Here is a 288358-nt window from a genome sequence, read left to right on the forward strand (position 1 = left end):
ATCTCTCTGTTCCTTCTCCTTCAAACATCTATGGAAATGTCTGTTCTTCTCCTGAGATCTGCAAATGGAGGAATCATTCTGAGCCGGGGCTCAAGGCCTTAGCTGTTCCTCACTGGTTTCCTCATGACTCTGTGACTCAGTTTCCTCATCTGTAAACCAAGGCTAGTTAGTAATAGCTCTCTCCTAGGGTTATTGTGAGATTGTGAATAAATACATGCAAATCACTTATAGAAATGCCAGTAACAAAGAAATCCTCAATAAACATTGTCTGCGATTATCATTATCATCATCATTTTTACTATTATGGAAATTAAACTCTCCCATTTCAAGCAGGAATTTACCTGGGATCCCAACAGCTCCATTACATGTATTTCTCTCTCTTTCTGTCCATAACTAAGCATATGTTAGTGCCTTATCTGATGTAATCCTCTTCACTGTCGGTTGTCCTGTCTAGTGGCCAGTGTCTGATGTAGGGGGAAGCTCCCAGTGGGGCCGGGATCAAACCTGGTTAACCCTCCTCTTCTGTCAAATGGATCTAATCCCATGTGCCTTGTACTGATAGTAACCAAAATAGCATTACAGAGTAAACGGTAGATAATACCATCATCCTTATTCCTGATCATCTACCTGTGTAACCTGACTTGCATTATGTTTATGATAAGAAATCATCCATTTTTATAAATCAGATACAGTCTAATATCAGCAGCTTCCTGTGGTTCAACCTTATAATAGTAACAATAATTGTAATAAAAGCCAATAGCAACCAATGTTTATTTGATGCAACTCTCTGCCGAGTACTGTCCTCTTCCTTTCACATGGATTATGCCATTTAGTGTCCACGGCTCTGTGCGGTGTGTGCCATTATCATCCCCATATGTCAGAAGAGGAGACTGAGGCTCCGAGACTAGTAAATGTCCACAGGTAACATAGCTAGTAACGGGATGCCAACCAAGGGTTCACACACCTGAAAATACTCTACTGCTAAGCTTTCTAAGTCCAGGACTCTGCCTTGTTCTTATGAATTCATCCTTCGAGCCTCAAAGATTGGAACTCTATCTTGACACCCAGCTGGTATTTAGGCACCTGCCACCTAATCAGAAAATCCTCTGCTTCTGCCTTTCATCTGCTTGAGTCCCCGAATATGGCTTTCTCCTAGTCTCCCTATCCCCATGTCCTGTCTGTCCATCCAAGAAACACTCACCCATTATTCATGTTGGACCTTCCTGGTGAAAAGTGCTTTACTGAGTGGCTCCCATAGTGTACGCTGTCAGGTGCCATGTTCCACATCTCAGTCTGTATTCGCTCCACCTCCAGCTGAGTCTTCCACCTCGGTCCCTTCCCCCTTCCTAGGGGGCTTCTACTGTCACTTCCGTGCCCACCCCCTCTGCCATTCCTGTGGTCTCCGGCATTCATACCCAGCCGGACTCAGGCATATGACACTCTGGGGGGGAGAATCCCGGGGGTGCAGAGTGCATGAGACTTGTCCCTGCGTGCAAAAGGCTTGCAATCTCATTGGCAGACAGAATATAGAAAAAGAAACGCAATGTAGTGCATACCGAGTGATGATTAAGTGGCACGAACATTTATTATGCACTAAAGGCCTAGCATTAAGAAGAGAGTGAAGAATCGTGATCAGGATACAGTCCAAACGGTGCCTGCCTAACATCTGCACCAAGCCCAGTTTTCCAGCATTAAAGGGGACCCCAGAGGGTCAGGGAGGGAGCTCACCTAAAAGGCCAGGGTGGCAAAGCAGCTCTGTGGAGTGTCCCTTCACCTCCAACCCTCTCTGTGTAATGGCAGCACATGAATCTCATTTCTGTGTCTCCCTAGACTTATCCTGAGCCTTTCATCCACAAATCAGAAGTCCAGTAACCATAATTTAAATTCTCCCCAGTGACTTGGCTGGCAGGGCCCCAGTAAATTGCAGCCTAAAAGCTACATTTGTTTTTTGTTGTTGTTGGGACCCATACAAGCCATGCATTTTCTGGCTTTTTTTTTTTTTTTTTCAGCCTCCCTCCTGCTAGCTGAACAAGCCTCTTTTATCTGCTGCCATTAAGTCTGTCCACAGGCAGGTATCAGGCATGACCAAGAAATCAATATGAGCCAGTGAAACAAGATATTTCCTCCCTGTTTTGCTCATCTAAATGAGGAAAGCTTCCAGTGGTGATCAGGGAACAGCAGTTGCTCAGTCCCTCTTTCCCTGTGTGGCAGACACAGGAATCATTTTCTCCTATGAATATGGGCCAATGCAAAATTCAAGGAGTTTAATAGTAGGATGAAGCCAGTCTAAAATATTCTTCACATCTTGGAAGCTATCACAGAATCTGTTCTGGCAAGGGGTAGGAAAGAGGGATCAGAGAGTGAGCTGGTGGAGATGTATGAGGGATCAGGTTCTCTATTTCCAGACAGCACCACTCACATTCACCTCTAAAATTCTCAGAAACCTTTATTTCCAAACCCCATCCTCAAGGCTTGTATCTGTATACATTAGGACTTGTTTACTACATTGAGCTTTTATTCATCTAAGATAATTTATTATTGATGACAGCCTTTTTCCTTAAGCCTCTGTTGTTCAATAAGACTTTGTAACTCAGCAGCTTTGTGACTGAAGAGTAGGCCCCATTCACCATCAACTGGTAGAGGTAGACACTGGGTAAGTTTGAGGAGGAAAGCCACAGGTAAGGTACTCATCTTGGTCTGCCCCAGTAGCCAGAGCAAAATACCATACACTGGGTGGCTTAAACCACCGACATTTATTTTCTCACAGTGCTGGAGCCTAAAAGGCCAAGATTGAGATGCCAACATGGTTGATTTCTGATGAGAGCTCTTAACTTGGGTTACAGTGGCCACCTTCTCGCTGTGTGCTCACTTGGCCTCTTCATTACAATGGAGAGAGAGCATATAATCAAGGAAGCTCTGGCGTCTCTTTCAGGACAATAATCTCATCATGAGAGCCCCACCTTTATGACTTCATCTAAGCCTGTCCCCCCTCCCAAGTTTGCATCTTTAAAACCCCCACCACGTTAGGGATTAGGGCTTCAACACATTAGGGCTTCAAAGCAGAATGGGGGGAAAGAGGGAGGGATACAATTCAGTCCGCAGCAGCATTGAAGCATAAATGTTCTCTGAAACCATGTAAAGTACCTTGATCAGGGAATGAGGGGTTCGTGAAACCCACGACTACATATTTCTGTGATGTCTTCTCCTATGTTTTCTTAGGCAGCTGTGGTTGGTGTGATGTGATGTAGTTTCTGTGTTGTGGTAGGAGCTGTACTGGACTTGCAGTTAAAAGACAAAGTTTCAAACACCTCACTCCCATTGGGATGGTTACTATAAAAAAATATAGAATATAGGGGCACCAGGGTGCCTCAGTTGGTTAGGCATCAAACTCTTGTTTTTGACGTAGGTCATGATCTCAGCGTTGTAAGATTGAATCCCAAGCTGGGTTCCCCGCTCAGTGTGGAGTCGGCTTGAAATTCTCTCTTCCACCCCCTCTGCCACTCTCTCTGTCTCTCTCAAATAAATAAATAAATAAATAAATAAATAAATAAATAAATAAATAAATAAATCTTTAAAAGATACAGGAAAGGGGATCCCTGGGTGGCTCAGCGGTTTAGCACCTGCTTTTGGTCCAGGGCACGATCCTGGAGTCCCGGGATCGAGTCCTGCGTCAGGCTCCCGGCATGGAGCCTGCTTCTCCCTCCTCCTGTGTCTCTGCCTCTCTCTTTCTCTCTCTATGTTTGTCATAAATAAATGAATAAATAAATAATTCTTAAAAAAATAAATAAAAGATACAGAAAATATTAAGTGTTGGTGAGGATGCACAGAAATGGAAACATTCATGCAGCGGTACCTGGGTGACTCAGTTGTTGAGCATCTGCCTTCGACTCAGGGCATGATCCTGGGGTCCTAGGATCAAGTCCCACATCAGGCTCCTCACAGGGAGCCTGCTTCTCCTTTCTCTGTCTATGTCTCTGCCTCTGTGTGTGTGTCTCTCATGAATAAATAAATAAAATCTTTTAAAAAATGAAACACTTATGCACTATCAGTGGGATTGTTGAATGGTGCAACTACTATAAAAAAAAAGTATGGCAGTTACTTAAAAAATTAAAAATAGAACTACCAGCAACTCCACTTCTATGTACAATACATACAAAAGGATTGAAAGGAGGATCTTGAAGAGACATTTCAACACCTATTATTCACAATAGCCAAGAGGTAGAAGCAATCCAAATGTCCACCAATGGATGAATGCTGGATAAACAAAATGTTTGTTTGTTTCTACGCGTACAATGGGATATTATTCATCCTTAGAAGGAAATCTTGTCACATGCTATAATATGGATGAACCTGGAGGACATTCAGCTAAGTGAAATGAGCCAGTCACAAAAAGCAAATACTGTATGATTCCACTAATATGAGATATCTGAAGGAGTCAAAGTCATAGAAACAGAAAGTAGAGTGGTGGTTGTCAGGGGATGCGGGGAGGAGAAAATGAGGTTTTGTTTAGTGGGTACAGAGTTTCTGTTTTGCAAGATAAAAAGTTTTGGAGGTGGTTGTACAAGAATGTGAATATACTTAACACTATTGAACCGAACACTTATAAATTGTTAAGATGGTGAATTTTATGTTATGTGCTTTTTACCACAATTACACACACACACACACACACACACACACACACACACACATTTTTAGTCCAAACAAACAGGTACTAGCTATGAGAGAGTCATTTGAACTTTCTAAGCTTTGGTTCCTTCATCTGTGAAATGAGGGTAAAGTGTCCATCTCTGAGCTACAATGAAATCAGAGATTAGGGCAAACACATTAGGATAAAGGTATATGGGAAGTTGTGGACAATCAAGTGCAAAACTGAAGTAGTGAGCTAGTATTGATGTTGCTGGAGATTGCTCTGCCACAATTTTAACTGTATTAAATGCATTAGTTACCTAGAGGTGTTTTAATTCTGGCCTCTATAAGGAACTTTATGCAATGTAGGCATGGGAACTGCCCTCCATATCAATTCTCAGTTTTGGAGAATCATGCGGGTTTTAGTAGAAAACAGAATAAATTACTTATGTCTAAAAGCATTCAACTAGGATTTGTAAATGGTAACTTGGACTCATTAATGATTTCTATTTGTTGGAGAATGGTCAAGAGGACTGGTTTTGTGTGATTCGTGTTACTGCTGCTACTTCAGGAAGGGGTAAACCAGTAAAATCCATTTGTGGGTTGTGAAACACTTACTGCTCATTTGTACTGATGTCTTATATCAAGCAAAAAAGTTCATTTATAAAGAGGACAGCAGGAATTTGGAAGCAATGCATCGTCATGCTAACCTGCCTGTCCATCTTCAAGAAGCTCTGCTCCCAGGTTCCTGGGTTTTGGGTAAAAGATGGAGACCAAACATAAGTTCCCTGCTCCCCACTCTGACTAGACCGCCAATGTCCTTTTTCCATGGTTTGCCAACTAGCAAAACTCAGTTCTCCTTTGGACATTTTCAAGAGAGGCTAGAAAAATACTTTAAGAGAGACTTTTAGTAGTCCTTCATTCACAGACTATTCCCAGAGAATCGTCACAAAACCAGCAGATGGCTGTTCAGACTGTCCTGCTGTTCACAGTAGGTCTTTGAGGAGGATCCACATTGGGGTGGGTTCTAGAGGATTAGCGATAGGGGATGACACATCTACCGTGCAGTTAACTCTCATGATCTTGACAACATAAGGGAGCAATGAGCAGTGACAGGGCTAACCCCAACTAGTACGTAATATATTTTTTAAGTTGACTATGACTTTTGAGTTGCTATTTCTTTTACAAAGTTGATTGGGTGGATGCAATTTAAGAGAGCTTTTCTCTCTCTTTGTTTAGGACCATTGTCTCGGTGTCTGAGAGGCCCGATCAAAAGCATTTTTGCTGTTCCCCCAAGAAAGCCTTGAATTTTCATACCAGTTCATATCCTAGTAGTTTGCCCATTATGTCAAGAATCCTGAAACTGACAGACAAATGAGGAATTCTGCCAAAATATTGTTACAAACAGGGCAGCCTGGGAGGCTCAGCGGTTTAGTGCCGCCTTTAGCCCAGGGCCAGGCCTGGGATCAAGTCCCATGTCAGGCTCCCTGCATGGAGCCTGCTTCTCCCTCTGCCTGTGTCTCTGCCTCTCTCTCTATCTCTCTGTGTCTCTCATAAATAAATAAAATCTTTAAAAAAATATATTGTTACAAACACATACAAACCACACACTCAGACCTCACGAGAATGTAAGCTCAGTGAGGAAAGACATTTTTGTGTGTTTGCTTTGTGGCTTTATTCCCATCACTTGGAAGCATTCTGAGCACAGAGTGGTGCTCGATAACTCTTTATCAAATGAACAGATGAGTCCTTGCTGCATATGCACTCACACACAAACTCACAGAATGGGTGAGAGCAAAGCAACCAGCATCTCATGCAAGGCAAACACAGGCACAACATCTATGACTGAAGATGGCCAATTTTCCCACATGATGGTGAGGTCTAACACATCTACAATTGGAAAGAAAATATGTAATGACATTGAGCTTAAATCCAAACACCGTATCCAGAACACTAAGAATGTATTTAGTTCAGGGAAAAACAATTGATGTGATCTTTTGAGCAGCCAAAGGATGTAAAAAAATTAAAAAATAGTCGTATCACAATTATGGACATCAGGTCTCAAGGTCTAGTTACTGCTTTACTATTTTCTCTCTCTTCTTAAAGATTTTATTTATTTATTCATGAGAGACACAGAGAGAGAGAGGCAAAGACACAGGCAGAGGGAGAAGCAAGCTTCCATGGAGGGAGCCTGACGTGGGACTCGATCTGACGTGGGACTTGATCCCGGGTCTCCAGGATCACGCCCTAGGCCGAAGGCAGCACTAAACCACTGAGCCACCTGGGCTGCCCTATTATTTTCTTTCTTAGACTTAATTTACAAAGATTTTATTTGACTTGACATTAATCTGGACCTTAACATGAGTCTTTGTAAAATGAGGGATTTTCAAAAAAGTTTCTAGCTCATTACACTTTTTGAAGAATCTTTACACTCATTATCTAATTTCAAATATCTATACAAAGACCGAGGAAGACCAGATTTCTGCCATCCAGAAAGCCTGAGAGATCATCCAGTTTATATTTTTCCTTTTCCTCTGCAGTTTGCCTTTAGATACTAATCTTGACTCTCTGTGGCTTTCTCTTTAGTAGAGACTAAAGTAAATGGAGGAGAGATGGAACTGAAATTCCTTAAGTAATTGAAATTAGAATTCTGGATATGTGTGCCCCCTAGTGCCTGTGAAGTCTGTCATGGTTCAGAATAAACAGGGAAGTGAAAACCAAGGTAGGTAGCAACAGCTCCAAATACTTCATCCTTCAAAGCTAGGCATAGACAACTGTGCATAGAAGGCCAATGAGACAGTGTGTGTGCGAGTGTGTGTGCGTGCACGCACATGGCATGTGCATATGTGTATTTTCCAGAAGGCATCAGACTTTGGAGTCAAATTTTCAGAGTTCAGATGCTACCATCCCAGCACCAACATCTCCCCCCATAGGCTGCCACATTGCTGATTCTCAACCCTTGGCTACACATCAGAAAAATTTTTACTGCATGTGCCCACTTCAAAGATTCTCATTAATTTAATCTGGGCAAGGTCTAGGCATCAGCACTTTTCAGAGCTACCCAGTTGTTTATACAGCTGCAGTTGAGAACTACTGGGTCATGCATTGCAGCAGGTTAGATTGAAGTTGGCATTTACCATTAATGAAGTTGTTTGATCTTGAAACTATGAAGTTTATAAATATCATCTTGTGGGCTTTAGAGAAGAAAAGAAAAAGGCTTTGAGTTGTATATAGTGAATTAAACATGAGTTTATCTACATTCCCTCCTGAGTTTCCACTGAAATGAAAGTACATATTATAACTCCACAGAACAGATAGAACAGAGGAGAACACCACAGACAAGAGATATCAGCAAAGTTTGGGGAAATTGAATGCAAATAGGAGAACAGAAGCTGACTTCACAGATCTAGAAAAAGCTAAAGCCTAAGTGTTTGTGTGTGTGGTGGAGAGGTTGACAAGAGTTAAGCTGATGGGCACTTGGGTGGCTTGGTCGCTGAAGCATCTGTCTTCAGCTGTGGTCATGATCTCAGGGTCCTGGGATGGAGTCACACATCGGGCTTCCCGGTCAGTGGGGGGTCTGCTTCTCCTTCTCCCTCTGCCCCTCTTTCTGTTCATGCTCACTTGCTATTTCTCTCTCTCAAATAAATAAATAAAATCTTTTTTTTTTTTTAAAGAATCCTTGAAAGGCTAAGAAATTGGAGGCCCCATCTACAAAGATGGTAAGAGAAGGTAGCACTGAAAATAGGAGGGTCAGGGTCCTTGAAAGTCTGTTTAATGGACAGTAAGATCCCCAAGTCTTCTCCCCAACATGAGATGCCAGGTGATTCCTGTAGAAGAAGCTAGGTTATCCCCTGGAAAAACCAAATCAAGAGTCTTCAGACAGGAGAGGGAGGAAGCACTGTACTGGAAAGAGATTCAGGGAAGCTCCATAATCACCTTTGGGCATCTAGCTCCTCCCTGCCACTTGGCCTCAACAATGCTGACTGCCAAACAAATTCTCCCTAGGCGAAGAACTGATAAATCCTTATTTAGAGGGATGCCTGGGTGGGTGGCTCAGTGGTTGAGTGTCTGCCTTCGGCTCAGGGCATGGTCTTGGAGTCCCTGGATGAGTCCCACATCGGGCTCCCTGCATGGAGCCTGCTTCTCCCTCTGCCTGTGTCTCTGCCTCTCTCTCTCTCTATGTCTCTCATGAATAAATAAACAAAATCTTTTTTTTAAAAAAATCCTTCTTTGGAGAAAGTGAAAATCCCTGAGGGGAAAAAACAAATAAACAAAACCTCTGAAAAAATGACATTTAGAATATCCACAGTAAGAGTGATTGCTTCCCTGCCACATCTCTACAGAGTGAAGGCAATGATTTGACAAGCGACACCAATCATTCCTGCAATTCCAATCAGCTTTTTAGAGCCTCGCTCTGAATGGATAATGAAGGATTTCTAGGTCCTTGAAGAAAGCTTCCATCCAGGGGACAAAAAATAAAAATAAAAAAGAGAAGAAATAGAAGTCAATGCAAAAAGAGACAAAAAAGATATTAAATTTATAACTGATATTCTCAGAGAGAAGAGAGGGTACTGCAGCCAGGAAGCAAGAACAGAAGGCTGTAAAAAGAAAAATAAACCCTCCAAGAAGAAAGGGTTCTCAGGAAACAAAAATCTGGTAGCTTTGGTAGCTAGTCTTCGAAGATGGACCCCAAGGAACCATCCTTCCCAGTATCCACAGCCTTGCATAATCCCCTCCCACGTGGAACCCATTTGGCTTTGTGACTCACTCTAACTAATAAAATGGGACAAGAGTGATGCTATGCCTACTTTTGGCCTAATCTTAGGAATCTAGGAGCTTCTGCTTTGGTGCTTTTGGAAGCCCTGTGCTGTCATGTAAAAAGTTTGCGAACCCACTGGAAAGACCAAAGGGACAGCTCATGAGGAGAGAGAAAGGTCCTGAGACTACATAAAGAGTGAGACTCTCTGCTTTCCCAGGGTCCTAGCTGAGCGTCTTCCTGCCATCTGGCCTAAGCAGGTGCATGAATGAAGCTGTGTTAGATATTCCAGCCCCATCTGCCACATGAGAGGGAGAGCACATGAGAGAGCCCAAGTAAAACAGATGAGCCCCAGTCAACCCACAGACTCATGAAAAATAATAAAATGGGTGTTGTTTTAAGTTACAGATGGTGTGTTATGCAACCAATGATATCTAAAATAATTGCCAAAATAAAACGATGAATCTGAATGACATCAGACTTCTTAACAACAACCCTGAAAGCTAGAAGACAGTGGAGCCATAGCTTGAAAATCCAGGGTGGCGTGGGGTGGGGGGTATGCATTATTTCTACACTCAGTTCTACACTCAGTAAAATTAGCAATCAAACATAAGTTTGGATTAAAGAAGATTTCTTGAAAGGCCTCAAAAAATTTACCACTTATGCAACCCTTCTCAGGAAGCTGTTGTCAGATGTGAGTCAGTAGAATGAAGGATTAAGCCAGAAGTCCCAACTGGGGGCAATTTGGCCCCCCAGGGACATTTAGCAATGGCGGGAGACATTTGGGTTGTGGACGGAGGTGGTGTTACTGGCATCTAGTGGGCGAGGCTAGGGATGTTGCTAAATAGTCCATAATAGCAGGACAGCCCTCCACAACAAGGAATTACCTGGTCCCAAATGTCAATAGTTTACAGGCTGAGAAACCCTAGACTAAACCAAGAGAGGAGACATGATATCAGGGAATAAGATCTCCAACACAATAGATCTGCAAAGGGAAGTCTCAAGACTGTGGCTGTCTTACAGCTTAGAGAAGAGCCAGTCCAAATTGGAAAGGGATCATAAAGAATTCCAGCAGGAATATAGAGATGTACCCAGGAGAAAAAAAGAGAAGGGTGGAACTGGAATAATCCCTGATTATTTAACTATATGGGAAGAGTATTGGGTGCAGAATTTATAGTTCTTTGGAGGAGTGGGAAGATTTAGTGATGCGGTATGCAGTCATGAAAAAATAAAAAAAAATTAAAAATGCGGCAACTACTAACCTCAAAAGAAATGAAAAATTTTAAAAGAAAGGAAATATAATTATATTCTCTTGGCTCAGCAAGTTGGTCTTATAAGGTAGTAATAAGGTAATCATAAATTAATGATAATAGCAGACATGCAGATAGCTTATTATAGTACTGTTCTAACTGCTTGACCTATACTTACTCATTGAACCCTCACAAAAATTTTGCAAGGCAGCTACTATTATTATCCCCAGCAAAGGCACAGAATAATTAAGCAATTTGCCTAAGATTGTACAGCTGTAAGTGGTAGAAGCAGGATTTGAACCTAGGAAGAAGTCTGGGTCCAGAATTTTAACATTTTTCTACTACCTGAGACTGTTTAATCATTTAAACAGATTAAAAATGTGATATTCACCTTATATGCATGGGTGTGACAGATTAAAAATGTGATATTCACCTTATATGCACGGGTGTGACTGGGTGACTAGCAACTGTTCTGTTCTCTAGCAGTTACTGGATGTCTGGAATATCACTCAGGACAGGGAGAGGGAATCAGAGTGTGAATGTGCTAAACCCTCATCCACTGTAATAGGATTATTGAGATATATACACGTCTAAAATTCAGAAGTAAAGATACAGCAGCATGAGCATGCTGTTTTGATATATGGAAGAAAATACCAGAAGAACAGCTAAGAGATTAAAGTGGTTGCCCAAGGGGATGGGACTTAACAAGTGGAGATGGAAAAGGACGGGAGAGCTTTTATTATTACAAGCCTTGTAGTATTATTTGGCTTTAAAATTATGTATATTTATTACTTTGATAAAAAACAAAATGCATTTAAGAATTAAACTGTCATTGGCTGAAGATTTGTTGAGACTTGTCGTGCCTGGAAACAGAGACATAATCCAGTGATTCTTAAAATGGCTTTCTAGGCTAAGCACCATGGAAATAGGAATATTTCGTCTTGGGGAATGGCCTAAATTGCTTTTTCATATGTAGGACGGGAAGATCATTCAGAGTAGAGGCACTTGTCTTGAGCCACTTAAGACTCTCAATGTTCCATGGGTGGCACTTCTGTGACAGAGCCTGTGTGATATCCAGAAAAGCCCCTTTCTGGAGAGAAACATGGGGTATCTCAGGTTGGAAGGCATCCATGCCGAGGGAATAGGAAGATTGATAACCTCCTGGAATGGAATACAAAGGATGAAGGTAAATTGCACCAAAAGAAGATTGTGTGAAAAAGTCCACTTAACATTTCAGATGAAGACTAAGAGCAAACCTTAGGAGACTTTGAGATTTCTTGAAACTTACCCAGCTATGACTTATTTTTAAACCCCTTTCTCTAACTTTGCAATGGCCCCAGACTCCTATTCTGTGCTACTTAATATCATCTCAGCCTCACCATCTTGGAGGCCTTGGACTACTTGTTCCAGTCCTACTCATTGTAACAACCAGTTGGACTAAACTGAACAACTTTGTTCAGTTCAGGAACATTTTGACAACATTTTGCCTCATGCCTGAGCCAGTACCACTTTGCTCTTGTCCATGAGATTCCTGTAGATAGTGAGGTAAGAAACAGCCAGCCCATTTGGGTACTTGCACATAAGCTGCTCACAAGCACAGGAGAAATTTATCCTGTGTAGCAAACTGATCCATGGAAGACGGGCACTGGTGGATAACTCTCTTTTCCTCCCCCATAGAAACGGTCCTGAAAAATAATCATGTGGAACTCAGAAGATCCTGTGAAATCAAGCATCTCTTCCCGCTTCATGTCGAGTGGTGAGGAACTTTTGTGCTGTTTCACCCCTCGCCTCTCTTTCCCTCACTCCCACTTCCTGGGATTGCACACACCCTTAACAAGTAACAGCCCATACGCCTGTCTCGAGTTCTGCTTTCTGAGAAGCCCAGATGTCAGACTTCAAAAAAATTTAAAGGCCTCACCTAATATAAAATAGATCATCTGAACAGTCCTATAACTATTGAAGAGATTGAATCTGTAATTGGAAAACTTCCAAAATAGAATTCTTCAGGCCCAGATGGCTTGCTGAAGAATTCTACCAAACATTTATTTTTTTTTAATTTTTATGTATTTATTCATGAGAGACACACACAGAGAAAGAGAGAGAGAGAGGCAGAGACAAAGGCAGAGGGAGAAGCTGGCTCCATGCAAGGAGCCTGATGTGGGACTTGATCCCGGGTCTCCAGGTTCAGGCCCTGGGCTGAAGGCGGCACTAAACCGCTGAACCACCCGGGCTGCCCAAATTCTACCAAACATTTAAAAAAAGAATTAGCATAAATTCTATGCAATCTCTTTCAGAAACTAGAAGAGAGAAAAGTACTTCCACCTCACTTTATGAGGCTATTACTTTAATATCAAAACCAGACAAATAAAGTAAAAAACAAAAACATACAACTTCATGCTTATATTTTTCATTAACTTAGATGCAAAAACACTTTTAAAAAATGTTAGCATATTCAACCCAGCAAGATATAAAAAGGGTTATATACCACAACCAGGAGGGGTAAGGGCTGGCATTATGAGCTAGGCTGATTCAATATTTGAAAATCAATCAACGGATGCAAAAAAGGAATTTGACAAAACTCAACATGCATTTGTGATGAAAAATCTCAGAATTAGGAATAGAACGTAACTTACTTGACTTAATAAAAAGCACCTATAAAAATTAGCAGTTAACTTCATCCTTAATAATGATAACCTGAATACTCTCCTTCTGAGATTAGGGATAAAGCAATGATGTCCACTCGCACTATGCCCATTACACATGGTGGTAGAAGTTCCAGTAAGAGCAATAAGCCAAAAAAAGGAAATAAAAGGCATACCAATTAGAAAGGAAGAAATAAAACTGTCCAAATTTGCAGGTGATATGATGAGAAACTCCCAAGGAATCAACAAGAAAGTTCTCAAAACTAATGAGTGAGTTCAGCAAGTTTGATACATGATCAATGGCAAAAACCGTTGCATTCCTATGTTTTAGCAACAAACGTGGAAAACAAGAACAAAAAACCCAACGCCATTTATAATTATCCTTCAATTATCCCTCAAAATGAAATTCCTAGGTGTAAATCTAATAAAACACGTATAGATCTTTATGCTAAAAAACACGAAATGCTGGGGCACCTTGTTGGTTCAGTTGGAAGAACATGCCACTCATGGTATCAGGGTTATACTCATAACTCAAGCCCCACATTGAGGGTAAAGACTAGCAAAAACAATTTTTTAAAAACACAAAATACTAATGAAAAAAATCAAAGGAGATCTAAGTAAATGGAGAGACATACCATGTCCAAGGATTGGAGGACTCAATATAGTGAAGATGTCAATTATTCCCAAATTGTCCTATAGATTTAATATAATTCCTATCAAGATCCAAGGAGGAATTTTTATAGATAAAGATAGATCCATTATAAAATTTGTGTCAAAGGCAAAGGAATAAAATAGTTCAAATAACTTTGGAAAAAGAGAAAAAAATAGGGGAAATCACTGTACCTGATGCTAAGACATTCTGTAGTGACAGTAATCAAGATAGTGTGGTACTGGTGGGGGAATAGACATGTAGATCAATAAAACAGGATAAAGAACCCAGAAATCGACTAACACAAATATACCCAACTGATTGCTACGAGATGCAAAAGCAATTCAATGGAGGAAGGATAGTCTTTTCAACAAATGGTGATGGAACAATGACAGACACCTGTGGGCAAAAATAATGAATCTTGACAGAATCTTCACACCATATACAAGAATTAATTTAAATGCATCACAGATTGGAATGTAGTGTGAATCTATAAAACTTTTAGGAGAAAACACTGGAGAAAATCTTTGAGATAGGCAGAGACTTACTAGGCATGAGACCAAAAGCACAATACATAAAAAGAAAATGTGATAACTTGGAACTTATCAGAATTTAAAACTTTGCTCCATGGAAAAACTTCATTAAAAGGACTAAAATAGGGCACCTGTGTGGCCCAGTTGTTTAAGCGTCTGCTTTCAGCTCAGGTCATGATCCCAGGAGCCCCACATCAGCTTCCCTGCTCAGCAGGGAGTCTGCTTCTCCCTCTCCTTCTGCTGCTCCTCATGCTTATGGTCCCTCTTTCTCTCTCTCTCTCTCTCTCTCTCTAATAAATAAAATCTTATTTAAAAAAAAAAACTAAAATAAAATTTACCACCAGGAGAAAAACTTGTAAACCATATATCTGACAAAGGCTCATATCTAGACAATAGAAAGAGCTCTTAAAAATCAACATTAAAAAAATAACAAAACAATTATAAAACACGCAGAAGACATAAGAAGGCATTTCACCTAAAAGGGGATAAAGATGGCAAATAAGCTGCGAAAAGCTGTTCAGCATTCTAGCCATTAGTGAACAAAATCACAATGAGTTATCAGTACGCATCTCCTAGAACAGCTAAAATTAAAAATAGCGGCAACACTAAAGCTGGCAAGGATGTAGAGAAACTGGATCACTCATAGCTTGCTGGTGGGAGTGAAAATGTTACAACCACTCCAGAAAACAGTTTGGCAGTTTCTTATAAAACCGAACATGCAATTACCATATGACCCAGCAATTTCAGTCTTGGGCATTTATCCCAGAAAAATGAAAACGTAGCTTCACACAAAAACCTATACATGAATGTTCATAGCAGCTTTTTTTTTTCATAATAGAAGAATACTGGTAACAACCTAAAAGTCTTCTTTGAGCGAATAGTTGAAGAAACTGTGGTATATCCATACGATTGTATTCCACTTGTCAATATACAGAAATGAACTATTAATACATGCAACAATCTGGACAGACTTTGAGGGGATGATGCTTACCGAAAAAAGTCAATCTCAAAAATCGTATGTATGAATGATGCCATTAGTAGAATAGAAAATTCTAGAAATGGCAAAAGAAAATAGAGCTCGCAAACAGATTAGTAGTTTCTAGGGGTCAGAAATAATGAGAGTAGAGTGGGGTGGGGGTAGGTGTTTGTACAAAGATGTAGCCCAAAAATGGTCTTTTGTGGTGACAAAATAGTTCTGGATCTTAACTGTAGGGTGGTTATATGAATCTATACATGGAATTAACTTGCTTGGAACAACACACACACATACACGCACGCACACACAAATGAATGCAAGTTTTTTAAGTGGGGAAAACCTAATAAGATTTATGGTCTAACAAACACTAATGCACCAATGTCAACTTCCGGCTTTGATATTGTACTATAGTTGCATAAGATGTCATCCTTGGAAGCTGCCCAAAGAGTGCATAGCACTATTTGTCCTGTGTTTGCAACTCTTGGAGGGGTCTATACTTATTTCAAAGCAAAGTGTTAAAAAAAGAGAAACTTAAAAAAATGAAAAGTAAAAATATGGTTTAAAGAGTGACCTACCTCCTTAACATTTTAAAGGTCTTCTTGGTCTACTAAATCAGACTAAAATATCTGTAAGAGAGCCTTTTCCTTCTGCCAAAGACAGATGTGGTCATGGAAAGAAAGTCCAACAAGGAAGCAATAAATAAAGCGAACAGAGGTAAATAGGCCAAATCCCTGGAACCTACAGGAGAAAAATAATACGCCTCGAGCAAAGAAGTGAGCTACAGAGTTTAAATTAGAAGGATGCTGTGTGTTCACTGACACCCAAGCACGAAGGAAATAACAGTGACAGACGGGCTGGAGCAAATCTGGGTTTGAGGCGTTGGAGGAGGAGGAGAGCATCTCTGGGAGGTGGGATGGATGATAACACGGAGTCTATGCTTTGGGTGCAGCAGGGATGAATGTCCAGCCTTGTGAGCACTGATTGTCTGGAACTGAATCGATCCCTTGTTGATGGAGCCCTGCGTCCTCTGCTCCCTCCACCGCGGCAGCTCTGCTTGCCTCCTCCATTCCTCCCTCCACCTAAACCCAAGGCAGATTAAGAACAGTCATCATCACAACCTACATTTGCATAGAACCTTTTCATTTTTGCAAAAACGTTCCAGATCTTTGACCTTATTTTGAGCCTCACTGTTCATTTGTTAAGGTGAAGTAGTTAAGAAATACAGAGGTTTCACTGACTTGTGTCCACATGGTGCTACATTTTGGGTTTCCGGGCTGTGACAGTCAACTCTGAATTGTGACCGCTATTTTCCTACTGGACCATGTCAAATCCCAGGACACAGACTCTTTCCTGGTATGCTGTGCAGGGAGTGAGAAATTCAGAGAGAAAAGCTATCAGCAGAATTCAGCCTCATAGAGAGACCTCTGCTTTTCCAAGAGCCAGAATAAAAGAAAAAAAAAAAACAGTTCATTAGTTCCCAGGGTTTATTTTTCTTAGGAAAGGAAAATATGCAAATTTCACCCTGACTGGTTTTATGTTTTCAGGTAATTCCTGAGTCTTACTCATACATGGGTCTTGGATTAATCAGAATTTATTTTTATCTTCCAACCTTCCGGCTGAAGCTTAGAGTGCTGTTCTTTGCTTGCTGGGTGAGGTTGCCATAGAAACTCTTTCAGGGGAGCCAGAGTCTCTCTTCACAATGTTGTGACTGCAAGCAGGGACTAAAGCCGACCAGCCCCTCTCAGACGAATGAGAGTACTCTGGGGCTCTGAAAGTGCTCCATCCCTTCTACTCCAAGATCCCTGTGCCCTGAGATGTGAAGAGTTTCCCAATCAGGGTTCAAGTACACACACACACACACACACACACACACACACACACACACATCTTCTGCCCCTGAAGCCTCATCTTCATATGCCCCCTCCTTGGAGAATGAATGGGTGCAGAGCCCTCATGTGAATTAGGATTCCCAGGGGAAGCATGGCCATGCTGGAGCTGGCGTGCACCGGTTCACAAACTGATCTGTGCATTTCTCCCCAGTTTCATGTCCCGGGATGTCCCATCGGTAGCCTGAAAATTCACCATGGTAGGAATATTTATGCCATGGAAATTGGTCAAGCCTAAAGATTAGGGCTTTTTACTTTTTCACCAGCTCACTACTGAGAACTTATCTTTCTCAGAAACTCTAAGAAGCTTTCATATCTGGTACTGAATACTTTGTCTTCCAAATGTTCTTGGTTGTAGGTATCTCTGAGTCCAAAGGAGAGAAAAGTAACTCAGATTTCCCGAGGACACTAGAAGTCAGAGCTCTTCAGCATGTCCCGCCCTTGCATGTGCCTCTCTGTTATCACACTGTGCAGTTTTATTTCAAACGCCATCAGCTTCATTCGTCATTCATCACTATCTATATATAGATAGTGAAGCTGATGGCATTTGAAATATATATCTATCTCCTGGAGAGCAAAGATTCTTTCTTATACGTCTTTCTGTCTCGAGGGCTCAATATAGTGCTTGATGAACAGCAAGTGTTCAACAGATATTTGATGCATGAGTTACCGAATGAGTAAATGTGTGTTAGAGCTGGAAGGGACAAGAACTAATCTAACATGGTCACTATACTGATAGTGCCCCAGGAAAGTAGTAGTGGATTGCCCAAAGACATAATCATGTTAATGGTAGAGGTGAGAGAGGAACTTGGCTGATACCTTCGAAAACTGTGTCACGTCGGCCCCTGGGTTCCAAAAGTCCAGTACTTGTGACAAATACCACATTTGATTTGTAACCTCAACCTTTTCCTCTGAACATTACTTCTTATAATCTTGTTACACGAGGAGCACCCCCTGCGCTGGAATTTCTCTGTCCTTGTCTGGATGTTTCCACCATCCCTAAGTAAAGTATGACTGTTTGGCTCCAGTAAGGGGTGACAATAAGGGAAGGAGCTCTAGGATATTTCCATCAGACCATAGCGCCCTACTCTCTTCCTCCCTTCCCTACCCTTTCCTCTCCCTCTCTCTCCTTTCCTCCCCACCCCTATCCTGGATAGGCTTCTTTACTTGAAGATTCATACGATTCATAAATCATATCTTGAGTTCTTTCCTTCAAATCCTTAATGTAAAATTCCAAATATCATCAATGTTCTGCATAGATAGGAAGACATCACATATGAGGAATGGCGAGAAAGAAAATCCTTTGTTTGATTTGTTTTATTTTGTTTTAATGTCCTCTTTGCAAATGTCAATATTCCTAATATGGTGTCTCAAGAAGTGTTTCTTTTCTCCCTTGCTTCCCTTCCTATGACCTTGACCTAAAGCTCTTCTTTCTCTCTACTTCCTCTTTCTTGTTCTCCTCTTCTACCTCCTTCATCTTCTTCAGAAAACAAAATGTAAGTGTTAAATTATGAAATAATGCGCTGAGTGCCCAATGGAATATTAGTTTATCAAAATGCTAATATGTATGGGGTAGTTTTTAATGAAAGAAAAGGGGGGGGGTAGCTTTTGCTAGATCCATAGCTGGATCCAGGTTCTTGATGATATGTTGATTTGCTCAAGCAAAACAGCAGCTGCTGCTGGGGTCACCACCTGATGGAATGTCCAGTAATCCACCATCATTCTTCAAGATTCAGCTGTCTTGTGTGTCAGTGAAAAAGTCAGCCATCAAAGCAAACTGTTAGAGCTACTCCCAGTCATTCAAGCTACAACATTGAATACAGAATCTCTGGTCAGTGCACCCGTATCAATCAATTCACCCTGATCCAACCATTCTCAGACATATCCCTCAGATTGTTTTTCAATGGAAATTGTTAAAATCTTGCAATTTGAATATGTATAGTATTCTCTCATCAGTCATGCTTGTATCTGATCCTCAGGGTCTGCAAGGACTTGTGTTTAGATCTCTTAATAGAGATGTAGAAGCAATGACAGGTGGGAAAGAGGAGTCTTGAGGAGGATCAGTGCTCCCCTACAAGACAGTGACCTGGAGTGGTCATTAAGGCTTCCTCAGGCGAGGTAAGCTAACTTCCTCATACAGGGGAGGGGGGCTATTTCCACAAGGAAAACAGAGTCAGCAGATTTTTTGGTTTTTAAGGATCTCAGTTTTATCAGAATCTGCCCATTTGTTCCCAGGCCAATTTGGGGGGTCTGTGGTCTTCTAGAAGAAACTCTGTGAGGCTGTGATTGTAATTTGTGTTGTAACTCAGCCTTTGAAGAACTCAACTTTGTATTTGGCTTTCAGAAATCTCAATCTCCAGGCTCAGGAGATAAAGGTTTATTTCAGGCAAGTTACAGAAACTCTCTGGTTCTTTATCTGGACCTTGAGCTGGGATTTTAAACCCTGATATCACTATTTTCCTTCTGCAAGTCCACCAGCGGACTTGAAAGAAACCATGAAACACCACAGTGCTTTACTTACACTTGTTTGTTCTATGGCAACATCTTCTTGATCATTCAGAGCCTTTCCTTCTATTAAACGCTTCACTGCAGGTAACAACAGGTGACAACCAACTAATTACTTTATCATCATATGTCCTTGACTACTAGTTACCAGTGATAACACAGTCATTGATGGCTTTAAATTTAGCTGGATCAGAGAAGCAATTCAAATTCTCATCCTTCAAGTTCTTCTCTAGAACTACCTTTGGTTCCAATAAAGTATCCATCAGAGAAAGAGAACTACAGCAAGGATTATGGACCCAAGAGATTTATTGTAAGAATAAGATTTCTTTTAGACCATAAACTTTATTATAGAAATTAGACACAAAAGTGAAGGTGCCAAAAAAGTGAAGTTCTGGACAGGGGAGCTGGAGAACAAAAAAAGAGTCACTCAGCCGTCTTCCTGAAATGCTGACACAAGTGTACAAGTTGGGGCTTGCAGGGAAGTCTGAGAAGCAGTCATATGGAGCTGCTAAATTGGGGCACAAAGGGAAGATTTCTGGAGAGGCCTATGGGAAGCTGTTGCCCTTAGCCCCTGTGTCAGTGGGTACACAGCCAAGTCAAGGGCTGCTGTCTGGAAGACAAGCTAGATACAGAGCAGAGGAGAGAAAGAAGGCACCTCTGTGTCCATCTATGACATACTTCCGAGAGTAATGGCTGTTGCTTCACTTTGGCCTTCCAAATCTCATGCAAGTTCTGTTTTTGGCCAACTCTAAACTAGAACCATACATGGTAGAGAATTCTGAGAAATATAGTTCCCTGTGTGCCCACATTGTTATAGCACAACTTAACACAATCTTCTAGGAGTGTGCAGGTGGAAGCAAGTGACATTAAGTGCAAACCCAGAGCAGAATGTACGAATACACAAAGAACCATATAACCTGCTGAGAGATGAACAATCATGTAATGGCAATTGCACTGTGGTCAACTTGTATCCGTCAGGCTGATGCTGAGAGGTGTTAAAAGCTGGGAATTGAAAAGAAGAGAATTATCACTTTGCTCTCTTTTTTTACTCTGACAGACAATTAAGTTAAATGTTTCCTTCCTCTATATTTTAAATATTTATTAATCAAAAAGCTGGGACAATGGAAAGTTACAACTCAGCCAGTCCTCCAAAGAATCTACTCTTGGGGGGATATATTCACTAAACTTATCATTCTAATCTTGTTGTCTATTAAAATCCATGGCTCTTTTTACTGGAAAAAAAAACCATTTAGTATTAAGAAATTTTCGTCATTTAATTTATTAAAGCATTGCCCAGGAGCTTTCTTTTTGGGTCAATTTCAGTAAATCTTCACATAATCATGGAGATAGGTGAATAAGCTAAATTATTTATCATTATCCCTTCTACTCCTTATTGTATAATTTTATTAATGACATGAAACTCTTTCATTGCTATTTCTTAATAGGAGGATGCAGGGTGATTTTAAGCAATATCTGGAAAAAAAGCAGAGCACAGCCCTAACAATTTGTGTCAGTGAGGAATTTTGAAATTTGCAAGGCACTTTAAAATGTTTTCACATTTGAGCCTCAAAACAATTCAAAGAAGTGACCTAGGCAGATGTCATATCGCCATGTTTATAGACATGGAAACTTGGTCTCTGTGCTTCTAAACAACTTGCTATTGCCAGAGCTCTTTCAGTTTATCATGCATGAGCTAACAGAACTTACACAATTGATTACGGTTACTGGGTCAGAGGCTTTTCTTTTTCCCCAGGAGTGATGATGGATTGCTCAGCTTCATCCATACTTTATCACCTGGTAGCTTGTATGATCAATGCATACATTTTGAGGTAGCACCGAAAGGAGAATGTGCTTTGGTAAGAGGAAAACTTGAATTTGAAAAATGGTTCCATCCCTTTCTAGTTTTGTGGCTGTGAACAAGCTACTTAATCTCTCTGAGCGTCAATTTTTCCATTTTAAAAATGGAAATAATTTTTACAGGGTTATGAAGATGACATTATATAATGCATATTGTTAGGATGCCTGATATCATGCCAAGCACATAGCAGGGGCTCGGCAAATGCCATTTTTCATCTATAAATCTTATTCCTCAAGGCTGAGGGCAGTTCCTTACAAAGCCCTCCCTATTTAACCTCTCTCTCATTTTCCCAATTTCATTGTACCCAAACCATTCAGAGCCCTACTTAATGGTTCCCAAATTGCTTCATAGCAATCTGCTCTTTTTCATTCATTCAACAGATATGTAGCAAGTGCCAACTATTTTCAGACACTGTACTAAACTCTGGATATAAAATAGTGAAGAAAACAGACATGTTCCTGCACTGCAAGGTGCTCACAATCAAGCAGGAAGCCGGGCTCATACCGGTCGACGTGTAGTAACAAAGGGTAAATGTAAATGTGAAGACGAAGCTGCAGTGTGCAAGACTGAGTCCAGCTTGGATGGTGAAAGATGTTCTCCTTGCAGTGACATTTAAGCAGAGACATGAGGGATTAGGGAAAAACCAATCATGTAAAGATGAAAGATCAGCATCTCCGAGACAGAGAACAGATATAGACACCTTGAATGGAGGAGGAAAGCACTAGAAAATCAGCGTGGTTGGAGCACAGCAGAGGGAAGGGGTGTGGCTCAAAAGCCGGTCAGGAGGCAGGCAGGGGTCAGACTGCCTTTGACCTCAGCCTCTCCCAGAAGATTTTGGGCACCCACAGTTTATTTAGGAGGTTGGGAGGTGGGGAAATTAGATAGGGAAACAATGGAAGCAGTAAAGGTGAATGATTGAACAGATCACCACTGGGGGAGCCTGGATCTCCACCCCCTGAGAAACTCCAAGATATATAGATATATGGATCACCTACCCAGGACACCAGGAAGTTGGGCTCTTTATGAACCAGAATCCTATGCTCCTTGTGGCATTAATTCTCTGGCACTCCCAGCTTGCCCTGTGCAGGCGTACCACACTCATGGCCAGGAAAAGTAGCCCAGGAGCAGAAAGTTAATAGATGCATACTGAAAACAGCCTTCAGTGTGTACCGATGAATGCTGAGTAGTTGGGGTGGGAGATGAAGGAAGCCATACTGGACACATCATTTTCATCATAATGGGGAACTATGGAAGGATTTTCATAGTTTACTATGATAGAGTTTAGGTCATCAGTTTTGTTTGTCTGGGTACATTATAGGATCCTTGAGAACAAAGAACATTCTTCACATTCCTTTAGCACTAGACACAGAGATGATCCAATGCTGTTTACATAGCAGGTACTAAATAAATATGTTTGATTGACTGTCCAGGGATAAAAGTATTGATGGATCCAAGGTAATTGGATCACAAAAGATCAAATGGAAAAATTTTTTCATCAGTATGTCTGGCCTTCATTTTTTATAAAGTCTTTTATTTTTTATTTATTTTTATATTTTTTTAAATTTTTTTTATATAAAGTCTTTTAAAGTGGCCAAATGGCACATGGACCACCGTGGTATCCAGGGAGTCAACTATAATTTGGGCTTTCATAGGAAATATTTCAGAGAGAATTCAACCCCGCTTTTAACCCTGGGAAAGGTAGAGAAGCATAGTGGGTGAAAGGACTGATTTTAGGAGTTCCACCCAAATCACGCAGGTCCTGGGCCATAACCTTTAGCAGCTATGGGCCGTTGAACAAGTTAACCTCTTTAGTCCTCAGCCTCTTCATCTGTAAAATGGGCATAATGTGAATTGCATTACCTCACAAGGTTAGTACAAAGGCAAGATAAAATAATATTCGATGCCTAGTATGTAATTAACATTCAATAAATGTTATCATTCCTAATACTTTGACTTTCCTTAGGGTTATACTGATAGGTTTTCTGGAACACAGATAAAAATAAACTCTGAAGTTTACGTAAGACACAGAGTCAGGAGGGGCCTCTGGTCTACCTGCACTTCAAGCCTATACCTTCAGGGGAAAAAATCCCCAAAGTCTTATTTCCAGTGGATACTTCTTCCCAGAGATAGCCTTTCCCTCCAGGAATGGAAGGACATATTTGTAGAATGAACAGAAGCACAGGAAGGCAGAGTGTGGACTCACCCTCTCCTCGGCCCTCTCCTCATCTGCCTGTGTCCTCTGTGCTGGTCTCTTCTTCCCCTTTCTGGAGAACTCAGAGGGAGAAGCTCGGGACTCTGAAGTATCTTTATGTGAAAGGCCCCAGTGGCTGGGACTGCACTGGTCCGCACCTTTGTATTCGTTTCCCATTTGCATTTTTTTTTTTCTGATTTCAAAGAGATAGATTCTCCTCATAGAAATTCTGGAAAATGTATAAAACCATAAAGCAGTAGAGAAAAAAATAAAGCTCTTTAAACCTTCTGTAGGATGTGATTGTATTCATCCAAGACGTGTTTGCTGAATTTTTTCTTCATAAGCTTAGAGTCACGGGTTTATTTTATTTTAAAGATTTTATTTATTTATTCATGAGAGACACAGAGAGAGAGAGAGAGAGAGGCAGAGACACAGGCAGAGGGAGAAGCAGGCTCCACGCAGGGAACCCAACACCGGACTTGATCCCGGGTCCCCAGGATCACGCTCTGGGCTGAAGGCGGTGCTAAACCGCTGAGCCACCTGGGCTGCCCAAGTCACGGGGTTTAATTGTGTCTGACCTGAAAGTCTTTTATAGCTATCTTCCCTTTCTTCTTGCTCTGGTTTCTGTGAAAGCAAACATTTCTGAGTCACTGTTCTCTGCCTCCAAGTGTAGGTGTTTGTCTACTTTTGTGTCTCCACCTCCTGGAAGAGCATGGGCCGTCAAGAGTAGCCATACCCAGATCCAGGTCAAAATGACATTATTGCCAGGGGCAGGATGGAGGGGACAAACCCAGAGCAGGTCAACGACCACTAGCCTGGGGTGCTGAGCTCAGGTGGGACGTCCTCACCCCGCACGATCTGCTACTGTGGTCTTCCCACTGCAATTACCAACCAGCCCAGGAAGGCGGCTCCAGCTCTGGTCTCATCTAGCTGGAACAGATACTCATCCAAACGCAGAGCAGGAGGTGACTTTTTAAGGGAATCTAAAATAAGGCTCTCAAACTCGGCAACTGTTCTGAACACTCGTCTTACCACACTAGATAAGAATGACTTTTCTGCTGCCAGCCCTGGAACTTCTAGGAAAGCTGCAAATCTGGTGCTGCTCTTTCCACTGGGGGTGTCGAGCCAGCAGGGGCCGACGGGTGAGGAGTGAATGTTGAAGCTTCCCAAGTCCGTGCCATGAAACCAAATAGGTTACATCAGCTCGAAGCTCTTACTCTGTCTCTGCCCTGTCAGTCAAGAAAAAGAAAGAAAAAAAAAAAAAAAAAAGAAAAGAAAAAGAAATAGAGAAAGAAGATAAAAGAATGGGGAGGGGGGTAAGAAAGAAAATACCTAAATGACCCCAGGAATACGTCTCTCTCCTTGATTCCACTCTGAAGCCCTCAGGAAGTTCTTCCTTGGCTCAAACCCAGGTTTCTCTTATTGCCAGTTAACCCCATGTTGTGTTTACTTCCTCTGAAAGATGAAGCTCCTGGATACAAGGAAAGGTGGTCAGATGATCGTGAATCTGAGCTCCACGATCTCCACCTGTTAGTTGTGTGACTTTGCAGACTTTCCCTTGCCATCCTGCACTTCAGTCTCCTTATACGTAAAATGGGCAGAATAATAACACATGCCTATTCAGGTTGTTGTCAGGATTAAATGAGATAATATATGCAATGCTCCACAATTACAAACTCAAAAACATTAGTTATAAGTAGGATATAAACAGCAGCCCTTCCATGGTATTGGCAATGTCTTTGGTACCATGATCCAACTTTTAAGCTGAGTATGAATTAGATCCTGTAGTTCTCCTTTTTCCTTCCTTTAAAAAAACAAACAAACAAACAAAAACAAAAAAACCCACATCTTTTGTATATCGCTTAGATTGTTTTTAACCACTTTCTGAAAATTCAAAGTAGAATTTAAAGGATCTAAAGTCTTTTGTTGATTTGCTTTAAAACTGAAAGCACCATCCTCTGCTTGGTAAGTCTCAGGAAAGTGCTGGAATCCTCTTCTCTCTATGCACTGTGGTCCTGAAGGTGAAGACCGAAGAAGTAGACCATTAGTGAGGAGACTTAAAAGAGAAGCAGGTTCTTTTCTCTTAGTTTCTGCCTCAGTTACTCATGGGAAGGGGCCAAGGGCATGTATCTTTCCTTCTGCCTAAAAACAAGAAGCATCTTCTCCTCCCTCTGAGATTTGACTCCACCCTCAGGGCCTTCTAGGGCCCCAGGGACTGCCAGCAATGCACAGTTGCTTATTTATTGGGGTTATATTTACACATTACACATGCCAGTTGCAGAGGAACTATGGTGTTATTAAGAACTCAACCTCGTCCTTTTATGAACAAATATTTCCCCAAATTTGACTTTTATGTCCTTCACGTCTATTAACTGAATCTTTTCTTACTCCCTCCCCCAGCCCTCAAAAGTCCTATATCTCTTATAATCCTTTCAAAGGAGGCCGTATGCCCCATGTACCTCTACTCCCCTGGAAGACGCTTGTTCCTTATCCCTGCTCCCCATTGCCGTATTCAGACAGTAGCGCTGCCCAGGTGATCCAACTCTTCCTTTTCAGAGTTCATAGAAGTCACTCTGTCCCTCTTGTACCTTTCTTGAAGGTCTCCACCAATTTCTGATACTTTGCCCATCTTACTCAGGGGCTTCTTGATCTAAGCAATGGTTGTTCTCTCTTTTCCTCCTTGCCATCACCTTCAGGAATGCCAACAGTCTATGCAGATAATGCTCCGCATATTCTGGCCTCACGTGCTCTTTTCCTTTCTTTTTAATTCCAGAGATGGGCAAACATCCACCAACTTTTAATACAGTCCAGCTGAACAGTTAATGAGTTCAGTAAAGAATTATTGACTTAATCGGCCTGGATCTAAGCCTGAAATTTCTCTCCCTGGTTTATTCCTTTGGATGCTAGAAGTTTGTTTTAATTTTACTGTTTAAAAAAAAACATTCTGGGAGCAGTATGTGCTTGCTGGAAAAATAATTCCAGTTTTTGCAGAAGTATATAAATTGAAAAATTACATATTCCTGATCTCCTCAACTCCAATGTCTTCCTTCTGCAACGTACTCAGTCACTAGTGGGACCTCCACAATACAGACTTGCTTTTCCCTCGATGTGGCTCCACGTTGAGATGTCAATCCTCCAGATGTCCCCTCTAATCTCCTGCTCTTCCTTCTTTCTCAACTACTTGCAGTTCCTAAAATTGCTTTTTAGTCTTCCTCTCACCATGAGTTACTCCCTGATTTTTATTTATTTATATATTTTGAGAGAGAGAAATAGAGAGAGAGAGAGAGAGGACACAAACATGCACGTGCAGGATGGAGGGGCAGAAGGAGAGGGAGAGAGAGAATCTTAAGCATGGAGCCTGATGCTGGGCTCCATCTCATGACCCTAAGATCATGACCTGAGCTGAAATCAAGAGTCAGGTGCTTAAACAACTGAGCCACCCAGGTGCCCCACCCCCTGATTGTTTATTCTTCTTTTCTATCACATCTATTGGCATTTAATTAACCATTTCACAGACACTCCAGGATGTCTCAGCAACTTGGACTTCTCCTGTTCCACTTTGCCACTCTCCAGCCTTCAGGAATGGTTGGCAATGTTTACTGGAGAAAGCCTTGAAGCCATTTGGAAAGGATCCACCACAATCCATTCTTTGTTGGGTCTACTGATACTCACATCTGCTTTTGTTCATTTTACATTAATTAATCATCCCACTTCCTAGAGACTCTTCGATCTCTCATTCTCCTCAAGGTCCCAGTTGTGTCCAGCTTCCCACTTACAGAAAATAACTTTATTGCCTGTTTTACTGACATACAATCTCTCTCATGTGAGTAACTTCAAAGTCTTTTCTTGCTACCTCCACATCCCTGTGTCTTCTTCCACTTTCTCCTCTTCCCCTGCCCCTAAAGCTGAGGTTAACTCCAGCCAGTGCTCTTGATCCAAACCCTTCCTCCTTGTTACCAAGCTCACGATTGCCCTTTTCCTCCAAATTTGGTCTTAACTTCTGAGCTTTTGCCTCTATGACCTTCCCAGAAAAATCCTTACTTATCCTGTAGTTTCCTATCAACATTTTCCTATCCCTATCAACACTTTCACTCCCACTATCAAATGTTTCGAAAATATAATCAAACCAATTGCATCCATTAGTTTTGCACCAACACTTCTTGTTCAGCTTCTTCCATAGTATGGCCTCCTCTTGACTCTCAGCTGAAACTCCTCATAAGGTCATCAGTGGTTTCCTGATTACTAAGTCTCCAAGCCAATTTTTATCTTACTGAAGTCTCTGCTACAGCACTCATTGTCAGTATGGAACATTCCCCCATTTTCGTCCCTGACACAGCACTATTTTGATCTCCTATAACTTTGATCAGTTTCCATCTCTGTTACTGGCTTGACTGCTTCCTCTACTCTCCTAAATTTAGGTATCCTTAGATCTCCTATCACTGTATAGACTCTCTTTCAAATATCAGCCACTTCCATTACTTCAATTATCACTCTATAAGAATGACTCTCCTATCTTGATCACTAAATCCATGATCTCTTCTGAGGACCAGATTTAAATTTACAGGCAATCAATAAGGATCTGCAACAGAAAATATACCAAACAGCGGAACTACTATCTTTCAGTAATTCACCAAAATGACAAGCACAAAGGGAAAGAGGAGAGGTACCCGCTATATGTTCTCTAGGCCTTTTAGAAAATATGGAGTTGTTCCTTTGGCCACATACATGCGAATCTATAAGAAAGGTGATATTATGGATATCAAGGGAATGGGCACTGTTCAAAAAGGAATGTCCCACAAATATTACCATGGCAAAACTGGAAGAGTCTACAATGTTACTCAGCATGCTGTTGGCATTGTTGTAAACAAACAAGTTAAGGGCAAGATTTTTGCCAAGAGAATTAATGTCTGCATCGAGCATATTAAACACTCAAAGAGCCAAGATAGCTTCCTGAAGCGTGTGAAGGAAAATGATCAGGAAAAGAAGGAAGCCAAAGAGAAAGGTACTTGGGTCCAACTGAAGAGCCAGCCTGCCCCACCCAGAGAAGCGCACTTTGTGAGAACCAATGGAAAGGAGCCTGAACTGCTAGAACCCATTCCCTATGAATTCATGGCCTGATAAATGTGAAGAAAATAAAAGACCTCAGGATCGCTTAAAAAAAGAGAGAGAAAGAAAGAAAAGAAAGAAAGAAAGAAAGAAAGAAAGAAAGAAAGAAAGAAAGAAAGAAAGAAATATATACCAAACAAAACCCAAGGTCCATCAGTTTTCTCCCCCAAATCACCACTGCTGCTATATTTTCTATAATTTTGAATGGCCTCAAAATTATCCCCTCTTCCATGACTAGCGTGAGCTTTTCTCCTTTGCCGCACCCTTGGTTATTCGCCAAATCCAGTGTTTTAAACCTTCATATTTTCTTCTGAATCAGATATATCCCACTCACACTGCCCTACACCAGCTCTTTTTCCTTCTTACTACAGTTACAACCATTTCTCCTATTTTCCCCATTCCATGTCTCCTTCTGTCAGATTAATTTTCCTAAAACCCATTTGATATCACCTCAACCTCCAGTGACTCCCAATTATCCCTCAGACTAAGTCTAGACTCCTTAATAGACATTCACAACTATTTATTTAACATTTCCAGAATTATTTCTCTAGGTGTGCCCAGGGTTGAGATAAACTAAGTCATTCATTTTCTTGATGTCAGGTCTGAAACTTTTCTGCTTCTATGCTTTTGTTCATGTTGGTTCACCTGTCAAGGATGTCATGCTTTTCAATCACTTCCTGTAGAAAGCTTATCTTTGCTTCAGGAAGGTTATTAATGCACCTTTTTTGTCTAACTTTTACCATTTGAGATGTAGCCAACCTTTTATCTCACCCTCTATATCTCACTCTTATTCTGTTTTATAACATAACCACCTGTAAATGTGCCACCTTGTCACCTCTGATGTCTGATCCTCAGTATAAATTGTGTCTTTAATACTATTTTCCAAGAACTTTCTTAATTTCTGCAGATTCAAAGGTGAATTAAAATTTTCACAACTTCCCTGGGAAATTCAAATTTTACTTATCCCAAGGAAGCCTGTATTTATGTTTTTCATCCCCACCTCCCAACATAGGTTTTTCATTCATCTGAAAGGTGAGTGAGTTCCTATGGCCACTCCTTTAAGGCTGAAGAACATAGAGAGGTGGGGCCATCTTTACCACCATGGCAAGGGAGAGTGTGTCCTTCAATCCCCAAATTAAAACTCAGAATGCAAATCTTTGTCCTAGAGGGGAGAACACAGCCTAGTGATGGAAATGGACTCCAGCACACCCAGTTACAAGTTATTTGATAAAGGCTGTGGTACAAGTGCATGCTGTGGGAGCCATCTCCATCATGGGGTGGAAGAATGGAAGAAGAAATCCAAGGGCAGGATGAAAGACCTTGGCAGCTACTCAGCTCAGCTCAGTCAGTTTTCTCAGTGTGACTTCATTAATCATTCTGAAACACGAAGTCCAGCACTGTGCCTTTCCCAAACACTTGGCATAGACACACTCTCTTATAAGTACTTACAGAAATGCAAACTTTTAAAAAAGTTATGTTATTGTTTCATATGGTCTGGATATGGAGGCTTTCTCTTTCCTCCTCCAAGTCCTAGAGTTGTTGTGTTGACCTCTTCCTGGCAACACACAGCTGCTAGTGGAAATCTGAGCCCCACCACTAGTGGGAGTGGTGTATGAGGGACATCAAAGAATAGAAAACAGAGAATTCATGGTTCAGCCACATACAAGTTGAGTGGCTAAGTCACTGAACTTCTCTTGAATATAGTTTCCTTTAAAAAAATGTAGAAAGCAATAATGCCTACTCCTTATTTATGAAGAAGGGGGGAAATAGTATTTATTAAGTTTACGCTATGAGGCACCTGGCTGGCTTAGTTGGTAGTGCATGTGACTCTTGATCTCAGGATGGTGAATTCATGCCCCACATTGGGCATATTAAACAAACAAACAAACAAACTTATGCTAAGGGCCAGGTGTTGTTCTAGGTGATTTATATGTTTAGTTCATTTAATATTCATAAGTAGCTACCAGGTAGGTAGTAATATTATTGTTCTCATTTTATGACAGAAGAAACTAAGGTTCAGAAGAATTAAATAACTTGCTCAAGGTTACAGAAGGAACAAGCAGAGCATCCAGAGTGAACCTGTCTGATTCCAAAGACATCATTCTTTCCCATTGCTCCATTCAGCCACTCCAAATCATGGCCTTACTTGAAAATGGCAGTGTTATTCAGTGACACATGCCCCAGATTAAGAATCAGGAGAGTGCAACCTGCATCTACAAGATGAGGCTCTCAGAACACCCTTTAACCCCCAATGCACAATTTCCTTTTTTTTTTTTTAAGATTTTATTTATTTATTTATTCATAGAGACACACACACACAGAGAGAGAGAGAGAGAGTCAGAGACACAAGCAGAGGGAGAAGCAGGCTTCATGCAGGGAGCCCAACACGATACTCGATCCCGGGTCTCCAGGATCAGGCCCTGGACCAAAGGTGGCGCTAAACCGCTGAGCCACCCGGGCTGCCCCACCATTTCCTTTCTTTGGGAAATTTTACTCATCTACTCAAATATTGCCTCACTTTCCCAGCTATCTCCCTGCCCCCCAGGTTCAAAGTATAATCCATGGCTCCGTCTTCCAGGCTACCTGTATCATAACCACACAATTTGTTATTGTTTTAATGCCAGAGACTAATGCAATACCTGGCATTGAACAAGCACTTGGTAAACAAGTAAAGTTTAACAGTACACAAGTAATTTAATCTCTCTAATTCTCTTTAATTCTCATATCATGAGAATTCAACAAAATACCTTGTGTTCCTAAAAATAAAACTGTAAGATGAGGCCAAGCAGTTGTTCCTTTTTCAAAAAGAACCCCCCCCACACACACAAAACAGACAAACAAGGAGTTTTTCATTCATTTTAATCCATGTGAGTTCTCTAAATAATGTGATTATAAACCCTCCCTGCTCTAGAAAAAAGAAAGGAAAAAAAGGGTGAAAGAAAGGAAGGGAGGAAAAGAAAGAAGGTGAAAGAAAGAAAGAAGGAAACAAACAAACAAACAAAGGAGCCTGGCCAGCTTAGTCAGTGGAGCATGCAACTCTTGATCTTGGGGTTGTGGGTTTGAGCCCCACATGGGTGTAGAGATTACTTAAAAAAATAAAATTGGAAGGAAGGAAGACATGCTGGGTTCATTTGTGTTTTTCTTGTGTACTTACTTAGATTCCAGAATTTTCCATAATACTTAAAGTTTTGTGAGTAGAGAGGTTATACCTACTTTCTCTCACATATAAATACACACACACACACACAGAGTACTCATCTTAGAACTTCACACTACATAAGGAGTCATCAACTTTCTGATTGATTTGCACATGGAAGTATCTTTTGATGGTAAGATCTTTTTTTAAATTATTATTTTTTTATTGGAGTTCAATTTGCCAACATAGAGCATATCACCCAGTGCTCATCCCGTCAAGTGCCCGTCACCCAGTCACCCCAACCCCCACCTCCCTTTCCACTACCCCTTGTTCGTTTCCCAGAGTTAGGAGTCTCTCATGTGCTGTCACCCTCACTGATATTTCCCACTCATTTTCTCTCCTTTCCCCTTTATTCTCTTTCACTATTTTTTATATTCCCCAGATGAATGAGACCATATAATGTTTGTCCTTCTCTGATTGACTTACTTCACTCAGCATAATACCCTTCAGTTTCATCCACGTTGAAGCAAATGGTGGGTATTTGTCATTTCTAATGGCTGAGAAAAACCTTATAGGAAGTTAAGTCCTTAAGACTTTGAAGATGAAGAGCCTTGGGTGTGTGTCATAATTCTGCTGTATACAAGTTGAATGAGCGAATCTTTTAACTTTTGTATTTATTTCCTAGGGGGGGGGGAAGAGAATAGTATCTACTCCTTAAAATCATTGTGAGGATTCAATGAGTTAATCCATACAAAGTGCATATCATTGTGGGACCAAAGCATGCTCTCAAATACTAAGATGATGATGAACATAATGATGTTGGTGATGGAAATTATAAGAAAGGTGTTGACAAATCACAAAAAGTTGGTTATTTTTTATCCTGTTGAAGTTAATAGCTGGGCACATCTCTGTAAGTATTAAAGAAATAATCTAAACAGGAGCCTAATACTTCTTGGTTTTATAAGATTTTACAAAATCCAAAACACATCCATGCATTAGTTCATTTGTGTTTACAGTAACTCTGGAGGACAGACAATTAGAGAGAGAAAATTGGTTCAGAGTGGTCAAGTGAAAGTACCAGTCCTATCTCAGAGTCGAAAGAGGCCTGAGACAGGCCTCCCATCCCCCACCTGGGGGTCATTTTGTGGTTTCTTTTTCTTCTTCTTCGATATTGTTTCTGATGAGCATTAAGTCAGCCAGGGCTCAGGTGTTGCTCCTGCATCAAACATCAGAATATCCGGAGTATTTAGGTCAGCAGCAAAGGCAATAATGACACTTATTTCTCCAAAAGTTTTTTTTTTTTTCCCCTTCTCTCTAGGCCTAAGATGCCCCACCAGAAACGCATTGAGAAATTACACTGGCTAACAGCAATTCTTGAAATATAACTTTTCTTTTGAGAAGTTTGAAGTAACTTATCACCAATTTTATTTTCTTTTTTCCCATTCAAATGTTCAGATTATTATAACTTCCTATTAATAGCTTTCTCATGGATACATACCATGGGCCTCCCAAAGATTGGTTATGATCGGTGTGACACTGGCTTCTCTCGCATATAGGGTGTGTAATGAGTGTTTGTGGGGCACTCCCGGATGTCAAGAATGTTCTGGCTTTCCTGATCATTCAGATGAAATTCAATTCAATTCGACAAACATTTTTGGCCTCATTTTACCTATCAGGTTCTCTGCCATGTGCAGATGCAGGAAGGGATTGTATCGTCTGGTCCTCATGTCAGCATTTCCTGTCCTAATCCCATGCTTCCCTTGGCTGGTGACAGTAACCACACAGCTGGCAGTCAGGATGATGGAACGATTTGGGGGAGCCTGATATCTCCCAGTCCCACACGTGCTCTTTGGCCACAGTTTAAAATAAACATGTTTTTTTACTCTCCTTGTCCCACGGGTTGTGCACTATTTTTCAAAATCCATTAAGAATAGCAAAAGCAGGTCACTCGACTTGCTTACACTGGGCTCTGATTTCTGCATCTTGACTCTTGGTTCAGGTATGTGTTGATCTTGAAAAGCATCAATGGGCCCAAAGCGACTGTCCCATCTGTAGCTCCCCTGGTCCTCCCCACCCCCTACTTTTCAGTAGATAATTTTGCCTCCTTTACAAAGATCCGTATGTCTATCTTAAGGTCTCTACTCTATCTTTCCTCAGTGTCACTGCCCCCACTGCTGTCTCTAATGTCCCCCATGATCTTAGTGAAATAGGTTTCTTTCCTCAGGAAAAGTAATGTCTCCGTGCATATCTCAGATGCCTTTCCTCTTTCCATGTCTGTCATTCTTCCCCCTTCCACCTCAAAATCTCTACATATGTCAGGCCCCACTCCTTTCCTCTTTCTCAATCTCTGAGTACAATTGGCTGGAGTCCTCTTTCAGAAGGAGTATCTCTCAAGTCTCAATAATTTCTTTCCTTGTCTACTGTGGCATTGTGTCATCCTGGTCTTCTCCCATTTCTCTGATTTTTTTTTTTTTCTGTTCCCTATATTGATTATGGCCTGGGCTCTTCACCCTTTCCACACTATTCTCATTCATCTGTTCATTTACTCATTCATTCAGGATTCGTAAAGGATCTAATAATCTGCCTTGTACCAACCTGGGCATAGGAGTACAGCAGCAAGCAGAACAAAAAAGGCTGCTTTCATGAAGCTTGCATCCTGATAGGAAGAAACAGAAAATAAACAAGTGCATTACATTTCAAACAAAGTGGGGCACCTGGGTGGCTCAGTCGGTTAAGTGTCTGCCTTCAGCTCAGGTCATGATCCCAGGGTCCTGGGATTGAGCCCCACATGGGGCCCCCTGCTCAGCAGAGTGTATGCTTCTCTCTCTCCCTCAGCCTCTCTCCCCTGCTCATACCCCCCCCCCCTCTCTCTAATAAATAAATAAAATCTTAAAAAAATAAATTTCAGATAAAGTAATTTTGGATAATAAGAGAAGATATAAAGAACAAGAAGCAGGATAATGACATAGAGAGTAGCTTCAGGTGGGGAAGTGAGCAGGAAACTAGTTTAGAAAGTGTGACCAGGAGTGCCACTCACTCTAAGGAGAAGTCATTTGAGGCAAGACCTTAATGATAAGAAACTAGCCACAGGATAAAGAGCATTCTGGGAAGAGGGGACATCTGGCACAAAGGCTCTATGATGGGAAAAGCTTAATAAGTTTGAGGTACATTTTTTAAAATGTGAACATTGTGAACAAGATAAGTGAACAGCCAGTGCCCAGAGCAGGCCTTATTAGGCCATGGTGAGGAGTCTAGATTTTATTAAGGTGCAACGAAATACACTGAAGGGCTTAAAGCAAGGAAGGTACATGATCTTATAAAATACAAAAGATGCTCTAGCTACTGTTTGTAGACTAGAATGGATGGTTTCGTCCAACCACTGTAAGGGAAAGATAACCATCAAATTGGAAAGGGTTAAAAACAAAGCAGTAAAAAAGTAGCAAAGCCGAAATGGCAGAAAGGAGGAAGGCGTAACTGGAACAATTAAAATGAGTTAAAAACTCTTGAAACAAGGCAGAAGGTACTTGAGGGAACTCAAGGTACTTGCGAAAGTGACGGAGAGCCACTGCCAAAAATCAAAGAAAATGTCAGAAAACTGGAAAGACCAAATGCTCCTATTTTCAATAGAGGAGAGACAGGGGAAGGGTATATGCAGACCAGAAGCAAATACATGGTTCCTAAAATCTCAAGTAAAATCCTCAAAGTGACTAAAATGGGAATGGTAAACGCTTAGAAAAGAACATTGTGATTATTTCCTAATAGCACAAATGGATGTAAGAAAAATTATGTAAAATGAAGCCAATTCCGACTGTGGTAGTAGTGGTGGTTGTGGGGGTGGTGGTTGACAGATTTATCAGACGGAGAATACCTCAGTCGCTCTATGTATTTGGACCCATCCAAATTCATTTACTTTCAATAAAATCATAGAACCCCAAAGGTTGTTGGAACCTTATCTGTAATCTATTCCAAATTTCTAACCTATATGAGATTTTTTTCCCCTGCAACATCCCAGTAATTCTTTGGATAACGACTGCTTGAATGTAACAAAAGGTAATTTATTCCACTTTGGAAGCATTTGAAATATATTGCTGAACATCTATTTCCAAGTAAATGTAAACCATTAATCTTACCTCTTTTCTCTGGACCACTATCAATGTAATTTTTTTTCACATAGACCCTATGATTTAAATATTCAGGATGTGTCATGTTATAAATATGGAACATAGATACATTTCAGTATTTATTTATGATTGAGCAACCATACCAAAAAGTCTAATTAGTAGCGCATTATCAAGCTAGAGCGAGGCCTCTAAAATTGTATCAATGGACTCTTTGGGTTTTTTTCCCCCTATCTATTAAAAAACAAACAGACCTATGTTTAGATCAGGTGATTGTCAAGACTAGAAGTAAAACAAAGCTAAGGAATAGAGATATGTTGGATGATTCAACCCGGATTCAATAAGAGTATTAACAAGATGTGACAATTAGTTGAAACTGGTAAACGTTAACAGCAATAAATGTAGTTCCGTAATCATTTTCCCAAAATTCCGTGTATAACTAAAAGTGACTCTGCAACAGTTCAAGTGAAAAATACTTAGGAATTTTAATTGACCACAAGCTCATTAGGAGTGAGGCGGGGCAGTAAATGTATTTGAATAGACATACCCTCTCCCTCTAAAGCAAGTGTGGCTGTCATTCCCCTGGATTTACGCTGCTCGGACCACACAGGGAACATTATCCCCTGTTCTGGATGTCACTTTGAGAATCATGTTGACAAACTAAAAATCTTCCTGAGAGAGAGATGATAACAGTTGAAGGACCATTTAACGGAGTGTGGGGAGGGAAGAGGAGTACAGAGAATTCGATTGAATGTAAAAAAGAACTTTGAACAACAGAAGGAACTAACTTGGGAAGTAGTAAGCTCTTACCACTGAAAAAGGTGGAGCCTATTCATCAGGAAGGCTCTTGGGGGATTCATGAACTGGAAAGGCTGAATTATAAGAGCCAACTTTAACTTCTCTTCCAGGCTTAATTCACTGTGCTTCAAGGGCTTGGCCTTCAAAACAACGTAGAGTTTATGGCCTGGTGGCTCCCTGCCCAGGAAGATCCTATCTTGGAGAACCTTCTGCTGTCCTGTCATATGTTAGGAAAGAGAATTTCCTGCCTATGGTTCGTTTACAGCCAGCTGTTACTCTCCCGTTCTGTTTTGGGATATCAGGGTCAAGCTTCCCCTTTTGGAAAAGGAGCAGGAGGGACTAAGAAGGGCCTGGAGGGGGAAACTTTTGTATTAGTCTTTCATTTCAGCTCCAGGCATTCCTAATGTATTATGTCAATTTGAGTTTATAACAAATCTGAGTTCGAATTTAAAGTTTCAGGTTTCCCTTCCAGAGATGCGGCGGCGGGGGGGGGGACTGAAACAGCTGCTAGGACTAGGGAGTGGCCAACCGTTGGAAGAAGCCAAACCACAATCTATCTGCTTTTTAAACTAAAAAAAAAAAGGGGGGGGGGGACAAGAAAAAAGAAAAAGCGATTAGAACAAGAGGGAGCTGCCCCCACGCCCAGCACCACTCGCGCGCTAAGGCTTGAGCACCTCGCTGGCGGAGGAGGTGAACACGGAACAGGTGCGCCTCACCCCTACCCCCCTTCTCCGCAACAGGGATTATCTTGCTGCGTTCGGTGTGCCCGGACCCCATTACTCAAGGCTGGACAAAGGCTAGAAGAGGAGCACAGAGGGGGACGGGCTGGGGGCGGAGTGGGGGGGGGGGGGAGCCCGGAGCTTCTCGTGTACAGTGTACATTACGGATGACATCATTGCCCGAAAGGGACCTGGCCCTCCCGTTCCTGGAGCTGGAGGCCGGCGAGCCTGTGCCCGCGCCGCGGCGGGGTCGCCGGGGGGTGTGCAGCGACGCGAGGAGGCGTGCCCGGGGCTGGGGAGAGCCGCGGGGACCCGGAGGCAGCCGGCCGGCCCAGACACCGCGAGGTCTGGAGGGGTTTGCGCCGCCCCAGGCTCCACCCCGCGCTCGGCCCTGGGAGGGGCACGCCTGTTTGGGGGTGGGGAGCGTGTGCACGAGGGGTGGGTCCGCGGGGGCGGGCGGGGGTGCGGGGGCAGGACAGCCGCCTGCGCATGTCCAGGCTGACAGCAGACGCGGTCAAGGGGGACCCGGAGAAGGGCAGTTGGCCACCCGCCACCCAGGGTCGGGGCCCCGCACTACCTGGGGGCGAGCCCGGGGGAAGGGGCCCGCCCTCCCCGCCTCCTCCCTGCCTCGTCCCACCGCCACCCTCTCCCGAGATCGGCGGCCCGACCCAGGGAGCCTCCGCCTCCTTCCCCGCCCCTCCGGACCTTCCCGGGGAGCGGCGGGCGGGCGTGGACGGGGCCGAGGGGGAACGAACCTAGGAGCTCGGCCGGGGTGGCCGGGCGGCCTCGGGGGAGCGGGGCGCGCCCAGCTCGGGGAAGCCGGGGCACGCGGATGAAGCCGAAGCTGCGGGGCCTCGGCGGATCCTGGTCGGCGCGGCGCTGTTCCCAGGGGAGGTGAGAGGCGGCTCCGCATGGGCCCCGTGGACAGCCCGGCCGCCTAGAGCCAGCGCCGTTCTCCTCCAGCCGAGCGGGCGCGGGGCGCGGGGCGCGGGGCCGGGGGCGCGGGGCGCGGGGGGCGGGGGCGCGGGGAGGGCGCTGTCCGCGGTGCTGAACCGGATCCCGGCAACGGGCCCCGGGGACCGCGCGCTCCCCGGCTCGGGGCGGCGCGCCCGCTCAGCTCGGAGCCGAACCCCCCGCCCGGCTCGGTCGCGGGCCCTTATTTCGGTCCGAAAGTCGCCCCCTTGGGGCAGTTCGCCCCAAAGGGTTTCCTCGAAAGTATCAGAGAGGGCGAATTGTTGACCGCGGGAATCTCCCTGTGTAGCCCCGGAAGCCACCCGCCAGAAAAAAGATGCCTGCCTTCAACAGATTGTTTCCCCTGGCTTCCCTCGTGCTCATCTTCTGGGGTAAGTACCAGCCAGCCCCCTGCCGTGCGAGATGCAGAGAACAGTAATAATGCCACCGATAATAACACTTGATTCGTGTCGTTTGTGACAAAAAGGAGCCCCGGTTGGCTTCCCTCTAGGCTTGCCTGCCAGGCACGGAAATCCATAGGGGTTCCATGAGAGCTGGGATTTTTGAGATTGGAAAAACACCTGCTTACTCTCCTGCTGCTTTATTCCTGAGCCACCCTTGCTGGTTTTCCCACCACTCCTCCTGTTTCCTGTTGATTCCAAAGTATTTTTCCCCCCTTTTCCTTTGCTGAAAGGGAATGCAGTCATGTTCATTATGAAAAATCTCGGTTGCATTTACATTTCATTTTTTTCAGTGAGAAATCGGTGGGTCTTCAGATTAATTCCCGTGCCTTTTTTAAAAAAGCCGGGTGCACGCATTTTGAGAGTGAAAACACTTTCTCTGTTGATCCATTTGTTTGATTCTAATAAGGGAAATAGGCTTCAGCCATTTGCAGCTATGGCTTTGATTAATAGGCACCTGGGCATTGCATCTTTATTCTTTTTCATGAATGTGCGAAGCTAAGGTGCTTTGGTATTTGGGAAGCTATGCGGTTTTTTTGCTTTCAGAAATGAATAGGTTCTTGTTTGCTGTGAGGAAATAAGGTGACCTTCTCCCTCCAAATAAGGAAGACCTTCACTTCCAACAGTAAGGCTGAGCAGAGTAGTGTCGGAGTGAGGTGCCTGCAAGTGTGTAGAGCGAGTTAACGAGTCTACGTGATAACATCTGAGTATGTGATTGAGAGTATGCTTTACTGTGTGGATGTGTATTCCTCGGTGTTTGAATGTGTGTGTTAGTGTATGTCTGAGCATGTTAGAATGGGCATCTGAATGGACTGGTGAGGATGTATGTATGTGTGTGTATGTGATGGTTGTGTAGTTGTGGGCATCTCTGTTTTGGTGCCTCTGATTAGACCCTCGGGTCAAATATAAGTGCTCTTCAGTTGATATATTGCTTCACATGATCTTCTACATTCCTACTTTTTCCATGCTTTTACCTTCCTCTATGCTAAAAATCAATAACCAGGATAATTAGAAGTGATCGTGCCCACCTGCTTTATTGAAACCGGGCATGTGGGATTATTCTCCCATGGTTGGCATGAAACTCATCCTGCCTGTGCAGTGGCAAATATGCTGATGGGAATTGCCTCTTTGCCTTAGTATCACTTTATTAAGCCTCCAGGAGTTACTGGCTGCCAGCATTATCTGGATTGTGCATGTGACCAAAAGCAAAGCCAAGCTTCCTGTTGAACAAAATGCCTGATGAGACAGTCCTGGAAGGACAAAGAGGGAGAGTAATGCCAATCCCAAGAGTAGACTCACCGCCATCCATTCCCAGTAGAGTAGACTACACCTGAAGATGGAGCAGACATAATAGGTTGCCAATGATCTCACCTGCCTTGAAGATTTAAGGCTGGGATTTCCTCGGCGGGGGGGGGGGGGGGGGGGGGGGGGGGGTGGGAGGCTAAGACTAGGGACATGAGGCTTAGGAGAGGTTTGTCTGGCTGGATAAGAAAGTGTGGGTAAAGCAACGGGAAATGAAGTTGCAGACAAGGGCCCGGGTAAGATTCTACAGAGCCTTTCTTCCCAAACCTTAATTTAAATGTTTAGCATCCCTGCCTGAATTCCAGGGGTGGGGGTGGGCATGCCATTTTATTCCAGGCCTCTCTTAAGACTTACAGAGCTTGGCTTGGAGTCTTAGCTCTGGAGTCTTAGCTCTGCCGTTAGCTTGCTATGTAACGACCTTAGAGTATCTGGTTCCTCATAGGTAAAGTTTGGAAGTTGGAGCAGATAATGTCTAAGACTGAAGAGTAAGGAAATAGTTACAGAATATTGCTAAACTTGGCAGTGTCCACCCCTCTCTTCACTCCCACTCCCCACCGCACCCCAAAATAAAACCTTTGGAAGAGATGGGCACATCACACGCATGCTTGCTGATTCTCAGCTTCTTTATAACCAGAACACTGGTTCACAAAACTTAAAAGCTGCAGAAGCAAAGAGGGATGGTTTGGGAAACTTGATCATCAGATGTAAGAGAAAGAGCCTCAATTCACAAATGCAATTTCATTTTATTTTATTGAATGTAATTCTAGTATTTGAAGACCACTTCGACTAGATAAGTTCTCCCTTCCCAAGTTGATTTTTCACATGATGCAATATGAATGGAAAGACTCTTTTCCATGATATTACTTTCTGCACGTATTGAAGAGTTCCCTTATTTCCTTTAACAAAGTATATAATACGTAATTAAAAAAAAAAAACTCAACACTTGCCTGGTGCGTTATAGTTTGCAAAGCATTTTTCAATTCATTACTTCTTTTTGGTTACCCTATCAATCCCTGGGGGTGTTCAGGGGGAAAGTAGTATTATATCTAATTTAGAGGTGAGGAAATGAGCTCAGGGAGAGGGAAGAACTTGCTAGAGAACTCTTGTTTCCTGATTTCAACCTTCTAGTACTTATTCTAGTACCTCTTATGGACACATGTGCTGCTATGCTGGATTGCCAGATGGTTATCTGTCCTTTCATCCTTTTTCTGAGCCCCCACTCTTCCTCCCCTCCGTCACGCCATTGCCTTACCTAAAGGCCTGCTTAGCCTGTAGGTCCAGGTCTACTCTTCCAGGTGTCTGCTGTATTGGGGCATGTTTTCCTCTCTTCCTCCTAGCAGCCCACCTTGCTGCACCCCATTCTTTCAAGGATCTGCTAAGTGACTGGCTAATCTGATAGACAAATCACTTCAGGGTGTTAATATCTACAGATAACTTCATTTATTATCCTCTTTTTTAAAGTATTTACATTCTAATCAGAGTCTTTATTTATTATCTTACCACAAAGAAAAACATTCTAGAGCAAAATGGGCTTGGGGTGGGGCGAGGTGCAATGTAGTAATGCCCAAAGAAGAAAAAGAAGAAAAAGATTTGGGGGCATGAGAGGAGTGAGTTCAGTACATTACTCTCCACCTCATAATAGATCGATACCATTCCTTAGTTAAATATAATCATTAGTAATAACATCACATTCTACCTTCTCAGAAGTTTCTTCACTATTACCATGGAAATTGAAGAAGAGACCAAAGGTCCAATGATTTGGCCAAGATTATTCCAGGAGTTTATTACTTACAGTCAGCCATGTGGCTTGATTACCTGCCATATGTACAATGTTTCTTGGATATCTAGAGAGTTTCGTAGACAGAGCGGCAGTCTCCATGGGGTGGAAAAACAGATTTCACCTCTTTTTTTTTTTTAAGATTTTATTTATTCATGAGAGACAGAGAGAGAGAGAGAGAGAGAGAGAGACAGACAGACAGACAGAGGGAGAAGCAGGCTCCATGCAGGGAGCCCCACACGGGACTCGACCCCGGGTCTCCAGGATCACACCTTGGGCTGAAGGCGGCGCTAAACCACTGGGCCACCTGGGCTGCCCTAGATTTCACCTCTTGATGGAAGGAGCCACAAGTTATGTTAGCAAAGGTCAAGCAAAGAGGGATGAGAGAATTTTGTGGCCATTTTGTGTACTATCTAGACCCCCATGAGCAGAATTCTTATGCCTTGAAATTGAGCTTTGGCCATGAGAAGGGAATCAGTCAGTAGCACTTGCTCTCTGATGATACCTTAGATTATTGTCATCTCAGGCAGCCCGGGTGGCTCAGTGGTTTAGCACTGCCTTCAGCCCAGGACCTGATCCTGGAGACCCTGGATCGAGTCCTGCATCGGGTTCCCTACATGGAGCCTGCTTCTCCCTCTGCCTGTGTCTCTGCCTCTCTCTCTCTCTCTCTTTGTGTCTCTCATTAATAAAAAATAAATAAAATCTTAAAAAAAATTATTGTCATCTCGGGAGCAACTCAGGAAAAAGGGAGACTGCCATGCTATCCATAGTCATATCCTGACTGCATAGATTCTGTTTGTCCTTCTTTAACCGTAAACGATCTGACTGTGCTTCTATTTAAGACCAATTCATCTACTTGTTCACTAAAGTACATCGCCTGTCACCTATTCAAGGGTGTTGGTCCAGTAAATTATTCCTTTTCAAACCCCAGCAGCTCTACTACCACCTTCATCCAAGCAAAACCATTGAGTTGTCTCTCGGTCTGATCAGCATACCAGCCTCTTAACTATTCTCTTTGCTTCCATACTTGTCCTTCCTCACCTCTTCCACTTATTCTCAACATAGCAGTCAGATCATGTAATTTTGTATAAATCATATCATTCTTCCACTCAGAAGACTCCAGGGTTCCCCATGTCACTCCGAGCAAAAGTCAAAATTCTAATTGTGTAGACCAGCTGTGATCTAGCCCCGGCTTATGTGTCCTTCTTTCTCACTTTGTTCCCTGTGCTTTATCATGCTCTTTGCTTTCAATAGACACTCCAACCCTAGGATCCTTGGAATGTTCTTTCCTCTACTTGGCACACTTGCTCACAGATATTCATATATTTCTTCTTTCCCTCATTTTTTTCCTTCAGTGCCTGCTCATTGTCACCATCTCCATGAGGCTGTCCCCAATGTGCCTATGTCCCTCTTTTTACTCATAGTACTTATTGTAATGTATCTTATTTTTCTCACCCTCCCCTGGGATGTGTAGACTCCATGAGAACAGGGATGGTTTCTGTTTTGTTCCCAGCTGTATTGTCACTGCCTAGAAAAGTGCCTGGCACGTGATAAGCACACAATATATTTGTTGAATAGCTAACAAGCAGATGAAGGGTAAAATACCTTAACAAGTCATATGCGTACAAAGCACATTCCTATAAATCACTCCATAAAATACTGTATTAGATAGATGTTATTTTCAGCATGCTGTTGATGAATATACTGAGTCTCAGAGGTTAAAGAGTAGATAAACTGAGGCCTTCAGCTGCTAAGTACATCTTCATCCTGCCTCTGTATTTGTTCCTGTGCGTTCCTTGGTACATTTTCCTATCCTGCTTTGAAGCCATCATCGCTGAACTAACTTAATCTATACCAGGTCTCATTAAATATGAATATGCCCTAAGGCTGCCTGCGACACAGAGTTCTCAATACACATCCTCTATTCATTCCCAAACTTTTGCACAGACCACACCTTCTTTTCTCTTTTTTTTCAACCAGGTCAACAATCAAGACTTCAAACACATCACACTCTGAAAGTGTTTCTGATCAGTTCTTTCTAGATACAGAGCCTCTCTCCTTGGAAGTGATGGTCCATATGCAGAAGCAGGAGATCTTCTTGCAGACTACCATATAAGACCAGCCTCAGCTTGCTTGAGAGTTTTAAAACCAATTAATTTGATTTTACTTTGATGTTCTAAGTTCCATCATAGTGCCACTTGTTTGTTTTTATAGAAAGGTGACTGCCATCTGCAGTGCCTCATTCGGATACGTCCGGAGTGTTGAAAGCGTGACTACCCCATGTTCTCTGACAAATGGATCTTGAGAGCTTGTTTGTAGGTTCTAGCAGGGGAGCACAGCTTCTCATATGCCCTTGACAAAGAATGGTCCTCCTTTATAAGATTGTCCTCTTCAAGTGCACAGCTTTGGGAGGGATGCACATGGGGCAGTGAGGTAGGAAGGGGACACCTGCCTAGCCAGCCAGTTCAGCCAAATCCACCCTGGCAATCAGTGAGGTGAGAAATTCCAGTGCCACTTGTTTTTTAAACTCTGTGTTTAATAATGACAATTTTTGCCTTCAAAGTCAGTCAAATGTAATTTATTTTTTGACTCAATTAGTTAGTCAATCTCATTTTAAGCTCTAAACCTCTGTTTTTAGAATGAATTGTTTGCCAATACAGAAACAGACTAACCATTTACAGTGTAGTAGCTTTTTTTAAACTTTATTTCTTTTTTTGTATATTTTTATAGTGGAGTTCAGTTTGCCAACATATAGCATTACACCCAGTGCTCATCCGTCAAGTGCCCCCCTCAGTGCCCGTCACCCAGTCACCCCATCCTCCCACCCACCTCCCCTTCCACTACCCCTTGTTCGTTTCCAAGAGTTAGGAGTCTCTCATGTTCTGTCTCCCTCTCTGATTTCTCTCTCATTTTCTCTCCTTTCCCTTTAATCCCTTTCACTATTTTTTATATTCCCCATATGAGTGAAACCATATAATGTCTGTCCTTCTCCGATTGACTTACTTCACTCAGCATATTACCCGCCAGTTCCATTCACATTGAAGCAAATGGTGGGTATGTACTAGCTTTTAAATATCAATGTGTATGGCTTCATTTTTTTTTTAGGGCTTCTGTTTTTATTATTCATGAGAAGGTAGCATCAGAAGGGGCCCTAGAAGTCCTGATATAGGAATCTTTCATGGTCATCCCACTTTTTAATCTTCCATACAATGAAGTGTAAACTCTTTACCAAATATTTTTTTGCATTAAGTGAACAGCTTTAGCACCAGAAAACTCTTTCTCTCTCTCTTTTTTTTTAATGAGCTCAACTTACTTTCTTATAATTTCTGGAATTGGACAGAATTTATTTTCTTTTCCACAGGCCTCCCTTCAAATATTTGAAGACAGATAAGTTCTGTGTCCAAGTCAGGCACCCCCTCGTCCTCCCATCTGTTTTTCCCCAGATTTTTTCCCCAGACCCTTCTCCATCTTGCTCCCCTCTGGGCATGCACTCATTGAACAACTTTCTTTTGCAAAACGTGACACCCTGAACTGATTATAATGATCCAGATTTGTTCTGAACAGTGCAGAGGCACTGTTTCTCATTCTGTACATTGTACATCTGTTAATGCAGCCCACATTTGCACTTGCCTTGTTGGCAGCCACATCCCACTTTTGACTCATTCTGAAAGTACAGTCTGATGTACTTGCCTTTTTTTTATGGGTTACAAGTTTCTAGAGGGCGGGGACTGTAAGTCCAGACCTCCATATGGCATGTAAGGTGTTCCCCCCAATCTGACCTCTCTCCAGATTTTAACTTTGGTTCTCTCTACTCCTCTGCAAAGACGACTCTCCACTCCAGACGAGTGGTCAGTTCACTGTCTTCCTCAAGGCTGCTCCATCTCCCACCAGGCATCAGAATTACCTACATTTTTTCCATAGACTTCAGATTTAGTTACATCTCTCTGAGGCTTGCAAACATCTGACCCCTCATAGAAAGGTCTTCACAGTGTGGTTCTAGCTCCCTTTCTAGACCCCAGCCTCATCTTCCTTCTCTTTCTCTCTCCCCAGTCCCACCAGGAATAATTGTCCCTCCTCTGGGAACAGAACACATCACCAGCATGGCATTCATCATAGCCCCATTTAATGATACGTAGGAGTATGTGTTCCCTGCTAGACTATAAATGCCTTTCGGGTGTGGTTAGTGTTTCGTTCATCTTTGTGACTTAGCCTAGCATTAGGCCTGGCATAGAGTAGAGTTCAGTGAATGGTGGCTGAATGAAGGGTTGCATGGATGGTCAGTGAATGGGTGTGTGTGCGCCCCCTGTTTCCCACCAAGACTCTAAGCCTTTGAGGGTAGGGCTCTAGGCTGTACCACATCCCAGCTGCATCCTAGGAGGCTTTCGGTAAATTCTGAGTCATGCATGGCTCCTCTAGCTCACTCCCTGCCTGCTCTGAGTGAGCATCCTTGGGGAGCACAGGTGAAGATGTACATACATGTCCATGCGACTTTCAAGTTTGTCTCATGATTCTTGCTTCTTTGTCTCTTCTCCCTCCCTCTTATTCTCCAATGTTGCTCTCCTGGTACTTGCCTCCCCAATACCTCCTGTTCCTTCCCTGTCACCCGGCCTCTCTCCAGTCAATGTCTGCTTCCCTGTGTGTGTGGAAGTGCCCTCGGAGACGGAGGCCGTTCAGGGCAACCCCATGAAGCTGCGCTGCATCTCCTGCATGAAGAGGGAGGAGGTGGAGGCCACCACCGTGGTGGAATGGTTCTACAGGCCCGAGGGCGGTAAAGATTTCCTTGTATGTCTGGCTGCTGACTCTGGCCTTTCTTCTTTCTTTTCGTTTCTTTCTTTCTTTTTTTTTTTTCTGGCCTTTCTTTTACTTGCCTCTGCTGTTATGTGCCTGGCTCCTGAGAGTCTGGGGAATGAAGATCTGACAAATACTGGCTCTTTCTTTTCAAAGCACTGACAGCTCCCCAGCAGATAACTGACAGCCCAGCCTCTGTGAAAGGAAGGGCACTTGGCCAGCTGTGAGCAGTCCTGGTCATGAGCAGGGGAAGGGGGAGGAGAGAGAAACAGCGCTTAGAGCCTACTGTGTGCTCGGCACCCAATAAGGCACTTCGCAGGTGTTTAATTTTCTGCACCATTGGAGTGGATGGATTAAATTGGTAGAAAAATTGAAATGACACTCAGCGTCATTAAATGGAATAGCGTAGGTTAGCTTGCTGAAATCTCACAATCTCAGGGCAGTAAGAGTGACAGGAATGACCAAACTGCTCTTCAACTGGCGTGCCCAGCACAGCATCCATGATGAGTGAAATATTTAAATAGTTCTATACTGGATATTTGCTGTGCCAAGCCTCCCTAGTGGTCTCACCGCCATCGGTCCCACCAGGAACCTGCGGATCTCCTTATGTTCTAGAAACTAAGGAATCACCCTAACAGAGCAGGGAGCCTCCAAGACTCTGCCCTGTGCCGTGGCTAATGTCAATTCTGATTGGTTGGTGCCACGGCCAATGTGGTTGGTACACGCTTTGAATACCATCTTGGGGATGGCTGGACTCTGGAACCTCAATGCCTGGGTTTGAGTCTTGATTCCACCACCTATGAGCTCTGTGCCCTGGGACAGTCTGCTTCAGCCCTGTGCCTCAGTGTCCTCATCTCTAACATGGAGATGCAAACCATAGCAGCCTCAGAGAACTGTTACCTTCAAAGTTGTTAGCTTTAATTTTTAATGCATTTAGAAGAGCCCTGGAATATAGGAGGCATGATATAAGTGTTTTCTGGAGAAAAGGTATAAGTACATAAGTGAAGCTACTGAGGTCCAAAGAAGTCAAGTTGATTAGAGAGCTTAGATTCGAACTAGGGACACAAAGCTCTTTTTACTGCACTATGCCACCGTCCCAGAGGCAAGTTTCTTTCCTACAAAGACTTCTTGGAGACAACAGCAGGGTGAAGTTGAGTGTATGCTCCAATCGGGTGCCAGAACTGGAACCAGTAGACTCCCCTGAAATCTTGGGATTCGCTCAGAGTTGACTGTGACCAAGGCTAGTCCCCAGGTCACAGGCACCTGGATGTCTGGGCCAGAGGCAAAGGCCCCCAGTGGCCTCAGCCTGGTTGTGTGCTAGCCACCGACTTTGTTTCCAGGTCTGCCCAAAGTGAGTAGAAGTTGACTCAGACAGAAGAAAGGAAACTTCAGAAGGTAGTAGTGGCCGTACAAAGCAATGCTGTCTCCTAGGAATTTTTGTGAAAGTGGAAATGTTCCATATTCATGGTGTCCAGTACAGTAGCCACGAGCCACATGTGGCCACTGAGCCCTTGAAATGTGTCTTGTGAGTTTTACATTTTATTTAATTTCTAGTCATTTAATTTTTCATGTAAATAGCCACACGTGCCAAGTGGAGACCAGAATGGACAGCACAGCCGTAGAGAATAAGACGGTGGAGGTGTCTGAGAAAAGAAGTTTTGAGACCGCATTTCAGTTATTATTCAGCCCAAAGTGAAAGACATGAGGTGTGCATATCACTTTGCAGCTCTCTGCTCGTCTGTGACACTTTGGCATCCTGGGTCCCAGTCTGTCGCCCACCCAGACTGGCCACATCCCCTCAGTGAGAACCAGATCAGAGAGTCAAGTTCTGAGGCCGAGGCTTTCAAATGTCTTTGTGACTCAGGAAGCTGGCCTTCCTGGTCTCTATGCCCTGTTCTCTCACTGGTGCCCCGGTGACCCATCTTACTCTCTTTTGCTCTCTCTCTCTCTCTCCTTCCAATTTTTTCTTTCTCTCAGTTTCCCCCTCCTGGTCTCCTGTATGCTTCATTTACCTTTTTTAAAAATAATTTTTAAAAGATTGTATTTATTTATTTGAGAGAGAGAGAGAGCACGAGCAAGAGGAAAGGCAGAGGGAGAGGGAGAAGCAGATGACTCACTGCTGAGCAGGGATCCTGATTCGAGGCTTGATCCCAGGACTCTGAGATCGTGACCCGAGCTGAAGGCAGATGCTTAACCGACTGAGCCACCCAGGCGCCCCTTCACTCACCTTCTTTTGTTTTCTTTCTTTGCACCTCTTTTTTCCTGCCAGCCTCCTTCCTGCCTCCCCCTTTCTGCATCTTCCTTTGCTGTGTCTGAATATCCCGATACATGTTTACCTTTGCTCACGTTTCCCTGCCTTTCTCTCTTGCCTGCCCTCCTCCAAGCCTCCTTCATCCTACACCCACGCTTGGGATCTCCTTGTAACACTGTCCCCTTTCTCCTCTGTCCATGCACAATTCTGCTCTTTTGCTCTGACCTGTCCCCATCCTGGCTCTCCCGCCCTATTTTCTCTCCTGGCCCTACTCTCTTTTGCTTCTCTACCTGCAGATCTATGAGTATCGAAACGGCCAGCAGGAGGTAGAGAGCCCCTTCCAGGGACGCCTGCAGTGGAACGGGAGCAAGGACTTGCAGGATGTCTCCATCACTGTGCTCAACGTCACCCTGAATGACTCTGGCCTCTACACCTGCAACGTGTCCCGGGAGTTTGCTTTTGAAGCACATCGCCCCTTTGTGAAGACCACACGGCTGATCCCCCTCCGAGTCACTGAGGAGGGTGAGGCTGGGGCCACAAGTTCTCTGGGGTGCCTTGCTCTTGGGGAGGGAGGACGGTGGGTTTCCACACAAATGACACCCTTGCAGAGTGCAAAACCCACTTATCCGGAGCAGTGATATCTGAACATGTCACCGTTGTCTTCCTTTAGTGGCCAGCTGAACTGCAAACTGCCTGACAGCTTGCCTCTCTGCACCTTTCCTCAAAGCAGAAAGGCTCAGAGATGACAGTAGAATGACCTTTTCCTTGATCCTCTGATTCTCATCCTTGGAGAAAGAGGATGGCCTCCATGAGGCCTAAAGCTGCCAAACCAGCTACACCTGCTTCTCTGGCTTGTGTTGAATCCCTGACTCGATGGGCACAGGGAATCTCATGAGGATATCTGGAGGCCGTCTAACCCTCTTGTGTGTAAGCCACACGTAGCCCTGAACCATCCATGTTCAGACTCCAGCAAGCCTCCAAGTCCCCCGCGGGACTTTTTAAAATGCAGACTTTCTGATTCGGTAGATAGATAGAGCCTGGGAATTTGCACACCTAACGAATTGCCAGGAGATGCCCATGCTGCTGGGGACCACACTTTGAGAACCACTGCTCTAAACCAGAGTTTGACCATCTTTTGTCTTCTGTCTCCCTCCACAGTAATCACACAAGCAACCCTCCTTCCCCATCCCCGGCATCTCTCATCACATAACCTCATTCTTGACTGGGAGAAAAAAAAATACCACCTTTCTGGTCTTTAGTTTAAAATCTTCAGATTTCCCACAGCTAGTTTCTTGTTAGCAAAGTGGGCAGAGGGGACTTTTCCTTCTACTTCTTTTCCTTCTACTGCCAACGCAACTCAAATGTCTCTGTTTTAATCTGGTCCGGAATCTTGAGAGTTGAAGTTTGAGTGTTCTCAAACACCATTCTCATTCTGCCTTCAAGGGACTCCGGGAGTTGCGGCTCCTAGCCCCTTGCTAACACTCCCTCATGTGTCAGAAGAGTGATATATGCACCTCCTTTTGTGTTTTCTCATCCAGGTTAAATGATGGTTCCCTTTTTTCTAGCCTGTTCTCAGGCGATCTATTTCTGGCATTATCACTGCCCCAAGATACAGGATGGTGAGCGGGCAAGAGGTGTGGGGCATGAAAGAAGAGGTCAAGATCAAGATAGGGCTCTTCCTAGGATTCCCAAGAACCCTGACTTCCAAGTCACGAGTCTGATTTTTTTTCTCATGTTATTGTGATAGAATTCATGAAGCACACTTGAGAGCAGATGGCAGGGCAAGAGATGTCATGATTTGGTCCTGATGAGGACAACAGGACTAAAACGAGTAGGTCAATTCTGAACGAGCAGAAGCACCCTTGGACCACTGGCATTTAGGCCTGATGAGCTGTCTTCCCCCTCTGAGCACATCTCCTCTTGTGTACCTGGAATGGGTTGGACTGGAAGCTCTCTAAGGTATTTTTCTGTTCAGAAGTTCCATTATCCTCTCTGTTTACACACCTCTTCTCCCCGGGGAAGAGAAGCCGGCGCCCTCTACTGCTCACCACCGGGAACTTGGCTGTGCCCGCCGGACCCTGGGAAGGTGCCTGTCTCACCCGCTGCTCTCTCAGGCTTTTGCCTCCAGTGGAAAGGGTGGCGAAGCTGAACCAGGCCGCCTGCTGGGCACCAGAGCAAGGCTTGGGCCAGAATAGGAGGAAAACAAGTCTGTCATCAGAACCACAGAGCCTCTCGGGATGGTAGGGCTGGAGGGAAGCTTGGCTCTCATTTCATCCAGGTGTTCTGAACAAAGAGCAGGAGTCAGAATCGCCCAGGGGGCTTTCCTTCAGTGTAGACATCTCTGCACTCCTGTGGGTATGTGTGATTTTGGCAGTTGGAGTGAGGTCTGGCTTATGTCATAGAAATGACTCCCCAGGTGATTGCTTGGAGGGTGCGGCTCTGGTGCCTCTCATTTTGTGGTGGGGAGATCAGTGAGGGGCTTGCCTAGGGACATGAAGCAAATTAGCACCAGGTGCAGGACTACAAGCCAGATTTTTCGCCCACCAGGCTACCTCTCTGTCCATTGACTCTTTTTCCTTCTACTACCATCCCACTCCTTGCTACTCTTTTTTTCTTCTCCTTCGTTTCATGACTTTTTTCCTTCCTTCCTTCCTTCCTTCCTTCCTTCCTTCCTTCCTTCCTTCCTTCCTTTTCCTTTTCCTTTTCCTTTTCCTTTTCCTTTTCCTTTGTGACCCCATGGCAGCCTGAGAACACCGCCACCCACATTCACTGCTCTCATGAGGCTCAGAGCCACACGCTCCACCTTGACACACCCCACTACATTTCCTCCATTCCTATGTTCTCCCAGAATCTCTCTGGTTCTCTTTGTTCAAGATGAACTTATCCTGCCCTAAGCTCTGACCTCCTGGCTCTAAGACAAAAATCTGAGATCTCTTCACCTAGAAGTGACTAAAAATACTGAGCATGGATGGCTTCTTCCTGTGTTACTACTTCCAGGCTATTGCATTTAAAAAGCATGTTCCTTGAGATGAATGCATCACAAATCAGGTAATGTCGAGCCCACAAAAAGGCATTTGATGTGCATGGTGTTCTTCTGTGCCTCAAGCTCCATCTATGACCTCTAGCCTCAGGAGGTCCAGCATCCAGGAAACGTGGGTGATCCTGGAGTCTTTGGACTGCTTCTCAGAGCTGAGGGTCATGGTAGGAGCTATTCTGTGCTTTTAATGAGCGAGGCCTTATGGATGACCGGGGCCTATGAATAACCGAGGAGCATGAATCTAATTCACTGGTAGGAGTTAGCAACAGAATATGTGGCTGCAATCTTCTTTCCCATGAGAAAGGAAGATGTATCAGGACAATTTGCCATATATCATATTTTAATTGTCATTTGGGTTGGCCGTGAAACAAAGATCGATATTTATTTATATTCATTCATTCAACAAATACTTATTGAGTACTTCAGACACGCCGGGATGAAACGACAGGTGGATAATTCAGAAATATGTAAAATGTGTTCTTAATAAGCAAACACTCACTAGAGAAGAGAGAGAAACACATCACAATAACAACGGACGGATGAGAAAAAGTGCTCAGAGGAGAGGCTGAGGCAGGTTTCACAGAGCGGGGGACTTTGGTGGCACTGGGAAGAATGGTCAGGGGATGGAAAAGCAGGAGAGGATATGGGGACAGAGGTAGCAGAGGGAGTCCAGTCACAGAAGGGGAAATGAGGAAGGGGAAAGAGGGTGAAGAAAAGTCCACAGATCCCCAAAGACCACAGTGTATATGAGAAGTGACGTTTTGCTGGTGCATCAAGCAGAAATGAGGAGAAAAGAGCCGGACTGTGAATGGTCCCACATGCCCTGTTAACAGAGTTTGGTCTTTCTCCTGAGGGCAGCATGGAACATGGAGGGTTTTAAGCATGAAAATGGCAGGATCAGGTTTGTATTTCAGAAAGTCTGCTTAATACATGGAATGCTCCAGTTCTCATTTCTGTTTGGTTTTGGGATGACCTAGCAGAAAAGTGGGCTGGGAAGGACCCTGTTTCCCATCCAGACGTGGAGAGAGCACGCCCAGACCACGGGCAGGCTGACCGTACTGGCCCCACACATGTGTCCCACCCTCTCTCCCTCTGCCACCCTAAGCTCAGAGGACACAGGTGGTTGGACGGGATACGCTCCCCACATCTGTGTGGACCTTCACATCTCACAAGATATTCTTGAACACGCCAGGTAATGCAATGGTGTGAACGGTTTTACCCTTGCCTTACATTTTAGGCAAATGGTCTCAAATAAGGGCAATGATGATTCACACAAAATAGGGACGCAGCTCTTATATCTCAGGCCGTTCCAAGATTGCTTCCACTGCTCTATTATTTCTTCCACTCCTCATTCCTCCTCAACCCCCACCCCAGAAGAAAGTTGGTGAGAAAGCTGACAGACAGGAGCATCAGAGGATATTAAATCACTCTGAAGCCTTCTTGAGTTCCTTAGAACCAGTACTTACTTAAGCCATTAAGCCATTCTTAAAAATAGGTCTCATATATCTCTGACCCAGTGACAGCTCTGGGTTTGTTGGACATGCACATTCTAAGCCTCATTGTCCCCCTTGCAGCTGGAGAGGACTTCACCTCTGTGGTCTCAGAGATCATGATGTACATCCTGCTGGTCTTCCTCACCTTGTGGCTGCTCATTGAGATGATATATTGCTACAGGAAGGTCTCAAAGGCTGAAGAGGCGGCCCAAGAAAATGCGTAAGTTCTAAGATGCCAACATAATGCTAGCTGGCCCCTTCGAGTGCTTGCTGTCACGGGTGAGGTGCTAAGCAATTGACACAGTCCTCCACTCTCCTCACCATGATCTTCAAGGGAGGCTGAATTAATATACCCACAGATGAGAAAACTGAGCTCGGGAGAGTTTGCCCAAGGCCATTGTAAGAGGCAAAGCAAGGTTTTGATTTGTGTCTGCTAACTCCTAACCGGTACTGTTAACCTCTGATGTAAAAGCCCATAAGCTAAAAACAAAACAAAACAAAACAAAAAGCCATAAGCTGCCATCACAATCCTATGAAGTTAGCATTATTATGACCATCTTATAGATGCTAACACAGGCCTATGGAGGTTAAGTGGCTTGCTGAGGCCACAGATACTGAGAGGAGAGGCTGGGATTTAGGCCCATCTATTCCAAACATTCATGTTTTTGTGTCACTCTCAGCCATTTGTTGTACACTGTGGAACTCACCAGGCCACCTGGGTACTGCCTTTTATTAGCTACGGAGCTCCGAGCCCACATGTTCTTCATCCTGGACCTTGGCAGCAATCGAATACCCATGTAGGGGCTCTCATTCCCCAATGTCCAGAGTGTGCCTTTGCCATTTTCGCCAAAGCCGTGGTCACTCAGGAGTGAGCACATCTAAGCAATGGTGGGGTGTGAGGGTCGAAGAGGCCGCTCTGGCCTGTTGTTCAGGGAGAAGAAAAACAGAACTCCTAGATTAAAAGGCTAGCAACATCGCTGAAGCGGTATCCTAAAAACCGTAGGCTTTTATCACTTAAAAATGTTTGATAAAGAAAGTGTTTTGCATGATATCTATGATCTCAGAAAAGTACAAATTACAACTGATATGAGGATAGAAAATAATGTGCTGGAGAGGCTGTCATTCCTGATGAAACCTGGGTGCTTGGATTTTAGTGCTTGGACAGAAAGTGCCTACAACTCGGCCAGCACAAAAGACAGAGCTGGAACCGAGGCCCCCAGCAGAGCCAGGATCCCCCAAGGGCTACAACATATGCAAAGGACAGACCAGAAAATCCGTCCACCAACCTGGGGGAAAACCCAAGGAGACTTACCTATCTTGGCCTGACTCCCAGATAGAAACATAAAAGATTCTTGAGAATGAGTAACCACAAGCCTGCACTCACAATGTTCGGGATTTAAATTTATACTACCTACAGGATCCAGAAGTCTCTAAGCTGAAAAATTCAATTAAAAAATTAGTCCCCAGACAGTGATAACCATGTAGAAGCAAATGAAAACCCATTCTGAAGGGACCGTCTCTGAGCTGAGGCTTACCAGGATTCCCCACACTCAGCGCTGCTGAGTCTGATTTCAGTCTGATCCAAAGCTACAAGCTGCAGCAGGACATGAGCCAGCACAAGCAAGAGAAGAAACAAATGGCAGGATTCAATCCCAGGAACTTCAGACACTTGGTAGAATTTAGAAAACGAGTCGGTCTAAAAGAGTTAAAGCAATACAAGGATGAACCAGGAGCATAAGAATATAATAAGTTGCTAAGGAAAACCAACAGGCAGATTTTTAAATAGGAATTTAAGAAATCTGGACGTGAAACAGGTAGTCAATAAATTTTAAAACCCTGTGGAAGGGTTCAGCAGATCAGATGCAGACGAGCAGGACGTCAACGTAAGGAAGTCAAACAGAATGAAGCGCAGAGATCTAAACAGATGGACTAGTGCAATGAAACACGAAGAAGGAAATGGAGAGTGTCCATCAGAATAGGACAGACGAAATGGAGGAGAAACAATATCCAGAGATACAGTGGCTGAGAAAAAGCACTTCTCCTCCGATCCAGGAAGCACGACGTGTCCTGAGCAGGATACATACTAAATCAAAACACCAGTCATCTCTGAACTGCTGAAGGGCAGCTACTCAGGTAACCTCCAGCAAACACCGGCTGGGTTGGAACGGCCAATAATTTAGAAACATGTCTCGCTTCTATTCAATATTAAATTGCAGAACCTAGGTAATGTACTCAGTAAATACAAAGTTAAAAAAAAAAAAAGAGTAAAAACTATAAGGGAAGACACCCAAGTATCCTGATTCACACCCAGTATATTTATCTGTCGTTGGTTATCTATCTCCTCTGAAGTTTCCCAGGTGTGATGGGAGGACAAAGATAGACCAAAGGAAGAGGCCGGCCACTCCGGATTGGTAGGTGGAGGGTTGAATAAGTCAGGGAAGTTACTTACAAAACTCTTTTTTTTTTTTTTTTTTTTAAGATTTTGTTTATTGATTCATGAGATACACAGAGAGAGGCAGAGACCCAGGCAGAGAGAGAAGCAGGCTCCCTACAGGGAGCCCGATATGGGACTTGATCCCAGGATTCTGGGATCATGTACTGGGCCAAAGGCAAACACTCAACCACTGAGCCACCCAGGCGACCCTTACCAGGCTTTTCTTGAGCAGCCACAAGACAAGCCTGCTAGAATCTTAAAGGTTTGTATAGAGGCCTTAACTAGGTTCAGACAGGATATTGTCCAGATAAGTCTCAACCTCACATCACTGTCTTAAGGCTGGGTCTCTGGGGCAGCTTTTGGGAGGGAAGGCAAGCAGAGGCACACTCCAAGGAAAGCAGGGTGGGGAGCCCCTGGCTGCGGGGGTCCAGCTCACAGGTCACCCAGCAACCACGTCCTCTCCATGACCTCCTCCACTGACATGGGAAATCCAAGGCCATCTATGGACAAACCCTTAGAGCTAATGAGAACATTCCACAAGATTGTAGATGCAAATCAAAACGTAAACCTATAAAAACCACCTCTAGCCCAGCCACAATCATTTAGAGAAACAACGAGATACCTAAAACATTTGAAAAAATTTCCATTACAGTAGCAACAAATACTCTCCAGTACCTGGGAATAATACATTTGATAAAAATGTGCAAGACCTTTAAGGAGACAATTACGACACTTTACTGAAAGACTTAAGACCTAAATAAATGGGAGAATAAAACCTACTGATGCAAAACAGGACAGTTCTCTCTGAAATTAATCTGTAAATTCAATGACATTTCAATCAAAATACCTATTGGATTGTTCAAGGAGCTCAATTAGTGGATCTTAAAAGTCAAGTGGAAGACCAAAGGGCCAAAACCAATCCAAACCAAGTGATGGCCAGACAGTGAATATTTTCTACACAGGGTCTCTTTGGTTTTGCTTCTTGGTTTGCAGTCCTTCCAACCTTTCTTAGCTCATGAGCCATAGTTTGCCCATACCAAAGAAAGAACAATATTAGGGAAGATGGCTGGTAGAGCTTTTCCTATCAGATATGAAGATTTCTTACAGAGCTATTAAAGAACTTGTTGATATTGACATAAGCATACAGCATGGACAACGAGAACAAAACCGAGAGCCTCCCAAATAATTCAATACATATATTCAATTTTCTATAACTAGTATATGACAGAAGTGGCCCCACAATTACAGAAGGAAAAATGAACTTTCTAATAAGTGGTATAAAGACAATGCCTTATCCATACGGTAAAGAAAATAAGAGTCCCTATCTCTCACACTAAACAAAGATAAGTTCTAAGTGGATTTAAAGACGAGGTAAAATGTGCAACTTGAAAATTCGATGAAGGGAAAATATAAGACACTATCGTCATTACCTGAGGATAGAGCGGATTTCTTCAAATACCAGAGGCACAGAGTGGGAAGAAGGATAATTTTCACAACACTATGTGTGAAGACCAATTGTTCATGACATGAATCCATAAGCAGAGTTTAGAGACAAACAAGAGACTGGGAGGAGATATTTTCAAGACGTGAAACCATCCAAGAAAAATCCTGGGTGGCTCAGTCAGATCAGCAGCCAGCTCTTGATTTTGGCTTAGGTCATGATCTCAGGGTCCTGGGATCGAGCCCTGTGTTGATCGAGCTCCATGCTCAGCAGGGAGATTGCTTCAGGATTCTCTCTCTTCCTCCGCCTCTCCCTCTCTAAAATAAATGAATAAATCTTTAAAAAAGAAAAAAAAAAGAAGGAAAGAAAGTAGAAAGAAAGATCCCTGAGAAAAAGACATATGTCAACAAGCAAAGAACAAATTACAGAAGCAGAAACCCACGCCACCTAAAAACTTATGAAAACACGTACACCATCAGCAATAATCAGGAAAATGGATATGAAAGCAACTCTAAAATATCATTTCACACCCATTGGTGTGGCTCGACATTTTCACTGAACAACAGGGGGTCCTTAGATCCGTGTAGATAAATAGGAAGATTCATGCATTGCTAGTGGAAGGAAAAAAGAGAAACAACGCCTAGTCTTCTAGTCCCCGCTGCAAGGGCCACTCTGGTTTTCTCTTGGGAGCCAGAGGCAGAAGGAAACGCAGAGCTCTTCTGCAGACATCCTGGTTTCTGCGCTCCTTCCCTTTCCTTGGGTTCCCACCCCTGGGGACAAAAGTACTGATGTCCTTCCCTGTCTGTCCTCCTCCAGGTCTGACTATCTTGCCATCCCGTCAGAGAACAAAGAGAGCTCCGCGGTCCCCGTGGAGGAGTAAGAAGGGCGGGCCTGAGGTGATGTACCGGGAAGGGCAGGGAAGTGGCATCAGGATGGCTGCTTGTCCAAGTGGCTCTGTCCACCCACATCCAAGTGACTTTCAATCTGACCCCTTAGACTTCTACCCTACCCAGAGTCCCCACCCTCAGGGTATTTCTTTACTTCAGTGATGCCCAGGTCAAGCCCTTCAGCTCTACGTCAAGCCCTTCAGAAGGTGAATTGCTTTGGCCTGAGGGTTGGAGCAACTTGGACTTCTTACCACGGCGACAAAAAGTCATCCCCCCACTCCCTCCTTGTAAGGACTGTGGATTTGGTGAGAGTCTTTGGCTGGGCTGGACGGGGCCAGGCCGGAAATTCTGAGTGAGTTGTTTTATCATTGGTAGGTGGTCTGAACACTGAAGGACTGAATATCCCAGGTTCAGTGCTGTCAACAGCACCAGGAGGGTGCCCCACGGGCCACATCGCTTCCCTTCTTGCCTCCCTCCTTCTATTCACTCATCATGCATCCGCTCACCTCTGAGCTTTCACCTCTGACTTCCTGACTCCATCAGACCTCTACACACCAGAAGACTTTGCCAGAACTGAGGAGCTAACATTTCTACACCGACTCAAGCTCGCCCTGTCCCAGCTTTCAAGCGAGGAGCTCCCATGCCAACTGGCCTTCTTCCCTGCGATCTGAATGACTTTGTGTAAATGCTGGAGATGGCACATCCCTTTGTCCCTGACTGGCTGGAACTGGCTCATTCTTCACTGCTGCAAGTGAATGGATGTCTTAATGGAAGGAAGCAGGAATGAATAATTCGGGTTAAATAAGAGTGTTGTGGTGTGGGATTCCTTGAAGTCAGTTTTTTCACGTTCCTGGCCCACTTACTAGAGCATCAGAGCAAAGCATGCCTTTCTAGATTCGGTGATAGAAAGTTTACTAAGCATGGACCACAATGTTCTCGGAACTTGGTACTCTAGGACTAGATCCCAATAGGTCTCTCGAAGGCCTACATTGGGCTCAGTCCTTCAAGAAGCCAAAGACAGAAGTGGCTCTTAAAAGTCATACAATGTGTTCCTAACCCTCTTAGGGTAATGTGCATTGGAACAGAAATTCCTACATTCTTCCTCTCAGAATTCCGTAGATCAGTATTATTCCTCATTAGGAGACAACTGGGCCTCAGACTGAGCTCAACTAAAGAGACTTCAGAGGATAAACTGAAGCATAGTAAGCCTGAGGTTGCTGCCCAGTTGAGACTTTCGGAGATGGGATCCTTTCGTTTTTAAAAAAGATCCTGAAACTGGGCCTGGCCACGGCCATGCCTCTCTCACAAGCACAGGGGTGGAGTGCCCGGCTGAGGTTAACTGATGGATCCAGGTAACCGGAAGCTGGCCAAAAGGCACGGAGCAGGACATGGGGTACACTGGAAGAATTTCCTTAGGGAAAAGATTTGTGAACATGAAAAATCCTCCAGCAGGAGGTTGCATCTGGGAATATTTAAACTAAGAAATGTGCTTTTTAGTCTCAGATGGATGATGTGTGAATGAGTGAAGTGACAGGAAGGACAGATTCGGTGGCTTCCAAACATTTCACCCGTGAATCCATGATGTCTAGTTGTTGGGGTATTTTTTGTGTGTGTGTGGATTTGGGGAGAGCAGAGGCACTCTGAAAAAATTTTACCATCTCGTGTCATTTTAATTGAGTGGCTGGTCCAAGGGTGATGTCCTTGAGCACCTAGGGAGGAGGAAGGGGGAGCCTGCTTTAGGGGATATGAGAGCTTGTAAGTGGTGGGGCTCAGCAAGTGAGAGGCCCCTCAGATCTGGGGGGACTTATGGGGAAAGATCACAGTCCGCTGGTGCTGGGCCTCACCCGACACTTTTTTTTTTTTTTTCCCAACTCTTCCATCCTTAGGGGGAGTAATTGAAACAAGTCCTTGTTCACATCTACAAAGTCCAATTTTATTGAAGAAAATACTTGCAGTAAACTCAAGGCCTTTCTCAGCGGTGATTTTCCACACACTTCCTCTGACATAGGGGACAGAATATGGATCATTTTTCATGCTTTGCAGTTAGGAAGATGGGCGCAGATTGGTGTGAGGTCTCCCAGCCCCATGGCTGCGGGTGGCCGAGCTTACGGCACAGCTACTTACTACCAGCCTACCGTCCTCTTGCTTCTAGTAGATGATGCATCTCACTCCGAATCAAGCCGTATGCATGATGGCAGCCTTTTTTTCTTTTTAAAAAAGCCCAACCCAGGTATTTCCTAAGTGGTTTTTAATGAGCTCAATGGCACCTCTCATTCCCCCCACCCCCCGCCATTTATCTTTTACAAGGTATCTTCCCTCTTCTTTTCTTTTTCTTAACTTCTCCACCCTTCCCATCCTCAACTCTGTCATTAGAGCGATTTGGCTTACACAGTGCTTTCGTCTTTGCTACCTTAGTTCTCCTCAGCGGGCCCTGTGACGTGGGTATTAACTGATACCCAAGTAACAGATGAGCACACTGAGGCTGCCTGAGGCCGAGCAGCTTTACATCGTACGTTCGTACAGCTGGTTAAGTGGAGAGCTGTCTCACCTTCGCCTGTCTTGCATGTCCCGAGGTGTTGGACGTCTCTCACCCCAACCCCACTCAGCGGCTCCTCTGCCACTTTGCTTCTAGCAGCTGCTTGCAAGTGTGCTTTGAGGGTCTGTCTAGTTTTGGTTTTCTCCTTCTGGTTGGTTTGCACATCGCTCTTTCTCCTGAATTGCAACTCAACAACTTCCTGGGAGACTTGATCAGGACTACAAAACTAAGGGTACTGTGATCCCCAACCTGCTTCAGATCCTCCCCACTCTCCATTTCTCCCCATATTCCTCAAGGACCCAGACCAAATGTGCATTGCTCTGGAAAATTCATCTGGCATGTTGTTCTTATTAAAGGGCTTAGAAATGTTCTCAAGGGCTACTATTAATTTAGGAACCCCATCTGTTGTCTTGGTGCTGGATATTTCCCATGACTGATCCCTAAATAACACTAAAGGCCAAGCAAGGCTGGGTCTGAATTTTCTTTTCCTACTGCTTAACAGCCAAGAACTTGATTGCTCAACTCAATTGGCGCTGTAGACACCCTGCCCTCCTGACCTTTACTGCCAGCTGAAGTCTTAGAGCACAAGCCCGACTCCTGCATGTTAATACCATTGACAGAGCCTGTCCCTACCCCAACCTTTATTTTCTATCTGTTTAAAGGCATTATCCTTTATCTTCTCTGTCCCCCAACACCCCCACACCCAGATTTCTGATTCTCTGAGTTTCTGCTTTCTCTGTCTATGCCCAACTAGACAGGTTAGTAGGAAAGGACTTTTTCAAAGCAGGAATATGCTGAAGATACATGTACAGCAGTGAATGGTTAAGATAGTAGCTCCCTCCTCTCCCCACAAAACTACTAGATCAAAAAAGGAAAGCACACCCAACTCAGAATCTGTGAACCTACCTGACATCAGAGGGGAGAGGCTGTATAATTGGCATCTTTGCAGGAAGACGCAAGAGCCAGACACATTTCGGAACAGATCTTGGTTCCCTTTCCCCCAGTTAACACAGGAAGTGGAAAAATACACCAAAAAAAAAAAAGCTTTCCTCTTCCCTCCTTTTGTAAATGAAATTCCCCAACCCAGTGAATTCACCTAGTCTCCGTGAGTGTATCTGAGTAGTACTGGTGTGTTCATCCTCCGATGTTCATCCATTCTGCATTTCAACATGCACTCTGTCTCGAGTACCAATCTGGAGCCTCAGTGTACCCCATGGCCTTAGGTCTGCGAAATACCACCATCCAAGCTCTTCCTAATCTCTGAAACTCCACTGTGGTAGGTAACTGGTGTTGAGCTATCTTGAGTTTGTAGTAGGACCCAGTAGATAAGCACATGAAGCAAGTCTGAGTTGTGGTAGGTCAGACTTAAGCCCTACCATAGACCAGCTAAGCCTCAAAGCTGGTAATAACCCCCTTTTCCCCTGAATCACCATCCGGCAAGAGCTGCATCTGATGGCAGTGTGTGTGATGGGGGGTGGCGGTGGGGCTGCGGAAGCACGAGTGCTTGCAGATTTGAGAAACACCATCAAACACAATTAGCAAACTCTTGCACCTGATGGATCTCTTTGCCCCATTGTCACCTTCTTACTGCTTGTTCTCGGTTTCCCCCAGCCAACCTTTTCCTGAACTCTAGAAATGTTCCCGATCACCCAAGCTCTCCACAACCTAATGCCAGTATGTAGTGTTTTCCAGGAAATACCCTGTTTGTGTCAATAAAGTGTCTCTAAATGCAGCTTGCTCTGGTTTGGCTCTGCTGTGTGTACCTGCTATGCATACTATGGCTCCTACCTCCCTCCCCAGTCTGCATCAATTCCTGAACTCACCATCGATGGATATTTTCCCAGAGAACGAAAAATGCAGTTAATAGTCTAGAATTAAAAAATATGATGTGTGATGTAGGCTTCCTTCTCTTCCTTCCCTCCCCAAATACAAAGGAACACAAGAGTCACCTTTCTTTCCTCCTGCCTGACACTAAGTAAGTTTCCCACCAGGTGGTGAGGAGATAACTCCAAGGAAGACCTAATGAGGGGAGAGGCCAGACCCCCCGACCAGTCTAGGCTAACAAGGAAGGCAACGCTGTTTCTCAATGTCCACATTCCTGGAAGCGCCAAGGCACAAAAGGGAAAAGTTAAGAAACTATCCTTGGGATTCACAGCATATGATAATATACTCCTATAATAATAGTACAGGTTGGGGTGCCTGGGTGGTGCAGTCGGTTAAGCATCCGACTCTTGGTTTTGGCTCAGGTTGTGATCTCAGGGTCAGGAGATCGAGCCCGAAGTCGGGCTCCACGCTCAGCATGGAATCTGCTTGAGATTCTCCCTCTGCCCCTCCTGCTCTACATACATAAATATTTTTTTAATAATAAATTTTTTATTGGTGTTCAATTTGCCAACATATAGAATAACACCCAGTGCTCATCCCGTCAAGTGCCCCCCTCAGTGCCCGCCACCCATTCACCCCCACCCCCCGCCCTCCTCCCCTTCCACCACCCCTAGTTCGTTTCCCAGAGTTAGGAGTCTCTCATGTTCTGTCTCCCTTTCTGATATTTCCTACCCATTTCTTCTCCCTTCCCTTCTATTCCCTTTCACTATTATTTATATTCCCCAAATGAATGAGACCATATAATGTTTGTCCTTCTCCGATTGACTTATTTCACTCAGCATAATACCCTCCAGTTCATAAATCTTTAAAAACACACACATCTGATTTTATCAGGCTGCCTTCCTTCCCAGGAAAAGGCGCCCTATATGTTGGGCAGATGGCTGTGCATATGTGTATGAACATGCCCACACACACACACCTCTTGGGCCTTGCCCTCACCATATCCGGGAGGACCAAAAACATTTGGGACGATGAGCACTAATGAATCGAGCAATAAACACACACACACCATTTATTATTTGTAGTTCAATACTTTTTTCTTTTAATTCATACTGTACTTCCATGGCTCTAGCTACTTTACATTAAGATTTGGCTGGGAAGCCGTTTATGGTTCTAGGTAATAGCAGTTAAGTTTTCAGACCTTGCGCACAGCGCCAGGCAAAGTACAGTTATAGATCCAAATACACGTGGCCAGACAACTCCACTGCAATCAACCTGTGTTCTTTCCCATATATGGCCCAGTGCAGGTGTTGGGGGCTGCTCCCTCTGCCTCGCCCCACTCCACCCCTTGTTAGGATTACCCAGGGGCCACTAGGGCCTCTGACCCATCTCTCCCCACCTTGGAGTCTAGGTTGAGTGGGGGGGAAAAAAAGCACCATGGGTTTGGGAAGATGATCTGGTCCATGCAGAGAGTGGTCTGGCCCTAGAGTGCAGGATAGGGAAATGTGGGGAGCCACACTACTGTTGGCAAAAAATGGTTGCTTTTATTACGCCATCTCAGCACATGGCACCCAAGCCCAGGGCCAACTCCCCAGACAGAGCCAGCTGTCTTGCCTGGAGCAGAGGCCACCATTTTGCTTCTGCAGCGTCTCACTGTGTTGAGAGAAGCAAGGGGACCAAGGGGCAGAGATGACAGTATGCTTTCCGCTTTCACATGTCGGGTAGATCGTCTGGCATCAGCTCCTCTTGGCAGGCAAGATGCTTCTTGCCAGCAGCCAAGGCTCCAATCCGGGCTCCCAGGCCTGCTGAGGACCTCAGGTCACAACAGAAAACAATGCCCAAGACCCCTGAGCTGTCGCACAGACCACCAAGACAGGGAGCTGGCTGGGCCCGTCACAGCCATGGCTGGAGCAGGAGTGAGGTAACAAGGCTGGGCAGAGAGGTGGGAAGGGGCGCTCTCTACACCTTGTGCAAATTCCTGTTCCACATTAGGGAAGCAGGGGCGTTAAGAGATGGCCTTCCAGAAAAACGCTCCACTCGGACCCAAAACGCATCTTCTGGAAGAAAACATAGAGGTGGAGGGAGTGGGGCCAGCCTGCTGGAGGTTGGGGGGTGAGGATAAGGATGTCAAGTGGTGGATGGGATGATTGTCCCACAGCCTAGAGACAAGGGATGGGGGAGGAGAGTCAGGAAGACAGGTTCTCAAGTTTGCTACTGGAGTGGGCAGGTGGGGTCCGGGGGTGTGGGGAGGGAGATCACAGCCCTGCCACCCGGGGGCCCTAGGGAGGAAGGACTGGCTTTGGCTGCCCTGCAGAGCTAAAGCAGCAGCATAGTATGGCTACAGAAAGCATCCTTCTGAGACCACAAACAGTCCAGAAAGATTCTTCCCTTAGTCCTTTCTCCAAAATTACACCCTAGAAATGCTGCCCGAAAACGATTTAGACATGGTCCAAGCTTGGACAGGAACACGGAGAGAAGCCACTTCTAGCCAAGCAAGCATCCCTCCTGAGGTTTCTTGAACCCTCTCTCCCCACTCCCATTATCTCAGGTTCTTAGGGTCAGTGCTCTAAGGCAACCCAAGGATTTTAGCCAAAGCTTCACAATTAATCCAAACCCCAATAGGGTTTGGACTGAGCCAGAAAAGAAATGCTATGGCCAGGAATGACTTCTCTCCAGTGTTTCTTCTAGTGAGGAGCAAGGATGGACAGATGAAAGGCTTCACTGCCTAGAGACAAAAGATGAACTTCATCCAAGATGGTGCCCTTCTTGCCATCATCTTCCTCCTAGTTTAGAGAATGTCCCTTCCCAAACTAAGACTAGGCCAACAAAGGAAGAAACACCTTCCTACTTTAATACTGGGGAATACAACAAAGCTGATCTCCCTCTCTCTACCTCACTAGGCCTCCCTAGTCCTGCTGGCCCATAAAGAAGAAAATTTAACTACCCTGGATTTCCTGGGAACCCTGCTGCTGCCCTGCTACTCATCTAAATGCTTAGAGTACCCTCCAAGTTTGAGAACGCTCTATCCTGCCAGTCTCTGACCCAGCCTCCGAGACAACGCCCGCGCTAGAACGTATCTTAGAGACAGTCTAGCCTGACCCCCTTCCTGTTACAAATGAGGATACTGCAGTTCAGGGAGGGCAAATGGCCTGTCCATGAGCAGAGCCAGGACTCATGCCCAGGTCTCCTAACCCAGCCCTGTGCTCTAATGGAGAGCTTTAAGTCGCTGATCTTGCTGCTCTTGTCCCAGGGAGGTGAGTGGGGGAGAGAGGAGTTGGAGACATGAGTGGGTGCTCCAAGGCCAATCCTGTTAATTCCTTCAAGTACGGTGGAGTGAAGTAGAGACCCCACAGCTCTTCTCCGCCTGGTTAGAGACTCTGCAAAATCTCTTGAGTGCAAGCTCTCAAATGGGACCACAGGAATCCTCAAAGAATGATTCCCATGTGACCAGTTCTCACATGAACAAAAATAAAGCACTGACTGGAAGAAAGAGCATAAAGGGTGGTAGTTTTAATGCTCCCAGGCACAAGTCAAGTTGCGGGGCTTGAGCTGCAATATTATTTATCAGTTTCACTCCCAGACTTCTCTGCAAGGGTGAGTTTCCTTGCAAAAGTCATTGAGTCAGGGGGGAAAGCTTTGTTTGGGAGTGAGCAGAGGTGTTGGGTTTTTTCCTGGTTTGAAACTTTATAGCATTATTAGAACAGAGAGAACCCACAAGAGATCCACGATTCTTAGGAATGAGGCCAACCAAGGGGCCTTCCCCATGTATACACACTGCCTCCCAGGTTCAAACCCCCCAGAAATCATGAGTTTCTTGGACACACTAAGTACCTTCCCTCCCTGTCACCTACTCCTCCCTGGAATGGCCAAAGAGGTAAAGCAAGAGCACAACAATTCTGTGCAGCCAGGTCCAGGTCCAGCACTTTACTCCCAGCAGAGAACCCTTTGTAAGTCACCCAGAAGGTCCCACCATGGGACCGTCAGCAACTGAACGATTTCAATAAATATTTAATTGCATATGGGATAAATTAGAGAACTTATCACTTCGGCTTTCAAAAGTTTGAGTGTAATTTTGGCTTCTGGCTACTGCAACACGAAAATCTCTAGCAGCCTTCACTGTTCGTCCCTCTTTGGCCCCAGGGCCCACAAGCCCTGACTCTCACCAGGGTGTCTCTTAGTCAAAGTCCTGGACAGAATGAGTAGTGACCCACTGACCTGTGGGCCCATGCACCCTTCACGAGGATTACATTCAACTCCATCCCTCACGTCTCCTTTCCCAGAGGAGGGATATCCATCCTAGCTGATTCCATGGAGCCTTCTCAGCCTATTTCCCTAGGGCGTGTATCTCTGTCTCTCATCCTGCCCTTGGGGTAATAACAGTTCTCAGGTAGACTGAAAAGTCAACAACTTGTCTCTAATGTCATAGTGGGATGTTCAGGCTATACCAAGAGAAGAACAGGACTTGCTCTTCTTTTGGGCTAAAGCGGCGATAAAGTCTTCCTTTCCTTCAGCCCCTCACTGCAAGAGGTCCCCTAGTAGAACGAGCAATCTGGAAGAGTTTTCCTGGCCAAACTGGTACGATCCTTACCCCACTAAGGATCTGTGAGCTCTGTCTGGGGCTGGCAGGACTCCTCTGGTCATTATGTGGAGGGGTAGCAATTAGTGAGGGAAAAATGGTAACCGTGCCCAGAAGGGCCCCAGGAGGTCAGACAAACGCAGCGGCTCTAGCGAGCCAACTCCAAAATGGCCCTAGGATGACTCAGTTTCCTAACCTAAGGTCTTCTTTCTCCTCTTTCGGGATCTCATACGTCTCTGAGGCCTGAGACCAGAGAAGGCTTTGCACCCCCTTTGCCAGAACTCCCGCTCTCAAGTCTGAGTAACAGGATTTGGAATGGCCTCCGTGGGGCAGAGACTCTCTCGGCCTTTTCGCACCTTTGCCAAATGCATTCCTTCCAAAAGCTAGGCCTAGGTCTTCTAACATGTGCGGACTGTGTCTTGGTTGTCTCGCTTCACCAAAGCTGGATCCTCCCTGAGCGTACATGATGCTGGCAGCCAAGTGAGCGCCTGGATATTGGTGCTCACCACTTACACTGCGCTCCGCTCCGTGTGAACCCAGGATCCCGCACGATGTTAGGGCGGCACTCACTCTCTCAAACCCCGGACGTCCCTAGGATACCCTGATTCATCCTGGAAATCAAACTGACAGCTCAAAATTTAGGAATTAGAGCCACAGGCCCGACCTACTCACAACCACTTAAAAAGGGGGGTTTAACAGGATCAAAAATGGTCCATCCTGGCTAATAAACAATGTGCTCTTAGGCACAGAGAAAAAATAGGGCTTTAGGCACTAAAAAGTGACACTTCACCCAGATCCAGCCTGGGAGAAGACCAGAGAGAAGGGGAGGGGTGGGAAAGGAAGAAATTCCCAGCCCTTATGGGGTCCATACCCTTACAGGGGGTGAGGGGAAGGTGCAGGGGTGATTGTGGGGGGGGGAGGGGGAAGAGGAAGGACACCATTCCACACACTCGTCCTCGGGAGCCTGCAGCTACAAGGCCCAATCTCGCAGGGGCAGCCTTCCCAGCCTTCCAGCCCTCTGCCTGACTGGGGGCGCATGGTCCAGAGAAAGGGGGGTCGGAGGGGCTGGGGGGCTCAGGAGGCAGAGTTTAGATTGGGCGCCTGCCTTTGATGCTTCCTGTTCACAAGAGAATACCTGGGGAAGCGTGGGGAAGGGAAGAAAAGATTCTCTTTTATTTTGGAAACAAATCAAGAGGGGTTTTGGGAACGAAGCACCTTAAGCCCCTGGAGACTTGGGAGACCCCGGGGTCTTCACAGGTGTAACTTTGGCTCGACAACGTTTCCCTTCTCAGAGCCAGGAACGGCCAGCGAGGGGAAGGGTGGGGGGGCAAGGGGGAGGGTTGGGGATGGGGGAGGAGGATCAGGGGAGGTCGGTGCTGAGAGGTGGTCCCTGCCCTCCTCGGCCCCTCCGCCGGCCAGCACAGGAGGCGGTCCCGCTCCTTCTCCCTGGTACATAGGCATTATCTCTTTTTAAAATCTGTATATAATATATATATATTTATATTCTGTATATATATATATTTATATATATATTTATATGATCTATGTACACGTATTGCACGGGCCTCTTGCAGCTGCCCCTCTTCCTGCCTGGTCAGTGATAACGGTTCCTCTTCTCTTCACTTTCGGATGTGTAGTCGCGGGACCTGATGCCGTTCTGAAGGTTGATGAGAGAGTCCTTCATCTGTAAGACAGGGAAGCCCGCCAGCCCCGGGTACGGGCCCTCAGTGGGCTCCTCCGACCAGCACGTGCCCTGGCTTGCCAGCGGGTTCGAGGGAGCCTGAGACGGGGGATCCCATAGGACACGGTCTCCGGGAGAAAGGGGAGAAAGGGGGCAGCCAACCTAGCTGGCACTGGGAACCCCCAGGGTGGGGTTCGCTGTGTCCTAATGATGGGTGGCCTCCGTGCTGCTAAATGAAGAATTGTCTCTCTCTCTCTCTCTCTCTCTCTCTCTCTCTCTCAAAATCAAAAACTTCTCTCAGGGCATTCGATTGCTCTAAGGGCCCAGAGGAGCTGCCTCTCATTCAGTGTGGCTTCCCCGTCGCACCCGAGGAGACCGCACTCCCATCTTTGTGCATTTTGCCACCTTGTTCGCCCCCCAGCCTGGGGCTCTGGTCTCTCCTGCCGATTCCAATCTCCCCCATCGTGGGCCCAGAACACGTCCCAACTTTGGCTCATCATCCTCTTTCTTTTTCCTGGCTGCTTGGAAACCACTCACTGGGACCCTGCACCAGGGTCAGCTCTAATCGGTTCATGTGTTTAGATGGCAACATACACCCTGGGTGGCAAGCAGAGAAGTGACAACTGAGCGGGCTTCTAGCTATCTACCCAGATCCTGGAATTAACCTTGACTGAATTTCTTAGCCCCCTTTAAGAAACAGCCACACTGACATTGTCAGGTCACGGCAAGGAGTCTAAATGGGCCCTTCATACCCCAACACATTTAAATACCGTCTCTAAGTGAGCTGCTCTGAGACATCACAACACCATTAAGGTCTCATGGGCACATGGTCATGGATTTTGAGATCCTCTGGTCTCTCTGTTTAGTCTACAGGTTTCTTTGTTCTCTCTGGTTCTTCTACAAACCCTCTGCTCCAAAGGGATCTGCTGTTTCTCTTTTAGAAGTTGCTTTGAGGGGCACCTGAGTGGCTCCGTGGTTGAGTGTCTGCCTTTGGCTCAGGTCGTGATCCCAGGGTCCTGGGATCGAGTTCCATATCGGGCTCCCCGCAGGGAGCCTCCTTCTCCCTCTGCCTGTGTCTCTGCCTCTCTGTGTGTTTCTCATGAATAAATAAAATCTTAAAAAAAAAAAAGTTGCTTTGAAAGAGAATGAATCAAAACACCTGCCCTGACGCTTACAGAGTTGAGTCCACCGTGCTGTAAATCTGACCACCCCATGCTCACCATTATAAGGGGTCCCATCCTGACACTGAATTCTGGAGCTGTAAGAGAACTGGGTCATCCAGTCCAACTGCCTCCTACTTTAAGATTTTTATCTGAGGTCATCTTGTCACCCCTCTTGTACTTGGGGTGATAGAGTCTCAGTCCTTTAAAGTAGCTCATCCCATTACTGGCTGCTTGACTCTAGGTGGTCTGTTTTTACCTGATGACTCAAAGCGCCCCTTCCCTGTAACTTCTAGCCACTGGAATCTCACAAGCAATCAATCTATCTTTCTACCTGCTTGACCTCCATGTCTGAAGACTATCCTGTTTCTCCTCGTCCCCATCCTTCCTTCTCCTAGGCATATCTTTAATTCCATCAAGTCTTCTTGATACAACAGGGCTTTCTAAACCCCCTGCTATGCCGTTTACCCCTTTCGTTAAAAAAAAAAAAAATCCACAACTCCAAAACCAAATAGAATATTCTAAAACAGTAAATTGGATCCTGGTAGCCACATTAAAACCTCTCTCCTTAATTGAAAGCTAAGACCACGCTACAAAGGGGAAGTAAGATTTAATATTAATGAGTGCCTCCCCTGTGCCCTCAAATCCTGACAGCAATTTCGTGAAGTTACAATTTTAATCCCCATTTTATAAATGAAGAAACTAGGTCACTAATATTAAATCTCTCGCTCAAGTTCACGAAACTAGCCGGTGGCAAGGTTGGGATTCCATCTCAAGTTGGGTTGACCAGCAAACATAAGGAACTCCTTTGGAACGGAAATTTTAATGGAACAAGGACAAATCCTTCATCTCCTATCTTCCTAGTTTTCTTATAGAGCAAAGGTAGCTTCTTGCTGTCTTGGCAACTCCATGGGAGTTTTGTATAAGATGCTAACTTCCTCTGAGGGAAGGAAGAGAAGCTCCCTCCTTTGGTGAAACTAAAGTTATTATTGATTTTGCTCCCGAATAATTTTCTTAAATAGATGAATCTGGTTATCGGAAGGAATACAGGGACCTGCACCAGAAGATGTTACGAAAAGCTGACACAGTACAACCACCATCTTCCCAGACTATCCGTGCAGCCTCTGAGGAAGAAATGATGTGTTGAGGGTTGTGTGTTGGGGTGTGTGTGTTGAGGGCAGGGGCAGGGGGTGGCATATTATCAAAAAGAACTCGCAAAATACACCCTCTGGAAAGACAAATCTCTGTGAAAGGAGGTTCTCTCTTTAAATGCCTATCAGGAAAAAAAAAGCAGTCCTTCCATCTAACCTACAGCTTTCCTGCCGCAAATTTCATTGTTGTTGTTTGGGGGGAGTACACCTGTGTTTCCCACAACCCATTCCGGGGTGGCTTTAAAATTAGAACAATGGGTGGCTCGGGGGAAGAATGAATGAGAGGTGAAGTCTGGTGGGTGGTGATGGGGACGCTGATAGGAGATCCTTCCCAGAGCACAGGGACGGCGCTCCATCTCCAGAAGATGAGGGCCAGGAAAGAAGGTGGGGACGTCTCACCTGGTCAAGAAGCATCACCGAGGATTTGATTATCTCCCTCCATTTCTGGAGCTCTGTATCGTGGTACTTTTGTTGGGATTCCAAGAGCTGGGCCCATTCTGTCTGAGACTGGGGTAACCTGTGGGGCAGAAGGAGGGGTACCCCAGCAGCTGGAGTTATGCTCAGTGGACTGTCCTGTGCTCCCAGACCCCTGAAGGACAGAGAGCACATCAGACTACTTTGTCCTCTGCTCAATGCCCCTGGTTCCCCTGCACCCCAGGTCAGAAGCAGACTAAAGCTACAGGCGTCGTTGTCATAGCTTGGCTATGGACTCATCCCCAAGGGTTACCCACTGGCCAAGGGCAGCAGGGCCGTCCCTCGGGAAATGGGTGGAAGGAACTGGGTCCTGCTACTGGGTGCAGTGGAGGTCGTGGCAAAGGGAAAAGGTGAGGGTTACCTTTCTTGGAGCCTCAGACCCTGCCAGGCAGTGAGGGTCTGGGTGGTGTATTCCAACATCCAGAGTTTGTAGAAGAGCATCATGTTAAGGATGACCAGCAGCACCAGACTGCGAAGGAGACAAAGGGAGACAAAAGCAATGGGCATGAGATGTCATCTGAGAATACACACTCCCTCTAGAAGCCACGGATACCCCCCACCCCGGAGGCAGCTGCTGTCCTTGACCACTGGTCACCTGAAGCATGGCAGTGAGTGAGTGAGTGAGTGAGTGAGTGGGAAGGATGCTGCTAGGGGGAGAGGGAGAGAGAGCAGCGCTCTCCTCTGCAGGGGCCAGGACACAGCAGGAGAGCCACGAAGGGGCGTGTGGGTGAAGGCATCGGGAAGGAGAGCCGCACAAGAGCCACCCAGACCCTGGGTGCAGGGGCAAGAGGGGAGATGGAGAGGAAAAGAGATGTAGGACAAACGGAGCAATCAGAGAGCCAGTACCTGAAACAGATCCTAATGGGAGAGCAAGGAGGAAAAATGGGGAGGAGGCAGAGGTTAGAACGGGCCGGTGTGGGGACGGGGAGGGCGGCACTGCAACCAAGCCAGAGAGCAAGCGAGTCGGGGGGAAGAAATACCGCAAGCGAGGATGGACGGACGGACGGGGAGGCCCAGCAAGCAAGGAGCAAGAGACAGCAGCTGCGAACAGATCGTAGTATTTCAAGGGTGACACACGGAGGAAAGTCCTCCTGCCCGGCCACCCGGAGGCACAAGGGTGGAGCCATCGGCCACCTGCTTGATCCACCTGACAGGTGTCAGCGGGATGTCCTAACGCACCGTCTCCCCTTTGCACCTGCCCAGACCCGCAGGGCTCGTGAGGTTCCCCGGGCTGGACCAGAACGGGTCAGAGAGAGGGAGCCGAGAGACTGGGGACCTTCTCTTCTTCTCTGGGCCTCCAGGACTGCCATGAGGCGAAGACTCGGGGAGCAAGGGGATCTAGCAGCGACGCACGGACCTGGGTACAATCCTGGCTCACCGCTTCAAGGTTCCTAACTTCTGATGAAGCTCCCCTGGCTCCTCTGAAGCCCCTTCCTCAACGGGCACGGTCCCTGCCCTGCTGGGGCTGCGACGCGCGTGGGCTGGGGGAGCAGATGGAAGCGCCCTGCACACACACAGGAGGCCCTCCAGGGGGCTTTACCATTGGAGGCGGCGGCACGGGCACACGTAGGGACACACGCACCCACCAGAGGGCAGAACAAACGATGGAAAAAGACAAGAAGATCAACAAGAAGATCTCATACTACGCCTTTGACCTTTCAAAGCGTGTGTATGTGTGTATGTGTGTGTGTGTGTGTGTGTGTACGCACACACGTATGTAACTGGGGTCTTCTTCTGCTCCCAGCCCTTGGGAGGGTAGTGCTCCTGGAGTTGGCAGCTGCCAATCCCCGACCCCAGCAGTGTTCTCAGGGCTCTGAGACTTTTCCAGAACAATCTCTAAATTTCCTGGTGACTCGCCACGATGCCGACTTCAGTTGTGCCAGCACGTGCCCGAGGACCCGGACGTCCACCTCCGGAGCATGGGAGGCGCTCAGTCTCAGCCCCCGCATCCGGGTCTGTGTGCACAATCCCGTCTGCGCTCCGTGCAGGTCCAGGGACGCCCCTGCATGCTGCCTGAGGCAAGGCCCCGCGGTGGGTCTACGCAGAGAACCAGACAACCGAGGACGGAGGGCAGAGTGGCCTCAAGGCAGGGGACTGGTGGCTCGGGTCTCCCTTCCACATGCACACTGTCTGCAGACCCACTGCCGGGCGCTCTAAGTGTTGAGTGAGGAGGCCCGATTGTTAACCTAACACAGCGCCCACGCTCGCTGATGCCACGCTCTACCGTTTGTGAGTACACCGACGTGCAAGAGAACTCACCTGAAGTTCAAGTCTTCTATCTACCAAACCCAATAGGAGAGACTTAACAGAACCACACGAGTCCCCCAGATGGAGGGTGCTAAACACGAATCTTCCTGGCTGCACAGCTGCCTTGGCGTTCGACTTTGCAAAAATGCCCCGGCTCCTTAGGCCACACGCCGAAGAATCTACACCTGCTTTTTTGTTATGTAGGGTGAGAAGAGAGCCCGCCTCACGATCCTCATGGGCCCCCCATACTTTCTGTGGTGCCCACCCCTTGTCTGCGGCCCCCTTTGCTTGTGACGCTCGGCGCTGCCCTCGGATGGTCTCATTCTCACCCGTGGCTGCCAGGCTGCTGCTAAGTCAGCATCGGGAAGCTCTGCTTCTCCGCCTCCCTGCAGGTGCACGTCAGCAAGTACCTGGCCCCTCCACCTGGATCACCTACGGCAACTCAAGATACACCCAGAGCCCAGACAATCTTCTCTGACAGCTCTGCACCCCGTTCCAGGTATCAATTAATGACACCACGGTCTCCGGGCGCTCTTCTCCAGCTACCCAACCAGACGGGCCATGGGTCTTCGCCTTGCCGGACCTCTGGGCCCCAGCCCCGTCCCCGGCTGGGCAGTCACGCTCACCTACAACTCTGCCACTTACTCCAACAGCCTGCTTGCCTCCAACCCTGCCTTCTCTAGGCTTCCCCCCGTGGCTGTCAGTGACTTTAAAAAAAAAAAAAAAAAAAAAAAGCAAAGCCAATCACGTCACTCCAGGGCTTCCTGGTAGGTCTGCGGGGAGGGGGGTTGCCTCTGCTTCTGCCTCTCTGAAAACGAGTTAAGTAGGGGCCTGGAGGAGTGGGAGGGGGTGCCACAGAAGCAGCAGACACAGGCTAGTGCCTGGTGCACAGCTGGCAGGGCCCGCGTCTGGGCAGCTCCCAAACCCCTCACCTGCCTGCACCCCCACATGCTCACAGCACACCCCCAACTCCAGGAAAAGTGGGGGTTTCCGGCAGCAGGCTGAACCGGGCAGCTGAGCTGTCTGCACTCGGCCGTCCAGGGACCCCCTGCTCCCAGCGGTTCAGGGGCGTCCAGGGCAGGCTATGGGCGTACGCTGCACACAGCTGTGCTCTCCATGGGCCACGTGCATTTCTTCCCACATCCTCTCTCCCTGCCCGGCATCCTTCTGTGAACGGTACTGAGTCTCCTGTTTTATAGCATGACGGTGATACTATAAATTATTTACATTAATATAAGCATATACTACCCTGGACCGTAGTCATTGATTTTGTCTGACTCTCCCGCCAAAGTACGAGCCCATGAGTGCCCGGTCCCCGCACCCGGCACACAGCAGATACTCAGGACATCCCTCGCGTGAATGAATGGGCTTCTACGATGCTATGTAGAGTCTCTGTTAGCATCTCTCCCACGGGATAGTAATTCTAAATTTCCTGTCTGTCTTAATCAGTTGAAAGTAGGTTCCTAAGGGCATGGGTTCCGCATACAACATTCTGTTCTCCATCCGGAAGGCCCAGCTTACAGCAAATGCTTAATAAAATGGAGAAAAAGCAGCAAAGAAGCAAGGAATGATGGACAGAGCAAGTGGTCTGAGGAGAGAAGGCTGGAGGACAAAGAAAGGCCGAGGTCACAGTGAGGGGCGCTCATTCGCCTGAGGAGCCAGCAGGCGGGGAGGGCAGGTGGCGGGGCCAGGGAGGAGAGCTGGGATCCCTTACACACAGCTGATAATCAGCAGCAGCTTGGACACGCTCTGCAGGTGGAAACCGTTAGGGGTGTCCTCGGGGATATGCCGTGTCTGCGTGGAACCTGCGGGGAGAACAAAGAGGCCTTGACCATGCTGGCTCAGGAGCCCACGGGCTGCTGGGACAGCCGTCACGCACAGAACCACAGGGAATGACTGAACTGTCCATGATGCTGTCACGACCACGAGATGATAGATCCACTCAGCTCTCCGAAAGTACATGGTAAGCTCCCCAAGGTCAAGGTCGTGGGCTGGGTCAGGCAACGTGGACATTCAAGTCCAAACTAACTGGAAACTCCATGGCCTTATGAGGCCAGGACATGCCAGGGCAGGACAAAGGGCTCTGCAGTGGAACCGTGGCACATGCAACCACACAGGGGCTGGGACCAGTGTCAGCCTTCAACTCAGCGTCACCCATAACCAGTGATGTGGTGCTGATGAGTCTCAACTCCTCTCGGAGAGTCGGTTTATTCACATACCATGCTAGTCAGAAATCCTATACATAAGGGAGTGCTCTGGTTGAGGCTGACAGGGTTGGACCCAGAAGGCTGCCACCCTCCTCTCCTGTGCCCCTCCCAAGGAACACCAGGGTGTGCAAATCATGGCCTGAAAAATACTGAATCAGTGGTTTTTTGAGGCCTCTTATGGCTACAGGCCACCATGTCTGAATGAAGACACGAGGTTGTGCATGGTTGGATGGGAAGAGGAAGACCTGTCAAGGGAGTCCTTTGCCTGCGATGGCAGGTCCTGGGTGGGCCTCTGGGGGCCAGGTGAGAGGGGCTGCCTCGGACTCCCTGACGTTTGTGTCGGGAGGTCATCTCTGGCCTGAGCTGTGGCTGCTCCCTGGTGCATTTGCCAAAAACTTGGAAGCTGTTCATTTGAGTCCATCAAGACGGACCTGGGAACTTCTGTTCAGCAGACACTGAGGAACTTGAGTCCCTTTAGTAAAGGGCAAAGCGAACTAGGCGGAGCTTCGGGAGGCTGAATAAGGAGTTAGGTGCAAACTATATCCAATCTATACCCAAGGATGCGAGATGAGAGCGTACGTGTGTCTCGGCACGGGCACACAGCTCTAGCCCGGGGCCCTAAGCCAAGCCGCCCATTCCCAGCTGGCACGCACCTGCCACGTGTTTGATCCTGTGGCCCACATCTTCATCAGTGGGTGTGGTGACGGGGCTCATCACCTCTTCCAGGTGCGGCACCCGCAGGTGGGCATGCGGACGCTTCCTCCTCCGTACCGTCGGGGCCTTGCTGGTCTTCTCTTTGGGGGACTGTCTGTGCATCTCAGCCAGGTAGGTGCTCTCCGTTTTGGTCAGCTCGCTCTCTGCATGAGACAAAAGGCCATCCGTCTCTACCTCCAGCTCGGCGCACCGGCCTCCGGAAACAACTGTTTACTCCTAGAGCTCAGCCCTCTCTAATAAGAGAACCGTCTTCCCACACTGCGCTGGGATGCTGCCTGCGAGGACACGGGTCCCTTAGGGATGGCCACAAGCCTCAGGAAGTACCACTGGGATGCAGCCCCACCCAAACCCCTCTCCTGGGCTGCTCAACATTGTGCAGAGACACAGGTTCCCAACATCTGCACCTCACGTAGACAGTTTGGGGTGCATCGCATTCCCAAATGGATGCATTCATAGGCTCTTCCTTTCCATAAGTGTATTACCGCCGGTGTGACGAGATGTAACATCATGTGCGGGGGCGGGGGGGAGATCACAGGTCCCATAGTAGTTACAGGCAAAGCCTCTTGGAAAACGCACAGGTCCACAGACATGCCAAATTCTGTATCCATTCCTGGGGCCGCCGTAGGGAGCCCATGACACCCCCCACCATCTGGATCTGGCCCCCACTTCTGTGCTTCCCACTCCCCCGGAACGGCGGCCGCTGAGCAGCTGAACCGGAGTCTGCAGTTCAACCAATGGCTCAGCCCTTGCTCACCGAGGTGGCGGAAGTAGTCCTCCAGCCCACTCCAGAAGTTCTTCTCGATGAACGTTTTCACTAAGCCCCAGGGCTGTTTTCGATAGCGCAGCTCCGTGGAGACCCTGCAGGACAAGCCAGGCATGGGTCAGCCTTTCCTGGGCAGACCCTCCGCTGCTGGGAAAGGGGTTTAAGTGCAAAGCAGCATCACATCGGTGCTGCACTTGGCGAGGTGAGAAGCCCCTTCACGCCACACCCGCTAGGCCAGCCAATCTCCCCGGCCACCTTCAGAGGCCAGCGGAATCAGCGGGTTGATCCTTATTTTACTATTTTTTAAAAAGATTTTATTTACTTATTCATGAGAGACACAGAGAAAGAGAGGCAGAGACACAGGCAGAGGGAGAAGCAGGCTCCTTGCAGGGAACCCCAATGGTGGACTCGATCCCGGGACCCCAGGATCATGCTGAAGGCAGGCACTAAACCACTGAGCCCCTGAGGCGCCTCTGAGCCTCACTTTATAAGTGAGAAAATGGGAGTTCTAGAACAGTCCAGGAGACCAGAGAGGGGCTAACAAACAGGGTTCCTGACTCCAGACCCATAGTTCTTTCATGAGGCCACGCCGCCTTCTCCGGATGGTGCCAGGCGGCCGGCCAGCCACGGGGGTCCTTCGTCTCTTCTGCAGAGACTTACAAGTCCCAACCAGGCTCTAGGGCTCTGTCACTCCGACCTTTAGGAGAGTGACTGGCCGCCGGCCCTGGCTCCTGCCTCTCCACACCACCACCTTACCAGCTCTTGCTTTTTTCCAGGCATTCCCTCTCCCAGTCACAGGTCCCTCTGCTGCCCACGCTGCTCGCACCCCAGCCCCTTCCCCTCTTCCTGTGTCACGGCTGCTCCCAGGGTATGCTCCCCTTTTGAAGGCTGCCTGGCCCTCTCCCCGCTGTCCTCGGGGACAGCAGGGCCTGACCTGGGCATGCCAATGCTTCTGAGTCACCTCACCCCCACTCTACCCAGCAAGCGTTCATGGGATTGCGGGCGGGCGCCTTTCTGTAGAGGCTTATCTGAGGTCAGCAAGCTGCCTCTGCGTGAACTGGACAGAAAGGGGGTCTAATCAGGAGACTCTCCAAAGAGGCTGGAAGTGAGAAGCCCAGACCCTGTGCGGGGAAGGATGGTGGAGGCAAGAGGGAGAAGAGGGGAGGGAGGGAAGTGAAGGGAGGAAGGAGGGAGTGAGGGAGGCGTAGATAGAGACCAGCACAGGCACCAAAACTAAATAAATTAAAAAAAGAAATATATATATATATATATATATATATATATATATAAAAGAATACGATGAGAATAATGCAGGCCTTTCTGAGACGTGGGTGGTTCAGAGCTTCTCGATTCCCGACAGGTCTCTCTGTAGCCTTTCACCAAACCCCTGTTCTATTGCAACCCCACGAGCAAGGACACCCACGCCCACCAGGAACACCCTGGGAACCCACGCAGCCCCTCCAGATGCCACACCTGAGTCGACTCTTGTTCCGAGCCACGCGGGTGAGAGTGTAGCGGTTGATGGTGTAGAAGTAGTCGTGGTAGGGCACGTCGTGCGTGAGGACCTCGGCGTCTATCACGTAACATTCACTCTCTTGGCTCGCCTTGTACATGGTCTGTGGGGAGAAGGGTCCGTGGCACAAAACACAAGAGAAGCAGGACGGGAACGGCACCGCCCTTGCTCCGCTCCCCACGCTCCCCCGCCGTGCACGTGCAGGGCCCCGACACTCGTGCCACTCGCCCAGGCCCCTGCCCTTGACTCACCTGCGTCTCCCTGACGGTGGCAGTTTTAGGGGCCAGAGGGTTGGTAAGGGTGATGGTGTAGAGGATCACTCGGCTCTGGTTTCCATTCTCTTCCTTCTTCCATGGATGGAAGATGATATCTGAGGGTGGGGAAGAGCCCCGGAATGAGGGAGGGAAAGAGGCATGCCCTGGCCACGTCTGAATCTCCCCTCCCAAGTGAACTCTTGACTATACTGATTGCTGCCTGGCCCCCAAAAGGAAGCAAATGGGAGCCCGAGGGCCCAGGGAGGAGGGTGGGAGGCGCAGGGAGTGAAAGCAGAAAGAGGCTCATTGTGGCATTGCCGAAATTCTACACAGGCCTCCAGAATGCTGATTGTTCCCGGGGCTGGGACAGGCGGTCTCGGGGCCACCTGCGGGGGTGCTGGCAACACTGGAGTCACTGTGACAAGGGCCCGGGATCCTTGGGAACAAGCCCTCTCCCCTGAGGCGTGCCCTCCCGGTGCCCTCAGCCTGCCCTCTCCTCCTGGCAGAGGGCGACGCTGATGTCAAATGCCCTCGCACAGAGTCGGATGCCCAGCGGCTCTGCTAGGCCAGAGCCTCAGTCCGTGCGTGGGGCAGAGCCAGGGCAAGGGGAGGAGACAGGAGCACGCAGGTATGAGGAGGGCCGTGCAGAGTCCTGGATGGGAGTCCTGGCTCGGGCCCTACAGAGGTGCACGGCCCTGGGCAAGTAAGAAAGGTCGGAGTTCTGGCTTCATGGGTACCCCGGGGCCCGCAAGGCTCGCACATCCGGCAGATCCGGGTTACACGAGATGATGTAATGCGCTCGGCAGGCCATGGAGGCTGAGCAGTAAGGGGTCGAGGCTACTCTTTGCTACACGGTGAGCCCTGGGAGGGCGACTCGTTGGTGAGCCTTTGGGGCCTGGCGCACAGTGGGCGAGCGTAAGGCTAAGCCGTGGGGGAAGGAGTAGTGAGCAGGGCCCTGGCACGGGGCTGGAAAGAGGGTGTCCCAGGGCCATGGGGGGTGGGGGTGCGGGGAGACTTGGAGAAGAGGAAAAAGGGTGGCCCTAAAGGGAAGGGACGGGAGGCGCTGGCCCTGGAAAAACTGACCGGAGAAGCGCCGCTGCTCCATGAAGTCCCGCTGGAAGGGCGAGTCGGTGAACAGCAGGTCATAGAGCTTGTCCACGCTGAAGTTGAAGACCTCATTCACGTACTGCCGGCCACTCAGGTCCTCATAGAAGGCCTGGACCTCCCCTGCACAGAAGAGGATGAGGAAGTAGAGACTGGGGGCGGAGGGGTGGGTGGCCCCAAGGACACCCCCAGAGCACTTATGCAGCATTGGCCACCAAGGGTCAAGGGCGGCCGGAGTGGGTAGTGGCTCGTGACTGTGCATGTGTCCAACTCCTCTGTCGCTGATGTGCACACAACTCACTGGGCGTTCTCTTCATCCCGCCTTTGCAGAGACTATGGGAACATACTATTTGCTTTTACATTTTCAAGCCTTCCTAATTAAGCTGATCTTAGACTAAAATTTCAATAAAGGATTATTTCCTGAGCTTCCCTGCACCCAGACACTTCTGTTATCCAGAGCCTGTAAGTTAAGCACAACTGACAACACACGGCATTGCAACCACGGCACAGGTGCATCAAAGGGACACGGATTCATCTGTAACTACCTCTTCATATAAAAAAAGCTTTTGGGGCGCCTGGGTGGTTCAGTGCGTCAAGCCTCTGCCTTCGGCTCAGGTCATGCTCTCAGGGTCCTGGGATCCAGCCCTGTGTCGGTCTCCCTGCTCAGAAGGAGACCAGCTTCTCCCTCTCCTTCTTTTTTTTTTTTTTTTTTTTTTTTATTTATTCATGATAGGCACACAGTGAGAGAGAGAGAGGCAGAGACACAGGCAGAGGGAGAAGCAGGGTCCATGCACCGGGAGCCTGATGTGGGATTCGATCCCGGATCTCCAGGATCGCGCCCTGGGCCAAAGGCAGGCGCCAAACCGCTGCGCCACCCAGGGATCCCTCTCCCTCTCCTTCTGCCTGCCACTCCCCATGCTTGTATGTGTTCCCTCTGTCAAATGTATAAATAAAATCTTTAAAAATTTTTTAAAAATAAAATAAAAGCTTCTAAGGCTGGGCTGGACTGTAGGGCCGTGATCTAACCACACAAGGTCTGCTCCTCTTCTCTAAGGCAGCCTGTTTCCCCCAAGATTTCAATGCTTGTCACTTTTCTCAGGTTTCTACCTGCTCCCGGAGAACGTGCCTGTGTGCTGCTAAAGTCCCGGCACTCCTCCTAAGCCCTCGGCACCCCATAGTCCCTAATTACTCCACCTACGGAGGCTGGCATGTGGTCTCAGGCAAGATGCTGACATTCCTGGAGCCCCTGTGGCTCAGAAACATTGTAGGGGGCTGGTAACTGTACAGGATAAACACTATGTGAGCACAGTGGGGGGACAGTCACGTCTAAGTGAATGGCACCCCTGTTGTTGTGCAGTACCCAACCTGTGCAATCCTTTGCACTGGCCCTGCGTCCTAGATGGGAGTGGGGAAGCCTTTCCAGGGGACCACAGGAGAAACTGTCCACAGATGTTTCAATGAGCACCATCTGCATACAGGCGCTAGTCCTAGCCTTCCATCAAGTCACTGGATCAACCCATTTCATGAATACCGACAACAAGGCCTCTCGGCCCCAGAATGCCAGAGGCAGCACATTCCCAAGGTCCTAGAAGCTAACCCGATGCAGGAGTGAAGATACGCTACCTAGAAATACGAGAGAGAAGGGCAGATTGCAGAGTCCAAGTGAGTCCAAGTGACCCAGCAAGACCTTTTCTTGCAGCCTGGTGGTCTGAAAACCCAACACTGGAGTCACTGAAGCGAGCTTCTATTAAAATCGCATTATTCCTGGGAAACAGCTGACTGGCACTTTCCTGTGGCATATGAACACTGCCTTGCCTTGCATCTCTACGAGGAACAGAGCCGGGGCCAACAGGCAGGTACGTTTAGTGACAAGACTGGGTGGCAGGATAAAGCGATCCATCGAGTAAAGACAGACAAATATGGAATGATAAGGATCCTGTGGGGACTATCTGGAAAAATGTGTGTCTGCCAATGACAAATAAACCCACCCTCCCACCAGAAACCCAGAGACTGGCTCCAGCCTCCCTACAGGGACATCCTGTTGGCCTTCAAAATGGAGAGAGGCGAGGCTGCCCCGCACACCCAGTTTCAAACGCCCACCTTCATCGTGGGTGTCAGAAGAGTCACTAAGCTCAGTGGGAATGTCCTCATTGTCATTGAAGTCCAACGAAGGGGAGGTCACAGGCGCAACGATCTCAATCTTCTCTCCAATGATGTTGTCAATGGCAAGCTCCTTCTCCAGCGACCCATCGCCCTCCAGCACCTCCTCCTCCAGGGGCAGGCCGTCGAACTGGGGTGGAGACAGAGCAGTCACCCAACAGGTGCCACCTGCTTTGGGTCTCCTCTCTGAAGGGAGATTAGGGACCTGGCCTTGGGTACCCTCCCGTTCACACAGCTGCTCAGGAGCTGGGCCGGAGCCGTGGGCTCCTGTCGTTTTCCCCAGCTCTGCCATGGAAGACAGAACACAGCAGAAGGTTCCTTGTCCTGCTCACCATCACAGAGCACACAGAAGCCTGGGCAGGGAGCAGGGTTAGCCCTCTCGGTCTCTGCTCCCTTCCTGGAGCCACTCACCCACCATGCTACATGTCAGCCTGCCTCTCACTAGCACTCGCCTGCCAAGACGCTCCACAGCTTCATAAACATTTTTTAATTCATTCTCCTCTTAGCCCCAGAAGGAAATAGATACGAGCCTTTATATTTGTAAGATAGCCTCAGAGATGGAAAATGGAGAGATCAGGACCAGGTAAATGATGTTTTCATTCTAAGGCCAGGTGGTCTGACCCCCACCCACCCAAGCCACTGGAATATGAGGCTCCCCTTTCCGGGGAGCCCTCTCATTCTTCTACCTGCCAGCGCACACCTGACACTTCCTTCACCAAGCTTCCTTCCATCCCCTCTGTAACCAAGTGTCAGAGAACAAAGACCTTTCTTGACACATTTTTACCTCTTTTGTGAAGTCTAGCGCAGCAGTATAATAAATCGGGAGTGTATGATACTGGAAACTCAAAAACTAATTGTTGAATGAGGGAACAGATAACAGGTCCATAGTCCTAGAGTCACGTATGATTTTGACTTCAGATCAAGGCAGTTTAAAAAAACAAACAAACCCAAACACCTGGGATAGTTCCCCACTGAGGGGCTGATGAGGAGCCTTCCACCAAGAGCAAAGCTCACACAATGGAGCGTGTGATGGTTTTCATCGGCTCGGAAGCCAAACAAAATCTTGCATCCAAGGCACTGAGAACCCGACTCTGGGTCCTGGGACCTCGCCATCAGAACAGAGAGCCCATCGTCTCCAGGATGCCTCCTTGGCTAAGCCGACCACAGTGTAACCACCCTCCCTTCTATCCGGTCCCCAGGCCAGGGTCCTGCGGAGTTAGCTCAGCTAGGAAACGCTGGCCACAGTCTAATTGCCCATACCGAGACGGGGGCTTCGCTGCTTCCTGTGGAGGTCAGTGTGCTGTTGGTGATGGATTTCTTGGGTAGCTGCGGACTGGCATCTGGCTTGGTCTCGATGCTGCTTTTGGATGAGCTGTCATTCACTTCATTTTCTTCCACGGGGATCTCCTCACAGTAGCTGAGAGAAGACACCACGCATCCCCGTTAACCTCAGTGGCCAGGACCACCGACTATTCTAAGGACCTCAGGTCTCTCTATCCATCCCAAACTATGGGCTTTCTTGCTTCTTTGCTTTGCAGATGACCTTCCTCTGGACACCATCCCCCTGGCTACACCGCTCTCCTGAAACCTCCTCCCGACCTCGCACTCCCCTCCCGTGTACGATTTCTGCCTCCAAAGTCACCTTTTCTATGCACTCTCCTTAGATTTAACCCTATCCAAACTATGACCATTATGTGTCTTAAACTATCTTTCTTCCACTGGCATTCCATCCCATCCCAAGCGGACCACTGACAGAAACACCTGGGCTCTGAGCATACATTTTATTTCCCACACAGTGATGAGGACCAGACCCTGCACCAGCATGGTTTGGTGATAATGCACAATTTCTGGATCCTAACTAGTGAGCTTCTTTGTCTGGGACACCTGAAAGGGAACCCTCCCAGAGATAAAGGTGAACGCCCTTCTAGGGACACTTCAGGGATGTCACTGTGGCCTCTCCCAAGGGAGAAACCATCCTGGTCATCAACATCTGACTTACACTTTACCTTTGACCCCACCTGGATACATGACAGCTCTGAGTAACCCATTACAGGCCTCCTAAAGATAATCATACAGATATTCACAGAGATTAAGAGATTCCTTCCACACACCACCACCGAGCCTCCACCCACCTCCCCACCTCGAACATGCTAGAATGGCTCCAAGATCCCATCTTTCTCAACCCATCAACAGCACAAGATACAGTGATGCTTCCTTCTCCTAAAGCTTCCTTCCCTTGGCTTCGAGATGAGAGCTCTCCCTGTGTTCCTCCGACCTGGCTGCTTGTTCTTTCAGAATTTCTTTTGCTGCTTCTTCCTTTTGTTGAGTGCTCCTAGGCCGACCTTGAACTTCTTCCCATGTTCATCCAGCCACTTGACGGTTTCAGCTAATCTCATGGCTGCCCCCCCTCATAATTCCCAAATTGATATCCCTAACCCAGCATTCCTTGGTGAATGTCACACTCACATACACAAATGTCTGTGTGACATCTCCACTTGGCCAGCAGTCATCTCAAACCCAACTTGATTGATCTTCCCCCAAAGTCTGGTCTATAATACTGTCCATCTCGGTTTGGAACAGCTCCAGCCTTCCGGTTGGTAAATCCAAGAAAACGTTAAAGCCATCTTTGGTTCTTTTCCAATCTGTCAGCAAATCCTTCAAAATATACCTGCTTCCACTTTCAAAATGTATTCACCAACTAACTGCTTATTGCCATTTCTACTGCTACCCTCCTGGCCCAAACCACCTTCACCTCTCATCTAAACGATCTAAATTATTCAATAGCCTCTTAGCCCGTCTGCCCCTGTTCCTCCCTGGTATATCTATTTTCAATCCAGGAGCCAGAGTGAGCCCGTTAAAATGTTAAGTCAGATCTTATCAATTACCAACTCAAAAGCCTTCCCAGGGCTTCCCAGCCCACTCTGAATAAAATCCAATCATTGCACTGGCCGAAGGGTCCTCAGAATGTAGCCCTTGGCCTCCTCACCTCTTTCTGCCTGCCCTTTGTTCATTCTGCCCAGTCACCCACTTGCTATTCCTTCTGCCTAGGAGGGTCTCCCCACAGGTACCCTCACTTCCTTTGTGGACTCACTTAGACATGGTTCCCCAGTGAGGCTGTCACCCCTCCACCCATCCCAGCCCCTCTTGGGAGAAGCTCCCTGGGCAGCTACCCTTAGTCTTGCTCACCCCATCGTGTTGAAGTCGTCATCAGGGGGCACGTAGTCCTCATCGTCACTGGTCAGGCCCAATTCATTCCCATAACACTGGTGGACAAAGTGCCAGAGCTCCTTGGGGCACAGGGGCTGCAGGGGACAACAGAGCGACTCTGACCCTTCCTTCCTCGGGAACCCACTCTACCCAGGGGCACTGAGTTGAGCTGGACTCCCCTGGGGGCAGGAGAAGCTGGCTTCCACTCTCCCTTGCCTGTACTAAGAAGAGAGCAGCGCCTCCTCCACTCCCTCCTTCCTCCTCTCAGGATCACAGCGAAGACGCCCATCCTTCACCTAAAAATATGGCTTTCAGCAAAGCCAGGAACCTGGCCCTGTTCCCACAGCTCAGGTTTGCATAATGGGATCAGCTGACCCCTTAAGGATGGTTAACTATCCATCTTTGCTCCTACGGATGAGGTCAAGCATTGAGTGTGATAAATCCATGTTACTCTTGGAGCCAAGGTGATCCCAGGGCTTCTGATTTGGACTTGATGCCTTGAGCCAGTCTCCCGGACCCACATTAATCTCCCAATACTAACAGTGGCCACTCCATAGTTGGGACAGTTCCCGTGGCTGGAAAGAAGCCTACGTTCTCAGAATTTCAGGGGCCTTAAAGATCATCACAACCAACCCTCTCTTGGCTACCTGAGTACTTCCTTCTTTATTCTCCAACAGAATCAGTTTGCCTACAGTGGTATGGACTAGTTCCAGTTTCTTATTTCCAAGGGTATCTACACGCCCTCCCCAAAAGCACTGTCCTGAGAAAAGTGAGCTCTCGTGGTTTGGATTTTTGGGAAAGGGGCAACAGAACGTGGAAGAGGGATGCCTGGTGGGAACACGCATGAGCTGTAAATTGGGAGGAGGAACAGAAGGTGACGGTGCGGCCAGTATGTGAAAAAGAGGGCAAAAGCTAGAGAAAACCAGAAGGCATCAAAACACAAAGAAGCATTTTAAATCAAACGTCAAGAATGTTTCCCATCAACAGATCTGATAAGGGATCTGAGAATTTCCGAGCCCATCCTCCCAAGGCGTGGTTTAGGAAGCAGGCAGTGCCAGGATGCCATGAGCCAGCGCTCTGGTTTTGTGACTGAGAAGTGCCCAGAACGGCAGAGTCAAAGATGCCCTCTGAGCCGGCAGGTGCTGGCCCTCACCAAGCCAGTGGGAGGCATCGTCTTCTCTTCCCTCGGGCCCTGCTGCCTCCTAGCCCTGGCCCTTATGTAGACCATTCACCCCACCTGGGACACACATCTGCTTCACTGCCCCACCACGTCCTCCCCTTTGTCACAATTTCCCTGCTGTCTGTGCCCTTCTCTGACCAATCTACCTGGCTTGGCTTGTCTGCCTACAACCAGGACAAGGACAATCAGCAGACATCTACCTTGTGGGAGCGTCTGCGAACTATGTGGGCGATGCTCTGTCTTATTCAGAAATGACCGTGGTTGTGAACTCAAGATCCAAACTTCCCAGTGGAGGTTCAAGCATATGATCATTTTACTATTATCAATGGCTCATCAGGGCTACAGATCTCAGCTCACATTAGTTACCTGGATTTGTGCCAGGGCTCTAGGCCTTCAGGTTAGAAGAAATTCTAAATAATAAATTCTGCTCCATTTACTTTAGGTTGTTTTGGAGTCAAGGTATGTACATGTGTGTCATATATATGTAATATAATTATAACCGTATAACTTTTCTATTACACCTCTTTTCCTGGTTTGGAGGCTGTTTCTCAACATCCCCCAGTATCAGAGCGGGAGTTCTCTAAGGAATGCGGCTGTGATATCGCCAATATCTGTGCCCCCTCACAGTCCTTCAGATACTGGAGAAGTCAGACTGGTGTCTGTATAAACTCTATTATCCTATTTGCTGTATTTCTGATGCACTGGCATCTGAGGCCTTGTGGACTGGGGAGCGAATACCCACCCCGGGATTAGCTAATTCCAGGAGACAGAAAACAACTCACCCAGAAGCGCACCTTTTATATATAACCGGCCGATCCAAAGCCTAGACCCTCAACCACCCTCTTTCCCAGATCCTTACAGTCCGGGCCAACGTCACCCGGTCTCAGGTACCCCAGGGACAGGCAACCAGAGAGGGTCTCTATATCCTGAAGCCTGATGGGATTATTCGAGCTGGCCAATCCTAAACCTGGCTGGCCTGCTTGCCCTGCCTCGCCCATTCCTTCCTGCAAAAAAACACAATCAAAGCTCTTGCCCGTGGTTTCCCCTCGCTCTCTCTGCCTCCTGACTGACCCTGGCTGCTTTCACTTCCCATGTGTTTCTGAGGTTGTGACCTGCCTCTCTGCCGCTACGAAACTGCGAGTATAAACACCGATTCCTTCCTGATGGTCCTTTCCACCTCCGTGGGTCTCACCGACCTGGTGAAAGCAAACCCTGGTATGTTTTAGAACGGTGGAGCTGAAACTGCCCAAAGTCGACCAGGGCAGCAATGAGGCTGTTCACACACCGCCACCAGGAGGAGAATACGTGACTCAAAGCACATCTGGGGACTTCCAGAACCTTGAGGACACGTGGGCTGCTCTGGAGCTAGCCCACGTCACAGTGAAAGCATGCTCTCCACAGGGCCCTCACTCCAGGGGAAAGAATGTTCTAGATCGATGTGTGTCCTGAGGCCCAAGGAAGGGATGGGCAGCACTTACCTTTTCAAGGAGTGCATTTTGCCAGAGTCGGAACATCATCATATACGTCCTATCCCGGGCCCCAAATGAAGTGAAAAAGTGCTAGATCGGAAGAGAACACAGCAAGAGGTGCCTGGTAAGACTCACACACTAAGGGAGGGAGATAGGGCGCTTTGTCCTTCTAAGAAAAGCTACTGACTTCATCCCCAAATATTATGGACTCGGTTGTCCGTGACCGTGATGCCAAGGTACTCTAGTGACGGGGACTGGTCCACGGGGCCCAGGTACCTGGCACTTTCAGGTCCCCACTGCCACTAAGTCCTGCAGGATTCACCCCTGCTTTCCACGGTGCTTCTCCCTCTGTGGAGGTTTCATCTCCATAAAGCAGTTTCCTTCACCACTGACTACAACCGGGTTAAGCGGTGAGCTGTGAGCTAGCCCTTTGGGATGGAGAAGACAAACCCACTACCCCACTCACCCTCTCATCTGCTAATTCGACAAATATTTGACTGTCTGGGATACGATTTTACAGCAGTCACCACAGAGACTCCTCTTTACTGTGCCTTACACATTAGTGGGGACCCTTTATAACACGCAGGAAGGAAATGTGGGAAACCAGATTTTACTGAACACGATCCAAGGGCTTCACGAGTGCTGCTGCTTCATTTAAACCACATGAAAACCTTGGAAAATAAACATAACTGCTAACACCTAATGAGAAATAGGCTGGTGGGATTAGGTGACTTCTGTAATCACAAAGCTGATCCGTGCCGGCAACAGAATTCAAACCGAAGACTATCTGACCCCAAATCTTATGGTTGTTATCACCACTGAACTGCCCGAGTCCAAAGGCTCTGTAGACCTGTGTTCAGCAGAGACCTAGTCCACCCCTAAGCCCCAAAGCTGTCGGTCTCTGGGCTCTGGTGAAAGGGAGATGATCCTCGGGCCACATTTCCCCCATGGCGGCATGGACAATCCACTTCCTACCAGACTCTTCATCCCTTCCAATGAGCTATGCCGATACCTAACAACTTATATGTTTGCACAGCACTTCATAATTTACTGTTTTCAAATCTGTGATGTCACTTCAAGCGTCTGTTATAGGAAGAACTAGCTCCATGTTATACATGAGCAAACTCATGTTGAGAGACGTTACATACCACACCCTTGAGACTCAAGTTCAAGTGCTCTGGCTCCAAGTCGAATCTATAGACCTTCCGTACTTGCCCGTGCTCAGACTTGAAACACCCTGATCCAATGGAGTTGGTCCCTGCAGTCTGTATCACTTTACCTTCCCCCTCCCCATCCTCCTGGATCCCACATTCAGGCCACTGAAGGACAGAAATACAGAAGTAGGGGGTCTGGGGCAGTGGGGGGTTGAAGGGCCAAGATTAGACTCCACTCACTTACCTTTTCTGAGTCAGTGCAAACTTGAATGGCATTGGGAATGAGGCGAGCTGTTTTTTCTTTAGTCATGGAGCAGATGTCTTTCAAACGTACAGTCAGCTGGCACCCCCAGAGGGACAGAGAATGGATAATAAGCAAGAAGAGACATTAATTGAGTCGGCAACGGATGTTCACATGGCATCAGTTCCGAGAGAGGAAACCAGACCTCACCTACATATCTCTATACCTGGGAGGGACCCCCCCCACCCCCCGCCAGAGACCATCTGGTTTAGGCCCCTACATCACAGAGGCCACAGAGCGAGATGATGGCTGAGCCTCGCCTACAGCCCAACAGTGGCTCAGCTGATGTCCACGGGGCCTTCCTTTTCACATCCACACAGTCTGATTACTGTGCAGAGACCCCATCACTGCTCGCCACTTACAGAAACCCACAACGATGGCACTGGATAGAACCATAAAAGTCACCCATTCTATTTTATAAGATAAGGAGGCAGAGAAAGAACAAAGGACTGGCCTAATGACACACTGCTAACTAGCTGGAGAACCCAGATAATGAACCACCCTGGGCGCCAAGGCCAATGCCCCTTTTACTCAACCATTCTACCTTCTGCAGCGACCCCTGCCGAATACTCACCTGCATTTGCCAAAAGCAAATGCTCTCTTGGGGTGGGGGTGGGGGGGTGTGCAGGGGAAGACATGGCAGAGGAGATCTATCCCTCCAGACTTGGGCAATGTGCTTTTAGGAATTATGTAAAGGTGTGGGTAGAGCAGGAAGTCAACAAAAAAGGGAAGAGTGGGAGCAGCTTGTCCAGTCCTAGCCTGGCGAGCAAGCCCCAGGTCTTTACCAGAGTTTCCCAGCGGAAGATGTTGCTGTAGAAGCAGATCCAATTTTCAGAGAGGTAGAGTCGGCCCTGAAGAAGAATGTCTCTTTGGAGTGCACATGAGTAATCTGTGGTAGGATGGGGGACAGAGGAGCTCAGAGACAGGAAAGCATCTTTAGCAAACCTACAAATCAGGCATGCCATCTCTCCCACTGGCCCTGGGGGGAGCCCCACTGCCTACAATGTCCTAGGTGGGTGAGCCACTTGAACTAGTGCCCAAGGAATTCCCTAGCATCTCATGTGATATGAAATACACTGCTACTGTCTAGAGGCAGAGGGATAGATGAGATGGCAGAGAGGCCAAGAAAGTCAGAGGGAGAAAAGGCCAATAAAAGGCAACTAACACCCCTCCCCCATCCAAGTGACTCCAACTCTTCACTCCTGGGTCATCTGCAGAGGTAAGAGTGGCAGTGACTCACTCCAGGTTGGGCTCTCTGCCAAGGTCACCACACACAGCCCAGCCCTAAGCCCTCAACCACTGGGGTCAGTGCTCTGGACATCTCTCCCTGCTCCCAGACAGATGTGCTTCCTTGGCTTGGCTCTTAGGTGTGGAACCTCAAGACAGAAGCAGCCTGAGTGCTGTCCTTGGGACACCCACACTTCCTTCCTGCTCCCTTCCCCGCTCCCAGGTCTCCCGGCTCACCCACAATGAGGCGCTCCGTGTCTGGAAGTTGCTTAAACAGCTTTCTGAAGTCTTCATTTCTCTGCTTGTAAGTTGGGCTTAACACCTGCATGACAATGACCAAGGTTAGCAGGATGTTCCCAGGTTCTGTGGGGTTGGGGAGGAAGATATAGGAAGAGCACCTGCTTCATGTCCAAAAGGCAAAGATAAGGCTCTGTTCTCACACAGTAGCCTGGTTAGGCAAAGGGGGGTTGGGTACGCATGGAAAAACACCATGGAGACAATCTGACACTCTGAAAGGGTTTGTACCCGGTGTCCATCAATGAGAAAACATCAAACATACTAAGCAGGGCCCAGATTATGTCCCAAGAGGAGAAAGGAACGAGGGACACCTCCAGGGAGCTTCCTGGGACCCACCATGAGATCTGTTGCTGTCCTGCTTCTGCTGGCAGTAAGTACCACCCTGACACCCCACAGGGCGCCCCTAGCCCCACAACCAGACCCAGAATATGATGGTACTCAGTGCACCCTTTGGAAGCAGTGGTTATCAAGACTGGCAGTAATGTAAGAATCGGCTATGTAAGAAATAAGAAATTCATGAGTGGAAAAAAAATCGTAAAATTTAAGATTACTATGTTGTTTTATGTCCATTCTATCTCAGTAAAATGGGGTAGGGGGGCGTAAGAACTATACTTTGCCAAGAATGAATTTTTAAAAATCATAAAACTAGTCCTAGAATAAGCACACAAGTAGAGAATTTAAAAGCATATGTGGTAACTAGAGGCACCCAACCTTCACTCCCTCTCCACCCTTTACAAGATTATCTAATCCAATCCTTACATTATTAATGAAGAAACGAAGGCCAGAGAGGAGACCCCTGCCCAAGACTCCCCAAGCTGGTCAGTGGCAAATTTCTGGATCCCTGGTCCTGTGCTCACCTCTCACCACTCCCTGTGCCACCAGATGACCCTGTGCCCACTTAGCTTTTTGGGTGCCTCCATGGAGACCCATACCTGTAAACTACCCTAGCAAATCCTTCTTGGAAATGCCATCAGCCAGCGGAATAGACAAGAATCCTGATCTTTCCAAGCTTACAGTCTTAAAATGAAAAAAAAAAAAAAAAAAAAAGAAGTATAGCCTGTGGATGAAAGGCACCCACGGATGATTCACGAAGACCAGTGCACAACCCAGGAAGGGGCACGCATCACAACAGAGAAACATCTGTACTCCACCCAGGCGAGTCACTGACCGACCTACTCATGCCGGGAGCACACACTTGCAGACTGTTCTGGTGATGGTGACAGATAGGTCTTGGCCATCTCCACTCACTTTCCTGGGAACCCACTGGTGGATTCGATCCAATGCGGCGACAATGAGATGCACTTTAGACTGTTCATTTTTGGCTTTCTGCAAAGCCAGCTGGCCCCGGGGCAAGCTCGGGCTGTGGCGTGACCACGTTCAGAGTACACGCTTGACTACCTGAGCTCAGTGGCCCGATGGCTTTTGTGCTAGAGGAGTATTTCAGGAAGTTGGAGGAGGAGAGAGAATGGTATGTCTTCAGTTTGGGGAAGTATTTCCAGAGACAGAGCGAGGACAGTGCTTTCAGCTACTCTGTCTACAGTTTATTTGAATTTTAAACTTCTGTTTTGGCTTGTTTATAAAATGAGCTATACTTGCAATAGTCGATGCCCTGCTACCTTTCCCAAGCCACGCTACGCTGTAGAATCCCAAACTTCAAAGATCACCTGCCATATGTTTAAACCAAGTATTAGGGCCCCCAGGAATGAATATCCAGAAGCCAACCTATCCTCTGGCTTCTATGGCTAGAAAAGACCTCCAGATACTACCTACACTCCTGTGGCCCATGTTAGTTCCAAACCAACACGGACATATCCAATCTGACTGGCGCCCCGGCCTTGCAGGACAGAGCCCACACATTGAAAACCTTTGCATGACCACCTGATCATCAGTAGGTTCCTAACTATGTCTAACTGACCTTCTAGAGCTAGAGCTGAGCTAACGTGAAATGAGTTATCGCCACACGCCATGCATTGCCGTTAGCCCTTCATGTACATCATTTCATTGAGCCACAGACTGTTTTTATTATCCTGTTTTACACCCGACGGAGTCGAGGCAGAGAGGTTAAGCAACTTGTGCAAAGTATGTGGACACTAAGTGGGAGAGGAGAGCATGAACCAAGGCCGTCTGGCCCGGAGCCCCTGGTCCCAAGAGGGAAATAACAGGGGGGTCCCAGCAGAGCACATGCTCTTGGGGATGAGATGTTCACCTACTCTGGGGCCCCCACTAGTCTTTCATGCCCACAAGTGGGTCTTTTTTCCCCAGGGTGGGTGGTAATAAAGCCTGTTTTTCAAGACGACAGAGTCTTAGAAATTGGTTGTAGAACAGTGCAAATGCACTTAAGGCCTCTGAGCTGAGAAATACTTAAAAATACTTAAGATGGTAAGTTTTATGTTCTTTACCACAATGACATTTCTTTAAAAAATGTATCACTCAGGTAGGCCTTCACAGTTACATCGAGCCACTGTCAGCCTGAGGACAGCCCACCAGATGGCCCCAAGCCCCCTGCAGGGGTAACCGGGCATCAGGCATCCAATTCTCTGAAGCCTCCAATTTCTGTCTTTACTTTTTTTTTTTTTAAGATTTTTTTTTTTTTTTTTTTTAAGATTCATGAGAGACACAGAGAGAGGCAGAGACATAAGCAGAAGGCGAAGGAGGCTCCCTGCAAGGAGCCTGATGAGGGACTTGATCCCAGGACCCTTGGATCATAACCTGAGCCTAACCACTGAGCCACCCAGGTGCCCCTCCCTCCAATTTCTTTTTTTTTTTTTTCCTCCTCCAATTTCTAATGTGCTTTTTGCACATGGCCACTCTCACATCCTCTCTCATCTCCACCATTTGCAGAGGTGGAGGTGCGTGGCATCTGGCCATTGTCTCTAAACCAAAACTCTAGCTAAAGGAAGGAGCCTCTCCTCTCCTCTCCTCTCCTCTCCTCTCCTCTCCTCTCCTCTCCTCTCCTCTCCTCTCCTCAGAACAGAGCTGCACCTGTGGGGAGGGGGAGGGAGGGCCACTCCAGCCCTGACCTCTGAACTCGGCCACTTCTACAAAAACTGGCTTGGGTGCAGGTAAACAACCCAGCCTTGTAAATAAATAAATAAATGCCCCGATTCTACGAGGCTGCCAATGTGGATGGCAGGCCAGCCTCTGCCTCCTAGACTCTAAAGTAGAGATGCATCAGGCCGACCTGCCACCATATACCTTCGACACAAGAGACCATGACCCTCTGCCTCCCACCCCTGCAATCTTAAAGCCATCTCCTCTAAAACGGAGGCATGGCTCACCTATTTTAATTTTAAAAGGTCAGAGAATTTTGGTTTAAGGATGGTCAGGTGTAAGGCCCTCGGGGAGCAGGGCCAAGTGGGGAATTACAAGGGTGCAGCACAACTGTCACAAAGGCCCAGAGAAGTTGGGATGCACACTCACGGCTGGGACCTCCTCAGATCCATGCCAGTAGCAGAGTTCTGCATCAGCAGGTAAATCTGTAAACTTCTTCAGGTACCACTGCAAAGACTGGGTGTCCTGCTCCAGCAGGAGGCTCCAGAGGACCCCAGACTCTGTCAGAGATTCCATCGCCCTCCACGGCTCCACCTCCCAATGGAGTCCAGCTCCTTGAGCTCCGGTTCCCAACTGTCCCCTCAGAATGAAACAGTCTCGTCTGGGCTGAACGCAGATGGGCAACCCTGTGGCTTCTCGAGGGTCTGTGTGATCTTGACTGGCTTCCTCTTGTCTCCCAGAGCTCCGTTCCCAGCGTGAAGCCTCACAAGTGGGAGGGTGTGGTCAGCATGGTTCGTGGGACAGGCTGGCCAGCCAGTCTCCCATGGCCAGGTTTTGCTTCACCCCACTCAGGCTCCCACGATGTGGCTGGGCTTTGGCTGATGGTGACCCAGAGGGGACGTGGCAAAGCCCCTCCTCCCGGTTAGTGTGGACAGTCACTCCAAGACGGCCAGTTGAGGCCAGAAGATGCAGACGACGCAGCAGGTGCACAGGGCCAGCTGGAGGGCTCCAAACAGCAGGCCGCTGGTGGACAAACCCTGTAGGAAGGGGATGACCCCACAGCCAGGTCCAGAAGTGCAGCCTGCTGATTACTCACACATAGCTCTTAGCTGGTCAGAAACTCCAGGGACAGAATGCGCTCCCAGCTCCCCAGCTGCGTCTGGCCTGTCCCATAAGGCCGTTCACGGTGCAATCTGTCCTCTGGGCGGGCACTGGTCCCTGTGACTCACAGCCCTCTCCCAGGCACAGCGGCCACCACTGGCTGCAGCAACAAGGCCAGCTCTCACCCCCACCCCTCCACACACCCCTTTCCTCCCAACCCGTGCTCTCCTTAGCTGACCAGCACACAACTTCTTTGTTAAGAGTTGCCCGTGGCAGGAGGGAGGCAGAGTGGGTGGGCGGGCAGGGCCAGAGCCCTACACATGCCTCAAGTTACAGGATCTGGGTGATGGTACTGGCCAACGTCCTCTAGTAACCCCCCGGCCTAGCCTGGCCTCCCCAGCAGATGTTTCCTGCAATGGAAAGTAGCTGGCCAGGGTTCCTGGGGGGGAGGGGCGGGGAGGTGCCAGGGGCGCCACTGCTATGATGAAATCTGAAATCGGAGACTAACAGCCAGGGGACTTCTGGAGCACACTCTTCCCTGTGTGCAGCACCAGCAGGAGATTTTGGAAGTCTGACTCCCCTTGTTGCAGATGTGCTGGTGGGGAGAGGCTGGGCAGATCGCCTGGGGAAGGTGAGGTCACCGGCTCTGGGGACCCAGCCCGGCCTCCAGCACTAGCAGCAGGGGGATCCAGGCCAAGAGGATTCCCAGGCAGCTCCTCGGACCTTGAGGGCCAAGCAGCAATGCTAAGAGCAGAGAGTTTGGCCCTGGGGTCCAAAGGAATGTAGGAAAGCTGAGGGACAGGAGCCAGGCCAGTGGAGCCAGGAAGGGCTCCAGACAGAGAAGCTGAGGCAGCGAGGAGACAGCATTGGGACTGGGAAGACATGGGTTCCCAGGAGAAGTCAGACCTTTGAAACAAATGGAGCACCTGCCTCGCCCTCCACAGCTATGCCCACCGTGCTGCGAGGGTCCCAAATCTGTGTGTCATGATGAATGGTGCCTGAGGTTGGAGCCAGCAGCACTCAAATATGAGCATACTTTAAAAGGATCTAATGAATGCATTAAAAATGGAGATTCTTGGAGCACCTGGGTGGCTCAGTCATGAAGCAATTCAACTCTTGGTTTTGGCTCAGGTCATCATCTCAGAGTCGTGAGATGGAGCCCCATATAGTAGGGCTCTGCACTCAGTGGGGAGTCTGCTTGAGGTTTTCTCCTTTTCCCTCTCCCTCTGTTCCCCCCTCCCTTTCTAAAAGATAAATATTTAAAAATGGGGATTCTTGATTCCTAAACCAAAGATTCTGACTGCAAGAAACACAGAGTCCTGGTTAAATGGTGTTAGAGGAAGTAGAGAAAGTCTGAATCCTTCCCCAAACTCCCATCACTCTCAATGTCTGGCACAATGGATGCAGCCGACGGCCTCCATCATCACACATGCAGGGTGGTACCTCCATCAGACTATCATCTTCCCCAGGAGAGACCTGTGCCTCGAACAGCTCTAACTTCTACAGCAGAGCATGATCTGCTGCTCAAAAACTGTGCACCAAATGAACACATTCCTTGTATACCTCTAAAACTATTCCTATTTACACCACATCTATGTGTGCACAGCCACCCAGATCCCCAACTCTACATGCACAGCTTCCTGGTGCCCAATCCCTGCCAACACTCTGCAAACCACACATCCAAGCTTCTCTTTGCCCTGCGTGTGGCAGCCTTATTCTTTGCACTGTGGTAGGGAAACCCAGCAGTCCCATTTTCCAGGGTGGCCAGAATGCCTCTCCTGGGCCACATCGGACCCTAAGGTCTAGACAGCATATAGACCCACAAAAGCTGAATCATCACAGTAATTCCCCAGAAACATTTACATATTGCTATGCGCCAAACAAGGGGATGACGGCTGCAGTCGGGTGAGGCAGGGGCAGGATACACCCAAAGAGATAACCCCTGGGAGACAGTCTCGGTACTCAGCCTTTGTCTCCTACAGCCCCCACTATGGAATGGGCTGGGCTGGGCTGGGCAGGGCAGGCAGCTTCCAGCCCGAGGAGAGGGAATTGACCCGAGCTAAACATTAACTCCACGGCAAACAGTGGGAGCTGGGACCAAGTGGTACCCCCTCCCTGGGCACAGCACTGGGAGGGGCGGGTGGAGGAGCCCAGGAGAAAAACAGATGGATTTTTGGTGCAGTAATGGATCAATGGAAGAAATCAATTGGAAGAAATCAATTAAGACCCTCAAAGGAAATCCTGCCCCTCCAACCAACTCCAGGTAGGGAGGAGCCAGATGTAGGAGACCAGGGGTGGTAGGGATGGGGGCAGGGAGAGGCAATGAGCAAAGAAAGGAGAGGGATGCACATGGGAAAGTGGCGCCAGGCAGAAAGGCAGAGGGGAGGGAGTAGGATTGAGAGGGGGTCTCATCAGGAGAGATGGAACCATTCTGGAGAAGGTGCAGGAAGGGGGTCGGGGAACACAAGTCAGGAAGACTCTTCCAAGACAAAGGATAAGAAAACAGTGGGAAGACGGGCAGAGCCTTCCTGGAAAGAACAGGCTGCCGAGGCTGTAGGTGGCATCTCCTCGCTCAGAACTTCCACTTTCTGGGGACGCCTGGGTGGCCCAGTGGCTGAGCATCTGCCTTCGGCTCAGATCCCAGGGTTCTGGGATCGAGTCCCACATTGGGCTCCCCACACGGACCCTGCTTCTCCCTCTGCCTATGTCTCTGCTTCTGTGTCTCTCATGAATAAATATATTTAAAAAACAAAAACAAAAACAAAAAACCCTTCCACTTTCTGTACTGCCCCGTAATTCCCAATTTCATGCCCACAAAGCTTTGTTCTCTTGCTCTCCATCTTATGCCTGCCAGACCCACTCAGTCATGCCACAGGATTGGCACCTATCCTTTCCTTCTACCAAAAAGCCAGCATCCCCATCCCAGGGCATCAAGCAGCTTGGGTGCTAAGTCTCTCCCAGCTGCCAGGGCCTTGGCTCTGGACCTCTGATCTCCGACAAGCTGCTTCCCTGGGTTGCCGTGATGAAAGAGCCCCCCTCCCCCCAGGCAAGAGGTAAAGCAAATGAGGACAGTTACCTGTGTCCAGATGAGGCACCGAGGTGGAGATTTGTTCCTGCTCCATCCAAGATGCAAGCCTACTACACCCCAAAGGGGCCATCTCTGGGGGACAGGCTATACCCTTCCCATCCCTATCTTTGCCCTTGGCTCCCCGCTGAATTTAAAACCCTGTTCCTGCTTATCCCATTTCATGGCTACTGAGGCCGTGTCTCCCAAGCTGGGGGCCCTGATGAATGAAGCTGGGATAGCCAAGTGGGGTGGGGGTGGGGAGGTCAAGGATATGGGGGTATAGATATAATCAGGCCTGGGAAGGCTTTAAGGCAATTGTAGATTGTACTGCCTTCACACCTCATGCTTGGTCTGCATGTCATATCCCTGCTAGAGACCAGTAGCTCTCATGCCTCAGCCCTTCCACATGTCCCTGGCGTCTAGCCACTTCCCTCCATGGGCTCCCCATTCTTTAGGCCAAAGTGGTTTGCCATCACGGTGATGAGTTCCTCCTGACACCTGGCTAGACAGGTAAAAGTAAAATGTGCAATAATGACATACCACACCACACTGGTCAGAATGGCTAAAATTAACAAGTCAGGAAACATGTTGGCAAAGATGCAAAGAAAGGGGAACCCTCTTGCACCACTGGTGGGAATGCAAAGTGGCGCGGCCTCTCTGGAAAACAGTGTGGAGGGTCCTCAAAGGGTTACAAATAGAGCTACCCTATGGCCCAGCATTTGCACTACTGGGTATTTATCTACAGGACATAACCATAGTCGTCCGAAGGGGCACCTGCCCCCCAATGTTTATAGCAGCAAGGTTTACTATAACTAACTGTGGAAAGAACCCAAATGCCTACCGATTGATGGAAAGGTAAAGAAGATGTGATACACACACACACAGACACACACAGGCATATTACTCAGCCACCACAAAGAATAAAATCTTGCCATTGACAACGATTTGGATGGAACTAGAGGGTATTATGCTAAGCAAAATAAGTCAGAAAGACAAATATCATGATTTCACTCATGTATGAAATTTAAGAAACAAAACTGATGAACAGAGGAGAAGGGAAGGAAAAATACAGCAAGAGGAAAACAGAGAGGGAGGCAAACCATAAGAGACTCTTAACTCTAGGAAACAGAGGGTTGCTGGCGGGGGCGGGATGGGGTCACTGGAAGACAGGCGTTTAGGAGGGCATGTGATGGCATGAGCTCTGGGTGTTATATGAGACTGATGAATCAGTGTATTCTATCTCTAAAACTAGTAACACAGTCTATATTAATTAAATTGAAGTAAAAAAGTTTTAAATAAGTACATGAATATATATCACAAATGCTATATTTAAAAGCAGAACAGTGGTATCTTGCCCCAGGAAATCACAGAAGTCTATTCACTATCACTATGTTTTGTGTTATTCCGGCAAGAAAAATAAATGCAAGTACGAGAGGAAAAAAAAAAAGTAAAATGTAGAAGACAGACAGGTAAAGGAGGGAGCTGGGGAGTAAGCAGGAGGTACCAGGGGGGCTTTCCCTCCTTCAGATCCAAGCTACCCCAACAACCTGAGATGTTCTCTCCACGGTCAGCAGCGCCGCGATGACCCCCCAGGCTCCAACCTGACCAGGGCATGTGTGACTGTCCCCCTAGAATTGGGATGACGAAGCCCTGGCCTATCCACACGACGATGGCACCTCAGGCAGCAGCACAGCTGGAGCACCACCAGAGGGTCAGGAGACCGATTACAAAGAGGGTTGTCAGCAGAGCTGAGAAGGGGAGACGGGGCAATGCATGGGCAAGGTGAGTGCCTTCTGGAAAACCATGAATGTACTACTGGAGGGCAGTGCTGGGGAGCAGGGGGGCAGGGAGCTGACCTGAAGGCTCCTGGTGGGGCCTCTGCCCGCAAGAGCACAGTCACAGATATGCCACGCAGCAGGATGTGCATCGATTCTGGTGGCTCCGGGGAAACCCCCGGGTGGCAGCTTCCTGATTGAGCCAAGGCAACGGTGCCTAGGGGAACGGCCACGCTCAGGCTCGCTCCACAGATAAGCCAGCTGGCACCATGAGTGGGCCGAGATGCGGGTGGCGCACGCTGCGTGGGACAGACGGCATCCTGCTTCCTCCAGACACCCAGAAGCGGGCAAGCTCGGAGCCAGGGCGTCGGGCTCGGCGTCAGGAGGAGAGCAGGGTTGACGCGGGAGGAGCGGCCCGGGCTTACCCAAGCCAGCCTTTCTCGGGCTCCACCTGTGACACCAGCGGCTTATTTCCCTCCCGAGGTGAAAACACATGAAGACAAAGTGGAAAGAGGAACTAAGACACAGCTCCTGGCATCAGCAGCTCAGGCCGGCTGGAGGTCCCGTCACCTCTCGGCACCACTTCCCTGTCCCTCCTGCACATCTTCCATGCTGCGAGCTGTCCCTGCCCCGAGCAGGCCCCGGGCCCACGGAAGGCAGACAAGGCGCCACACCTGCCCGGCAACGTGGAAACAGCCACCAAAAGGGAGCCACGGGGGAAGACATTTCTGGATGGGCCCCCTGGGGCCTGCAAGACGCCCCAGAGTGAGAGCACGCATCCCAGTCCCAGTCACAGGGTGGCCAGAGGGAGCGCGAAACGCTGCTCAACAGAGTCCCTTGTGCACTTGGCCTCTGTGCGTGATGATCTGTGCCGAGGGGGCAGGCCGTCACGTTTCTGTAATTCATTTGGGGTGAGGGGTAAGAAAGAGGCTGGAGGAGACACTGGGCATCCCTGAGTGTCTCCCAGGAAGGCCCAGGAGAGGATGGTACAGGGCCGCAGAGAGGGAGGGATGGCCAGCCAGAGAAGGGAAATCAGAGAAGGGCGAGGAGGAGGAGCCAGAGAGAAAGGGTAGGGAGAGTCAAGGAAAGGAAGAGTGAGATGGAACAGAAGAGCCTGACTGAAAGGGATCAAGAGGAAGAGGAGGGACGAGGAGGCTGGGGACCAGCCACAGGCTTGGGGACTCGCATGTCCAAATTTGGACGTTTCATTAGCCTAACATGTCCCCAGCCACTTGTCTCCTGTTCCCTGGGGGGCACTAATTTTGCAATCTCGCTCAGGGGGGGTAGGTTTGGTGGGGTAAGGGATGCCGGAGGTCCCACGCAGCTCCCAGGAAAGCGGGGCCCCCACTCCTCCCTCGCAGAAGCGGCTTCGATTGTCTCCAGGATGTGAGCTCCAAGCAGCATGTGGGTTGAAGACCACAGTGGGCCCCAGGGGGAGGCCTGGGGAATGAGGGGGTGTCTCGTGGCTTCTCCTCGACTCAGGCCACCTCGGCCCTGCAACCTCTGCCTCGTGTGCACCAGGCCAGGTGGGCAGAGCTGCCCAGGGCCAGGCAGGCCCAACGCGCAGCAAGAGGTCGGAGCCATGGGGCTGGCTGACGTGTGCTTGCTCTGGGGCATCACGGAGGCCCTACCTCACCCCGCACACAGACACCAGGAACTCTGACTCCAGTCCCTACACTGACCCCAGCGCCCCCTCCCCCAGGTGTCCACAGCTCCATCACCCAGAGCCTTTTCCCACACGCTCCACATGCCCATGGGACCTGCCGAAGGACAGCCTGGCCCTAGGGGAGGTGCAGAGGTGGTACCTGCATGGTCACGCAGACGCCAGTGTGGGCAACAGCAGGCTTGGAGCAGCAAAGAGGAGGCCCCGAGGCCAGGCCCTCCGCTGTGCAGTCCCAGAGGGCAGAGTACAAGTGGCGGGGGCTGGCCGACACTTCAGTCAGCTGCTCTCCAGGGGAAAAGTTCAAAATACTGCAGCCCAGTCTGCGAGACGGGGGTTGAGGTCCCAGACGGGGCTGCATACGCCATAGTACAGCTCCTGGGTGCAGAGCAGCTGGCTGAGCCACCACCACGGATGATCCCGGGCTACCCCTTCACTATGGACCCATGAACAGCAGATGCCTTCTAGAAGGAACGCGCCCCTGGGGCGGTGGAGCAGAAGACAAATTCCTGCCTTGGAGCAGAAGACAAATTCCACTATGTGGAACAACCCCTATACTAACGGGGAAAAGTCTTCTGGCTGCATTTCCCCTAAAATGTCTCTGTTAAGGGAAGAAAAGTTTGGTCCTAAGTTCAGGCCCAGGGCCGTCCCGGTCCCAGAACTCTCCCTGCTTTTTGGACGCCTCCCCCAGCGGGTCCCCTCCATTGAGGCTGGAGGAACCCTGTCCAGGAGTCTAGGGGAGGAGAATGGGGGCCGTCCCTCCTTGGTCCCCCTGAATCCTGCTGCACAGGATAACCAGTGGGTCAGGTTTTGGAGGAAGGAGGCCACTCAGGGGCCCGGCAACTTGCTCAGGCCCACGGGGCAGCCACACCGCACCCCAGACCTCTCTCCACCCCCTACCCCACCCACTTCCATCCCCCACCCGCTGCCCATGCACCCGACAAGAAGAGAAATGGGGATACTTACGTTATACCAACTCTGGCTTTTCTGAAAGGACAAAATGAGAGAAAGGTACAATTAGTCAGGGAAGAGATGGCGGGACTGGCCAGGGTGTGCCTGGCTCGAGGGAAGGATACACAGACAGCAGAGGGAGGGCAGGGAGGAGGAATCCAAATGCAGCTGAATGCTTCCCATGTGGCTGCTTGAGAGGGGTCCTCCTTTCTCAAGACAGCTCCAGAAAGGAGGCCCGGGGAGCAGTCCATGCTGGAAGCCTCACCAAGGTCGGGGCGGCAGGCAGCGGCAGCACCAGCCAGAGCTCAGCTGGAGGGGAGTCGGAGCCCCATCATGAGGTTCTCTGATGGGGGTAAGGGATGCGCTGCAGGCATCCAAGACCCGGTCCCCCAAGGGGCCCTGACCAGAAGCAAAGTGCAGATCGAGACCAACCCAGCCTTCCGCTCCAAGTCAACCCCTCTGTAGAAGGCAAGAGGGGACCCTTCGGGTGCAGGAGGAATAGGGGCCGCCCGGAAACCTCCTCCAACTACATTCTCAGGGAGCAGAGGACAGAGGTTCTCCTTTGTTCAACAACTGGCTGACCGTCGAGGTGACAAGGCAGGAGAGTCCTGGGGGTTGTGCCTCAGGAGGAAGGCCGAAGCACAGAATTAATTGCCAACGGTGCCTCCTCGCTTCGCGGTGCTGTAACTCAGCAACAAAGTCCAGACTCGTGCCAGCTCCAAATTCAGGTGTTCTCCATCCCGGGCCCTGGGCAAAGGGGACTCGTTTTCATGGCAACTGAGAAGGACGGCTGGAACTGTGCTTTGTCTACCTCCAATCTATGGCCGGGTGTCCTTTATGCACACCCCACTTGAAAGAGAGAGAGACAGGCAGATAGGAGCACGCACGCACACGCACACGCTTGCCTGGGTCTCATCTCTTAAGGTGCTGATCCAACAATTTTAGATTGGGGATGGGAGGCATTTCCGGTTATAAAAAGCTTGCCAAGGGTATCACCGCAGCAAAGAATCACTACGGAGGGGAAACTGTGCCTATACACAGAGAGGTGGATTCTGGGTGCCACTGGCGACCTTCACACCCCAGACACAGGGTCTAACAGACCCTGACCCATAAGGGAAGGAAAGGGCAGGCCTGGTGGGGGGAGGGAGGACGGGCGGGGACAGGAGCCAGCTCTCCCATTCCACCAGAACTCTCTAGATGCTCTCCATAGTCATTTCCCAAGAAAGGCTGTCGCGATGGCCCATCTAGAAGCCCCCTATACAAACCACAGCCTGACTTTCTCCTCTAATCCAGAAGTCTTGGCAGGTAAGAGAAGCCAACTATGAATACTTAAAACCAACGATGTCACTGTTGGGGGAGCTACCGTCACATGGGAATCCTGGACCTGGATCTGGAAATCAGCCTGCCAACATGTGGCTGAGGCTCCCCGGATCTGGAGGAGAGTGGCTGGGGCAGCGGCTGCGTCTGACCTGATCTGTGCCTCGGCAGGTCTTCACCCCTGGGCCTGTCCCTCAGATCCCAGGGCATGGGTCTGCGTAGACATTCACTGCATCACGTCTCCCGACACCGGAGAGGCACCCTCTAGGTGCTGCCAGCCTCAACGGCCCCACAGTTCCCGGCATCTCATCAAATCCAAGCCAGGCCTTTCAGACACCTGCTTCCCAGCTGAGAAAACTGTCACCTGCCCTCTAGTTCCTTACCCCATTGTCCTGGCCCTCACGCATGACCCTAGGAGGACAGGGGGCGACAGGAAATAACCTGGGCTGGGTGTGGGGGACCCAAGATCCTTTATGATTACTCCTACACGCCCCTGCCTAAGGTAAACAGGAAAGGTAGATTTTCTTTCTCCCTGTACTGCCACAAGGAGGTGTCCCTTCTCCATCTGTTCAGAACAAAGGGCTTCAGAGTGACAAAGAGCCTCCACCAGGGGAACCTGCGTGCATCTCTGCGTGATGCCTCTGTGTGCAATATTTGCTTTTTCATAAAGGTGGGGGTAGAGGGGGGATTTGTGTTCCCAAGTACTGAACCATCAAGAGCAAAGACTTCCCGACTTCTCCCTCAGCGGGAGCCTCTACCCTCACCAGCCGTCTCCAGGCAGCTTCTTATCTGCCACCACCGAGGGTACCCCTGGGGGAAAGGCACCCCCCTCCTCAATCCACAGTAGCTCCTGGGAATACCCATGGTGGGCATGAGAGCTTGAACTCTGACCAGCCTCCTGGAGGCAAATTTCATCCCAGTGGCTTTGCTCTTCCAGGGCTGAGCCCCGAGCTCAGGGGGCGGGCAGGGAAGCCAGAGGGGCCTACAGACCCCGGGCAGCGAGAACAAAGGTGTCCAGTGGCATGACTTGGGCTGTCTGCCCCTGCGGGTTCACGAGAACGCCCCTCCTTGGCCAAGAGGGCCAGAAGCATGGGAAAAACAGAGTAAGGAGGTGGGGGGGTGGGGGTGGTAAAGGCTCTCGGACAGGTTATGAATGGATTTGGCTAAATGGCTGGGGCAGGGGGAGTCAGGAAAGAATACTCCAAGACAGCTGCTAAGGACGGGGAGCTGAGCGGAGCACATTTCTATTGCCTTCTATTCTAGAAGGGATCTCAAGTACAAGCACTAAAGGAATGTAAGGCCCCTGGAGACAGACCCCACGTTCCCTAAAAACATCTCCCCAGTGCAGAGGCTCCTGGAGTCGGGAAGACGGTGGGGGGGCCTAGGGGACCCGAGGAGGAGAAGAGAGGAGCTCTACTTGGAGGAAATAAGAGAGACTTCTTACTTTGATCAGGTTAAGTCTGTCATACTGGAAAGAAAATCATAGAAATTAGGATTGAAAGACATGGTAAGCGTCAAGGGGAAAGGAGCAGCAAAGCCATAGGGCGGGGGTGACACAGCACACCCAGGGGGGGCCCGGCCTGGCTGGCCTGGAGCAGGGCTCCCCAGCAGTAAAGGCCGCTGGCTCCCCCTCGCGGCCTCCCGCCGGCACTACAGGGTGGAAGCTGGGCGGTGGCACAGACTGCAGGGGTCCAGGGAGGAGGAGAGAGGCCCTGGCATCTTCTAGCTCACTGCTCCGGGCAGGGCTGCACCCAGGAAAGGTCTGCCTCAGTGGTCGAGTTACGGATTCTCTGGAGAGGGGCCCTACTGACCGCCTCGCCCCACCCCTGCAGATTAGCAGGAGGAAAGGGAGGCCCTGGGAAGGGAAGGCTGACCCACTGCAAGCCACCCCCCTCCAGGGAGAAGTGGAAGCCCTCTCCAGCTTGCTTGGAAATCACAGGAGCTCCCCTCCTCGGTGCGGTGTGGACAGGAGGGAGGTGGCCTGGCGAGGAGGCCACTGCAGCTCTGGCCACCAGATCCCTTGCCACGGATGGGTACGTTTGGTCCAGCGGAGGGACAGGGCATCTCCCCCTCACTTTCTGCTCCAGGCCCTGACCTGCGTACGACTTAATTCCCATACTGGTCCTCACATTTCTTTTCTGAAGCCTGTGTGTCTCCCTGCACGCATTTCCCAGACGGACCTCAGCTGCGTCATCGCCTCCCCCTGGGCTGGTAGGGCGTCCCTCTGCCCACAAGTCAGTCCAGTCCTTTTTTCAGTGGCATTTAGAGGATGGTGGTGTCAGGGGCAAGAGTCCTGATGGGCGAGGGAATGGGGTGTGTGTGTGGGGGGCAGCTATCCAAACTAGGAAACTCCAAGGCTATGTGTCTGCCTCCCCTGAGCTCTTTAAAGGGGAAAAAAGGGATGCTTAGGTGGCTCAGCGGTTGAGCACCTGCCTTCCGCCCAGGGCATGATCCTGGAGTCCTGGGATCGAGTCCCACATCGGGCTCCCTGCATGGAGCCTGCCTCTCTGTGTCTCTCATGAATGAATAAATAAAAATCTTTAAAAAATTTTTTTCAAAAGGGGGGAAACCCCCCAAACAACCCAGAGCTCCTGTCCCCAGGCACCTCCCCTTTAGCTCCTTATGAAAGGGGCGGGGGGCAAAGACTAGTTTGGAATTCACGCTCAGTTCTTGGTCCCTACAGTACACCTCATTCTGCCTCTCAGGGCTCCAGCCTGGCTCAGTGGCTCGGACACGTGCCCCTGCCACCCCGACCCAGAAAGGAGTCCTCCGGCCTCTGACGTGTAATATCCGCAGTTACACGTGCGCTGCTACAGGTCAGTGTGGCTTCTGGACAATCTCACACGGGTCTTCTCTCCCTTCCTAGACTGGAGGCTGCCTGGGGATGAGGGGGTGGCGGGAACCTGGTCTGTATGCTTGTTTCCCAAAGAAGACCTACCGTTTTAGCAGATTTTTAAAAATTCTCAGGACTGAGTGCTCACCTCCACCCAGCACCTGATTAAAAAGAGACACCCCGTGGGTGGTGACTGGTGGCCATCAGTAAGTTCTGTGGGGCCCACTGGGTGCCCTGCTAGGTATCGGGTAAGAGGATAGGAAGCTTGCAGCTTCACCTGAGGGTGGAAAGTGTGCAAAGTCCGTGGGCGAACCAGAGAAATGGCACAACCCAATGCCTGAGCCTGGCAACGTGAGTCCTCTTCGCAGCCAGGGGCGTGAGGGGCCGGGGTGGGCTGCTGACCCCAGGGAGTCCCCCTCCTCGAGCACTCCAGGCGGAGCTCCTCTTCCCCCACCAGCTTTTAGCCTGAGGGTCACAGACTCTAGGATGAGCCCTGGAGTCTCTTGTTCTTCCCTCAGGAAAGACAACAGCTGTTCGCCTTCCTCCTCCCCAAAACACTTCGAGAGGCTCAAGACTATTATTAAGTCATTCCTCTGCTGTTTCTTCTCCGGGCGACATCCCACCTCCTTTCTTCGTGGGGATTATTTCCTGAGCCTGCCGTTCTAAAATACCTATTTATTGCTCACGCTGTACTCCCTTCCAAGTTCTGCTCGGACCTCTGAAATCCTGGGGGGGCCGGGCAGATGCTGGCTCTGCCTTCTGACCTGGTGGCGCTTCTGCGGGGACTGTCAACGTCCACCGACCTCCAGATCTAGCACCGTGTCCTTCTGGGAGAATAGTTCTGCTCTGATGGCCACTCGGGATCCTAAGGACACCACAAGCCCAGCGCTGGGCAGTGGGTGGAAGCGGTAAGGGGTGCTGGGGCTGCGCGGCCGTCAGTGGGCAGGCAAACGGAAGGAGGGTGCCAGGTAGGGCTTCCGGGGTCACTCTGCTGCGCCGGGGAGGTCCCCGAGGGAAACCTGAGACCTCCAGTCACCTCGTCCGGGGAATCGGGACTCCGCCACTAAAGCAGGTACAAGGGGGTATCAGGGCCCGGAGCCCAGCTAGTTGGGGCCTCCCTTCCCCGAGGCGGTGAAACTAAGCCCTGGGAGGACTCTGCTTCTAGATGGCTCCATGTAAGGAGGGAACAGGTGCCCAGCCCGAGGCAGTGTTTGGGTAGCAGGCAGAGACAGGGGAGGGGGCGGACGGGTCTGTTCTCCGACTCTGGGTGCAACAGGTGCAACGGGACGGTCCCTCAGTAACTTCAAGCCAGCCTGCCAGGGGGCAGTGGGGCCGGCCCTTCTGGGGAAGGGACCAAGCAAGACAGGGGCCAGAGTGGGTGGGGGCAGAGGGAGGGGTGCAGAGCACTACAGACAATTGGACACCGGAGGGGAGACCAAAGACAGAGAGAAAAGATGGCTTACTTTTGACAGGCGCTTGTGAGACTAAGACCATGCATACAAAGGAGGTATTTGGGAGACGGTGGGGAAGAAGAGGAAGAACAAGAGATCAAAAGACAAATCAGGTGGGAAGCCAGCTCCCGAGTCTCCCAGGGACCCCCCTCCCTCTCCCCAGGGCCTCTGAGTCCAAGCAGCAAAGAGAAGCTTTTTTGAAGGAGCATCTTAGGCAAAGACATCTCCTGCTTCCCAAAGGACTGAGGAGGAGGCTGAGAAAAATCTCTGGGGACCCATCAGTAGCCCAGACCCCACCCCGCCACTTGGGGCTTAGGGTATGTCTATCCTTAGGCAAAGGCCCAGGTTCTCAGGCAGCAGCCCCTGACACCACAGGGAGGGATGCAGGGGCCCGGTCACTGTCCTCCCGGACGAATGAGTACCGAGTGGCATTATTACCAAAGGTGAGGCAGAGTGATAGCCAGCGTGGAGGTTAAAGACCCCACTCTTCTAGAGGACTCTTTTCCCAGCTCTGTAGTGTCCCAAATAATTAATGTTCCTTTCTACCCCACAATTGAAAAAGGAGGCAGGGCTAAGCAGATGACCCCTCCTGGTCCCCGAGCACCCTCTCTCCAAACCCCAACCTACAGAGGGCTCCCCAGCCCAAAGAGAGGTCATTCGGGATCATGGAACGAGTTCCCCCTGGGGAGGGGGGCACTCTGAGGGCTCAGCCGAGAAGACCAAACTTGACTAGGGTCTCCCCTGCCTGTCCCGCCCGGCCCGGCTGACACCAGGGCCCCCGAGGAAGGCCCCCCCAACGCTGGCTTCCCTGCAGAGCATCCCCCGGCAGGGTCCCACTCACCTTGGAGTTCTTGCCGCCGCTCCGGCCGGACTGCGAGGAGCAGCTGCGCTGCACACCCTGCTCCGGCGTGGACGGGGACTTGTCCGAGGAGTGATCTGAGCCCTTCTCCACCATGGTGTCTCCGTCGGGGCTCTGCGGGGTTGGCGAGCGAGACCGTTTCCGGAGGATCGGGGAGCAGGCCGGCGTGCTGCGGTTGGAGTTACTGGCAGTGCTGCAGGGGCAGATGGAGAGAGGGAATGGGGTGGGGAGGGAGGAGGAGGAAAGACAGGCACTCAGTGACTGAAGGCCAGAGCCCGGTCCGGGTCCTGGGGAGCCAGCTCAGGGAGCCAGGGTTAGGTTAGGGCCTGGGGAGGAACCAGGGAGACAGGGCCCCATCTAGGAACTCACAGCACCGCAATACTGCTGCTGGCCGGGGGTGGGGGTGCCAATGAGAAATGGAGATGGGCCCAGAAGGGGCAAGTAGGGCCTTTAGACATTTAGATGGTCATCCATCCATCCAACCATCTGTCTGTCCATCCAGCCAAATACTGTCAGAGCCCCCTATTATATGCCAAGAACTGTCTAGGGAAAACAGAATTTAAGAGCTCAAAGATCCACCAGAGATCATCTAATAGCCATGAGCTCCTCTCCTACGAACCCTGCAGATCCAGTTTCAACATCTTGTTTTGCAGAGATGTGCCCATAAAGATGGTTAAGTATAATCTTACCTCTTTTTCTTTTTTTAAAAAAGATTTTTATCTATTTGAGAGAGAGAGAGAGAAAGTACGAGTAGGGGAGGGGCAGAGGGAGAGGGAGAAGCACATCCCTCACTGAGCAGGAAGCCCAGTGTGGGGCTCTAGGGCTCGATCCCAGGACCCTGAGATCACCATCTGAGCTGGAGGCAGCTCAACTGACTGAGCTCCCCAGACGTTCCTAATCCTACTTTTCCTACTTTTCAAAGCAGTCACATGCATATTATTTCACTGGGTTCTTAAAACACTCCTCCACTGAGGTAGTAATGACAAGTGCCACAACCCTAATTTTTAAAATGAAGCCCTACACATGGCAAAGAGAAGTTAAAGGGTCCTCTGATTGCAGAGGGATTAAAACAAAACCTGGGTCTTCTGACTGGCAATTCACACACCCCAGAGTATTTCCCTGGAAGCCACACTGCTCCCCTCTTTCCCTGCCCAGGGCGAAGATGAACACAGTAGAAGTTCTTGCATTCCAGAGTCCCCTGCAAGCAATTTCATTTCCAACAGGTATCCTAGACACCCCACGGTACCAAGCCACTTACGCCAAGGCTTATAAGCTGTGTAAGTATTTCCTGCTGGATATTTAGCTGTGCTCCTGATGGAACAAGAAAGATGACAAAAGATGGAGTGGGGAGGAAAACTGAACGCAGTTAAGTCCTAACAAGTGTTTGCTTTGCTCTGAGAGGATGGAGGAAGAAAAGACATAGAAAAGAACGTGGTTAAATGGGAAAGAGACGGGAGGAATGGGATGGAAGGCAAGGATGAGATTGAAAAGCCGAGAAACTCAAAGGTCAAGGGGGCGGGGAGGGCGCAGTGAGACGTTGAGGGTCCCTCTTACCCACTCAGCGGTCAGAGAGCAGGGCCAGGCTTCGGGGACAGCCCAGATCTGAGGCTGTGAGGGCCCCTTCATCCCAGCCTTCCCTAAGTGAGTGCTGTGCAGGGTGGGGAACACTGTCATTTGCATGAAGATCCAGCTGTGACCTCAGATGTCCCAGGGGACCCATTTGCAATGAAAACCATGCACCTTTCAGCAGGCCCTTCCACTCAGGGATCCTCAGCAGAGAAGGAAGGCAGGCCAGAGCCCAAACCAGCGAGTGTGGGAAGGAGGGGCAGCAGTGGCGGAGGTAAGGGCAGTGCTCTAACTTTGGAAGGAAAGTGAAACATAGAAGGCCAGAGAAAAGGAAGACAAATGTGACCAGAAGATATATGGAGACACATAGGGTAAAGTCCAGTGTTTTGCTTCACCCAAAAACAGACTTCAGTTTTAGAACTCACTTTACTAAAAATACTTGGGATTTGCAAAAAGAAGCTCTTCAAGTTTGCACTCCATCTCCACCATCTTTATCCTCTGACCAATCCCCCCCCCCCAACTCTTTCACTACTGCAAACCCTGGAGAGAGGGAATTATGTTCCTTTTCTTGGGTTGGAAAAGCAGAGCCTTAGAATGATGGCAAGAAGATGGTGGGACGCAGCTCCAGGGGAAGCCTCTAGAAGGTCTAATGGGGGGGGGGGGGGGGCGCAGACTCGGGTGCTCACCCTTCTGGGGTAGCTGCCTCTCTCTCGGGCCAATTTCAACCCATGGCCAAGTGCTCCAAGGATTAAACTGTCTTCTTGGATTCCTTCTGCTAGAAGAACAGCCAGGTACTCTGCCCCTAACCTCAGTTTACTCAGACATACCAGGGAATGGATGACACCTAGCACAAGACCACAGCTTGGCTCTGGATCTTTCTCTTAAATAAATGTCAAGGGACAGCTTGCTACACAGGTGAATCCAGGTGCAGGAATGGAAGAGATCGAGATCCCTTTATCTTCCAAACTCCCAATCCCCCCTGATAACAGGCTGTTGAGGAGGAGTTCAGGCAGGGGTGGGCCAAGACTCTAACCGGAGGAAACTCACTCCAACTACTCAACACCATGGGAGTCTCACACTCAATGATCAAAATGTCCTTGACATTCCCTCACCGACTAGTGGCCCCCTATCAGCTGACCTGACTTTTAAGGCACCCAAGGGTACCTACATTTCGGCTTTCCATACCTCAGTCAAAACATCAGTCAATAAACTTACATGGTCATTTGTCACTTTAGTCTCTGTGCTTTTAAGGCTACAGATCATCTGTGCTGTTCCCGAAGATCTCTCCTTTCCTCCCTGGTGCCACATACCTCCTTCCTCTATTCCTCTCCCGGCCTTGGACACTGGCTTCTCTGTTGCTAACTCCGCCTGAAGTTTGGTCCTTCCCCAACGGTGAGCCTTTCATTGTCCAAACTGTCTCCTGCTTCAGAGGACTCCCACTTGGCCTTGCAGCAGAAGACTCCCTCCCCTACCTGCTTCTGCTCTGATGAATCACACTTGCTCGCTTCAGCCCAACAATCCGCTGCCAAATGGACGTTCCCTCCAAACACACGCCTCACAAGCTCCTTGGGCTGAACACCACGCTTGCCATCCCCTCGTGCTGAGCGTCCTTCCCCTGCTGCCCCTTCTCCATGGCATTACCACTCCCAGTCTCTCAGGCTGCATCTCACTCCATAAAAAGGGAGGCACTAGATCCCCATCAATTCTATTTGCTGAAAGCTCTCTGACCCATCCTTCCTTCCGCTCCCCCCAGGGCCTCTTGCTGAGACTCTTCCAAAAATAAGTCTTCTAAGCGATCTCTCTAATCTCCATTTCCTCTCCTGTACTCATTCATACCTCTGTCAATCTTTCTAAATACAAGCCTGATACCATCTCTCTGCCCCCCACTAGCATTCACATTAAAGTCCTGAATCCTCAGAATGGAATTCAAAGTTGTCGTTGGAAAATAATTGACACTTACCTGTCTGCCAATACTTTATCTCTCCTTATACCATCTTTGAGAGTTCTTGTGTATTTTCATCCCACATATCTTCTCCTGATTTTTTTTTTAAGATTTTTATTCATTCATGAGAGAGAAAGAGAGAGAGAGAGAGAGAGAGAGAGAGGAGAGGGAGGGGCAGAGACACAGGCAGAGGGAGAAGCAGGCTCCATGCAGGAAGCCCGATGTGGGACTTGATCCCAGGTCTCCAGGATCACGCCCTGGGCCGAAAGAGGCGCTAAACCGCTGAGCCACCCGGGCTGCCCTCCTGATTTTCTTAATACACACTCTCCTCCTGCCTCCAGACTTCTATACCTACCACTACTTATATGTGAAGGGTCTTCCCCCTACCAGGCCTCCCACCCCAGATCTACCTACTAGAGTCCTGTTCATCCTTTAAGATCCATCTCAGACCCCACCTTCTCCAAAAAGCTCTTCAAAATCTCCACCACCAAAAGGACTAGAGCGTTTACATGTTCTACTTGGTAGACACACTCTTGGAGGTGCCCACCTCTGCACCTCCCACACTGCCCAGCGTGATGCCTTGTATCTGAGTATGTGCTCCGTAGATGTCCGCCGAATTGAGTATCATCCTAGAGAAAGTATAACAATCCTCGTGGATTTCAAAGTCCCCAGGACCATGTGAGTTCCCAAATCTATGCCTTCAACCTGTTAACAAAAACAGCTAAAAATTTATGAATGTTGGGGCGCCTGGATGGCTCAGGAGGTTAAGCTCTGCCTTCAGTTCAGGTCATGATCCCGGGGTCCGGGATGGAGCCCACATGGGGCTCCTTGCTCTGCAGGGAGCCTGCTTCTCCTTCTGGCTCTGCCAGCCACTCCCCCTGCTTGTGTTCACTTCTCCATCTCTCTGTCAAACAGATAAATAAAATCTTAAAAAAAAAAAAAGTTTATGAATGTTTATGAGTTCCTCACATGGTGTCGAGTATTCATGACGCACTGTCTTATTTAATTCCCCAGCCAATCTATGAAGTATTCATGGATATTATTCTTCTTATTTTTCAGGTGATAAAACTGAATTACAGACAGATTCAGTAATTCACCCAGAGTCACACAGACAGTAAGTGGCAAGACTGGATATGAAATGCAAGTCTATCTGATGACACAGCCTGTTCTTAGAAGCAGTATTTGGTAGGACTTGTTTGCCGGGTGAACAGATAGAAGGATGGATGGGGTGGCTGGGTGGATGGAAAGAAAAAGAATCAGCTTCTTGCTGACTCTAGTTTTCAATCCATTCTCTATTTTTGCTGTCAAAACAAACCTTCTAAAAAGTGATTTTGCCATTTTGGCCATCCCCTCCCCTGGTTAAAGCCCTCTGTGGTATTCTATCCCCTTAGAATAAAATTTGATCTCTAACTATGGCATAGAAGTCCTCGATGATCTTACTCCAAGCTCCATCCTTGGCTACTCCTCCCAGTGGACCCCCTGCCACCCAAGACTACTTACAGTTCCCTGTGCCATGTTCTCTCCCTTCCACATTTTTCAGTGTTTCTCATTCTGAAAATACCATTTCCCCCTCCACGCACCCTCCCAACATTTATCCTTCAGTACTATTTTAGTATATGTGCTGCCGCTGCCGAAGCAAGCACTTATCCTTCAAGACTAAACCCAACTACCCTCCCACCACTACCCAATCCCCATGCTCTGATCCTTCACCACATAAGAAGAAACTATTGAAACAGTAGTTCTAACTCAGCAAAATCACTACCAGATTTGCTCCATATCTAATATTCTTTTAAAAGATATCTCATTATCCAGGGAGCCTGAGTGGCTCAGTTGGTTAAGTGTCCAGCTCTTGGTTTCAGCTCAGGTCATGACCTCAGGGTCGTGAGATGGAGCCCTGAGTCAGGCTCTGCACTGAGCATGGAGCCTGCTTGGGATTCTCTCTCACCTTCTCTCCGCCCCTCCTCATGCCCACTCACACGTGTGCACACTCTCTCTCAAAAAAATAAAAATAAATAAAAAGTACCTTGTTACACTATAGATTTTGGATGTCCTGCTGAGCAAAAAACTAATCTCCATGTATCTCATAACCCTACACTACTACTACTACTACTGTGTCTTTCGAGCAAACTCTGAGGTGTGCCATTAATCCGATCCTGCCGCTATTATTAACAACAGTGTTACATCAGATTTCAAAATCTTGGGAATTTAAAGCTTAAAGATGACCTTAGGTTTGCTACAGAAAGGGAAGGAAGACTGGTCTTGGAGGAGCTACTGGATGATGACCCCCTTCCAGAATCTAGAATACATCCAGCTTGTCACTTCACATAGAAGAAACCTAAGAAATAGGGATGTTAAGTGCCTAGCCAAAGTGATAAGCCTTCATACCTGGATCTTTTGCTCTGTAAACACTGGGCACCTGGCATCATGCTAGGCATTCAAGTCCATGATGGCGAGTAAGAAAGGATGCTGGTCCCTGGGACATTATAATCAGCAAGAGCCAGACACGCACTCTTCTCCTTCTAACATAAGCTACGAGTGGTGAGACGGGGCAGAGTCAATTTAGACTTGAGGAATCAAGAAAGGCTTCCTTGAGGATATGGCACTTGAGGCTTGAGCTGGGATCTAAATGTGTCAGAGTTAGCCAGGTGAAGGGCATTGTAGTAGGAGGGAAGAGAACGTTCCCAGACAAAACAAAACAAACAAAAAGCCAGGATAAACAAGGGCGTGAAGGCCTAAATCATGGAACATGCAGGGCATTACAAGAAACCAGGTGTTACTGATGCATAATGTGCTCAAGCTGATATATGTAAGATTGCTGTACCTGCAACTCTCCCCAATAAGGGGTCGGCTGGGACACCCCCTCCCCCCAACGCCACCAGTCACTTTTAACTCACTCACAGCAGGAGGGCCCAGAGGTCACTCACTCAGTTTCCCATCTCTCCTATTTTTAAGACCTCCAACAAAGACCTTTCACTCCTCTCTCGGTTACCTTGCTAACCGGTAACGCTTCCTTAAGTCTAACCACAATATGTCATACTGCGCTTGAATCCTACTTCCTATGTTTAGGTCTGGGTGAAGTCCTCCTTGAGAAATGGACATATATGGAAAGAGGACAAAGGCTCTTTGGGTTCTCTGTAGCATTTCCCACCCTCACTTGAGACGAGAGCTCTCATCCTGTGCTCTCTTTTCCTCATCCTCATGCCCGGCGTGGTGCTGCAGGCACAAGCAAACTTTGTCAGCAAGCCAGCTCCCTGATCAGCCGTCCATACATTTTGCAGAACCCTGAGCAGAACTGAAGAGTTAGCTGGTGTTCCTCATTCAAGTTCACTTGCTTGGCTTCAGCGTAATCATTTCTGCCACAGAGATGACAAGATCCATGCCTGTCACTCTGCACCTGAGCCTCCACCTGCTGGGATTACAGCCACCCCTTTCCTACTTCTCTAGCCAGTTCCACCGCCCTGGCTCATTCCCAATCAGATTCCCACTCGCCCTCCCCACACCTGGACATTTTATGCTCACTTTATCTTCCCCCTAAGCCCAGCCCCACAATGACCTGTCTGATCCAATGTTTGGCTGTAAATAGTTGCAGCATCAAGGTACTAGTAATTTTTTTTGACTGTTTGATCCATTCCAGGGCACCCCAAACTAATAGAGCATTTAATTAGAAATTTAGAAAGCTGGCTTCAAACAAAATATTTTTTTTGCTGAGGGCCTGCTTGGGCCATATGTCAGGATTAACTGCCAGTCTGTGGAGTCACGTCAGCAGGCTCAGGTCTGAGTCCCAGCTCTGCCGCTTGCTGTTTGACACTGGCCTCTGGGTCTCATTTGTCTACTTGGACAAATAAAGAGACCAATACCTTTATCATAGGACTGTTACGTCAAATGAAATAACGTCAGTAAAATATTTAGTGCAGTGCCTGATATATGAGAAGTGCTCAATAAATATCACAGAGCTACCATTATTATTAAGGAGGTTTTTGTTCCTCTCCGTAAAATGTGGCATAAATATCCTTGCCCTCTCTCCTCAGAAGATTATATGGACGGGCTTCAAAGATGCCCAAGCATTACTTCCCATAGTGGGAATCACACCTACCTGGGGTGCTTCCCTCAAGCACAGAATCCCAGTCCTACCCCATTCAATAAATGACAACTTCCAGGGAATGGTCCAGAGTAGATCTTTGCAGTCTAGAATTTGAGAGGAACCACCCCCCTCGCTGCCCCGACCCTGCGCACCAGTCCGAACCTCCTAAGTATCAAGGGGTAAATGACATTATCTACCCCAGACGAAAGAAACCTGCTGACAGCTTTTGAGTGAATCAGCCGTTCAGAGTCTACTGGGTCAGTGAACTCACTGCAACAGAACATTAGTTGAGTCTGTCATAGAAACCAGCAATGGAGAAGAATCTACAGCCAATGGGGAATGGGCACAGAGATGTCGTTCTCAAGGTAAGGCCGTGACTCAGCACCCGGGGGGACAGTGTCACCCTCTCTTGGTGTGAGGGAGCCTGGCAGTTATCATTAGCGTCCACGCCCACGACAAGCACCCTCCCTGCCTTTAGTAGCATCTAGTCTCTGATCTCTAATGGTCCCAATTCCCAGCAGACTATTCTGTTATCCAACTCTGTGCCTCCCAGCCGCACGCCGATGCTGAGCTTTCCTCGGTAATCCTCCGCAGCTCTTTCTATCAGCACTGCAAATATCCAGGGGAATTAGCCGGCTCCACTTTGAATTTTCCCATAGCACATGCTCAAGTGCCTGAGATAGAAAGCCCAAAAGGTATATTTGCTTAACATTTACATGAAGTTACAGGCTGCCTGCAAATGCCTCTGTTACATCTGTCCATCTAAACTGGTTTAGTTTACTAAACTAATTCAGTTTACTGGGACTCCCTGAAGCTGACGGTCTTCTAATTCCTCTCTGTACTCCTGTTGTCACTTAACCACATCTCTGTACCCCTCATAAAACCACAGCAATGGTAGGTGGGAAGGGCAGACCCAACAGGAGCTTTGTAGAGGAGGGATCACAAATCCCAGCAGAGCCCCAAATTCCCCTTGCATCTTTCTCCTCAGGGAGCAAAATACTAAGTCATTTAGAGGAAACAAAACAAAACTTCCCAGATCTGCTTCACTCTTTGTTATAACGTCCTGGAGCTCCTGATCTTGGTCCACCACCACCCCCTACCCGACCCATGAAGATAAAACCAGTCTCAGGTCCCCAAGGAATGATGTCGAAGGGCTCATCCTGTCCAATCCTCTCACTGATGGATGGGAAGCACAGGTCCAGAGAGATGACACGAATGTCCATTAGGAGGTTAACAGGAAGCTGGACATCCCAAAGCCAAAGCATAGAGGGCTCAACAGTGCAAGTCTCAGTGGCTTCCCCCACACCCCACTTTTGAGGATATTAGATGAGGAGGAAGTTTGAAAGGAGGAGAAACGTACCACTGTTTCTCCTAAGGGGAGCTCCTGGTGACCGTGCATGGAACCCATCCTTTGCAGACCAATGGCTTGGAATCTAAGCTTGGTGACCACACTGCCATTGTGTCCAATTCCTTGCTTAAGGAAGAAAAGCCAACTGTGCCTTTTGTGGCAAAGTGTGATTACCCGGTTGAAGAACAAGGCCAGGCAGCGACTAGGAGATGGATGCTTTTTTATCATTGCTATTTTCGTTTTGTTTTTAATGGTGGAGAGGTTCTCTTCCCAGTTTAGGCTACGGCAGAGTGTCTGCCTGGCCCCAGCCCGCCATGCTCTGGCCCAGGTGTCACGGCACACTGCATTTCAGCAAAGGACAGGCAGGGCTCCCGGGACAGGGCCTTTCTTCCCCTAACACAGTTCTCACCATGGCAGCGGGTAGAGCCCGACACAGAGGGGCCTCCCTCCACCACTGCAAGAGCCAGATTTGGACAGAGATGAACATGTCGTTCCCTCTCCTCCGTTTGGGTAACTCGCTGGGATCCCCTTGGGGATTCCCAAGCTGGACCTTTAGCAGCTTGGATGCTCAGGGACAGGATGCTCAGGGACAGGTTCCTTCTGAAATCTGGAGCCACGAAGGTAGGACTAGGCTGTTGCCAGGTCAGACTGCTGGCAAATTCACAAATGTCCATAGGAGGTTAACAGGCAGCTGGACATCTGAAGCCAAAGCACAGAGGGCTCAACAGTGCAAGTCTCTGTGGCTTCCCCCTCACCCTACTTTTGAGGATATTGGATGAGGAAGTTTGAAAGGAGGAGAAACGTACCACTGTTCTCCTTAGGGGAGCTCAATTCTCTGCACTCGCTAACTCCCCACTGATCATCCACATACTGATTCCTCGGGTCCATCCCGGCCCAGATCTTGCCCTCTCTCTGCGCTCATCAGACCTCTGTAGATATTGTATAGATAATTCAGGTCACTCCCTATGGCTAACAAGCTCCACTTACCCATTCCTCCTTCCCCATCTTGTTCAAGTAACTATGAAAAGTTAAAAAAAAAAAATTGCTTACAAGGGAAATGAAAGGTGGCAGAGACCATCCAAATACATTTGCAAAACATTTAATACCTAGATACATTTTCATTAGAAATCTACGTAAGCCTGGAAGGAATTATTTGTCGTGGAGGCAAAGGCCCAGCAGGGACTTTAGTTGTTGATTAATTTATTAATTGACCGGTTAATGTAAGGGCAAGGTCCATGGAAAGTCTTTGGCCACGCAGAGAAAAGCAGACCTTCAATTACCCTTCTCCTGGTGTTCTCGGTCCAGGGAGGTGCTGGGTGGAGAGAGCGCCGGAGACTGGGTAAAAGCTGTTTGCCTTTCCTACTCAAGCCAAAGAGAAGAGATCCCTCATCACAATGGCTGGAGCCTCCATCCATCCTACTCCCCCGCTCCCTGGCTTTCTTGCAGCTTCTGTTCAGCCCAGAGTTTGGAATTCAATCCAGGAACAGGCATGACAAACACTATTTTTCATTTCCATGGAGACCAAGGCCTGCAATAGAACCAGGACTCCATGCCTGAAATGCCAAAACAGCCTGACCCACTTTTCCCCCTTCCTACAAAAACAAAATAAGTTTGTTTGGGTCCTGCCAGTGCTCGAGGAGAAGCCAGAGCTCCCTGTTATCTCTATGGACATTGTGAAGAGGAATGAATTATAATAACCTCTGAGAACGCTGATGATGCTATAGAAACTGTCATACAGGGAACCGCTTTACCCCAAAGGCTCAGGCTGCACCAAATTCATCCCGTGTCCTCGCCCTAACCTTCTAGAAAAAGAGGTTCAGATCCCCCAAGAGGTGTACTTAATGGCCAGCAGTACTACTCCTAGAATCCAAATTCAGAGAACTGTTTGCTTCAACTTCATCTTACGCCCCTCTCCCCTTCACTGTCTTCTGGCCTCCTCTGACCCTTCTGCTCTTCGAACAAACCAAGTCCACCCCTATTCCAGGAAATCTGTCCTTGTTGGTCTTTGTTGCCTGGAACTCTTTATAAGAGTTTTGAATTCTGGTTCCTTTTCAACCTTTAAAGTTCAAATGTCACCTGCCTAGAGCAGCCTGTCGGCAAGGACCACTCACTTGGTCTAAAGTGGCTCCCCTGTCCCCAATTACTATCATAGCCTGCCTTTCCCCCTAATGGCATTTAGGAAGAGCTGAAGTTGTCCTTTTTTTTTTTTTTAAAATCAAGAATGAACACTGTGTGTGTGTGGGGGGGGGGGTGAGACAGCTGTCTACTGTGTGGGTCCCCAGGGCATTTAACACCACGACTGGCACCTGGGACCACAGACTCACTGCATGAATAAAGGAATGAGCTCTTTTTTTTTTTTTTTTTTTTTTTTTAAGGAATGAGCTCTTTTTAAAGTCATTCAATGCATTGTTTGGCCACTCTGTTAGACATTTCTTTCTTAGGCCTGCCCCAAATCTGCCTTTCTTGTAACACCAGCCCACTGGTTCTTCTTCTGACTTCTGGATCCATGCAAACTGAAATATGACATCATTCCCAGGTTCTGTGCTGGCCTGGCCACTTTCCCGAAACGTCAGTATACATGTGTCTGAGTTTAAATTCTGAGCTGTTTTGTGCTCTTGAGAAAAATGACTTTATCTTGCTGTGAGTCTGTGTTCCTTGTCTGCCGAATGATCACAACTTACCTTCCTAGGGTGAGGGGCGGAATCTTAAAAAGGATACAAACAAACAAAACTAATTAGTACCTCCCCAAAGTAAAGGTCTTCCTATAATTGCTCATCGAGTGAACAGAGTGTTAGAGAAGCAGGAAGTGAATTCCCAGTTAAGAAACCGAATCCTGTTTCTAAATTCTGTGCTTTCCTCATGGCACAGACAGGGGGTGAGAATTTCAGTTGCTGCTATGCACGCCTTCAGCGAGTTCCTCCTTCCATTGGGCTGGGAAGACAGCATTTAGGATGGAGCACAAGATGCTGAGATTAATCACCGGAACTTACTCCTGGGGTACAATTTCCTTTCCCTGAGATTATTCACGACAGGACAAACACCTACCCTGGGAGATAGTCGTGCTGGGTTTGCGGGCAGGGCTGGCTGAACTAATCTGCATTAAGTCTGTCATTTGGAAGGGTCCATGGTGGTCACATAATCCAGTCCCTGCCCCCCTGCCACCCAAATGCAGGAATTCTCTCTGAGAGGCCCTGCCAACAGCCATCCTGCCTCTGCTTCAGATCTCCAATGAGAAAGCACTCACTAGGTGGCCACAAACATGCCTGGACAATTCTAAAGGGATTTTTAGCACCTCTAAAGGGTCCTTAGATCTCCATGATTCCTGGTCACCATGATCCAGCCAGCCAGCTTTCCTTGAGCCCTTGGGCTTCACAGTCTTTGGAAATGAAGCTAACCACGTTGACTTGATGTCAGTGAACAAGCATTTACTGAACACCTACTGTGCACGTCCAACCTTGAGAAACATATTCACCCCAAGGGCCTCACAGGGCAGTGACTCTGTCATGGTTCTACGTAGATATACAAAGATTAAATAGACAATATTAAGCATGATTATGGGCACATGGTAGGAACTTAATACTATTAAATTTGACTCACTATCAATCTCAGACAAATCTAAGTCAATCCCACCCAAAGTATTCCAGAAGCCTCAGCACTCAGAAGAACGGGACCTTGTAAAAGCAGAAAGGTGCTAAACTATCCCAAGAAGCCCCTTCCTTGAAAGAGATTTCCAATCCACTGGGAGGCCACAAACCACCGGAACAAGGCAGGGAGGGGTTCAACTGAATAGAACTTCCAGCTTCTTCTAACTTTGCCTGTCAGGGGCCCCTCCCCCATCCTCAGCAAGAGAAATGTTGCTACTAAAACTGAAAGGAACTCAAGCATCATCCATCCATCCATCCATCCATCCCACAAACAGCTGAGGAGACCACACTCCATGCCAGGTAATGTTCTACGCATTAAGGATTCAGGCTCTCCCTCTATGCAACATACAATCGGGTGGGATACAGACATGTAATGAGCTAACACCCTTACATGTCTGTCTCTCCCACCCAACACCATGTGATAAGAGCAACTTGGATTCAATCAAAACCGCTCCCCTCACTACCTGCCAAAGGAGCCAGCCAGCGCTGACTCAGCCCCTTCTGGTGGCAAACCACTCCTCTCTGAGCTTCAGCTTTTATTATGCGAGAAGAATGAGTGTGGATGCCACCTAATCCCCGCAAAGATGTGACAGGATGATGACTAAAAGCATCTCAAGGATACACTGTGAACTACTGGCGACAACTTCTCTGAGACAGAGGGACTCAAATATCTCAATTAGGTGAAGGATGCAGACCTTCAAGACCTGGGCAGTCTGGGGTCCTGGTTAAGTCAGCCTCACCAGCCTTCCCTCTTGGTCAGGCCAAGGTGGGACGTGCCACATCAGGCACCCAAGGCTGCTGTCATGTTGTTCAGAACAAAGTTCTCAGCAATCAAGTAGACAAAGGGCACATAGGGTACAGACTGAGAGTGAGGCAGCAGCGTTTAGAGCACTCCTCCCTCCTCCCTAGCCTTATCACCTAAAGCCAAGTGTGGCAAATCCTTTCCAGACCCCTATGGATTCAAGTTCAGTTCGGATTTACTTTTCTGCTGGAGATCAAACAGAAACAGGCTGAAGAACAACCATTACGTTCAAAAAACAGAAATTCTAGAATGATGAAGATGGTAAGAGGTCAGCCAATATGCCTGGCTGCAGGCAGATACAGGGAAATCACTTGAGACCTAGGCTTTGCCCTACTTGAAAATGTACCCAGGGTACAAAAGTCTGGGCTTCCCCTTTGTGATGCTTCTCGTTGCCCTCTGCCATCATCAGGAAGTTACTAATGACTAAAACAAAAGTCTGTTATGATAATGCATTTCATACCACTTTCTCTGTTCAGCTTTCCAGGCCCCGAGATCAGTTCATTAGTAGGAACCATTCCTCAGTTCCTACCTTCCTCCTTTTTTTGGGTGGCATCATTCCAATTCCTCCAATCTATTTTCAGAAGTTAAAAATCATTTCTCCTACAATCTCTCCACCAAATCTCTGTTTAGATTATACCTCAAGTGACGGAAAAGTCATTAACTGATGATGTAGTTTGTTTCACCTTTGGACAACTCTTTATTTTAAGCCCCGATGGTTTCTTGTGGCTTCCTACCAAAGGTCCTATTTCTACTCCTCTGGCAGACACAGAATAAGCTAATTCCTCTTTAAAAAAATTTTTTTTAATACATAAAATAAAATTTAAAAAAATATTTATTTTTGAGAAAGAGTGCCTGTGTGAGGCGAGGAGGGGCAGAGGGAAGAGAGAGAGAGAATCTCAAGCAGACTCCCTGCTGAATGCAGGGCACCACGTGGGGCTCGATCCTACAACCCTGAGATCATGTAACCAACTGAGCCACCCAGGCACCCCTAATTCTTATACATGCAGTTTGCACATGGCTTGCATGCTCCTTCCTCATCCCTTTCTCCTCCAGACCTGCCAGTCCCTCCACCATCCCTCACAGGACATGGCTCTAGACCCCACAAGCCACTGGGCTCACTCTTCTCTGAGTGATTTCCACTTCATCCCAATCGCCCTTAAACTCTGGAGCCCGGGAATGTAATCCCACAGAGAAGTGAGGGAAGTGCTCTGATGAGCTCAGAATAGAGCAGAACCACCACCCCATGTACTTTGGGAAATCAGAATGCAAACACCTATTTTTGGAATCATCTTCCGAATCAGGAGATTCTAGAATTAGTGACTTCTCTTAGGAGCCTCTGGCTACAGCCTATAGGCTAAGGAGAGCCCGCGTATGTGTACTGTGCATATGCATATCCCTCTAAGGAGCACCCCACCCCCACTCCTTCCCCTAACCTCACAAACCCGAGTTTGGGAAGATGATGAAGAATCCATCCAGTTCTCACCCCAACTCAGGCTCGATCACAATTCTGAATGTTTAGTGGACTATCTCTAGGCCAGATGCAAAAGCACAGCCCTTGGAGATTTATCTGGAGCCGTCAAGTCCTCAGCAAAGGTTTCCCTGCCTCCTAGCCCACAAACATTTGTTCCTTGGACCCTTACAGCCTGACTCCCAGATAAGCTGAGGTTTCATCAAACGAGCTGAGAGCAATACTGTGAGGTTCTGAGGTCATTAGGAAAACTGAATTCAGCCCCGTCTTGTCCACAACCAGGCACCGGAGGGTGCATGTGTAGAGTGAGGGCTGCCTGCTTCCTTCACACCTTTCTAAGGAGGTCTCAGGCGATCATCAGGACTTTCCAATCAGGACTGTCTAATGTAGGGTCAGCGAACCATGACCCAGAGAGGCCAAAGCCAGCCCAACATCCGTTTTTATATGACCCGCAAGCTAAGAATGGTTTTTACATTTTTAAAGGGTTGCGGGTGGGGGGAACGAGAGTATCCTGTGACATATGAAAATTATATGAAATGGAAATATCAAAGAGTCCATAAATAAAGTTTTATTGGGAACTCAGCCACGTGCTGAGTTCGATCAGAGATTGTGTCTGTGGCTGCTTCTGCTGTGCAAAGCAGAGTGGAGTCATTTCAACAGAGAACAGCAAGGGTCGTGAAGCCAAAAATATTTACTACCTGGCCCTTTACAGAGACAGTTGGCCAACCCTTGGTCTGACAACATATGACCTTGAAAAGGTCTCTTCTGTGAGCCTGCTTCTCTTTCCGTCAAGTTGGGGAAGGGGGTGTCTGTGTCCCATAAACAAAGAACCTGTGCTTGATGACTTCACAAGTTGAGGGAAAGGTTGCAGGCTTGCTCGCACCTGCGGATGAAAAGCAAAGCATAGGACCAGGAAAGCGAGGAGGCTGTTTCCAGTTAAGTACATAAAAGCTCCCTTTCCTTCCTTCATTCTTTCCCAGCGGGGTACTACCTTCCTTGGCCCTGACACTGACACTCTTCTGGCGCAGGGCAGCTCCCCAAAACATCCCTCTCTCCTTTCCCTTCTTTCAAGGCCAGCTTTTCCCCCTCTGGTCCTAAACATCTCTAACCTGTGGAGTGCCACTCAAGGCTGGCTGGGGAGAGAGGGCAGGTGGGAAGCAAGGGAGCAAGGGGGTGTCCACAGAAGCACAGTTTGCTAGCAAGTGTCGGAGAACGTAAAGAGGCAAAGCTCCCTCTCCCCAGCCCTGGCTGAGAGCTTGGTTGAGGAGACAGAGAGCTTCCCTCCCCCTTCCCTCCACTGGCCTAAATCAAGCAAATAAGTAACAATGCAAGGAGGTGTGGGGGAGTAAGGACCAGCCACTGGGTATCTATTTTCTGAAAACACATGGCAAATCTCTGAGCCAAATGCCCGATAAGCCAAAGAATAAACAAATCCCTTTATTTCCCTGAGACAGGAGCTATCCACTTCCCTTCCAGTCCTCTCCTTCCGCTAGCCAGATCCATTGGTCCCCTGGCCCTCTCCCTGTGGGAAAAGCCAGCATCTGTCCCTATCTGAGAGGGCGGCCTGCCTTCTGACCCTCCAGCCTGCCTCCTCTTCTCTTGCTAACCACTGCTCTGGTCACCAGGCCCCCACCAGGGGCACCCCGGAGCTAAGTTGGTGGGTGGAGAACAGGAGCACATGGCCTGTCCACACCTCCCCCAGAGGCTCCGGCCAGCTCCTCTCCATGACGCACCGCTAATTCAATCCTCTTGCCCTCTTTTCCCCCCAAGTTACAAGACCCTGAACAAGTCTTGGTGGCCAAGGGGACCCCATTGGCCCAGCCCACCCGCTCAGTCCACGGGGGGCCCAGGGCCTACCCCCTGGGTGCTCCAAAGGTCTGCCCAAGCAGGGCTACTGGGAAGGCCGGGAGGAAGGAAGGTGGAGGGTGGGGGGGGTGGTTTGGAAAAAAAAAAAGCTAGGGAGGGAAAAAGAATCTCTGCAGCATGATGTCACGCTGGCTGCTTTCGGATCCCCCAACACAGAACAGAAGCAAACAACATGGACTCCGGATTTACACTGTCTTGGAAGGTTTGTGTTCTCAGCAGCTCGGAGCAGCCTGCGCCAGCTGGAAAAAGCACACGGCCAGACAGACAGGTCCTCCTCCTTCCAGCCCCCGGGCCGGCTGGCCGAGACCCCCCCCCCGCCCCCGCCCCCTACCCTGGGGTGCAGGGGGGCGGGGGGGGGGCAGAGCCACCCCTCCCCCCCCCAAACTGCCCGGAGGAAACAAAGATAGACACGTACACACACGAGCAGGCGGTGAGCACTAACCTGGAAGCCATTAGGAACGGTAGTGGAGTGCAGTGCGAGGAACTCATTCATTCATTCATGCACGGGGCAGTGGGGGGCGGGGGCGGGGAGCGGGGCCCGGGGACGGCGGAGGGCACTCACCTCCATGCCCACCCCGCAGCCCTGGGTCTACCGGGGAAGGGAGTGGGGGCGGGGTGCTCATGAGCTCGGGAGCTCCTCTGGCCGCTCCGCACCGCTCCGAGGGTAAGCACGCCCCCCCCCCCCCGCGATGCCCCCCTCCCCCCCTCCGGCTGTTGCCTGGTGTGGTCGCGCAGCCTACAGAAGTCCCTCTCTCCCTCGCCCTTGCTCCCTCTCCCTCTCTCCCTCCGACTCCTTCACAGACAGCTGTTCTCGGGCCCCTGCACGCACGCGCACGGGCGCACACACACACTCAGACACGCACCCCACTTGCGCGCAGACACACTCGCGCTCGCTCGCTCTCGCGCGCACACACGCCCTGCCGCGGGCCGCTTTACATAATGCACCTCTGCGGGGCACTCAGCTAGCGGCTCTCCACGATGCACGCCCGGTTTGCAGGACAGAGCTGCTGCACGCGCGCACACACACCCCCACCCCACCCCACCCCACCCCACCGCGAGCCTTCGGTCCTCTTCGGCCCCAAATCTGACCACAAAACGCACGATGATGCTCCCGGGAGGTTCTGCGCCCTGTGCGGCCGCCAGTTCTTTCCCAGGTGTTGCCTATTAGGTCAACCTGTATTCAAGGAGGTGAGGCTAAATCAAAAAACGCAGGCGCTGGGCTCAAAATAGAGCATCGCCTCTTTCAAAGGATGACAGCTGCTCCCCCTGCCCGGGCCCTGGGCTTGCAGGAGAGGAGGAGGAGGAAGGCGGCCCCCCACCCCCACCCCCAGACCATGTCTGTGCAAGAAAATGGCTGAGGGCCTCTTCAGGGTAGCCTCTCCCAGACTTCCAAGACAGCCGGCAGGTTCTTGCAGCAAGGGAAACAGCACTCAAGGACAGCACTTGTGGTCATGACAAAGGAGGCTCATCTGAGTTTTCAGACTCGTAAGCTGCACTTCTTAAAAAGGTTTTTTTTTTTTTTTTTCCTCCCGTCCATTCACTGAAACGCAGTGATTTCAGCAGCACCGACACAGTCCCCAGACAAGTGTTCTTTCAGACAAGTGGCAGTCTCTTCAACAAGATATTAATGAATATTTTGAAAGGCATCTATGGCTCACGAAGCTCTTTGCCAAAATCAAATCATTTGATTTGATCATTTGACAACACTCACCTATCTAGGCCTCGCTATGGCCACATCTAACGTTAAGGATGCTGAGCCCTGGAAGGCTAGAGGGGCCCACAGCAAGAAAGGCTGAGCTGGGAATCCAGATCCCGGGACTGGAAGTCCCATGACAATCAACTACCCAACACCCAGAGCATGACTGTGAGCCTCCAGAATATCACTGTCATCTTTGGGTGGGAGTAGCAGGGGAAGCCCGAACATAAGCCCCAACAAACAAATAACAGAAAGAACGATGGTTAGCTCAGGGCTTCTCAAACTTTAAACCCCTGAGGATCTTGTTAAATCACAGGTTCCGATGCAGGAGGTCTCATGGGAGGGCCCACAAGCTGACCTTTCTCACAGACTCCCAGGAGATGCCCATGTTGCCATCCATGGGGCCACACTTTGGGTAGCAAAGGGTCGGTTTGTGCATTCTCACTCCTTGGATGTTCCTAAAGGACAAAGTTTTGTCTGTCTGTAGCAGCTGCACAGGATAACATACTGAAGGTGAACAGTAATTATATAATCCACTGACGTCACCTTTGTCCTGGTCACCAGACTCGTGCTGGGACTATACTTCTTGGGTATCTGTTGGCAAAACGTCTCACTGTGGGGTGAGAGCCCTATAGACTCAGCATGAAAGGTCTTTCCAGGATTGCTTCTGTCTGCAGCCTGTTGGTAAAAGAGCAGCCTCGTGGTAGCCAGGAAACACAGAGGTTTCAGTGTCTGGCCTCCACTTCATTTACCTAGAGGAAGTTCAGTTCCAAAGAAAGGTATATTGGCAATGCCTTGAAACATAAGCTCTGGGCAGCCCCGGTGGTCCAGTGGTCCAGCGGTCCAGTACCACCTTCGGCCCGGGGTGTGATCCTGGAGACCCGGGATAGAGTCCCATGTCAGGATCCCTGCATGGAGCCTGCTTCTCTCCCTCTCCCTCCGCCTGTCTCTCTCTCTCTCTGTCATGAATAAATAAAATCTTAAAAAAAAAAAAAAAGAAAGAAAGAAAGAAAAACACAAGCTCTGCCCCAACTCTACTTACCCCTTCCTGTCTAGCTCAAGTCTTGCCTCTTCTGAAATACTTTCCTCCCTTTGGAGAGACCAACTCCTTCTTAGAAAGAGCTTAGACTTTGGAGTTGAATCAGCATGCAAAGCTAAGTTTTGCTACTTTCTGGCTCTGTGACCCTGGGTAAATCCATTGACTTCCATCTCAGACTTAGCTTCTTCATCCAAAAAAAGCCAATAGTAGCTCTTTCCTCTCATACACTGTTGAAAAATGATGTAATGAAATAAATCCATGGTGGGATGCCTGGGTGGCTCAGTGGCTGAGAGTCTGCCTTTGGCTCAGGACGTGATCCGGGTCCTGGGATGGAGTCCTGCATCGGGCTCCCTGCGGGAAGCCTGCTTCTCCCTCTGCTTACGTCTCTGCCTTTCTCTCTGTGTCTCTCATAAATAAGTAAATAAAATCTTTAAAAAAAAAAATAAATGCATGGAAAAGCACCCAAGAAAAGCTGGTACCTCCACCATCACTCCCCTTATAAAACAATAATACACAATCTGGAACTTAATTGGAGTCTCTACTGTTCACTCTTGGTTTTTGCTCCCTAAGAAGACTGTAGGCTACTTCTTTCATGTCCCTCCAACATGAAGGAGTGCTGGGTACAGCACAGGTAGTCAGTAAATATCTTAGTAATGACTGTCCCACCCTCTATTAAGACAGTAAACAAAGGGGTTGCTAGAGTCAACCAGCCAGCGCCCTAGTCTTGACTTCCCCATTCACCTACTACATGACTTTGGACAAATCGGACTAATTTTTCCTACTTCAACTATAAAATGCATAAATTCATCTTTCTTCTGAAATACCTCTATACCCCCCTATTGTGTTAGTACCTTCACTAGTTTAGATTAATAGCAACGGGTTGAAAGGATAGGCTAAGAGACCGGATGATCTTGACTTCACATGTGGGTCCTCTCCATGAATGATTTTTAACTGATTTTTTAACTCTGAAAAGTTAGTCTCACTAAGCTTCAGGCTTCCTCATCTTCAGTCAAAAAATAACAGAATTTTGCTGGACTGTGCGAGGATTAAGTGAGGTAAATACACGTAACAATTTTTTCACCGGGTCTGACACAGAGCACCAGTCTGATAAATGAAAATATTATTATTATCAAGAAAACAATAGCTGTTAAAAACAACAACAACAATGAAAGATCTTCTAGTGGAGAGACAGGTATTCACAAGCCTTCAACTGAGACTGGACCTAAGAAAAACCTCAGTTTCTTACGTTGCTTGAGGTATGCACATGTCATTTCCCCTCCTCCCCACCTCACCTTTTGGAACATTTTTGTTCTTTGCCAGCCCCGCCCCAAATGGACCTCATTAAATACTAGGAAAGTTAGAGTGCGCAAATCAGAGAATCTGGGCTATGTCTACTGTGTTATAAAATGTAAGCCTATCTTTCATGATGAGAAGTTCCTCCCTTGAGTTTCATAAAACCACAATGATCCGGATAAAATATAGAAGGAGTACCTTCTATGTGCAATGCAACTTGCTAATGATGTGAATAATCTCTTTAATCCTGTCAACAATGTTATGACAACAGGCATCTATCACCCCCATTGTTTCTGATGGGTTTACTAAGAGGTGGAGGTTTGGCTAACTTTCCGATAGTATTTGATTAATGAGGAGTACAACATGTATCTGAAACCTTGGCTGCCTTTCCCACTCTTAACCATTGCATCCTGCATGAAAAGAAGGTGCTACTGAGGGCGCCTAGGTGGCTGACTGGTTGAGCGTCTGCCTTTGGCTCAGGTTGTGATCCTGGGTCCTGGGAGATGGAGTCCCACATCGGGGGACTGCGGAACCTGCTTCTTCCTTTGCCTAAGTCTCTGCCTCTCTCCCTCTTTCTGTTTCTCATGAATAAATAAGACCTTTAAAAAAGAGAGAGAGAGAGAGAGAGAGAGAGAGAGAGAAAGAAGGTGCTACTGATGTATCATCAGGAGGCCAGGGGCCTCATCCTCCCTGGAATTCAGCACAAACTCTGCAGAGGCCACCGAGCCTAAGAGATAGAAGACCTGTGATCATAAGGGAGCAAACTAGATGCCTGTAGATGCGAAGGAGGCCCCCAGACTCAACATCTGCCTTTTAACAGCCAAGCTATTTGGCACCTGAATTCCCAAACTGCTTTTCTGTAAATGAATTTAGGAAATTGAGGTAAAAGGGAGTATCTTTTTCTGAATTAAACTCTTCCCTTAGAGATATGGAAAACTGACATTAGCTTCTATTTTTGAAAGGAAAAGAGGTTTTCTGAGTCCTGTGCAGTATCAAAAGCACTTTCCAAAGAGCACCCTGGAGGAATGGGGGGGAAGAAACAGAAGTTCAGGTACACCTGCAAATCCAACCCATTCCCATTCAATCCAGCCCCACTCGATCACATTCTTTAAAAAGAAGGTTGGTGTCCACACGGTATCTTGTTCACGTCGGGTGCTTAATAACTGCTGTTGACAAGATTGGGAGACAAAGGATAAGCTCTTATTTTATCTGTGAATCCTATTCTTATCCCAATGAAAACAAAAGACTGGGACGCCTGGGTGGCTCAGCAGTTGAATATCTAACTGCTTTTGGCTCAGGTCATGATCTCGGGGTCCTGGGATCGAGTCCCCCATCAGGCTCCCTGCAGGAAGCCTGCCTCTCCTTCTGCCTCTCTCTCTCTCTCTCTCTCTCTCATGAATAAATGAATAAAATCTTTTAAAAAGACTTTATTACATAGTAGGTAGTTTCAAACATTTTAACTAAATCTGAATTTCTTGAATGATTGACAAAAGTGAACCTGATTATATTACTGTTATCATCCAAAACACAGTTGCTTTGGGCAGCCTGGGTGGCTCAGTGGTTTAAAGCCTGCCTCCAGCCCAGGGTGTGATCCTAGAGACCCAGGATCGAGTCCTACGTCAGGCTCCCTGCATGGAGCCTGCTTCTCCCTTTGCCTGTGTCTCTGTCTCTCTCTCTGTGTTTGTCTCTCATGAATAATAAAAACAAACAAACGAACAAAAAAACACAGTTGCTTTTATGAAGTATAAACATCTAGGAGATTCCTGAAGTGTTTGGTAGGTCAAAGAAGGAAAAGGAATGAGAGATCTAACATTTACTGAGAATCTACCATGGGCTAGGCCTGTATTTATTTACTTATAAAACTTCTACTTAATCCAATGAGAAAACTAAGCATGGAAGCCAAGCCTTACCCAAGGTCAAACAGGCATTTCTAAAATCTGTTTTCACCATACCATGCTGTTTCCATAAATAAACACCTATGGAGTAACAGGTGCTTCCAAAGTTACTGCATTTAACCATAACCAGTTACCATCATAATGCTGCATTTAACCCTTGAAACGACACTGCAAGGAGGTAAGTCCCACTGTTTCTACTCAGGCCAGTGACCGATTTATTGTCCCTCAGGTCCAAATCCACCCTCTTTGCCCTGCCTCACGATGCTGGAGCTGTACCCTGTGAACTTCCACCAGCCAGCTAATAAGCCTCACCAGCTCCCCGATGAGAATCTCCAGTTTACCCACCTCTAGCCTGCAGCACCGCAACCTTCTGGGCCACACACTGGGCCACACACTGGGCCACCACCAGATCCTCTCCAATGAATGGCCTTGCATGGCCCTGCTAAGTCTATTCCTTCACTGGATGCTCTACCTCAACCCTAAAAGCGGTGGCCCCTCCTTATATCTATCATTCCTGCATTCTTCGGAGCTCTCTGTTACTTGTTAATGATTCTTAATAATTAAATCATCCCTGTTCAACTCACAGATGTGCTACCTCTCTCCTGACTGATTCTATGAGACTTTATGGATTGAGCATGTATTCCTTCATGTGATCCTCACATCAACCCTACTTTACAGATGAGGAAAGGGAGATGCCTCAGAGCTTAAACAATTTCCTCAGGTCATGCAGACAAGAGACGGAGGAGCCAGGCTTCATCTCCCAGAACTCTGACACCAAGACCATTCTCCGCCACCCTGAAATGCTGCCTCCATCAACCGGTTGCAGCCAAAGAGTGACAAGAGGGCCAAGGACGTGGGGTGGGGGGGGGCATAAAAACCCAAGAGTCATCCATGACGTTTGCAAGAAAAAAAAAAAAAAAAAGGAAGTTTTAAACTGTTCGCCAGAGAGATCAACATATACCCAAAGAAATCAAAATACAAGGAGGGGCCATCATTAAAGGTCAAGTCAGTCTCTGTAGTGCACAGGAGTGGGGGTACCCTGGTCATCAGGTGCTCCAGAGACGCCATCACTGAACAACTCTTTCCAGATTTAATGCTCAGGATGTTGCCCATGTTTCATGAACCCATCATGCGAGAGAAGTGATAATCCGCACACTTCCACCCTGCCCTGAGTTCCCCCAACCCAGACTCTAATCCACGGAAGCTGGCTTGGGGGGTGTCTGAGAGGGAATATGAATTGCCTCTGACCCAGCTGCAACCCAAGACATGTCATGAATACTGCATCTCTCACATGAGGAGCCGTGATGTCTACGTAATTAAACCCTGAAGCGAGACCTAGGGAGAAAGCAGTGAGGGCACACCCGGCTCTCACACCGCCCTCACTCTGTGGTGAGCCTGTGCCAGAGCCCACTCCTTTGCAGCTATAAAAGCCTTCCCTAGAGCCAAACAGGCTCTAGGCATGAGGCTACAAAGACCCAGCCCCTAGCCCACTGGGAATAACACCTGCCAAGCTTAGGGCTCCCTCTACATATTAGGCAAAGCCTTTCAGCATGCATGCCAACTCCTTTCTCGCAATTTCCTTGTAATCCTACGTGAACAGAATAGTTACTTCTGAGTATCATCTTTTTGTTTGCTAAATGTTCCCAACCATCCATTCTAGATTTTCAACCAGATCAACTGTAAAGCCACTCACTGGTCTATGCTGGTGGTCCCCAAACTTTGCTGCATTTTAGAATCATCCAGAAGCTTTTCTACAATCCCAGTGCCCAGTTACACCCCCTACCAATTAAATCAGAATGTCTGAGGGTGACAGTCAAACATCGGTGGCTTTTAAAGATCTCCAGGTGACTGCAATGTGCAGCAAAAGTTTACACACCACTGGTCTCTATGATTGTAACCTTAATTCTCTAGTAATGTAATACAGAAATTACTTCTGAAAATATAGTCTAATAATCTGTATTTCCTAGAAGTCAATTTTTAAAATCTAAGACATTTTTTTCATCCCTTTTAATGATCTCTCAATTAATAATCGGAACCAATATTCATTGAAAACTATGCGCAAGGTCTTGTTCTATGCACTTTATGATGGTTACATTGGGTTATATCGCAGTTAATCTTATTATTCCAATTTCACAAAAGAGAAATTGAGCCAAAAAGATTATAGGCACATCTGCAAGTTTATTTAGTATACCCAAGAAGTCACTTGTCATGGACTAGAGACTTGAGCAAATTTAAGGAAGTCACATTCTCCTGTGTTTTTTCTCCAATCTTTGGGTTTTAATTCCACCCAATTACATCTGCTCTATCCTTCTGGTTTTGAAAACTGCTCTTTTAAAAGAGGGGACAAGTTTAGGTAAGTTTGGTAATAATCTTCAATGCAATGAAAACCTCTCCTCCTAGATCTGCAGAACTCAAGCAGGTGCACAGCAAGAATCTGTGTTCTGCCGCAGAGAGAGAGCACAAATCCCCACATGTGATCAGAACATTACATCTTGTATGTGGAAAGCTCTAAGTAAGGAACTGGAGTTGATTCCAGAGGAGGAAGAAATGGGATGGGGGAAAATGAGGATAAATCAATCAATGATCATGGGCACCTGGATGGCTCAATGGTTGAGAGTCTGTCTGCCAGCTCAGGTCGTGATCCCAGGGTCCTGGGGATCAAGTCCCTCCCAGAAGGGAGCCTGCTTCTCCCTCTGCCTATGTCCCTGGCTTGCTCTGTCTCTCATGAATAAGTAAATAAAATCTTTTTTTAAAAAATATCAATCTATGAGCACAACTCTATGGGAAGCAGGTGGTAGCAGGAATCTACATGGAGCCCAGAGGGCACAGAGAAACGAAAGTAGAAAAAAAAAGACAGTAACAGGTGGGATTGGCCACTCCAGGGCCAAACTGAGACTGTCACTTAACAGAAAAAGGCAAGCTGTCCTCTTTCCAGGCAATTCTAACTGCCCAAGCAAGAAAACACTGAACCAAGGGACTCCCAGGAGGGCAGCTACAAGTAGAGCTGGAGACCTCTAAAACACGGGCACGGAACAGATTTAATTACTGAATTATGTAAATTAGTTTAATTTAGCCCACAATCCCAGGTTAACATGGAAGAGGATTAAATAATAACACAAACCACTTAGTCAAGTGTTCCTTCTACCACCCAGAGTCACAAGTTCTGGACAGCCACCAGCTACCCACAGACCCTCCACACATGACTGTCTCTGTCAAAGGCAGAGAACACCTGTTTTATAAAAGGGTGATTGTTAGGAAGAGAAGACATAAGGTCATGTGCAAGTCCAAGGGTCCTAGACCATCATCATGTCATGGTTAGCTAGCTGGTATGCTGCTCCCTTCCAGAACCAGGCACTCACTTCTCTAACCCTCTGAACTAAGAGCTGCTGGTGGGTCATGACCAAGCTCCTCCTTGGGAAGGTCCTTGACCAGAGAACAGCCTCACTGAAGGATAATGTCCCCTCTGTGAAGACAGGCTGCACCTAATGGACAGTCCATCATGAGAGGACACGAAAACCTGCCCCTTTGCCTCAATTTGGGATAATGGCAAGGCCATCCCAGAACAGAGCTTTCCATGGAACTGGCCAAAGCCTCCTATAAGCTCATCAAAGTTTAAATCCTTCCTCTGCCCAATCCTGATTCCCTTGCTCACTTACAGGTCTGTTCCCAAGAGCACTTTCCGATAAAGCTCCTGCAAGGCAAATCTGTCTCTGTGTCTTTTCCGGGGCCTCTTTCCACCTGAGACATAAACTAATTTCCACAAAGGAATGTGTGTGAATTGGGAGGCACTGAGGGATATGTTGCTGAAGCATAAGGAAGAGGACAAATCTCAGACCGAAGAATCCACAAAAAGTCTGGGATTTCTAGAGAGCTCTAGACCCCTGGCCCAGACAGATAACCAAGCTAGACCTTCTACCTCTGTCTGCTATGGGATATTAGCAGAGACTAAGCCCCTCTCCAAATCACCTCTCCGAAGAGGTAACTGACCTCTCCTTAATCCTGGATTAAGGTTTTAAAGAGGGAAGCCTGCTTGCCCGTGCCCCAGTTAAGATGTTGACATGTACTTAAGAAGAGATCTTGAGTCCCTCTTGCAACAAGCAGGAGGCTTGGGCCACATGACCATCCCCTCCACCCCCTGCCCATTCTTCCTTTAGCTTAGAGGACCAGGCAGCTTTGGTAGCTAATGGAGCACACGTCACGAAAATTCCATTGCAAGGTCCCTGTGCAACACTGGATGCTGGTGAGAAGAACGGAAGAGTGCTACGACGTGGAGGAAGAGGTAGGGGGACCATGATGAGTTAGGAAGAAATCCTAGTCAAAGCAATGACTGTCCCCAGCCAGGGGTCTTTGGGGCATGCTGGAGAGGCTGCTGTTGTCTCCTACCCACTCCCACATGTCCATATGTCTCAGAAGTTCGGCTGGCCAATGGGGCCAGGCAAGACAGAAAACCCAGATGAAAGCAAAGCACCTGAGCTCATTCCTCAAGCATTCTGACCCAGCTCCTCCTCAAATTAACTCTAACTAACTAAGGGCGGGGGGGGGGGGGGGGGGGGGGGGGGGGGGGCGGGGAGTAACTAAAAGGGCTCTTACAGAGGCACTGAGAGAACTACCACGATCTCTCTTTCCACAGGGTGGCACAGAAGTATGGACTCCTAGAAGTGCTGTCTAGTGCCTGGCTTTCCACAGACGGACCCAAGCTGCTTTGCGAGGCTGCCAAAAGCTGTTTGGCCTTCCCACTGACGCAGATTATCTGTACCTATGGACATCTTTTCTCAATATCCGTCTTCCCCTTACATGTCCAGCTGGGGCAGTTAGCCCACTCGGTCACCCTCTCCAAAAGGTCTCACTGGGCTGCTAATGCTGCTGCTCCCAAGATGGGCATCCTCAAAGGCAGGGACCCAATATACACTTGGCTCTAGATGAGGACAATGCAGGCTCACGGAGAGTGACCAACATGCTGTAATCCAAACTCACCTTAAAAGAGCGTCCACCTTCACAAGGTATAGGCATCTAGATGAACTAATGTGTGACCTTGGATGAGTCCCACTCTTTCTCTGGGCCTCCTTTCCCTGTTTTAAGAAGGGGTTGGTCTAGATCACCCCCCCACCCAGTTATTTCCTGCTGTGAAGTCCATGATCACTCTTCACCACACACATCTCCAAGTGCTAATAAGCAGCAAAAAGATGAGCTCTCTGAACTCCGAGAGAGACAAGAAAAGGCAGTACTGCTGACCACAGCAGACAGGGCCAGCGACCCAGGCCAGGAGCTCCTGGGTTCCGGTCTCTTTCTACCTTCTCTCTTCTAACCACATTGTTGCCTTGAACTAACTGCCTCTCCTTTTCCTACCTCTGCATCTCCAGAGCTAAAAAGCCATCAGAGTGGCTGTGCTGGGCAGCTGCAAGGTACTTCTCTTTCTAAATTCTAAGCCAGTCCTCATTAAAGGGTTATGGTACTCCCCAACTCTTCTAGTCAAAACCTAATTGGGGCTGGAAGGGGACAGGGAGGGGCAGGAGAGCAGAGGAAGATTAAGTAGCAGACTGGCAAGCGGAGGACACTTACTCACCACATAGGTATGTGAGGACATCCTGGCAGCACCGAACCCTCCAATCAAATCAAATCTAACCAAAATCAAATTCCCTTCTCACAGTCTACACACTGTTGATCACTCAGCCATGTGCCCCAAACCCTGGAGCCTAACACAAGAGGGACTGAAGAATAAGTCCTTGACCTTCTGGCAAGGACCTTTCCTCTACAAAGCTCAAAGGAGTGTGAAAGTCTATTATCAGTAGGCGAAGACTGAAGCTTAGCATGGACCAAAAGTATAATGTGGCTGTAAGAATAATTAAAATAATGTGGGCCTTTCAACAGAAGCAAGTGAAAGAGGTAATAAACTTGCTGCAGTTAATACTGGTAAGAACATACTCAAATAGTACCACACTTTACAAGGTCTACTGCACAGAGAAGATAAATATGAGAGTGTGGGTCTGGAAACCCTGCCGTATACAAAACTGTAAAGTAATTAGATGTTTAGGCTGAGGGATAGATTCCTTAGAGAAAGCAGGGTCTCAAATATTTGAGAAGAGGAAGAAAAGAAAGCAAGCCGAAGGAGGGGGGGGCACCTGGGTGGCTTGGTCGGTTGGTTAAGCATCTGCCTTCAGCTCAGGCCATGATTTCATGGGTCCTGAGATCAAGCCCCACATTGGGCTCCCTGCTCCCATAGGAGCAGTCTGCTTCTCCCTCTCCCTGACAACCCCCCGCCCCCACACGTGCTATTGCTCTTACTCTCAAATGAATAAATAAAAAGACTTAAAAAAAAAAAAAAAGGGCAGCCAAAGGAGGAAAGAAGCTTATTTCTCGTTTCTCCAAGGGGAAGTTATCAGATGGCATAATTGGGTTTGAAATATGAAGGAATACCCTAAGAGTTTTGGCAAGAAACATATGAGGCTGGATAATGGAGGGTAAGCTCCTAAACAAGAGGCTGGCTTCACATCCCCATCACCAGGAGGCTCCAGGTGACCTTGCAAAACCTTCCAACTCGAGACAACATCTGTGGTGGAGAAGCACCCAACAGTAGATGACACTCAGTGAGGCTCTAGTAAATGAACAAGTGCAGGGCCTTCTGATTTTTGTACCGAAAGCCACTAGGGATGTACATCTGTTTCTATTCGGTACCGTCTTCTTCCCCAAATTGAGAGGTGAGGTCTTCCCTCTACTGTTAGGGGACAGAAATACATCCACAGACTCCACCCATCTTCAAAGTAGAAACGCCTTTTGACCTTAGCCCAAATTCCTACCCGCAGCAGTGATCTCCTCTGCAGCTTCTCCAAAGAGAAGAAAAAGAAACCAATCGAACTTTTCCATTAGCCTCCAAAATGATGAATCAATATTCTTAAGTAATAGGGCAGATAGCCAAATCCTTCTCCCAAGGGAGGTTGACAAAATTAGACTCTCAATCCACGGAGGTCCTGTTCCTGCGTATCACACCGTGGGTCTCTGAGCCACCTAAGGTATCAAAAGCCCCACCAAGAACAGAAATAGTGCTGTGAAGCTTCCTGGAAATCTTGTAAAATATGCTCAAGTGGGAGTGAGTGGATGCTAGGAAAAGTCTGCCCACTGCTGCGTTCCCTGTATGCTGACATTTGTAAATCAAGATGGAAAATATCCATGAGACATGCCCTGGAGGACTGGCTTGTTTCCTTCTAAATAATCTAGCATTTGACTCACCAAAAACCCTTGTATCAGGATCTATAAAATACCACTGCCTGGGTGTATAGAGGCATCGGAACCCTCTATTCACCCCCATGGCCTTTTGTCTGAGGATTTTACAGCACACCCTGGGGGCAGGTAGAAGAAGAGTTGAGTCCTCCCAGGTTGGGTGTCTCTCTCCCAACCTCCTCAACCTCATGCCATGTCCGAAAGCAGCTGGATCAATCTGACTCCTGAATGCAAAGAGAAATGACAGAGCACGGGAAGAAAAAGCAGCCATGGAGATGGATACTAGACGTGGAAAACTTGAGTCCAACAGGATCATTTTCAGAAAAGTGGTGGTTGAGCAAAACCAAAAAGTTATAATAAAAACTTGTTTGCATGCTAAACCCCAGTGCCCATTTTGGCTCACTGGTACTCCTGAGGGTAACGCCTCCCACGTAGCCTTGGTCACACACCACCACCCCCTCCCCACCCCCGCCGAGCCACACGGGCCCTTCTGTCCATTCTTCTTCCTTGAGGTCAGAAAGGCTGTACAGAAGGTTCGATTTAACTCAGGGGATTGAGTTGGGTGTGCACAGTAATTAGAATACCTTGTATTTATGTCTGGCTATTTCTGGCCTGCAGCTTGTTTTCCCTTCCGATTCCCTCTGAAGAGGTCAGCCAGCCTTATAGATGTGGCTTCTGGCCTTCTTAGGACAGCATTCCACTGCGCATCAACATCACCTCGCCTAGAGGTGGAAGCCAGGCAGGGATTTTTCTCCTCACTCCATAGGCCAAGAGCCGGGCAGGGCAAATGGCAGGGCCGCCCTCAGAGCAAGTCAAGCAGATGCACCTGAGAATTGCCAGTCATTTGCTGAAGCACACGAGGCCAGCTTAGCAAGGGCACCTTGCCACTAAAAGACTATTCGCATCACGATTGCCAACCTGGATGACCAGTTTTACAACAACAATAACAACAAAAAGAGGGGGTATCTGGATGGCACAGTCGGTTAAGCATCAGACTCTTGATTTTGGCTTAGGTCATGATCTCAGGGTTGTGAGATCAAGCCCCTCGTCGGACTTCACATCAGCACAGACTCTATGTAAGATTCTCTTTCCCTCTCCCTCTGCCCTTCCTCCCACACACACTCTCTCTCTCTCCTTCTTTCTCTCAAATAAATAAATCTTTAAAAAAAATAAGAAGATTTCACAAACACGGATATAGTGCTACTGACGTGCTAATTCTCTTGGAAGAGCTTTATAAACATCAACTCTGTTCATCCTTGTAACCATCCTATAGAGCAGGTGCTAAGTTATCCCTATTTTACAGGTAAGAAAACTGAGGCACCGAGAGGTTGACACGCTTACCCAAGATCATAGAGACAGTAGCTGGTGGGGCCAGGATTCAAACCCAGGGGCCTGGCTCCAGGATATCTGCTCCTAACCACAAAGGAGAGGCTCCCTTGCTCAAATTCATGAGCCCCGTGCATGCAGTGTGATTCAGTTTGTCCCCACATGATCCTGATGGCCAGTCAGGTTTGGCGATTATTACGTTAGTGGCTCTCAGACAACCGTGTCCCTGTTGATATCCAGTCCTAGACCCCAAAAGTTCTGGAACTGGAACCCAGAATGTGTAGTTTCAACAAGCACCTAAAATGGTTCTAGTGCAGGTGGCTCACAAAAGGCACTAGGAGAAAAGCAGTCCTATCACCTCACCCCACTCACCTGGGACAAGTAAACAACTCCCTGGGGCACCTCGCTGGGCCGCATAGACCATTCATCCCCGGCTGGATGGCTGCCCTGGGGGAGGGGGAGGGCTGTTCGGTCCTTCTGACAGTGGAGAGGGCAGGAGGGTGGGGACCAAAGACAGCCCACCGTCCCCCCACATTTGACAGGCTACCCATCGGAGGGGGACACACGGTTGGTAACGGGAAAAGGAAAAAAAAAAAAAAAAAAAGACTGGGCGGTCTGGGCCCCCATCTCCCGTTGCCAGAACAATGGCCTCTTCAAATCCCTGGCATCTGAACTGGCAGGCGGCCACCAGGAAAGAAAAGAGCTCGCTGTCCCTTTAAGGACGCCCTCTCTCCACAAAGGTCAGAAATGCCAGCTCAGCCTGCCCAGCGGCTGCCGTTGGGCCACTTTGGTGCCCCAGGGCCCAGGGCCACGCTCCCCCTTCCAGCCGGTTCTCTGGGCACCTGCTGTCTTTGGAAAAAGGCAGAGCACCTGGGCCACAGCTGCTGCTCCCAACCAGGCTCTGCGATCCATCGGGCAGGAGCTGCTGCTTGGAAGAAACCCAAGACCTCGTGTTCCTTCTCCAAATCATTCCCCCGGGAGAGTTGGTCCCAAGAAAGTGGGGCTTGGGACCCAAGGTCGGAGCCAGGAACTGCAGGAGGAGGGATGGGGTCAAAAAGAAAACTGACCGAGGAATGGACGCTCCAAGAGCAACATGGTATTTCATCCAGAAGGGCAAAAGGCTGACGGATGAACGATCCAGAAATCACAAAGAGATGGGGGTAGGGGGTGGAGGGTGGGGGGACCGGGGAGAGGCCGGGCAGGAAAGCAGGGCAGGGGTAGGGCGAGGGCCTTCCTCCTACAGATGGGGTTCGAGTGCCGCCACGTTATGTAACCCGGGCGCCTTCCCTAATTTCCCTGTTTCTCTGAAATTTGGCATATACTGAACAGTACAGAAATATTAGAAACTAATAGTGTTTGTTATTAGGGTACTTGGCCACCCCGTGTGGGTCTCACAGGCAGCTCAGGGAGTCACAGCACGTGCTCAAGAAGCCTCAATCCTAGACCACACCACCGGTTCTACGAAGTCATCTTGCAAACATATGCGGTGAGGAAGAGAGGCACTCGCTCAGCGAACTGCATGTGTTAGGACAAATCATGATTCTCCCGGAAAAACAACTCAATCTATTCATGATATAAAGCAGGGGTCGGCAAACTTTTTCTGTAAAGAGCCAGAGAGCAAATATATTATTAGGCTTTGCAGACCGTAGAGTCTGCACTAAGTACTGAACTCATTTCTATAGGATTAAAGCAGCCGTGGACATTAAAGGAAAGAAGGTGGCTGTGTCCCAATAAAACTATTTACAGGGGCGCCTGGGTGGCTCGGTCGGCTAAGCATCCAACGATTGGTTTTGGTTCAGGTCATGATCTCGGGGTCGTGAGATCAAGCTCCAGGTTGGACTCTACGCAAAGCCTCGGCTCTGCTTGTGCCTCTCCCTTTGCTCCTCCCCCTGCTCACGCCCTTTCTCTCAAATAAGTGAATAAAATCTTTTAAAAAATAACTATTTATAAAAAGAAGCAGCAGGCTGATGGATAGCATTAGTGGAGGAAATGGTGCAATCCTTGTGGGAGACTGGAATAAAGGATATGGAGGCAGAAACCTATTTCTTGCTCTTCTGCCCTGGGACTGTGAGTATTGTACCCATTTCTTTGATTTCCAGGAAAGGTTTCTGGCTCACACCAGGCCACTGCAATGACCCCTGCTGCTTTCTTCAGCATCCTTGTCCAGAGTTTGCTCGGCATCTCTCTGCCCTTCTAAGCCTTCTATTTCTTGTTCTTCTGCACCTCTCTCCCTTGAGATTGGAAGCTCAGAAGGGGCAGGATCTCATTCCTCAGCAAAACCAGTGAGGTACTGACCGAGTGGCCACCCCTCACAGTGTCCTTCTCAGAGTCCCTCACGGCAAAAATGTTCACCACCACCCCCCAACCCAGCTTCCCAGGCCGCAGCGACTCAGTCCTTGAAATCTGTCCATCCCCCTATGCATCTCAGGGAAGCAATGCATATTTTTCACTCCTTCACTGATTCATTTAAATGGGAGAGTGCCTACTGCGTGTGGGTAAACCTTAGAAAACACCAGCTTCACCTCCCCTGAGTGGTGCTGGAGAGAGTCTGACTCTGCTCTCAGAAGGCCACCCTCGTGTTCGCTTTCCTGCTCCCTGCTGTCTTTCTACCTCAGAGCCCGAGCACTTCAAAAATAACTTTCTCAACTGTACTAACAACTTTTACCATGACAATTTCTAACTGGCACTAAAAGCAGGGAGGATAAGAAAAGCTGAGAATGAGGAAACAGACCAAAAGCAAAGGAGGTGGAAAGAAAAGCACAAAAAAAAAAAAAAAAATCACTATTTCAAATTTTTAAAAAATGCTGCTTGCTTCCATCATTTTTTTTAAGATTTTATTTATTTATTTGACAGAGAGAGAGAGAGAGAGAGAGAGAGAGAGAGAGAAAATTAGCAGATAGAGATAAAGAAGCAGGCTCCCCATTGAGCAGGGAGCAGGACTCGATCCTAGGACTCTGAGATCATGACCTGAGCCAAAGGCAGACACTTAACCAACTGAACCATCCAGTGCCCCTGCTTCCATCATTCTATCTGCATTGAACGACCCCCTTTCACAAATCCCTCCTAATATGGTCCTAACCTTCCTTCAAAGCTCTGCTCCCAAAGCACCTTCCCCAAGGAGACTTCCCTGATAAACTCCCCCAAATCTACAGCATCCCCTGGAATTCTCTAACATTGGTTCACTCTTATGTACCTAATGCCTGGTGTTGGACAGCCTGTGGCCTCTGTCCTAACCGTTATAATGCCACCTGCTCAAAACCCACGTGACAACTTTTCCTTCCCCCACATTTACCATAGCACACCGTACTTGGCCAGCGCTCTCCCGACATGGGTGCTCGGCCAAGGCTCTCCTTTGATGGAAGCACTGCTGCTATCTCACGATATCCTCAATGACCTGTTAACACTGTTCACACCACCATTCATTCAGTCATTCACTCATTCATTCATTCATTCTTTCATTCAACAAAACACACGTGGAGTGTTCATATGCTCAGCAGCATGCCGGAGACTGCCATATATCTCATATGCAAATTCATTTAATCCTCAGATCAGCCTCCTATTAACATGTAACTGGCACACAACAACAGAGGTGATTTCAGGAGGGATTATGGCAAATGTGCATGACTGCTGGCAAGTGGCCGACTCTCACACTCTAGAAGAGAAGGACTCATCTACCTGGTGCTCTGATGCCAGGAGAATGGACAGGACCTACCACATTCCCTTCTAGGCCTATGACTTGTAATTTAGTCATCTGGATTTTATAAAAATAGATACAATTTTGTATCAAAACGGACCAATGCATTAAATTTAAAAAATCCAAATCCCAGAAGGCCTTGAAGAAAGCAGAGGTGAATGCGTATAGGATTATGGTTGGGAGGGACTTTCTATGAATGAATGCCAAACACAGAAACCATGGAGGACAAGAGTGATTAACTGGATCACATTCAAACACACACACACTTCTATGTGCTGAAAACAGCCTGAAGTTAAAAGGCCCACGAATCCTGTGAAAACACTTCTAACATGCATGACTAAGGGTTAATAACCTTATTATCCTGAACAATGAACAACAAACACCTCAACAGGAAGGCGGGCAGAGAACAAAAAAGGCATTTCACAGGAGAAATACAAATGGGTAATAAGGAAATTAAAAGCATGTCACCAACGATCAAAGAGATGCAAATGAACGCGAAGCAGAGATACCACTTGTGGAGTATCAGATTGGCAAAGGCTAAAGAGAATGGTAATGCCAAGGCAGGCAAGGACAAGGAAAAGAAAAACCGCTTCTAACCCGCTGGTGGGTGTGTAAATGGCAACAACCTTTCCAAAGGGCAACTTGGCACTCTGCGTTAAAAGCCGTTGACCTAGAAATCTGGCTTCTAAGGATTTATCTGAAGAATGTTATTAGTACAGTATTATTTTCAATCTTGAAGAATCAGAAATAATCTAAGTGTCAAACATGAGGAGAACGGACAAATACTTAACATCTTTGCAATACCTACCCCTCCAACCTAATTACAGAAATCAGGTATGTAGTATAATGGAGAGAACAGGTGCTGTTAATTAAAGGATTTCAGAACAATGTACAGAATGAGTTAGTTTCATCTTTATCTTTCTATGTAGAGTATACACAGAAAAAAAAAAAAAAAACAGGTCAGAGAATATAAACCAAAATGTTAGTAGTGATGATCACTGAGGGCTGGTATTATGACTTTTTTGACTTTATATTTTCTGTTTTCTCTATAATATCCAGAGACAGAGACAAGGGGTGCTGCAGAACAAAACAAAAAACAAAAACAAAAACCCCAAAAAACAAAAACAAAAAACCCAAAAACAAATATTCAAGTTAAAACTGCGATAATTATTTTCCTGAAAAACAATTTAAGATTTTATCTATTCATTCATAAGACACAGAGAGGAAGAGGGGGCAGAGGGAGAGGGAGAAGCAGGCGCCTCGCTGAGCAGGAACATGGGGCTTGATCTCAGGGCACCGGGATCGTGACCTGAGCCAAAGGCAGAGGTTTAACCAACTGAGCCACCCAGGCAACCCTGTTCTTCATTTTTTTTTTTTTTTGTGGAAAAAATACTTTAATTCTGATTTTTCAGAACAGAAGAAGTCTGTAAAAGGACTCTGAAAGGCAAAAAAGGACTATACAAATCCAAGAGGGCAATTATCCAGCAAATATTTTTTGAGCATCAACTATGTGTTAATCCTTGTAGAAAGTACCAGAAAATAAAAATTGGAATGACTCAATTCTCAGAAAAGGTCTAAGATGTTATAAAAGATAGAATGACATTTAATCCAAGGCCAAAATTATGAGGATGCAGGCAAAGTGCACAGAGAAGGGGAAATGACTAGTTAATTCCTATTTGGGGATGAGATAAATCTGAGATTGGCTTCTCCAACAAGGTGAGAGTAAAGATAATTCTGAAGGATAAATGGATTTCCATACCCACAGATGGGAGAAGCAGAAGCCAAGGGGCAGCATAACCAAAGACTGCAGTGACATGAAAAGGTTTGTGTGTGACATGTTCTACAAAGGGAAAATGTGGGGATGCCTCAGTGGTTCAGCATCTGCCTTTGGCTCAGGGTTAGATCTGGGGTCCCGGGATCGAGTCCCACATCGGCTCCCTGCAGGGAGCCTGCTTCTCCCTCTGCCTATGTCTCTGCCTCTCTGTCTCCCATGACTAACTAAAATCTTAAAAAAAAAAAAAAAAAAAAAAAAAAGCCCAAAGGGAAAGTGTGTCAGGATGGCGGGGACAGAAGAGCCTGTGAAAATTTGGAGCAAGGATGAAGCTGGACACTCATGACAGAGCCAGAATGGGAAGGCCTTGAGTGCCATGCCAGGGTGTCACCTGGATTTTTAAAAGTTACTAGAAGCCAAGTTCAGTTTTTGAAGAAGGGCTGGAAATCTAACCTGTAGACAGCTGAATGATCAATGGACTCAAAATGTTCTGAGAAGAGATGAGGTTATTCAGCCATAAAAAGGAATAAAGCACTGATACATACTAGGACTTAAACCAATCTTGAAAACATTATACCAAGGGAAAGAAGCCAGTCACAGAAAGTCCACATAGATCTAGGATTCCTTTCTTGAAGTGCAGAACAGGGGAATCTACAAAGACAGATTAGTAGTTGCCTAGGGCTGAGCTGGGAGGGGCAGGAGTGGGGGGTGTGGGAAGGGGTAGTGGGGGGGGGGAGCTTGGCTAAAATGTACAGATGAGGTTTCTTTCTGAGATAATGAAATTGTTCTAAAATTGACTATGATGGGGCACCTGGGTGGCTCAGTGATTGAGCATCTGCCTTTGGCTCAGGTCGTGATCCCTGGGTCCCGGGCTCGAGTTCCGCATTGGGCTCCCCACTGAGAGCCTGCTTCTCCCTCTGCCTGTGTGTGTCTCTGCCTCTCTCTGTGTGTCTCTCATGAATAAATAAATTAAATCCTTAAAAAAAAATGGACTATGGTGATGGTTGCACATATTGTGAAGATACTAAAAACCAACTGAATTGTATAATTTAAATGAGTTAATTGTGTGGTATGTGAATGATATGCTTTATTTTTTTAAAAGATTTTATTTACTTATTTGAGAGAGAGAGAGAGAACAAGTGGGGGAAGGGAGAGGGGGAGAAGCAAACAGATTCTCCACTGAGCAGGAACTCCTCACAAAAGTACAAATTGACTTTCCTTGTTTACATCAAAGAAGGCAAGAACACCTGCTCATGAAATCAGAGGGTTAAAAAAAAAGTCATCTGAACAAGCCAGCGTCAGCAGAGGCTAAATAAATAAATAAATTTTTAAAAGGTACATTTTAGACCAAAAAGATAGCTTTAAAAAAAAATGGTAATAATGTGCAGAGCCAAGCAGGGCAGATCAACTTCCAAAGCTCAAAGGTCAGAGTTCCCAAAATTTGCATCCTCAGGTGTGTGCACCTGAGCCTCAGGAAAACAAAGGGTTTTTGCATGTCTTGTCATAGTGCCCCTGGATATAAACTCTGACCATTCGGCAAGGCATAAAAAGTTGAGGTCGCCGCAGGGAAGCTATTATGAAACAGTAAGGCTCCCAGTCTCGGGAGAATGGGTCCAAAAAAAGATCTTAACTGGAAGATAAATCTATTTGCACTACAGCAGGAGAGAAATGTGAGTCCCTGCGTGGAAGTTTCCTACAATGTGCGGCACTGGTGAGACCCTACAGAGAAGAGAGTCCAGGTCTGGCTCCCCATTCCCCCTACTACTTGAGGCAAGCCCACCCCCACCTCCCATATCCCACCCCCCACCCCAAGGCAAGGACTCGTTCCTCCCCATCTTCGTGTCCCTACCACCAGCCAAGTGGGTGCTCCAGAAATGTTCAAGTAAATAAATGAATAAATGATTAAAAAAAACAAAACAAAACAAAGGACAGAAAGAATCCAGTGGGAACTTGAGAAGAATATGAAAGGGTCCTGCAGTCCATGGGGATCCAGAAGAGAGAAAATCTGCTGCTCTAACTCAACTGTCATCTTAGAGACGAGGGCCCCGGCGCCTGGCTGAAGGTCACTCGGTGAGGGGGAGGACACGTTCCAGCCTCCAGTTAAGTGACCGAGTGACCAGACCTGCAGGGGGCTGAAGACAGTAGACTTCCAGCAACAAGACTAAAATACATGATCTGGGAGTCCAACTGAGTGACGGTGGCCTAAGACGCTCCTTCCTGGTTACTCCGGGAAAGATAACCATCAGAGTTCTCTGTGTCCATCTAGGGCATGAGTTACAATTGTGGATTTTAAGTAGGTAAAGAGCAAGGCTATGACCCTCCTCCCTCTTTGAACAATATCAAACACAAGACAATGAAAATTTTAATAGTAGCGTAACCGGTCTCAGGTGGTTGCACTGTGCAGAGTACTCCCCCAGGGTGTGTTCAGGGGATTCAGCTCGACGACTCCCCCCACTCCTTACAACAGCCCTCAAAGGCAGCTGTGAGGAGCCCCATTTTACTGATAAGAAAATCAAGGCTTGGCGGGGTAGGTAACTCACCCAGAGTCATGGTCTAGAAAGGAGCAGGACCCACAGGCACCTGTCCCTTAGGGTCTCCCACAAGCTCAAGGGGAGGAGGTGCCCCATGTGCTGGACCAGCCATCCATGTCAGTGTTGGAACAAAGGCGCTGCCCCAGAGGCATAACCTACCCCCTCCAGGGGGAGGAGTCCTTGGCCTAGACTCAGGAACCCAGTCGGTGCTCTGTTCCCAAGATTTGCATTTTCTGGGCCTATCCTCCAAGCCTTTGAATGTTTTCATAAATCTTGTAAAACAAACACACTAAAATGGCTTGCAACTACTTAGGTGCTGTTATAATGCTAAACTGGATGGTGAACAATGTTTAATCCTCTTCTAAGCTATACAGATACATTATACACTTTGTTTTGGATGCAGGATACATTTCACACATTTTTAGGGTTTTTTGTTTGTTTGTTTGTTTGTTTGTTTGTTTGTTTTAAATAAACCCTGAGCCAGCCCCAAAGTGAAGCCACCAGACCAGCCAATGACTAGGGTCAGGGCTCTCAGCATGGGGGCGGGGGGATACACTGCAAAACTATTCTCCTATCTGACCACCTGATACAGAGAGCACCACCCCCCAGAAAGCCTGCCCCACCTCCACAGCGGCAAACCCTTCCTGAATTGTTAAGTATAAAGCTCCAAATTTCTACCAAATAAACACTCTTTTTCTCACTAAGTCAAGAACTAGAGTGTAGAGGCTGAGAGCACAGGCTTTAGAGCCATTTTCAGCTCTATCCCAGTTCTGCCACTAACCTGGGGGTCCAGGGCATGTTACCTAAACCTCTTTGAGACTCAGTTTCCTTACCTGTAAGATGGGATAAATACCACGGTTACTGACGAGTTCCGCGAGGGCTACATGAGCTCAGGCAGGCAGACAGGCGGGCAGGCACGTAGTAACGTTGTTATCATTCGCAACTCTACTCTTGCCTGCTCCCAAACTCGGCCCTTAATGCTTCAGTTCTCTGCCCCAGAACATCCTGGCCACCAGGCTGGGAAATGCATCTCCACCCTCTTTGGCCATCCTGAGCTGGAGGGCTTTCCCAGCTGACTGCAGCAAGCCCACGCACCCCTGCCTCACCTGTGCGACTGTCCGGACGTGAAACGTGTCTTCCCATTTGAACTACCCCAGCGTCCTCACGCACCCCCCAGTTCTGATCAGGCCATGCAGCTCTCTCTGCCTTCCACCAGGGCCTTGCTTTGGTTTCTACAGTCTAGCTTTTGCTTCTCCCCTGCCCCCCCGCCCCCATAAACTCTCTTGAAATCTCGGTGGCCTCCATCCTTCAAGGACCAACCCGCATCCCACCTCCTTCATTCAAGCCTCCAACTGCTCTGCTCTCTTCTTCTCTGTTCTTGCACATCTTTGTAGCTGTAATTCATATTCAAATAATTCATATTCATCAAATATGAATTAAATATTTATAAATTTATAAATTTATAAATTACCTTGACAAATCCCTCTAACTTTTCATGGGTGTTCATCTTCTCTCTTCTCATGGGCAAAGACCTCTTTCAATTGCTTTACAACCACGTGGTTTGAAAGCATGAACTCCGAAGTCAGACTGCCAGCTCAAACACTGGGGCTGTGTGACCTTGGTCCTGATTACTTAAGCTCTCTGTGCTTCAGTTTACTAATTGATTTTATCAAAAAACTGCTATGCGTTAATGTACAGAAAATATTTAAAATATATGTAATACAGTAAGCTGTCATGTAAGTATTAGCTACGACTAGGGATCTCCTTATCCTGGGGATCACTATTACAGTGCTTAGAAGGAGATGAAATATCCAGTAAAAAAACATCACTTTGTTGCATTTGAGAGGCATCTTTATCTAAACTAGGGGGAAGGAAACTCTGTCTAGGGCTAGACAATAAATATTTTATCTTTGTGGGCCAGAGGTCTCTGTCACAACTGCTCAGCTCTGACACTGAACCATGACAGCAACCACAGGCAATCCCATACAGAAACAAGTGTGGCCGGGGACCAATAAAACTTTATTTGTGGACACTGAAGCCTTAATTCCGTACAACTTTCACATGTCCTGACCTATTCCTCTTCCTCATGATTTTCCCCGACTGTTTAAAAATGTAAAAACAACACATGAAACATACTTATTAGCTTGGAAAGCTGTATAAAACAAAAACAGGCAGGAAGCTGAACTGGGCCCATGGTGAGCCCGGGTCTAAGGGGACGTGACATCTCTCGTGACATCTCAGATCAAGGTCTTTATCCTCCAGGCAGTAAGAAAACTTATTGAGTTTTAGAAAGGGTGGTGAGCCCGTGGCCATGCTTCCCTAAAGGTAGCAATGGTCACCATGACAGGTACTCAACAAGACTCGAGGTTCTCCTCTCCTCTGCCCTGCAGAAGCCTCCTGTTCCCCAGTCTTCCTGTGGTCAGGCAGGGCCATGTGACTAGTCCTGGCTCCTACTGGCTTCCAAGGAGAAGCACGGAAGGGCCAGGCTCTCCTGCCCTCTGCAGTGACCGTGCAGGAGGCGCCAGGAGACTCTACAGCCTACATCACTGAGCCTCACGGAGGACAGCCTCCCTGGAGTCTTTTCCAGAGCCTGGGAGGGATGTGTAGTGCTCAAGAGCTAACTTACAATGAGTTCAGCTACCAAGTTGGGGGCGGGAGGGCGAGAGCAGTTGCTATCATAGCATAACCTAGCCTCTCCAGTCTAACTCAACGTCTTTCTGCAAATATAAACCAAGGAACAGTGTTAAGGATTAAGTACTCATAAAAACATCTGGCGATAGCTAGTTTACCTATCCTTTCACCTTAAGTCATTTAGGAAACAAACATCCAGCCTTCTGGACAAGGGAATAGAGGCCTTATTCTCCGCATTTTATCATGAGAAGCCTTAAATCATCTCTTCCAGCAATAAAATTCAATGGCAAGAAGTCTCAAAATGGCCAGGAGGAAGGGTTTCTAGCCAAGTGCAGTAGTGCCCCTTATTTGCGGGGGAGCCATTCAAAGACCCTCAGTGGACAGCTGAAACCATAGGTAGTACCAAACCCTATCTATATTATCCCTTTTCCTATACATGCACACCTATGATAAAGTTTAATTAATAAATTCGGCACAGTAAGAGATATGTAATATTAAGAAATAGAACAATTATACTGTCAGAAAAGTTGTGTGAATGGGGTCTTTCTCTCTGTGTGTCAAAATATCCTATTTTACTGTACTCCCCCTTCCCATGATGATGTGAGATGATACAATGTCTATGTGATGAGATGAGGGGAACTGGATGATAGAGGCATCATGGTGTAAGCGTTGGGCTACTGTTGACCCTCTGAGGATACGTCAGAAGGAGGATCACTTGCCTCCAGACCACGGTTGGCCGTGGGTAACTGAAACCTCAGAAAGCAAAACCATGGATCAGGGTGAGGGGACTGCCGTACTTATAATCTGATTTGTTTTGACGCAATCTCTGCCAGCCATCTCACACTCTAATACAGTAAACTTCTTTCTTCTTAATAACGATGGTGACAAAAACAATAACAAGAAAAATCACAGTTCCTGACGCTTATTTCAAGCCAGGTCCAGCTCCCAAAGCAGAAGCCTGGATATGAGGTAGGAAAAGTCTGTCCTTTAAAAAAAAAAAAAAAAAATCTGTAAAGCCAGAAGATCTGGTCACTGCCCTGAGCTGTCCTGATCACTCATGGGATTTCAACGCTTAGATGACCAGCACTCGGTGCCCTGGATTCAACAGACCATGGGCAAACTCCAATGCCCATCCCACCAAATAATAAAGTCAGTTTTGCGCTGTTAGCAAGAGGGTGTGCCCGCTGGGGGATGTTTGTAAATGAGCATTTAATACTCTCAAATGAAGGTTTGTTGTTGTATTTTTTTTAGTGTTTCCTGCTGACTAAAAAGTACACCACCAGTCCCCATTACAAGCAGCCACTCTCTAAGGACCTTGGCCTTTTTCTCAACTATTGGTGAAAAGGAAGCTGAGAACCCAATTAATCTGCCCAGCACTGTCATTTAATCCCACTTTCGAAACAGCCACCACTCAAGGCCAACAGAAGTCACCTACCAAGGCCACACAGCAGGTAAGGAGGTGGTTACACGGTTCAGATTCAGGAGCCAGCTCTCCAGACTCTCAAGTTGAGGAACCCCAACCTTCCCTGCAGCTCACCTTCTAGAAGCATGTGAATAAATGGGAAGCCTGGCTCTAAAGGTCATCTCCAGGTCTTCCTCCTCCTCCTCCTCTAGAGAAAATTTCTCATGAAAAAACCTTGAACGATAAATGTACGACCTGATCTTGACACTCCAGAGTCAGAAAAGCCAAGTTTCTGCCAGATGTCTAACTCAAATCCCCTCTTGCAACTTCACCTATTCCTTCTTTCATGGGCTTTAAACTGAAGAAGGAACAGTGTTCCATTTGGTCACAGATTTGAAGGGGGAGGAAAAGCATACGAGACAATTGACCTTTGGTGTCTAATGAAATATGGCTGACCACAAATCTCCATGAAACGTGGAGGAATGCAAACATGAATTTCTGTCCCAGCTACCTGGTGAGGACGTTAAGTGAGCGGGTTCCTTTACACAGCACTCATATTCTTAAATAGATAGTGTGAAAGTAGCACGAATGCTCACTCACCCACTTAAAAACACAAAGAGAAGCTCAAAATTCCTCTCCTCTGTGGACCAAGGCCTGGCCACCGAAATGCTTCCCCTTCAATGTTTCAAGAACTAGACTTGCTTCACTTTCTCAGGATCGGATTCTTGATGCACACTGACTTGCCTAGAGTCTGACAGAGACCCCCAGCTCTATGGAGCCTGCACCCACCAACCCCCACTGCGGTGAGGACCAGGAACACAAGGACAGAGAAATCAAAGGACAGATGTCACTCCAGCCTGCCAAGTCCTATGGGGGCCAAAGCAATGTGTACAGGGAGCAGCCCCATGAAACTGGAGATCTGCGTGGCATGTGAGGTTCTGAGGCCCCACGGGAATGAGGAATATCCTAACATCACCCCCCTACCCAGAAATAAATGAGAACTATGTAGAAGGAGGACTGAATTCTTCTTTCAATACATCATATGGGGGGCACCTGGGTGGCTCAGTGGTTGATGCCTTTGGCTCAGGGTGTGATCCCGGAGTCCTGGGATCGAGTCCTGCATCAGGCCTGCTTCTCCTTCTGCCTGTCTCTGCCTCTTTCCGTGGGTCTCTCATGAATAAATAAATAAAATCTTAAAAAAAAACCCATACGGCTTCCAAACTGCATGGGTTCCACAGCTCTGCTTTGGCACAGCCCTATGTGTTTGCCACGTACCACCTCCTCTCTCTTCCTCCTCCACTGCTGCCCTTACCTTGCACACCAAATGATCGGGAGACAGAATCCCAGAATCATCCTTCGAGAGAGTCTAAAGCCTCTCAGAAAGGGGAAGCTGAAGAGCAGGAGCATTTCTCTCACCATCCAGCCACTTGTCAATCACAGACACGCACCTTGATCAGCTTCATCCCAAAGCATCCCCTGTGATAACCTCCTAATGCCACGAGGTATGGTGTCAGTGCTGTACAAAGTATAGCTTCGACTCACCTGACACTGGTCAGCCTTCAACCCCACTCAAGTGCCAAATACTCCAGGAGGCATCTTTGCTACCCCAGCTGAAACGAATTCCAGCCTCCTCCGAATTTCTAGAGTGCTTGTTGTTAATGACAGGTCTCTGTCCCTCAGCATTTACTGACTGGTTTTGCAGAGTGTGCAAGTGTGTGTGGGAGTGTGAGTGAGTGTGTGTGTGTGTATGTGTGTGCGTGTGTGGGGTTGGGTCTCATTCTATCTGTGAAGCTACCGAACCATAGAAGTCAGAGGCAACGCCCTTCACATTTTTTTTAACCCCCACAATGCTTAAGCACAGGATCGCAAAAATAATCACTACTTGGTCAACCTTTGTAGACTGAAGGGATGGATGAATCGCGGATGTGTAGACCTTGCCCTTGCCCTCTGGGAAAGGAGATCTAACGCAGTCACAGCTTGCTGTCACCAAGGTAGTCGCACAACTGAAGTAACAAGTGAGAAGAGGGTGCCCTACCTTCTTCAGCACCTCGTTGCTTTTTTACCACTCTGTATCTCAGTTTCCCTAGCTCCCAAATGGAGACGCCAGACGCTTCATGGGGCTGTAGCAAAGATCAAGGTAATGCATTTCCTTACACTTTTAAAAGTCTAACTAAATAAATATAAAGCAAAGAGACCACGGAGCAGGGCAGGGGGCAGTATATGGTATTGTTATAGGCTGAGGAAAGTGTACTACAGAAGAGTAACCAAGAACAAGTGAATCACAAGGGAGAACTACCCACAAACCCAATGCCTATTGTACACCTGCTCTGTGTCTCAGTTTGCTTGCTCTGTAAAATGAGGATCTTAAGCACGAGGTCATGAGCACCATGGGACTTAACACCTGTAAAGCGCTTAAACTGGTCCTCGACGTGTGGCAAGCACTCAACAAATGTTAGTTGCCATTATTACTGTTATTATCAGCATTAATGTCATTGTTATTTTTTTTAATTAGGCTCCATGCCCAGCATGGAGCCCCCTGCAGGGTTCAAACTCAAGACCATGAGATCAAGACCAGAGCCAAGATCAAGAGTCCGACAATCAGCTGAGCCACCCAGGCGCCCCAGCATTATCATTTTTTTAAACCACCAACACATAGGTGTTCCAGAAATGCTTCTAGAAATGACTCAAACATTAGGAAATTCATTAATTCTATCCTCTTCCATAAGCAGATGATATTACTCAGAACCTGGTAGCCAATATATTTGATCACCTTGTTCCTACCAAGTCTCCCTGTTGACAGAGGAGAAGAGTACCCTGACATGGGATATGACCAAAGGGAGCTGCATTCAAGCCTAAACATTCCCAACACAGATGCAGGTCTGGCTCCTGGACCAAAATGGACCCATATATCTACACCTAATGAAATAGTGAATCATGGGCTCTAACGCTATCCAGGCAGACGTCAATGGCAAAACTTCCCCATCCTTGTAATATTTGATTTGGCTGGAAGGGACAAGGTTACCCCAATTACAGTTCCCAGCATAACCCTGTTCTTCTGTTGAAATGCACCAAGAGATCCTCAAGGCAGATTTTTAAAGGCACATATTTCTGCATGTGCCTCAGAGACCAACCCAGGCCGAGCCGAGAAACATTCAGTGTTAAAGTGATGTCTCATCATGAGACACAGCCAAGCACCCCTCAGCCCCAACCCAGGCGTACTGACGGTAGGGGCAGGGAAGGACGCTGAGTGATTTCCGACGATGAGCCCAGTGTCCCCACTCACCCAGCAGGACCTGCACCTTTCCTGGACGCCTCACCCAACTTACAGGCCCAGCTTGGCTCTGCTGAGGCATCAAGGGGCACCTCTGGGTGCTGACCCTGCCTGGAATCGCCAGCGACAACAGATTCTGCTAATAATGCTTTCCAGCCCAGAAGGAACACAGAACCCAGCTCCAAGAAAGAAGGGATGGTGCTGCGACTACCTCTACCTCCTTTTCTCAACCTCACAGGGGGACTTCTGGCATAAGAGCTAAACATCAGAAAGAGTGAAACCAAATCTTGAAGAGAAGACCTACAAGGCCAGGACTGGGGGGGGGGGGGGGGTGGTCACTGATGCTGACCACCCCTCGGGACCTCACAGGTTTTTTTTAAGAATTAAGCTCATGAGAATGAAGCTCTTCCCTTACCTTTCCCAAAGTGGCTTCTCAAAACCCACAAAAGGACCATCTTGCCTAAAAGAGGATGGCTGGGCTGGACTAAATCTGTTGGACTTTCACCTAGGGGAGGTGTTTCTGGAAAGCCAGATGCAACTCAGAGCCAGGCTAGGACTCCATGTATTCACTGGCTCAGTACCTACCCTGACTCTGGGAATGAACCTCCAATAATCCAGAGACATCACTTCCCAGAGTCCCACCACGGACTGCGGGGTGGATGGCTCCTGGCCCAAGGAAGGAGGGCAGGGCGCATCCCTGCAGGGAACTGGCCCAAACTCTCCTCCCACCCTCTGCTGTCCTCAAGGAGAGAAAGTGCCCTCCCCAGCCCCGAGAGCCTCCTTCCTCTGAGTCGCACACGCCACCCGCCACCCGGTAGGCAGTGCCAGATCCCTGCGATGACAAAGTTTCCCAGGCAAAATCTCCAGTTTCTCCACCAGATAAAAAAGCCAATTCACCCACCCACTTGATTCAAAGGAGAAACGGGAGAGGTGAGGGTTTTATTTTTAAAACGGGAGGTAAAAATACTCTGACGGCTTCTGTGGCTACCACACAGCTCTCTCACACGTCGAGCAAGAAGAGGCTGTAACATCCCAACATTAGGCCCCAGAAGAGGCACCTAGAGAGCCCCAAGGTGCGTGCCTGGGATGGGCACGGCGGTGGGCCATCCACGCTCCGTCGGACGCCAGGCATGCCAGAGGCTGGAACCTGGGCCTCATGACCTGGTCCTCGGAGAAGCCTCTAGGAGCTCAGAGGCTGCCTACCGGGACAAGGGTGCCGTGAGGAGCAGGGTGAGCAAGGCCCCCGGGGACGGCCGTTGGGCTGGGGAGGGTACCACTGCACCCACCGCCAGCCCCTTGCGACCCATAGGCCCTCGGCCCGAGGGACCCTTCTCAGCCAAGTTCCCTCGGTCTGCAGGCCCCTCAAAGTTGGAGACTCTTCCCAGCTGCACTTTGTCTCCATGACTCCCTCTCCCCACAACTTCCAGCAAACCCCTCCCCCAGGAAGATGCTGGCAGAAAATACTGCAGCAGTGCAGAAGCCAGGGAGAGCCAGAGAGGGCAAGGCAACTTTGCAGAGTGCGTGCCCCCTGCGGCCCCCGATGGGCCTCTGCGGGGACGGGCCTATGTGAAGGGGACCTCTTGAGGATGCCGAGGTGCTGGGGGTGGGGGGGGCTCGGAAGCGGCTGAAGAAAGATGACGAAGAGGAAGGTGCCTCGTCCGTCCCTCCTCTACTTACCAGGATAGCTTGAATCCTTTCATTAGTACAGGCACGATAATCCACTGACCGTGTCCTTAGCATCCCCGTGACAGCTCCGGAGGTCCCAGGACATATTTGAAAAGATGACGAAGTCCCCAAAGAACAGAATCCCATGTAATGTGACTTGAACACAGAGAGAGAAAGGAGACAGAGGGAGAGAGGGGGAGAGGGAGAGAGCGAGCAAGCGCCAGCCCGGAGAACCCCTGCGCGCCGGGCTCCGAGGCCGACGGCAGCTTCTGCAAATCCAGCCCGCGGCTGGAGCCGCCTGCCCGAGCCGCTGCCGCCGCTGCCAGCTTCTGATGGGGACGGGCGACGCTGGCAAGGCTGCAAAACAAGCCCGGAGTGGCTGTCACCAGGCAGGCCGGCAGCCGCCCGCCCACCCTCACCTCCCGCCGGCTCGGAGCAGCCTGGGGCAAGGGACCCAAGGAGAGCCCGGCAGGAGGGCAGGCACCGAGCAGAACCTGCACGTCTCTTCCCCCAGGCGGCGGCTCCCGCAGCTCCATATAATCTCCTCATCAATGCAGTACCCAAGCAAAGCACTGCCAGCCACTTCCGCCCATTTAAAGACACAGCACATGTTTTGTCCCGGGATGGGATGGAAAGTCAGGGAGAGGGGTGGGTGCGCAACCCGATGCCCTGGAGGGAAGAGGAGGGCAGGGGGAGCGGGAGACGGGCGCGCCCCTGGCATCCAGCAAAGGGTTTGAATGCCACGGGGGGGGGGGGGGGGGGGGGTGCTGACCACCCCCCACCCCAGGCCCTCTGCAAATCTGGGGCACCCAAAGCCCAGCACACTTGAAAGGCCTGGAGGAAAGGGGGGGTGGTTAGTGCCTGGGTGTCCAAAGGCCACCGTAAGTGGAATCCTCACCCTTTGCCCAGCAAGGCGGGGCGAGCTTGCTGTGAGATCCCTGAGATTCCCGGTCCTCTTCCCCTGCTGGGGAGAGAGCCTGGCCACCACTTCTGGAGCGCTCCATGAGGCAGCAACTTAGGGCAGCCCGGCAGCTGCCCTGGTCACCTGGGGCCCAGGAGCCCTGTAAGATGGCCACAAGGGCCTGGGCTTGGATCTCAATGATGTTTTATCACCAACAGGGATCTGAGAAGACTCAGGCCCAGCACAGCATCAAAGGGACGAGACACTGGGATTTTTCAACTCCAACTAGAACACATAATTCACTCTTAAAATCCTCCAAGCTGGGCCCGCCTGTACCAGCCCCAGCAACTTTCCTGGCTGTCATTCTTTGTTTTTTTTTCTTTTTTTTGGTCCTCCCCTAGATTATTGGACTATCTGGGTCAGTAATGCGGATGGGTGAGAACAAACAAAGAGGAGATTAATTATGAAATAGTAACCTTCAACTGAACCATATTAAGCCTTTACCCTGAAACTTGCCTCAAAGCAATCATCTATACAGACTTCCATACGTGTTCTGTACACCATCTAGACCTGACCCTCCAAGGTGATAATCTGAAGAAAAACTGGAGTGCAGGATCCCCACTGGTAAGACTCACTGTACTTGCAATGACTTATTACTTGCCTTGCTGACTTTAGATGATAAGTTCCATGAAGGCAGGCACTGTGTATCATGTTCAGGTCCATCTCCCCACTGACTTAGGAGGGCTTATATATAGTACAGGTACTATTAGCAAGTGGTTAATCAAAGTGGCCTAATTCGAACCTAAATAAAACACTGCAGTCTCCCTGCAGGGTCCAAAAGGTCCAACAGAAATGCTCTTTAAGGGATCCAGAGCTTTTAGAGACGTACTCCCAAAGCAGCCCAGGGCTACGGAATTTCCCTCTTTCCACAGCCCCCGGGGCTAGACAACACTGAAATGCTTTCAAGACTTTTGAACACATCTTTAGTTATGTACCTTCAGCAGCACGCTGTAGGGATGCAGAAGTTCTCTTTTACAACCTAGGTAATTCACTTGAAGAGCCTCCCGAGACCTGTGATGCCAGCCCCTTGACAAATGTCCTTAGAGCACTCTAGGTAGATGAGAATATTCTCATCCTGCCCCACTAACCTGCTCTGAGCACAGATAACACAGATGCAGGTTCTATACTGCATCAAAGTTTTCCAAGTTATTTCATTAGAGGCACATGATCATAATGTTAAAATTCTTCAGCTCTTACTCTTTATCTTTTTTTAAAAAAAAACTCCCTTGCAACTATTAATAAGAATGTATTGGGAACATGTTATGTCAGGCGTCATGCTAATAAGCACCTTACTTGCATTATCTCATTTAACTCTAAATGAGATCCATATTATGAAGTAGTGACTATCATGATTTTTCGGGTAATTGCTGCTGAGAACTCACAAGTGTAGCATCTAGATTTGCCCAATGCTCAACAGCCAACAAGCTGCAAGCTTGAAACTTGTATTCAGGCATGTTCAACCCCAAAACCCAGTCTCTTAAATCAGGATGTTGCTTATTATTAAAAAAAAAAAAAAAAAAGATCAGACAAGCTGATTTATAAGGGTTCACATGCTCCCAAGACAAAAAGAATCCAGGCAACAGGTTAAAAAAAAAAAAAAAAAAGACACTAAATCAAGTCAGCTGCTTCTACTACTCTTGCTGATGAGTTAGCTTGCTTAAGTACCAGTGTATGATGGAGGTATAAAGAACATGAAAGGAAAGCCTAGTTGGTTGGGAGGCAATTATCTACCTCAAATTCCCCTTGGCTCTTTTTTGTTTCTAAAACCAGGGCTTTTCACAGAGCCCTAGAACCCGGCTCCATTTTTGGGACCCATAAGAAAAATCTTAAAATTAGATTGAAATATGGCTTTAAAGCACCATGGGATTGCTATCTTACCTTGAAATAAAGAATAAGACCAAGCAAAATGAAGGGGCATTCATCATTCAGTGTATTTCCCTCTTTGATCTTCTCACAAAGGGCAGACTGTTTGGCACAGTTTGGAAGGTTTCCTGACCGGTAAGTCGTCAGCACTGACATAATTCTAGATTACTCTGGGGGTGAATGTGCAGATTAATGGTCAGGCAGGTGCTTTCAATTCTCCAGCTTCTGCCTGACTCTGCAACCTGGCTGCTCCTTGATGTCTGTGTTTCAGGGAGGGCAAGAATATTTTTAAAGATTTTATTTATTCATTTATTTAAGACAGAGAGAGTGCGAGCATGCAAGCACGGGGGGGGGGTGGGCAGTGGAGGGTAGTGGGAGAGGGACAAGCAGACTCAGCAGGGCCCAACATGGGGCTCGATCCCAGGACCCTGGGGTCATGACCTGAGCCACCCAGGCACCCCAAGGAAGGGCAAGAATTTTTAAGAAAAAACATAAGTCCAAAGACTTCTATTTCTGGCAATATGGCAGACTAGATATCCTGATGGGCTTTTCTGCTAAAAACAAGTAAAACTGCTGAATAAAATAAAACATTTAGAAAGAAAAAAAAAAAGAAAATTTTTTAAAAATGCTTGATGAGCTATCAAAGTAAGACCTACTTAGAGGCCACAAATTTAGTGAAAGCAGAAACCCAGAAAATTAAAGAGAGCCTAATGGGTATGTATTCTAGAGAAGATATCTATAGAACCTGCAAAATGAGGCCTTGATTTTCTGTACCTCACTGAACATGGTGGACAGAGACAACGCCACAGGCCCTCTGATGTGAGAAGGGAAAGGAGATCACCTCATAAAGTGGGGCCTGCTGGCTTACGCTCACCCAAAGAATGAGCCCGAAAGAAACCCCCACATGTTGCTGAGGAACTAAAAGACACACCTGTCTTCAACCTTGGCAGAGATGGAGGGAGAACAATCACCCCTGATAAATCATAATTACCAACTGATCCTCATACAGACAGCTGCCTGGGGATTTCCTCAACAATTCACACACGCACAAAAAACGTCCAGAGAAGAGAAGGCTGATGAACTCAACTACAGTAACACAACCTAGGAACATCTGCTCATCAAAACTGATCATAAAGAGGGAGAAAGGACAAGGCATTTCTGGGAGAAGATATTCGCAACAAATGTAACTGAAAAAGGAATTGCTCACAGAATTTATTAAAAAAAATTCTATGAATCAATAAGAAAAAGAAAAACAATTAGAAAAATAGACGAGGGATTTGAATAAGCACTTTCAGGAGAGGAAGTGATCAATAAATATATAAAAAGGCACTCAACCTCATTAGCACTCAGGAAAACGCAAGTCGAAAATGCCAATGAGATGCTATTTCATACCCATCTGATTGGCAAAAGTTAAAAAGTCTAATAATATAAAGGTTGGAAAGGAGCTTGGAGATATGTATAGTGATTCAGCTACCTTAAGCAAACCACTTGGTATCACATGGTATAGTTGAGGAACTGCATCTTCTAACACCTAATGGTTCTACTTGAGCAATTAAAGAAGCTCCCATTAGGAGAAGTGCAGGAGAAACGTCATACAGCACCCTATGTAATAACACAGTTTGCGGAAACAAAAAAACTCCAAACCTGGAAACAAATAAATGTCTATCAACAGCAGAATGGACAAATAACTGGGATTTTCTTAAAGTACAAATGGTATATAACATTCAGGAAATTCATAAATTACTGTCAAGTGCGACTGAGTGAACCCTGGAAACGATGCTGAACAGAGAGAGCAAGTCAATGAATGAAGAATGCAGAGCATGATTCCACATGCACGTACAGCTACAGAGCAAACACCTACCACAGTAGTTCACATTCATATGAATATGTTCACACAACGGTGCTCAACCTCATGAGTACTCAGAGTGTCCAGAAATTTGTGTCTGTACAGCTAGACCGTCTGTATCCATAAAATGGAAAATCAAGCAAATGACAAACTCAAAATTCAGAAAGGTGGACACCTCTAAGGAATGGGGAAGACGGCGGAATTAGTGGGTCCCGTAAGAAGTACACCATGCTCACTGTTCCTTCTTTTTGTATGCTTTACACATACTTAATGTTTTATAAATAATCTTTATAGCAATTCACTATTTGGGGAAAAAATTTTAAAAATAAACAAAATAACTAGACAACACCTGACACCACTCTTCTCCTTTGGGTCACTATGAACAGAATGGACAAGAGCGCAGGGCGGTGGCCGGGAAGCGTTGACCGTGACAATTTGTGTTATCTGCATTTTCAAAAATCTAACCTCAAAATATTGGCTTTCCCAGGCTCATGGATATTCCAAAGTTTGTTGTGTTTATAAGGTCTGATTAACACGAGGGTGAGTTGTATTGCTCCAAACCTCTTGCTATAACACAATGGTTTCTTTCAAACTTTACTGGGTTTGGAATGCAGGTTGGAAAATTTTCCTTTTTGATTTTAGCTGCTCTGACTTTTTCTTCTTGGCCTCCTGCATGCCTGAGGGTCTCACCACCCGGGGACTGTTCCTTTCCCAAGCCAACAGAATCAGGATTAGTCTTCTGGCCTCATCCCTGAGTAGGGACTGGCGGGAGGTCTCTGAACCAGAGCATACCACTATGCAGACACCCAAGGCCTCGCAGCTGCAAGCCTAGGAACTCACCAGAGAATTCAGGCCCCTGCCACCCACCCATCAGTGGCTCTTGCCGCCACCAGATGCTCACGCCTCCTCGTGACCTTGGGAAGTCACGGGGAGCCTATGTGGAGCAGAAAATAGACAGTGGACATGACCCCTGAGGCTCCCCTTCTCTCTGGAGTTTCTGGATTCTGTGCTCGCCTCCTGAGAGCAGAGCCGCAGGCCCAGGGCAGAGCTGCAAGCCTCCAGGAACTGGCAAAACTGGGGCAGAGCAGTGCTGCAGTCACACGTTGGGGAATCAAAGCTCCAAGCTCAGGCAGGGGAGTCGTCAGGCGCTGAGAGTGTTATATTTAAGGAGCATTTTGGAGGTCAGGAAGCTGGTGCGAGGAGCAGCGGGGGAGGAGCAGCCTCCTAAACACTCCATTTCAACAAGCCTCCGCGTCCTCCAGCCAGCACCCTCTTCCAAATCCCAAACTGCAGTCAATAGAGCCTGTGTGAGGGGACAGCAGATGGCCAGAGCGGCACCCGATCAGGTGCTCCCCGCCACTTCCCTGTCCCTCCTGCCCCCCTCCCCCCTCTCCTCTCCCACTATTAGTCACTGGCTCTGGGGTGACAGTGTGGGCTGCAGGCATTGGCCTCGCCTTCTGGTCTGTTCATCTGTGTCAGCTCCCAGCTGGGAGCCTCCCGAGCCCGCCCCTCCCCTCCCCTCCCGTGATGGGACTGTGTGCGCACCTCTGCCCTCCAGCCCCAGCCGGCCACTGCAGGGAGGGCAGGGGCGGGGGGCCGGGGCCACCGAGCAGCAGAGGTCCAGAGGCTTGTGTGGAAAGCAAGTGGGGAGGGCTCTGCTCCTCTCAGGTATGCTCCCTTCTGCCTCTATGACCCCAGGCATCTCCTCCCAGTGCTGGCGTCAAATAAGAAATGAAAATACAAAAGGGACAGACTTACCGCCCCCCCCCCCATCCTTCTCTGTCCCTCCACTTCACAATCTGCTGATCCAGGATGTTCCTTCAGGCAACCAACAGGATGGGCAAGGGCAGAGCCAAGCTCCAGCCAGCCCCATGCTGCCCCTAGCTGTTCACCAAGCCCAGCAGACCAGAGAGGGAGGAACACAGGAGGGAGGCAGCCAGGCCGCTGGAGCTTAAGGAAGCCTCCCCTACATTCTGTCCTGTGGTTCTCACGACGCTCCAGGGCCGTGTCACTAAACCACATTTCCCCAGGGGAAGAGGCTCCAGCTCCAGAAGGTCTGGTTCTCTTCCTGCTGCGGGTGGCTGCCCTAGCCCCAAGGTAAGGGGGTGCTGCGGTTGGTGAAAAGAGGCAATGGGACAAGGGGAAGCCCGGAGCCGGGTCCCACAAACCCCCTCGACCTCACGCTAGCCTCAGAATCCCTCTTCAGCCAGGCCAGGACCAAATCACCTCTCTTGCTCACCTCAGCAGCAGAACCCAGCTAACCTAGGCCTCCCCTCTGTCGAGGCAGCTCTGCACATCCTTCTACGTGGAGACTTCTGGCTTCCTCAGCTCTTGCTCTGTCTGGCAATGGAAGCCCCAAAGAGGACCCCCACCCCCAGCCTCAGCCCCAGCCTCCAGCCCTACCCCCTTCATCTCTGAAATCTCTCCCCGGCTGCCTGAACACCTGCCTGCCAGCCTCAGTGCTGGCTTATTGGTTCGGCTCCTCCATCAGTATGTTCCAGGTCACAACTCTTTCTGCTGCCAGACAGAAGGGCGGCCCCAGGTGGCACAGCCCACCTGTCAGGAGAGAGACACACACCTTAGGGAAACCCCACCAACCAGGCCAGGGTGGGGGCCTCACCTGACCTCCCTCATTCTAATCACCTGCATAACAAAAGAAAACACGGTCTCCTGCCAGATGGAAGAAACAAGGCAGATTTCTAATTACCCACCCTGAGCCTCCCTGTTTATCCTCAGGAGAAATTCAGGGTGACTGATGGTATCAGGACCCAGAAGGGAGCTTATAAACTCAGGTTCTCTGGGGGAGGGAGCACCCAGCCGCCCACAGGCCAGCTGCGCCTTCGCTCCTCCCACCTCCTCCTTCTCCCTCCTCAATCCAAGTCACCCATCAGGAGGACCCTTAGCAAACTGATGAGCTGGGCGTTGTTCGCTCATCTTAACAGTGAAAGACTCCTGGCCCAGGACACAGGGATCTACTGCTGGCCCAGAGACCGCTTGGTTTTCTAGACAAGCCTAGAAAAACCACATTGGGAGCTGACACGGGCCTGACATCAGTCCCAGGGGTGTGTGCTGTGCTTTCTCAGGGATTCTGGAATTAGATGTGAGTTCAAATCCATCCTTAATATGTGAGACCCTGAGCAAGTCCGCTTCCTTTCTCTAAGCCTCAGCTCCATCTACACAGAGGTGATGACAACAACCCATATGGTGGCTAGGTGTCGATGACATAGCACAAGACACAGTCTCAGGTGCCCAGTGCATTTGAACCATTACTAGGATGGTTCCCACCCGGTGTCTTACAGACCGCCACTACCCACTGCGAGAACCAGATTCCATACCTAGGCCTAATCTACTTTCTCTTCTTTATCTAAAAAGTTTCCTTATTTTTTCCTGTTCTACTGGAGATACTTTTATATTTTTATTTCGTGATATTTCTGCTACATCAGTTGGTCATTTATTTATTCAACAATAACTACATTATTGGGTGCTTACTATGTTCAAGACTCAGGTAAATCAGGATGATATTTCAACAATAAATCCAAGATCCTCCTTGATCTCCAGAAGCTTATGATCTAATAAGGAAGATAATATAATACATGGGCATTAGGTAGTTACATTAAGTAGTTTTTAAAAAAAGATTTTATCTATTTATTCATGAGAGACAGAGAGAGAGAGAGAGGCAGAGACACAGGCAGAGGGAGAAGCAGGCTCCCTGCAGGGCACCTGATGCAGGACTAGATCCCAGGACCCCAGGATCACAACCTGAGCCAAAGGCAGACGCTCAACCACTGAGCCCCCCAGGTGTCCCACAATAATTTTAACATAAAATTTTTTAAAGTATTAAGTCCTGTAAGAGAGGCATAGATAATCAGAACGCGGTACTACTTCTGTTTACCAAAATGAACACAGGTTTGTAATCATGATGCCAATTTTTTAATCAATTAACAAATAATGGCGAATATTCTCAGCTAACCTATACTGAGTCTGTCTGTGATAATTATGTCCTGATTAGTCTGGTCTTAACACAAAAAGAGTTAGCCAGAAAAAGGATCCAATATTTGTCATCATTCTTTACAGAGACAAGAACTTCCTATTTGCATGACAGGTGTCCAGAAATAGTGCCTGCGGAACATACTGCTATTCTCACTGCCAATAAACACAGGTTTATTTGGACAGAGCAGCCTGCATCTAATGGGCTGGAATTTGAAGTTTCATTTCCTACCATTAGGACATTTTCTCATCGGAGCCTTAAGGTTGGGGGGAAAAAATGTTCAAAGATGCCTCGGGCCCCTATACTTAACCTACTATATTCTCTAAACATCACAACTGACGTGAGAATGGCAAAATCGTGACTCAGGATGCAGGGACCTTAAGACCAGAGCCCCTCAGTAAATGCACCTGTGTCCTTCCGTACTCAGCCACCAGCTGCCTTTAATGGTTCATGGGCATCACAAGGGAAATATTTACATGATCTGTGGACAACTGAATAAAAATAAAGGCAACATGGTGAGGTTGCAAAAAGCTAAAATACTCTGCGTTTTTAGTTTTTGAGAACATGTCCCTTTAACTTTGTGTTAAAATGTTCTTTAAATACAACCAGGGGGTGGTGCATTTTATATGGTAGTTTTGTTCCCTTCTAGGAGTAAAACAAGTATGTGGCAATTCTGTGTTTCCGCCAACTTCTCTAACCAAATCCACAAGTTTAGACTCCTCTATGAGGAAGGGCTTCTGGGTTCTCCGAGCTCACATTCTTGCTATAAGGAGGGGCTCTGCCTCTTAACTGCTAGAAGGGGAATCTGAAAACCTCCAGTCAACTTCCCTTGTCTTTAGGGGGTCATCTGGGCCACAGAGGTTCCCAATCTAGGGGGATTTTATTGACCTATAATTGACATATCACATTATATTAGGTGTAGAACATAATGATTCATTATTTGTAGACATTGTGAAATGATTGTAGTAAGCCTAGTTGACGTCCATCCTCAAGAGTAGTTACAAATCTTTTTTCTTGTAATGAACCTAATCTATTCTTGAATGGTTTGATGATGCCTTGGCGGTATGGCTGGGCCTCCCAAATACACACGGACAGCTACTGCCACTCCCTCAACCTCAGACACAAATCCCCAACTGTTCCTGAACAACTTCGCCTGGTCCCATAGGCACCTCAAAGCCGGCCTGAATAATGTACCTTCACATTATACCTCTACACCTCCATCTGACTCTGACCTCCCGGTGCCTGCTTCCTGATAAATGGCACCACCCCCTACCAAGTCACCTGGTCAGACATGTGGAGTTCACCCTATAATCCTCTTCTACCTCCCACTGAACTAGGTACAAAGGCATGTCAATTCTAGTTCCCTCAAAGACGCGGGTTTATTTCTTGCTTTCATGTTCGAACCTGCTTTTCGATTCTCATTGTTAGCTTTGCAGTTGTATACCTACCTTCCTCTCCAAATATGTTTATTCAGTCACCCAATATTTATTGAGCATCTATTATATACCTAGTAATATGCTAGATGCTGGAGTGTGGGGGAAGGGGGCTGGTTGTGGCTTAAGAAGCAAAAACACACTAGCCCTGCCTTTAAAAAGCATATAGTCTAGCTGGGGAAGACAGATATGTTAAAAAAAAAAAGTCTCAGAGATGGCACAGAATAAGGAACTGATTAATTATCTGTCTATCCTGTAGCCAGAGTATTTTTCAAAAGCAAATTGACTAATCTCCTAAAAATCTTTTGATTGTTTCCAATATCTACATAATTTACATAACGTAAGCACCGTAGAAGGCTGTCGTAGGATGTTGATTCCTATGTCTAGTTTCATCAACTGCTCCTAAGGCCTGATCATGCCAAACTGCTTGCAGTGACCGGGGCTTTGCCACATTCATGCTGTCTCCTTCTCTTGCCTCACTACTGTTCGGTGAACAGCCATGGTATGCCAGGCTTCATCTCGTTTAATCCTCACTACAATCCTGCAGGGTCCATACTATTGCCCTGGGTTACAAATAAGGGCACGGAGATGAGGACAGGCCAAGAGAATCCGCTCTAGTTCACAGAGGCAGAAAGTGGCAGTGCCAGCATTTGAACGCAGATCTGTCCAACTCCAGTTCATAACATCACCTCTCTTCTCTTGTCCACCTGATAACCTCCCACTGACGCTTCAGGTCGCAGATCAAATGTGGCTTCCTTTTGAAAGCCCCCCTGCCTGCCCAGGCAACATCAAATACTTCTTCTGTGCTTCCCTGCTGACTTGAACTTCTGTTACAACCCCGATTACCTTGCACCATCATAATTTGTTTACTCATCTGTCTCCCCCCAAGAATCCGTGAACAACTGTTCACAGTGATTGCATGCTAGCCAACTAAAACTTCCACACTGAACTCTCTGCTGGCATATTACTGGCATTTAATAAACATTCATCAAATGAATGTATTGATGAATGCCTACCAACCTCTTTCCTCGAGGCTGAAACAGAAACTCTCAGGGCACAGTTTACAATCCATGTATCTTAAACCCAGGTACAACAGGACATCAGACGGCCCCCCTCTGAAACTGCAACCTTAAAAAAAAAAAAGAAAAGTAGTACCGTGGCAATGCAATAACAGAGCCTCAAAATCCAGACTCCAGGAGACGAAGTCATGCCCACAACAGCCCTCCTCTAGGAACCGAACACTCTAAATAGGTGGCATTGGCATCGAGAGTGATCACACTTTCAAACCAAAAGCTATTTCATTCTAGGCTAACTGAATCAAAGATATGTGGGGCTAAGGAAAATCCTGGGAACAGTACTTCAGAACTAAAAGGGAAAGCATAAGGAAAAAGGGATGCATTTACATATATTTAGAAATACATTCAAGTAAAATGACGTATTAAAGAAATGGCATCTGGGTGCCTGGGTGCCTCAGTCAGCTGAGCATCTGCCTTCAGCTCGCTTGTGATCCCGGGAGCAAGTCCTGCATCGGGTTCTCTGATCTTTGGAGAGCTTGCTTCTCCATCTCCCTCTGCCCCTTTCTCCTGCTTGTGCTCTCTGTGTCAAACAAATGAATAAATAAAATCTTTAAAAAAGAAAAGAAATGGCATCCAAGCCATATGTAAATGATGTACCAATGAGTCACAACATGAATTTTTACTCAACAGTTGCATGACATTGATACATTATCAGAGATTCCATACGTCAGCCATAACATGTAAGTTCTCTTTTAACCTGGGCTGCAAAACACAAATAGGCTCTTTATGGGAGCATGTGGATCAGGTAAAGTTTCTTAAAGCTGTGAGTTATAAACCTCCTACCTCTGATGAGAGCCATGGGTACTCTTCATAGAAAGCAATGCAGAGAGATATACCTACAGATGTATAGAGGCTCAGGGGTCCTCTCCTAAGGAGTTTAATGGTTCATGGGCCCAACTGAAAACACCTGAACTAAACTCCCTCCAAAGGGTTTGGGGTAGAGAAGGTTTAAGGAAAAGAATCACTGTTCTGGCGTTAAATGGTATCTGCATTCAATGACCAATCAGATTCAGTCTTCATGGTCCTGCAAGCAAAGGCTAGGCTCAGGAATGGCCCAGATCCAAAGCCCGCTTGTCCACCTGAGTAGATAATCTGCAGTCTGAGCTGGTGGATGGTAAAGGGCCTAAGAAAAATGGAGCTGTCTTTGTTTCTACCTCCATATGCAAATACAAATACACACCTCCTAACTAACTGCAGATAACTCCCCAATCCCTCCAAACTACAGCTTCCCCACAGCATTCACTACCACCACCCCCTGGGAGCCAGCTCCTTGATACCAAACCACTTACAAGCTCAAGAGCTAGTTGAGCTAGCAGGTTCATTAGAGGTCAGCCTGGTGAGAGACACACTCTACATCACAGACGGTAGCATTACAATCACAGAGCAAACTGCTTGGAGCAAACTGTTCTAGAGCCAAACCCAGTTACCCAGGCCTGTTCCTGTGTCTGCCAGTGCACGCTGCCAAGCGGGTACACAGCCTCTTGCACTATCCGTGTGCAATGTGGGTCCTCGAAAGTTTGTGCAAGGAGGGAAAAAAGAGCAGAAGAGGGGACGGAGGTGGGAGGGCATCTAGGGAGGCCTGCTATTTAGTTGTGCTCTCCCTAGCTCCACTCTTCCAAGAAAACAAAGTCTTTGATGAATCTAAGCTGGTTAGAACAGCTGTGTGTACCTTTCACCACTGTACAGACTAGGAGACTTAACCCAGAGAGGTTAAGTAACTTGGATCAGATCACACAGTGTGTGGGAGTTGGGAGGAAGGTGCCAGGAACCCAGATCGATGATTCGCAGAGATGAGTCTTAACCACTAGAACACAATACTACCCATAGCACCCTTGCCACTTGGGCCTCCAACTCATTCTCTCTTCCACATACACCTGGGGGACCCAACCTGCTCCAGAAGTCTGAGCCTTGTCCAGTCTTGCATCTCTGAGACAAAGCCATCTGGCCAAAAAGGAACGCCCCCACACCAAGGGCTGAGAAATTCTAGCTCCCCCTGCACATAGGGGCTGGGGTTGGGGCTTGCAGACCCGGCCTCCTTAGAGCCCACCTCCACCTCCCCACCACAGCGTCCCCTCCCCCCCCCAATCTACTCCCAAGGGCTCAAGCTCCTGGTTTGGGAAAACGCACAGAAAAACAAATTTCAAATTGCAAGCAGGATTCAGGAGGGAGCAGAAAGCTGTCTCAGGAACGCCCTCTAGTGAGCCAGCAGGGTCCAGGCGATGGAGCACCCGGCCACATTCCCTGGAGGGGCCCAGACCCACACTTCCATTGGGGCATCAGATGAGTAGGTGGGAGGGGACACAGCAGCATCTGCCACTCAGAGACCAAAATCGTCGCCAATCCCAAGGCCATCATCTGCTGCAGGATGAGAGGCAGGCTCTGCTCTCAAGAGTGTCCAGCCCACACTGACCCCACCCATTCCTTATACAACAGGCAGAGGGAAAAGAGAAGCAAACAGAAGGTGGGAAGGAAGGACAGGGATGGCACAAATGGATGAGGAGAGCACTGTGGCATGGGGTAGGGGCAGAAGAGGACACACCAGAAGGAGGGAGGCGATCAAAGAGAGACAGAATACAGATAAATGAAAACCGAGGCAGAGCTAACAAGAGAGACACAGAAGTCAGCCCAGACAGAACCAGAGACCCCCACCCCCACCCCGACCCCCACCCGCTCAGACTCTGGGGCACGTGAAGGTGAGGGTGTGCTCTGGAGGACCCAGCCCATCCTCCCCTCTCCTGAGGTGGTCATGCTGGGGTCCTCTCCCTCCACTGACACAGCCCCCCGACACTCAGGAGTGGTGGGCTGAGGGACAGGAGGGGGGAGAAAAGTGAACCAAAGGCAGAACTTGCCAAGCGAAGCCACTTACGCACAGTGCGGCCGGCAGCATTTCCATCCTACCTTTGCTGTGGCCATATCAGCCGGCTCCATGATCTCTGCTTGGCCTAAGGAGCAGCGGCACCATCCAGAGAGAAAAGGCAGAGTCACAAATGTCCACCCCAAAAGAACAAACCACCCCTCTGGAAGGTCAGGGGAAATAAGACAGCAGATTTCTATTCTCTGGCCCCTTAGGATGTCCTCTACTGTGGGGGGTGGGGGGGGCACAAGAAAGAGGCTTGGGGTCCCTGGCAAATCAGGGGGCTGCCTGGGTTCCCACAGACGCTCACACATCGGGCTGAGTCAGGGGGCGTCTCCCCTTGCCTGGGACTTCTTCCCAGGAGGCTAGCGTGGGTCTCCCAGGGCTCCCCCTGCTGGGGCCAGAGCACGCACGGAGATGGAGGCCCTGCCCTCCCATCACCCGGCCAACTGGTACCCACAGGTCAGGAAGAGGGGAGCGTGTGGGCAGAGGCCAGCTGGCAGGTGCTGAGCAAGTGCTGGGGGTAGCGGGTAGGGAGGGGGCTGGGGGGCTGGTGGGGGCGGCTGTGAGAACCTCAAGAAGGAGGTGCAGGCACTCAGATGGAAGCAGGAGGTGCTGTGCAAGGAGACGCCGGAGCCACAGAGCCGGAGCCCCGCACGGCTGGGTCGAGAATGCAGGGGGAGAGGAATTTGCCGGGTGAAGCCACTCACCTTGCAATAACATTCACACTCACTGAGGCCTACACAGGAGCCAGGAGCGGGCGGTTCACACCCCCCCACTCCACTCCCAGAGACTCACAGCCTCTGTCTAAAGGTACATGAGAGCAGCCGGCAGCCCGGCTGGATCTGCAGAGGCCCCTGGCTCTCTCGGAGCAGCCTGATTGGAGGAGCAGGATGACTTCATCCGGCCCCATTCATCACTGTAGGTTTCCTGCCCAGCAGGGACAGGCCGCTCTGCTTGCAGTGACTACAGCTTCCTCTCTGGCCCATTTTACTCTGGCAACCTGGGATAGGCTGTGTCAGCCAGAGGCCTCCGGGGGGGAAAGAGATCAGAGCACCCCAAGCCTTACAGCAAATAGGGGAACAGGCTGCTCACGTTTCAAGGAAAGTGCAAAGCCTCCACTTAGATAAACCACGGTGTGTACATTCGCTGTGTGCATTGGCTGGTGCTGGTGCCAGCACAAACACAAGAGAGCAACACTCCTCAAAACCAGCAAGGGATGAGCTTGTGGGCTCTCCTGAACCACTGCCCCTCCTGCCAAATCTTTAGAGATAGTCTCCCAATCAAAGAGAATAACCTATGGAAAAGCAGGTCAGTATCGTCCAGCTTCCCCGTGAGCTCCAGCTCTACTGGCTCCTCCAAGGTGCCAACCTGGGTTTGCTGTTAAGATCCTTGATTCCTTGATGCTTATGCTTTCGGACCCACAAAATGTTAAAGGTGGGAGGGACTTTAAAGCTTTGGCTCCGCTTTTCAAATGAGAAAACGAAGACCCAGAGAAGAGTAAAAAGGTCAAAGCGAGGCCTGCCAACACTCCTTTCCCTATTCCAGATGGACTCATCCCTCAAAAAAAGTGAGACCCTGGGAGAAATCATACCCTTTGTTTAACTCCCCACCCCGCCGCTCCCCAATCCAGCTCCCAGAGCTCAGGAAAATCCAGCACAGCAACAGTTAAACAGAGAGATTACAATGTAAGAGAATTAAAATAGGAAGGCAAGGAACCTGTGATCGCTCACCCATCCCTGCCTCCCTCTTCCTTCCTTCCTTCTCTCTTACCCGCTTCTGTTCAAGCCTGATTTCACAACAAAACTGGGCATTCAGCTGGACCCACACGGAGCAGGGAAGAGCGGCCCCAAAGCATGACACCACCAACCATTCTAGTAGTTTATAGGGACTCTGTGCATCTGCCTTAATGACAGAACAGTGACAGCCACACTCCCATTTGTCTGGTGCTCCAGGGCATTTTCAAATCTGCTGCCTCATTTGATACTCGCAGGAACCATGTGAGGTAAGTTGTTCTCCCTTTCAGAGATAATTAAACTGAGATTCAGAGACTTTCAGTGACTTACCCAAGGTCACACAGCACAGTAAGAGCTGGGATTCAAACCTGGATGCACCGTCACCAAATCCCTTGCCACTGAACACTGTGCTGCAACATCGCCCACCAATTCATCTCTCCCAGCTCCACGTGTCCCCCTTCCTGTTCCCATTATTACAGACTCAGAGCAGATAAAAACCTCAATTAATTTAATATTTCCCTGGGGGACCCCCTTCCTTTTTTTTTTTTTTTTTTTTTTAAGAAGATGGCAAACTGCAAGAAAATGCATTATCAGACAAAGGGCAAAAAAAAAAAAAAAAAATCTTGGGCATATCCAGAGGTTGGTGTATACATTTAGCAAATCTCCTGCATCCAATGGAAACAGCTTTGAAAAAGAATCATCAGGGGCTCCTGGGTAGCTCAAAGCAGTTAAGCCTCCAATTGGGGTTTCAGCTCAGGTTGTGATCTCAGGGTCCTGGGATCAAGTCCCGCATAAGACTCCTCCCAAGAAACTTGCTTCTCCCTCTCTCTCTGTGTCTCTCATAAATAAATAAAATCTTAAAAAAAAATGAAGGGAGGAAAGACATGTGTTCCTGGTTCTAGCCACCATAAGCACTGAGTAGATCATGTCTCCCTTACCTACCCCATCTCACTCTATTATCCAAGGGGCACAAAAGTTCCATAAAACCAAATGAGAAAGGACAAGTGTAAAAGTAGTAGAATATAGCATTTAGGCCAATGAATTGGTTTTCTTTAACTCACTGTCCCATGGTTCTAGATACAATCAACTTGAATAGGGTGTGGGGCATTGCTAGGATGGCACTAGAGGTATCCCCTCAGAGCCCGCACAAAAAACCCAAAAGTGTGTGGCCTGTGCCAGTTCCACACATGTCATCTCTGCTCACAGGCCTGTAACGTTCCTTCTGGCTATCGCTCTGGCCTGCGGTCCTCTCTGTTCCTGGGCTGACAGTCAAGTGCACAAACAGATGGAGAGCAGAAGGCTAGTACCCACGAAGGAGGATGTTCTGTTTCATCAAAATCATGCGGGAATCAGACCCGTGTTAACAGGGCTCCATCCGATCTCCCGAATGACCAAGCACCTCAGTTCTTCACGGCGCCCAACCGTCACACAGCCCCGGATGGTGCACACAGAGGACAGGGTTTCGGAGGGCGGCTAGGCCAGAAGCACGCATGTGTGTTCTACAAAGCACTTTCTACATCCTGAACTCCTGCCGCGGGGAGAGAGCTGCTAGCTGCAGGACGGACAACGCACAGGCGGGGCAGGGCAGGGCAGGAGACAGGGGCATAACATTCGGTTTCAATGAGAAAGGGAAGAAGGAGTATGTCCCAGAGTCCAAAGATGATTCCAGGAGGAAAGACAGAAAAGAAGCCACTGAAAGGAAAAAAGGGAATAAAATGTGATGCAGGGGATCTAATTAAGAAGCCGCTGGACCCACACCTCTGCTAACCAGAGGGGAATCCATGTAAATAATTCCTCATAGAATAAATAACTCCTCTAGCCTACTCATTTACTCTTTGAACGAGAGACCCAGAAGCTTCCTCTTCTGCAACTTTGTTTCATTCCACTTTGCCTAATATTTAGTGAAAAGATGGAAAGATGGATAGAGAGACGGAGAGGGGGATGGAAGGGCAGGGAGCTCTTTGCGGTGTCATTTATCATGACATCGTTTCCTCTCCAGGGGGATCATTCACACTAATTACTTTACCCCAGGTGTTATATTCTAACTCCTTAATCACGGTATTTATGTAACACGTTTAAAACCCGGATACCTGAGGAGAGGCTAGAGTGAGTTCTGGCAGAGGTCGGGTAGGGTGTGGTGGGAAGTCCAGGCCCCCAGCTCCGCACACACAGCTCGGAGGAGGCTGGCCATGCACCTGCTCCTGGAGGGAGAGCCTCCTCCTCGGCCCCGGTGGGAGGGGCTGTGAGCAGCCCGCAGGCCCGCGCCCCGCTGCACCATGGGAGGTGTAGTTCTCCGGGCCCAGGGCCAGGCGCAGCCCTCTGCACCGGTCCCCAGCCCTCTGCACTGGTACTCAGCCCTCTGCACCGGTCCCCAGCCCCCGCCTGATGGCTCTGCCTGCCCCGAGGCCACAAACTTTGCCAGAAAGGCACCAGTCCTCCTCCCTGGAGTCTGACTGTAGACAGAAGGGACGGTGATGGAGCAGGGACAGGTTCGCAAATGACAAGGAGCCCAGAAATGCGAAGACCTTGAAAGGTCACCTGATGTCCTTGCTCCGTGTGTACCGAAGATGACGGCTTCTCTCTCGAGAGGAGAGACAGAAAAAGAAAGAGGAAGGGAGAATGAAAAGCAGATGAAGGGGACAAGGACTGAGTGTGTGCGTGTGCTCCCACCACCCTGCACGTCGTGATTCAGGGGCTGGAAGGTGACCTCTCCTCTCTCCCACAGTCGGGCCTGCTGCCCAGGATGCCTCTCGAAGCCACTCTGCTCGGGTATGAATTCTGACTCAACTGCCCACCGGCTGTGTGACCGCGGGCAAGTTACTTAGCCTCTCTGTGCCCCCAGTCGGCATCTGCAAGGCAGGGATGGTACTCAACTCAGGCTACGTGAAGAGAGCATATATAAGGTGCTTAAAATTGTGTCTTAAGTGCTCCATATTTCTTTTTCTATTATTCAGCGCTTTGCCCCTTGTCTTCCCCAGATCCAGGTGACCTCTCCTCCCCCCAGAGCACAAAATTTTATGTCCCCTGCAGAGCTGACAATGGCAGAGGCACGATGGACACAAACCCACCTGCTTTGTTTAGATGACTAAAGACATGAAAATGGGGGACAAGGGTTAAACTATATGTCGGCAAGTTGAATTTAAATAAAGTTTTAGGGCACCCTGGGTGGCTCAGCGGTTTAGGGTGGTCTTAAGCCCAGGGCCTGATCCTGGAAACCTGGGATTGAGTCCCACGTCGGGCTTCTTGAACGGAGCCTGCTTCTCCCTCTGCCTGTGTCTCTGCCTCCCTCTCTCTCTCTCCCTCTCTCTCTGTCTCTCATGAATAAATAAAATCTTTTATAAAAATAAAAAAATAAAGTTTAAAAAAATTTATTTTTAAAAAAAGGGAAAAAACTGGGGGACCGGGGGAGAAAAGGGGCAGAAAAGGAATGAGCACAAGAACTACAACCAGAGACACTTGCAGGGATGCTGAGCAGCTGTGGACACTAAGGGGGGGCATGTGGGGGGGTTGGGGGAGCAAAAAGCCATCAAAGAACAGTAAGAGTCCAGGGCCAGCCCGTCAGCGGTTGCTGAGGGAAGCTCCTATCTCATGTAACCCTCCTGAGGGTCTCTGCTGGTATCAGCCCCCTTCTGCATCTAAATTCCTCAGGGTAAAGCAACAAGACAGGCAAAGGGAGGCCTGCCTCCCTCAGCAACCGGCAATTCCTGAGACCTCACAGGTGTATCAGTGATACCCCTCAACCGCAGCCTCTAGAGCTGGATGGGGCGGTGCTGCATAGGGGTTCAGAGCTACAGTCACATCAGAGCAGTGTGATCTTACCCAAGTTACCAAACCTCGCTAAGCCTCAGTTTTCTAATCTATAAAATGGAGGTAACAGTCATACCATTACATAGCAAAATGGTGAAAATTTCAATGAGAGCCCAGTGCCCTATACACACCAGGAAGAGTCACTAAGTGTTAACTAAAGCAAAGCTGTCTTCCTACCTTAAGGGCAGTCAGGGGTTTGGGAACAATGGGAATTCCGTGAGGTCCTCCAATCTCCCTCCATCTGCACTTGGTGCTCCTACGAAGCCAGCACCACCGCTCTGGTTTCACGAGCCTTTCCCTTCCTTGCCATTTCCAGGCCCAATGAGACCGCCTCCAGCCAGCAGCTGGTGCCTGTGCTGTACTTTCAAATGACAGATTTGTCCAAGTACTTGGAAAATGAAAAGGGTCACCAACGCATAAGGCAGATCGTGCTCGTACAACACCCCCCAACCCTGACCTCCCCCTCCCCACCCTCTGGCCCCCGCTTTGGGCTTTGGGGGTTTCCTCCCTACCTACACCCATACCTAGACCTACAGCCAGCCTAGAGAGCACTTCAGAGCCTTTCACAGCCATTCAGGGTGAGAAATGTCTAAGAAGCCACAGGGTTAACTGAGCAGGGGACTGCAGTGAGGGGAGAGGGGGCGAAGGGCAACGACACTGCGGTGCCTGGTAAATGGGAGCCACACACATTTCCACGGTGCCCACACACACCATCCCTTGTGCTGCAGAGGCAGAGAATGGAAGGTGCGAGGGCTGTCCGAACGCCACTGAAACATCCCTGGATGCAGGCCACTGGGGAGGCCGTCTAGGGACTACTGGTGAAGCTGAGGGAGAAACCAGACAGGATGCCTGAGCCCCAGACAGCGCAGCAAGGAGCAGCGGGCTCGGGGACACCCGAGGGCATCAGGTGCATCCCCCGTCCCCAGCAGCTGCCAGAATGGGCCATGGGAAAGGTAAGCAGGCAACTGAGGGGCAGTCTCCCAGACCGGAGTGATCTCCTACTGCTTTTGGGTTTCTTCTAGGGAACTGGGACCAAGTTTGAAAGTTGCAGCTATAGATCTCGGCCAATTCTCGGCCGGAGGCTGGGGGAGAGAGGCAAAGCCAGCACATGCACGTAAGGGGAGATGTGCGAAGGGGAGTGCTTCCAGGGACTGCTACCCTCTCCAGACTACTGTGGGCCCCAATCCCCCTCCAGGGATACAGGCTCCACCACGAGGGCTGTTGCAATCACATCAGAAAACAAAACCAGCCCCTTAAGCCACAGAAGCTGGGTCGGGTGGGGAAGAAAAGAAGGTGGGGAAAATGTCCAAGGAAGAACTCACTGCCCCAGAAGAATCTGAGTAGAGGGTCTAAGGAGAACATACAAACCCATCTGCACAGCTCCGCTGGCCAGCAAGTCTGCCTTTTCATTGGTAGGTCCCTTCTCAGAGCATCCTCGTCCTGTGAGGTGGGAGCTGTTGGGCCAGGTGGATGGTCCTGCCCTCCACGGTAGGAGTGGAGCCCAGGCCACTGGCCCTGCCCCTGCCTGCTGCCTTACACCGGGGTCACCGCTTCCGGAGGGACCAGGGGGCCACTCTCCGCTCCAGCAGAGCCCCTGACAGCAGGGGGTGCTGGCCAGCCCAACGGAGAAAGAGCAAGGGAAGGAAAAGAACTTTTGGAGCTCAGGCTAGCACCTGTAGAGGCTTCACCTGGTACCTGCAGAGAGGTCAGAGAGGCCACAGTTCTGTTCTGTAGTTTAGACATCATCATGAACAGAAAGAAAGCATCAGAAACGTACTGGAACTTTCCTGTAAGTAACCTGCCTGTTAAAAGCCTATGGTACTTAGAATCCACATCGGGCTCCCTGCATGGAGTCTGCTTCTCCCTCTGCCTGTGTCTTTCTTTCTGTGTCTCTAATAAATAAATAAAATCTTTAAAAAAAAAAAAAAAAGCCTACAGTACTTAGAATCAACAAGGAAGAGGAAACATTAAAACAAAACAAAAACCCAAACAAACAATTTGACTCTCAGGCATATTTAACTGGATCATTCTGAATCACTGGGGTCTATTCTCTCCTCATCAATCTGTCTCCTGTTCCACCGGCTTGAAGCTTTACAACAGATCGTCTTCACTAACAGACTCGCCCAGACAGTCCGAATCTGGAGCTTCTGGTGCAGGTGAAGCAAGATCCATCCGACATGAGGAAAAGCAGAAGGTTCAGCACTGGGCCCCAAGGGTCCCAATTGCCACACGAACGCTTTCTCAAGGGGAAGTCATAAAAGGCTGCACGTAAAACTTGACCTCTGGAGGTGAGTATCAGATCTGTCACTTGGAAGGAAGGACGGTGGACAATCTAGGTTCCTACAGGCCTGCTGTTACAGCGAAGTAAGAAAGCACACGTAAAGCACAGTGCTGAACACATAACAGACTCAAAATAACATAATAATACCTCAGAACTTGTATTGTGCCCACAAAGTAAGTACACAGACATTCTGTGTTGCTTTGGATTTGCTCCTCATCTGTGTACATTTTCTGTAGTTTCCCATAACTCAAAGTTTTCTTTACTGACCGAAACCCCCAATTAATTTCCTTAGCAGGTTTCCCACTGTGGAAGTTATTCAGAGAGAGGCAGGTAAACACCCGATGTAGGTACTGGAGAACAAATTCACTAATGAGGAAGGAGCAGAGAGCATCAGCCTTCTTACATCCCTCCTTCGGGGATCTGTAGGTAGATCTTCTGTAGATCGATGCTCCACCCACCTTATTTATAAGGACAACCGACAGACATTCTTGGCCCCATGCAGGTCCACTCATTCATTGTTTATGATGCCAAAAAAAAAAAAAGGAAATATGGGTGTTTCACTTCTACAGGGAAAGGAGTTAAACCAGTCCAGCTGTTCACTCTGTGGCTCTCCCCCCTCCCCAAAAAGTCTGTCCCGGGGTCATATTAATAAACTCAAGAGTTTCAAAGTCTAGCCCTCAATTCTACTGGCTGACCTACCTGTCCAGCTCACCTAACAAAGACACAAGGGAAGGAGCTTCTGTGTTTGGGTTTGAGGGCCAGGTGGGGCAGTACTCAGTCACTGTCCACTCATTCAGCTCCTGTTCCAATCTCTGGACCATGTGCTCTGGGGTTTCCAAGGGGTTTTTCTGCATTTCTTTTTTCTGTTTTTTTTTTTTTCTCTTTTTCTTTTTCTTTTTCTTTTTTTCTTTTCTTTTCTTTTTTTTTTCTGCATTTCAATGAGAGACTTTAACCTTCAGACCAGGTATTTGTGAAGAGGGATGGGGGCCAGCAGTGAACTCTTAGGGCTCACCTGCCAGAAGGTTAGAAGAAAAGAAGCATTGAGCAATCTGGAAAGTTGGTGACAGATAAGACGAAATGATAAGTTTACATATCCCCACCCTTCCCACCTTTCTCCCTGCTGCAGAACAGGGATTCTTGGGCTATGCAGCAAACAGGGAAGGGAAAGCAGAAGCGATGCACTGATACCACTGTCTCTGAGGGCTGGGCATAAAAAGGCGCCAGGGGTCTGCCAGCAGTTCCCTAAAAGGGATGCCACAGCCCAGGAACAGGACACTGGGCTCTCGCTGTCCCATTACTATTTACTATATTAAATTGTGTACTTGACGCTAGCTAGAGCAGGGACACAGGGCATGTTTCTCAGAGCATGATTCAAGAGAGCCCCTGCGGCAAAATTGCTTGGGACGCCTGTTACCTGTGCAAATTCCTGGGCCCAGCCCAGTCCACGTGACTCAGAACTGGACAGAGGGGGCCCAGGAATCTGCATACTGGTCAAGCCCTGCATGTGATCCTGAGTCACTGGGGTCTATTCTCTCCTTGTCAATCTGTCTCCTGGTCTCCCCAGAAGGGTCATGAATGCTTACTCGTGCAATGCAGGAAGAAAGAATTAGAATTCCTATGCACATATCTTTTTAAGATTTCATATTGTGCTCGCTTCGGCAGCACATATACTAAGATTTTATTTATTTATTCATGAGAGACACAGAGAGAGGCGGAGGGAGAAGCAGGTTCCTCGCAGAAGCCCAATGTGGGACTCGATCCTGGACCCCAGGATCTCGCCCTGAACCAAAGCAGACGCTCAGCCACTGAGCTACCCAGGCGTCTCTGGAACTCATATATATTTAGATTTCATTTTATCTCATCCTTTTAAAATGTCTGCTTATATAATAAGCAAAATATTTAGTACAGCAGTGCATGTATATAAATACATTCACATGTACATATTTATGCATATGTGTGCGTGTATAAATATATATATACATTTTTTTTTTAGTGGAAATAACTCAAAATTTTTTTACCAACAAGGGTTTGCAACCAAGCTAGAGTATCAACTGCTGGGATCATGACTTATAGCCTAGATGGGAAAGCGGGCGTGGTCTCTGCAAACAGGTGTTCTGAGCTCATATTATTCATCAGTAATATGCAGAGCAGGGCAAGCCGGAGGCGGAGTCTCCGCCTGAGCACCCCCACCACCCCCATCCCCCCACCGAGCTGTCACCCACTCACATTCCTTCTCCACCCCAGCTGGTAGGCTGGTAGGAGGATGGGATTTCTCCCGGCAGGAGGCGGGGAAGCTAGGGAATGAGGGTTTACCATCTGCCTGCCAGTTGTCCAAATCTAGATTCCCAACTACGGCATCAGCAGAGATCGCGCCGTCTGCTGAGCTATAATTAATACCCCCCTTTCTCAGGCAGGAAAGGAGAAATGCTGCAGTAGGAGAAACGCAGAGCAGGTGATGGTTACACCTGCGGACAGTTCTGCTGACAACACCAGAAGCAGCCGGGCCTGCACACTGGGAACTTGGGGAAGGGGGGTGGGGGGAGGCAGGAGCATCTACTTGCTTCTCTGCCCGGACCTAAAATAAGTTCTTCTCTCTCCTCTTCCAACGCCAGGCGTGCAGGCTGCCCCGGGCCATGCCAGCCACTAAGCATAGAGGTCTATGAATCCGAGGAAGGAGGCCACCTGAGCGGCAGTCACAAACCTGCAACCATGACCATGAGGACGTCACCAAGATGAATAGACACAGAAGGGCTAGTCAGCAGCCCCCCTTTTGGGGCACAGTCACAAGATCCCAGGATTCATGTGCTCAATACTCATTTAACAAAGCTTTACTGAGCACCTGCTGTGTGTCGGGCGCTGCGCTCCCGTGCGTCAGGCACACGCTGGTGAATGAGGCAAAGCCAGCAGCCCCTGCTCTCAGGAGCTTCGGGCCTAGTGGGGGACACGTGACAAGCAGGTCAACACATAAATACGGTGACAACGTGATTAGTGCTTAAGAAAGAAATAAGCTGGGATGGTGAGGACCGGGGTTTACGTGACTGGCCTCGCCTGGCCACTGGCACTCGTTCGTGCTTTACCCTCATCAAGCTCTCCGACCGACTGACGAGACAGACAGACAGATAGACAGATCTCAGCAGCTCACAACCCCCCTTCCACCTACTGGAGAGCAGGCTTCGCCCCAGGCTACCGTCTGCTGACAAAAACACCACCCCTCCCCGTGTCAGACCCAGGGCTGAGACCTTCTCCATTCCATCTCAGTGTGACCCCCCCCCCCCCCAGCAGCCTCCAGAGTGGACACAATGGCCTCCGTTCCTAAGGAAGGAAACATTTGAAGAGGATGGGATGATTTGGTGAGAGCACCACGGCCGGTGAGCGGTAGAGCCAGAGCCCACCCGAAGGTCACCAGGTCTTCAAAGCTGCTGAGCTCCCCGGGACCCCAGGGGGAGGCAGCCTCTGCCACCAGCACTGCACCACAGCGTCGGGGGACCCTCGTTCTGCCCTCACCTAACCTGCAGGGCCCGTCCCCGACAAGGCCGCTCGTGAGATGAGGGGCTTAGTCTCTGTTGGTGCCCTCGACACATCTGGCACGAGAACACCCCAGGGAGACAACCCTTATCAAAAGATGGCTAAACACTCACAGACATCCATGCCTGTGTGTGCATGTGTGTGTGTGTGTGAGAGAGAGAGAGAGAGAGAGAGAGAGTGAGAGAGAGAGAATTCCCAAGATCCAATCATCCACCACCCCGCCAGCCCCAATCTACTTCTGCAATCCATTCAGTATCTCGCCACCTTTTATCCACTTACCCCATCTTTCCTTCCCCTTGCTGCCCTATTTCTCTTTGCAAAAAGGCACCCAGAAACCTGCCCGTAAGCTCACACGCCCACCCCCCCTCCAACGCCCACCAGCCTCTGAGTTTAGCTCCCTCCTGGGGGCTGGAACCTCTTTCTCCTCCAGGACACCTGCTCCCCTCTGCCTGTCACCGGGGCCCACGCCTGGCGTCTCGGCAGACCTCTGGACGTGGAGCGAAGTCCCCAGTGACTACCTCTGAGAAGGGAACACATGGAATCCGTACCCCAACACCTCACTCATGGGTTCCCCATCACTGGAAGAGAATTATCCACACCCCCAAAGACACCGGATAGAATACACCCTTCTCCACAGCACCTTTCTCTTGGGGCCTCCGAGCTCTTTGCCAACTGAGGTAACTGACCCTGAGAGAGGAAAATCATCTCTGGCCGGTACGAAGGACCAGGAGAGCCAGGAACCTCCTTGGCAGCACACAGTAAGGCCCAGTCAAGCCCCCCATCCATTCCGACAAAGGGCCACACAGCCTCGCCGGGCTGCACCCCTCTACCCCCTACACCTTCGCCTCCTGCAACAGATCCCCCCTCCTCCGTCCTCTTGAGGACCTGTCACCTGCCTGGCAAAGAACTACAACAGCCCCAAACATGGGAGCCAGCCCCAGAAGCGCTCCTGCTTCTGCAGAGAGCCCCCAGGCCACCCCCGGCCAGCCCAAGGGCCAGGGCCTCACGCTCCAATCTCCAGGGGGCCCCCCCCTGTCACCTACTTGGCTCGGAGAAAGGACAGCTTCTTCCTCAGGGAGGAGACGTGGTAGTGACAGGCCTGCTTGACAGCCGTGCTGCAGGAGACCGCCTCGGAGTGCAGGTTCTGTACCATGCTGGGCTCAGGGCAGGGCCCGCCACATGGCAGTGGGGACGTCAGGGGCCGGGGGCTCGCTCCAGCAGCTGCCCACCGGAGCTCATGCGCACCGGCCCTCCCCGCCCTGATGTTCCATCCAAAGCACAGGCAGGTGGGGGGCCCGGGGCGGGAGAGGCCGGGGCTGCGAGTTACCAGGATCCCCCCTGGCTTCGGCCCAAGCCACAGCTCCACGCAGAGCCCGCCTCCATCTTCCAACATCTGGCGGTGCTCTGGGCCCTGGGTGAGTTCCCTCCTCTTCTCTGTCCTCAGGCAAGGAGGACGGAGCTCTACCTGCCTGTGATGTCAGCCGCCGGGGCTCGAGGGGGGTGGGCCCGGCAGGAGCGGCTCCCAGAGGGTTTGCCACTGGGCTCCTTCCTCGTGGCCAGGGAGCTGACTGGAGAGGTCACCTGAGCAGCCACGGGACGTCAGGGGCCGGGTAGGCGGATGGAGCTAGAGTGCCCTGGAAATGTGCTCTCTGGGGACAATTTCTGGAACAAAGGAAGCCGAACGAAAAGCGTCTCGGTCCAGGTGGCTAGACCTGAGCTGAAATCAGTGAGCCTGCACTCGGGTCTTCCTTCAACTCCAGACGCTTGCCCTCTGACCTCAAATTCCATTACCTTGCCTGCTCCAGGTGTTCACTCATGAAGGCCACACGCATCTGCTGAGCACTTACTCTGTGCCAGACAGACGAGACCTAGTTTCTGACCTCCAGGGTCTCGTGGGCTGGCGGGGACACAGAGAAGTGGACCAGACAGTGCATGCCACAGGGGCAAGTCCTGGACAGAATGAACCCCAACCCACCACCCCACCTGTACGCACAGGTGCAACGAAACGTGCCCTCCCTACCCCGACCAGAAGAAACGAGGGTGAGTTCCAGTGGGACCCGTGAAGTCGTGAATGTCTTTTAAGCTAGGTGGAAGAAAGGGTGCCGCAAGAAATCCCCAAATTAATTACACCCAAAGCTCACACCATTCTCATTCCCTCCCCCCTCCCCCTTGATCTTAGGGACTAATCCTATTTCCCATCACAGGGAGAAAAGAGATCCTGCTGCTATTAACCTTCTCGTCTCGCCACCACGTCGCATGTGAACAGACTTGCATCCACATCCCTTATGATCTGTTCAAGGCCAGTCTTCCCACCTGTGATCAAGACCTTTCCTTGCCTCTTCCGAAACCCTGCTTCCTGGTCTTCAGTAGTTGAGGCAGCTGACCAAGTCGGAATCCCAGAATGAACTCTGAAGAACCAGCCCCTCTCTCTCACACCTTAAATCCAATCCAACACCATGTCCTGGACATTTTAATCCTCTAAATGTACCCTGAATTCATCTACTTTTTTTCTTTCTTTCTTTTTTCTTCTCCCATGACCACCATCCCAAGTCCAAGCCACCAATATCCTTTAACTGGACTCTAGTGTAGTAGCCTCCAAGCTGCCCCAGCTGCTCTCTCTCCACATTTACCAGGGCCGCCTCCACCCTCCCTCCATGCTGCAATCTTCAGAATGAAAATCTGATGCTGTCAACTCCCTTAAAGACTTTCAGTGGCAAGGCACCTGGGTGGCTCAGTGGTTGAGCGTCTGCCTTGGGCTCAGAGCATGATCCCAGGGTCCTGGGATTGAGTCCCACATCGGGCTCCCTGCATGGAGCCTGCTTCTCCCTCTGCCTGTGTCTCTGCCTCTCTCTCTGCATCTCTCATGAATAAATAAATTCTCAAAAAAAAAAAAAAAAAGGCTTTCAATAGTTTCTTGATGCTCTCAGCATAAAGACTCAAGGCCTTGTCATGGCCAACCAAGCTCCTGCCCGTTCCATCTCACATCCTCTGCCTCATGGTCTTAGCACAACCACTCCACCCTCCCCTCACCCCCTCTGCCCTCTGGCCTGGCCGGGTCCAGTTTCTTTGATACACATGGAACCCCTCCTCTCATGCACACGTCCAGGTTTGTACTTCCTAAATCATAACCTCAGTCACGTTCATACCATCTCCTCCACCAGACTGGAAACTTAGTGAGCAGCTACAGCACAACTGGTGTTTGTTGAGCACACGAACGAACCACATCCTCTGAAATTCACACCCTTGACCTACTGGTTTCTACTTCAAATTTAAAAAGTGCTTGTCTCTGAACACTGAAACAAAACAAAAAAAATTCTCCCCAACCACCTGGGCCTTCTCTACGTATCATCTCCTCCTCCCAGGGAAACTCCTAGAATCAATTCTCCTTGGTTGACCTCTTCTTCCTCCCCTCACATACTCCCTTCTAAAATGGCTCTGTGGTTACTGGTGACCTCCTAATTGTCACTGGAGAAGCTCTGTTTTTGGTGGGGGCGCCTGGGTAGCACAGTTCTGAGTCCGACTCCCAGCTTCGGCTCAGGTCATGGTCTTGCAACTGTGGGATGAAGCCCCAGTATCGGGCTCTGTGCTCAATGCAGAGTCCGCTTCAGATTTTCTCTCCCTCTCCTTCCCTCAAATAAACAAATAAAATCTTAAAAAAAGAAAAAAAAATCCTGTTTGGGGCTTACTTTACCTGTCTCTATCCTCTTTGATTCTTCCTTCTTGCACCTGTTATTTCTGTCTCCTACTTTTCCCAGCTTCCGGGGGCAATCTCTTGCAAATGCCTTCTTCCTTTGCCTTCCGGGTACATCCCACTAATCCTAAGGCTCTTGCCTCAACTACATTCTCATTTCCAAACAAGTAGTCTTAGTTCTGCCTCTGGAGCTTCAAACAGGTATAGCCAACTGGCTTGTGTATCTCTCCATCGACATGCTCGACTTGTCTAAATTAAACTCCCCAGGGATCCCTGGGTGGCGCAGCGGTTTGGCGCCTGCCTTTGGCCCAGGGCACGATCCTGGAGACCCGGATCGAATCCCACGTTGGGCTCATGGAGCCTGCTTCTCCCTCTGCCTGTGTCTCTGCCTCTCTCTCTCTCTCTATGTCTATCATAAATAAATAAATCTTAAAAAAAAAAAAAAAAACTCCCCACCCGCCCCGCTCTTTGAACTCTTCCCCCTTCGCCCAATGTTCTAGTAATAATATTAATAGTAAGAACAAGCACAATATAATACTAGCCATGTGCCAGGCACTATTCTATGCTGATTGTCATAGACACACACACTCTTTCCAACAACTTACAAGGTATGAATTATTATCACGCCCATTTTATAGATAAGGAGAGTGAGGCACACAGGTGACATGGCTTGCCCAAGATCACACTCATGCTCTTGGAAGCGCAATCAGAACCCAGGCAGACACTTAACCTCTGGACTATGCTGCCTTTTACTTGTTGCCCCCGTTAGAGAGCTTAGTGTGCTCCTCAACCCAGATGTAAATAAGCTCTGTCAAACCTACTTAACAAATTTCTTCAACCAGTTCCTCCTTCTCTATCCTCATAATTCAGAAACACATCCATCCGTTCTTGGCTTAAATGCCATCGGGTTAGTAAGTGGTCCCTTCCCACCCAACTTAGTTAACCCAGCAAGCCCTGGTCCACTGTACTACCCTTACCCATTTCCTTTCTAGCCCTTACGACTATTCGATACTTTCTTATTCACTTGTTTGTTGATATCTACTTCCACCCACTATAACGCAAGCACCACGAGAGGGGAGACAATGGTCATACCTTGTTCAGGGCTGCAGCCTCCGACACCTGCAGGAGCAGCTAACATATAGTACGTGCTCAATAAATCCTTGTTAAATAGGGAATGGAGGGGCAAATAATTGTCAGTTCCTTCCCTGTCCATCTGCTTTCAACGTCACCTCCTTAAATTCATCTCTCACACCAGGACCAAAATGACTTTTCTCTCAAGAATATCTGTCCGTGACTCAGGAGCTCCCCGCCCCCTGCCCCAAATCTCTCCGTTTCTCCTCCTCTATAAAGAAGCCTACTCTGTCATGGGAGGCTGTGGCATGACCAGTCACCTGCCCAACTGCACAAAGATGCCCGCTAGCCATTCACTAGCTTCCCCACACTGGACATGATCGGCAGCGATGCTGAAATATTTGAAGTCTCTGAATATGCCCGGCTTTCTCCCACACCTCCATGCTCCTGTACAGCTTGTTCCCTCGCCTGGGAATGCTGCCCATGTGACAGACTCCTACTCATAGTGCAGCTCTCGGCGAAGCACAGCTCCTTGCATGGATTCGTTCTGGATACCTCGGCCCCCCTTTCTTCTCCCCTGCCCTCGCCCCAAGCACAGTAGCTGTGCTACTTCTGGGCCAATATGGTAGCTCCACTGCGCCTCCGTCTCCTACACTCTAACATAAAGATAATAATAGCACCTATTTGCCAGGGTTGTTGAGAGGATGACATTTCAAAGCATATGCAAGACTCATGGCACGAAGTTAGGCACACTGGTTACCAAATTCTTGAGTTTCATTACTTTATACGAAATTCCATGTCCATTATCACATTATATTATACTTGCTTACTTTTAGGGATGTCTGTCTCACTACGAGACACTAAGATGCTCAAGGGGAAGCCCCATGCCTTCATCTCTTTATCCTTAGCGTCCACATTTGATGTTTTACAGGCAATCAGTACTCAACACATTCTGTCTCTGCTTCTTCAAACACAGCAGACTCTAGATCCGTTAAGAAACAGGGAAATCTCACGACTTCATCAGACGACTAGCAGCTGCCATTTACTAAACACCTACTAAGTACAGAGCACTTCACACATATTATCTCATTTATTCCTTTCAAGGAAAGACTTTTATAAATGAGTACAGGTAAGTAAATTGCTTTTAAAGATGCACTTAATAAGGAAGAAGGTAGTTAATCCAAAGACTGTTTGGACTTCAAGACTTTCACTCTTTCTAGTACATCACGGTGCCCACCAGCAGTGAACCTCTAGACATCTTTTTATTTTGTTTTGTTTAAAGATTATTATTTGGGGGGAGGGCAAGTGTGCACAAGAGCAGGGGGAGGGGCAGAGCGCAAGGGAGAGAAGCAGACTCTGTGCTGAGCTTGGAGCCCAACACGGGGCTCAATCTCAATACCCTGCGATCACGACCTGAGCTGAAACCAAGAGTCGGACACTCAATAGACTGAGCCACTGGGTGCCCTGAGCCTCTATACATCTTGCAGCCTGGACTCCAGCAGCCTCCCCAGTATCTTGCAGACACCTAACAAAGGTTTGGGGCACACACAGCCGCACACAGGAATGGATACGTTAACGCACACAGCCTGGTTACACCTGGCGCTTGGTTATACCCCAGCTCTGTCCCGGTCTCTATCCTCCTGCCACTGAAAGGCTTCCTGGTCAACTGAGCACCAGGTTCTGTTGAAACTGTATATATAAATACTGTATATTAAATGCCTGTAGTGAAACAGCTCCTTTTTCTATAGCTCTGGCTTCGTCTGACAGCTGCTACCATCACCCGAATGTACTAAATAAAGATCTGGCAACATGAGAAACCCTAACCATTGGTCCAGTTTGGGCTGACCCTGGGAGCCAGTGTTTTCTAAGTGTCTCCCTGGCTTTTCCTGGACGCATGGAAATGGATTTATGTCCCATATTCAGTTATGTGTACACACATACAGACTTTTGGAGAAGTTGGGTCTATTCCTCTTTCTACTGGAAACCTAAGGGGATTATTCCTATCTCTGAGACGATCCTCATTTCCCAGAAAGCTGCTTCTCTTCCTGAAATCAACTCTTCTTGATGCACGCCTGCCCAGGAAATAATTGCCTCCCTGCACCCACCCACCCACTGCTGCCCCTGTTATGGTTCCAAAGGCTTTCTCCTTCAGGAATCAACACTGATGTGAATGAGGAGGAAAACTCTCAGAAGCACCTAGGTTTGGATGCCTTTTGGAGGCACCTCCCCCTTTGCTATCACATGGACATTGGTTAAACTACAACTGGGCCCTAGTCTGTCTCTAAATTCTGAACTTTGTGAAAAGAAGAGAAAGAAAAAGAAAAAGAAAGAAAGAAAGAAAGAAAGAAAGAAAGAAAGAAAGAAAGAAAAGAAAAGAAAAACCAGTGTTGTTATAACCAGTTGAAAGTGTACATCATACTTAAGGATTAGAATTTTTATCTTTAAACCAGAAGAAATCGATGTTTTGTTTTGTTTTTTTTCCTTTTTACCTGCTCTATGAAACTAGCCTTCATCCTATAATTGACCACGTGGTTTGGAGGATTCGGAGCAGCCAAGAAGAGGGTCCATATTACCCACCTCCTCCTTGACCACTGTCAATCCATAATACCTGCTCTGTGGCCTCCCAGGGGAGTAGACTAAATGAGATCACACAAAAGCCTCCCCTGGGTAGGAAATGCCGCCATAACCAGCAGGGTGCGTTGTCCATTAAATGGGGGCCCCAGAGCAAGAAGCAGGAGCCGGCCCCCCACCACTGCTGACAATCTCCCCAGGGTCTGGATTCACGCTTGCCCCAGGCCAGGATAACACAGACCAATATCCAAAACACCCCAGAGAGTCTCTTAATTGGGTAAAAACATATTAGAGGAAGGATTAGGGGCAGAGTGTTAGGGTTTGTTCTGAACCAAGGCTGGTGATTAATTAGCACTCTGGGGACTTGTTCTCTCTAGGACAACCAACTGGATGAGAAGAGAAACAAGACTTCATTCCGAATGGCCATGGTGAACACATATCTGACCTGAGTTTCTGAGGCGAGGGGTCCATAGGGACCACCATGGGAAGCGTACTTCTGATCAGAGCTGTGTTTCCCATACTGCCCAGGGTGAGCTGATGCAAAATTATATCCGCTGTCCACCCTGAAGAGTTTATCAGGGGGTTGTCAGGGGGTCAGGGATGGGAAGGACAAGGGAAGGCATCTAGAGGACTTTTCTGCAGAAGTTTGGACTGGAAACCCTTTGTAACATTTCATTTGGTTGAGGAAGTGGGCAGAGAAGGAGCTAGAATAGAATGTATGTCCGTATACAATCCCAAAGAGCGGACAGGAGGTAGGGCTTCCTCTAGTTTACAAGCAGTCACGTCCTAGAGTAAGAGATGGAGCTGCCTTGGGAAAAAGAGTCTGCAGCTCATCACCTATTCTTCCCTCCTAGGAACACCCCGAGCAGCTGACATAATCGGAGTTGAGGAGGGGCACCTGGGTGGCTCAGTTGGTTTAAGTGTCTGCCTTCAGCTCAGGTCACAATCCTGGGATCCTGGGATCCAGCCCCAGATTGCAGCTCCCTGCTCAGTAGGGAACCTGCTTCTCCCTCTCCCCCTGCTACTCCCCCTGCTTGTGCTCACTTGCTCTGTCAAATAAAATAAAATCTTTTTTTTTTTTTTTTTTTTAAAAAAGGGAGTTGAGGAGCTGCTAGTCAGAGAGCTGATAGATGAAGACCAACTACACACATCATGACCAGAAACGGACAGGACACTCCAGGAGAGGTCTGACGCCCAAGCACAGGGAAGGGAATTGTGCCAAGGGAACTCCATGGCCCCTTCTAATTTCGAGAATAGGGTTAATGAATTCCAGAAAGCACTGAAAAGAGAGTGTAGGCCACTAGAGACAAAGGGAACTGCCATCAGATCATAACTGATTAAGCATCTTGACAAGAATGATTAGTCTTCGTCCCCTGGGGGCCCCTTGCCTCCTATCTGCTCTGTTGGAATGGATGAGCTGAACTGATACTGGAGAACCAGGGCATTACTACACAACTTCATAATGTGAAGAGATTATGTACAAGGATTCCCGAGCCGCACCCCCCCCTTGCCCAGGAGGGAATCCACTCGTGACACACCACCTAGCTTTTGCTGGAAGGTTTCCGTGGAGGAGACGGTTCAGTACTTTGCAAGGCCTATTCCACTGAAGTCCCGCTGTAATCACAGACTTTCTTCCTTATCCTGAGCTGAAATCCTTCTCGCTATGACCTCTCTGCCTCTGGCTGTTTCTTAGGCTTTCAGATAAGATATTTCACGAGTCGCGTTATAGTCACCAAAAACCTTCTCTTTCCCAGGCTAAGCCACTTTTCCTTCAACCATCCTTATAATAATACATTATCATCTCGACCATTCTTTCTGGACTCTTCATTTATCGATACCTCTTTCCAAAGAACTGGACAGGATACACCAGATAGGGTTGAAGTAGTACCAACCAGTGAGATCTTTTTCTGTTTAATGAACGAACTCAGACTTTCAGAGATCATTTGGTCCCTTTGTCGTATCATTGACTCGTATTTTGCTGGTAAATGAACCCAAGTTCTTTTTCACATGAAGTCCTGCCAAGGGAGGCTCCCTGCAGTAATCCTACATTTGAGAAACTCTTCTAATATACAGAACATAAATATAATAGCACGTTAAAAAGAAATACTGTATCTGTGCCCACTGTTCCATCTGAAATACCAAACCTTGAGCGTATCATCCTCGATCTTGTCTATTCCTTCTCAGCTGAGTGTCTGCCGTCAGTTTGATAAATGATGTAAAAGTACCTTCTCCTTTCTCAACCGGTTTGTTGATGAAAACTGGTAAACAGAACTAGACCAAAAGCAGAGCCCCGTGGCATGCCAACCCAGACCTCTTTTTAGTTCACATCAGTCAACTTCCTCGGGCACCCGAGCTTCGCTTGAGACAGCAGACCCCTGTGCCTGCCATGCAGGGCGCTCCGTGCAGCAGAGGCCTATGGTCCTCACACCCTGAGCATTTAGCTAGTCGGCCCTTAAGTCCTCTGGGGAGCACGCAGAGGCTTCTCCACGCTCACTGCCCCCTGCCTACCCACACTCGTTGACCTCTGATAGCACGGTCCACTCCAATCTCGGTGCTCTCTTGGCATCCGATGCCACACATGCGGTGCCAGGCCCTGCAGCTGTCCTCAGACCCCAGCCACAGCGCACCCAGCCGCTAAAGAGGGCCTCGATCCGAGTCCACCCTGAGGTCTCCCCAGCATCTCTGATTTGCCACCGGCCGCCTTTGCTCCTTGCTGATCACCAACAGCCTTGGGAAGCAGCCCCTTGGCGCTGCACCTGCTCACAACCTGGGTGAACATCCTATCTTCCTGGAGGGTCTGAGCAGAGAGGTCCAGCAGCCTCCTGTGTGCCCCCCTCCCCACCCCCCGGCCACAGTTCTCCACGGCGCTAGTGGGGCGATCGTACTCAAACACTTCACCCCATCCCCTCCCTCCTTGGGGAGGGTCTTACCTTTCTTCCCGGGCTCGAGGACTCAGGAACCTGCTTGAATCATCGTCATGGCTGCTCTGCTGGCTACTCTGTTGGCTGCTGAAGAAAGACACAGGATATGAACCGTTAATTTCTTTCTCAACCCTGGGGGAGGCCGTCTAGACTCCACAGCTTGACAAAGAAACGGGGCTTACAAAATCTAAGAGACACAAGTTCCCCCATGTAAGCTGCTACAGAGTGTACAGGCAGGCAACTGGGATGAGAAAGGACACAAATTTGGTGCAATCCCCGCCCACCACATCTGGGGCAGATCCTGACTTGTTACCTTACTCTTCCTTGGCTATGTAGTCTCAGAGAGCAAATGCTTCCAGCACTTTCTAGACTTGGGCCTCTTAATCGGCATGGCAGGGTAACAATGCCATTCTTCTTCAACCTCATTGGAGACTCTCAAGATGCAGGTACTCAGTCACCCCATGCCCCCGCCCACCCCCCCTCCTTCCACTACCGGGAGTGAGGGGAGATTTCTAGTAGGGAGAAAGACTCCATGGGGGCCGGGGTCACCAGGCCTGCCTCTCTGCTTCCTGGGAACAGGGGAAGAGTCCCTCCCCGCGATGCCCTGTAGGCAAGATGATTCTAGGGCTTTAGCTGAGAGCTCTTTAAAATGCTTACACTGAAGTTATGTGGAATCCACCCATCTTTCATCTTACTTCAGAGAAGCTGTTCAAACATCTTAATGGCACTAACTAAACATATGAACATATAATTCTTATTGTTATTAAGGAATCCAAGCATTGGATCTGTAAGTCAACCAACCATAGACCCCCAGGCCAAATCTGAAGCTCCCTGTGGGTTTTCTCTCTTACAACTCTTTGAGAGTGGTGGTTGCTTTTTTTTTTTAAATGGTTGAGGGAAAAGTCAAAACAAGATTAACACCTCTGGATGCCTGGGTGGCTCAGCGGTTGAGCATCTGCCTTCAGCTCAGGGCGTGATCCTGAGTCCAGGATCGAGTCCCACATCGGGCTCCCTGCATGGAGCCTGCTTCTCCCTCTGCCTGTGTCCCTGCCTCTCTCTCTCTCTGAATAAATAAATAAATAAAATATATATTTAAAAAGAATAACATCTCATGACATAGAAGAATTAAATGAAATTCAAACTTCAGAGTCATGAATTAAGTTTCATTGGAATGTGGCCACAACTACTCATTTACGTATTAGCTCTGGCTGCTGTTTCGCTACAATGGCAGACTGAATAGTTAAGGCAGAGCTGAATAAGCCAGTAATGAGATCATTAGACCCACAAAGCCTAAAAATATTTATCTCACCCCTTATCCCAGCTTTGCACAGATCCCATTAATAGCAAATTCCTATTTCCATAAATGTCACCATAACTGAGGCTCCAGGATAACTCAATTGTTTCCTTGTCCTGAGGGATTGTTCAATATAAAAAAATTCAAATTTCGCCACAGAGTATATTCCTTAGACCAGATCCCTCGTAGACTGAAACTCTGAACAAAACTTGCTCTGGTGCCTCTACACTCTCAATCAAAGCAGTACCTGATTTGCTGTGGTCACAGGTATAACCATGCTCTTGCGTTCTGTTCTTTCAGCAAGAAGTTATCAAACTTAGAAGCAATGTGTATCAAGTTTTCAAACGCATATATACACAAGAAATCAGAAGAGCCTCCAATCGCCTGTCAGAACTAAAGTGTGTACACAGGCCTATCTCCTTCATTTACTCTAATCATAGCACTTTTGCTACTTGTTCACTGTGGAGGGGCTACTCATCATATCATACCCTTTGCAAGGTCTCAGAGACTTGTCTATTAAAAACTCCTTTATCAGGGGCTTCTGGGTGGCTCAGTTGATGAAGCACCTCCCTCTGGCTCAGGTCATGATCCTAGAGTCCCTGTCGAGCCCCAAATCAGACTCCCTGCTCAACAGAGAGTCTGCTTCTCCCTCTCCCTCTGCCCCTCCCCCTGCTCATGCACACACGTGCCCTCTTTCTCACACACTCTCCCTCATTCTCTCTCTCTCTCTCAAATAAATAAAATAAAATTAAATTAAATAAAATTAAATTAAATTAAAAAAAAACTCCATATCACAAAACTGTGCTATCATGTTGTTGACCTGTGGGATTTCTTACCCTGGGACTAACTTGTTACAATGCATCAGACACTGTCTACTTTATGACCTGGGACACATGTTGTACTATAGTAGGCAACTGGAGTACTGTTTGGATTGATTGGAGCTCAAATTCCAGAGCAGACAGGGCGAGCATTAAGAGAAGAACACTAGGGATGCCCGGGTGGCTCAGCGGTTGAGCATCTGTCTTCGGCTCAGGGTGTGATCCTGGAGACCTGAGATCAAGTCCCACATCGGGCTCCTTGCATGGAGCCTGCTTCTCCCTCTGCCTGTATCTCTGCCTCTCTCTCTGTGTGTGTCTCTCATGAATAAATAAATAAAAACTTAAAAAAAAAAAAGACTGGAACACTGGTCTATACCATGGGCAGCACATGTGAGCCGAAGTAGAAGGGAAGGAGCCTGCAGCCTAGTGTTTCACACTAACAGCCAATGAGACTCAACCAACCCAAATGACTATGATCAGCATCACAGTCTCTTCCAAGAAGAGACCAGGCCTGACCGCACTGAATCTGGTTCTTCCTTTTTCACTCTCTCTGGCAGTCAAAACTTAAAGTTAAGCTAATAAAGGGATTCCCAGAATTAAAGGACAACATACCAGGGTTTCAGAAAAATAATCCTGAGCTGCTATTAGCAGGCTGTCCCACTAGATGGCAATGCTGACTTCCAAACCAGAACCTAAGCCATTCAGCAGGTCTGAAACCAAAATAGAACCAACCTCTGGTGCCCCCTTTTGGCCTTCCCATTGCTCAGGAAGCAGTGCAGATGGTGGAGATGAAAGCGACAGTGGATCACCTTCAAACTGTTCATTGGCTCTAAATAACCAAAAAACATCAACCTGCATGCACTGAACAGATATTTATATGATGCCTTCCATGTGTACGCATGCCAACAAGAGGCAGCATTGAAGCAACGATGAAGTCTAGACTCTCGAACATGCTGCCTGGGGTTAAATCCAAGCTCCTCCACTTCCTAGTTACATGACCCTGAGCAAATGATTGATCGTCATTTTCCTTACCTACAAAAATGGGGGAGATACATGTCAGTGACAGTTCTTACCTTATAAAACTGTTGCAAAGATTAGAGGATGTTAAATAAAGAACACATGTGAAGTACGGAGAGCAGGGCCTGGTATATGTGAGCTGCTATATATAACTGCTGTGGTTATTATGTGTAAGGCATCGTTCTGGGGCTCATGGACCATAAAGCTGAGAATCAGGTGTTAGAATCCTGCTCTCAACGTGTTTATGATCTGGAAAGTAAGAGTCAATATAAATACATTGAAAAGTAGTGAAACATAACTTTGAGAAATAAATACTAAATGCTCCCGGGACATAACATGCACCTGGGCTGGTAAAAAAAAAAAAAAAAAAAAAAAGGAACGAGAAGGAATTATTTCCACAGCAAGGGTTTTATCAGTGGTGCCTGGGTGGTTCAGTGGTTGAGTGTCTGCCTTTGGCTCAGGGCATGATCCCAGGGTCCTGGGATGGAGTCCTCTGCCTATGTCTCTGCCTCTCTCTCTGTGTGTCTCTCGTGAATAAATAAGGGTTTTAGCGCTGACACCTGAAATTCAGATAGACTCAGGACCAACAGAACTGGAGGAAAAGACATTCTAGTTTAGCTCCATTTACCAAACACTTTGCATATACCAGGCACTGTGCTAGGAGACCAGGACATAAAGGATGCACAAGTATTCACTGTGCGCTGTGGTGCGGCAACCCTAGAAGGATAGATGAGGTGCGGGTGGCCGACACTTCTGTTGCGGGCCTGGGGGGAACGTGTCAGAAAAGGTGAATGCTGAACAAGAGAGACTGCACATAAATCCATGTGGCCCAGGATCCCTAGGGTACACAGGATCCCTCCTCCCTTACAGATCCGAGGAGGGGCCTGACCCTCTCTCCTCCCATGTTTGCAACTGGTTTTCTAACAGTCTTAAAGAAGTGAGATGGACACCAAATCCCTCCTCCACTCAATCCCCAGGGAATAATGTTGTGGAGCAGAACTTCCCGAGATTCAGATGCTGGCTCACCCTCTCACATCAACTCGTTCCATTCTTCTCTTAAATGAGCCTTTGCAAAGGATGCAGGCCACCTGGAACCCGGACAGCTCGTCCTATTCCCTAAAGGAATCCACAGTCTTCTGATGTCACGAACAAAAGACAACCACCAGAGCAGGGTGTTCAGGGATACAGAAAGCCAGAAGGTCAAAGGCCACATCCCCAAATCTCTGTTTTTAGAGAAGACCCCAGTGGCCCTTCGGTGCCCAATCTGGGCTCCAAGCTCCAAGTCCAGAAGAACTTGTGAGGAAGTCCAGCAGAGGGCACTAACAGATAAAAATGTCAGTGAGCTAACCTTAAAAAAAACCAACATCTCTGAGCAAGGATTTGGATCTGGGCACTAGATGACTCAAAGTCCGCTTAACATCTCAAGGAAGGGAATTTGTACAGGCAAACTGTTTGCTGTTCCCCTCGCACGGCTAAAGAAGTAAATCCCTCCTCCTGTAAATGCAAGCTTCAGATAAAAATCACGGTTGAAATTAAATTTCGAAAGAGCGTGTTGCTAAGTGGGGAAGCGGCTTCTTTAAATTCCAGAATATTCCTGAGGGAAACCAGCTGAAGCAAATCAGATGATCTGTAATCCTGGTTTTATTCTCCACCAGCAAGTTAGTGTTTGGAGCTTATCCTCAAAGGTCATATTAAACCAGTAACACGGGCACAAACTGGGAAAAACACGTAATTTGAGGCCAAAGCGCACCCCGGAAGATAGAAAACCATAGACTATGACCAAGAAGCTCTGCAGGGAAGGCTAGTAAATTCCCACGATTCCCCTGGTCTCCTTTTCTCCCTCCCCCAACCCAGGACACTTGCATAAAAGTACCGGCTGAACCCACAAGCCACCAGGAAGGTGTCCTTTTGTCCTCTGGAAAGTACAGCCTCCCTGCTAGGGAGACTGTGTTTGGTTCTTTCCCTGAGTGGGTGCTTCATATGTACAAACAGCTCTTTCTCTTGCAGACAACACTAAAGAGGTCATGGACTCCTCCTAAAGCCTGGGTGGGGATGGGGGTGGGGGGAGTAGGGGAGAGTGTCAAGAGATTCAAAGGATTCACAGGTACAGGGATGGGCAAGCTGTTATTTCTAGAGCTTAATGGAAACCGTCCATGTACCTACACTATAGCTGTGCAGACTATCGAATTTCTTTGCTTTTAGTTGTAACCAGAGCAATCTAGAATGTTACCTGATGCTTACTAGAAGCTTCAAAAGACTCAGGGTGGCTTTGATTGATACACGTCTTTGATTAACAAAAATAGGAAAAAGAAACTCTTTTAGGCAGTGGATATAGTAGAAATAGGGCAGAGACACAGACCAACCTAGGTTTGCCCTAGCCTTGTTTCTTCTCATTGGCCTCTACTTTGGTCAAGTCCCTTATCTTCTTTTAGACTATTCCCCTGCCCCCCTGCCCCCTACCCCACTGCCCAAAATTACAGAACAGTGCTGAGGATTAAGTTGTGAGTCAACCGATCACAGTATCTGAGTTCAGGATTTAGAGTCAGGACAACACAAGTTCTAGTCCTGACTCTGCTACTTAGCGGGATGATCCTGGATAAATTAACTTTTCTAAGTGTCAGGCATGGGTATATACCACAAACCTTAAATGATGACAGTGAGGATTAGAAATGGTAAAAGTCATCTACAGAAAGTGTCTTGGGCAATATCTGAGCTTTGGTGGGCGTACCATCAATGGCGGAGGTCAATTGTGTTCAACGCTCAGTGAGATTGGCAGATAAATATTTCGAAACATCCCATGCACAGGAGGAAGAAAAGAGACGCTTAGGGTAGTTTTGAGAGCCAGTGACCTGAATGAAAAGTAGGGTCACTGACAAAAGAGAAGGCTGAGTACTCATGCTGAATTACAGCCACCTGTGAAATGGCTCTGGCATTCTCTATTTCCGTGTAAGGAGGAAAGGTGTACCCGGGGAAGGAGGGCAGGTGGCAAAGCAGGTGAGAACGCCGCAGAATAGTTTATTTGTCATCTGGCAAATGAGTATGGGAAAGTCTAATAATAGAAAATAAGTAAACAGATGTGATTTGGGGCACTGCCAATGATCGCCAGTTTCTTATACAACATACCTGAACAGTCTCAAAACTACTTGGAAAATAGCTCTCTGGGTGAAGACTGATCATTTGTCTACAAAGTTACCGGGGCGGCATCTGTGTCATGGGTCCCATGGAAACGCACAGCAGGGTGGGTAGACCAGCAGACTCAGGGATTCAGAATTCAGCCAAATATCCTTTAACTCATTACAACACACTAATCCTTCTCTGCTTAAGAGTTCTTTTGCTTCTAAATATGCTCCTGGTTGTCTTTAAATTTAAGGAAGAAAAAAGAAGAAAGCTCTCCCTCAACTCCTTTATTTTCCCTTCCTTTCCTCCAGGACCATATTTTATTGAAAGAACACACGTTTGGTGAGCGCCAAACTTTCTCGTCAACGCCACATCAGACTAAACTGGGAGCTTCGTTATGCAGACTCTTTGGCCCTTCCCCAAAACTTGCCGTGTCAGAGTCTGAACATATCCAGGAATGTGTATTTTTTTTAAGTTTATTTTTACTTGTTTATCTAAGTACTCTCTATACCCAATGTGAGGCTGGAGCTCACGACCCCGAGATCAAGAGTTGCATGCTCTTCCGACTAAGCCAGCCAGGCGCCCAACCCAGAAATGTGTATTTTTTTTAAAAGCTTCCCAGTGATGCTGGTGGGCAACTAGGATTGAGACCCACTGGACTCCACACTCACTGCCTCCACTTCCTCACCACTGACCCGTGAATAAGTTCCCTGCAATCTGAACAGCACCCTCACCCCTCTTTTCTTTCATCCACCAGGACCTCAGTTACCGTCAGGCCAAGGATAGCTGTGGCCTGTCCTAGTCTTATTTGACCACCCAGGCAGGTCTGACGTCAATGATTATTCCCACTCTCCAAACTTCACCCTTCCTGCCTTCTGCGGCACCACCCTCTCCTGGTTCTTGGGTTTTGTCCTACTTTTGTTTCTCTCTTTTTTTGTGGGGGGGGGGGGGACTTCATGTACTCTTCTGTGTCAGCCACTCGTTTAATAAATTACCAAATACTGACTACGTACCAGGCATTTTTGGGAAAATCGACACGGAGTATAGAGTAGTAAACAAAACAGAGATCTCCATTCTCAAGGAGTTTACATTTTGTTGGGTTCCTACCTCTTCTAGCTTTATGCCAGGAGAACCTGAGTTTGTGAACCTCTACTTATCAAAATACTGTGCAATAATATTATATATTCATAGGAGATGATTTATAACTCTCACCAGATTCTCAGATAGGCCTGTGACCCACAGAAAAATCCACAGTAATAACGTCTCTGGGGAATCTCATCCACACCTAAGCCTTCAGCTATGATGGATATACTGGTGACTCCCAAAGATAGCAGGGCAGAGAACTGAGCTGCCACTAGTCACATGCGGCTATTTAAATTTAAATTAATTAAAATTTCAGTTCCTTAGTCATACCAGTCATATTTCAAGTACTCAATAACTACATGTGGCCATTTGCTTCCATATTAGTGCAGATAGAGAACATGTAAAGTTTAATCAGACAGCACAGAGGTTTCCAGATCAGACCTAGGATTTGAGTTCCAGCTTTGCCACTGCTCACCTGAGTAACTCAGAGCAGCCTATTTACTTCTCTCTACATTCCTGTCACCTCAACTGTTAGGTTGTAAATAACTCCGGACAACCGTCTTGAGGATGGAACAGGTTAACTACTATAAGGCACATAACAAGAGGCTGGGCAAATAATAAGGCCCCAAGAAATGGGGGTTACCATCCCCCCATTTAATGTTGTTTTAATGCAATGTTACTATCATATATTTGCATCAGCACTGAACTCTCTGGAGTCCAACATGAATCCCAAGCTGAACACAGCCAATCCTGAATTCACCATCTTTTTTTCTTTTTTCTCCCCTCCTGGCACTGGACAAGTAAGGATTCATTCCAACTTAGTGTTAAAAAGTAAAGCCACATGTCCACAATGGCAACCACTGAAACCAAGTTCCAAGCTCCCCCAGGAATGGGGAGCCTTACTTGCTCAGTCAGAAATTCCGCTGAGTGGCACCCATGAGGTCAAGTCGCATGGGCCTCTTCATCCCCCAAATCTGCATGAGATCCCCTCCCTTTCCCCTTGGACGAGGCGGCCTGGCCTCAATTAATATTTTCTTTCACTAAGGACTGCTCACTCCGCCCGCCTTCCTAGAGACACCTTTCATTTTGTGCAACTTCTCAGAGCTGCTCCACTTGCTAGATAGAATGCTGCGTGCTTCAGGACCGAAGTAATAAAGCCAATTAGATGTTCAGGTCTCGGCTGAAGATTTTCAGCATACATGCTGCCGAAGTGAGCACTTGGTTGATGTTTTGGTTTTTTTTTTAAACTCGAGAGGCACCTCCACCTCAATTTCACTGCAAGTGCTGCAGATTCTGCAGATTTCACCTCCTGACACCCCGCAGGTCCGACCTGTTCCCCATTCATCACTCCTCGGCCACTGTCTTGCTCAAGCTCTCATCACTCCTCCCAGGGATTACTTTAACAGGCTCCTAATGGTTTTCCTCTTGCCAATCTGGCCCCCCTCCAGTCTATCCTGGACACTGATGGTCCTCCTGAAATGCAGACTTGATTGCATCTCTTCTTTAGGCTTAAATGTCCCACAGACTTCCCATAATTTCAGAACCAAGTTCAAACCCCTTAGTTTAGCGAGAAAAGCCCTAATAAGCTGCCTGCTGTTTGCCCATGCCCACTCCCAGGATCCCAGGTCTGGACAGGGCCTCCCGGGGCCTGGTATATACTTCTCTGCACTCTCTGATTTGCTTCATTCATCCCATCTCGATTAAGCCTGAGGGCTCTTGAGTTTTTTAGATTGCCAGCATTCCAATCTTGACCCATCTTCTAACTACTCCATTTCGACCTCTTTAAAATGGGAATGACAAAACATACATACATACATACATACATACAATGGGGATGACAAGTGTCTTCTTCATTGAAGTGTTGTAAAAATTAATAGCCATAAATGCTTAGGAAGGGATCTGGAATCGGGCTACTCAATCTCATAGCTGTCATGATCTTTCAAAAGCAGCACCTTCTAAAGGACATCTTCCTCGATGACCACGGCCCACACTGTGGTCCTACATCACCCTGCCCTACCTTTTACCCCCAAAATTAGCACACTCTTTGGGATACAATAATTAAGGACTCAACTCCCTATGCTTTCAACCACACTGTCACTTACTCAAAACCAAAGATCCTATTTTATGTTTCATTTCCACTCAACACTCCTGCCACTCCAGAAAGATCCTCTGCTGGCAAGTTCTCTTAAGTCCATACAGATGACACCCTCTCCCCAGATTACCACCCACCTCCAAATGTTCATCAACATGTTCTGAACGCCGGTGTTGAGTACCCTGGGCCCTATTCAGGGTGAAAAGCATGGTCTGTGACCTCAAGGAGCTTCTAACAGATTGTGTTAGGCGCTGGTGCTCTAGAGATACCAACTTGAACTAGACATTCATTTCCAAAGAAAGTAGCAACTGTTAAGAAAACCTTTCTAATGCCAACCCTCCTCTGCCCAACCCCTTGCCAATGTTATGCTCCAACTCGCAGTTATCCAACATGATGATGACGATGAAGACATACTTCCTGCCTCACAGGGCCTCCATCGGAGGGTGGGCAGGAAAGAATGTAGTTCTCCAACTAGACGCTAGGAGCAAAAAATCAATAGAAAAGGATTTTGAGGGGGGCCTGGGTGGCTCAGTGGTTGAGTGTCTGCCTTAGGCTTAGGTCGTGATCCCAGAGTCCTGGGATCAAGTACTGCATCAGGCTCCTCACAGGGAACCTGCTTCTCCCTCTGCCTGTGTCTCTGCCTCTCTCTGTGTCTCTCATGAATAAATAAATAAAATCTTAAAGAACAAAAGATTTTGAGGTCCAAGGCTATAACTTTTTTGTTTCTTTCTTTCTGAATTGCCTGAGTTTCAATCAATGTACATGCCCATCCTTGGCTCTTGTGAATACAGATAATCAAGCGTTACTGGGGGGGAGGGGCAGAGAAAAACACTAATTCTTTTCTCTAATGCTCTGTTCTGAGGTATTTTTCACAAAGTGTAAAGGTTCCCTGACCCACCATAAAATTCCAGGCCTTTCACTACACACAATTAAAATAATTATACTCACCCCATTATATTCTTCAAATGGCTTCTGCAGAAAGAGGGCAAGAGAGCTTGTGAGCTTGTGTCAGCTCAAATGTTCTTGGTCACTCTTAAGGAACACACCACTTTTCTCTAGCTCCCACACCCTTGTAGCTTCCTTGGCCTCAAGCATTACTTTGCTTCACAGCAAAATCTTAGGCCCTCTTAAGAGAAACAAACAAATTAACCAGGTCATTTAGTGGTAAACCTTTCATCAGTGTTAACTGTGACCAACTAAGATGCTTCCCAGAACTTGTAGTCTCTGATGACTTGTCAAGGCCCTAGGTAGGGGAGTCTCACAGGCCAGCATCCCCCACCCTTCAGGCTCCTGTGCCACCTCCCTGCCTTTAGGACATCTTTTGCTTCCTAATCCAGAGCCTTGATACTGGAGAACAAAGTAGGAAGATGCATAGATTTCTCAACCCAACGCAAACCAGATGGCATTCCGTCCACAGATAACCCCAAAACCTTACTTAAAATTTTTTTGGTAGTCTCTACACCCAACGTGAAGCTCAAACTCACACAACCCTGAGATCAACAGTCATGTGCTCTACCAACTGAGCCAGCCAGGCAATCCCCCAAAACCTTATTTTGACAACCACCTTGATCCTGGTTCCTTCATCTAAACTTCAAAATGAGGAGTTAAATCCCTTCTCCATGGACTTCCCCTCACAGGGGCAAGTCCAGAGACATTCCCAGGACAGGCAGAGAGCCCCACACCGAGAACCTTTAAACCAAATCCCCAACTATCATGATTTGGAAAGATATCTTTCTGATATCTGACTAAACACTATCTCCTAGTTAATTTGTGGGTTTTTTTTTTTTTTTGAGAGAGAGGACGTGTGCATGCATGAGAGAGTACACATGTGAAAAGAAGGGGGAAGGGTAGAAGGGGGGGAGAGAGAGAGAGAATCCCAAGTAGGCTCCATGCTGAGTGCAGAGCCCATTGTGGGGCTCTATCTCACGACCCTGAGATCATGACCTGAGTCGAAATCAAGAGTAGGGCGCCTAACCAACTGAGCCATCCATGCTCCCTGTGTGTGTGTGTGTGTGTGTGTGTGTGTGCGTGTATTTTAATCAAAGGTACATAACTACAGGGATCCCTGGGTGGCTCAGCGGTTTGGCGCCTGCCTTCGGCCCAGGGCATGATCCTGGAGTCCTGGGATCGAGTCCCGCATGGGGCTCCCTGCATGGAGCCTGCTTCTCCCTCTGCCTCTGTCTCTGCCTCTCTCTGTTTCTCATGAGTAAATAAATAAAATCTTTTTTTAAATATTTTTTTTAAAAAAGGCACATAACTATCATTCAGAACTTCAGGTCCACATATAATGACATGCCTCAAACTCTCTACAGTCACTCTTCACCTAAAACACTCTAAACAATGTTTTAGGTTATCTTATTACCAAAAAATGCTATGTGGCTTTTATCAGACTTCTGGAAATGCTGGAAACACCTAAAGGAACCCCTCCCTCCAAGAAACCACTAACTTTAGTCATCAATACCCAAACTGCTGTTTGCTTGACCTCTTCTTGGTTTCCCTTCTACCAACCTCTGAAAAGTTGTCGCTAGAGTTCTGCCCAGCAGTCCCTTCTCTTCTCTACACGTTCTCCCCCCACCATCTCATCCAAATCCATGCCTTCAACAACCCACATATTGTCCCAAGCCCACCTGTTCTACCAAGCACCAGGTTCCCTGAATCCAAATGCATGGAAGGCATCACCAAACCCTGCCTCCCAAGAGCCCTCTCAGCATATAACCCCCCCCCCCACTTCTCCCACCAAGGAACTTTACCTGCCTTCCTTAGCTCACCTACCTGCACCTCCATCCATCTACTTAGTTGTCCAGACAAGGAAACTCAGAAGCAGTTGTGGCAGTTCCTTCTCGTCCGCTCCCTACCTCCCATCAGCCACAGAGTTCTGCGGCTCCTACCTCTACGTATCTTTTATACACATCCCTCCTTCCTTTTCCTACTGTCCTGGCCCCCTGGACCAACGACAGGTATCAGACTATGTAAGAATCACCTGCCACTTTTGTAGAGATAGGTTCCCACCCCATCTCTTTCCCTGGATTCTAATGCAGAGGTTCTGGGCTGGGGCCTAAAGAATTTTTAACACACATCCCAGGTGTGCAAACTACCAAAGTCCCTACCTTATTGAAATGGCCCTTAGAGGTGCCTGGGTGGCTCAGCTGGCTAAGTGTCCAACTCTTTTTTTTTTTTTTTAAGATTTTATTTATTTATTTGAGAGAGAGAGAGAGTACGAGCAGGTGGATGGAAGAGGCAGAGGGAAAAGCAGACTCCCTGCTGAGTGGGGAGCTGGACATGGGGCTCAATCCCAGGACCCCGGGATCATGACCTCAGCTGAAGGCAAATGCTTAACCGATGGAGCCACCCAGGCTCCCCAAGCGTCTAATTCTTGAATTCAGCTCAGGTCATGATCTCAGGGTCATGAAATCAAGCCTGGCATCTAGTTTGGTGCCGAGAGTGGAGCCTGCTTAAGATTCTCTCTCCCTCTCCCTCTGCTCCAACCACTCCTCTTGCCACTCTCTCTTGAGTACACATGCATCACACACTCTTTCTCTAAAAATTAAAAATAAGTAAATCTTTGAAATGGCCCCTTAACTGAGCTGATAAGTGTTTAACAACCAGGGAGGAGGAAACAGGTGTGCATCATTAGCCAATTTCTGTGTTGCAAAGATTCTGGGCGTGGCCAATTTCAAGCTAACATCACAGCTGGGGAGCAACGTGCACAACTGGCTGATGCTCGCTGGCCCTAGCATGGCCCCAGTACAAGATGCCTGGACTACCCTGCGTTATTGTCTAAATCAGGGCTAAAGGCGCCTCTTCCCAGGTTAAAACCCTTTCAAGTTTCCCCCTAACGCCCTACAAGATAGTCCAAGGTGCTTGCCTCGTACACAGGCCTTGAAACATGAAACCAGTCTCCTCTTCCCAACTTCTCAACTTCCCCTACAGAGAGCTCCACCTAAGCCGCTAATGTGCAGCTGACATAGAATCACTTGTGTTCCCCGAATAAACCAGGCTCACTCACTCCTCCCAACTGTGTTCATTGTCCCCTCTGCATTAAATGTGTCTTCTGCATGACCTCACACCTCAATCACTGCACCTTCCACTTGGCCACTGAGTCCCATACCACGCAGAAGCCTGGCTGCCTCTTCCCTCTGACATAGTCAAGGCCCAATTCACTATTTTTTTTTCCTCCTAGACCCAGAGCTCTCCATCCTGTGAGCCACAAATCTAAGCCTGAGAAGTTAGCACTAGTGATACCGGCAGCTCTGCCCTTACCTTGGGGATACCCTATTGGCTGCCTGAGAAAAAAATCTTTAGGGCAAATACTCGCTACTTTTTTCAGTGTGTTCAAGACACTGCGTTCTAATATGTTGTATTTAATACTAACAATAAAAGTCCACAGGAACGATGCTTTCTGGTCTACAAAGTGCCTCCACGCACATTCTTACATCTGATCTTTCCAACCTCATAAAGTAAGAATGTAAATACTCTGATCGCTGTCTTAAAGATGAAGAAAAGGAGCAGTGGCTCAGTGGGTTAAGTGTCTGCCTTCAGGCCCATCAGCGTCCTGGGATCGAGCTGCATCAGGATCCCTGCTCAGTGGGGAGTCTGCTTCTCCCTCTCCCTCTGCCCTTCCCCTGCTTGTGCTCTCTTTCTCTAATAAATAAATAAAATAAAATAAAGGTGAAGAAAATAAGGGTTTATAGGGGGACCTGACCCGTCAAAGAGCAAAGCAGTGATAAGCTAAGGAAAACAGGGTTTCGGTACAGGTGACCTGCCCCTGAATTCTTCCTTCTATCCCCTTGAGTACAGGACAATGTTGGCCTTGGCTTTCACTTAAAGCTGGGAAGGGGTGGGTGGCAGGAACCACCGACCTGAGGGATGAGAGTGAGGGGGATCTGAATTGCAGGCGAAGTAGGGAGCCTGGGAGGAGTGTGTGTTCCTTGTGATAAAACCATCAACAGTCTGCCCTGCAGGAGGCAGCGCTCGGCCACAAAGCAAGAACATCTGGGAAGTTTCAGGCAACAAAAATACTGAGATGAGAACCGACAAGAGAATAGTCTAACATATAGAGTTATGTACACTACGGTATAGACATGAAGCTAATACAACATTGTGTGTCAACTATACTTCAATTAAAAAAAAAAAAAAAGGTGACAAGCATTTGCCCAGACCAGTCAACAGGTGCTGATGTGAAATGGCACGGGTTGCCAGGTAATGGCACCTGCCATGAGGTCACAAGGCCACAAGTGAAACCACAGAAATAAGTTTTTGAACAACGTATGCCTAGAGAAGAGCAGAGCTGTCTCAACAACCAGCTGCTGAAAAAAGGCCATAGGGAAGCCAAACAAGACAGAGCAAGGTGTGTAGGGACAGGGGAAGACTTCCTCGAGCTAGAGCCAGGCCTGGGGAGACTTCTAGGAGGCCTGTGAAGGGCTGGCCAGAAGCCCAATGGGGGAGCCTCGGGAAAGGAGAGGCCAGTGCCATCATCCCCTGCAGGTATGAGGGCAGGACAGGGGAGGGACAGGCCAGCACAGAGCAGGAGCAGGAGGCCTGGTGCCCTGGGGGCCACTTCACAGAAGTTTAGGAAGCCATCCTGGTGGCCGTGCCAACTTGGTCCTACCGCCAGCTGCAGCAGAAGTAGCCTGATTCAGGAGCCAACCTGCAATAGCTTGGGGCACCTGATTCCCCAGAAATCGCCAGCGAACACCCACAAGAGCATTTCGGAAGCCCAAGAAAAGGTGCCATGCGTCTATTTTACTTCTTTAAAGACCAAGTCCATTTAAGAATAAATATGTTTTCAAGATGTTTTATGACTACAGCTTCCCAACTGGTAGCTAATTTTGTCACCACCTGTTTCCCTCTAGTTAACAAAAATCAAAGGAGTGCTGGAAGTAACGAAGTAGGGAAGATACAGAAAGCCTTGTGTTGGGGCACCTGGGTGGCTCAGTCAGTTAAGCATCTGTCTAAGGCTCAGGTCATGATTCCAGGGGTCCTGGGATGGAGTCCCGTGTCATCAGGCTCCCTGCTCAGTGGGGAGTCTGCTTCTCCTTCTCCCTCTGTCCCTTCTCCCTGTTGAAGCTTGCTCTCTCTCAAATAAAATTCTTAAAAAAGTAAGGAAAGCCTTGTGTCCTGCCCCCAAAAAGCCAAGGGGAGAGGAGAGGTTGATGCATCTGGAAAGCAGGAATGCTTATTGTCCCAAAAAGCACATGAAGGAGGGGATAGTTAACCAGAAACTCTGTCACAGACAAACTGCCCCATGGACGGCCCCTGAAGCTCAAGGACAGACCACAGACTGTGTTGTTTAAGAGTTCTTTCAGCTTGCCTGCCTCCCCCTTCCCGGGCTCATACCCAGCCCCATCCATCCCCCATCCAACTCCACTGGCCCTCCCTCTTGCGGGGCGGGGGGGGGGGACTGGTTTATGGTGAAATCATTATCTTGGTTTTTTCCAATCAGAAGAAATAACAGTCCTAATGAAGCACTTTGGCCATTTGGCAACTCACAGAGAGCCCTCAGGGGCCTGGGGAAGAAACAGCACTGACGGGACCTACAGGCGGGACATGTGAGTTAAGAGCCGGCTCTGGGTCCCCAGGTGCCATTTCTCACATGGGACATGTCATCTTATCTTCCACCCCAAGCACATTGACAACGTTCTGATAAGGTACTCACTCATGGCCACTTCTTATTAGCCAGAAGGCAAAATACTGGGTAATTTAAGACACTGAACAAAAGAAAACAGAAATTGAGGGACACCTGGGTGGCTCAGTGGTTGAGTGTGTGCCTTCAGCTCAGGGCATGATCCTGGGGTCCTGGGATCGAGTCCTGCATCGGGCTCCCTGCATGGAGCCTGCTTCTCCCTCTGCCTGTGTCTCTGCCTCTCTCTCTGGGTCTCTCATGAATAAACAAAATCGGAAGGAAGGAAGGAAGGAAGGAAGGAAGGAAGGAAGGAAGGAAGGAAGGAAGGAAGGAAGGAAGGAAAGAAGAAGGAAAGGAAGAAGAAGAAGAAGAAGAAGAAGAAGAAAGAAAAGAAAACAAGTTAAATCATCCACAAGTCTTTTATTTTTGTTTTGAGAATGTTAATGAAACACACACAATCACACTCCTGCCCTCTCTCCAACTGGCCCTCTTCAAGGTCAACTCTAGGACCCACCCACACGGAGGAGGGTGCAAAAGAGATTTTGAGGATCCCCAAAGTAGATGATTCATTCACTCAAGACTCATCCAAAGAACACTTCGCATGGCGATCTGCCAACAGAGAAAGGATGAGAGAGCAGACTTTGGGTGGGCCAGGTGCCGTGCTAGGAGGCAGGAGAGCAAAGTGCCCCAGGACCTCGCCCTACCCTCACGAATCTTGAAGTACGCTTAGGAATGAAGCTTAAAGTATAAAGAGAAGTATGAATCACCAAAACGCTCTATCACAGAGGAAGGGGAAACTAGCACGTGCCGAATGCCTACAATAAGCATTTTTCACATACCATCTCACTTCAAAGTCGGTACTCGAGGAAAGTAACATGCTTTTTTATTCCAACTCCATTCTGTTCTTTATTTCTCCATTTCTTTATATCAAGAGTAGCCGTGTGCCCTCTTCTGTTACCAAACACCCCAATGCGCCCTGACTCCAAGGGCTGATCACTGTGACTATAACTCAACGATGCCTGAAGCCCCCCAGGTGCCTTCTCCACACCCTCTGTGTTGCTCCGCTGGGCCAGGAGCATTAGGTGATCATTCCCACACCTCACTGGCTAAGGAGAACTGACTCAGAGTTGGGGGAATAAGGGGCGCAAGGTCCTCTCGCGTTCTCTAACTGCCCATCTGCAGAGCGGAACCCTAGACGTATCTCACCTATACATAGAGACCCTGCGTGTTCTTATTCCTCAAAGTTCTCTATCTTTTCTGCTCTTCACTCACATTTCAGCAGTAAATGGGGTAGGGGTGCACCACCATAAGCAAGGAAAACCCCTGGCCTCTCAAGGTTTCCTTACGCAGAACACCATTCAACCTCACAACCAAGAAACCGAAATGCTTCTAGCTCTTCTTTATGTCCATTTGCTTCTCAGGGTGTCCTGAGTGAGGTGGAATGCAACAGGGAGCCCCCATTCCTGAGCTTGGGCTGACAGGCAGCCCCATCTGGAGGTTAAGTTGGAGCTGGTGGTGCCCAATTGCCCCATGAGGGCGAATATTCACCCAGCGCGGGCTCAGATCATTTTTTATTTCATCGTACTTGAAAGTGTTGAGGCTACCCACCTTTTTTCACTTTCCTTTCACTTCCCCACCCCTCAAACAGGTGATCCCCTGCCCCCACCCCCACCACCTGCCCTGCCAGCTGCAGCTACTCCTCTCTGCTCACTTCCTCACTCAGGCTCCCATCTGGATTGCTTTACACAAACTGTCCTCTCATCAAATGTCACCAAAGACCGCCTAGTGGCCTCTTTCCAATCTCCTTTCTTTCTGACATTTCTACAGCATTTGAAATGACTCCTCCCTCTTGGGGGAAAAAATAATAGTACTCTACCCTTGGCTTAATTTTAATAGTACTTAGTGACATCACACCTCTCATTCAACAAGTACTTGTGGAGCATCTACTGTGTGCCAGGCTCCACGTGAGGGAACACCAAGATGAAAGAGGAAAAAAATACATTCTGTCCTCAAGTTTACTCTCTAAATGAAGAGTCTTTCCATCGAGTGATGAGATTACATACAATAAGCTAATCTCTTTGAGGAGGGTGGGATGGGAAAGGTGTCTGTACAAAGTACACTACCTACACATGAGAAAAACCACTCAGGGCTACATGGGACTCTGGACAGGGCTTCACAGAGGAGGACACATTTGAGATGACAGTAAAGACAAGTCAAACGTTACTAGGCAAAAAAAAAACAAAAACAAAAAAAAATGTTACAAGGCAGACCATGTTCTATGGAGAGAAATCAGCGCATGCCCACAAAGACTTGATGAGAGCGTCTTATGCTTAGTCAAGGGCCTCAGGCTCACGCTGTGGGAGATGAAGGAGGGGCTCAGGATGGGAAGAGATGAATGCGGACAGGTAAGCCAAGTCTGAACACAGCCAAGTCTGCAACACAGCCAAGTCTATGTGTCCCAGAAGTGGATTAAATGTCATCCTGCAGGTGATGAGGGAGACACTGAAGACTTGTAGAGAGAGGCGTGTTTGTTTATCCAAAGAAAGCAGAGGATTAAGAGGGAGGCCTATAGGAAGCCCTGTCAAAAGAGCAGAGAGGATGAAGGCTCAAGCTAAGGAAGGAGAACCCCTGAGGGAGAGATTTAGGAGGTGCCTGACTGACTACAGGTGGTGGGAGAAGGCCAGAGAGAGAGAATCTAGAATGTCCTGGCCCTCTGCTTGCCCGCACCTGAAGGCAGTGCTGTGTTCTTCTCTGGCATCCCCACCACTCTGCATCGTGCAGAACACACGTGAGGCGAGTAATGAATACCTGTGACTAGTTCAGCAGTCCCACCTTCCTCACCTAACGGTACGATAGGTCTACAGCGAACCTTCCGTAGGCCTTGTGCCCAGAGTGAGAGTGGAAGGCTGCTAAGGTGGGTTGCGGAAAGACTTTGGGGCACTCCAACTGGGTTCTCCAAAGCATCCATATACACTCATCCTGGAGTCAAGCACAAAGTCACACTCCCATCTATTAAAAATAAACACATGGGAAACAGAGCACAAGTCCAGGAGAGCAGTCGCACCGGACTGAGCTCAGAAGTCGGGGTCCAGCTCTGGTTCTGCCACTGACCGGGCAGGACACAGAGCAAGGAGCATCACCATCCTGGACCTCAGCAAGGTTGTCTGTCACATGAACTGAGTGTGCTGGACCATCCCCGAGGCCCCTCTGGACTTAAAAGTGCACAGAAGTTCAGTAAGATTTTAAGAAATCTTCCCAGAGAAGCTAAGTCATTGGCAGAGAAGGGATTGTGTGAACTGAACCAGGAGGGAGAGGCGGCGGCCCTGACTGGGCCCAGTGGGGAGAAGAGAAAGATCAGCAACCCAAGAACAACTGTAGCTTAGGTCCCCGGAAAGGCAATTCACAGGCACAGAGCCACATGTGACTTCCTGGCTCACTTTCTGCACTCTCTTTGTGATCCCTGCTTCCTTTTACTTTTTTTTTTTTTTAAGATTTTATTTATTTATTCATGAGAGACAGAGAGAGAGAGAGAGAGAGAGAGGCAGAGGGAGAAGCAGGCTCCATGCAGGGAGCCCGACGTGGGACTCCATCTCAGGTCTCCAGGATCAGGCCCTGGGCTGAAGGTGGCACTAAACTGCTGAGCCACCCGGGCTGCCCTCCTTGTACTTTTTTTTGTTTTTTTAAGATTTTATTTATTTATTGGACAGAGAGAGAGAGAGAGAGAGACCAAGTAGGCTGAGCAGCAGGCAGAGGGAGGAGAAGCAGGCTCCCAGCTGAGCAGAGAGCCCGACGCAGGACTCGATCCCAGGACCCTGGCATCATGACCTGAGCTAGCAGCAGATGCTTAACCGACTGAGCCACCCAGGCGCCCTCTTGCTTCCTTTCATCGTTACTGTTTCCAGCTTATCACTTTATCAGAGTCTATAATTCTTATAATAAAATTGTGCCCCAAGCCTTATACAAGAAGGGGCCTGAAAGAGGATCCTAATTTTTCCCCCTCCAGAAAAGGAAACTAAAGCAAGAAGTTAAGGGACACATAAAAAACCACAGAGATATTTAATGACATAACAAAAAATGAAACTCAAGTTGGCCTACTCAGAGCACAGCTCTGCCCACAACATCACGTGGCCATTCAGATACAGAAATATGCACCCCCAGAGCATGGAGAGAAAGTATCTTGCTTTTTTTTTCTTGGACCTTCGGTGCCTTTTTTTTTTTTTTTTTATGAGAGAGGCAGAGACAGAGGCAGAGGGAGAAGCAGGCTCCCTGCAGGGAGCCCGATGCGGGACTCGATCCTAGGACCCCGGGATCACACTTTGAGCCAAAGGCAGATGGCTCAACCACTGAGCCACCCAGGCGTCCCAGACATTTGGTGCTCTTGGCTCTTGCTCATAACAAGGATAACTACTAATAGCTGTTCATTCCACCAAATGCTCGTGTCATGCATGTGCTGTTGGCGAGTGTTTACTAAGCACCAGCTCTGCTCTAACCACTGGAGACACGCTAGTTGGCAGGGCCCCTACTCTTAAGAACCACACAGTTTTGTGGTTTAGCAGCAGGGATGCAGAGGTGAGAGACAGATCAACACAACAACAAAAAAGTTCAAAAATAGTACAAAGACAATAAAATTGGGAAGTGAGGAGTCTCAAGAAAGCAAAAAAAAAAAAAAAATGTTAAAGTCCCTTCGATAAAAAGTAGCAGTTATTCAAGCCGACTTGAGTCCACGCTGCTCACCACAGACCATACGACCTGACCATCTGGCACATACTGAGTGACCAGTAATTTGCAATGACAAGTGTTCGCAGAACTAATGACTGATTGAATGTGAATATATCATCAGAAGGGTCTCGCCAGTATTTTTAATTTGGAGACTTTTTAATTTGGAAGGCAATTCAGAAGAAGATTCTAGTGAATTCTGTTTTGATTTTATATCATCCTAATGAATCTCTAGCTCATCATAAGGGAAACATAGATTATAGCTTAATCAATATTTTTTCCTGTCATTCTATATCTACTGTGATGAAACGGACTTAAACATTTCTTTTCCTACTTTCCTAAATATCAAATATAGCTCTTACGTGGTACATATTCAAAACAGTATTTACCACTGATGTCAACAGGGATATAACATAACACAAGTGCTCATAAAATATTCAGATATAACAAGTTAAAATAGTCTCAAAATACAAGAATCGCATGTACCTAGGTCCACAATTACATTCTCACAAAGACAGAATAAGCATCAATGCAGAGTACACACAAAGCCAATCCTGATCTCACAAATGCCTCGTATCCCAAAGATGGTCTTTGTATCTTACCTTGGCTCTTTTTTATAAGATCTTCTCATTTTTCTCAAAGTTCTCACTCTATATCTCCTCCCTAGCACCAACAGCATCTTCTCTCCTAATTACACCTCATATCAAAGAATGTCATTCATTTCAAACTCAGAAGACAACCCACTCATTTGGACAGAGCTCTCCGCAAGGCCTATTACAGTCCTGATGAAGGTGAAATCCAAGATTCATGAAGCTGTATCACGGGAAACTCAGCACCTCGGCAAGACAGGCATATCATCCCCTCGCTGCTTACTTGCTCCCCTCTCTCTCCCATGAGAAGGGGGATCAGGGTCCAGAAGTACACCAGGAAATCCTAAGACCACAGAGGCTGCCCTCCTTGATCACCCATAGCCCTAACCACCCTCTGGACCACTCTACTTTTCCAGGTCTGCCAACCCCAAGTGACTCAGCAAAGGTGCTGCAATGACAAACAGCCACAAGTCCCAGGGCCTGCCCTTCAGATCAGATAAGCTTGGCACCAGTATGAAAATGACACCAATATGAAAACGCTTCTTTCCCTTAAATGAAAAAGGAAGAGAAAGAAGTCATGAGAACATGAGCACCAATCATGTATCAGGCCCTTAGAGTCATGTCTTACCTTTATTTCAACTCCACACCAAACTACAAGGTAGGTGTTACCATGATGCCCTCTTTATGTTGGAGGAAACTGATAGTGCAAAGCAGCCGGAGGGAAGAAAGCTTGCTCCAGGCTGGAACTTTAGGGAGGCAGGCTGGAAATTGCTACTGGAATAAAAGTTGAAGGCAGCCACTGGGAAGTCATCGACACTGAGGAATGGTGTCAGCCTGGGCAGTTAGCACAGTCTTTTGCAAAGACGAACAGCCTTGGAAGCGGGAGAAACACATTCTATGTCTCAGCTGTCCCCAGGCCCTCTCAAATTCACCATCGGTAGCCACCTGTGACTCTGGATCCTCCATCACTCAGCTCCAGCTGGGCTTACCCTGGACTGCTCTAGAATGGGGCAGGCCAAGTCTCTTCATCTCCCGGGGGTGGATGGATCTAACCCAACTGCTAATATCAAGATAAGTATCCTATTCAATAAGCAAGTTAGAATTTCTTGCTGATAAGAGCAGAGTCACCGTCCCATGGCCTAGGGACACTTCACCTACCTTATGGATATCCAGGGTGAAAAACTATGTAATTCACACACATAGATACATATAGAATATTTATATACATACGAAATGCCCAATATATTTGTTTTTATAAGTTTGTTTACTTATTCATTCATTTATTCTCTGATACCCATCCACTGAATCTGGACAGGTATGTTTGGTCCTAACTGCATGCTGTCAACTGTTTTTTCTCAACCCTCTGAGACACTACTGAGCTGATTAAGGCAGTGAAAGTGAATTATTTCTAGACAGCACCCGTCACCCAGGGGGTCCTAAGCTAGTAGGCAAGTGGGCACAGGTGCTCTAGGACTCTATGCTTTCCATGACTGTGAGGACTAAGGTCAGGAAAAGGCAGAAATAATAATCCAAAATTATTAAATAAAATTAAAATATAAAAATTATATTTATATATATTTATATATATTATAAAATATAAAATTAAAATTAAAATCCTAACTTTGGAATCCTTTGCATCAAAGGTCTGAGAAGTAAAACAGAACTTCTGTTTCCCCTGCCCATCCTCTGCTAGAGAAAGCCAAAGGGAAGTTCAGTGTTCCTGTGTTCCTCAGAAAAGAGAAGAGAAGCGGGCCAGGTTACCCCAGGTCCATGGCTGGGATTTCCAGTCAGCAAAGCATGAGCCACCCTTGTCTATTCCAGGAAATGAATGAGCGAGGCTTTAGGGTGACAGTAAATTGCTTCTGTTCTCCTAAGGGAAAATGTCCATCCAATTCCATTTACAAAGGAAGGTCTTCTGCTAGAGAGGGTGTCCTTCACAATAAGATCTGGCCAGTCACCAGGATGACCAAATGCAACAGTTCCAGCCGCCCTCTCCTTGGATGCACCTGCTACACTTTTAGATTTCACATTTATTTGCTTTATTCACATTGACTGACTAATAGGTGCTCAATTAAAACTGACAGTTGAACAGATAAATGGATGGACAATAAATAAACTAGACCAAATCCTTCAAGAGCAGAGGCCAGCCGAAGCCCAGGGGCTAGCACACAGCAGCCAAGCTGTAAGGGTGTGTGGAATTTGAAAGCTCCGCACCCTGGCAGCCTGTTTAACGTGTCCCACAAGGGGAAGTAAAAATCCAGCCCAGGATTTTGACAGGAGCTGCTGCTTTAACAGAACAGAGGTCCGGTCGGTGAAACAGTGGCTTATATAATCTTTGGTCTCTATTTTCCATTTCTTATGGATTTTAATTACCCACATTGTCAGCACACACATAGAAAACCTCAGTATGAGGTTAGGTATGTATGTATATTGTACAGTATCGAAAAAGGCCTGAATTAAACATGACACGACAACCTGTTTGAGTCAGGATTCCATCATTACTTAGTTGTATGGATGTGGGCATGTGTCAGGGTTTCCATTTCCTTAAAGGCCAAGGACACAGTCGTTAGTTACATCTGCCCCCCGGGATGCAGGAGCAAATGAGCCATGGGATCGCCAGGCCCGAAGCATGTGATTGGAGGCTCCATGTGTGCCAGGAACTGCGGTATGTGTTGGGGCAAATGCAAAGAATCCTTATACTCTGTGCTGCCCTCCTGGAGCCCACGGCCTGGTAAATCACTTTGAAAAGGATAAAGCGCCACCGAAATTCAGAGGTGATGATAAATTGCTATCGCCAGCATTGTTTTCACTGGTGTCCACATGGGCACCATGCTCTGCTGCTCTGACTGGAAGCTCCAGGGGCAAGTGTCAGGGTCCCCTCTTTCCTCTGCACACCCGACCCCCCGCCCGGGGCTCCCCATTCAAGAGGTCAAACTCCCCGCTCTGTGGTGCCTCAGTACCTGGCATCCAAGGTCCTGTCTTAAGGCTGTCACTGCACTGCCTAAAGAAGTGGCCCTTTGGATCCTGGCTTCCACCAGAGCCAAGAGGAAAACACCAGAACAACTGCCCTCTGACATCCAACAGCTGCAGAGAGAGAACCAGCTTAGTACCACCATCTCCCTAAGTCTTGGAAAATGTCAGAGCGACAGATGCATCTGCATTCCGAAATGCCTACACCCAAATAAACGAAGTCCTACTGTCGCGGGGAGGGAGTCCGCTCCCACACTCAGCCCTCAGCTGCACCCCCATTCATCTCTCTCTGTGGGGCAGGGGGGAGACATTACTTCCACAACTCCTGACTTCTCTAAGTTTTAGCGAACACACTAATCCTTTCAGTGATGTGCCCAAGTAACTTGTTTTTAAACGAACAGGGATCACTGTTGCGTTGTTAATTTGTTTACTGTCTCTCTACCCTCTCTAGGATGCAGGCTCTACTAGGGCAGAAATTGTTTTGTTCGCTGCAGCTTCTGGCATCCAGAACAGCACCTGGCATGTAACATGTGGTCAATAAATACTGGGTGGATTAATCAGGTGGGGGAAAGGGGCGCAGAAGGAAGGATACATGTATTCTCAAATCCTCCTCTCCTGCAAGAGGAACAACTGTTGCCCTGACCTGGAATCAGAAGGCCAGAGAAAGTACTGTTACCATGGCAACCACAGCCCCCCGCCAAAAAAAAATCAAAACATCCTTCCAAACTGCCACAGGTCCCTGGTGGGAAAGGACCCAGTTATTCCTCTCTGCATACCATACCTGGGCCCCGGGTTGATCACTGGCCAAAATACTGCTTCCCACTTGTTCTTGTTTTCTGGAGTCTCGTTTTGGGAAAGGTCAACCGCTCTCTACCTACACAGGCCGAATTAAACTCCCTGAATAGAGACCACCCTTAGAAGAGCAGCAGTCTCTGGTCTCTGAGCACCAATAGTCCGATGGAAGACGCAGACGGCACAAAGAAATACAAACACGCAAGAAACCAACAGGCTTAAAGCCAACAAGCCATTATGTACTAAGCCAGATTCATGTCAATGGGATATGAGGGGGTAAAATCACTCAGCTCCAAGAGGACAACTTGCTTTGCAAAATGATTTACAACCAGAATTCCTTGAAAATCAAGTTTCTGGGGGCGCCTGGGTGGCTTAGTTGGTTGGCTTCTGCCTTCAGCTCTGGTCATGATCTCAAGGTCCTGGGATGGGTCCTGCGTGTGGGAGGTTCCCTGCTCGGCTGGGGGTCTGCTTCTCCCTTTGCCTTCTTCCTCTGCTTGTGCACTCTCTCTCAAATAAATAAATAAATAAATTCTTTTTTTTTTTTTAATTTTTTATTTATTTATGATAGGCACACAGTGAGAGAGAGAGAGAGGCAGAGACACAGGCAGAGGGAGAAGCAGGCTCCATGCACCGGGAGCCCAACGTGAGATTCGATCCCGGGTCTCCAGGATCGCGCCCTGGGCCAAAGGCAGGCGCCAAACCGCTGCGCCACCCAGGGATCCCAATAAATTCTTTTTTAAAAAAATCAAGTTTCTGTATAGTCCTTCGTGTATTTGATTATTTACTCCTTCTCTAAATACCTGTTTACCGAGCTCCTACGATGTTCCATGCAAAGACCTCAGCAGGCTCCGAATAAAACAAACGCTGAATAAAATAAACTCCGCCCTCGCAGCATCATAAAGGATGCAATGTGACCAAATAATCGCAATTCAGGAACATAATCACAAATGAGGCACACGTCATAAATACCGGAGTCTGGAAATACCTCCCAGAGGAAGGATCCAAAGGGGAAGAAAAGCAGGGCAGGGTGGCAAGGTGGGAAGGTGTTACAGAAGGGGAGTCCCAGCTGAGGGACAGCGTCCGTGGAGCCCTGGAAAGAAGAGAAGGCCTGCCACTCGAGGTGCGGAGAGGTTCCTGGGGCTGGAGGCACAGGCCTGGGAGCAGCAGCCAAGGAGGAGGTTGGCGAGCAGGAGTGAGGGCACCAAGACCACTCAGGCTGCAGCCCAGAATTAGGGACAGGGCTTCCCTGGGGGCAGGGAGGCCAGTTAGGAGGACACTTGAAGCGCACACACGGGAGAGATGGTGGCCTGGGCAAGGGTGGCGGAGTCAGGAAGAGGGACATGAAGAACATGCTCCCAGGGGAGGGAAGCCTCATGAAGCTGATGGGTACCAACCCCAGGATGCTGGAGGGGCCTACAGAGAGGGACTGGGCTGGAGGGAACGAGGGCCAGTTCAAGCACCTCGACGCTGAGTTCTTAAGAACCTCCCCACAAAAATGTCTATGAGTCACCCGCAGGTCTGAGCCTCGGGCTCAGGAAAGAGAGGCAGCATGACAGTCATCATCCGACAGAAATAATTAAAGCCACGCCAGTGAATGAACCAGCCCCAGGACCTTGTATAAGCAGATGGAGGAGGAGGCGGTGCAGAGGGAGGGAGAGGAGAAGGAGAGGGAGATGTCAGGAGCCTGGAGTCAGAACCCCAGGCAGACGGACACTGAAGAGACAGACAGACAGGAGCGGCCCACGAACTATAGAAGCTCATTCTCAGCACCTATCAGTAGATCTGAAAAGTGACATCTCATGATTAATCAAACAAGTAACCAACCACTGTTCCAACTAAGGCTATGCAAACTCAGCCTTGCAGATGGCCCAAAAAACATCTCCCTTTTACTGACGAATAATAACCTTAGCACACCTCCTCAGACTCACCTACTTAGTCTTACAAGATGAAGAGAAACCTATGCCCTCTGCTTTACGGAGGAGAAAGACACCGAGATGGGGAGAGACTGAGTAATCAGTCCAGGACCACAGGGCGGGAACATGAGCTGAACCACAGCCGACACCCCTGGATGCCTCGGATGGTCCCCTAGACTGGTGCTGGGGCGCTGGTTCTAGGAAAAACCATCTAGAAGCGAGGCTGCGTGGGCTTCCTGAGTCTGCTGATGAAGATAGGGCTCCAACCCCCCACGGAATGGGCTCCCCAGACAGGAGGTGGGCCGCACGCCCAGCTGATGTGCAGGGTACCTGTGCTCCAGAGCCCTCTCTGCCACCCACCAACTTCACGGCCTTGGACTTCTGTTTGCTCCCAGTTGAGACGACCACACAAATCCCATCCACCATGAAGACTAGCTTCTCCGGGAGAGACGCAAGAGACGCAGAGCCAGAGCTGTAGGCATCAACAGGTGGCAGGCCGAGTGCAGAGAAGTAAGACAACGTAGTAGTGCCATTTGGTCCTAGGACCCTCCTCCCGTCTAACCTCCCAGCTGACTCTTTCCTCGGACCTTTTTTTTTTTTTTTCTCTCTCTCTTTTTTAATGCTGTAATCCAAATCCCATAGCTCTTGAAATGATCTTTTTCACATTGCTCTCCATATAGGTTGTGAGCTCCTCAATGGAAGGGCCGTTTGTGTCCATCCCTGTATCCCAAGCACCTGGACACACAGTACCTGATCCCTGGTAATCCAATAAACATTTCAACTGTGAGAACTAGCTCTCCTGAGTTTTCTGATCTTTCAGCCTCATCTCTCAAACTACAAACAAAAATCACATCCAGTCATAGAGCCATTTCAAGAAGCAACCCAAGCATGGAGAAGGCATCGGAGAGAGAGGAATCTTTCAGTGTCACTAGGAACTTGCTGAATGGTCGGGCGACTTTCTACTCTGCTCTTCCAGTACGTGTGGCTGCCAATTCCCCCAGTAAGTCTGCTGGGCCCCACAGCCCCCCGTGAGGTCCAAGTAATCACTAACAGAAACCCAGGGCTTCCCTCAGAATCTGCAGGCCACAAGTTACTACCAAGAAGAAGTCGTTGACAGAAAATCCTCAAAGGATGACGACCAGTGTCTCATCCTCACTGAGGACAAAACTAGAGAAAATGGGTTTGAACTGTACTAGGGGGGATTAGGTTGGATCTTAGGAAGAACTTTCTCGGCAGTGGGCCTTGAAACCTACAGAGAAGTAACCAAGAGAGGTGGTACAGTCCTCTTTTCTGAGGTCTTTTGTCTTTTTTTTTTTTTTTTTTTTTTAAGGAGGTCCTCACATATCAGGAAAATGTGGTTCATCACAGACAAAGAGAAAAACCCATGTTGTCACCCAAGCTAAGGGCAAACCGTTCTCTGGAGAAGCTCCACCCTGTTCAGAGTAACCTTTATTACTGCCATTCCGTCCATCCCTGAGAAGCAAACAAAAGGTCAGGAAGGGCTGCGGAGCGTAATGACCCAGCTAGAACACAAACACTTGCCGGATCAAGGCAGATGGCTCTGCGGCGTCAGACTGGCACTGGCGCATACGTGTGGTTGTGGAAAACACGAGGACGAGGCTAAGTGGCATCTCTGATGAGCAGGCTCTTAACCCCACTTTGGAGAAGTATCGCATCCTGAGGGCTCCTCCAGAAACAGTGCTGCAGGAATTCTTTTTTTTTTTTTTCCCCCTCATTTTGCAGACTCACCTGTCCTCAACCTAGGGACTTTACACTCCGCCCTACCTTCTACCGGGAAAAGGTACAGGAGAGCCCAATGAAACATAAAAAAGTCTATCACTTAGAAAGGAAACCTGAATGAGAAAACGCAGCATTCTTTTTTTTTTTTAAGATTTTATTTATTTATTCATAGAGACAAGAGAGAGAGGCAGAGACGCAGGCATCATACAGAGAGCCTGACGTGGGACTCGATCCAGGGTCTCCAGGACCACGCCTGGGCTGCAGGCGGCGCTAAACTGCTGCGCCACCAGGGCTGCCCAAAACGCAGCATTCTTAATAGACATAATGGTTTCCAACTTAAAGAGGAGGAAGTCAATTCAGAGAGTTGAACCTGTCTAATAAATGGTATAATCATAATTATATATTTCAGAATTATGGTTTTTGTAAAATTTTTTAACAGATTTCCAAGTTAAAAGACCATCTTGTTTATATCACTGTAATATGCAAAAGAGAATTAAACTCAAGTAATTTTGGTTATTCACAATTCTTAAGAGAGAAAGGAAGAAAAGTTTTTTCCTCAAATTCTTACATATATAGCTATATATCACCTACTAAATTTTCTTTTTTTAAAGGTTTTTTTAAAATACTTTATTTATTTATTAATGAAAGACACAGAGAGAGAGAGAGAGAGAGAGGCAGAGACATAGGCATAGGGAGAAGCAGGCTCCATGCAGGGAGCCCGATGCGGGACTCGATCCTGGGTCTCCAGGATCACGCCCTGGGCTGAAGGCAGCGCTAAACCACTGAGCCACCTGGGCTGCTCACCTACTAAATTTTCACTTTTTTTTATCAGAGGACATAAAATAAAATACATAATACACCCAATATGCTGCCCGTGGTTGGGTTAGCACAGCGAAATGATGAGCTGTGTCTTCCTCGTCTCTACTGTCCCCAATATTTGTGTTAACTACCTATTTTATTACACACACGATAGCCACTGCCAAGGCTGCAAACATTTCTTTTATGAAGCTGGGAGACCCTTGCAGAGCCTCAGAAATGTGTCACTAAACCCACCGTCCATAAGATCTTTCTGTATCCTCCTCATTGTGGGGGGTGCAAATATGCCAGGGTTACCATACTCCCCTTGCCCCCGCTGGACCCCCAAGGCAAATTCTTTTTCCAGAGTTGTGAAAGACAAGGGAAAAACCAAGTGGGTTGTTGTTGTTTTGTATGTATGTGTGTGTATGTTTTTTTGTTTTTTGTTTTTTTTTTTTACTTCCCTCACTCAGCCCCCTCATTTCCTGACTACGTTTGCTAACCAAGAAGCAGCAAGACTACAACTCTCTGTGGTCAAACCAAGTAGGTAAGAGGCAGCAGGCTGGGAAGAGGCATTCCTGCAGTGAGGGCTGACGTGGGGAGAGCTTATAAAGCCTGAGGCAACTCTGGAGAAGAGACTGGCCCAGACTTGAGGTCAGAGGTCCGAGTCCCCGGGCCATAAGCCAGATCTGCCACCTTGACGTGCCTAGCACCTTATTTCTTTATCTCATCTACAAATCAGGGTTGAACCAGAATCTCAACACAGGGTGTGCACGAAGGATGCAGAAAGGACTTCACACCATGGGACCAAAAAAAAAAAAAAAAAAATGCAATGAGCAGCAGGGGGAGGCCTTCAATGTAAAAGCCACAATTTCCCTATCCCCCCTCATCCACCGCTGATCTGAGCTGAGGCACAGCCACATCTTGCTGATGATTCTGAACTCTATTATTTGAATTGAAAATCCAGACACACAGTGTCTGGAAAACAGAGAATATTTGACACCAGGACTATTTTTAGAAGGTGGCACGGGGCGGCGGGGCCAGGGGGTTGGTGTAGCCAGCCCCTGCCCGCTGTCTCCTTGCTGCAGCTCGAAGCCGCTCCGTCCTGCCTCCCCGCCTCCCCTCTCCCATCTGAAGGCCTGTGTTTGATTTTCAGTTATGCATCTTGGATGGAAGCTTTGCTATCTCCTCCGGGAGCAGGAAGGTTGTTCTCAGGTGCTGAAGTCACAGGGCCAGAGCTCGCAGACCCCCCAGGCCCAGCCCAGCCCCACGAGACATGTAAAAGCTCCATCTTCCTTCACCCCAGGTACAACAGCCCCTGCGCGCATCGCCACACCAACGTGGGCCACAGAGGCAAAAACCCAAGAGCGCAAAAGCTCCAGATAAAGGCCTCAGGGCGCATGAAGCTCTTGCACGCACCCCAACCCGGCAACCACGGCGGGGGCCGCTCTCAGGCCAGCTTGGCGGGGCTGAACACCTGCTCTGGGCCCAGGGCTCGCCCGCCGAGGTCAGGAAGCTTAGCCATTCAGACGCCGTAATGGAAAACGGTGTTACCCTAGAAGCAATTATCAGTGACCAGCCTAGCAACTGGTGGATGGAGAGTACTCGAGAGAAACCAACCACCCAGGGCAGAACCATCACCCGCTAATCTGCCCCGGGATCACCCGCCACCCCCCCCTCCTGGCTGACACGTAACCGGTGCCCCCGAGACTATAACCCCCACGGAAACTCTTAAAAATACCACCTCCCACAGGGGACCCTGGCCAGTGTGAGTCAGCCCTTGGGGCTCTACCTCGACCCCCTCAGTTTCCACCAACTGTCAGCATCTGGAAACCGCATCTACAGCCAGAGGCCGGCGGCTTGTCCCGGAGCCCATGGCCCAGGCCGGTCAGCAGAGGCCTCACTCGCGGCACCTGCCCGTAACGCTTCCTCCCGGAGGCCTTCGCATCCTGTGCCCTCGTCCCCACCCTCTCTCACACCTTCCCCTCCACGCGGGTGGCTTCTCAAACATGCAAGAGCCAGCGGTTTGCAGGCCCTGGAGAGATGGTCTGTCAGGAGCTCGGGCTCTGGAATGGTTCAGATCTCACCCTCGCCTCTGGTTGATCAGGAGCAAGTTGATCTCTGAACTTCAGGTTTCTCAGCCATAAAACCCACCTTGAGGTGGGGGGTGGGGGGTGTTTCTTGTGCAGATTAAATGTGATTACAGACTGAGGGCGCTCAGCAGCAAACTTGGCCCAAAGATGCAGTCCCCGCCCTCAAGGATTTATGGGTCTAGTAGGTTTTCACTAGTTTCACCTTTTGCAGCACTAATTGCTGATGCATCACAGGGCTCCTCTGCGTTTGTTCTTGCTGTTTTGTGTTGAGAAAGCATGGCATTCCTCTCTTCCCCCACTCGCCGGGCTTCTCATACATGGCAGGGTATGCACAGAGCATCTGGAAGCCCAGTTCACCCGGCTCCCCCAGAAATGGAGCTGAAACCAGAAGCAAGGCTCTCTCCAAAGGTCAGAGGGAAGGGCTGAAGAATCAAGATAAATACTCCAGCGACGCCATTACCTGCCAACCCACACACCAGAGAGGCTGGCACCACCAGGTGGATACCCTTGGTCTACCTGGCTGCGCAGACCCAGTGAGCGCCGCCGCCTGAGGTCAGATGTGTGCAGCAGAGCAGAAACCCTGAGGCTCTAAGGTGAAGGGACTCTAAGCAGGGTGAGCATGTTACACAGAAGAGGGGAGAGAACAGCCAAGGGAAATGGTGGTGCAAAGGATGACGATAACAGGGCGGGGGGGGGGGGGTGTCGCCCTGGACAAAGAGGCAGAGAAGTGCTGCTGAGTCCCCTGGGAAGGCAGCCTACAGGTAGCCATCCACACCTGCACGCTGGGCCCCTGTCAGCGCTCCCTTCCCCTTTCAGGGAATCAGAACAGGATGCCATCTCGGTGCAGTTTCTGACTTTTCAACAGAATCTGGCAGGTCAAGAGAGTTTTTGGGGTTTTTTAAAAGATTTTGTTTATTTATTTGACAGAGAGGAAGAGACAACCAGTGCACAAGCAGGGGGAGCTGCAGAGGGAGAAGCAGGCTACCCACTGAGCGGGGAGCCCGATCGATCCGAGCTTGATCCTAGGACCCCGGGATCACAACCTGAGCCGAAGGCAGTTGCTCAACTGGCTGAGTCACCCAGGCACCCCTCAAGAGAGAGTTTTGAAAAATTGCCACAACCAGTGACAGCCAAGGAATGCAGGGGGACGTACAGGCACTAATTCCAAAAGCTTGTCCCATCCACTTCGGACTCTGTTGTTCAGGGAGCTCAGAGGACAATGCGGCCAGAACTAACTAACTAACCAACTAAATATATATATATATATATTTTTTTTTAATTACCATCTTATGTTAAATGGTGGCAAAGACAACGATTCCCAGCCAGAGTGCTGCAAGAACAAAGCAGGGCTCAGGCCCCTACCTCACCACCCAGTTCACACAGGGCACGGCTCAGCATCAATCCCAGGTTCTAGAACCTATAGCAGCTCCTCCGTGAGCTGAATCCTCTTTGTTTACTGAGCACACGGTCAATGGGATCTCAACGCATTGCTGTTGACTGACTGATAAACTCAAGCTCAAACCCTTCAGCATAAATCTGTCAGCCCATCAGTTCACCACCCTGTTTTCCACATCCTTCATCGAGACCATTCGTGGTCATCCGTTCCCATCTTCAAGCCAACAATCCACCCCCTACCCCAACCCCGTGCTGCTTTTGCCAAGCATCTGGTCTCCATTCAAAACTCTGCTCTTAGAGCACCTGGGTGGCCCAGGGGTTAAGTATCTGCCTTTGGCTCAGGTCCTGATCCTGGAGTCCTGGGATTGAGTCCCACATCAGATTCCCCACAGGGAGCCTGCCTCTCTGCCTCTCTCTCTGTGTCTCTCATGAATAAATAAATAAAATCTTAAAAAAAAAAAAAAAAACCCTGTTCTTGGGGCACATGGGTGGCTCAGTTGGTTGAGTGGCCAACTCTTGATTTTGGCTCGGGTCATGATCTCAGGGTCATGGGACTGAGCTCCACGTGAGGCTCCATGCTCAGCAGGAAGTCTGCTTGAGATTCTTTCTCCCGTGCCCTCTACCCATCCCCCTGCTCACATTTGCTCTCTCTCAAATAAATATATGAACTTTTAAAACAAAAGAAAATTTGAAACACCTACTGCTCTCCACAGTAAGCAGAGGCATGCCTGCATGGGCCAGCATGATGAGGAACAGGAGCACTGAGGTTGATTTATAAAGGGTGTGGGTTTCCTTTTGGGGTCACGAAAATGCTCTCTGAAATTGACTGCAGTGAAGATTATGCATATCCAGGAATATGCTAAAAACCACTGAATTTTATACTTTAAATGACTGAATGGTTGGTATGTTACATAAATTATATCTCAATAAAGCTGTCATGGGGGAAAAAGAAAACCTCAGCTCTAAACTCAGCTCCTCCAGGAAATTTTGACTTATGAATTAAAGATACTTCCATTCCAAACAGTAGAGAAAAAAAGAATCATTCTTACACTCATTTTTTATTTATTTGTCAACAAACATGTATCAATCACCACAGACGGCCAAGCACAGTGCTAGACAGTGAGGATACGAAGATGAACCAGACGAAGCTGGGCATGCATTATTTCAGTACCGCACCCCAAGGCCCTTGGTTCTCCAAACCATCTTCCCCACTTCTTTCTTCCTAGGATTTTTTTTTTAAGATTTTATTTATATATTCATGAGAGCCACAGAGAGAGAGAGAGGCAGAGACACGGGCAGAGGGAGAAGCAGGCTCCCTGCAGGGAGCCTGACATGGGACTGGATCCCAGGACCCCAGGATCACGCCCTGAGCCAGAGGCAGACGCTCAACCACTGAGCCTCCCAGGTGCTCCTCTCAATCCTTTCCGCGTTTAACTTCGTGCAGTTAAAATCCACAGCCCCTTGCTTTCTATGGCACCAGACCCTGGAGGCCTGAAAGGGGCTTTTCTCCCCTGCACAGAGGTCGACTCGGAGTGGGGAGTGTGGAGAGGAAGGAAGGCCAGCAGGCCGGGCCTGGGATGCTGATGCCCCGGCTAAACCAGCCCAGAGCAGAGCAGTTTGCCAATCCTGTAACGCGTGAGGAGTCCCAGGTGCGGCTGGAAAACGTTTGCACGTGTATTACTCCTGAGACACGTCTCCCTTTCCATGATGAAGATGACGCACACAGAGCATGACTGAAGTGAGGTATCCAAGGTCCCACACCCACTACACGACAGAACTTAAATTTAAACTGAAATCTTGGGGCAGCCCGGGTGGCTCAGAGATTTGGCGCCTGCCTTGGGCCCAGGGCGTGACCCTGGAGACCCAGGGTCGAGTCCCACGTCAGGCTCCCTGCATGGAGCCTGCTTCTCCCTCTCTGCCTCTCTCTCTCTGCCTGTGTCTCTGCCTCTCTCTATCTCTCATGAATAAATAAATAAGATCTTTAAAAAAAAATAAACTGAAATCTTCTGGCTTCACGTCCAATATTCTTTCTGGTCTGCTGCCTCCGAACGCCAGCTCCTTCTCAGGCAAACTTCCTGGGCATCTACAAGCATCTACTCGCTCGACTGCTTCTTTTCCCTCCATGCAGCCTTTCATTCCTAAGGCCTCCCCACGATGGGGTTTTATCTTTGCGGAGATCCGGAGAGATTCCAACAGGAGGCAGCGTAAGTGGGTAAGAGACGATATGGGAGTCAGACCAATTTGGGTTTGAATCCAGAGTCTGCCTTTATTACACACACACACACACACACACACACACACACACACACTCTTCTCAGCCAGCAAGCCATCATTTAAAAGACTGCTTTCATCTACACCTAGAGGGTGAAAATCCTTCCTGATTTTAAGAATACTGAAGATTCTATGGCATCCTTGGACAACTCTCAAAACCAAGAAAACCTTTCTTAATTCTAACCAAATCCACCCCCATCCTCACCCTGGCCGCAATGCAAGACTCTTCCCCATATTCTGTCCTCAATATGTGTGCTGAATCCCCAAACCAAAACGGGGTCTCTATTAGGGTCTCTCGCATTTCAGGGGAGGCTCTCTATGAGGGCCTCTCGCATTTGAGAGGAAAGCTGACAACCCATGATGAACTATGTTTTTTAATTTTTTTTATTGGAGTTCAATTTGCCAACATATAGCATAACACCCAGTGCTTTGATAGGGATTGCACTGAATTCAAGATTAGCTCCTGGCTGGCTCAGCTGGTAGAGTCTGGTTGTGACGTCGGGCCCCACACTAGGCATAGAGATTACCTTAAAAAAGAAGAAGAAGGGGGGGCACCTGGGTGGCTCAGTGGTTGAGCATCTCCCTTTGGCTCAAGTCCTGACCCGTGGGGTCCTGGGACTAAGTCCCACATCAGGCTCCCCACAGGAAGCCTACTTCTCCTTCTGGCTATGTCTCTGCCTCTCTGTGTCTCTAGTGAATAAATAAAATCTTAAAAGAAGGAGAAGAAAAAGGAAGAAGAGAAGAAATTTAAAAATAAGCTTGCTCCTCTTCTCTCGACTCTGTGGAAAAGGCAGCAGGATGGGGCACCAGACAGAAAGAATTATCCTCAGGTCCACAAAAAACTACATCCGCACTTGAAAGTAGAACCACTTCCAGTTAAAGGAAAAGAGATTGTGGAAAGCTTATCATAACCCCACCAATTCCTCAGTGTCCCCTCAAAGAGACAAGGCCTACTTCTTTCTTCTTCTTCTTCTTCTTTTTTTTTTTTTTGTAACCTCTGCACCCAATGTGGTGCTCACACGACCCTGAAGAGACCAAGAGCCACAGGTTCTCCCCACTGAGCCAGCCTGGTGCCACCACCCTGCTTCTTTTGCCTTTGTCCATACTGTTCCTCTTTCCTGATCTCATGCCCCCGGCCTCATACTTTTCCTGCTGTTTTCTACCACCTGTCTGTATTGGTCAGTTTGAGACTCTCTTTCAGCATCTTTCTATTTTCCAATGGCTCCACCTCCTCCAGAGGAGTGAAACTCACTTGTCTCAATTGGTCACACGAGTCTCCACCCATCCTCCTCCTACAACTTGGCACCTCCTTTTTCTACCCAGTCCTCCCTGCTCGCCCTCCAGGACCCCATCAACATTAGCCGGTACCAGATGGAGCTCAGGAGAACATTCAATAAACACTGGTTGAATTGATGTGGATGAAACAGGACAGGCTGGGAGGAGGAGTCCTGGGCAAGGTGGCCAATCCTTCAGCTGCCCAAAGAAGGGTGCCAACCTCCCTTAAGAGATAGAACTCTGGAGTGTCTAAAGGAGCAGAGTCCATGGTATCAAAGAGCCTGTAAGGATCCCTCTCCCTGCAACCAGGCGGTGGATTTGGCTCCAACACACCTCCTAGCCAAGGCTGTATGGACCTGCCCTATGGTTTTCTACGCTGGGTGACAGGACAACTTCTCCCACTATTCAGATGCCACACTAACCCAGGGGAAAAAAAAGGGGAGGAGCTGCCACAAACCACAGCAGCTCTAGAAGTCCGAAGACTCTCTGTAGTAGGAAATGTGCCTCTCTCAACCTGCATGTTCCAGCAGGTGCACTCCACGTGTGGGCCAGGACAGGCAAGCTGGTTGTGGCCACGATAACATAAAAACTGAAGCGGAGTTCAGCGGTGTAAGTGTAGGGTGGAGGCGCCCCTTAACCTCTCTCGGCTTCGGTTGTGTCCACGTCTTAAACGGGAACAACAGTGGTGCCTAGCGCAGAGTTTTCCTGATGCCCGGCGCGGGCTGTAGGGACCTGCCCGGGTTAAGGACCCAACAGATGCGAGCTGCCAAGGGCTTTCCTGTTCATTCTGCAGAGAGGATGGAATGAGATGGAAAGCGGCGGGCAGCCCCACGGGGAGGGAGTCGCAGGCCCCCAGCCCAGGCCCCCGCCCCGGCCCCGGCCCCGGCCCCGGAGGGGGGCGGAGGGCGACACGCGCAGCAGCCGCGAGGGCGCCCCCGCTGCCCGCCGAGGTGGGGGCCCGGACGCCCCCCGGGGGCCGGGGCGGGGGCTGCAGGCGCGGGCGGGGGGGTGGGGCAGGGGCGGCGCGGGGACGTACCTGCTCTCACTGCACTCCTTCCGCTCCCTCACCCTGAGCCACTTGCGGAGGAGGAAGCGCTTTCGGCGCGGAGACGCGCTGGGTGTGGAGCAGTTGGACCACGGGGTGTCCTCGTCGCTGGAGGGCGTGATCTCGATGGACGGCAGCTGCAGGAACTCCTTGCCCGGGGCCAGGACGCCGGGCAGCTCCCGCGCCAGCCCGGCCTCCAGGCTCTGCTCCTGCACGTTCTTCGTGCGGCGCATCTTGAAGCGCCGGCGGCGGAGCGTGGGGGTCGACGAGCTGGACCAGAGCGGGCCGCCCTCGGGCGCGCCCTGGGGCGCGGGCACCTGCAGGGCGGGCGGCTGCAGGTTCTCCAGCATGTTGGCCGCCGGCATGGGGTCCGCGCTCCGGGCCGCTCCCGGGGGCGCCCTCGCCGCCCGAGCCGCGCGGGGGGCAGGCCCGGCTCCCGGGGCGCCGCGGGGCAACTTTCCGGGGCGCGCCCCCCTCCCGGCCGCCCTCCGGGGCTCCCGCGGCGCCCGCTTGTTTTCCTCGCGCGCTCTCCCGGCGCTGGCGTCTTCGCCTCGGGGCTCGGCGGGGCTCGGCGGGGCTCGGCGGGGCTCGGCGGGGCCCCAGGGGCGGCTCGGCGCGCTCTCAGCGGCTCGCGGTCGGCCGCCCGGGCTGCGGAGCCGGCGTGGCGCTGCAGGGAGGCGGAGGGCGGGAGGCGGGGGGCGGGGGGCGGGGGGAGAGAGAGGAAGCGAGACACTGGATAAAAACAGAAACAAAAAAGCAGGAGGGGGGAGCCGAGGGAGGGGAGGGGAGGTCACTTCTGTCCAGAAGGGGCACGCACGGCAGCGACGGCCGGGGCAGCCGAGCGCGGAGCCCCTTGGGGAGGGACTCTACCTCCGCGCACCGGCTGCTCCAATCAGCCTAATGAAACAGGATCACAAACCAAACTTTCTCAAAGCACCGATTGGCCAGGCAAGCTCCCATTAGTCGAACGCCCAGCTTTTTCTTTGGGGGAAGGGAGGAATCAGGAATTCAGTCCTCACTCCCCAAGGCCACCCAAGACCCAGGGTTGAGGGGAAAGCAGGGGGCTTTTCATTTTCAGCAGGATGTCTTCGAAGAAAAAGTGCTTTCTTTGAATGGTTTGGGAGGGCAGGCAGGTGCACGGGAAGGCTGGGAGTAGTCAGAGCCCCTTCCCCCCTCCCCTTCCCGTAAGGTTCCCTGGAGGCTGCTTCCAAAATGACCAGTTGAGAGGAGAGAAGGGTTCTCTTGTGGAATAAGCTGAGGACAGCGGACATGACTTACGGAGGAAGGACAGACAATAGGATCTGAGAGACACAGGACACACAGGACCAGCAAGGAAACAGGGACTGATCCCTCTCCATCTTGAGCTGCCCTGTCAATACTGTAGCCCCATCCCAAGCACACAATGAAGTTATTGGAAGGTGAGCACCCAGAAGGCAAAGCATCCAGCAAAGCCCCCTGGGAGTTACGTTCCTGGGGGATGATTCAATTCTGCTTCAACCTGCAAGGGGTATGGACTGAGTCACAGAAAGTCTAAGATGTCCCCCAGGTCATGGAACCCGGGAAGTGAATCAGCCCGGGCAGTGTCTGAAGGTAGGCTGACCCACTCACTCCCTAGACCCAAGTACCTCCAGCCCTGAGAGCCTGGCCCGAGAACTGATCCACTTGAACGAGGCATTCTCCACCTGGGACTGAGCCTAAACCAGCCCAGCTTCTAGAGCAGAGGCTGTATGGTCCATTCTCCTCCCTCCCAGTCCAGAGCATAAGCCTCTCCACTAATCGCCTCTCCACAAAGTAGAGTCAGTAGCTTTCAGATAGACCAGGAGGAGCACAGAAGAATGCACCGCTGAATCCACAATTCGATTCGATTTCTTCTCTGCCCCTCTATGGACTCTATGAGTCCAATTTCCAGTGAAGAGCTGATGCCCAGCTTCCCCACCAGCATGGAGGATGCAGGAACATTTCATGAGTGTCCCAAAGCTGAACAAATAGCACATTTCTCAAAGACTACAAGAACTCACTGCAAGAAAATATGTCCCTGCAGGCCAGTGAGACATCAAGTATGACAACTGGCCATGGGTCGGTCCATCACGCCCTGGAATGACCCACGGAGAGGAGCTCAAGGTTTCAGGACATTGCACAATGTCCAAGAGGCCAGGAAACGACGGGAAGTAAGTTTTGCGCTGGGGGACAGAGGTACCGTGGCCGGAAAGCCAAGGCCAGGCCCACCTGTAAATGACTCCCTGGAACATCGGCTCGTCTTATTTCTGACTCTCCACATCCGGCCATTGGCTCCCTCAAAGGTGGTTTGGTATCACTTTTTTAACTCCCGGACATGACACAGAAAGGAGAAACCCCCTTCAGGTGTCCGGCCTGGCAAGGAACAGAATGCTTCTTCCGGCCCCGGGGAATGCTGAGGGCGCATGATGGCAACTCCAAACTTCAGGATACGGAGTTAAGCCCAGGCGCCAGTTGCTCACTGCCCTGGACTTCCTCCAAGGACAAGCGCTTTGCAGGGGATCCAGTAACTTCCCATTGCAAGGAACCTGCCTGTTGAGGAGCCTGCCGAAACAGGAAGCCAAACAACACAAAGCAAACACACAAACACAAACATGATGATCCACAACACAGGGCTAATCGACTTGATGGGTATGGGGGGTGGACTCATAGGGGGACCAGGCCCCCCCCCCAAAGTTGAGCACTCTGAATTTAAATGGATGCCTCCTAGAAGGAATTAAAGTCACCAGGCTCCCTCTTCCCACCCACTGCAGCCGCTTTTCCCACCCACAATAGGATTCTGGACCTAAAATCTAAAAATCCTGGGAGATTTAATCTAAGCCTTGGGCACAGCAGTAGTTGAGAATGATCATTTACATTTCACCCGGCCTGAGGGAAAACCTCCTCCAAACGAAATCTGAAATGGTTTCACTTGGCTGAGCAGCAAGCAGATGCCCAGAGGACCGCAGGTCCCCAGCACTGTCCTTGCATACTGCTGCCTTCTTTCCTTCAAGCCTTTATCCACTAAAACCCCCGTTCAAACCACATCCCCCGGCCCCCTGCCACCTGTTTGTCTTTTTTTTTTTTTTTTTTACCATGGCATGACCCAGTGAGATGATAAAGGGGGAACTGCTTTGAGAAATGAGAGCCCCTAGACGGCGAGCCATCCTTACTGTTAAACAGACAACAAGCGTGTTGAGGGAAGAACCAAGTTTCTCCTCTCTTAGATTCTCTTCGGTATCCTGGGTGTTTTGTGGCATAGTAACCTTTACGCTTCTGTAAAGGACGTCCCTACATACTATTTTATCTTCCCAGTGACCTAGGAGTGAGACAAAACTTTATCCAAGGTCATAGATAAATAATAATCATCTCAAAGACAAAGCCGGAACTTGAACCCAGGTCTTTGGGAGCCCATTGGAGGCCACCGGAATCTCAGCAACCGTATCAGCTCCGGAAAGCAGGGGGGCCCCCGTGGCACCCGAATTTTACCAGCCCTCACTTCGGCTGGGTGTATCACGAAGCTCTAGGCCACTATTCAGTTCCATCCACTGTCTGACAAGTGGGCAAATAGAAGCACAGAATGCTGAAAAATAACTTCCCCAAGCAGCTGGCGGCATGGGGGTTAGGACTTCAAAATCTCAGCCCCTGCATTCCTCTCCCTGCCACTGTCCCACATTTGGCTCCGAGAAGACTCTGTGGTTCTCTCTGGGAAGCTGACCTCACCTCTGGCCTCCCAGACAGGTGGTGGCCAGAACAACCTGGCCTCCCTTCCCCCAGCCGCAGCCAGGCCTCTGACTTTAAATGAAAGGAGCTCATATTACCAAGCAACTGTTGTTTATGCTCAGCTGTTCAGGCTCCCTTTTCCTGCAGACACAAGACACCCAACACCTGTCCATTACTTCTGGAGACCCACTAACTATAGTCTGGTTTTCAGCCAAAACTTCAGGAGGGAACCTAAGTGAAAAATACTAGCTGTGAAGCCAGATTTCTCCTGAGTGCCTATCCCACTGATGTGCAAAGGGCCAGACCCCAGGGACCCACCATCCCAACTGCCCAAGGGGTCCCAGGGGCTGGCAACTCCCAAGAGCCAAGCCAGGAGTGTCCCCCTCAACACTGCTGCCACAATCCAGAGGGTCCCCACCGGCAAGCTTGGGACGAGGGAACTTCCAAACCCAAGGGCTGACCTGTGTACAAGGAAGGGAAAGAAGCAGGCAGCAGGCATGCACCGAGTGGACCCTGTTACTACCAGAGAAGCTGGAAATCGGACAGAAATGTGAATGATGCTGTGGCGCGGGGTTATTATCCTTCTTTAAATGCAAAGTGAAGGATGGGAGGTCCTACCTTCTAGCTCTCCTTGTGCTGCCAGCAAGAGGAAGTGAGTGTAGAGCTCAGTGTGGGAGATTCAGGTTGGATGATAAACATCTATTGAGAGTAAATCCAGTTAGGGACTGGAATGTATGACCAACGATGGGTAGAATGGCTTTCTCTGAACATCTTTAAAGGTAACTGGAGCTTAGTTAAAGGCAGTGGCAGGAAAGAGATGATGTCTTAAAGGCCCAGTCCCCCACCCCCCCACCAAGGATCTGTGAGGCCCCAGATTCTCACTTTAAAAAAAAAAAAGGCAGTTCATTTATGCATCTTGATTACTGGATCCTAAACACCTCCCTGAAACCCATAAACGACTGTAATGTCTTGCATGATGGGACAGAAAATCGGGGACTTGTCACTAGGGTGGTGACAGGACAAGGAGCCAGGAGTGGGGAGACAGGAGCAAGAGGAAGAGCTGGAAAGAAGCTGGGGCCTCACAGACCTGCCATCTGCATTCTGTTCCTTTCAGTAATCCCTACCTCATTTCCCTGAGGAGGTACTAGCTGCCCAAGACGTCAGGGGAAACTGCACAGGATCTGTGTGGTCAGAGGAGGCCAGAGCGTGCTGGCTGAACAAATCTCAATAAAACCACAGCTGGCCAGCCACCAGGCCCAGCATCTCCTTCTGAGGAAGAGAAAGGAAATGGCACGAGGCCTGCGTGGAGTCTCAGGTCCCTAGGACAGGGCGCTGGCTTGGCCTCTCAGCCACCAGGAATGCCTGAGGTTGGCAAAGCACTTCCGCCAGCCTTTAGCAGGGGTCAGGGTGAACAATGACGCCACCTCGGGAGAAAGACGGTCACCAGATAAGCCTCCCTGGTTTAATTGCTCATCAAAAGGCTTAAGAGTCAAAGAAGACTTTTTTGCACAGCAACATTTGGCTGCCCTGTGCTCTTGACACCGGGATACCAAGGCACAGCAGACATCATCTTCTTGTCCTCTGAGCCTTACAAGGACGGTCTTTGTGCAAACCAAGGCCGGAAGAAACTTCCTGACGTCACCCTATCTGTCTCCTTGCTGTCCTTGCAGGTGGCATGGTCTGAGTATTATGCTGCTTTCCTTGGAAGTGGCAAATGCCATCGGCACTCCAACCTTGTGACGAAGTGCACAGGCCCAAGGCATGCTATCTGAGCTTTAGACCCCTTTCCACCACTCACTAACTGTTTGGTTTGGGAGTAGGTTGCTTAATTTCTCCATCGCAGTCTCCTCACCTGTAAGATCATAGTGATTAATAACATCTCCCCCCTGGGTTGTCGTGGGCACTCAAACAGCATAGGACACTTCGAACAGTGCTTGGCACAGAGTAAGTGGTCTGTAAACGTGAGTCTCTGTTATCCTGAATTAAGTCCCCTGAGGATACCCCCGTGAGGAAGCAGGACTATTCCTGTTGACTTCCAACTCAAGTTTAATTCTACAAGTATCTGTTAAGCTAGAGCACTGTGTGAGGTTCCTTACCAACTGCTAAGAGTGCAGCAAGACAAAGAAGGCGTGGTTTGGGCACTGAAGCACACGGTGGAGCAAGGCAGGATTAATTAAGTGCAAAATATAAGTGAAAAAGAGGTGTGAGAAGTGGGAAGATCGCTACATTTTAACTAGAGGGAAAGAGGTGGTGGAGGCTGGCTCTGTGGACGCATCCGTACCTAAGATAAAGTACGAATTCCAGTAGAAAAGAAGAATAGGGCATTCTGGAATAAAGAAACAGTTGTTTTTTTTTTTTAAGATTTTATTTATTTACTCATGAGAGACACACAGAGAGAGGCAGAGACACAGGCAGAGGGAGGAGCAGGCTCTCTGTGGGGAACCCGATGTGGGACTCGATCCCAGGATCCTGGCATCACACCCTGGGCTGAAGGTAGTGCTAAGCCGCTGGCTGCCCATAAAGAAGCAGTTGTAATAAAGGCACTGAGGGGTCAATACTCATGAAGCATTTTTTGAAAATAGGGAGCAGTAAGTTAAGGGCCTATGGAGGGACACAGAGGAGATGAGGCCAAATGAGAATCAGATTGGTAAGTGTTCAAAGTTTAGATTTTATTCTTTAAACAAAGAGATGCTGGGATCCCTGGGTGGCTCAGCGGTTTAAAGCCTGCCTTCGGCTCAGGGCGTGATCCTCCAGGGCATGACCCTGGGGTCCCGGGATCGAGTCCTGCATCGGGATCCCTGCATGGAGCCTGCTTCTCTCTCTGCCTGTGTCTCTGCTTCCCTCTCTGTATGTCTCTCATGAATAAATAAAAATCTTTAAAAAAATAAAAATGCTATTCAAATTTTTTGTTTGTTGCAGGGGGAATGATATTATCAACCTGTGTTTGAAGACCATCAGTTCTAGGGACTGTGAAATATGTAGTGGAGGAACAAAATATGGGACACACAGAGTCCAATCTGGAGGCTCGTATTCAGTGTTTCATATTTTTGGAATATCGGCTATACACACGGCAAAGAGTTCAGGTAAAAGATGGGGGAAAATCTGAAATAGGGCAGGAGAAAAATGTGGAATAAGAAGAGGCGGACAAGGAAAAGAGGAAAAGAAAAGCCCTGTGAAGATCTATTCGTAGACATAGATTGGAGGAAAACCAAGAATGAGGGATGATTCGGAAGTAAAGGGGAGGAAAGGTGCCAACATTTATTGAATGCCTACTGAAAGCCAGGCGCTGGGGCTAAGTGTTCGCACACAAAATCCCATGTAACCCTCTCAGCCACCCCGAGAAAGAGATTTCAAAACTCCATTTTAGGATGATGAGAGATTTTAAAAGGCGACTTGCCCAAGTTCACCCAGCTAGCAAGTAGAGGATGGGCACACCTTTCAGCTAGGGTCTCTCTACTGGAAAACTCATGGTTTTTTTCAACTACGCCACACATTTCAGAAAGATAAATGATGCCAAAGGCTATAATGAAGTCAGGCAGGGGAAAGACTGAGATAATTCCATTAGATTTTATAATTAGGTCACTGGTGATCTCCAAGAGAAAAACTGCAGTGGAGCAGCCAGAGAAGAAATGCTATGGGCAGAAGTTCAAGAGTGAGTAGAGGAAGTATGAATGGAGGCTTGCAAAGTTACACCACTTCTTCCAGAAATTAGGCAGTGAAGCAAGTGAGTGACATCTAATTTTTTTAAAAGATTTTATTTTATTTTGAGAGAGTGCAAGAGGGGAGAGGGGCAGAGGGAGGGGGAGAGGGAATCTCAAGCAAACTCCGTGCTAAGCACAGAGCCCGACACAGGACTCAGTCCCACAACCCTGAGATCACAACCTGAGCCAAAATCAAGAGCCAGACATCATCTTCCTAACTGACTGAAACACCCAGGTGTCCCAATATCTATTCATTTTTAAATAGTCATTGAGCATCTACTGTGTTAAACATTCTTCTAGGACCTTCATCTGGACTGTGAAAAAGCAGTGTGTGTGTGTGTGTGTGTGTGTGTGTGTGTGTGAGAGAGAGAGAGAGAGAGAGAGAGAGAGAGAGGTGGAGTGGGGGACATTTAGGGCATAGGGATATCGAGTTTTTTTCCTTTTAATTTGTGTGTATTTGTGTTGTATTGTTGGTAGATGCTACGTTTCAGAGGAACAAAACGTGACTACGATTATGCCATTGAAGACAGAGTTCAGCCTGTATCTGCTAAGAAAACCGAAGCATGGTAGAGTACCTGGTAATCTAGCAAATCAATCAAAAAGCATTAATATGCCCAGACTCTAAGCATTCCACAATACTGGGTACTGTGAAGGCCTCCTGAAAAGTTTCTACGAAACCATTTATTCTGAAACATGATTTTTGAACACCTATCAGAGATGACACTGGCCTCCATTGCTTCAAACCTTGGGCGGGAGAGGAGAGCAGAAAACCAATCCAAGAACTACAGTTTGGTAAGAAAAGCCACTTCAGTAGAGGCATGTGTCAAATGCAGTGTGAACCCAGAGGAGAGAGAGATCTTGATCCAGAGAGATCTTCGTGGGGGAGACAGTACCTACCCAAGGTTGAAGGTCAGCAGAGGACCTTTCCAGGTAGAGGAAGGACATGCTTCTAGACAGAGAGGCCACACATGCAAAGACACTGAGGTATGAAAGGGAGCGAGGTATATATATTTTAAAGATTTCAGTTTTTATTCATTTACTTCAGAAAGAGAGAGAGAGAGAGAGAGAGAAGCAGACTCTTTGCTGAGCACAGAGCCGGATGCAGGGCTCAATCCCAGGACCCAGAGATCACCACCTGAGCTGAAATCTATAGCGGGACACTCAAACAAACCCAGGCACCCGGAGAGCATGGTATATTCTTGAAATTACAAAAGAACAGTTTGGATCATAATGTTCAGTTGGGTGAGGGCTGAGAACAAGAGAATGTATCTACTATAAATCTTCCTTCATTCACCCATCCAAACATGTTTATTGGGTACACTGTGTTCTGGATGCCTGGAAAACAGGGACTCACAAAAGCAAGTCTGTGCCCTGAGGGAGTTTACATCGTGGTGATCACAAAATTCTGGAATGATGGAACGGAGATTTCCAAGAACGAACCCATCATTTTATCTCCACTGTTTCTTCTGCTCGAGATAATAGGAAACAGACACAGGCAGGTTACAGACTTTTACTGAAATTCCATATCAAAAAGGCAAAGCTTCACAGATAATAAATGGCTTTGCAAACAAAGACCCAGAGACTCAAAGAGCTAGAAGCTTAACTCAGTGAGAAAGGCTCCAAAGGTAGGAAAGGATTCCTTTCAAGTGCTAAAGCAACCCCTGTAGGCTTTTATTTCTGACAAGAATTCCGGCCATTTCACTTGCCCTAAGTCAGAAGATAACCCCTTTTACAGACAAGCAAACCAAGACTCAGAGAGTAGAGGCGTTTGCACACTGCGCTGCAAATTTGTCCCAGGGTTGAACGGAACTGTGGTAACTTCCTTGAGACACAAATGTTGAAATTGTAAAACTTGCTTAGTTCTGATGGGAAACAATGGCCTGTTTGCCAAGCATCAGTTGGATACTAGCCTTTACATACCATCTCACCCCAAAAAATTTAGAATCGTTTTCTTAGGACTCCAAAAAGGAGTTGAAGAAGGTGGGGGCTCAGTGGAGGATTTTCAGTGGCAGCCCCTGTAATCTGGCTTTTCACAACCATCCCCACTGCACCCTGAGTTGTTGATCTTTCTGCAAGGAATGTATCTGGAGGGAGTAACTGTAAATAATTAATTCCTGTAAAATTCTGCATTTACTGTGAGCTCTTGCCTTACTGAAAGTCACACTGTCAGGTGTTCCCACTTTTCAGGAATAGCCCGTTTGTTTCTCCAGCTGTACTCTGCCCTCAAGCTGTCCCCAGTGGCAGGCGTCCCCTGGGCTTGCATTCCACCCCCCAACCCTTCTTCTAAGTTGCTGACACTCTGGACCACTGCCCTCATAATTCGCCTCAATTCAGTGACTGCGCGGTATTTTACATGCCCTGAAATTGAGATCTGGGGATTGGTTACGCTGGGTGAGCTCTACACTCTATTGTAGCTCTAGAGTCTATGAACTAGAAAGGTCTACTTTGCTTTAAGCAATCCTAGTGTATGAAAACACAAATTTTTAAAATGTACACATCAGAATGGTCATTCATATATAAATCATTTGTTTTATTTTTTTAAAAAGATTTTATTTATTCATGAGAGACACAAAGAGGCAGAGACACAAGCAGAGGGAGAAGCAGGCTCCCTGCGGGGAGCCCGATGTGGGACTCCATCCCAGGACCCCAGGATCATGCCCTGAGCCGAAGGCACATGCTCAACAGCTGAGCCCCCCAGGCGTCCCAAATCATTTGTTTTTACAAAAGGAACCCATTCAAATAGATTGTTTCTTTACATGTGCAAACATTTTTATTCAATTAATAAATGAGTAAGGCACATTCTAGGAGGAAGCCACCTGCTAAGTAACTTGATAGTGTCCAAATAAACATAAAACATGTCCCTGAATGTTGAATGGCTTTGTTTCTCCCTATATCCAGGAAAAGAATGAGCCCAATTTCCCATATCCTCAATCACTCCCCTGAAGTAATCTGGTACTTTTGGAAGACATATATTAACTCCGTCTGACAGCTGGAAAATGTATGAGCCCTAAAGCTTCCTGAGGGCATCGAATTGTAGGCATGCAAGAAACATTAGAAATTTAGTCCAATTTCATTAGATATTTGATCTGTCCTTCCTCTACCCCATCCCACCCAGGTTCACAGCTGAGAAACTGAGGCTCTGACAAGAGAAATCTTGGACCAGGTCACAAGGCTGAAATTGAAAATGCTTTTTGTAAATCAAACATCTTTTAGCCATATTTTACCTTGATCATTTCTGGTATAGATTTTAGAGGTAGCATTTTTACTTCTAAGAAGAATGAAAAAACAAATTGCTCTAAGGAGTCCAAATGCTCATTCTGCTTTTGTCTCCACCCATCTCTTATGAGGGAATGCGTCTCATTCCCTCATAAGCCCACACACAGCAAGGAGTTAATGAAATACCTTGATAGAACTAATTCCAACATGTGGATGTGGAGATCTGCACAAAAAATGTAATAGAACAGTTCTTTTGGAAAGCTTTTGGAAAGGCCTCTGGGCTTACACAAAGGGAGTTCCTTATGTGGGGAGTTTCCCAAATGCATTTTACATATTACCTGATTTACACAAAACTTTGCAACACCACCACTTAATAAAAGGATATCCCTAAATAATCAATTTATAGGCTCATACCCTTGGGGTTCAAAGCCAATATATAAGAATGAGGACTTGCACCAACTACAAAATCAACCAAGTGTAGATTAGGAATGTTCCAGGGTCCTAAAGATTTTCCGATTCACCTAGGATTTCTTGAGCCAAGCACTGTCTTTTCTCCAGAGGCCTTTGAAACATCCAACGAGTTAAGTGCCCTTTTTTCCATGTTAGCAATAGAGGAAACTGAGGCCCAGAGAGATTAAGAATTTTAAGTGTCAAGATGGGATTCAAACTCAGGGATTCTGAATGCAAAACCAGTGTTTTCTCCACTCTATCATATTACTCCATTTTGACTTTTTTATAAGAGTTTTTTTAAAAGACGGATTTATTTACTTACTTATTTACTTATTTATTTATATGCCAGCACACGCACACACACAAGCAAAGGGATGGGCAGGCAGGAGAGGGAGTAGCAGACTCCCCACTGAGCAGGGAGCCCGAAGCAGGGCTGGATCCCAAGACCCTGAGATCACGACCTGAGCCGAAGGCATATGCTTATTGAACTGAGCCACCCAGGAGCTCCTCCATTTCAACTTCTTATAACAATATATCTTTCCAGTCACCATTCAAGCTGGTTGTGTCATTTTTTTAAATGAAGCCTTTGACCTGATTTGCAATTTGGTCAACAGATTAATATTTGGGATTGCCATTCTGCAAACCAATCACTTCGTTTCCCTGTTTAATTCAGTTTCTATTTGTGTCCTAGCTAAAATATGCCGCCAAGTCAACAGCCATTCCCTTGGGGGTTCCTGTTGAATTCTAAATATTTTTCAAAGAAATGATATCCCAAATATTAAGCAGAGCTTACTTTCTAGATATACATAGTTTTTAAAAGTTTATTTATTTATTTAGTAATCTTTACACCCAGCGTGGGGCTTGAACTCACAACCCCGAAATCAAGAGTCGGATGCTTTTTAGCCTGAGTCAGACAGGCAAGAACTATTTTTAATGGCATGCTCAGGCCACATACGCAGCTTCATATTTGCAACCAGTAACATCAGTATAGCCCTCATTCCTAATTTGTCCCCAAATGTTTCTAATACCTCTTACCTGTTAAGAAGTCTACCTGTCCATCTGAGGTAAGTTAGCAGAGATCTCCAAGTGCTGGAGCCCAGCAACTCCTGTAATTGAGGGTTGTCTGCAGGAAGGTCCTACCTCCCCCAAGCACACGGAGGCGGAGGGGACAGTGGGCCTCTCACGAGGGGGGGCAGCCCGAGTTTCCACTAACCTGGGTTGCTTTGAATGAGCCTTGCCACCCCCTGCTGAAATGGTCACTTACTAAAACACCCTTGGAAGCCCCTTCTCTGTGGTCTTCAGGTTCTAATTTAGCTTCCAAAGGTAAATCTGACTTGTTTTCGGGATATAGTAAGGCACTGGCTTAAATCTTGCTGGCCAGAGCAAAGTCTCCGTTCTTGAAGGCTTGCTCACGTGGTCTCCTTCTGTGCAAGTTCACCCTTGCCTCCTTGGACCTTGGAACCAGGACATTAAGCTCCATCTTCAGCATAATAAAATCTCCCCGGCTTCACTCAAAGAACAGCCAGTCAGCACTCCTTGGTCCCACTGTCCTTCAGGCAGAGCCTAGGATACTAGGATACCAAAACTAGGTGACTGCCCTGCCTCTGTCTCCCTCCCACCACCATCTCTCTCTCTCTCTCTGTCTCTGTCTCTCTGTCTCTGTCTGTCTGTCTCTCTCTCACACACACACCATTCTTTTTTTTTTCACACATACCATTCTTAAAGATTCCCCTACTTCCTTCAGTGACCAGACACTGTTACTTCAAAAATAAATGGCGAGTTCCCCATCAATGGAGGTATTCAAGCAGAGACTGAACCTGCTGGGGACATTCTCACATTGAGGTAGAGACCAGATGACCTTAGAGGGCATTTTCAGGTCTAAAGTTCAAGCAGATTCCAAGGTTCTGTAGCAAGTCTGCACATATTCTTGGCTTCCCCATTGCCCCTTGTGGCTTATATTCTCCTTTGAGAATGTCCTCCATATTCATTTAAATCAATCCTTACAAGTACTTAAAAAAAAAAAAAACCTTGCAGGGTGCCTGGGTGGTGCTGTCCATTAAGTGACCAACTCTTGGTTTCAGCTCATGTCATGATATCAGGGTTGTGATCTCAAGGTCATGATCTCAGGGTCGTGATCTTGGAGTCATAGGCTGTAGCCCTGCATGGGGGTGGGAATTCTCTTTCTCCCTCTCCCTCTACCCTGCCTCCCACTCTCTCTCTCTCATGCTTTCTCTCTAAAATAAATCTTTAGAAACAAAAACAACCTTGGAGCAGTTTACCCACTCTGCTTTTCAACACATCATTATCGTCTTGTATCATAATTATTGATGTGCATTTCCTACCTCCCCTCAGACTGTAACTGCCATCTGGGCAAGATATATGCCCCACTCATCTTTGTCAGCCTGTTATAGAGCTTGCTGCCTCATACAGGATATATGCTCCATAAACATGTGTGAATGAATAAATGATGGGGGGGAGGGCGGGTAAGCCAGGAAGGCAACACAGGTTTGAAGGAAGCTAAGGCAATTCGTTTCCCAGCTCCTAGCTCTCTGGAGATTGCTACTCCACTGCAAAACCCTTCTGGAGAGGCAAAGGCTGAAGAACATCATTGGTCTCGGCCCGGCAGGATCCCTAGAGACAGCTCTGAATATAGTCATAATTTCCCTGAGATTATCACGTCACACCCACTACATCATAGAAGAGGTCTCAGGAGAAGTCACCTGGAACTATATTGCTCTTTGCCCAGGACAGTCATTCCTGATTAATTAAAAGCTCAGGTTTCTTAGGTAAGAGGGTTTGGACTATGGATCCTTGGGGAGCAATGAAAGAACAGAACAAGAATGCATTTGGAAACAGCTGCTTACCTACCCACTCTTAACACCCCGGGTTGAGCTTAATCAATCCTCTTTCTCTTATTGGTGATGGCCTCCGTTTAACCATCCCTGAGAGGAGAGAGTTCATCCTACACTCTTTTGAAACCCAGGCTGACTTGAGTTTGGGTGCTCCCCAACACTCGAGAACATTACCATCCCCTTCCATCATTTCCTGCCCAGAGGATGTCTGCCAATCCTGATTATAAGGCTGACATGAAGCCATCATTTATTCTTCCCCCAAATGTCTGTTTATTTGAGTTTCGAAGCAGACACATGCCTCAGAGGAAGCCAAGCCCCACATTTCATAAATAAGACCAAGCTCAAGAAGTGCCTACCCTGTGACTGCCTTTGTTAGCTTGTTTGCTGAGCTACAAAAGATGAAGTCGATCCATTAACTGGGGGAGAGCTGAGCCCAGAAACACATTACCATGACTTTTGAAAAAAAAATGAGCCTTATTTCAAGAACAGTTTTAGATTTACAGAAGTTACCACACACACTTCTAAAAGCTAAACTAAAAAAAAATAAAAAAATAAATAAAAAATAAAAGCTAAACTACTCCATCCTTCCTGTTACTGTTTTACTAACAGCACCCTCTTATGTCCTACCTCAGGACCATCGCACATTGTCAAAATATTTCATTTTCCATTTTGCTGGCACTAAGTACCTCATATGGGTAAGTGGTTGGCTCAGGTCCAGAAACAAGTTACTTGTTTTCTGAGGGGAGATGTTTTAAAGAACAAACTTACATACCCAGGTTCTATACTGAAGGTAGAAAGACAATTTGATTTAAATTAGATCAATAGCTGAGCACAATCATAGTAAGACTAGTTAACATTTATTGCACACTTACTAAGAATCAGGCTCCATCCCAATTAGTCCTCACATCGACCCAATGAATTAGCCGTTATCCACGTTTCCAAATGAGGAAAAAAATGAGGTTCAGAGAGGTCATTCAAGGACACACAGCTAGGGGCGCCTAGCTGGCTCAGTTGGTGAAGTGCCTGACTCTTGATCTTGGGGTCATGAGTAGAAGCCCTACATTGGGTGTAGAGATTACTCAAAAAATGCATAAATACGTTTCTTTAAAAAGATATACAGCGATCAGCAGCTGGGCTGGAGTTCAAACTAGACAACTGATGTTAGAGTTGATGCTCTCCCATGGTTAGCTTGGTCTCCTCTGTGGTATGGAAGGGTTTCAGTCTTAAAAGTCAGCATAATAAGGGCACTGGGTGGCTCAGTGGTTGAGCATCTGCCTTTGGCTCAGGTCGTGATCTCGGGGTCCTGGGATCCAGTTCCGCATCGGGCTGACTGCAGGGAGCCTGCTTCTCCCTCTGCCTGGGTCTCTGTCTCTCTCTGCGTGTCTCTCATGAATAAACAAATAAAATCTTTAAAAAAAAGTCAGCATAACAGTCCTAAGTTGATATCTGACTTGACAGCTCATTCATACACCTAAAATACACAGTTACTGCATGTGCCTTGTACAAAATATCACATACCTTCTTAATATCCACCCCATGATTGGTTTGAAATAAATATAAATTCAGTATGTGCAGATACAAATCTTGGACATATGAATTCCCAAGCTGGCAGACATATTTGCATATCCCTGACATTTACAGCATATTTTTCAATTATATCAAACATGTAATACTCATTTATTTCCTCACTTATGGGAAACGGTATAACCCAGCAATTAAGTGCAAATAAGTATAAGCATTTGGCACGAGAACATCTGTGTTCAAATTCTGGAGCCCCCATGTACTAACAAGTTAATGAATCTCTCAGTGCCTCAGTGGACCCAGGTGCAGAACCAGACTAAGTACCACCTCCTGGGCTTGTCGTGAAAGATAAACAAGATGATACACATAAAGCACTGAGCACACAGTCCCGAGCACACGGTAAACGCTAAGTGAAATCCATGATTGCATTATTTTTATGCCTGTGGTCACGTGCAAAGGCATTGCATGTTCATCACTAGTATAGTAACGGGTATGTAGTAACGGTTCATTACTAGTGTAGTAACGGGATGTCTGGTCGCACTCACACATCACACACACACCACCGAGCACTATAAAAATCTGCTCTACAGAGCGCCACCCACGCTGCATGTATGAAATCCACTGATCATTTCAGTAGCTCCTCACTCACACACAGACACACGTATAACACACACAAACGCACACAGAGATTGGCAAAGACTAAAGTCAATTTAAGAGGTTAAAATACAGGTTTATTTAATTTAAGGCTCTGAAGAAGGGGGGAGGTGGAAAGAGCGACAATTGGTACTGCTGTGATCATTATTGTTACCATTACCACTGGCATGAAAAGGACCTGGCTTTCAGCGTCTCCAATGTCTGTGCTTGTCTTCTCTAAAGGACCCAGAGAACGCTCTACTGCTTCCTTACAATGGGAGTGGTTTTGCCATTCAATTATCATCTCCATCACACTCAACAGAAGTTAAAAGATAGCATTTGGGTCGTCCATTCAAGCAGGTGATCTCTGTATCCCTTTCATTATGGGAGAAGCAACTGGTAAAGTTAATGCAATGTACTGTAACTAATGCCTCATAGATGCCCAAAGCACTACAACCCTAATCCACTTTGAAGACTAACTGTATTCAGAATGCTAGGTTTTATATTAAGCTATATGTTATAGTAAAATCAGCTGCAGGGGAAAATCCTCTTTGAACCAAAGCTAAGCCATTTTTCTTTATTTCTACAACTTAGAAGAGCCTGGTGCACGAGTGAAAAAAAAAAAAAAACCAACAAACGTCAACAATAAGATACCAATTGAACCTCTGGCGGAGCTAGAGCAATGGCAGCTATGTGGATTTTGCACAAAGGCTATGTGGTATGCGTGACATCTAGAACCCTCATGGACATCACAAGGCCAACAAATGAGACCATTCGAAGAAAAAACACTGGGTGCCTGGCTGGCTCGGTTGCTAGAGCAAGCAACTCTTAATCTTGGAGTTGTGAGTTGAAGCCCTATGTGTAGAGTTTACTTTAAAAAAAAAGATCTTAATAAGGAACACTAAAAGCTAGCCACAAAGTCACTGCACTACCAATGAAGCATGATAAGAGGTCAGTGGTTATACAGTGACTAACAAGAAAAGAGGGAAACTCCACGTTTTTCTCACTGATCCCTTCCCGTGTGCTTAATGGAACATTAAATTTGTTCTGGATTTCTGAAAAAAAGAATGGGATAGTCCCTGGATTCTTGCAGAAGTTTCCTATATCCCTCCTCCCATAATTATGTTTCCTGATGTTTGTTGATCCATTTTTCTATTCAAGATATCTTTCTATTCAAGATATGTTCTATTCAAGATATGTTGCACTCATGCAATGAGGGAAATGCAGGAAAGGTCAAGGCAGAGTGCCCCATATCTCTCATGTTGACACAATATGCTTTGTTACATTACTCAGAGGGATGAGGGGAATAAAAAGGAGTGACAATAAATAAGCAAGTGTCATTTCTCTCCTTTGCTGGTGTGGATGGCAGGAAACATGTGCCCCACCTTCCAGTAGTAGCAAGATCCCAGGTCTAAGTGAACTCAGGGCAGAGTGAGATATTCCATGCTCCTTTCCAGGCAGGTAATATTCAAGCTCAGGATGGATTCAGTCCAGGGGTGCCTGAGTGGCTCAGTCGGTTGAGCGCTCAACACTTGATTTCAGTTCAGGTCATGATCTCAGGGTTGTGAGATTGAGCCCCACGTTGGGCTCCATGCTCAATGGGGGGGTCTGCTTAAGACTCTTTCCCTCTCCCTCTGGCCTCTTCCCTTGACCCCACTCACACTTGTATGGGTGCGCGCTCTCTCTCTCTCAAATAAATAAGTAAATATTTTTGAAAAAAAAGACAGATTCAACCTAAAGACTCTACTTATAAGGGAAAAAGAGAGTGGATGCAGGTCTTTGAATTTCTTAGCTTACAAAACATACTCAGTTAAGGGGAAAATAGCGTCCACAGGGAATAGGGCTTTCATAGACTAGCACAGACCTATTGCAAAGCCACATGTTGAAATGAAGTGAGAGTCCTACACTAAAACCTTTTGACTTTCCAATCCTAAGATTTTTGTGATTTGGAGGAGGAAGGTTTTCGATTGAGCAGACCTCAGTACAAATCCTAGCTCTGTAGTCACCGCTCTGTGACTTAGCCAAGCTACTTACTTCTCTAGGGTTCCAACTCTTTGTGTACAAAGAGGAAAAATACTACATGCTTCCTGGGTTGCAAAAATTAAGTAATATGCTACAAGTTAACTGCAAACCCTCAACACATTGGTTAGGTTTTGCTTCTTTTTTTTAACAGTAATAGTTATTTTTTATACAAGAGAGATGGTTTATTTAACAGTGAAAAGTTGGTAACCACTAACAGACTAAGGAAATCATGGTATTTTCACCCAAAGGAGAAATACAACTATTAAAAAATATAAACATACATCTACTATATAGTTAATTTTTTTTGAAGTAATATCTACATTCAACATGAGGTTGGAACTTAACGAGTGAGGTGATCAAGAGTCACATGCTCTACTGTTGGAGCCAGCCAGGCACCTTTGTGTACATTTGTATACATTTGCTGGAAGTGGAATGATTTTGTGCATACACCAAAATTATAACATTTGTGTGTGTGCATAATTTTCTGTGTTGTACTAAGTGACATTTTTATAGATTATTTGCTCACAATAAATGCTTTTAAGAGACTATGTTTTTAATCTAAAAAAAAGTCCAAATTAAATTCATTCCTTAATTTAAAATTAAAAAAACAAAACAAAACAAAACTAGAGACGTGTAAATGGTCCCTTCTGAATCTCTAGGGAAATATAACCTCAGCCAGTAACACCGATCCCACCCTTGCCATATCCCTCCTAAAGAGCAGCAGATCAGTTCCAGCGCTGATGTTATCATTTCTAGAGACCAATTCACTGGAATCGCTAAAGGAAAACCATCGTCTTCCTTGTTTATTTAATTATGAACTCTGTTGAAGATATTTGTTACACCTGCTATATGCCAGGCACCATCCTAGGTGCTCAGTCTGTAAGGATCCTGCCCTGGATGAGCACGTAAGCTACTAAAAGAACTTCTAAAAGATCAAGACTCTTGATCTCAGGAGTTCAAGTCCCACGTTGGGGAGAGGGTTTACTTAAAAAATAAATAAATAAAACAAGACTTTAGAAGAGAAACTGTGTATTTACACAGAAGGTAGTGGGAAGCCCCAGAGGAGGTTCACAAGGCACTTGAGGGACTGCCTCCGTATGTCAGCAAACCACAGGAAGGCATGAGATGGAGGCGTATCTCACAAGTAAAAATCCTAAACCTTGCCCAGAAGCCACTCAGCTGCTAGGCAGCAGAGCCAGGGAGCCTCAACGTGATTTCTTCCCTCTGTCTTTGCCTCTCCCTACGTAAAGTGATCTGGAAGTTTTGCTGGCCAGCATCTTCTTCCTAGGTCTTCCTTGTCCTTCCTCAAACCCTGAGTAGGCATGTGATGTCCCAGCTCTCAAGAAGAGGAGATGGTAGGGGCACCTGGGTGGCTCAGTGGTTGAGCGTCTGCCTTTGACTCAGGTCATGATCCTGGGGTCCTGGGATCGAGTCCCGCATCGGGCTCCCCACAGGGAGAGCTTGCTTCTCCCTCTGCCTGTGTCCTGTGTCTCTGCCTCTCTCTCTGTGTGTGTCTCTCATGAATAAATAAATAAGATGTTTAAAAAAAAAAAAAAAGAGGAGACGGTTCCACTGCTTGTAACAGGGTTGCGTGCAGCAGCCACTGCCTGCGAACCAGTGCGGGCAGCCTGGGACGCCTATGTCAGTAGAGAGCAGGGGATGCTGAGGCTTGGATCCCTGGCAGCCTGAGAGCCACCCAGGCTGGGGCAGCTAAGGGACATCTGGGCACAGCTGATTTCCTCTGAAATAGCTGTTTCTGCTCTGTCTCAGCAGGAGGCTGGAGTGAAAAGTTCTCCTTACACCTGGTCTTCCTCCCCTCCCCTGCCCAGGCTCTTTCACTCCCTTTTCCTCCTCCACTTTTTTCTTCCCTCCTTTTCTTTGTAAGATTTCCCCTCATTGCCTTTCTTTCCATTCCTCCTCCTCCTCCTCCTTCTTCTTCTCCTTCTTTCTTAAAAATTTTAAAAATATTTCATTTATGTATTTGACAGAGAAAGAGAGCACAAGCAGAGGGAGTAGCAGGCAGAGGGAGAGGGAGAAGCAGGCTCCCCACTGAGCAAGGACCCTCCGATCATGACCTGAGCTGAAGGCGGACACCTAACCGACTGAGCTTCCCAGGCACCCCAATTTGTTGTTGTCTTCTTTTTTTTTTTTTTTTAAGATTTTTTAAGAGTAATCTCTACACCCAGCATGGGGCTCAAAACCACAACCCCAAGATCAAGAGTCTCACACTCCATCACCTGAGCCAGCCAGGTGCCCCCCCCCCCCCATTTCTCCCTCTGCTTCTTTAAACCCTTTTTCCTTGTCCCCAAAGCTTCTGTCCTGTGAATCCTGAGGGCCTGGTTCCAGACCTCCTAACCACAACCCTCAGCCTGCCCACCGCCTCCGTGAGTTTATTAGAATCAGAGCCATCCAGCGGGGCGGGTGAAAGAGAGAAAGGTGGAAATGGAGAACCCATTTCTAAAATCTGGTCTTGTGACTCAGTAATTCTAACCTCACAGTTCAAAACTAACAGCAACTCAGTAAGGGTAAGCCAGGCACCCATTTCTGATCACTACAGGAAAGCGAAGAGGACACCACTACCTTTGGAAAAAGAAGGTTGTAAATTGTTCTAAAGCCTCTTGCTTTTGCTATTTGTTTGTTGTGCATTTTATTGTTGTTGCTCGTTTGTTCTTTGTGAACTAGATTTTCAGGCTCCACCACTGAGAGGAGAAATAAGGCCTCCTTCCTACAGGTACCTGTTTCTGGGAAGCCTCATTAGCCGCAGGCAAAGGTCAGGGGAGTTTCAAGCCTGTGCAGGTGTCATGTGTCTGCCAGGTGATTGGGTTGTGTTGTTATAACTCAGCACCAAGAGGCCTGGACAATGGGCATATTTTTAAAACCGAAGGCAAGTGATCGACAGCAGTGCTCTTATTCTCAGAAACTCCTGAGTGTCAGGGGGGCAAGGCAGGCAGAGCTGATAAGGCCAGAAGCCCCCCAGCTGAGAAATGCAAGTGTTCAGCAAGGTCAAGGGGGTGGTGAGGGGAGTTTCTGAGATCAGATGAGATGACAGAGGCACGGCTCCCCAAATAAAACCCCACATCTGGGGGCGCCCGGGTGGCTCAGCGGTTTAGTGCTGCTTTGGGCCCAGGGCGTGATCCTGGAGTCTCAGGCTTGAGTCCCACGTCGGGGCCCCTGCATGGAGCCTGCTTCTCCCTCTGCCTGTGTCTCTGCCTCTCTCTTTCCTTGCCTCTCATGAATAAATAAATAAAATCTTAAAAAAAAAAAAACCCTCCATCTGCATAAACCTTGCCTTTCAAACATTGCCACACATATGCACGGTACGATTTTTATGACACTTCGATCAGGGGAGTAGAATACCTATTATTTTACTTCATCGAGGACAGAGTGGGATCAGAGAAATGATACAATTTGCAAAGGAAGAAGCAAAGGCAGGATTTCCAGCCAGTTGTGCCCTTTCTAAATTACCGTAATTACCAAAAGCGCTTGCCTGGTAGTCACGTAGTAAGACAGTGACAGCGTGGCAGGATGATGACAGTGCAAGGGTCTGGGTTTTTGTAACCCCAGTTCAGAGATCTTTCCACCATCTAACAGGGCCTCCATAACCAAACCATGTAATCCAATTTCTTTTTCTCTGGCTCTCGGTAAAGACTACTCTAATCAGTGCTGCCTCTGGGCAAATACCAGATAAAATTAAAAAGAGAACAAATGTTATAGACTCACGCGGGCCTTATCATATTACTTCTGGTCTTCTGAAACAATAAACACTGCACTTAATCTGCAGGTTATGGGAGTACCGTACTTTCAGCTGCAGTGGTCTTTTGACCAGAAAGTACTTCTCATCGTCCAAGTCTGGCATAGGAGAGCACCAGGGACTAAAAACTGGCAGCCTGGGCCAGCATTAGTGTGAGGAGGCAAGGTTATCCCGCATGAGTTCGTGTTCAACAATTAAGAGATAGTTCAAATCATTCTAGCAGACTCCCTGGACATGCCCGTTTTCCACTGAGTTAACAAGGCTCACTACCCATCAGAGCCTTAGCACGTGGGTAATCTTGCCAAACTTTAAAAATCTGCCCTATAGACAATAGCCCCCTGGCCCCTAGGTTTGGGGTAGGAGGAGTAGGTCCCAGAATCCCTCCTTCATCCCATTCTATCCTCTTAGCAAGTAGTGAGCTGTACCGCGTCATCCATCTACACGCTCAATTCATTCAAACTATTGTGAAAAGTAAAACCTGATCCCTCAGTTGGAAAATTATTCACATCTGGGCTCCAGTACTAGTTTTAACATAAGCTAGACTCTGTGTCTCCACACAAAAAAATAAGACAAGTGGCAGGGGGAGCTACTACTGGCTGTAAAGGCATTAAAAAAAAGAGCTAGGAAAATCTCAGTTGGGTTTCTACACGGGTGGGATGCCCCATAATATCATTCCCTTCCATTTCACTGAGTTTTCTGTGGGTAACAGTCTTAGTATCCTGGCCTTTTCTGAGAGCAGCTGGGGAAACGTAGGTCCAGAAAGACTGATCATTCGTGTAAATTTACACAGTAGCACAGCAACTCCTGGCTTAGGACTCACCGTGAAGCTGTACCATCAGCTCTACGATGGTGTCCCAAAGTTTAGCTATAAAACCCAAGGCATTGAAAGGCCACATTCCTAAATCCCATTCACATCTCTAGTCTCTCATTTGGAATCATCAAGACTACGATCCTAACACCCAGAGCCTTTCACCTTCACTGTAGACAACAGCTTTGTGTTCTGTTGGATTCAGGACCATGTGGAACCACTGTGGGGCAAGCCATTTGCCCATTGTCCATGGAAAAACTCAAACTGTGAGCCCCTGGAGGGCAGAAGCTTTGCCTGGGGGAAGGCTGGACTCCCCAGAATCTAGCTCAGTGCTTGGTACATAAACCACACTCAGCAGATGCCTGTTGATTCAGTGGATGCAGCTGCAGGTTTAATTTCGGGAGAGGAGACAGACAAGCCTCAGCTTATCAATTTGCTTGTGGCACTGGCATTCAGGGGTTGTGACTCGGCTCTGCTTGTTTTGTAAAGGTCATTTTACCAGCCCGGTTTAAGACAGCCAGGCTAGAACTAGACAGAAATGGGAAACCGCTGACCAACGTGGTTCTTCACGCCCTCTGGTGGCCAAGATGACTTCAGAGTCCCAAGTCCCCATAGCCATCCTAAGCCTTCTGGTGGCCAAGAAGCCTGCAGGTTTCCTTGACCCATCCTCTCCTCCCAACAAGGGGGTCCTAGGCCTCTGGGCCAGAAAGACGCCACCCTGTTCCCAAAGTCTTCTAGGGAGGCATCTCATCTCTGTACCGAGAGCAGATGCACATGTCAAGAAGCTAACGTTGAAGCTTTGAAAGTGAACTACCTTTCGGCGAATGCTCTGTGCTTTCAAGAGCTCCTCGAAAGAAAGAAGGCCATTCAAGGAAAATAATCATTTCCAGCCTGGAACATTTCAGATTTCCATTGTGGGGTTATTGGGTCAGGTCACCCTTCTGAGCATAAAAGAAGCCCTTTCAAATCTTACATCACCTAATCATCCCATGATTAGGTTTCCACTTGCAGAAGGACAGACGAAAGAGCCAAACCAATTACTAAAAAAATGCTTACAATCTTCTCAAGTCTATGGAAGGTCTGGGGTGGTTCTATTTTGTTTTGTTTTAAATGTATGGTAAATGAAAAACGAACTCGTCAACCGTTGCCGAGATTTCGAAGGTAAGCAGCACATGGACCGGGATTTTTGTGTTTTATCCCACTGTCCGCTCTCCAGCTCCTGGAATAGCATCTGACCCATCAATACATATTTGGGGAATGAATGAATGAATGAATGAATGAACTAAGCCTAAAGAGAAAGAGGTGCTTTTTAGCGGAAATCGTTGCATGTTGGAGAAGATGTCATCTCCTCCCTTGAGATCTTTTGAGATTGTCAGTTTGATCTCATTTGGTTTCATCCATTCACTTCACAGATGAGGACAATGGTCAGAGAGGTTGTTAAACAACTCACCACAGGTCACACAGCAATTATTTGGCAGCACCCACAGTGAACCCAAGTCTTCGCTCCTGACACTTTCAAAAAAGAGCAATGATATCCCGAGTTTGGAGCTCTGTCTTACAGCGGGAAGTGCACCGTGAGCCAGCACACACAAACATACACACACACCACTGGAGTTTCATGAAACACCTTCTCCCTGTAACAATGTACCCTGGTCTGCTATCTCCTCTGTTTCATTTTTTATTAAATTCTGATCACGACTCACCAAACTAATTTCACAACCTAAACTTTTAAAAGCATTCCACTGTAGCATCCTGGCTACTGTCCCCTCTGCTCTGTAGAGGGCCGAAGTCTTCCAGACTCTCCTGCCAAGGAAGAGAACTCTAGCGATCAGCAACTTGGGACTCCTTGGCCTAAAGATCCCAATTTTATGACAGTACAGGCGTATCTCCCAACTGTCAAGTTTGATTTTGCTTCCAAGAGTGCGGTCCAAGCAACTCTCCCTTCCAACCAGGGTAACCACAACAGCGAGCCTCGGGACACAGACCAAGGCCATTGGCAGCAGCCTTGTCCTTGTCCTTGCCTGACCCTCTAACCACAAGTTAGTCGGGATTTCCAACCTTACATAAAGGAGCGAGTCCTTATCTCTCACTAGTTTCTCTTGGCGGCCACTTTTCCCCAGCTGGCGGGGAGGGGGCGGGGACGGGGACGGGCAGGGGTGGAGACAGCTGGAAGAAGAGAAGCGGGGAAGGGGGAGCAGGACCAGTAGGTGGGTCTGAGAAGGTCATCAGCTCCATAAGTAGGTGTGAACAGATGGATTGCCACATAGGCTTTAGGCAGTAGGCACTCTTTCCACCCCCTCACTATCACACACACACCACACACACAGAGTTCCTTCCAATCCTTTCTCCTAACCCCATTTGATCATTTTCTACCCCATCTCTACCCCACCCCCAAGTTAACACAATGGGGAGACGGCTCTCCACAATTCCCCTTGGAACAGACAGGTTGGGACTCTCTCCCCTGATTTTCCCACTGAGAATCAGCAAGACGCGACTTGGCAGGGGCTGAAAACTTCTCTATAGCAACCCGGGCACGTTCCCACGGCTCCCCGACACCTGCCAGAGCTGGCCTGGCCACTCTTCCCCACTCCGAAGCGGTTCACAAACTGCACGCCGCCCCCTCCCTTCCCAGGGAATCCCATCCCAGCTGCAGGACGCAGGGGTCAGGGCAGAAAGCCAGGAGGCCTGTGCCACAACGCTCCGGACACCTGCTGGCCATTTCAGATACTCTCAGAGACAGCTCTGGGGCCCAGGGGCCCACATCTACAGCTCCGCTCATGAAAGGGGAGGGTAACAGGGCACTTGGGGCAGGGGGACACTACCATCACCCTAGCTCTGCCACCAGCGGGCTGTGTGATGTTAAGTCAGTTACTTAACCTCTCTGGTTCTCAGTGACTTCATTTTTAAAATGAGAGCGTGGATTTAATAAAATGGGACAAGAAATATTTTTTAAATTATTTCATTTATTTATTTAGAGACAGCAAGTGCAAGCGAGGAGGCGTGCTGAGGGAGAGAGAGAATCCCAAGCAGGCTCCACGCCCAGGGCACAGCCCCATGTGGGGCTCCATCTCACCACCCTGAGATGACGGCCTGAGCCCAAATCTAGGGTTGGACGGTAGCCACCCAGGTGCCCTGGACAAAAATTCATTACTCATCCTCAATGGGCCCTTTATTTTTTTATTTTAATTTTTTTAAGATTTTATTTATTTATTAATAAATAAAGAGAGAGGCAGAGACACAGGCAGAGGGAGAAGCAGGCTCCATGCAGGGAATCTGACGTGGGACTCGATCCCAGGACTCCAGGATCACGCCCTGGGCTGAAGGCAGCGCTAAGCCGCTGAGCCACCTGGGGTGCCCTCAATGGGCCCTTTAATAGTTCAGGGAATTCAATCATTTGTCTTGAAAACTGGCAAATAAAGGAAAAGACTCAAGCATTTGTTCCTTTTTCTCCCATATCAGCTATACCACCAGATAATCAAATAGTTGTCAAAGGGAAGCACCCCTTTCAAAAAGTATTCCAAGAAATAAATGAAAGAGAAGCGATGAAATTTCACCACCTGTAACCCCCAAAGAACTGATGAATCGAGATGCTGAGCATCAACATGTCACAAAAAGAGAGACGATCAGACATTATGTGCCTCCCAAGGGGAGAACACAACACCACCCACGATCTTGCCAGAAAGATCTATTCAGATCAGTCCTATTCAAATCAAAATTCTGCATCCAGGCACCATTCTGCAGGAAACAGTTCATAGAACCTGCTGACCTGCGCTGTGAGTGTGCAAGCAGCATGATCCAGACCACGAGAAGCTACAGGTCAGGGGCCCTGAGCTCCTGCAAAAATAAAGTTTGAGGAAAAGACACTGATGAAGGGTGAATCTGCATTGTAAGACATGTTGATTTTTTTAAGATTTTATTTGTTTATTCATAAGAGACCCAGAGAGAGAGGCAGAGACACAGGCAAAGGGAGAAGCAGGCTCCCTGCAGGGAGCCCGATGTGGGACTCCATCCTGGGACCCCAGGATCACACCCTTGGCCCAAGGCAGATGCTCAACTGCTGAGCCACCCAGGTGCCCTGACATGTCGATTTTTTTTTAGTGGAAAACAGTACACTGGATGTTGGGAGAGTCGCAACTGGATGAGCCACTACAAAGAGACACAAGGCAGTGCTTACATCAAGAGCCAGGGGTGTGATTCCTTTGGGGAGGGGAGAGTCTATGAGGGGCATCAGGGTACACAGAGGGCTTCTGGAACGGCCAGAAGAGTCTCATTTCTCCTTGTCATTCCTTGTACCTGTATTTTATTTTATAACAAGGTGGGTTGCTTGTTTTCTTTTCTTTTCTTTTTTTTTTTTTAATGAGCTAAGAGAAAAATCATCTCAAATTCCTCACAGACCTAGAACATTTAGTTCTGGGATTCTAAATCTGCAAAGCTACAGGGACTGTCACAGTGAGGTTGATGGTGAGACTGCTCTGTGCAGGAGGGTGGAGGGCAGAAAGTCTAAGTCCGTTCTGGCTACTTGGTCTTGAGTCCTGACTGCCACTTACTAAGACACTGGAAAATTCAGTTAACCTCTTATCCCATTGTCCCCATTCACTAAGTAGAGAAAATAGCTCCTGCCTTGTCCCTCTGATGATTAAGTAAGGTAACTTATCAGAGTTTTTAGTGTAGTATCTAGCACGTGGTAAGTACTCACCACAAGTTGCTTAATAATAGGAATTATTATTATATTTTGAAATTTATAATTTTATGCTTTTACATTGCATATTTCTAGTATTTATAATAGTTTAAATGACAACGGTAAACATTATCTATAATTATTATTATTAGACCACCTCTAATGAGGACAGAAGTAAACCAGAAGGCAGATTTCTCCTTCAAAAAAAAAAAATTCCAAGAACAAGGCCCCCTTGGGACATTCATGACTGGGGTAGTTGTAGAAGGCGTAGTTTCAGAAGCCTTCTGACTGGCTTTCCTCTGTGTGTGAGTTCTAGTGGACATGTCCCTTCTCCATTCACTCTTCCTCCTCCCTATGAAGCACAAAACCAGGTTTCTACCCTAAGCCATTCTTGTCAAAGACTGTTCTTCTTGAATTAGTCTGGTGGCCTGTGCGTCTTTGGTTCTTCTGGTCTCCAGGTGGAGGAAACCTCAGGGTGCCACTTACTGTTTCCATGTTTCATAGGAGCCATTCTGTGCAAGGAAGCCACCAGGATGAGGTAATGCCCACGGGAGGCAGGAGAGCCCAGTGGTTGAGAACATGAGCTCTGCACCACCTGGATGACCCACATCCACCCTGAGGGACCTGGAAGGTTGAGGTTCTGAGTGGACAGAAGCACCCTGTGGAACCTGCAAAGTACCAACCCACATCAGGAGTCACTGTGATGTTTCTAGCAGAATGGCCAGATGTCTTCTGCTTTTTCTACAATAACTTCTTAGGAGGGCAGGGGAAGTCAAGGACTCCTGTGACATTGGGGGCTACAGCTTAGTGTCAGTCTTCCTTCAGGCTGCGCTTCAAATAGTTTCATCTTATCTATGTGACTCTGGGCAAGTCACTTAACCTCACTGTGCCCTCATTCCTTCATCTAGAAAATGAAGAAAAGAGAATCTACTTTATATGGTTGTCATGGAGATTAAATGAGTTAAAAAAATACAAATTGTTTTCAACGATGCCTGGCACGTTGTCTGTTTAAAAAAAAAAAAGCTCCGTCTTCAAACCTTCTGAGTTCCAACACTAGTTCCTTCCCTTCTTATTTCAGCAACCTTGGAGAAGTGTCTGTGCCTCTCAGCATCACTGCCTTTTCATCTATAAAATGGGGATGATAACAGTACCCAGCGTGTTGGATTGGCATGAATATGAAACAGGGTAATGCAAGTAAAGATCCTGACTCACACAAAATATTTAATAAACACTAGCTATCATTGCCCCCATAACACCAGATAAGGTGTGAAGTTTTTGTGTTCTTCCTTTCTGTCCAAAGGAGAGAAAAATGCACCAAATACTCCAACAGAATACTGAGCAGATAGTCCTTGTCTTTAGGCACTGAGATATTCTTGTAGACCATGAAGTAGACCATTCTTATAGACCCTACTCCTGGGCTGAAGGACAGGCATGTTTCTCTGAACCCATCATGTCCTGGACGGCAGTAGAGCAGTGGGGTGTGTGGTGTGGTACTTTTAAGCCACAGGAAATGGAGATGAATAAACAAAGGGGAATCAGCAGGCAGACTTTTTCATGGAAGGGTGGTGAGTAAAGGGAGGACAAAGGAGCAGCGAAGAAGAGAAAAGTTTCCCTCTCCACCAGAACTAGGTATATTCATTAATGCAGCTTCACTTGTCCAAAGAATGACCAAGCCGTTGAGTACTGAGAAATAGCAGCGAGAGCCCATTGGGTAACATGATTCTCAGAGTTTTTGCTCCTGGTTGTCCTTTCTCTCTGAGACTTCATTTGATACTCTCAACAGTTCAGCAGGACACAAACATTTTGGATGGGAAACTATTTCACAGATAGACATTAACCAGAAGAAATTTAGCCAAGGTTATGAGCAACTTGTGTCAACCTGGGTCTCTTCACCACCCAATCAGGACTATTTGGTTGAGCACCGGGGTTCTTAACCTTGGCTATTTGTGGAATCACCCAAGGACATTTAAGAAGCACTAATGCCTGGATTCACCCACAGAGATTCTGATTTATTTGGTCTAAGGTGCAGCCTGGAGACTGGGATTTCCAAACAATCTTCAGTTGGTTCTACTATGCAGCCAAGGTTGAAAGTTACTACTAGGACATCTTTGACTTCTTGCATAGTAAACTCACATTTCACCTAGGGAAACTGATATTTCCCTTGTTCTTCTGAGTAAGGCATGCAAATAAGGGAAAGAAACAATGTAAAAACTAACCCTTCCCTTGAGAAAACAGTCCAAGTATCATTTGGTTCTATGCTGGGGGCTGGGGGCTGGGGGGATGGGGGATGTATCTGAATAATTCAAAGGGGAGAAGGGTCCACCGTTTTCCTCTATACACTTTCAAATTTTTATTGTTTAATTTTATTGTATTTTAGCTGAGAAAGATCACTTTGAATAGAAAAATCCTTCCTTAGTATGAAAATCAAGAGTGTCTTTTCAAAAAGGTTCTTTTATTAAAACTTTCTATTTTTTAAAAAGATATTATTTATTTATTTCAGAGAGAGAGAGATAGAGAAAGAGTGAGCATGAGCATGGGGGGGGGCGAGGGAGAAGCAGACTCCCTGCTGAGCAGGGAGCCTGATGCAGGATTCAATCCCCGGATCCTGAGATCATGCCCTGAGCCAAAGGCAGACGCTTGACTGACTGAGCCACCCAGATGCCCCTCTAAAGAATTTCTTTTTATAACTTGTTTGATTTCATTAAACTAAAATTCATTAAGGACCTACAATATTCAATGGTTTGTGCAACCATTTCATTGAAATTGTGCTAAGTGAATATCACATAGCCCTATACTCAAGGGATTATAATAAGCTTATAGAAGGGACAGGACAGGGACACAGATAACTAGAAGAAAAAAATTATGCTAAGTGTGTGGAAGTACTTTGAACAGTTCCCAGCACACAGAAGGCGTTCAGTAATTACATGGGAAAAGAAGAAATGCAGGAAGAAAGAAGGGAAGGATGGAAAAGGTAAACAAAAAGGAACTGGGCAGAGAGTTGAGATGAAATATCAGACTGTGTTGGGAGGTAGTTGCAGCTGTAACCTTGAAGAAGTTGGACGTGGAGAGGCAATTCCATTTGGAGGGAGCAGTCTCCACAAAGGAATGTGTGAAATTCTGACTACGTCTGGGAAACACAAAATGGTATCATTGAACAGAGCAGAGGGAAGAGCAATGCTGATAATAAAAAGACAAATGATAAAACAGAAAGTGGTTGCCAGTGTAAGAAAAGGAATAATGTCCTAGTTCTTAATTGGTAGGCAATTAGATGACCATAAGTTCTGTTTTTCTCATGACAGTATTAATTTACATCTCTGGTTCATGCATAATTGCTAAGAACATCCTTTTTTCACTCTCTGAGGTGCTATGGTGTGGATAATAAATTATATGATCATCTTAGCAGCAAGAAACCTTTCAACTCTTTTTAAAAATCAGAGAGTAAGGAAATATAATAAGGATGACATTACCAGAGTTGCCTTTTACCAAGACTCATCAGGCAGTTCTATGGGATTGGCATCCAGAGGGAAAGAAGTCAGAGATGGGAAGGTCTTTCAGATGCTATAGCTCTACTCTGGGCCAACGGAGAACTAACCAACTGAGGGCCAACTGAGGTGCTAACCAGATGTGGCAGGCAGCCTGTGAGCTAGCCCCACTGATCCCCACCTCGTGGTACTCAACCCTGTGTAGTCCCCTCCTACACTGAAGAGGGTGACCTGCGTGCACCCAGTAGGATATTACAGAAATGACGGGGTGTGACTTCTGAGGCCAGCTCATAAAAGACTCTGTGGTTTCCTCCTTCCTCTTCCTGGGATCACTTGGTCTGGAAGAAGCCAGCTGACATGTTTTAAGGAACCTCAAACAGCAGGCAGATGTGGTAAGGAACTGAGATCTATCATCTTTAACACCAGTATGCCCACCCTACAAGTGCGCCATCTTGGAACCGAGTCCTTGGGTCCCAGTCAACACACAGATGACACAGATGACTGCCATCTGAGCACAATCTCATGAGAGATCTTTTTTTTTTAAGATTTTATTTATTTATTCATGACAGACACAGAGAAACAGGCAGAGACATAGGCAGAGGGAGAAGCAGGCTCCCTGTGGGGAGCCTGTTGTAGGACTCGATCCCAGGACCCTGGTATCACACCTTAAGCTGAAGGCAGACACTCAGCCACTGAGCCACCCAGGCATCTGTCATGAGAGATCTTTTTTTTTTTTTTCATCATGAGAGATCTTAAGCCTTAAGCCAGAACCATCCACCAAGCTTCTCCTGAATTCCTGACCCACAGAAACCATGGGAGATAAAAAAAAAAAAAAAAGGACAAAAATGAACTGCATATGGAAATCCGGAGTAACTGGCATGTGGGTCCTCTTCCCAGTTCCTCCCCTAATTAACCTTGTAATATTGGTGAAATTACTTAATAGAGGAGCCTTGGTTTGCTAATCTGCAAAACAGGCCTGACTAATAATCTTTGATGTCCCTTGTAGCACCCAAATTAAATGATTCTATTATTCTAAAAGCATACTTATTGGCTATGATGCAGGGTTTAGAAATTATCACATTATCTGGAAGGCTCTTCGTGTTTCTGGCCTCATCCTGCTCAGTGATCTTATCAATGGCTGAGTGGAAGATACAAAAGGCATTCTTGTCAAAACTGAAGATGTTGTAAAACTTACAGGGAAACCAATCACAGTGGTTGAAGCAAAATGCCTAAAAATCTTGAAATTCTGGAACAATGAGCCAACTATAATAGGACAAAATATAACACAGACTCAGAGCTTGTGAAGGTCTGAAAATTTATCTCTAGGAGCAGAAGTATGTGTGGTAAAGTATTCACTCTTGTTCAATAGTGTGAACTGGTTGCCAAGGAATGAATCCTGCTTTTCTTAAACTGGATTCGTGAATTCATTCAGTGACCACCCAAGCACTGTGCTAGGCATTAGAGCTAAAGCAATGACCAAGATAAAGACCTTGGCTACTTTTCTTTTCTTTTTTTATAAATTTATTTTTTATTGGTGTTCAATTTGCCAACATATAGAATAACACCCAGTGCTCATCCCATCAAGTGCTCCCCTCAGTGTCCCTCACCCAGTCACCCCCACCCCTCGCCCTTGGCTACTTTTCTAAGATTACAGAACCTAAAACTGAGGAAGGAGTTTGCATTCTTGCTCCGTCAGATCATCTATGGATATTGGCCACAATTCCACTGATCTATAGACAAACCAGAGTTAGGTCTGAGACGAGTTAGCAGAATGGTAGGGATCTCAAAGTAATCTGAAGCAACTAGCCTTCCTTAAGTGGCTGCTCTGTGTCCTGTGCAAAGACAGTATGTCTAGAGAAAAGAAAAGATGGCTTAGGATAGAATCTTGCCGAATACCAATGCCTAAAGGGCAGATAGAAGAAGAGGATCCACAAAGAGGCTGAGTAGGAGTTGCAAGAGAAATGGGAGAAAAATCTGGAAGCTGAAACCAAAAAGCATTTCAAAAGTCTGGCACCTGCCTCCTCTCTTTCCAATCTCCTCTTCCATCCTAACTTGCTCGCTGTGACCCACAGACATGGCTTTTCTGGTCGTTCTTCAGACGACATTTGTTCTGAACTCTGGGTCATCTGTTTGTCTACTGTTTGCACTGGTTGGCAAGCAAGAATGAGTCCAAGAATGAGCCAGTCCCTCCCTTCATTCAGATCTCAGCTCAGATGCCATCTCCTCGGAGAGGACTTCTCTGACCATCCCAGCTAAAATAACTCTGTGCCTTACCCTCATCCATTTCTCCTCTGCATTTAATGCTCACTCCCCTCCTAACATTTTATAAATTCACTTGCTCTTTTATTATCTCCTCCTCCCCCATATACACTCACTGATTCCACCTGCCTCTTTGGTGAATCCACACCACACAGCACAGTGTTTGGTGCATTATAGGTACTTTGTAAATTTTGATAAAAGCATTCGTTAAGTAAAATCAAGAGGCCAAGGAGGACTTCCGTAAGCTTGACAAGAGCAATTTCACTGAGGGAACAGACAGATATGTAAAGAACAACAGAGTAAGCAGGGTCTGGGAAAGCAGGAAGGGATGCGATCCAAAACACTGTTGATGGAATTAGCTTTGAGACAGGAGCCCTACTAGGGGAAGAGGAGAGACAAGTAGAGTGGCAGGTGAGCTCCCAGGTAGGAGGTTAAGAGATTGAATGATTCATCATCTAATGACTTCTAGTTTAAGTACTACTAAGGATTCATCAGCTGAAATGAAGTAGGACAAGTCGTAGGATTCTGGGTTGCAGGCAAGTGGAGTAAAGGAGATTTGAAATAACCACTGTGAGAAAAGCCAGAAGAGTGGGAGCTAAGGTACTGGGAAGAAAGGCCAGAGTAGAATAAAGCGGGATGGAGATAAAAGTCAAGAGGGAGTTTATGGGTGGGGTCATGTTGAGCAGTCATGAGACTGTCCTATAAGGAGTCTAACTACAATGGCATGCCATCTTGCCATCAACAACCAGTTAGAGGGACAAGGAAATCTATCCTACACAAGAAATGAGTCACAGAGGTCGGGCACGGAGAGAAAAAAAGCATCGGCCTTCAAAAAATCAGCATGGAAAAACTGTATTTGACACGTATTCTGCACGGGACCAAAGCCAATAGGTAGAAATTAGGAAGCTTTTAACCTCCCCACCCCAAATGCTAAGAACCGGTGCAGTCATAAAAAGATTAAAAAGCTGTCTTTTGGGAAGGGGATAGCCATTTCTAATGGTGTTCGAGAACAGACTGGGATGTTATAGGGGAGAGAGGATCCAAGGAGAGCAGGTGGTCCCACAGGATGCTGGGCACTCGCAGCATTTCAGCGTTGCCTCAGAGGCAGGCGGGAGGTGAGAAGTGGGCCCAGCAGATGGGGCACAGGGGCTCTTTCCCACTTTAGCCAAAGCAAATCTACAGTTATTTGTATGTAACTGGACTTCTGCTTAACACTTTGTTTGAAATGCTTTTGTATAAAGAAATAAATATTAAAACCATTAAGCTAGGTAGTTCTTAAGGTTTCTTCCAAGCCAGAGGGCTTTTTTTTTTTTAATGAATTTATTTGAACATAGCCATTTTATTTATTTATGAGAGGGAGAAAGAGAGAGAGAGAAGAGAGAGAGGTGGAGAGGCAGGAACAGAGAGAGAGAGAGAGAGAGAGAGAGAGGGAGAGAATCCTAAGCAGGCTCCATGCCCAGTGCAGAGAATGACTCAATGCTCTGTCTCACAACCCCAAGATCATGACCTGACCCAAAATCAAGAGTCCAATGCTTAACCGATTGGTAGCTATTTTTAAAATAAACTTTTACAAAATTTTAAAAAGTTTTTTTTATTTGAGAGAGAGACAGAGTGAGAGCACAAGCAGGGGATGGGCAGAGAAAGTGAGAGAGAGAGAGAAGCAGACTCCCCCTGGAACAGGGAGTCTGATGTGGGGCTCCATCCCACGACCCTGAGATCATGATCTGAGCCAAAGGCAGACACTTAAACAACTGAACCACCCAGGTGTCCCAACTTTTTAAATTTTAGAATGGTTGGTTGTTGTTGTTGTTGTTGTTTTAAGATTTTATTATTTATGGGGAGGGGGAAGCAGAGAAAAAAGGAGAAGCAGACTCCCCACTGAGCAGGGAATCCAAGGCAGGCCTGGATCCTAGGACTGTGAGATCACGACCTGAGCTGAAGGCAGATGTCCAACCAACCAACAGAGCCACACAGGTGCCCTTAAATTTTAGAATACTTTTTTAAAAAAATATTTTATTTATTTATTAATGAGAGACACAGAGAGAGAGAGAGACAGACAGACAGACAGACAGAAAGAGAGAGAGGCAGAAACATAGGCAGAGGGAGAAGCAGGCCCCATGTAGGGAGCTCAATGCAAGCCTCGAGCCCAGGGCGTGATCCTGGAGTACAAAAATATTGTACTTTGTGATGGTTAATTTTTATGCGCTAGCTTGACTGAACCAAGTGGTGCCCAAATAGCTGGCCAAACATATTTCTGGGGGTGAGGTGCTTCTGGAAGAAGTTAGCATTGCAGTTGGTAGACCAAGTTAACATCACCCTGTCCATTGTAGGTGGGCATCTCTCAATCCATTGATGGCCTGAATAGAACAAAATTGCACACACAGTAAGGGGGAATTTGCTCTCTGCCTGAACCAGAGCCTCCATCTTCAACTGCCCTTGGTCATCGGCATACCTGATTCTCAGGCCTTTGAACTTGGACCGGGACTTACACCATTGGCCCTCTGGTATTCAAGCCTTCAGACTAGGACTGAATTATACCACAAGTTTTCTTGGTTCTCCAGCTTGTAGGTGCCAGAACCATTTATAAATCAGGCCTGAATCTTTTCTTCCTCTGTCAAATGATGCTAGGGAACTCCCCAAGGTTATAAGTGCATGCTAGGAGAGCAAAGACTGGAATGGGGACCATGGGCACTTGGGTCACTTCTTCATGTAGCTTGCTTGGGCCTTACAGGCTGCTTGGGCCCAATCACATACATCACCACTTCCATTTGATAAATGCTGCTGTGCACACCCAACTTTAAGGCCTGGTGGGTCAGGTAACACCCAGTTCATTCTGGGCAGCTCAGACCTCATGGTATCTGGGTGGCCCACGGTTAAGTCTTTAGTTTTACTGAGGTCCAGTAGATGGCCAAGAGCTGTTTCTCAAAAAAGAAGGGGGAAAAAAAGAGGGCAGTTATCTGCAAAGGATGGCAGGGCCTTGGTCCAGTCCTATATGCCCTGCGCTGCAATTGACCTATAGACACCTGCCAGGGTCTCCAAACAGCATCCCTGTCTGCCACTGCCACTTTATGTACCATTGGATGTGCTGGGTTGTATGGCCAAGTGGCAGAGCAGCTTGTGGAGCAGGCTGGAACTATTGCAGAGCCTTTCTTTTGTTCAGAGCCCCATTCAACAAACCAGCAGCTTTTCAGGTCACTCAGTAAATGGGCCAAAGTAGCACACTCAAATGAGGAATATCCACAAAATTCAACAAAGCCCACGAGGCATCGTGCTTCTTGTAGGAGGAGCCTGACACAAACAACTTACCTTTCACCTTAGAAGAGATATTTCAAAATGCCCTGACCTGGTAATAATTTCTGTCTTAGTTCATTTAGGCTGCTCTAACAAAACTACCACAGACCCGGTGGCTTATAAAAACAGAAATTCATTTCTCATAGTTCTGGAGGCTGGGAAGTGCAAGTGGAAGTCACCTGCAGATTCAGTGTCCAGCGAGGGCACTTCCTGGTTCACAGATGGCTGGCTCTCTCCTCCCTGCGTTCTCACATGTTGGAAAGAGCAAGGGAGCTCTCTCTGGGGTCTTTTTAATAAGAGGCACTAATCCCATTCACGAGGGCTTTGCTTTCATGACCGACTGTCCTCCCAAAGATCCCACCTCTAAACACGATAACCCTGGGTATTCGGTTTCAACATATAAGTTTTGGGAGGACACAAATGTTCAGTCTACGGCACCAAGTCATACAGAGTACTTTGCGGGCATGAGCAAGGTGGTGCTTGCTTATGTGCACACTGGGGCTAGAAAACAAAACTCTGAGACCTCTGGGATGCCAGGGTCTAAATCCAAGAAGTCAAGAAACCTGTTACATCCCTTGTTTTGTGGAACTGTTTCTGTGTAAGGCAGAAACTGGACTGCCTGGTCTGTCCTTTGAGGAGCCTACAAAACCTGCTCACCTTGGCGCAAGAGCCCACGCTTCCTGGAATCTTTCATTTGCTACGCAAACAATGCTAATTCAGTGACTTTGGGGAGTTTTTGTTCCTCCTTTTCTTCTAAGTGCAGTCTGTCTGTGATGATAAACAGTAGGCCTCACGTATATGTGTGTAGGCCTGTGTGTCAGAAAACACGCTGCCTTTCTGGAGTGTGTGACAATCCACTGTGAGCCGTGACTCCACAAGAAGACTGTGCCAAATTAGTCCTTTTCTGAAAAATCTTCCTGGGGATACTTCACATGCAGAGCCATTAGTCATAAAACCAGATGATGCTTCTTAAAATACCAGCATCTTGGAATTTAACAGCTTTGTATACCCCAACTGGGGTGATCCGAAATTCTCTGGGGAGGCTCAGAGATGGTCTCTGACCACTTCAACCTTTCTTATGCCTCCTGCCTCCAAAAAGGAATCCAAACACAAAACACCTCTACCAAGAGGCCCTTCAAGCATTCAACAAATGGTTACAATCTTGGTCCAATAGGAACTCAGCAGTGCGTGGGGCACTCATTCATTGTACACACAAGAAACTAGGCAGTCTTTCCTATTTTCCTCACACAAACACAAGACGGGCTGATGTTACCACTCTCTTGTTACAGTTAAGTCCAGAAGGCTTAAAGGGTCTGCTAAACATCTCCCAGCCAATGAAAGGGGTTTGTCTGGTGAACATGCTCTGGCTAGCTGCTGCTACCTCCCACCCACTGAGGCCAGCAGAAACTGGGCAGTTTTGTTTTTTGAAACAGAAGTACATTGTGAGTCACATTAAAAGTGAAATTCTAAGAATCTGGAGTTGGAAGAAACCGACTGCCTTGAAAAGACAAACAGAGGGATTTCCTTTGGGATCAAAGGCCCTGGATTCCAACCAGGGATCCCCTGTAGAGAATACTGGAAGTCACCCCTACAAATGAGTCTGAAACTCTTTAGGAATAAAAGAGAAACTGCAACAGAAGGAACGCGGATAGGAAAGAGAAAATACGTATATGAAACCTAATTTCGGGACACCTGGGTGGCTCAGCGGTTGAATGTCTGCTTTTGGCTCAGGGTGTGATCCCAGGTCCAGGGATTGAGTCCCACATCAGGCTCCCTGTGAGAAGCCTGCTTCTACCTCTATGTCTCTGCCTCTCTCTCTCTTTTTCTCTGTGCCTCTCATGAATAAAAAAATAAAATTTTTTTTTCAAAAAGAAACCTAATTTCATCCTCATAACAAAACTATGAAGTTAGTATGAGGATTTCACTTAACAGATAGGAAAACTTGGATATAGAGAAGTTAGTAACCTGTTCAAAGTCAACAGCTAGGTCAAAAAATTAGAATTCCAACTCAGATCTGTCAAACTTCAAAGCCTATATAATTTTCTGATATTCCAGTATGTCTTCTGACAGAGTCAAATAAAGATACCCAGGTAGTATGTTCCCAGACCCACTTTGGTCACTCTACAAAACATAATGGTGAAGACCAGGAAAGAACCAGAAAAGGCAGATGCTGGAAGAAGTCTACTGTAATTGCATGTTTATATAGACGTACAGTGATACAGCCAAGGACCTCTGATCTCTACCATCCAAATGGGACTCATCCCATGACTTGAAGTAAAGAGTTTTTTGGTGAAAAATGTATTTAATTCAGCTGTACAAGGCTTAAAATTAAATTTGATTCTATGAGGATGAAGATGCCATGGCCCTTGTCTTCCTGAAGCTTGCAATCTGGGGAGAAAAAAGGTGGTATAAATAACCAATCGACTGTACTAGGAGACAGAATGGGAGCACAGCAGGCTATGTGATTCACTCAGGCTTGGGAGGCTGGGGAGAGCCTCCAGGTAAGTAGCACTGGATCTGGGTCCTGAAGCATAATGATTTTCATGGGCAGTGGAGGCAGGAAGTCTGCTACAGGATAGAAGGAAAGAAATAACAAAGGCATGAAGGAATGAATGGGAGCCAAGAAGAGAGTGAAGAGGCTGGAAACCACGGTGATGAATTTCAATTGCATTTGGTAGGCAACAGAAAACCAAGAAAGGTGTGTGTGTGTGTGTGTGTGTAGAGTTGTGAGTTCAATGGCACAGGTGGACCTGCTCAAGAACAACAGGGATCAGTAATGAGAACGTGAATGTAGTGATCAAGATAAAGTAAAAGAGAGCTTGAGCTACAGCAGTGACTAGTGAGAATCATTGCAGGAATGACATGGTAGGAATCTGGTCACCGACTGGACTGGGGGAAGGAAGGGCAAAGATAAAGCTAACTTGGGTTTCTATTCTGGATGACTAGAACAGAGACAATATAAAGTGAGCTGAGAATCACAGCAAGTGAAGAAGCTTTTGGAGAATGAAGAAAAAGAGAATAATTTCAGGCCAAACTGAATCTGAGGTACCATTAAGTCAATCATGTGACAATATGCACTGACTGGAAACCTGAGCCAGTGAAGTGGTCTGCAAATTATGACTTGGAGCAGCATGTTTTTATAAATGAAGCTTTATTGGGATACAGCTACATCTGTAAGTTTGTGGTCTATGTCTACTTTCACTCTATCAGGGCAGAACTGAGTACTTTTTAAAAAATTTTTATTTATTTATGATAGATAGATAGAGAGAGAGAGAGAGGCAGAGACATAGGCAGGGGGAGAAGCAGGCTCCATGCACTGGGAGCCCGACGTGGGATTCCATCCTGGGTCTCCAGGATCGTGCCCTGGGCCAAAGGCAGGCGCTAAACCGCTGCGCCACCCAGGGATCCCCAGAACTGAGTACTTGTAACAGAGACCATGTGGCCCGAAAGCCTGGAACATTTACTATCAGGCCCTTTAAGAAAAAATTTGTTGGCTCTTCATCTACAGCCTGAAAGAGAAGTCGGAAATGATTATCTGGTGAGTGTACAGTTGAGAAGAAGGCTAAGAAAGAAATGCTGGAGGAATATTATAATCTATTCTCCATTCAACCAGTATTTGTTGAACACTCCCCCTACATCAAGCACTGGGACACTAGGTTCCTTGGTGGGAATAACACAGTAAACAAGACAGACAAGGTCCCGCCCTCCTGAACGTCACAACAGAAGCAACAGAAGGAAGCAATCAAGTAACCACCAATTACTAACAATACCTATATTTTGAGAATGAGAAAGCAAAGAGAAGTGAATGGCAGGGGGAAATCCTGGGTGGGAATACTGAGCTAGGCCAACAGGAAACCAAGAAAGAGCACCCCAATGCAGAGACCGATGAGGACATATACCAGTGCTAGAAAGCAAGAGACAGATGTGACTGGGAATATCAACTGCTGTGAAGTAGGGTGAGATCTAGGAAGAAGCTGTTGGCATTTGAGAATCAGAGACTTCAGAGATAGTTTTTGGCACAATGGCAGAAAACAAACCAGCTTACAGGCATTAAGAAATCAAGGGGCAGTGAACAACCTGGGGAAATGAGTGTACACTGATTTTTACGGAGAATCAGATCACTAGGAGAACAATAGCCAAGGTATGGCAGGTCAGAAGGCTATTAAGGTTGAGAGAGATTTCTTTTTAGAAATCTCACTAGAGAGCAAGGGATGGAAAAGCTAGGAAAGAGGAAATAATTCATTACCCAGAGCATCAGTAGAGGATTTATGAGAAAAATAGCCAGGAATTATTGGGCACTGAGCAGAAGCCAACCCTCTCCTGGGAGATATAGATACTTCTATAGATAGAGACAAGGGAGTCTTTTATTCTCAGATCAGCCATGAACGTCTAATACAACCTACCTCTTAGAACCTGGAAGTTTAGGAACTTGTTCAAGTCCCACATTTGATAAGTAGCAGGGCTGGGATTTCGAGCTAATAATATTTAGTTCCAGAACCCATGACCTTTCCACTGAATTAAAATGTCACAACCAGATGTTAAGTCTCCTCCTTGCCGAAGAGGGAAAGGATAGGGACGTGTGGGGGAAAAAAAGAGAGAGAGATTCTGAAGTAGAAAACATTGTTAAAGGCAAATCCAGGTGAGCCCGAGCTAACACCTGAGCGTTCTCAGAAAACAATCTTACCTTACCTACAATTACACATCCAACTCGGCCATGTGATGGATATTTTCCATTTGCCCATCACCTCTACTCTCCATGTCTATCTTGCTCATAAGGCTGACCCCTATGAAGAACATAATTGGCTCACTCGCCCTCTGGCCTCTGGCTGGGTCCTGCTGAGGGAGGCAATGACCAAGAGTGGGAGAGCAAAAGGAGAATGAGGACCCCTATTTAATGGCAGGGGTCTCCTTGCCACCTCACCTCGGACTGACTATACCCTTTTACTGAAGGCCACAGCTCCAGTCAGGCAGTTCCCTCCCTAGAGCTGTTGCCAGTGTGCTTTTCTGGTGTCCTCTAGCTCACCCACACCTCCATTAAACTCTCTCCTGCTACCCTGAGTGTGCCATCTGTGTCCTGCCAAGCCCCAACGAGCTACACGGTCACATATGTTCCAGGATGCTTTTTTACAATGCAGAACATAGTCATTTCCACATGCATGCATTTCCGCAAACTTAAATAGCACATTCATTTATGTATATCGACCAACTGCAAGGTCTTCAGATTGAAAAAACGGAGGCATTTTTCACAACATGAGAGTTCTAAGTTGAACCCTGAAGTTCAGTATCAGTTTAAACCTCAAACCCAAAATAACTTAAGAATCAATGATGCTTAATGATGAACCTCAGTATTCTTGACTCTTCTAAAAACCCCCTGAAGAGACAGATCCTGGATTTGACTGACCCAGGTTCAGAAGTGGAGAGAAACGCACCACATCTGAAGCTACAATTCGGTGCAAGTTCAAAGCTCTTTCCAGTTCTGGTCTTGAAAGGGAAGCTAAGCTAAGCTTTCTGTTCTGATTCACGCTCTGTGATTTAATAAAAAAAAAAAACTTAATTTAAAATATTAATTTGCTTTTTCCAAAGGGTGATGAAAAACTGAGTGTCCTCAGAATTGCTGCTTGTCTTCTCACCCCCTCAAAAACACACCTTAGTCTTTTATCTATGTCATTCACTTACTCTGGGAAGGTGAAACCACATACATTTTCATGCTCATGTGTAGCCTCTCTTTCGGGCTGTGAGCTAGCACTGCTAGGCGTTGGTCAGGCCCTCTGCCCTGGGAAGGCAGCCTCCGCAGCACAGGTAAGCAGAGCTGAGTCCTGACATTAATGTCCTATCTGCCAGAGGTCTCCAATCCTCGCTTGAGACTTCAAGCCAGTGACCACCTCACTCTTTCTACCTGGGCTCCTGTTTACTTAGTTTGTAAGATAATGGGTTTAAAATAAATCAGTAGGTTTGCAATTTTTTCAACTATGGGGGTTGCTCCTTATCATTAAAAAGATAGTGTAGTCCCAAGGGTTGGCAGCTATGTTTATATATATATCCGGTCCACAGGGCGTGCTCAGTGTACACATGGCTTCTTGGGAGTCTTTGCAGTAACTCCATAGCCCCCTGGGAACCTTTACTACATGTTTAATACACATTAGCCACATGTCAGCCCCTCTGAACTCCAATATCGCCCCAAATTCCAGAATGTTGGTTGTCTTGTGAATGCTGAAGACCTGGTACTCATATAAAAACCTGACATGTGAGAATCTCAACATATTCCCACCGTGGAGTTGGCCCAGACCACTGTAAGCAATGGCCTGTACTCTCAGGGGTGTACATTCCTATCTAGAGCCAAGACCTAATCTACTCAAGAATCAGGAGTCCGGTTTTCCCACTTTGGACCTCAGATCTAACCAACGCTCAGATCTGAATCCCAAGGCAGAGATTTTAGAGGGAAGCACTATAGATACTCTTCAGGCAAGAGTTATCTGGTATCGAGGAAGAAGCCCCATCACAAGTCACAGTTCACACATCCACCCCAGTATTTGCCCTAGATCTCTGAGAGGTCGGTGGATACTAAGAATCTACCTAAAGAGCTCCCACTTAAAATATCGCACTTCAAAAAAAAAAAAAATCCCTATTGTACGGGACTAGGTTCTTAATCACAGTTCAGGGTATGATCAATCCAGGTCTCCCAAAGCCCCAAATCTCCTCTACGATTTCCAGAATAGCTTTGTCTACCATAATGAAAGACACCTAGGTCAGATAGCTTAAGTGTTAGATTAAACACAGCGCCATCCAGAGGCACAGGGATGGCTGTGATTATCTCCAGAAGCCCTTCCATCTCTGGCCATTAACAAGAACGCGATGGTGGTGATCTGGAACCCTCCTCTTCTAACACATATGAAACGCACCAGACTCAAGTTTCTCTGAAGCTGCCAGACAACCACCCAGCAGCAGCCTCCTCCCGAGCTATAACTCTCGGGGCCATTGTCACCACCATCTGTTCAGTCCTAAGACACAGACTCTGGGGCTCCTAAGGCATCCTATAAACAGGTCCAAGAGCTGCCCAGGGAAGGGTTGGGGAAAGAGTGGGGAGAGACAGCCACTCCCGGAGCCCCACAGAAATGAGCAAAGCTTGATCATCTCACCCCTGTTCAGAAGTCCCCTACCTCTGGCCAGGAGTTTCCATGGAAACCTCATAAGTTCTATCTATAGGAAGAGAAAAAAATGAAAAAGAAGCATCCTGAGGTATGTACGAATTAGCTCCAAGGAAGGCAGGCGGGGGGGGTGGTGCTCGTGTGGGAAGAAACATTGCTGATCATTATCCTGATACATAAAAAAGGCCCTGTGAAAAGCCAGCTGCCTTCAGCCACAGAATCAGGAGGGAGGTGAGGTGGGCAGGCAGGTAAGAGGCACTCAGGGCTTTGAGGTGGGGGTTCATTAGCACGTGGAAGCACCTGTAAGGAAAGAGGGGGACCTCAAGTCAATTCATGAAAGGGTTTCAGGCCAAAGGCTCTTTCACTCCAGGCCACCTGCAAAGAGTCAATCAGTCTCACCCATACTGCTATGTCCGAACACCTCAAAAATCAGGCCTTCAGATAATAATAAAGTCTCTGGAGAGGTCTAGTACATTTTTGTCTTATAAAGCTGACCCCTTTGAGTCCCCTATAAGGAAGGACTCTGCTAAACTCTTTTTCATCTAATCTTGATTTGAGTGAGGAGGGAGTTTCTGAGTCTTAAATGTCATGCAATTTGTTTTTTAAAAATAGACCATGAGGATCAAAGAACTAAATGTAAGAGCTACAGCTATAAAACACAGGCATAAATCTCTGTGCCCTTGGATTAAACAATGGCTCCTTAGAGAGGACACCAAAAGCACAAGCTATAAAAGACAAATAAATTGGACATCATCAAAATTAAAAACATTTGTGCTTCAAAGGACACCCTCAGGAAGTGAAAAGATAACCCAAAGAACTGGAGGAAATGTTTGTAAATTGTATGTCTAGTAAGGGACATGTGTTTACCATATATAAAGAGCTTCTATAATTCAGTAATGTAGACGCCGCTTTTAGGCAACAGACTAGAGCAACAGAAACCTGATCAAGGCAAAGGGGCCCATAGCGACCCCATCCTCCCAGCTAAACACAAACAGGCCTATTAAGCGGCCCACCTCAAAATATCCACAGACCCTAACTAACCAATGGGCCACTTACAGTCAGGCACAGTTACCAAAAAAGGGGAAATTCCATATATCCCCAAACATCCTCATCTTCCCCCTTTAAATATGGCCCCCACCTACTACCTCACTGCAGACAGTCTCTGCTTTGCTGTCCTGCCTGCCGCTCCCTTGCTGAATATTCAATAAACTTCTATATCCTTTGTTCCGCCTCAGGTGAATAATCCTTTCACTGCCTGAAAGGATTGGGTGGTAGCTTCCACCCAACTTGGTTGCCCCACATTTGGGGATCCCCATCAAATGGGGAGAGACACCACAAATAATAAAACGACAAAAGAAACGAGAGAAGCATCTGAATAAACATTTCTCCAAAAACAACATACAAATGGCCAACGAGTACATTGATACTTAATATCATTATCAATCAGAGAAATACAAATCAATACCATAGTGACATATCACTTCACACCCACTAGGATGGTTACAGTAAAAATGAGGATAATAGGTGTTAGGAAGGATGTGGAAAAACTGAAATGCTTCTACATTGCTGGTGGGAATACGTGATGGTGTGGGCACTTTGGAAACCAGTCTAGCATTTCCTCAAGAGGTTGTACATAGTAATCACATGATCCAACAATTCCATTCCCAGGTATACACCTAAGAGGAATGAAAACATATATCCACACAGAAACTTGCACTCACACATTATTCATAATAGCCAGAAAGTAGAAACAACCCAAATGTTCAACTGACGATTACATAGATGGAAGGTAGTATAAGCATACAATGGAATATTAGTCAGCCATAAGTAGGAATGCAGTACTGACGTGCTACATGTATAAACCTTGAAAATACTATGAAAAGTGAAAAAAAAAAAGATGCTAGTTAAAAAAAAAACAACATATTGCGTGATTCCATTTACAAGAAATGCCCAGAATAAGCATAGCCATAGAGAAGGAAAGTAAATCAGTGGTTGTCCAGGGCTGGGAAGATTAGGGGGAAATTAGGAAATGACTGTGAATGGATACAGGGCTTCTTTTTGGGGTGATAAAATGGTCTAAAATGGTGTGGTGCCGGCTGTACAACTCAGTGATATATTTTAAAAACCACCAGATTCTATACCACAAATGGGTTGATTGTGTGATCTGTGTGTTTATAAGCCAATAAAACTGTTATCAAGAAAGAGGCCATGAAGGAACGTGGCTCAATGGTTGAGCGTCTGCCTTTGGCTCAGGGCGTGATCCCAGAGTTCCGGAATCGAGTCCCATATCGGGCTCTCTGTAGGGAGCCTGCTTCTCCCTCTGCCTGTGTCTCTGCCTCTCTCTCTCTGTGTCTCTCATGAATAAATAAATAAAATCTTTAAAAAAAAAAAAAAAAGAAGAAAAGAAAAGAAGCCACGAAAACCTATCATAGGGGCTCCTGGGTGGCTCAGTAGGTTAAGTGGCTGCCTTCGGCTCAGGTCATGATCTCGGGTCCTGGGATGGAGGCCTGCATATGGCTCCTGCTCAGCAAGGAGCCTGCTTCTACGTCTTTCTCTGCCCCCTACTCATGCTCTCTCCCTCACTCACTTTCTCTCAAATAAATAAAAAAAAAAAATTTTTGAGACAGTGAGAGTATGCAGGAAAGCACAAGCGCTGGAGAGCAGGGAGCCTGACGCAGGGCTTGATCCCAGGACCTGAGCCGAAGGCAGCTGCTTAACCCACTAAGCCACCCAGGAACCCCAAATAAAATATTAAAAAAAAAAAAAAAGCTTATAGTATACCAATCCTGTCTTTATTTCAAGTTTTGATATTTTGCTTATTGTGGATTTTTTCACATTGCTATTATATCAAAAAATATATTGCATTAATATATTATTTGCCTTGATTACAGAGTTATGGGCCACCTGCTTAGATTTTGTGCCTGAGGCGAGTGCTTCTCTGGCATCACTCTAGCACGGGCCCTGACAGTGGGCGTGGTAACAAAGACATCCTCATTTAAAGAGTCTTAGGGATCCTGAATCCATCCCCCCAGAGATCTGTTGGAGGCATCCTCCCACATTCCTCAGTTCCCTCCTCCTCTCTACCCAACCTGAGTTGTCAGCTGCATGCTTCACCATTAACTCCCCTGACGCCATTCTGCAGCTCCTTCACACACACTTCCTCCCACTGGCTTCACTTGTGCATGCATGTCTGTGTGCGTGTGTGTATGTGTGAATACGTGTGTATGTGTGTGTAATTATGAAGAAAAAAGATTATGCAAAACTGAAAGTGGGCAACTATTCCAATTTTCAAAAAATGAGAGGAAAAGAAAGATTCCACAAATTATAGACCAGTGAACTCAAATGGATCTCTAGCAGAATTACAGAACTGAAAAAAAAAAAAGAATTACAGAACTGTATTATTTCATAACATGATTTTATGAACATTCAGGAAGCAAAGTAGTTACCAATAGCAGTCAGCAAAGTTTCACTAGAACCAAGGAATGTCAAATGAACTTCACTGCCTTTTTTGGATAGTTATTAGACTACGATAAAAGGTAAGAGAATTGCCAAACACAGTGAGTATCTTGACTATAGCAATGCATCCAACAGTATTTTTCTATTATTGTGAAGAGGATAAGGAAATGTAGGCAAAATGATTGTATATTAGGAAAAGTTCTAGCTCTCTGATCTACGGTATACAAATTTAGTTTTCTATAAGCGCAATATATGTCAATAGAGTAAAGCAGCTGTAAAAGAAGAATCTAAATTGATCTTGGGCAACATCCAAATTCATATGTCTGAAAAGAGGGCTGCACTATTTTCCAACTGACTTCAGTTCTGGGGGTGCCACTTTCCAGGGGAATACTAACCAGCTGAAGTACTTACAGAGGAGAACAGGGCGGCTGGAATAGAGAATCAAAAGATTGCGAAAGATTCTGAAAAAGTCCAGGATGGATATTTAGCATACAGTAGTAAAGTCATAAGGGAAACACGGTGACCACTTTTAAATACTTGAAGGCAGGCAGGCAGGCAGGCAAGCAAGCACGAAAAAGAAGGAGAAAAAGGAAAAACTTAATCAACTTAATGTAACCCAGAAGGAGAGAATTAAAGCCAGGCAACAGAAATTTATTACCAAAAAAAAAAAAAAAAAAAAACAACAACAACAACCAGCTAACCCAAAAGCCCCTCCTCCCATGGCTATTGCACAGTCAAAGGGTCTGCCTTATGTTAAATAATCAGATGAAGTTGGAGCTCTTGGCTTATTGCGTCCCTTCCAAAGCAGAGACACTACGAACCTGTGTTTCTTCCCTTTTCTCCTGCCTGGTCTTTTATACCATTTCTGCTGGGATGAGTACTTAGAAGATGTGCTTAATCTTCAACAATAGGCTTTAACAATAAGCCACTGTTTTACCTTATTCCCATTCCTCTCCTAACCTTGCTCCCCAGCCTTCCCTCCTCCAACGCTTCTTCCTCGCCACCATCTTCCCTTGCTGCTCTGTTGGCTTTGTAGCACAACGCTTTATGCCCCTCCACTGTCTCCACCACAACTGGGTTATGTGAGAGAAAGAGTAGAAGGAAAAAAGAAGAGAAGGGGGTATTAGGAAAGAAGACTGAACTCAGGAAGCACATTATGTCTGTTCCGCTCTGATGTTAAAGCCCCACTGCTTGCTTGCTCTGGGACACATGCAGATGTTCATTGCACTGACTAAACCTGGTTCATGTAAGTTAGCCTCAAAAGTGTCTACATATGCTGCTATCTTGCTGCGTTAACCCAGTGCCTTCAACATATGCAGGGTCTGTTTTCCTTGCTCTACCTGGAAGTTCCAAAGGCCAGACCATGACAGCTTGGTCTCTGCTGTATCCCCACAGGGCCACTCAAGAGAGAGTAATTAATGAATTGTAATTAAATGAATGAAGAATTTCTCTTGTCCTTCCCCCATATATTCCAGATTGATGATGATTCTGCTGATAAAAGTCCTGCTTAAAATCAAGCATTAGACAATGCACAGAACTTAAGAGCTAGAAAGAGGCCAGAGAGCACCTGAGTAAACTGAGGTCCAGAGTAATGAAATAAACAGTTAAGAAGCAACAGAGCTGGAAATCAAAACAATTTCTTCCAGTTTTTGTGAGACAGAATGTCATAGGAATAAGACAAAAAACCAAAACAAAACAAAACACAGGTTTTGGAGTCAAATGAAATTGGGTTCTAATGCCAAGTCTTCTTCTTACTAACTCCATGATCTTGGGCAAGTTAATCAGTGTCTCCAAGCCTTAGTGTCTTCAGAAGTAAATGAGAAAGATCATACTCTCAACCACATCACTAGCCCAGAGGATATGCTAAGTGGTAGTTGTGATAACTATCGCCATAGACCAGGGTTCTGTCCACTACAACACATGGGTCATTGGTTCTGAGCCTGCAGGAAAGGAAACATGTCCATGCTAATGGGGGCAGGGGCAGGAAGTGGGGTGGGAGCGGAACAACCAGACACTTGAGTGCCTGTCATGTGCTAAGCACTTTTCCATACTCATTCTAAAACACACAGGAGCCACATAGAAAGTGACAGAACAACTGCCATTCACGCAGATGCCCCCTTTCTGCTGAGAGGACATGGCCATGGAAGGCAGTCCATTTCATCTGACCTGAACATCTTTTTTTTTTTTTTTTTTTTAATTTTTTAAATTTTTATTTATTTATGATAGTCACAGAGAGAGAGAGAGAGAGGCAGAGACACAGGCAGAGGGAGAAGCAGGCTCCATGCACCAGGAGCCCGACGTGGGATTCGATCCCGGGTCTCCAGGATCGTGCCCCGGGCCAAAGGCAGGCGCCAAACCGCTGCGCCACCCAGGGATCCCTGACCTGAACATCTTTTGTGAGTCTTTTCTTTGGAGACCTATACATTTTCTCAGGTTCCTGCTTTTGGGGCCTTCAATACAGAGAATAACAGAGATCCCCTGACACATCTAGGTGTATGTTATCTCCCAGCGATTCTGGATGGTACCTGAGGGCAGAGGGCAAGGGAGCATGTCCAGTTCACAGACTGGTCTCTGTGAGAGCTTAATAAAAGCCAGGAGCTAATAAACAGAGAATGGTGATGATTCCCCCTTCCCTTAGAGCTTGCTTTCTTGCCTCCTCATCTGCTATTTTAGATGTTCTCCAGACCTGGTCTGGCTTCCTCAGCAGCACAGTCCCCTTCTCCTCTTTCTAGACGACATTATTTCTGGGATGTCACACATTAGACTCTCCTGGACTCAGTTGCTTCATGGGAAAACTTCCCTTTTTCCTGCACCCAGTACATACTCTGTCCTCTTAGTCTAATGTTTTGTGGATCCAGAACATCTCATCAGATTGGAGGTTGATCATTCAATAGCACGAGTGAGAGAAATTCTGGAATTCATTTGGCTGCCAATGTTTTGAGGCATTTATCTTTGGATTTTTATAACAGCTATCATCCTGCTGTGGGGTGTACAGACAAGACAGAGGAGGTGCTTCCCAGGATAAGTAAGCTTAAAGGAAATGAATGCAATAACTTTGTCTTATTGGATCTATTTATTTGACTGTCAGAGGAATTCAAGAGCTAAAGAGGAATGGATGGATGAAGGGAAGTATGTTTGTTTGTCAAAGCAGACACTTGTGTTCCTTTAGAGCAGTTCTTGGGAACAATTCAAGAAAACGGGACTGGACGAGAGAGGAAAAGGATAATGCTGATTAACGTAAATGAATTCCTTGTAAACTTTGTGGGTTTAATTAAGACTTGCAGAATGGAACTAGAAGAATCATGCATCATGAACCACAATTCTGCATGTGTTCCTTTAGTTAACTAGCTGTTACTGAGTTTCCAAAATTCCATGGCAGTTGGAAAACACAGCAACGACTTGGGGTCACAGAGTGAGCAGGAATAGCAACGCAGACATAATCCCTGAGAGGAGACAATTCAGATTCCAAGGATTTGGTCGAACTGCTCCCCACCCCCCTTAACCAAGAAAATTCCCCTTCTTTGAAAAGCCTCCAGATAAAAAGGCCAAGATTTGGATAAAGAGGGTAGCCCCAGTGGCACAGCGGTTTAGCGACGCCTGCAGCCCAGGCGTGATCCTGGAGACCCTGGATCAAGTCCCATGTCAGGCTCTCTGCATGGTGCCTGCTTCTCTCTCTGCCTGCGTCTCTGCCTCTCTCTCTCTCTGTCTCTATGAATAAATAAAGTCTTTAAAAAAAATTTGGATAAAGAGAAACAAAAAAGAGAATTGTGCCTGTGGTCATGAAGAGAGAGAAGGTCTTTGCATTTAAGATGCTTCCTGCTGGGGATGAATGGGAATACAGTGATCCTTATCTCTCCCCTGCCCACCAGGAAGTCTTCTGATCCCATGCTAAGAATTTTCCTATTGTCTATACCAGGCCTCAAAGGCCAGACTATAAAAGTGCTCATTAGAAAACCTCCATTGCCCCCATCTCCATTCAAATAGAGAAAATGGAAAACAATGTATAGTAACAACAATGGGCATGAGGTGGTACATCTTGTTCTTGTGAAGACTACACATCAATATTCATTTACTCAACACATTTTTATGAGCTCTCACTCTGTAAATAAAGCAGAATGCACAATTGTACTCACTCCCTGATTACAAGCATGCAAAAAAACACCCCATTCTTTCCACACTAAAACTATAAGATACCGTGATTATATTAGGGAGGTAGAATTATAGGTGATTGTCCATTTTTCTCCAAATATTTTTGTAATGCTGCTGATATTGCTTTGGGTTTTTTTTTTCTTCAAATTTAGAAATAAAGCAGTACAATGGCTATGGCAGAGCTGTTCTCTTTCCTTCTGACGTGCTGGCTAGGGAAGAGGGGCTGGAGACAGAACATACTCCAGCAAGAGTGCATGTACCTGTGAAGGCACGGGGGACAGGGGTTGGCTGCAGGCCAAACACTGATTCCTGACATGTATGCATGAGGCAGACCAGCCAGCCAACCCTGCAAAGCACTGCTGAGAGAGGTGCTTTCGAGAGTAGCACAGATCTGGAATCTGTAAAACCCAATCTGCAGGAGCCCTGAGGCCCAGGGCTGGGCTGTTGACACGCTCTACCAAGCTAGAAGCATGCGCACCTGTCTTCCCTTATACTGCTGTAAATTGTTCCATGCAGAGAGCATAAGCTACTTGAAGGATGACCTGGTTCTTATTCTTCTACTGTCACCTCCTAAACTCCATCCTGGATATCCCCCAACAGCGGCTAGCATAATTCCATCCTGGGAATAAATAACGATGATTGGTTGGTTGATTGATGATTGATTGATAATGAGGCACTTAAAGAGGTAGAAGAGAATTCGATTCCATGGCAGAAAGCTGGATTTTGTCAATTTTCCCCAACCAACCTGGGGATGAGCCAGATATCTACTGGCTCCTGCAGTAGCAGGAGAAGGAGGAGAAGGCCCTTATGATACTCAGGCCACAAACTATGCTAATGGCACCCAACTCGCAGGGTTCTTCTTCCTCCGGCTTTTTCTCTTCTAAAAGCTACAACACACATTGACTGTTGGGCTCTGAGTTAGGTACTTTGCCTCCTTCACTGTCTGGCGTAGGATGTTATTTACGGGAAGACAGTCCCAATCTCTACGCCTACTAGAGATAGATGTGCGTGACATGTGCTATTGGTTGGCTAACTCAACACTCAATTCAAATGCCTTTTGTTCTTTGCCCTTCCTTCTTATGCAAGCTAGAAAGAATAAGTGCTTTGTCCCAGCCTCCTTTGCAGCCAGTGAGGACTTCTTCCATGTCTGGTCCATGAGATATGAAGGAAAGTGTACTGTAAAGCTTCTGGGAGAACCTGTGCCTCCTTGAAAGGGGGCAGACACTGTGGGTACCACCATATTCCCCTTCTTTCCACCTTGAACATGATCATGGTACCTGTGCAGTAACAGCCTTCTGGTGACCATGAAGTCACAGCATGAGGATCAAAAGCAAAAAGGGTGAGGACAGTGTAGTGAAAATGAGCCTAGGTCCTTGACTGCATGGTCAGGTGTCTAAACCAATGCCAGCAACCAGCTTTCTCTGGACTCCTTGCATAAAAAAGATCATCACATATTTAAGCTGCTATTAGTTTGGTTTTCAGCAAATTGTAGCCAAAGACATTTTTAATTGAATGACTCTCTTGAATCAATCATTTGCAACTTGATAGATCGGCATATAAATATGATTATGGTGCTACCCTGCTTAAAATCCTCACAGCTTCCCACTGTCTTTGGAACAAAGTGAAAGGATCTCAGCATAGCATCCAAGGTCTCCAATCCTCTTACATTGGGCTCCTACCCAAGCACATCTGCCTCAAGCCATCCTTCTTACTTGGCACTCTGATAACTCCAAAATAACAGTGTTTTCTATAAAAACCACACTTTTTTTGATGTCCCATGGCTTTACTTAGCTTTTCTCTGCCTGCTTTCACTTATCCTTCAAAATATAATTGCTTAAGCATCACCTCCTCCAGAAAACTTTTCTCTACACTCCCAGGCAGGGCTGAGTGACCCTCTTTTATTACAATAGCACCTGGACATACGCCCGTCTTGGCCCTAATCATTTCAGACATAAAGTGTCCATTTGCAAATTTGACTTCTTCCCCAAAGAGTGAACATCTCTGACAGCAAGTCCTATGACTTTACTTGTCTCTGCAATCCTAACACTTGACACAGTATCTGGCACATAGTAGCTGCTCTGTAGTTAAATGTTGAAATACATGTGTTTCGATGTGTGTACATACACAAGCATACATATATGTTCCTGCGTGGATGAATCTTTGTGTCAAATTTGCTTTTATTCATTCACTCATCCATCCATCCATCCATCCATCCATCCATATAAAACAGAAAAACTTTAGGAATCCAAAAGTCCTAGGTCACAAGGATGGAAAACTAAAGAAAAACAGCCAAAGAGACAGAAATTTAAGGGCTTGTAAGCACACTCAACCAGAAACCCATCTCTTTGAGAAAATAGATATATTGACAGTCACTTGAAACCCAGTCACCATCCAGTAGCAGACGGGTTTAAGGATGATATAGGCTTATGGTTTAAGGATAGAGAACTCAGTGGGAGATATGGAAAGGCCACAATAACTGTGCCAATACGACTATCCAGTATTTGAAAGTACTAGCCATCCAGCTATCGTTAGAACACAATGCTACAAAATCCCAGTGGACAGAAGAGTTAGTTCCCTCGGTTATATCCTTCATTTCCAATTTCTTTCATTTCTTCCTCTGTCCATATCTTAGAGCTCCAAATTGCCATTTTGAGGAAAAATATTCCTAAACTTCGATCAATTATGTGCCCCTGCTGTTATCTTTGTTTCTTTTCCTTTGGCTACTGAACTTGTAAAATGAGCCATCTCGACTACTGTGACGATCATCTCTCCTTTTACTCAGTAATCTCCTGCAATAGGGTTATTGTCCTCAGCACACCCCTGAAATGTGCTCTCCACCATCAGTGATAGACCAATCATCAAACTTAATTATCACATTCAAAGCCTCAAATCTCTCTTGGTCTATAATTTCATCTTCTCTTTAACACCCATGACCCCTTTCCCTCTATACTTTCTTCACACTCTCCTTCTGAGCATCGGTGACATGACAGCAGCCTAATTCCCCAATCTGTCCTTTGACTTTCCTTCTTCCCCTGTTCCCTAAAACACATGCATTCTCCATACAGATAAGTGGATGTCTTTGTCAGAGGAATTCCCAGCCCCCAATGTGAAGTCCAGAAAAAACCTGGGGGGGGGGGGAGGTGCGGGGACAGGACTAGAGATGACTAGTTTGGAGCTTTTCCAGAGAAGGTTTTGAAACACCTACAGTTCCCAGATTAGTGATCATAAATTTTGTGTCCACAAGTCAAGTCCCAGCTCCTGAACTTGATATCAATAAGACTCGACTCTACCTTTTCAACCTCATCTCTCATTCTTCTTCTACAGAATACCTCCATGTAGTAAACACACTCTATAAATATCTGTTGACCAAACAAATGAGGACACAAATACCTCACTTCCTGGATAACTCTACCCACCCCGACCATCCTTCACCCTTCAACACGATAACGTGCCTCGTACTTGCTTATTTTTAGGATTTGTCCACATTGTCTCCCTTGTGTGAAATGCTTTTCCTCTTGATTTTTCATCTATGTAAGTCTTGTCTACTGTTCAAGGCCCAGTGTGAATCTCACCTTCTTCAAGACCTTTTCCTTATTAATATATAATTTCTTATGTTCCACATAATGAACATTTAGTGTATTGTTAGTTATTTTTAAAATAACTTCATGCCCAACGTCATTTGAAGCCACGAGGGACTGGGAGGTATCTTATGCCTCTTTCCAACCCCCACCACCATAAACCTAATCAAGTCCCTACATGTCTGCTAAACAGTTTCTGACAGCTTGGTTTCATTTAACATAGCTGTATTGGAAGATCAGGCTTGAAGCCAGAGCTACGCTTGAATCCCAGCTCTTAACACTAGTAAAATAACCTTGAGAGGTCACTGTGTCCTAAGTCTTGGTTTCCTTGTCTATAAAATTGAGAAATTAATAGTACTGACTCATGGTGGTGGAGTGAGCTAAGTGAGATCAGGAATGTACTGTGCTTAGCATGGCGTTTGGCACATGGTGAAAGTTTCAATAAAAGACTGCAGAAAAAATAATGAAGATGATGATTCTTCAGACAATAGATTAGACCTGGATCAATGCCAAGGTGAAATGAATATCTCTTATTGGAACCCCATAACTACTTTGAAGGAAGCTCACACATGGAAGGATACTTCCCTGTTCTAAAGGACACTGGGGAAGACAGTCACCATCAGGCCCCCCCTAAACTATGGCAACCCAGCAAGAGAACCTTAAATTATGTTTTAATATAGCTCATTTTTGGGATTGTTTCTTCCACATCTGTCATCTCAAGGTCTGAGTACTGAGCACAGAGTGAGAGCCCATTAGCTTTACACTGGGGTGATCTGGAAATAAGAGGAGAGGGTCACTGATTGTTGCTTTGCAATAATTAAGCCAAATGGCAGATAAGGGCATCAGGAAGCTATTATCAAAATAAAACGTGAAGGTTATAATGTCTGTAGGGTCAGTCATCTGAAGGATGCCAAGACTGTTTTTAACTTGCCCTTCCTGCATTAGACGTGAGCTAGGCTGCTCTCCAGCTTTCGTTCCAAAGATAGTAAATCTGTGGTAAGAAATCTCTGGACCTTAATAATACCCGTGTTTGAGAGATGGCTCCTTGAAGCTCGGGACTGTGGTTTCGGTTAAAAGTTCAACAGAGACAGTGGTTTATTATGAGAGAGGAAGGTGGCTTTAAGTAGTAGAGTCGTGTTTACTTTGCATTGCCATTTTTTGCCTCTGAGACTCAACAACACAATGGCCTACCTTGGACGATGTGATTTAGTTTGACTATGGCAGGGGAGAAATCGGACAGACAAAACACAGAATTACCGAATGATAATTTAGGAACAGACAGAAACAACAACACCGATAACAGGGACAATCCAGATGACAATATAGTTGAACATTTTGGAAGCAGTTAATCGCATTTGAACAAACCAGAGGAAAATAGTCTTAGAACAGGGACCACTGATATATTGAAACACCTACACATCTCACATTTCTCTTCATGGCTGGTACATCTGAGTACACACTCCATAAAGCTATTAACATGGATGGCTACATGGCTGTTAACTGGTATTTTTGTCCAGATGGGATTCTCCCTGGGGGAAGCAAAATCAGAGAGCAAAATAATCAACAAATAAGAAATAATTCTCCGCAATGACCGTGAGTTTTGGATAGCTCAAGTCTCAGGCACCTCAAGCTCTGGCAAAAAGAGCCTGTATGATTTCTTTCGGGGCCCTCCAATAGAATTTATTAACTCATGTTCCAGGGAGGCAGAGACAGGAAACTTTCTCAGAGGACTTCCATAACTTTCTTTTTTAAAAAAGATTGATTTATTTATTTGAGAGAGAGAGAGAGAAAGGAGAGGAGCAAAGGGAGAGGAACAAGCAGACTTCACGCTCAGTGTGGAGCCTGAGCTGGGGCTTGATCTCAAGACCCTGAGGGCATGACCTGAGCTGAAATCAAGAGTCAGATGCTTGACCAACTGAGCCACTCATGTGACCCAACCATAATTTTCTTATGAGCAGCATCATTGGCTCCCAGTCATTTTCTTGTCGATGGTCAAACGATCTTTTCCCACCTACATAGGTAAGAGAGTCTACCATGGAGATTCCTTTCTTTCTAAGCATGTTTTGTTGGGTTGTTTGGTTTTCTTTTACCCTTTTCTAGTATGCTTGTCTTGTGGAGTGACACAAATCCCAGAGTTAGGGGCACTTGCTTAGAAGCTACAGCTTCTGTAGCCCTAGGCATCTAATACACCAAAGTGACCAACAGGGCCCAGAGTAGTGACCTGGGAGCACTTCCACTTCTTCCTAAAGGGCAAGCACTGATTCAGGTCTCCCCACTAGGGCAGGTCACACACAGTCTGTGCCACATCTTAGCAGGCCAGAAGCCAAGTGACTGATAATTGGCAGTCTGGGAAATCCATGCCCACGTGATGGGAAATTCATCCACACCATCAAACCTTCTACCTATAAGACAAGATGACATCTACTGTTGCTTTATGTGGTTCTTGCCTCTGCATAAGAGACC

General features: G+C 47.5%; 3 protein-coding genes and 1 long non-coding RNA gene across 11 annotated transcripts; 2 read left to right on the plus strand and 2 right to left on the minus strand.

Annotated features, from left to right (window-relative positions):
* The first annotated feature begins 28498 nt into the window (after positions 1-28498).
* LOC106558762 (60S ribosomal protein L21-like) lies at positions 28499-29000 on the plus strand. Its single transcript, XM_038535845.1, has one exon. The coding sequence runs from the start codon at positions 28511-28513 to the stop codon at positions 28991-28993; it is 483 nt and encodes a 160-aa protein (XP_038391773.1). The 5' UTR covers positions 28499-28510; the 3' UTR covers positions 28994-29000.
* Positions 29001-32560: 3560 nt separating this feature from the next.
* Positions 32561-38693, minus strand: LOC102155174. The gene is made up of 4 exons (XR_005359117.1): positions 38508-38693; positions 37046-37173; positions 34713-34773; positions 32561-33333 (listed from the first exon to the last, which is right to left on the minus strand). It is a non-coding gene; the product is annotated as an uncharacterized LOC102155174 (long non-coding RNA).
* On the plus strand, positions 37665-62842 carry SCN3B (sodium voltage-gated channel beta subunit 3). Of its 6 annotated transcripts, XM_038535841.1 has the most exons (7): positions 38214-38646; positions 39014-39095; positions 46862-47025; positions 49579-49804; positions 53894-54032; positions 58504-58583; positions 58950-62842. In XM_038535841.1, exons 2-6 carry the CDS (start codon positions 39041-39043, stop codon positions 58565-58567), a joined length of 648 nt encoding a protein of 215 aa, XP_038391769.1. In that variant the 5' UTR covers positions 38214-38646; positions 39014-39040; the 3' UTR covers positions 58568-58583; positions 58950-62842. The 6 variants fall into 6 exon arrangements, with proteins under 6 accessions (XP_038391767.1, XP_038391768.1, XP_038391771.1 ...); XM_038535839.1 differs by lacking the exon at positions 38214-38646 and adding an exon at positions 37665-37738 and having other exon boundaries at positions 58504-62842; XM_038535840.1 differs by lacking the exon at positions 38214-38646 and adding an exon at positions 38062-38097 and having other exon boundaries at positions 58504-62842.
* Positions 62843-64009: 1167 nt separating this feature from the next.
* Positions 64010-231551, minus strand: GRAMD1B (GRAM domain containing 1B). Of its 3 annotated transcripts, XM_038535846.1 has the most exons (21): positions 231178-231551; positions 193558-193635; positions 109761-109971; positions 103334-103354; positions 91714-91798; positions 91035-91138; positions 90193-90288; positions 88804-88884; positions 86125-86240; positions 84199-84355; positions 82879-83068; positions 80758-80901; positions 79672-79790; positions 79381-79523; positions 77899-78002; positions 77084-77287; positions 75938-76028; positions 72823-72834; positions 72338-72445; positions 71902-72019; positions 64010-69194 (listed from the first exon to the last, which is right to left on the minus strand). In XM_038535846.1, the coding sequence occupies exons 1-21, from the start codon at positions 231549-231551 to the stop codon at positions 69105-69107; spliced, it is 2646 nt and encodes an 881-aa protein (XP_038391774.1). In that variant the 3' UTR covers positions 64010-69104. The 3 variants fall into 3 exon arrangements, with proteins under 3 accessions (XP_038391774.1, XP_038391775.1, XP_038391776.1); XM_038535847.1 differs by lacking the exon at positions 72823-72834; XM_038535848.1 differs by lacking the exons at positions 64010-69194; positions 71902-72019; positions 72338-72445; ... (15 more) ...; positions 109761-109971; positions 193558-193635 and adding an exon at positions 229794-230928.
* Between the last annotated feature and the right edge of the window lie 56807 nt (positions 231552-288358).

This window comes from Canis lupus, chromosome 5 (genome assembly GCF_011100685.1).
Source record: "Canis lupus familiaris isolate Mischka breed German Shepherd chromosome 5, alternate assembly UU_Cfam_GSD_1.0, whole genome shotgun sequence".
NCBI classification, from domain to species: Eukaryota; Metazoa; Chordata; class Mammalia; order Carnivora; family Canidae; genus Canis; species Canis lupus.

Coding starts and splice junctions, on each gene's coding strand:
- LOC106558762 (XM_038535845.1), top strand. CDS start 28,511: ATGACAAGCACAAAGGGAAAGAGGAGAGGTACCCGCTATATGTTCTCT.
- SCN3B (XM_038535839.1), top strand. CDS start 39,041: ATGCCTGCCTTCAACAGATTGTTTCCCCTGGCTTCCCTCGTGCTCATC. Junction 47,026..49,578: donor AGGGCGGTAAAGATTTCCTT/GTATGTCTGGCT, acceptor CTCTACCTGCAG/ATCTATGAGTATCGAAACGG. Junction 54,033..58,503: donor GAGGCGGCCCAAGAAAATGC/GTAAGTTCTAAG, acceptor GTCCTCCTCCAG/GTCTGACTATCTTGCCATCC.
- GRAMD1B (XM_038535846.1), bottom strand. CDS start 231,551: ATGCCGGCGGCCAACATGCTGGAGAACCTGCAGCCGCCCGCCCTGCAG. Junction 90,289..91,034: donor TCTTCCGCTGGGAAACTCTG/GTAAAGACCTGG, acceptor TGGGGGTGCCAG/CTGACTGTACGTTTGAAAGA. Junction 84,356..86,124: donor GACGACTTCAACACGATGGG/GTGAGCAAGACT, acceptor GTCTTCTCTCAG/CTACTGTGAGGAGATCCCCG.